The 236,905-nt window shown below is 40.0% G+C and overlaps 10 protein-coding genes across 16 annotated transcripts; 8 read left to right on the forward strand and 2 right to left on the reverse strand.

The window, feature by feature from the left end:
* The first annotated feature begins 13,651 nt into the window (after positions 1–13,651).
* LOC132760897 (amine sulfotransferase-like) lies at positions 13,652–26,473 on the forward strand. The gene is made up of 7 exons (XM_060753214.2): positions 13,652–13,759; positions 15,086–15,238; positions 17,658–17,866; positions 19,090–19,216; positions 23,202–23,296; positions 23,908–24,088; positions 24,981–26,473. The coding sequence occupies exons 2-7, from the start codon at positions 15,097–15,099 to the stop codon at positions 25,103–25,105; spliced, it is 879 nt and encodes a 292-aa protein (XP_060609197.2). The 5' UTR covers positions 13,652–13,759; positions 15,086–15,096; the 3' UTR covers positions 25,106–26,473.
* Positions 26,474–29,566: 3,093 nt separating this feature from the next.
* On the forward strand, positions 29,567–75,849 carry LOC132760898 (amine sulfotransferase-like). 4 transcript variants are annotated; one of them, XM_060753218.2, is made up of 7 exons: positions 29,567–29,680; positions 31,027–31,217; positions 34,382–34,590; positions 36,046–36,172; positions 39,985–40,079; positions 40,703–40,883; positions 41,764–43,015. In XM_060753218.2, the coding sequence occupies exons 2-7, from the start codon at positions 31,076–31,078 to the stop codon at positions 41,886–41,888; spliced, it is 879 nt and encodes a 292-aa protein (XP_060609201.2). In that variant the 5' UTR covers positions 29,567–29,680; positions 31,027–31,075; the 3' UTR covers positions 41,889–43,015. The 4 variants fall into 4 exon arrangements, with proteins under 4 accessions (XP_060609201.2, XP_067323089.1, XP_060609198.2 ...); XM_067466988.1 differs by lacking the exons at positions 31,027–31,217; positions 34,382–34,590; positions 36,046–36,172; ... (1 more) ...; positions 40,703–40,883; positions 41,764–43,015 and adding exons at positions 57,194–57,346; positions 60,937–61,145; positions 61,889–62,015; ... (1 more) ...; positions 73,822–74,002; positions 74,856–75,849 and having other exon boundaries at positions 29,586–29,680; XM_060753215.2 differs by lacking the exons at positions 29,567–29,680; positions 31,027–31,217; positions 34,382–34,590; ... (2 more) ...; positions 40,703–40,883; positions 41,764–43,015 and adding exons at positions 54,591–54,770; positions 57,156–57,346; positions 60,937–61,145; ... (2 more) ...; positions 73,822–74,002; positions 74,856–75,849.
* A 9,648-nt stretch (positions 75,850–85,497) lies between these two features.
* On the forward strand, positions 85,498–96,457 carry LOC132760895 (amine sulfotransferase-like). Its single transcript, XM_060753212.2, has 6 exons — positions 85,498–85,689; positions 86,633–86,841; positions 88,398–88,524; positions 90,151–90,245; positions 92,456–92,636; positions 94,688–96,457. Exons 1-6 carry the CDS (start codon positions 85,548–85,550, stop codon positions 94,810–94,812), a joined length of 879 nt encoding a protein of 292 aa, XP_060609195.2. The 5' UTR covers positions 85,498–85,547; the 3' UTR covers positions 94,813–96,457.
* A 1,273-nt stretch (positions 96,458–97,730) lies between these two features.
* Positions 97,731–114,699, forward strand: LOC132760896 (amine sulfotransferase-like). 2 transcript variants are annotated; one of them, XM_060753213.2, is made up of 7 exons: positions 97,731–99,072; positions 99,831–99,974; positions 104,044–104,252; positions 108,550–108,676; positions 109,381–109,475; positions 113,042–113,222; positions 113,945–114,699. In XM_060753213.2, the coding sequence occupies exons 2-7, from the start codon at positions 99,833–99,835 to the stop codon at positions 114,067–114,069; spliced, it is 879 nt and encodes a 292-aa protein (XP_060609196.2). In that variant the 5' UTR covers positions 97,731–99,072; positions 99,831–99,832; the 3' UTR covers positions 114,070–114,699. The 2 variants fall into 2 exon arrangements, with proteins under 2 accessions (XP_060609196.2, XP_067323084.1); XM_067466983.1 differs by lacking the exon at positions 97,731–99,072 and having other exon boundaries at positions 99,088–99,974.
* A 1,812-nt stretch (positions 114,700–116,511) lies between these two features.
* Positions 116,512–152,623, forward strand: LOC132760893 (amine sulfotransferase-like). Of its 2 annotated transcripts, none has more exons than XM_067466984.1 (7): positions 116,512–116,717; positions 137,744–137,886; positions 139,512–139,720; positions 147,390–147,516; positions 149,180–149,274; positions 150,737–150,917; positions 152,102–152,623. In XM_067466984.1, the coding sequence occupies exons 1-7, from the start codon at positions 116,620–116,622 to the stop codon at positions 152,224–152,226; spliced, it is 978 nt and encodes a 325-aa protein (XP_067323085.1). In that variant the 5' UTR covers positions 116,512–116,619; the 3' UTR covers positions 152,227–152,623. The 2 variants fall into 2 exon arrangements, with proteins under 2 accessions (XP_067323085.1, XP_067323086.1); XM_067466985.1 differs by lacking the exons at positions 137,744–137,886; positions 139,512–139,720; positions 147,390–147,516; ... (1 more) ...; positions 150,737–150,917; positions 152,102–152,623 and adding exons at positions 117,275–117,417; positions 119,086–119,294; positions 122,259–122,385; ... (1 more) ...; positions 127,355–127,535; positions 129,994–130,922.
* A 2,365-nt stretch (positions 152,624–154,988) lies between these two features.
* LOC132762054 (amine sulfotransferase-like) lies at positions 154,989–166,140 on the forward strand. 2 transcript variants are annotated; one of them, XM_060755062.2, is made up of 7 exons: positions 154,989–155,187; positions 155,779–155,931; positions 157,742–157,950; positions 161,579–161,705; positions 162,780–162,874; positions 165,159–165,339; positions 165,709–166,140. In XM_060755062.2, exons 2-7 carry the CDS (start codon positions 155,790–155,792, stop codon positions 165,831–165,833), a joined length of 879 nt encoding a protein of 292 aa, XP_060611045.2. In that variant the 5' UTR covers positions 154,989–155,187; positions 155,779–155,789; the 3' UTR covers positions 165,834–166,140. The 2 variants fall into 2 exon arrangements, with proteins under 2 accessions (XP_060611045.2, XP_060611044.2); XM_060755061.2 differs by having other exon boundaries at positions 155,782–155,931; positions 165,709–166,139.
* Positions 166,141–169,162: 3,022 nt separating this feature from the next.
* On the forward strand, positions 169,163–181,974 carry LOC132762053 (amine sulfotransferase-like). The gene is made up of 8 exons (XM_060755060.2): positions 169,163–169,249; positions 171,284–171,472; positions 173,362–173,512; positions 173,968–174,176; positions 176,396–176,522; positions 177,457–177,551; positions 179,597–179,777; positions 181,673–181,974. The coding sequence occupies exons 3-8, from the start codon at positions 173,371–173,373 to the stop codon at positions 181,810–181,812; spliced, it is 894 nt and encodes a 297-aa protein (XP_060611043.1). The 5' UTR covers positions 169,163–169,249; positions 171,284–171,472; positions 173,362–173,370; the 3' UTR covers positions 181,813–181,974.
* An 8,249-nt stretch (positions 181,975–190,223) lies between these two features.
* Positions 190,224–202,678, reverse strand: RWDD1 (RWD domain containing 1). The gene is made up of 7 exons (XM_060753207.2): positions 202,448–202,678; positions 198,217–198,282; positions 196,407–196,537; positions 196,020–196,163; positions 193,573–193,705; positions 192,373–192,435; positions 190,224–190,506 (listed from the first exon to the last, which is right to left on the reverse strand). The coding sequence occupies exons 1-7, from the start codon at positions 202,518–202,520 to the stop codon at positions 190,394–190,396; spliced, it is 723 nt and encodes a 240-aa protein (XP_060609190.1). The 5' UTR covers positions 202,521–202,678; the 3' UTR covers positions 190,224–190,393.
* Positions 202,679–206,740: 4,062 nt separating this feature from the next.
* On the forward strand, positions 206,741–218,979 carry TRAPPC3L (trafficking protein particle complex subunit 3L). Its single transcript, XM_060753206.2, has 5 exons — positions 206,741–206,948; positions 210,697–210,794; positions 212,608–212,707; positions 215,472–215,657; positions 217,879–218,979. The coding sequence occupies exons 1-5, from the start codon at positions 206,907–206,909 to the stop codon at positions 218,005–218,007; spliced, it is 555 nt and encodes a 184-aa protein (XP_060609189.2). The 5' UTR covers positions 206,741–206,906; the 3' UTR covers positions 218,008–218,979.
* An 18-nt stretch (positions 218,980–218,997) lies between these two features.
* On the reverse strand, positions 218,998–225,172 carry CALHM6 (calcium homeostasis modulator family member 6). The gene is made up of 2 exons (XM_060753205.2): positions 224,560–225,172; positions 218,998–220,993 (listed from the first exon to the last, which is right to left on the reverse strand). Exons 1-2 carry the CDS (start codon positions 225,094–225,096, stop codon positions 220,571–220,573), a joined length of 960 nt encoding a protein of 319 aa, XP_060609188.1. The 5' UTR covers positions 225,097–225,172; the 3' UTR covers positions 218,998–220,570.
* Between the last annotated feature and the right edge of the window lie 11,733 nt (positions 225,173–236,905).

Here is a 236,905-nt window from a genome sequence, read left to right on the forward strand (position 1 = left end):
GAGAGAACAGTCAGATCATTGCAAGGTTTAGGAAATTCCAAAGGATAAAAATATAATTGTATTATGGATTGTATAATATTAAGAAAATTTGAGTTGCATCAGATCTTATGAATCAGTAAACTGGAGGAATGTCTCCCCAGCCACTAATGATATATCCAATACCAAACTAAAAAAAAAGGAGCAGATAAAGTTTAAATCTTATTTTTGACACAATGTTCAATGCATTGCAAAAGAATGACAAAAGACAAAAATAATAATTGCATTGTGGATTCCTTATGGCTTCAAAAGTTTAAATTGGATTTTGCTTTTGACTTTTGCTCTTGTTGTGAACCGCGTTGAGTCGCCTGCGGGCTGAGAAACTGCGGTATACAAGCAAAATTAATTAATTAATTAATTAATTAATACTACGAAGAAGTGAAATGTCTTCACATTAACTTATGAGGAGCCAACACCAACTTTAAGAAAGAAAAATTATGCCATGTACACATATAATCCATGTTGCTTAAAAACAGAGATAACAAAAATGTCTTAGAAAAGTCCTTTTGTAGCATTGTCACAACCTAATTCTGAAATACAAAGACTAAATATATTAATTATTTTATTCTTACACTGATATCTACCTTCTTCCCAAAAGCATTTTTTTGGTGTCTCTAAAAATTTAATTCCTTAAGCAAATCAGTGTTTTGAAAATGGTTGTGTGTGTGTACAGCTACACTTCATGTATAGATGTGGCCTAAGACCCATAATGCACAATCCTTCAGTGTACTTATGCTTAAATCCTGCCATGCATCTTTTGGGGACATGATATTGCTGTTATGTATAGCCACATATTGTTGTTGTGTATATCCACATCGCATCTGTACTATAGTATTGTATCAAGGTATTAGCTATCTATGTACATGTTCACATATTATCTTTTCATGCTTCATACATAGAAAAGGGATGATAGGCTGTGCTAGGTAGGTGATGCTCTGTGGATACTAATTGCTTGGTTGCAAACCGGTATAGCATGGCCTCATTAGATAGGAACACTTATAGTTGTTTAGGCTGATTTATGGGCCTGTTATGGAAGCCTGGTGATTTTAAAAATGTAAATGAGGTGATGGTACTTGTCGGCAACAAACCATTTCCCGTCATAATTGTAGTGATTTCAGCTAGGACCATGATTAGAGAGGTCCATGCCCGGTGAGCCTTTGCCAAAACCAGATCAGCCAGGACAGAGGACAGGCACTCTGGGTTAAAAGCAAGCTACAACGGATAATTGTAATTTTGCCAAAAAGGATGCAAGTACAAGCAATACACTTTTAAAGTTATAGCATAAATTCACAGAGAAATGGATGACATCTTATACCATTCTGACAGCTGTTCAGACTTCTCACTTCATCTTCTGATTTGTTAAAAAGAGAGACAGGGCATGATTTATGCTCGGATTGCTCGGGTGTCCCCTTGACGTCAAAGCCTGCAGCAGAAGATACCTGTGGTAGGAAGAAAGACAGGTGATGGTTGAAAAGTTTAAAGAGCCAAACTCTTGCAAGGACATCCTTTGGGGGGGGGGGGATCCAGGAGGAAATGGTGATGTAGGTATGCCGATGATTCTCTGATTAACTCAAGTCTCCAGCTGCACATGAAACAAAGGTGCAAGACACAAAGACAAAGGTTGGGAAATTGTAGGGGGGTCCCAAGGAATTATTCACATTGAGGGCATGGAGAGGCAGCTGTCTTCAAGATACATTTTGATACATACACTTGATACAGTTTATACACTTTTGAGAATTGACAAGTACATAAAATATGCAAATTAAACAAAAGTCATCAAGTTGATACATTTATTAAAGGGTTAGGTCTGATAGAATTTTAGGATACATCTGCTGCTAGGTCAATTCTGGATCCTCTAGTGCGTCAACACTTCTCAACTTTCCAGTCATGAAAATGTTTTTTAAAAGAACAAAAAACATATTGCTTGGAGTTTCTATAAATATGAAGCGGGGAGGCATGGCTCGACAACATAATAAAACATTTCTTTTTCTTTCAAGGCAACAACATTTTTCAGAACTTCTCACCTGTGCATGCTTTTGCTCTGTTACAAAAACTAAAATACTTTCAAGTACATCTTCTATATGCCAAATAAACACAATACCAAAGTTTTAATGTCTCTGAATGTCTCCTTAATCTTCTCTTCTCTTCATGTCTGTATCACTCTCCATCTTTTCTTCATGTCTGCATCTTTCAGCCCCCTCTTTCCTTTGTGTCTGTATCTCTCCCCCTTTTCTTTTTCTCCACATTTGTATCTCTCCCCACCTTCCTTTTCCTTCATCTCCGTATCTTTCATCCCCATCTTTCCTTTCTTTCATAATTGACATCGTAGTTTGGTGAGGCAGCAGCATTCTTTGGCTACAGCTCCCAGGATTCCATAGAATCAAGCCAGGATGCATTCATTCTGCAGCATAGATTCACCCAAGAAAGCTGAGCTGGGATGAACAGGACAGGCTCCTTGAGTGAAAGGTTTCCTATTTCTCTGGTTTTTCCTTTCCACAGCTGGGAGCTTTGGTGTTTTAATACTTGTTTATAAGTTATTCTTAGCATGCAGCTGTCCACATTACAATCATTTATTTTTTTTAAAAAAAATACACTTTACTTTCGCATTTATTCAGTTGTCTCACATGTTCACAGTGATTTAATTGTCTTTAGCTTTGGAGGGAGTTGTCCTATGGGACTGTGTTTTATTTTTAGGCATTGCACCGCTACCTCACTTGATAAAAGAAGCACAATTATTCACCACAAAGAAAACAAGGTAGTACTTGTTTGTCCCTCAAATGTGGTCCTCATTCTGGTGATGTAGGTCTCCATGGCAAGCCTCTAGTAGTCTCTTAGAGCTGCATCTCAGTCTTTCCTGTTCATTATGAAGTCATTGATCACACTGTTTGGATTTATGTTTTATGTAATTTCTTTATGCATCTTGCTGTTATTGTGTTATTTTGCTATGCATGTATTATATGATTGCACTATTGAGTGCTTTCTAAGCCACCCCAAGTCCCTTTGGGGAGATGGTGATAGGGTATAAATAAAGTTTCGTCCATCCATTCATTCATAAGACCTGGTTAGGCTGCAACTCTCATCAGTTCCAGATTGAGCTGGCTTCAACTCCCATCAGCCATAGACCTACCTGGGCTGCAACTTGTGGATGTCCTCCTAATAGTTCTGATGGCTCAGGCTTCTTGTTGGGCTATAGATCCCATCATCCCCAGTCTGCCTAGTGAAGTAAGGATGTTTGGAGATGCAGTCCAGTAAGTAGGTTGAGCCATCTGACTAGTTTGGAGGAGAGCTGCACTCTCAGTTGTACATGGGAAAGACATAGCTCACCGATATGGCTGGGCTCAACTTCTATCATCCTCTATCACCCCCCAAACTCCACCAGTGCTTTTTGCTAGATTGCTGTGGAAACAGACACTGGGATCATGAAAGGTAATCCCAGGCATCTGTTTACACAGGCCCCATGCATCAAGAAAGGTCTAGATCTTTGGAGGTATTTTAAAAACTGGATTAAAATGAGTAAATTCAGTTTACTCTAGCTAAAAATGGATTATCCTCAGGTTGAGTTTTAGGGCTCAGGACCCTGTGTTGAAAAACAGTTCTCTGCAACTTTCTCATTTTTCTTGAAAGACAATGGTTCATCTCTCTGTTTTATTTAAAGACAGAGATAGCATACATTATTCTTGCTGGTTGGGGCAGAATACACAAAAATGCAGGAGACCTGTATTCCACAGCTTCCACCACTAGAGAGCAGTCTCCAGGCTCATCTTTTATTAGCAGGTGCTGATAAAAGGAGCCCCTGTGGCACAATGGGTTAAACCCACGGGCCGGCAGGACTTCTGACTGGCAGGTCAGCAGTTCAAATCTGGGGAGATTGGGTTGAGCTCCCTCTCTCAGCTCCAGCTCCCCATATGGGGACATGAGGGTAGCCTCCCACAAGGATGGTAAAACATCAAACATCTGGGCAGCCCCTGGGCAATGTCCTTGCAGACTGCCAATTCTGTCACACTAGAAATGACTTGCAGTTTCTCAAGTTGCTCCTGACACACAAAAAAGAGCAGGTGCTGGCATTTCCACTGTTTATATATATAACTGCTGTTTTCTTGCTGCACGCTAAGCCTGTGAACTCCAACCTGTATTTATTAAAAGGGAGAGGCATCCTATCCTAGCCAAAGGCCTGATACATTGTCTTTCTTGAATCTGCTGTGGGAGTATCAAATTAAGTTAACAGGATAAGCTAAAAATTAAGAGCTTTTGATGTCAATATAAGAGTTACACAATGGCTTGAAATTCCAATTGTTATTTGTTTTGTTTTGCTTCACTGGAGGCTTTGTTTGAGAATATGGGTGTGTATGGTATTTTACATAATATCAACTTGGTATTGGATTACAATCAATGGTAGAGTAGTTGCCAACTTTGTCTGCCTATCATAATAACTTTATGGAGTTTATATAACTGATACAAACTACTAGCCCATACTGACTCAAAAATTAATACAAAAAAACAAAGAATAATAGAAAGAGACCTTATTGAACCACTGTAGTGTTGGTTTATTTTATCTCCTCATCTGATGATTTTGCAGATGTTAAAAAAGTAATAATAATGACATTGCGTCGTATGTATGAATCTTATGAAATAGATATGAAGAACGAGGCACAAATAAAGTTTTGCACAGCCCTATTAGTTATTAAGTAGCTTCTAAGTTGTTTTGTTTGTGACACAATTTCCAAACTATAAAAAGTTGCCTCTTCGGAAATGCTGTGTATGTTAGTTATCTTTGAAGTCTGGGGTATGGCATCTGGCTGGTTTCAACTTGTAACTCAGGAAACAATGGGTGTTGTTGTCATCACCTTTGTTCAAAGACACGAACAGGGATTTTTGAAGCTTTTGGCATAGCTTCTGATTGGTTTTGACTCAAGACTTAAGGAGCATGAGTTCTGTTGTCCCTGGAATGAATAAGATATCTGTTACTTTTTTTAAGGGGCAAGACTTTGCTAGTTCCCTTTGTTTAGAAATAGGGACAGAAAGGGGACACAATTCTTCCAGCACTAGATGTTGCATGAGTCTTTCTAGCTAGCTTGCATGAAAAGTTACAAGCTATGCGTAATAAATACGACTTGGAAGCATGCTTTTAGGCAGAGAGATGCCTCCTGCTATTTTCTGAGCAAGAGGCCAAACAAGCGGAATGTTCTCTGTTAAATTCCTGAGTTTCCTGGAAGAAGACAAGCCTAATTTTAAAATTATAAACTAGAACTGTCCCATGAAATCCCCTCCAACCTCATGCTGACAAGGAAAAAATGTTCTCATTGCTGCATTCAAGGGAACTTACATATTCTGTTTACTCTTACTTGGGAGGGAAGGGGGGCTTAGAGGGGAGGGAGCACCATCCCACTCCTTTCGGCTCTCGAAGCCTAAAGAATTGAGATCGTAATGAGGATTGACCCCCAGGATCATGGAAGAAACCTGGCAGTCAATCCCCACAGGGCCCACATCTGGAAAGCAAAGCAAATAGATTTCTAGTACAGTACATTGGTTAGAAATAGCACAGCCTATATAGATTTGCACCAGATAAATCCTATTGTAAAGATCTTAATAAACCTTTTATATTATCTGAGTAGATGGCCTTGACATTTCATGCACTACAAAGATGAAAATCCCTAATATGTTTCCTGCAGTTACCTAAGTTACAGATTTGTGATTAGTAAATGCAAGGCTTTGATATTTTATAGTGTTATATAAAAATTGAAAGAACTTCTACCTTTGGACTACCTTTGGACTATTTGCTTTTGAAAATGTGCCACCATGTTGCACAATCTCTTGCTTGTGAGACTGAAAAGGTTAAGAAGAAAACGGACTTTGTTGCTCATTACTTAAATAACCATGATAGATTGGTCCTCAGTGGCAAACAACACAATGTCGAGCTTTTCTATCTGGAAGAAAATGGCAATGTGCCTGTGACGATGTGTAAGTTTTATCCTTTGGTTATGTGTAATTTTAACAGTAGTTTAGGGATGGTAAGTATGTAAGATTATGTTTTGTTGGAGAGAGTGGCTTGGCATTAGCTGAGTTGCCATAGCAACAGGGGTGGAGCCAACTGCCTCTTCAGGGGCAGCTGTTTTGAAAAAGAGTCAGTCAGTACGCCAGCGAGCTACTGAGTGGACTGAATCTTTTGGTGGGGATTCAGGGAATGTGTCTGTAGCCAGTGTGCTATAGGGAAAGACTGAATCTCTTGGTGGAGATTCAGGGAATCAATTGGTGACCAAGTGGTTGCAGAGAAGGACCCGGTACAGGGGGTTGTTGATTCTAAATTAAGAATCAAGGTTTGGCTGGGTTTAAGCCTGTTGTGCCAGCTGTGAAACCTTATGAAGTGTTTGCCTGAGTTTACTCATGAAACCTTTCCAATGTATCCATCAAGATTTGTGTCTCTTTTGAAGAACAGTTATACATTGTTATACTCCTGTTGAAATAAACCTGTTACTGTTTCCCTCAAGCCTTGCCTGATACAGTTTCTCCTAAGTTGAACAGCCTGCAATAGTAAAGTCAAGCCATGAAAGTAAACGCTACGCTATCAAGTGAATAAAGCCTACTGTAATTAACAGCCCCTTTATAAAATAGCTCCTAAGTGGATATTGATCGTTGCCCAGCTTCCCTCATAGATAAGGTGGCAGTGGGTGCTTACCACGCGCACCTTCACAATTGGTGGCATTCAGTGGCATTAAAACGGTCATCGTTACAATTGGTGGCAGCAGTTTAACGACTCCTTCACAGTGCCCAACAAGATTCATTCCAATATTAAAAGGACCATAGTTTAATACTTATCCAAGCTTCAAACTTTCTAATAGACACCTCATTATCTATTAGGATGAGCCCCCGGTGGCGCAGTGGGTTAAAGCCCTGTGCCGGCAGGACTGAAGACCGACAGGTCACAGTTTCGAATCCAGGGAGAGGCAGATGAGCTCCCTCTATCAGCTCCAGCTCCTCATGTGGGGATATGAGAGAAGCCTCCTACAAGGATGATAAAACATCAAATCATCCGGGCATCCGCTGGGCAACGTCCTTGCAGACGGCCAATTATCTCACACCAGAAGCTATTTGCAGTTTCTCAGGTCGCTCCTGACATGACAAAAAAAAATCTATTAGGATTTACCTTAATAACATCACAGGCTTGCTGTTGGGTTCCTCTCTATTGATCTAAAGCAGTGGTCGGCAATTTGAGATCCTCCAAATGTAGGTGCACTCCTATCTCTACCTGTGCTCACTGAATGGCTGGCTGTAAGACTGGTCTGATCAGATGGTACATAGATGTGTTGGCCATTGGCTATGAAGTCACAAACAACTTTCTTTCTTTCTTTCTTTCTTTCTTTCTTTCTTTCTTTAAAACAATTATTTATTTATTTATTTAAGTACATATATTTATTTAAGTACATTTATTTATTTATTAAAATACATTTATAAGTATGTACAGTATAATATTTTCCAGCTGTCAGTGTTTCATTAGTACAATTAAAAGCATCATAGATTCTGAATTAATGCCTCCTTCCTTCTTGTTTACAATTTTATAGGATCCCCTATGTGCCTCTTTAGTTTTCTTTTGTTATTAAGATATTGAATCACTAGTTGTCATTCATTTACAAAGTTCTCTAGCCATTCTCCTCTTAAGAGCACAGTTATCTTGTCAATTATTAGCAAACCTATAATGTATATTTCCCATTCTTTTAAGGGAGGTATCTATGAGGTTTTCCGATATCTAGCATATATTGTTTGAGCTGTCACTGTCATGTAAAATATTTTTTCCAAATTTCTTTTCTAGTTCTTCATCTGGCATGTTCAAAAGGTAATTTTGTGGTGTCATTTCAAAGTTTGTATGTAGCATCTTTTCGAGGTATACATGAATCTGTTTCCAGTGGTCGTTTACTTCCTTACACGTCCACCACAAGCAAAATGTGCCTTTTTCTTTTCCACATCTCCAACATTTGTCAGTGTAGTTGTACATCTTCACTAATCTCTCTGGAGGGAGATACCAACACAGATAAATAAATTTTGAGGGTTTTATTTTGCCATATTTTGAAAAAAAAATCATTATTGATGATTGGTATGTTTTGAAACAAAAATAACATTTTCAGTAATGCTGTCATCTTAATAGATGATATCCTCCCTAATAGGGAAAGCCCTTGTTTGTCCCATTCTGCTAGTTCTTTTCTTATCTCTCTCCACACCCTTTTGTAGTTATTTTTGAATAGCTCTGGGGTTTTTTTATAATATATATATACCTAAATATTTGACTTTCTGTACAATATTATATTCTGTATTTTCCTTTCGTTTTTTTCTGATTCTGTCAGATTCATTGTTAAAATTGACTTTTCTCTTTGTTTACCTTTAACCCAACTAATTCTGAGAAGTTGATAGAGTATGTTTAATTATTTTGCTGAGTCATTAGAGTTTTCTAAGGTCAACGCAATATTATCAGTGAAAGTTCAAATTGTGTAGTCTTTTCCTGCTGCCCAGACACCCTTTATCTCCTTGTTCCCATTTATTTGATTTATAAGCATCTCTATATATATATTAAAAAGGAATGGTGATAGCAGACAGCCTTATTTCAATTCTTTGTGCTTTCCCCCCATTGATTATCAACTGTGAGTAATTGTCTTTGAATATAGTTCTTGTTGTTTTTATAAATTGGTCTCCAATCTAATGATTGGAACAGTGTGTTTAAAACATCTACCATTTCCTCTTCCAAATATGCTCTTTTATAGCAGAGGGAAGATGCTTCCATAAGGTAATATATACATACTAGGCCTGTCGGTTTTAGTTCGTTAATTTGTTATTTCGTTATTAAATCGTTATTTTTACCATATCCGACGCGATATCAAAACATATTTTCAAACCCGGAAGGGTTTAAAAATATCGAAACAGCAGCCCCATTTTTTTAACGAGCTTCAGCTCCGCTCGTTAATGGGATGGAGGCTGCTTTGCTGCTGGTGCCTGGGAGCCAATCCGGCGCTCCCAAGCACCCCAGCAGTAAATGGGGCGGGCGGGGCGAAGGGGCGGCGCGAGCAACACAGCTCACGCCTCAGCAAGGCTTTCCAACGTGCGCGCGCTCGGATAAAGAGGAACTTTTCCCAACTTTGTACGCGACACACACGAGATCAAACACGAGTGTCAGAGCTGATAAGCGTTGGGGGCAATGCTCACTCCACACCCGATCCATTTCCCGTTCACAGGCTCCTTCCACGGTGCCAGGAAAGCCGTGCCAAAAACAAGTTCCCAAACTCCGTGCGTAAAAGCGCACGGCGAGGGCGCAACGGCAAAGGCGCACGGTACCCAACATCCAAGCCCGAAAAGCACCGCTCTTTGCCGGTGGATTGGCTCACCCATCGCCTGAAGTGTAGATCCAACCCAGGACGACCCTCTCCACGGCTCCCATCCGACTCCAAGCCCTTCCCTGCCCCGACTGAGCAAGAAACGGAGCGGCTCCCCGCAGCGCCTGGGTTGGGCTGAGCCCTCCTGATTCTCAAGCCTCCAAAGCCCGGCGCGCTCTTCCCATTCGTGGAGAAGCACGTCGCTCAAAAGGAAGAGGCATGCATTGGTCTCTTAGAGGAACTACACCTCCCAGCATGCCTCAGTCTTCCAGGGCGGGGCAAATCCTCTTCCTTTTGAGCGACGTGCTTCTCCACGAATGGAGAAATTTCGTAAATAACAAAATGAAATGAAATTTCGTAAATAACAAAACATTTTTTTGGAAAGTTTTGTAAATATTTTAAATATTGAAACAAAAAAACACCCCAATTACAAATCGATTTTAGAAACAAATTTTTTCTTGATCAAACAGGCCTAATACATACTGTTCCAAGAATTAGAAGGAAAGAAAAAGAAGGGAAGAAAAAGTAATTAATGGAGGCAAGGGTTAAAAGAAGGATAAAGGCATTGGGAAATTGGCTACTTGGATATTTAATTAGGCAAGAATCCCAGTCAAGGCTCAGTCATGGTGAGTGCTATCCTTATTTCAACACATTGGCATAATTTACACTGACCTTGGCTATGCAAGGACTGAGTTACACAAGAGATTGTTGTTATTTAGTTAATGAGTCTTTCTAATGAGTTAATGAGTCTCCCTCAAGTTTTAATGTATACATCAACAGGACAGGCAATTGAATTCCACCTGTTCTATTAGAAGTTCGACACCCAGGATTCTGCGATTGGCATCCCTGTTCCAACTGCACTCAGTTGTGAGGTGGGGAGGAGGATATGCATTTTTTTGGTGTGCAACAGGGCCAATGATCAACAGACCAATGAATGAAGGAGCACCCAAAATTTTAAAAGAAGAGAGCACAGTGAAATTGCCTCAATTGGGAACATGGTTGTAGTTGTTCCCTGAATCTGGATATAGATTCAACTTTACATAGTTCAAAATCTTGTCAATGAAGGAACTAGTATTAATAGTGAGGGAGAAAAATCTGGAAAAAGATTTTATCTAAATCTCGGTATACAACCTTTTTCAACTCACAAACAAAAACAATGAAAAAAAAAAGGATTAGATTAGTATTATTTACTTCTCTGTCAAAAATCCATGGAGTGCTTCAGGATATGTTGCCATTTCCAATTCCCTTTGGCACAGCCCTAAAAATAGTATGATTTTGCTGAATTAGCAGGCTGAGCAAAAAGTGATACTAGTTCAACTTTGTCCTAGTTCAGTGTACTGTATACAGATAGTGTTAGCTCCCACAGACTGAAGATTAGGTGAAATTGGGGGAAGTTGAAAAATCACCCTTAAAAAGTTACAAGAATTAATAGGGCACCTGAACATATCTTGCAAAATAGTAACACTTGGGAGCAAAATAGGAGCACTTGTTTATGCAAGTTGACTTGTAAGTTTACCATAAGTTCCTGAATAATTGCAGAGGGACCCATATAAAAGGCAGGATCTAGAGGGGTGACTCAAGTGCAAATGTTTTCTGAATGAGAAAGGGTTTCAACATAAGGCCACACTTTCAAAGATCCTGGTGTGCTAACTCTTGGCTGGGAGGATGGCCCAAAATTCGGATGAGAAGTGTATTAGATACCAGTCTTCCCGTGTGATAATCAGGTCACAGTTTAGGTCACCAATAGTTTAAAATCAAAATTCCCTCAAATTAGTTATGGATATATCTCTTAGAACCAAAGCTGTTTCTGAAAGCATACTTTAAAGTCTCAATTGTACACAGAACAACGTATCCATTTCCCCTTTTTAGCCAAAGGGATAGGGACACAACTGATACTTCTTATGGGCAGGGACATGCTAGTATATTGGTCTGAGAGGAGTTCTGTGTGAGATGAAGGGCCCTATATCCCAGAATAACAAGGCAGAAAATCGCACATTATCTGCTTTGAATTGGAACATATGGCAGTGTGGACTCAGATAACTCAGTTCAAAGCAGATATTGTGTGATTTTCTGCTTTGATATTATGGGATATAGGGCTGTGTGGAAGGGCCTTAAGAAGCGTGAGGATGACTCCTTAGGACAGTGGTTCTCAACCTGGGGTCCCAGATGTTTTTGGCCTTCAACTCCCAGAAATCCTAACAGTTGGTAAATTGGCTGGGATTTCTGGGAGTTGTAGGCCAAAAACATCTGGGGACCCCTGGTTGAGAACCACTGCCTTAGGATATTAAAAGTTATATAAATCAAGATCTGGTTGTTATGAGAACTATGGGCTAGTTACCATGATTGGACTATGTTTTCCATAGTTAACTTTTTGTTTCTAGGTCTAATTACTCTTGGAAATGCCCAGGTCATCATCCATGTCAAAAGCATTGGGATCTGGTGGTTTGCCGTATGTGGATCTCAATGAGGAATGCTAGAAGCTGGATGTGGAAACAGACTATCTGTTTGTATGGGTTAAACAGTTCAATAAATGTAGCCATATTTTGCCTCATGATTTGTGTCTTTTATCTTTATGTCTGGGCTAGAACAGAATAAACTACATGAATCTAAATGGGGGTTACTTTCAGCCAACTAGTTAGCATTGTAGATTTTTTTTGTTTTTTGGTTTTCAAAGCTCCTCCAGTAAAAAGAAGTATGATTCACTTAGACATGACAAAAATAAAAAACTGCAGTCTATCGGACAAACTAGCAGAGCTTTGGCTTTGGCTTTGGCTCAGCTGAGCTTTGGCTCAGCTGAGAAGCAGACACATTTGAAAGGCAGCACCGTGTGTTGTAGAGTAAATTACAATAGTCTAATCCGGAGGTTACTGGGGTGCAAAAACTGCAGAAAGATACATAAGATTCTCTAGAATCTTGTCTGAAGTCATTATATAGAGCAGTGAGTCTCAACCTGTGAGTCCTCAGATGTTTTGGCCTTGAACTCCCAGGGCCCGTCCAGATAGTACCTTTATCCCAGGAGCTCCCACAGCTAACAGGAGGGTGGCCAGATGCTATTCTCTATAAATGTGGAAGTAATTACAACAAAAAGCAAAAAACACAAGACTTCCAGGTGTGGGAATGTTGCAGTTTTTAGCCCAATATCTGGATCTTCACATGTCTGTACGACCCTGCAATCAGAAATCACAGGATTTTTTTATCTGGGTTTGTTCCCAGGTCTTAGATGCTTGTTCCACAATGAAACAGGAACAGATACTTTCAAAGCAGAAAACAGAATGCCATAATTACCATAATTACTCAAACCTTCTTGTGTGGCCATCTGTTCAGACAGGTACCATGGTGTACTTGTGCCAGGGAATAACAGGATGATGTTGTCGGGTTATACATGTTGGTTCCTCATTGGGTGTATGCTGATAACTTATGTACAGTTTATGGCAGAAAAACTTACTACTGGCTGTTGGGACATGGATTTGCTGGAGAGGAATGGAAATACTGCCAGCCAAAGTCATGCAGGAAACTAATAGGAAAAGCTAGGATAACCCAGAAGCAGCTCTGTGCATAACCTAGGTGTTCAGTGTGGAGGAGGAAAATCACATGTCATTTCCTCATGCCAGGAAGATGCGAGGAGGGACCTTATGATTGTAAGGTACCCTTTACTTAACTTTTAAGGGGAAATTGGGGAGCTTTGGATGGCTACATGCTATCCCGATATTAATTGGGATGGCATATAGCCACCCCCTCCCCACTTGGGGGAAGGGCAGTGGGGACTCTAACCCATGCCAAAGTGAGTTTTTTTTAGTCCTATCTGGAAGCACCCTTAGTGATGCTACTGCTCCAAAAGAACACATTTTGTTATTAAATGTTAAATATTTTTTTCTTCACAGGTAAAAGGAATGAATATTAACCTACTTCTGACTCCTAAAGAATTAGGTGAAGGGAAGATATCTAGTGTAAAAAATTACTAGTGATTATCTTCCCTTTTCCTATTTCTTTTGATTTAGAAATCTGTCATTTAGCATATTCAGATCTAGGAATGAAGGGTGAAACTTGTACAATTCTTACAAAAATATGCCTTAAACTGGACACATGTCCAATTTACTGACTGAGCATTCGATTTGACCTGAATTATATAACCCTGACTCCTCTTACTCCTGTGTTCATTCTTGGAAGGGAAGAGGAACTCCAGTGTTTGTGTATTGCAGTTTATGTAATGATGGAACAGCCTATGTAATGATTTACCAAGGTTCAACCCTCCATTTAAATATAATAATTTACACTCATTAGGAATATACTATTTAATAGCAGCCTTGATAATTGAAATAATCCAAACAGGATAAGATCCTTTGCTGACTTTAACGAACAAATCTCAGGAGGTAAGTGTTGTTTAAATATAGCTTCTTCTCCTTAGGAACTTTCTGGAACTGTACCATACATGCTTACAAAAGTAAGCAATTTCTATTCATTTAATACAAAAACATATCTGTTCATTCTATGAAGGCTGAATATTTGAATAATAGTACTTAGATTTAAGAGGATATTTGTGGCTGGGTACAAATCGGGAAAAAAAACAGTTCTGAGGAGTTCCACATATATTTGAATGTGCCTATACATACATGCAATGTAAAGATATGTGTAATGGGCTATATGAAGAGCCTTAGCATGAACAGCTATTTTTTTAAGTTGAGGAAGGACTTTTATACCCAGACTTTGCACTTTTATGCCCAGAACATCAGCCAGAATGGTGAGTAATTATGGAATTTACTGTCTGGAAGGAAACAAACTATTCTTCTTGTAACTCACATTTTATAGGATTTGGAAAACTCCACAAATGAAATTTTCTCCCATGTGGTGTTTTCTGTTCCCTACCTTGTAGGTGGCAGATAGAACATTCATGAGAAGTGATTATTTGCCAGGCATAATGGCACATTGTTTGTATTGTCAAGAATTATTAAATTTTTGTGGCTTAAATCAAATTGTTACTCTGGTCAAGAGTAGACTCATTGAATCAATGGTGCTTACTAAACAATTGAATGACCTCCTATAGTTGTGACTAGCTGTCAGACATATCTATTTATTTAGATAAGATCTAAACCTTGCAATAATTAGGTCATATCCTAAAATGTTTAGCTTAAAATAAAATTCAAAATTGTCCAGAATAACTTTTGGGAGGCTACTTTTAGAGCAAGACTGAATGCCTTCTGCTCTTCCATGCTGTTCCCACAACACCAGAGAGTAGTGACATATCATGGAGGCCAATGGCTTTGCACAACTGCTGCCATTGTGTGATTGTGATGCTATAGCTGTATGAAGAGCTCCTGAAATGTTTCTCATGAGAAGATGATAGACTGGCAACACTTACTGTATGACGTCATGGGATAGGCAACTACTTTGCCAGTTTTCCTCCTCTGTGTGATAAAGTCCAATCTACTATAAGTACAAATCTATTAGTAAGGAGTCAGTAAGTGTTATAACTTTGCAATGTTTGGAGAAATTCAAAAGCCTTAATGTATCCTGAGCTGGACATGTCCTCTCGTTCTCTCTCTTCTGGTGTTTTTGATTTCTGAAGAATGGAAAACTGACTGAATTTCATGAAGATTTAGAATTTTTAAAAAAATCAATTTTCTGATATTACTTTGTTGTTTCTCATTCTACCCATTTAGTTGAAATAATATTTTTTGTATTTTGTATTGTCCTGTTAGCTGCACTAGAAATGGAGCCATCAGATAAATACATGTTCAAACACAGGGAATGCTATTTTGTCCAAGACATGACTACACCTGAATACATTGATTCACTGGAGAATTTTGAAATCCGGGACAGTGATGTATTTCTGGTCACTTTTCCAAAATCAGGTAGGACTGGAAATATTTTGCATATCAAATATGACATTTTTCATGATTTCATTTGAAATCTGGACAGAGTGTTTTAATTTACACATGCTGCTGGAATTGTCGCTGGAATTGCCATAGATCATGTCAATTCCAGCGGTGCCTGTCTGAGGGCACCATGCCCTGCATCACCCACTCCCCATTCCATGGGGGGGGGGGGGAAGCATCCGCCACTCGGCTCCCCCTGTTGATCCAAGGCAACACAGAAAGCCTCTCATGTTGCTGCAGTGACACCATGCACCAGTTTCCCTTCCCCTTTAAGATGGAGCCCCACCAGAAGTTGCAATGTGTCATGTTTTGGGAGCCAGCAGGCTCTGTCATAAAAGGGAAAGTGAATTGGCACGTACTACCGAATTCACCCCCATCAGATGAGGTTTGTAATTCATGAATTCACATTTTGAAGTTAAAGAGATGGGCATTGTGAAGAAGAAGACAGAGGGAAAATCTAATGGAAAAAAGGTCTTCGAGTGTGTGTGAAATAATGTCATTTTATGGAGATGCTTTTACTGGGTCCTCCATTTATATACATTTCTTATCATTGGAGGAGAATACTACGAATACAACTAATCAAAATCTGGTAGAAAAAGGTTAAAGAAGCATAAAAAGAACATGAAGGTACACCGAAAGATATGTCTGAAGAAATTACAAGAGGACACTAGACATATTTAGAAGTATGGAGAGTAAACTGAGTGTTGCTGATAGTCACCAAAGAAAAAATGTTTTAAAATTTATTTGAAAATGTCAGTTTGTATCCATAATTTTTAGTTTGTACCCACATTCTCATCTTCTAAAATTATTCTAATATTGAAATCAATAAACCCCTGTCCTTCCACATCTTTACCAGTTAACTCATCAGTAACCAGGAACAGGAAGATCTCAAAGTCTAGTATTTATATAGTAAGATCAGAACTTCTTAATTTTCTGTTACTCGGGCTCTTTCCCAAAATGAGCTATTAGGAAAGGCATTTTTAAAAATTCTCCCTTAATTTATCTAGCTACAGTTACTTATATTTCTTTTGCACAAGTTAGATTATACAGTTTCAGTTGACATTGATTGTGGACAACAAAGGTTTAACTTTCCTCAGGCTATCCAAACAATTTATAATCCATTTTGTAATGAACAAAATATACGTAAGTCCCATGATGGCATAAAATAAGGAGAAACATCATCCAAGGGCTTACAGTGTTAGGAATTTTTAAGATAATTTAAAATAAATTAATTGGGTGCTTTGAAGAAATAGATACAATGGAAGTTACTTTATATCATGCTCCTTGTGTTTGAGGTCCTAGAATGATCATGACAACCAAGGAGTGTTCAAAAGGAACATCCCAAGCCCTAAATTTCCTGAAAACATATTGACAGGTTGCCTTGTTGGCCAGGCAGCACCAAAATACAACAGCAGCTAAAATCCACAAAAAGTGATATCTTTATTGAGCCAACCAAAAATTCCCAAAATACTTCATGCAAACTTTTCAAGTTCCATTGGCTTCTTCATCAGGCAAAGGTGTTAAAATAAGAGATAAGAAGGAGGGAGAAAAAACAATAGTCACAGACCTGTATTTCAACAAAGTTTTTCTGTGAATTAAGATGTGAAATTTTTGTAGGCATGCATCACTACCCTCGTTTACTATGTGGATTCTGGAATAAGAGTTGTAAAATCGAGGAAAGAAAATACGAACTCCATTAGGAACAGAAATAGTAATGTCCCTCGAGAGCAAGACTGTTTCTATCCTGGACAAGGCTACTCACCTTTTTCATAGGTAGAAATACAGAAAGTATTTATCAAGATGCCTCTGTGCTGTTGCATTTAGAAGAAAAAAAAAACTTTAGGTGATGCATAGCTGAAAAGCACTTTTTTTCCTCTCCCTGTCATGCAGGCACCTTTGGTGATGTCAGCAAAGGTGCCCTGCAACAGTCAGAAGCTCTCTGGGGCTCTTTGGCCATGTGCTGTGGTGAAGAGCATGACATGGTCCCAATCTATTTCATTTCCGTAGTCCTGCCAAATATAGATTGTAGTGACCCATGTAGATAGCTAATGAGAATAGCTCACATTAGAGCAGTTCTGCTGTCCAAACTATGCCCTCAATGTGGGAGTACTTCAGAGTTTTGGCAAAAATTCCAAGGCATTTTCCAACTTTACTGAATACAAGGCTTAAGTGGTTCTGCCCCCCCCCCCCAATATTAAGGACTGGAAGTCCCTGGACGTCAGCTGAACATCCAGGAGTGACTTCTAATTCACTTTGGATTTTATGGCCGGTGTAGACAAGGCCTACAATACATTCACTGAAAAACTGACATGATATTTTATCATATGTTACATTGAAAGTAAAAGGTAAATTAATGTCATGAATGAATTGTACCAGATCATTTATATTCACACAGGAACCATATGGACTCAGAATATTTTGAGCTTGATTTATCATGAAGGCCATCGAAATGGAACTGAAGACATGGACCTGTTAGACAGAGTTCCATGGCTGGAGTACAACATCCGCAATGTAGATTATGTTAAGCGCCCATCACCTCGTCTCTTTGCCAGCCATCTGCCCTATTGCTTACTGCCAAAGGGATTAAAAAATGGAAGAGGAAAGGTAAGGGCTAATACTTCTGTCATTTCATTCCTTTAATTTGTTGCCCTAACAGGGGAGGAGACAGTGACACAACAAGATAGCCCATCTGAAACATGCCCATAAATATTTTTCTCTACCAGCCAATTCCTGGATTGTTCAACAGACTCCCCCTTTTTGATCGTCCTTTTTCTTTTTGTCCACTTTGGACATACAGCCTTTCTTGACATCTGTCCTAAGAGATGAGAATATGGCCATGTAATAATCATCCAAGACTTTCTCCCTCATTTTCCTGTCTAAATTAATAACTGGATCATTGTGATCATCCTAGCCCCCATTTCCCTTTTGTAAATCATTCTGGGACTCTTAGCTGATGGACATCCAGCTGCTTATTGTGTCACTGTCTAAAAATCCCACGTCATTTGACATGACTGCTAATGCTGACTGTGACTCCTGCAAGTCTACCCTCTCCAGTTTTGCTACAGCACTTCCAAGACAGCCATGCTACTGGATTCCCTACTATAAAATCCAATGGTCAAGATAGCTCACTATTAGTGATGCTCTTCTTCTGCTAGTGCCAGATCTGTCCAGGGTTTTTAAAATGAGTTGACAGTAGTTCTGTGGCAAATGTACTTTTCCCAGCTGGTGATGCCTTTCTGCCAACTTCTTGTCCTGCACTGCCTCCATGAATATGCAGCTGGACTCTCAATGTCTACCTGATCATCCTGCTCCCATGACATTCTGAAAGCATCTGCCAAGAAGGTGGCAAACCAGGGTGCTGCATACACTCCCTAGCATGCATCCAGTTGGGCAGGCCAGCCAAGGAATTCACATTATACAGGGTCCTTTTCCTCTTGAGCAACCAGTCTTTAAAAGCACAACAAAAGAAAAGAAAAGAAATTCCTCACTTGCTTTACTTTATGTTGGAGGCAAAAATCTGGGATAATAAACTTCCCAATCATTCTGCTCCATCTACATTCCTCTTTTTCGGCAGCTCAAAGGCTTTTGTAATTGACTGGGCTCTTTATCACATGCATAAAGTAAAGTCATGCATGCAAAAAAATTAAAGAGCTACCAAGATTGCTAGGACTATGATTCATTACATTAAAGATGAGTAAAATTAACTGGAAACCAGATGACACTAGCAGAAAAACATTATTTAAGAGAAAGTCTGATTACTAGGAACAGTGTTTGGGTAAGCAGAACATTTTGCCTCAAAATATTTTTTAATATCATTGCTTCTGCAGATTATTTACGTGGCCAGAAACCCAAAGGATGTATTGGTTTCCTATTATCATTTTTCCAAAGTTTCTCAAAAATTGGAAGAAGTGGAAGACTTTGAAGTTATTATGGAGAGGTTTTTGGCTGGTAAAGGTAAGCTTTAGTAGAATTAAAATAGGAATATATTTTGCCTGTTTTACTGTTTGTGATTGACCAAAAATTGAAATTTTGGCTGAGATATAATTTCATAAGGCTACATATTTTGAACACAGACAACAAGTAGTGGGCAATATATTAGGCAGAAGAAAAATCTAAGTTTGACTTATTTAATATGGAAATTCACATAAGAAAGAAGGATAGCTATGGGAATAATATACAGTTCCTAAGCAACTGACCATGTCTGCATGCAGTCCTGGAGATAGAATAAGGCTATTCACAGATCTTTCTGGTTCAGTGTGATTTCTACCCTAAAGTGAACTGGAAGCTGACTCACATAATAGGTGCAATTGAGTATAGTGTACACAGAAATGTTTTGACTATTCAACACTATGTTTCCAGTTCATTATTTATCAGTTAACCAAATTCCCTGGTCTCCTTTATTATGTTTAAATGAAAAGCACTGCACATCTCTGTACCTGTGCATTGGCAAATATTTACATCCCAAGTAGCAGCATAATAGTACTTAGAAATATTTTATAATAATAATAATAATAATAATAAAAACTTTATTTATATACCGCTCCATCTCCTCAAGGGGACTCAGAGTGGTTCACCAAGTAACATCACAAAACATACAGAGTAAAAACAACATAACCATAAGATTAACAAACAAAATATAAGCATAAAAATTGTCACCCTAACACATTTATATTAAAAGTAATCCTGCCTGTTCAAGGCAATTAAAATTTAAAAGTATTTATTTGTCGTGTCAGGGCAACCAGTCAATTGTATTACATTTCTAACAGAACAAAACAAACAAATAGACAAAATACAAAATTTGCGAGTTTGGAAGTTGATTAAATGTCCTGTGACCAGTAACTGGCCACTTGGAGTGCTTCTGGTGTTGCTGTAAGAAGTTTCTCCATTGTGCATGTGGCAGGGCCCAGGGTGCATTGCAGCAGGTGGTCAGTGGTTTGCTCTTCTCCATGCTCGCATATCGTGGATTCCACTTTGTGGCCCCATTTCTTAAGATTGGCTCTGCATCTCATGGTGCCAGAGCGCAGTCTGTTCAGTGCCTTCCAAGTTGCCCAGTCTTCTGTGTGCCCAGGGGGGAGTCTCTCATTTGGTATCAGCCATTGGTTGAGGTTCTGGGTTTGAACCTGCCACTTTTGGACTCTTGCTTGCTGAAGTGTTCCAGTGAGTGTCTCTGTAGATCTTAGAAAACTATTTCTAGATTTAAGTCGTTGACATGCTGGCTGATACCCAAACAAGGGATGAGCTGGAGATGTCTCTGCCTTGGTCCTTTCACTATTGGCTGCAACTTCCCGGAGGGTGTCAGGTGGTGCAATGCCAGCTAAGCAGTGTAATTTCTCCAGTAGTGTAGGGCGCAGACACCCCGTGATAATGTGGCATGTCTCATTAAGAGCCACATCTACTATTTTAGTGTGGTGAGATGTGTTCCACACTGGGCATGCGTACTCAGAAGCAGAGTAGCATATCGCAAGGGCAGATGTCTTCACTGTGTCTGGTTGTGATCCCCAGGTTGTGCCAGTCAGCTTTCGTATGATATTGTTTCTAGCACCCACTTTTTCCTTGATGTTCAGGCAGTACTTCTTGTAGGTAAGAGCACGGTCCAGAGTGACTCCCAGGTATTTGGGTGCGTTGCAATGCTCATAATAAATTGTGGCAAGTTCTTAGTGGGATGGGCATCCCAAGCCACCTTGTCTCTCTCCTGAGGAATCTGTACAAGGACCAAGTAGCAACAGTAAGAACTGACCACGGAACAACAGACTGGTTCAAGATTGGGAAAGGCGTACGGCAAGGCTGCATCCTCTACCCAACCTTTTTAACTTGTATGCAGAACACATCATGCGATGTGCGGCGCTGGATGAATCCAAAGCTGGGGTGAAAATTGCTGGAAGAAACATTAACAACCTCAGATATGCAGATGACACCACTCTGATGGCCGAAAGCGAGGAGGAGCTGAGGAGCCTTCTAATCAAGGTGAAAGAAGAAAGCGCAAAAGCCGGGTTGCAGCTAAATGTCAAAAAACCAAGATTATGGCAACAAGAATGATTGACAACTGGAAAATAGAGGGAGAAACCGTGGAGGCCGTGACAGACTTTGTATTTCTAGGTGCAAAGATTACTGCAGATGCAGACTGTGGCCAGGAAATCAGAAGACGCTTACTTCTTGGGAGGAAAGCAATGTCCAATCTCGATAAAATAATAAAGAGTAGAGACATCAGACTGGCAATAAAGATCCGCCTAGTCAAAGCCATGGTATTCCCTGTAGTAACCTACGGATGTGAGAGCTGGACCTTAGGGAAGGCTGAGCGAAGGAAGATCGATGCTTTTGAGCTGTGGTGTTGGAGGAAAGTTCTGAGAGTGCCTTGGACTGCGAGAAGATCCAACCAGTCCATCCTCCAGGAAATAAAGCCCGACTGCTCACTGGAGGGAAAGATACTAGACAAAGTTGAAGTACTTTGGCCACATCATGAGGAGACAGGAAAGCCTAGAGAAGACAATTATGCTGGGGAAAGTGGAAGGCAAAAGGAAAAGGGGCCGACCAAGGGCAAGATGGATGGATGGCATCCTTGAAGTGACTGGACTGACCTTGAGGGAGCTGGGGGTGGTGACGGCCGACAGGGAGCTCTGGCGTGGGCTGGTCCATGAGGTCACGAAGAGTCGGAGACGACTGAACGAATGAACAACAACAATGCTCCAGTGGGATTCCTTTCCAGGTGATCCTCAGAGCTCGGGATGCTTGTCTGTTCTTAAGGTGAAAAGCACATGTCTGTGTTTTAGATGGGTTGGGGATCACCTGGTTTTCCCTGTAATAGGCAGTAAGAGCACCTAGAGCTTCGGAGAGCTTCTGTTCTACCATCTCAAAGCTCCCTGGTTGAGCAGTAATGGCACGATCATCAGCATAGATGAAACTCTCTGTCCCTTCTGGCAGTGGCTGGTCATTTGTGTAGATGTTGAACATGGATGGAGCAAGCATGCTCTCCTGAGGCAGGCCGTTCTTCTGTTTCTGCCATCTACTTCTCTGCTGTCAGACCACCTCAATGGCAGAAACTGTTAAGTGCAGCTGAAACTGGTTTGATCCTGCTGGACAGTAACCCTTATCTTTGCTATTGTTTGCCACCGTATCAGTGGCATCTGAGATTCAGAAATCTTGTGACCATAATTTGTCATGCTTGGTGATGAAAACAATCCCCCTCCCCTCTTCTTCCCTTCTCCAATCCCCTTCCATCTACAAGTCATTTCGCTTCCATTGCCAAAGGTGATGAGTGATGGCCACTATCCTTCTGGAACTGAGAGGCCACAGCTTCAATAATGAACAATAACATGGCATGGCAGCACTACCCCATGTGAACAGCAGGAGCAGTTCCAAATAAGATTTCTCCCATTCTATCCACTCTCTGTTTGTGGAGCCATGCAGACACCTTTGTTTACATCATCAACATTGTCAAGTGACAGCCACAAGTCTTCTGGAACTTGGTGGTCATCCATTTTGGTGACTGACGACAACACTAGCCTATGTGAACTGTGGGATCAATTCCAAATCAGAAAGGGACACATCATGCATATATACTACAAAGTGCAGGGCTTCTCTGTAGCTTCTAGGAAGTTCCAGAGCACTCCCCGACTTTGCCTAATAAAGGGCACAACTGCATTAATTGGCTGTGACCTGCATTGGGAATATGATGGCTGTATGCATCATGCAAACACCACAGAGCTGGTTCTCACCTGTTTTGACTTGTAATGTCCATGTAAATATGCCAAGAATAATCTTCAAGAGGTATCTTCACTACTCTGCCAAATGGAAGGATCCATCTCTATGAAAGAACCAGTTCTTCCATACAGCTAAATCAATTAAAACATCTGTCTGTGACCACATCCACACTGCAACTTTGCAGCACAGCAATCTGTGATGCCAAAATCTGTTTTCAACTATCCATTTTGTCTCTGACAAGTGATAGGAAACTTATGGCTAGACCACGTAGAAGGATGGTCTGCTCAGATGGACAACACCAACATTCTCTTCCTTATGTATGAAGAAATGAAGAAGGTAAGGCTCAGCACTTTACTACTTGGTGTTAAAAACCATGCAAACCTAGATGTCCAGGATGTCCAAGGTTGGGGAACAGTGTAGGCAAGTATGGCTGCTCAATATAAATGCAGTTCGTATGGATATTAAATAAATAACAACAGATTAAAACCTAAGGCCTTTCAAAACCAGTCTCCTTCACCACACCTGATTTTGCTGAAGAAATGACAATTTACATTTCCTTCACTGTTGAAGACATATAGCAGATTTTTCCTATGTCAATAGTGTCTCTTGAAATGATTGCTTAATGTTAACAGGTATGCTACAAGAAGTGGCAAGGGTCATAGCAGGAAATACATGGGATATTCTGATGGTCAGGAAGGTTAAATATAACTTTTGAGATACCTAAACAATACATTAAATAAGTTTAAGTAGCCACAAACACAAATATTCTAACTCAATACATTAAGAGTAGACAAGTATATAACATCAGACTAACATCACAAGATTCTGAGGTTTTCTAAGTGCTCACAAAATTGAGGGGTGTCTTTATTTTTTATCAAACTCTTACTGTCCAGCATAATTTGTAACAGTGATGCATGGTGTCATTTCTAAACCATATCCCATTTTAGGATCTGAGAAGCGCTGTATTGAAAATATGCAACTTCTTAGGAAAGAGACTAAGTGAAGAGGAGATAGATGATGTTGTGGATATGGCTTCATTTGGCAAAATGAGTGCAGATCGTAGAGCCAATTATACTACCCTATCCTCTGACCTCCTAGATTTCAGCAAAGGAAGCTTTCTGCGCAAAGGTAAGTCAGTGGCCAATGAAGGAAGTGTGGTAGTGCTGATGTGAATCACCCATAGAAAGAATGTAATTTTCCAGTCATGGCCAGTCATGGGCATGCTTTCTTGTGCTGAATGATATGGTTCATTTGCAAGAGGGAGGAGGGCAAACTCCACTGATCCTGGAAGTCAATCTGCTGCCCCAGATCTTTCTAGGAGCTGGTGCCAAAAAGTTAACAGAATGAAGGCTACTTCAGGTTGTTTTTTTTGGGGGGGGGGGGGTTAGAAAAGGTTCAGAAGTGCAGGGTAGTTCTAAAATTGTTCAAATTGAATTGACACTCCAGCAGGCTGCTAAAAACATCAATCTACTCTTCTCTTTTTTGACCTGAAAAGAAATGCAAATTCTAATACTGAGGCTTTTCTTGGTTTTTTTTATTGTACACCTTCAAGTCATTTCTGACTTATAGTGACCTTATAATGAAGTTTTCCGGGGCTGAGAGTATGTGACTAACCCAAGGTCACTTGTTAAGATTCCATAGCCAAGCAGTCTCCAGAGTTGTAGTCCAATATTCAAACAACTGCATCCTATGAGGAGCCAAATTAACCACACCAAAATCAATTTGGAGGTCACACTTTAATTTTGCATCCTTCAGTGAGACATAATGTCTGAAGAAACTAAATGAGCCACACCAGAAGCAGGTTGGGATTTTATGGATTTTGTATAACTGGTTTCCACATGCAAAAACTTTAGTGCCTAGAAAGATCATAACATCAAAACAGATGTGGGGCAGCAGATAATTTCACAATAATGGCATACCTATCATCATGAGTTCTCCACAATAAGAACTACCATCGTGGTTACAGTAATAGACACTAACCATCTCATTCATTTCCCTTTCTCACCGAATTCTGGACCAGGTACTATTGGAGACTGGAAAAACACAATGACAGTTGCACAGAATGAAAGATTTGACAGTGTTTTCAGGAAACGGATGGAAAAGCTGCCCATCAAGTTCTGCTGGGATATCAATGATAAATTATGAATAAGGATGGACAAACCTGCCTCTTTTGTTTTTTTACAGATCTGTTTTAATTTGCTGAAGCAACAGATTTATTCCATTTTGTTTTCAAATCAGATACATTCAATAAGATAGCTGGTGTGGCTTTTGTTTTAAGTTTATGTCAAAACTTTTATAAAAAAAACTTTCTAAAATTAGTAGATGTATGAATATTCCTGAAAGTTGGGGGGAATAATCTCCTGTTATCTTATGTCATTATATGGAAAATTCAAGGAGATAACTCTTGTACCTTTTTTTAAAAAAAAAATGTTGTTTGTTAAAAAATTCTCTGAAGATCTGTGGATAAGTTAAATGTTCTGAAACTTGATGGACTAGCAGTGGTAAATGTGTTCTACCAATGTAGCAAGCTTCTCCGCAATAGTTGTAAAAATGAGGGAGAAGGGAGCCCTGAGATTTCACCAATTATAGTAATGATGCACAATTAATATAACAAAAAAGTAATGACATTTTGTTATTTTCATTATAGTAACATTTTTTTCACTAACTATACTTTAAAAACACTTTAGAAACAAAACACCAGTACTCCCTAATTTTGTAATGACTTTTGAAACATTTTTATTAATTGCACATGCCTACTGTCTACCTTACAATATTTAAAAAAAATACATTTCACTTTCACATTTACTTAGTTGTCTCACATGCTCACAGTGATTTAATTGTCTTTAGTTTTGGGGGGAGTTGTCCTATGGGACTGTGTTTTATTTTTAGGCATTACACAGCCATCTCACTTGATGAAAGAAGTAAACTTATTCAACACAAAGAAAACAAAACAGTACTTGTTTGTCCCTGAATGCTGACCACATTCCAGTAGGTCTCCAAGGCAAGCCACTAGTGGCCTCTTTCAGCTGCAGCTGGCTCTTCCTCATTCATTCTTATGTCATTACATTGTTCGGTTGTAAGACCTGGTCAGTCGGCAACTCACATCAGTTCCAGATTGTCCCATCAGCCACAAATGTAACTGACTACATATTGCATCAGTCTCACATGATTTGCCTTGGCTTCAACTTTCATCAGCCACAGATCTAGCTAGACTGTGACTTGTGGCTATCCTCCTGATAGTTCTAATGCTCAGCCTTCTTGTTGGGCTACAGGTCCCATCATCCCCAGATGCAGCCCAGTAAGTAGGCTGAGTCATCTGACCAGAATGGACTCATATTATGTATTGTTCATTTATATTGGTTTTTAATTTCCTGAGTTGTTCTTGATTTGTTTACTGATTTGTTTACATATTACCATTGACAATGAATGTTTGCTATTTTGTATTTTGTTGTGAGCTGCTCTGAGTCCCTTCGGGGAGAAAGAGTGGGCTATAAATAAAGTTGCATTCATTCATTCATTCATTCATTCATTCATTCACTCAGTGAATGTGCCAGGTTTTGTCCAGTTCCATCAAGCTATGTAGCAGCCTTTTGGTTCAAATAAACATACATATATACATACTTTGACTTTTATATATACATACAGGCTTAAAAGAAGACTTTTATATATAGTTATAGGTCGGTCTCTCAACAAGATATTCAGAGAGGCTAAGGCCCAAAGCTTCCTTTACATGAGCCCTTCCAAACAGGCCAAACGTTTGAGAGGACTTGGGATTGTAAATCCCACTTCCTCTTGGGATGGAGACCACACAGCTGGCCCAAACCTCATGCTTTTGCAGGGGTTGTGTTTAGATTATTTATTTATTTGTTTGTTTGTTTCCTGCCTGGAATTGCTTTGTTTTCTGAGTGTTGTTCTTTATTTACTGTCCTGATTTTTGAGTTTTTGAATACTGGTAGCCAGATTTTGTTCATTTTCATGGTTTCCCCCTTTCTGTTGAAATTGTCCACATGCTTCTCTGTGTAGTCTGACATGGTGGTTGTGATGACCAGGTGTTTAATTAGTTCAGAGTAAACTAAGGGGCCTTCCACACAGCCATATAATTCAGAATATCAAGGCAGATAACCCACAATATCTGCTTTGAACTGGATTATCTGAGTCCACACTACCATATAATCCAGTTCAATATGGATTTTATACAACAGTGTGAAAAGGGCCTGTGAAATCCCAGATTACTCTGGATTAATTCGGATTTACCTGAGGTATCATTTGGACACCTCAAGTAAATCTGAGACAAGTCCTGTATTTTGGGCCTCTCTGGATGGGCCCTCCATTGTATGTTCAGAGGACTAATTTAGAGTCCTTCCACACAGCCATATAACCCAGACTATCAAGGAAGATAATCCACAATATCTGCTTTGAATGGGATTATATGAGTCCACACTGCCATATAATCCAGTTCAATGTGGATTTTATACATATGTGTGGAAGGAATGTAACAGTCATTGGGAGACATTATCAGAGGGTGACAAACTGTTGCCTGGAATAGTTGCCTTGCACAAACCACACTCTTTTTACTTTGAATTAGAGCTCTTCAAGACAGGTCCTATTTCCCAGGATCTGATCCCAAGTTTTCTGCTTTAAACTGGATTATATGAGTCAACACTGCCAGATAATCTGGGATAAACAGAAAACCTGGGATCAGATCCTGGTATATATGGAAAGAACTTCTGCTTTTGGACTATTTGTTCAAATATGCTCTTGACAATGTACCGCCCTGTTGCACAATCTCTGAGGTTGAAAAGGTTCAGATGGAAATGAACTTTATCTCTCTTTAGTTACATAACCATGATAGATTGGTCCTTATTGGTAAACTGTACAAGTGGAAAGCAAATACAACTCTCTCAAATTCTTTTACACTTTCTAATGTTAAACAGAGCTTGATTTAACTAGAGATCCAAGGGAAGTTTTTTTTAATTGCTCTGTTATGCCCTGGACTTCATATGTGCATATGCACATCTCTGGGGTGAATTTAAAAAACTACTGCCACATGTCTCCCGTCTGCCCTCCATCTTAATCTGCTTCAAAACAAACAAACAAAATAAAAAAACAGTGAGAACAGTGGGGGACTATGCAGCCGGACTGACAGGTCTGTGTTTGTCCCGTGTTTTGACACTATCTGGAAGCACCCTTTGTCTCTTACTTAGGAAGTTGCATCTTTCTGGTTCATAGCTTCTCAGGTCCTGAAATGGGGCATGGTGTAGACAAAACACCATGAATAAATAAGTGAAGATCAGCACAGCTGAGTGATTTCATACTACATTGTCACACCAGGGCTTTAAAGTGGACAGTCCACATTTCTGCTGCCTGCAGCATTCTGGACAATACAGTTTGGGAAGGCAAGGAGCTTTATAGCTGAGAAATTTTTTTAACCCCACCCTAAACTACATTTTTCAGAATTCTGCTGGCAGCAGAAATGCAGGGCTGCCTGCTTTAAAGCCCTGGTGCAATAACATGGATAGATGTGAGCAGACTGTAAGAACTGTTTAATAAAAAAATAAATGAGATAATACCCATTTTTGGAGGCCTCAGATCAATCTCAAAATTTCATTATGTGAGTTTACCTTTAAGGTAGTATGAACAATTTTATTTGGTGGCTCCTTAATATTGTTTAAAAATTTATTGTTGCAGAATTTTGTAATTTTATTATGATGATTAAATGCATCCCATTAGTGGTATGTGCCAGCATAATTTTGGCATGTGTTTTTTAAAAAACAAACAAACATTATGATGGAAGGAATGAGACACTTGCCTTATACCAGGTATGTCCAAAGTCCAGCCTGGGGGCCAGTTGCGGCCTCTGTTCAAATTTCCGCTGTCCCGCTTAAACAGTGACTCCACAACTTCCTCAAGAGAGAGCTAGTGTCATGTCATGGTTCCAGTAATGCATTAGAGCACTGAGAGGCTAGAGTTTGAATCCCAACTTCACTAAAGAAACCCACTGGCCAACCTTTTGCCCACTAGGCTTATGAAAAACATTTTTGTGAGAATAGTGAATTGCAGTAATATTGCTATGAAAAATATATTCTGAAACACTTCACAAAAAACTTTACAGACAGCCATTTTGGTGTCATCCAGTACGGCTTGCATGCCCTACAATCCCTTAGTGATGCAACTGCTCCAAAACAGCACATTTTTGTTATTATATATTTTTCTTTCTTATCTCTTAGCAGGTGAAAGGAATGACTAATAACCTACTTCAGGCTCTTAAAAATGAAGGGAAGGAAAGATGTCTAATGTAAAAAAAAATACTAGTAATTTTCTTACCTTTTTCTACTTCTTTTGATTTAGAAATCTGGTATTTAGAATATTCAGATCTAGGAATAAAGGGTGAAACTTGTACAATTCTTACAAAAATATGCCTTAAACTGGATGCATGTCCAATTTACTGACTGAGCATTTGATTTGACCTGAATTATATAACCCTGACTCCTCTTACTCTTGTGTTCATTCTTGGAAGGAAAGAGGAACTCCAGTGTTTGTATATTGCAGTTTATGTAATGATGGAACAGGCTATGTAATGATTTACCATGGTTCAGTCCTCCATTTAAATATAATAATTAACACTCCTTAGGAATATACTATTTAATAGCAGTCTTGATAATTGAAACAATCCAAACAGGATAAGATCCTTTGCTGACTTTAACAAACAAATCTCAGGAGGTAAGTGTTGTTTAAATATAGCTTCTTCTCCTTAGGAACTTTCTGGAACTGTACCATACATGCTTACAAAAGTAAGCAATTTCTATTCATTTAATACAAAAACATATCTGTTCATTCTATGAAGGCTGAATATTTGAATAATGGTACTTAGATTTAAGAGGATATTTGTGGCTGGGTACAAATCGGGAAAGAAAACAGTTCTGAGGAGTCTCACATATATTTGAATATGCATATACATACATGCAATGTAAAGATATGTGCAATAGGCTATATGAAGAGCCTTAGTATGAACAGCTCTTGTTTAAGTTGAGGAAGGACCTTTATACCCAGACTTTGCACTTTTATGCCCAGAACATCAGCCAGGATGGTGAGCAATTATGGAATTTACTGTCTGAAAGGAAACAAACTATTCTTCTTGTAACTCACATTTTATAGGATTTGCAAGACAACACAAATGAAATTTTCTCCCATGTGGTATTTGCTCTTCTTTACTTTGTAGGTGGCAGACAGAACATTCATGAGGAGTGATAGGCATAATGTGCCAGGCATAAAGGCACATTATTTGTATTATCAATAATTACTACTGATTTAGTTTTTGGTTGCCTAAATCAAATTGTTACTCTGGTCAAGAGTAGACTCATTGAATCAATGGTACTTACTAAACAATTTAATGTCCTAATATAGTTGTGACTAGCTGTCAGATATATCTATTTATTTAGATAAGATCTAAACCTTGTTTTTATAAACAGTTATAATAATTCTAAATAATATCCTAAAATGTTTAGCTTAAAATAAAATTCAGAATTGTTCAGAATACCTTTTGGGAGGCTACTTTTAGAGCGAGGTGACTTTTAGAGCAAGACTGAATTATTCCTGCTGTTCCATGCTGTTCCCACAACACCAGAGAGTAGTGACATATCATCATGGAGGCCAATGGCTTTGCACAACTGCTGCCATTGTGTGATTGTGGTGCTATAGCTGTATGAAGAGCTCCTGAAATGTTTCTCATGAGAAGATGATAGACTGGCAACACTTACTGTATGACGTCATGGGATAGGCAACTACTTTGCCAGTTTTCCTCCTCTGTGTCATAAAGTCCAATCTACTATAAGTACAAATCTATTAGTAAGGAGTCAGCAAGTGTTATAACTTTGCAATGTTTGGAGAAATTCAAAAGCTTTAATGTATCCTGAGCTGGGCAGGTCCTCCTGTTCTCTCTCCCATGATGTCTCTGGTGTTTTTGATTTCTGAAGAATGGAAAACTGACTGAATTTCATGAAGATTTAGAATTTTTAAAAAATCAATTTTCTGATATTACTTTGTTGTTTCTCATTCTACCCAATTAGTTGGAAGAACATTTTTGTATTTTGCATTGTCCTGTCAACTGCCCTAGCAATGGAGCCATCAGATAAATACATGTTCAAATACAAGGAATACTATTTTGTACAAGACCTAGTTACACCTGAATATATTGATTCACTGGAGAATTTTGAAATCCGGGACAGTGATGTATTTCTGGTCACTTTTCCAAAATCAGGTAGGACTGGAAATATTTTACTTATAAAATATGACATTTTAATGATTTCATGTGAAATCTGGACAGAGTGTTTTAATTAAGGACTTCTTTACACATGCTGTTGGAATTGCCACAGATCATGGCGATTCTAGCAGTGCTTGTCTGGGGGTGTGGGACCCCGTTGCCCCATGCCCTGCATCACCCAACTCACTCACTCCCCATCCTAGGTGGGGAATCGTCTGCCACCTGACTCCCCCCTTTAATCCAAGGCAACACGGGAAGCCTATCATGTTGCTGCTGTGACAGCATGCACCGGTTTGACTTCCCCTTTAAGACAGAGCTCCACCAAAAGGTGCAGTGTGTCATGTAGTTGGAGCTGACAGGCTCTGTTGTAAAAGGGAAGGTGAACCGACATATGCCACCAAATTCACCCCATCTCTTTACCTTCACATTTTGAAGGTAAAGAGATGGACATTGTGAAGAAGACAGAGGGAAAAACTAATGGAAAAAAGGTCTTCGAGTGTGTGTGAAATAATGTCATTTTATGGAGATGCTTTTACTGGGTCCTCCATTTATATACATTTCTTATCATTGGAGGAGAATACTACAAATACAACAAATCAAAATCTGGTAGAAAAATGTTAAAGAAGCATAAAAAGAACATGAAGGTACACTGAAAGACATGTCTGAAGAAATTACAAGAGGACACTAGACATATTTAGAAGTATGGAGAGTAAACTGGGTGTTGCTGATAGTCACCAAAGAAAAAATGTTTTAAAATTTATTTGAAAATTTCAGTTTATATCCATAAATTTCAGTTTGTAACCCACATTCTCATCTTCTAAAATTCTTCTAAAATTGAAATCAATAAATTCCTGACCTTCCACATCTTTATCAGTTAAAATCAGTAACCAGGAACAGGAAGATCTCATAATTTCTTAATATTCTGTTACTCAGGCTTTCCCCCAAAATGAGCTATTAGGAAAGGCATTTTTTAAAAATTCTCCCTTAATTTGTCTAGCTACAATTACTTGTATTTCTCTTGAACAGTTTCAGTTGACATCCATTGTTGTGAACAAATGTTTAACTTTCCTCAGGCTGTCTAAACAATTTATAATCCCTTTTGTAATATCCAAAATATAGTTAAGTCATACATAAAATAAGGAGGAGAAAGATCACTCAAGTGCTTACAGTGTTTGGAATTTTTAAAGTAAATGAAAAAAAATAGTTGGGTGCTTTGAAAAAATTGATAAAATGCAAGTTACTTTATATACAAACGGAATACTCATGCTGCTTGTGTTTGAGATACTAGAATGATCATTCTTTTAGTGGAACATTTTTTGTTTTCATTGTTTTGCTAAAACATACTTGCAAGAAAATTGATAATGACGTGTCTGCCAGTGTTGACCTTCCTCCTTAAAAATAATTCCAAGATCCTTGATCCAGATGGACCAGGAAAGTATACCGGAGATAAATCATCTTTATTTGATTTATTTGACTAAAAAACTAGACATAATTTCCCCCTCACTTGTCAGAGATGGGCTCGTCTGACTGTACGTCTATGATCAATCAGCCAATTTTGGAAAGTAAACTGGAACACAGGGCTTAGAAGTCTCACTGAAATTAACAGGACTTATCATTGCAGGTTCACAACTAACCTAAATATCAGTTATTTCAATGGCCCTATTCTAGGTAAGGTAATATTAGTTTTCACCACAGAAATCCAGACTTGTGAGAATTGGTCCAGCAGCACTGAATTTAAATACAGAAATAGAAATTTGGAGCCCTTCCACAGAGCCATATAGCCCAGAATATCAAGGCAGAAAATCCCACAATATCTACTTTGAACTGGGTTAGAGGTCATAGAATGATCATGACAACCAAGGAATGCTCAAAAGTTGTGCTCTGAGTTGTCACAGATGTGTATTGGAAGAGTCAATTTAGTCAGAATATATTGACTATCAACTCTACATTTTAAAAGCCATATTGCTTCAATGTGTCTCTTGCACTATCCTGATCAACCTCTCAGAATTGTAGCAAAGTTGTCCAGAGATTGTGGGCCAGATGAGACTTTCTATATACATGCTCTCAAATAGCAACCTTTACAACTGCATTTTGTAGACATGTGCCTTAGCTCTATTCCCTACAGAGGTCACTGTATGTTCTTACTATGTGAGCTCATAGACAAACATAGAACTGGAAAACAGACCTTCGAACCAGTGTATGTGTAGAACTGGTCTTTGTTACTTTAAAAACTGTGTGCAATCTGCAAATAAAGCGAATGTTAAAGTGAAAAAAAAAAAAAAAGGAACATCCCAAGCCCTAAATTTCCTGAAAGCATATTGACATGTTGCCTTGTTGGCCAGGCACCACCAAAATACATCAACATCTAAAATCCACCAAAAAATGATACCCTTATTGAGCCAACTAAAAATTCACAAAATACTTCACGCAAGCTTTTCAAGTTACATTGGCTTCTTCATCAGGCAAAGGTTAAAATCAGAGAGGAGAAGGGGGAAGAAAACAACAGTCATCGGCCTATATTTCATCAAAGTGTTATTTTTGTTCTTGTTAATTAAAATGTGATATTTGTGAAAGCAAATATTGCTCCCTTCTTTTACTATGTGGATGCTGGGATACAAAGAGTTGTAAAATCCAGAAAAGACAATGTGAACTCCATTAGGAACAGAAATAGTAACCTTCCTTGAGATCCAGACTGTTTCCAACCTGAATGAGGCTATTCACCCCTTTCTTAGGCAGAAAACAGAAAGTATTTATCAAGATGCCTTTCTGTACTGTTGCATCTGGAAAAAAACTTTAGGTCCTGCCAGATATAGTTTGTAGTGGCCCATGTAGATAGCTAATGAGGATAGTTCACATTAGAACTATTCTACTGCCCAAATTCTGCCCTCATTGTCGGACTACTTCAGAGTTTTGACAGAAATTCTAGGGCATTTTCCAACTTTACTGAATGTAAGGCTTAAGTGGTTCAGCCCATTTTTCCCCATATTGCTGAACATCCAGGAGTGACTTCTGATTCACTTTCGATTTTATGGCTGGTGTAGACAAGGCTTACAATACATTCAATGAAAAATAGACGTGTTATTTTCTCTTATTTTACATTGAAAGTAAAAGGTACCTTGATGCCATGAATGAATTGTACCAGGTCATTTATATTTACACAGGAACCATATGGACTCAGAATATTTTGAGTTTGATTCATCATGAAGGTCATCGAAATAGAACTGAAGACATGGACCTTATAGACAGAGTTCCATGGCTGGAGTACAACATCCGCAATGTAGATTATGTTAAGCGCCCATCACCTCGTCTCTTTGCCAGCCATCTGCCCTATTGTTTACTGCCAAAGGGATTAAAAAATGGAAGAGGAAAGGTAAAGGCTAATACTTCTATCATTTCATTCATTTAATTTGTTGTCCCAATAGGGGAGGAGACAGTGACACAATAAGATAGCCCAACTGAAACATGCCCATAAATATTGTTCTCTACCAGCCAATTGCTGAATTGTTCAACAGACTCCCCTTTTTTATCATCCTTTTTCTTTTTTTTTCCACTTTGGGCATAGAGCCTTTCTTGACATCTGTCTTAAGAAGTGAGAATATGGCCATGTAATAGTCATCCAAGATTTTCTCCCTCGTTTTCCTTTCTAAATTGATATCTAGATCCTTGTGATCATCCTAGACCCCTTTTCTCTTTTGTAAATCATTCTGGGACTCTTAGGTGACTGACCCCTGCTGCTTGTTGCGCCACTGTCTCAAAATCTCACATCACATGAAATGACTGCTAATGCTGACTGTGATCCCTGCAACTCTACCTTCTCCAGTTTTGCTACAGCACTTCCAAGACGGCCATGCTACTGGATTCCCCACTATAAAATTTGATGGTCAAGATAGCTCACTATTAGTGATGTTCTTCTTCTGCTCCTTTGCTAGTGCCAGATCTGTCCACGATTTTTAAAGTGAGTTGACAGTAGCTCCTGTGGCAAATGTACTTTTCCCAGCTGGTGACGCCTTTCTGCCAACTTCTTGTCCTGCACTGCATCCATGAATATGCAGCTGGACTCTCAATGTCTACCTGATCATCCTGCTCCTATAACATTCTGAAAGCATTTGCTAAGCAAGTGGTGAAACAGGGTGCTGTATATTCTTCCTAGCATGCATCCAGTTGGGCAGGCCAGCAATCAGCAAGCAATCTTTAAAAACATACTTTGCAGGCAAAAATTTGGGATAATAAACTTCCCAATCATTTTGCTCCATCTACATTCCTCTTTTTCAGCAGCTCAAAGGCTTTTGTAATTGACTGGGCTCTTTATCACATGCAGACAGTAAAGTCATGTAGGCAATTATTTTGAGCTACCAACATTGCTAGAACTACGAGTCATTACATTAAAGATAAATAAAAAATAATTGGAAACCAGATGACACTGGCAGAAGAAATTGATTTAAGAGAAAGTCCTTTACTAGGAACAGTGTTTGGGTTTGTTTGTTTTTGTTGTAGTTGTTTTGTCGTGTCAAGAGCGATTTTAGAAACTGCAAGTCACTTCTGGCGTGAGAGAATTGGCCGTCTGCAAGGACGTTGCCCAGGGGACGCCTGGATGATTTGATGTTTTTTATCATCCTTGTGAGAGGCTTCTTTCATGTCCCTGCATGAGGAGCTGGAATTGATAGAGAGAGCTCATTCGGCTCTCCCCGGATTCGAACCTACGACCTGTCGGTCTTCAGTCCTGCCGGCACAGGGGTTTAACCCACTGCACCACCCGGGGCTCCTAGTGTTTGGATAATCAGAACATTTTACCTCATAAGATTTTTTAATATCATTGCTTTTGCAGATTATTTATGTGGCCAGAAACCCAAAGGATGTATTGGTTTCCTATTATCACTTTTCCAAAGTTTCTAAAAAATTGGAAGAAGTGGAAGACTTTGAAGTTATTATGGAGAGGTTTTTGGCTGGTAAAGGTAAGCTTTGATAGAATTAAAATAGCCTCTTTTACTGTTTGTGCTTGACCAAAAGTTGAAATGTTGGATGAGAAATAATTTCATAAGGCCATATATATTGAAAACACAGACAAGAAGTAATGGACAATATATTAGGCAGAATAAAAATCTAAGTTTGACTTATTTAATATGGACATTCACATAAGAAAGAGGGACAGTTATGGGAATAATATACGGTTCCTAAGCAACTGACCATGACTGCATGCAGTCCTGGAGGCTATTCACAGATCTTTCTGGTTCAGTGTGATTTCTACTCTGAAGTGAACTGGAAGCTGACTCACATAATAGGTGCAATTGAGTATAGTGTACACTGAAATGTTTTGAATATTCAGCACCATGTTTCTGGGTCATTATTTATCAGTTAACTATATTCCCTGGTCTTCTTTATTATGTTTAAATGAAAAGCACTGCACATCTCTGTACCTGTGCATTGGTAAATATTTACATCCAAGGTAACAGCATAATAGTACTTAGAAATATTTTGGAGGAAAAAAATCATTGTTACCCAATTCTAGGCCCTCTTGGAAGAATAGATCCACCCATTCCACTGAATATCAGTGTGGACTTTATTTTTGACAAAACTATACAACATTAGTTGAGATGAAAAGGTAAATTTGGGACTTCACACGGCAGTTGTTGGCAAAAAGGAAGGTGTGTGGGGTAGCTCATGGTGCCCTGAGCACCCTCCCTCCTTCCCCCATCATATAGTGGAGATGGGACAAGGCATGTCAGCGCCCTGTCCCCATCATAGGGGAGAAAGGGTGGCAAGGTTATTGTGTGATGCATCTAGCCATACTGCCTATCATGTTGTCCCCTAATTTCTAAAAATATTTTTTTCACAAAAGAACAATACATAAACCAACCTCCAATGCTGTTGCTAAAGTAGAGAGGCAGAGAAACATATTGCCCCATTTGAGCCTTCTATGTACAAGAAAAGATAGCAAGCCTTCCTTGTTCAAATATTTGTGCATAACAATATTGTACACTATCTCCTTTTTCATTGTGTTGGCCCATCTATTTAGCAAATATTATTTTGTGTGCATCCTTTCCTGTCTGCAGGGAGTGAAGAGGGGAGGAGAAGGAATCCCATCTCATGGCTTAGTGACACCTGAGACACAATGAATTATAATGTTTCACTCCATACCATGACAGTGAGGATAGCTCTTCTTTCAAAATTGATGATAAGCACTTAGACAATCCGTTCCTCAGCTTTTGCGTGGATCACAACATCTTCTCTATTTGCCTCCATTCATATCTATTTTGAGTACGAGTTGGCCAGTGTACCATTGTGTGACCATGTTAGTCTCTCCCATTATATGCCATACGGAATGAATCAGACCATCAAGTAGGAAGACAACCAAGAAGTCTCACCCCCCACCCCCCACCCCTGGTGGGTGCCATGTTGCTGTGGCATTGCTCCAGCACCCATGTGTTCTGCACATCGTGTGGCCTGCAAAGCTATGTTTAAGTTGGGCAATGTGGCATAGAGGATCTTTCACTTTTGATATTGAGGAGCCCCTAGTGGCGCAATTGGTTAAACCCTTGTTCTGGCAGGAGTGAAGAACAACAGGTCACAGGTTCGAATCTGGGGAGAGTGTGGATGAGCTCCCTCTGTCACCTCCAGCTCCCCATGTGGGGACATGAGAGAAGCCTCCCACAAGGATGGTAAAAATATCAAAACATCCGGGTGTTTCCTGGGCAACGTCCTTGTAGACAGCCAATTTTCTCACACCAGAAGCGACTTACAGTTTCTCAAGTCACTCCTGACATAAAAAAAACCTTTTGATATTTTTCAGACATCCTTGTGTTGCAGTCCCCATTCTCTCTGCAATCAGAGAGACATCTCAATGAGCCGTCTTTTGAGGGAGACATGCATGACCCATAGTTGTTCCGAGAGATTCTTCATCATTGTTCATGTCTGTGTGTGCACCATATCATGGGAAAGATAGCATGGTCAAGTTGAACAACTGAGCTTGTAGAGGTGTACTTCGGTTGAGTCCACAGCGGCTTTATGAGAATTGTAAATGGCCCATCCAGCTTTCCTGCATCTATTCAACTCTGGCTTCAGTTCATTCCTTGATGTTAGCAACCTTCCGAGGTAGACATATTCTTCTATATTTTAGAGGTTGAAGTCATCTACTGTCACTGCAGCACTATCTGTGAAGTTGTTTCAGAGTACCTTTGTCTTTTACGTCTTCATCTTCAATCCAATTGACCAACTTCTGCTAGAAACTCACTAAGTATGTTGGAGGCTTCCGAGGCTGTATGCCAAAGCCCAGGTGATTAAACCTGTGTCCATCCATGAGTATACCTTTGTCCAACTAATTACAACCTCCTATTACACTTTCCAGTGCAGCAGAAAAAAAAGATTAGGTGAGATGGGATCACCTTGGTGTAAACATTTTTCTACAGGTATAACAACTTCTCATTCAAAAGGCATTAGCATTGTTGTATATCTTTTGTAGCATGCTTGGATGATGTTGATGTACTCTGCCTACAGTCCTTGCTCCCTCAGATTGTTCCATATGCACTCTGATTCCATGCTGTTGAATGCCTTCTCATAATCAACAAAAGTGAGGATGAGTGGCACCTGGTATTTGCAGGCAGCTTCCAATATTCAATTAGTAGTCAGGATGTGATCAATGGTGGAGAATGATACTCTATGCTGTACCTTCAGATAGTAGGAAGGCTTCAGATACTATCAGGAGGTCTTGTCAGATGCACAAGTGACTGGTCCTCTTCTGCAGAGGACACATCTTTAAGAGTAATGAAATCCTCTGCTTTGGATCATCTTTGAATTCTACTTTGGTGTTTACACTCTTCTTCTGTCAGACCATGTCAATGGAAGAAACAGAGTTCCCACTGTTAAGTGCAGCTGAACCTGGTTTGATCCTGCTGGACAGTAACTCTTATCTTTGTTGCTGTTTGCCACCATATCAGTGGCATCTGAGATCCAGAAATCTTGTGTGCATAGTTTGGCACCCTTGATGATGCAAACAATCCCCCTACCCTCTTCTTCCCTTCTCCAATCCCCCTTCTATCTCCAATTATGAGAAAACTCACTAAGCATGTTGCTTTCATTGTCAAAGGTGCTGAGTGATGGCCACAATCCTTCTGGAATAGAGAGGTCAAAGATACAGTAATGAACAATAACATGGGATGGCAGCACTATCCCATGTGAACAGCAGGAACAGTTCCAAATGGGATTGCTCCCCTTCTTTCCACTCTCCTCTTGTTGAGCCATGCAGGCACCTCTGTTTACATCATCAACATTGTCAAGTGACAGCTGCAAGCCCTCTGGAACTCTGTGGTCATCCATTTTCGTGACTGATGACAACACCAGAGGGCAGTACTGGCTTATGTGAACTGTGGGATCAATTCCAAATCAGAAAGGGACCCATCATACATATATACTACAAAGTGCAGGGCTTCTCTAGGAAGTTCCAGAGCACTCCCTGACTTTGTCTGACACAGGGTACAACTGTGTTAATTGGCTGTGACCAGCATTGGGAATATGATGGCTATACGCATCATGCAAACACCACAGAGCTGGTTCTCATTTGTTTTGACTTCTAATGCCCATGTAAATGTGCCAAGAATCATATTCAAGAGGCATCTTCCCTACTCTGCCTAATGGAAGGACTCATCTCTATGGAAGAACCTGTTCTTCTATAGAGCTAAATCAATTAAAACATCTGTCTGTAGCCACATCTAACAGTAAATTTGCAGCACAGCAATATGTGTTTTCAGTTATCCATTTTATCTCTTAAAAGTGATAGGTAACTTATGGCTTGACCATGTAGAAGGCTGGTATGCTCAGAGGAACAACACGAATATTCTCTTCCTTACATATGAAGAAATGAAGAAGGTAAGGTTTGACACTTTTCCACTTGGTGATAAAAAAAACTATGCAAACCTAGTCAGGTTTGTCAGTATGTCCAAGGCTGGGGAACAGTGTAGACAAGTGGGGCTGCTCAAAATAAATGCAATTCATATGGATATTAAATAAATAACAACAGATTCAAACCTAAGGCCTTTCCATATTAGTCTTCTCCTTCACCACACCTTGCTTTGCTGAAGAATCAACCATTTACATTTCCTTCACTGTTGGAAACATGTAGCAGATTTTTCCTGTGTCAATAGTGTCTCCTGAAATGATTGCTTAATGTTCACAGATATGCTAAAATGAGTGGCAGGGATTGTAGCAGGAAATCTATGGGACCTTCTGACTAAAAGGTCAGGAATACTAAATATAACCTTTGAGATACTGAAGCAATAAATTAAATAACTTTAAGTAGCCACAATTAAAAATATTCTAACTCTATACATGAACAATAAACAAGTATATAAAATTGGACCAACATTAAAAAGATTCTGAGGTTTTTTAAGGGCTCACAAAATGGGGGGGGGGTGTCTTTATTTCTTATCAAACTCCAGTATAATCTGTAACAGTAGTGCATGGTATCATTTCTAAACCATATCCCATTTTAGGATCTGAGAAGTTCTGTATTGAAAATATGCAACTTCTTAGGAAAGAGACTAAGTGAAAAGGAGATAGATGATGTTGTGGATATGGCTTCATTTGGCAAAATGAGTGCAGATCGTAGAACCAATTATACCACTGCACCCTCTGACCTCCTAGATTTCAGCAAAGGACGCTTTCTGCGCAAAGGTAAGTCAGTGGCCAATGAAGGAAGTGTGGTGGTACTGATGTGAATCACACATCAGAAAGAATGTAATAGAAAGAATGTAATTCTTCAGGCATGGGCAGACATGCTTTATTGTGTTGAATTATATGGTTCATTTTCAAGAATTTAAATTAGAGGACGGCAACTCCACTGAGTCTGAAAGTCAATTTTCTGCCCAAGATCTTTCTAGGAGCTGTATAAAGTGCCAAAATGCCAAAGTAAACAGAAAGAAGGCTACTTCTGTGTGTGTGTGTGTGGGTGGGGGGGGGGGGGGTTGTTGGGGGTGCAGGGACTTCAAAAAAGTTCGGAAATGCAGGATAGCAAGGAAATTATTCAAACTGAATTGACATTCCAGCAGGCTGCCAAAAAATTAATCTACTCTTTGCTTTTTTGACCTCAAAAGAAAAGTTAATGCTAACTTTGAGATTGTTATTATTTTTTATTGTATACCTTCAAGTAATTTCTGACTTATAGTGATCCTATCACTATACGTTTTTGTGGCAGAAAGTATGTGACTCATCCAAGATCACCCGGTAAGATTCCATGGCCAAGCAGTCTCCAGTGTTGTAGTCAAATATTCAAAGTATTGCATCCTATGGAGAGGCATAATATCTGAAGGAACTTAATGAGCCAAACCAGAATCAAGTTGGGATTTTATGGATTTTGTATGACCAATTTCCATATGCAAGAACTTCAGTGCCTAGAAAGATTGTGACATCACAACTGACATGAGGCAGCAGGTAGCTTTACAGTAATGGTCCATCTATCATCATGAGTTCTCCACAATAAGAATTACCATCCAGGTTACAGTAATACACACTAACCATTCCATTCATTTCCCTTTCTCGCCGAATTCTGGACCAGGTACTATTGGAGACTGGAAAAACACAATGACGGTAGCACAGAATGAAAGATTTGACAGTGTTTTCAAGGAACGGATGGAAAAGCTGCCCATCAAGTTCTGCTGGGATATCAATGATGAATTATGAATAAGGATGGACAAACCTGCCTCTTTTGTTTTGTACAGATTTGTTTTAATTTGCTGAAGTAACAGATTTGTTCCAATTTGTTTTCAAATCAGAGACATTCAATAAGATAGCTGTTGTGGCTTTTATTTTAAGTTTATGCCAAAACTTTTTTTAAAAAACTTTCTAAAATTAGTAGATGTATTTTGTAAAGTTGGGGGGAATAATCTCCTGTTATCTTATGTCATTATATGGAAAATTCAAGGAAATAACTCTTGTAGCTTTTTTTAAAAAATGTTGTTTATAAAAAAAATTCCCTGAAGATCTGTGGATAAGTTAAACATTGTAAAACTTGATGGACTAGCAGTGGTAAATGTGTTCTACCAATGTAGCAAGCTTCTCTGCAATAGCTGTGAAAACGAGGGAGAAAGGAGCCCTGAGGTTTTCCCAATTATAGTAATTATGTGCAATTACTATAATGAAAAAGTAATTAAATTTTGTTATTCTCATATAGTAACAATTTTTCCACTAACTATACTTTAGAAACACTTTAGAAACAAAACACCAGTACCCCTAATTTCAATGACGTTTGAAACATTTTTACTGATTGCACATACCTACTGTCCACCTTACAATCATTTATTTTTAAAAAAAAATACACTTCACTTTCACATTTACTCAGTTGTCTCACATGCTCACAGTGATTTAACTGTTTTTAGTTTTTGGGGGGAGTTGTCCTATGGGACTGTGTTTTATTTTTAGGCATTACACAGCCATCTCATTTGATAAAAGAAGCAAAATTATTCACCGCCAAGAAAACAAAACAGTACTTGTTTGTTCCTGAATGCTGACCACATTCCAGTAGGTCTCCAAGGCAAGCCACTAGTGCCTCTTAGAGCTGCAGCTGGCTCTTCCCCATTCATTCTTACGTCATTACACTGTTTGGTTGCAAGACCTGGTCAGTCTGCAACTCACATCAGTTCCAGATTGTTCCATCAGCCCCAAATGTAACTGACTGCACATTGCATCAGTCTCACATGATTTGCCTTGGCTTCAACTTCCATCAGCCACAGACCTAGCTAGACTGCAACTCGTTGCTGTCCTCCTAATAGTTCCAATGGCTCAGCCTTCTTGTTGGGCTACAGGTCCCATCATCCCCAGATGCAGCCCAGTAAGTAGGCTGAGTCATCTGACCAGAATGGAGTAATTATTTGGATAATATTATGTCTTGTTCATTTATGTTGGTTTTTAATTTCTTGAGTTGTTCTTGATGTGTTTATTGATTTGTCTACATATTACTGTCAGCATTGAATGTTTGCCATTGTGTATTTTGTTGTGAGCCGCCCTTCAGGTAGATAGGATGGGCTATAAATAAAGTTTATTTCATTCATTCATTCATTCATTCGTGCATGGGAAAGACAAGGCTCTCCAAATATGGTTGGGCTCCAACTTCCATCATCCTCTATCACCTCACATACCCTAGCAGTACTTTTTGCTGGACCATGATGGGTGAATGTGCCAGGTTTTGTCCAGTTCCATCAAACTATGTAGCAGGCTTTTGGTTCAAATAAACATACACATATGCATACTTTGACTTTTATATATAGATACAGACTTAAAAGAAGATTTTTATATATAGACACAGGTCTCTCAACAAGATATTCAGAGAGGCTAAGGCCCAAAGCTCCTTTTCCTTGAGCCCTTCCAAACAAGCCAAACGTTTGAGAGGAATTGGGATTGTAAATCCCACTTCCTCTTGTAAATCCCACTTCCTCTTGGGATGGAGGCCACACAGCTGGCCCAAATCTTGTGCTTTTGCAGGGGTTGTGTTTAGATTAATTATTTATTTATTTGATTGTTTCCTTCCAGGAATTCCTTTGTTTTCTGAGTGTTGTTCTTTATTTACTATCCTGTTTTTTAAGTTTTTGAATACTGGTAGCCAGATTTTGTTCATTTTCATGGTTTCCTCTTTTCTGTTGAAATTGTCCACATGTTTCTCTGTGTAGTCTGACATGGTGGTTGTGACTACCAGGTGTTTAATTAGTTCAGAGTAAACGGAGGGGCCTCCCACACAGCCATATAACCCAGACTATCAAGGCAGATAATCCACAATATCAGCTTTGAACTGGATAGGTCTGAGTCCACACTACCATATAATCCAGTTCAATATGGATTTTATACAACGGTGTGAAAGGGACCTGTGAAATCCCAGTTTGCTCTGGATTAATTCGGGTTTATTTTGGGCCTCTCTGGATGGGCCCTCTATTGTATGTTCAGAGGACTAATTTAGGGTCCTTCCACACAGCTATATAACCCAGAATATCAAGGCAGATAATCCACAATATCTGCTTTGAATGAGATTATATGAGTCCTCACTGCCATATAGTCCAGTTCAATGTGGACTTCATACATATTTGTGGAAGGAGCCTAAGAGTCATTGGGAGACATTATCAGAGGGTCACAAACTGTTGCTTGGAATAGTTGCCTTGTACAAGCCACACTCTTTTTACCTTGAATTGGGGCTCTTCCAGACATGCCCTATTTCCTAGTATCTGATCCCAAGTTTTCTGCTTTAAACTGGATTATATGAGTCAACACTGTCAGATAATCTGGGATAAACAGAAAACCTGGTATCAGATCCTGGGATATAGAATCTGTCTGGAAGGGCCCTCATTTTATCTCACGATTCCTTCTAGACAGCACAGTTCTAAATCCATGTTTTAGAACTGAGTCAAAAAATCCTGGGACCTGACAGCAAGTCCACATTCAGACCTGGAAAATGCTCCCCCCATTCTCACAGCCTTCTTTTGAAGATCAAGATGGAGGGTGGATGGGGGACATCTGGCTGAATTAAAAAAAATAAAATCCCACTATTATTTGCTGGACCTATATGTGCACATGCAAATATCTCAACATAAAAAGCCAATTCGCATGTGTGCATATGAGGTTCATAACACAATAAAGGGATTTCTTTAAAAAATAAACTTCTGTTGGATTTATCTCTTCTCCAATTGTTAATTCAACCTCTGTTTAAGATTATAAAGTGTAAAAAAAGAGTTTCAGAGAATTCTAATTGCTTTCCATTTATGCTTCCCATGAACCACTTGTGTGTCCGTTTGACAACCCCATCAGCTGTTTCAGGCTTTTAAAAAGCAGTCTACACAGGAGGAAGAGAAAGAAAGCATGTGTTTTGCATGACTGAAGGGATATACAATCATGCAATGGTATGCTTTTTTCAGGCTGAATTGGGTTTTAAGTGCACCTAAAAAACACATGCTTTTTAGCTCTTAACCTAATCCCTCCCGCACTTTGGCTAAATGTTGTTTAGCTGCAATCACCCCCTTTTAACCCAGTTACTTTTGGATTTTACAGCATGTGTAGAAGGGTCCTCAGGCCAAAAGGAATGCATTGGTAGTCCCTACAAATATTTCTTTTGGTCATCGTCTCTCCTTTAAAAATACCTTTTGATACATTGATTGCTTCCTTGACAAATGAAGAAATTTGACGATGGTTTTCAGGAATGTGCTTTTTTGGCCTCATGCTAGGCCTCATGCTGGTCTTTTTTCTGGAGGAATTCTGCTGCAACATGGGGTGGCATTTTCTAATGTTTTGTGATGGCTATCCAAGTTTTGCCTGCTATGGTTCATGAACTAACCACTTTAAAGAGAACAGATGTAGCCTCTTTTGAAGCTAAGCAAATAGATTCCTAGTACTTTGGTTAGCAATAGCACAGCCTATATAGATCTGCATCACAAAAACCCATGCGTTAAAGACCTTACAAAACCTTTACTGTTATCAGAGTAGATGGCTTTGACATTTCATGCACTGCAAAGATAAAGATCACTAACATGTTTCCTGCTGTTAGCTAAGTTGCAGGTTTGTGATTAGTAATCATAAGGCTTTGATATTTTGTAATTCACCATCTGCAGTGTTAGGAAAAATGTTATATAGATATGGAAAGAACTTCTGCCTTTGGACTATTTGTTCAAATATGCTCTTGACAATGTGCCACCCTGTTGCACAATCTCTGAGGTTGAAAAAGTTCAGATGAAAGTGGACTTTGTCTCTCTTTAGTTACATAACCATGATAGATTGGTCCTTAGTGGTAAACCATACAAGTGGAAAGCAAATACAATCTCTCAAATTCTTTTACACTTTGTAATGTTAAACAGAGCTTAATCTGCTTCAAAACAAACAAACAAAACAAAAAACAGTGAGAACAGTGGGGGACTATGCAGCCGGACTGACATAGTCTTGTTTGTCCCATGTTTTGACGCTATCTGGAAACATCCTTAGTCTCTTACTTAGGAAGCTGCATCTTTGCCTGCCAACCCCCGAAATAAGAGACACAAACAACGATATGGAGTAAACTAGGGCAACTTTATTGAATGTTACCTAATTAACCTGGAATTTGTATTTCCACTAACCTGAATTGACCTAAGAACTTGGTGAGGAATAAAGCCGAGGTAGTGTTCCTTCCTGTCCTACCCCTCGGCTGGCATTGGGCGAAACACCAGGTCCCTGAGTGAAGTAATCCTGGGTGACCTTTTATAGCAACAACGAACATTCTGCCCCAAGGAATTGAGGTCAGAATCTCTCGTTCCTAGGTCATTTGCGTATTCCCCCCTTGGTTGTAAGAACCACAAGTGAGGGTTTTCGTTTATGACCCAAACAAAGGTTGCCTTGGTGCACACCGAAATGTATTTACTTATCTAATTCCGCCACAGATTAGGGGCAAGGGTCCACTTAGCCCCTATCCCCCACCAAATCCTCTAGAATGTGGCAAACCACATCCTATAGATCAGCCCACAATTAGCCCTTCTCCATATCGTCAAATGCATACAATCAAAACTGTAAACTCAAGTCTGGTGTGGTGCCATGTGGTGTAGTAAATAGTATCGAAAAGATAAGACAGAGTTGCGCCATGCGCCGTGCCTCCACCGGGCCACTTATCCTGTGATCATCTCAGACCACCCTGTGTTTGTCTGAGCCAACAAGTTCAGTTTCTTGTACACAGCTACACCTTGTAGCAACAGGACCCTGCCTTTCTTCAGGGCCAAGACATTTATATCTCATGAGCAAGTACACACAGGATAACAACATTCCTGAAATTAACCATAACGGGACCATCCACCCCACCGTAGACCTCTTGTCTCTCAATCAGTGAATGCAAGGAGGCGAGGCCCAAGTGATGACCACAAGGAACTTCTCGACCTGCAGTTTCGCCCAGCGTATGGAACTATGGCGAACAGCCAGTATGTCGTCTAGTGCAATCGCACTGCATCTGGAAAAAACACGTCTCACTAAAACTGGACAGGCCAACATCTAGAAAAGAATCGCCCAATTTTTGTTTTATTTTGGTTATTTTTGCTTGGCCGCCTATGGCCCATGGCTGCACCAATGTGGCCACTGGTACCAAGCAGATTGGATGTCAATTCATGATCAGGCTAACCAGCCGTTTTGAATCATGGCAGACCAGCTTAATTTATTATTATCATTATTATTATTATTGGGGTCTCACCTTGATGAGCCACAAATGGGCCTGTGATTCCTCTTTTTTTTGTGACAGTTATTTAGTCAGGACTTAATAACCTTATGATCAGCTACCCTTTGGCTTGATCCCACTGAAAACAGCCATCAATGTTGGCTAGACCCGATTGGGCTATGTCATTGACCCTCGTATGGAAACCCAAGGGCCCTGAACTGCCCGATAGTAAGACTGCCTGAGCAGGTCTTTGGTATGAATATATACTGTGGTCAGCTCTGATAATGATCAATTAACATTAAACACTGCATCAAAAACTCTTGAGGATCACGCGGGTTACCATATTTGTTTGTTGACCCATCTTCCTTCTTAAAGTCATTGGCATGAAGATGGAAAACTTGCGCTTTGGCCAACCGACGATGTGGCAGGTCAGGCCAATTATTGTTGGGGGCTAAACCCCCCCTCTTTTATTTTATTTTATAGCACATGGCCAACCGAGCTGCTAGCCATAAGGACAAGGCAAATTACCACTTGGCCCATATATCTGACTAGATCCAATAAATTTAGCCCCTCTTTGATCGAAGACTTTGTGGCCTTTTAGCCAAAAGTAACTTTGTGATTCTGACTAATTTACTGTTCAATTTGAGAAAAAGGACTGTGTGTGGTGTGGGAGACATCTACATTGGGGGCGACCTGTCTAGTGGCCAAATGGTGAAAATTAAAGAATCCACCATGGCATTGTCTAACGTAGCATTAGAATGCTGAAGCAGAATGTTGAATCATGCAGTAAAAGGTAAACATCGTTATGGCCCCCATTGTCCTTTAAGATCAAGATGTTGGGGATTACATAGCTTGTATCACGGCACTACTATTTTCAGCGGCCGCCTAAGTCGGAAACAAAAAATTCTTGGCCCAAAAATCTGACCACCGCTCTGAGAGAAAGAGCTCTGGAATAAGAGGATCGTTAGTTATCTCTTAGGTTGAGTAACATTTTGTGTCTAAAGTGTCTAAAGTAGCCTACCGGTGCCCATTAAATGAATTTGGGTACCATCGCCGCACATTTTGTGTCTAAATTAGCCTACTGGCGCCCATTGAATGAATTTGGATAGCATCGCCACTAACACAAAGAGCTGACTGTGGTATCTAACCCAACTATAGCTCATGACTCTAGATTGAGGCACAATCAATTTGATAGATGTTGTTATTATCATATAATGGGTTGGTACGGAAAATCCCACAACTGTTTTTCATAACTCAATTCAAATGGTTTGGGAATTTATTGCTGTAACGGGAAACTTTCATGACCCCTCAGTTCATACACTACAACAAGGTTGTCCTGATAAAGCTATAAGGTTGTAATGTTGACTATCAGCAGCCTGTAAACTCTTTGCCATGTTTATTTACCATGTAAGAATATCAAAATGGAGGCTGGGCCCTTCGTTTTGTTCAGACAACAGTTACCGCCACTAAGCGCATCTGTTATTGAAGGTCTCATCATGAAACTATCCTTATTTAAATGCTGGTCAACTATCACCCACGTTATCCAGTTAATTAATTATCCCCAGACATCCATGCCCACCGAAACAACCGAACTTGGAATCGGGCCATTGTTGAAAAATTCCAACAAGGCGCTGAACACCCGGCAGCCATAAATACGCTAATTAAATAAACCCTTAATTGGATCTCTGCCCACTCTAGTCAAGATGGTGCAGCTGGAGGAGCAAAAAGGCAATTTATTTAACCCTTAACCGTTCGGTCACCTGTCCGTACTTGTCAAACTAGTGTCTCTGATGATGTGTAGTGTGAACTGTGGAACTGTTTTGTAATGACAACCTTCCCGTCACCCTTTGTTATATTAGGACAGATGTTGCCAATGGCAAATCACCTGTGTATTTTTACGAACTATATTTAACATAGATATGTCTATAAATGTTGGGGTGCAACCAAAGTATTAACCTTCTAGCTTCCTTGGCATTGTCATGGATCTTGTGGCACGGCAAGGTTGCAATTAGAGATATAAGCCAGAGTCCCTTGTGAGATGCCCTAGTCTTTGCGCTGAAAGCAAAGACATCCCAGCAACCACTACGTGCATAGTTGGCTGCAAAGTATCGGGGTAAGCTGTTCCCCAAGATCTAGTGTTGTAGGTTAACTGGTTGGGCCCCCTATTGGAAAGATAAGCAGCTTTAGGGTTTTGTTAAAGGAAAGCCGGTTGAGGGTCCCTTCTTCATTGACCATAATTTGTCCAGCGGGCTCCTTTATACCATGTATCGGTGTACTGAGATCTGTAAACTTTTAAAGGTGCCCCCAGTAGCGCTAATATCAACGCCTGCCTCCCAGTTATCGATGTCGTTGTAGCTGTTAATTAGGAGAAGACAAAAGCCCTACCCGTATTGAATTTAATGCAATATGTCCCTTGTCCGCATTCTGACCTAACATACAAATAGGAGCAGGTGAAGCACTAAATTATTCTTTCCATCATTTAATTATTCTATCGTGCAATTTTATCATCATCGACTCACTCATTGTTAATCGTTCCGATAAGTGCGTGTAACCATGACAATATCAACATGTTAACATTTGACAAATTTCCGTGACAATTGAGAACCCACCCATGGGTATCCCTGTAGTAAAAGTTGGGAAGGCCGGCTGACCGAGCACAATAGTAATGACCTATTAATCTAGTAGTTGGTTGTTATGACCACACCTTTCGAGCTACGACTTATTTGCTGGGTTGGTGGCTATAGTAATCTCTGTTGACTTATAGGAGCCGATGTTGCCTAATAATAAATGTACCTCTTGTTAGGATGATAGAATGTGTGGTATGTTATTTTTGTACAAATTTAGCCCCTTCCTGGGAGCCTAACTGTCCCCTGGGCCGACCCATATGTCACTTAGTACCTGGGGTCGCGCCGCTTCCATCACGTGTTGCACTCGGGGCAGAGCCTCAATAGCCGTCTATGATCCTGTTGAATGTTGGAACTGTCTGTTTGTTCTCTGTCTATTGAAGGTCTTTCTGTTGCATTCACCTCTATCCAAATCCATTGCTATGGCAAAATAGGAAAGGGAGAGATTTGAAAATAATTAGCTTGGCAACCACGAAGTGTCCTAAAAAGAGGCTGGGAAAACTGCAAGTCGCTTCTGGTGTGAGAGAATTGGCCCTCTGCAAGGACGTTGCCCCGGGACGCCCGGATGTTTGATGTTTTATCATTCTTGTGGGAGGTTTTTCTCCTGTCACCGCATGAGAAGCTGGAGCTGATAGAGGGAGCTCATCTGCACTCGCTTTGGATTTAACTTGTAACCTGTCGGTCTTCCATACTGTTGGTACAGGGGGTTTAACCCAATGTGTCACCAGGGGCCCTCCAAGCCCCCACCCTCTCTTATTATTGTTTATTTAATTAATATTATTATTATTATTATTATTATTTTGCCAGCACTGGAGCATGACGCAAGGACATTTAACGCCTGTATGGTGACTTTTATGCCCCGAGCTGATGATACAACAGGAGGGGGTGGGTGGGCGCTCTGTAGTGTTTGCTGGGCCCCTGTCAATATAACCTCCCATGCTCTTACTATGGAGCCGAATCAAGTGTTATAAGTGTTAGTTATTAATTTATCTCTTGTAGCCCTCCATATGTAAGGTCAAATATAAAAGGTTGTCCTCTGACCTAAAGCCCAGTTGTATCAGGCCCTAGGTGTAATGGTAATCTCAATTTCCAAGCCGCAAAGTCAGCGTTATCCATAGCCCCCCCCCCCCCACAGCTAAGTGGCCAGCGTGACTTAATGGAGCATCGTAGACCTCGAAATATACGCATATATAATGTATGGGCTTGCGTAGCCAAAGCATCATCGAGATGTGAAAAACCACAAGCAACCCACTTTGATATCTTGTGAACCCGGTCGCACGGCTTGAAATTTTTTTATAATTTATTATTGTTGTTGTTATTATTATTATTCCTGCCCTTGTAGCATTATTGTTAATAGCGTCTTGCCATTTATCGCAAGGTCTAAACCGGTATAAGCCATAAAGCTACAAAATGGCCGCTTGAAAGAAAAACAAGATGGTGGCTCCCTGTAATGCCATGAGGCATGATCGGTAGCATCTAAAATGGTCACCTGGTCAACATGTCTAGTTTCGCTTTCTAGTTATATATATATATACACACATATACATATACATATATATCCCTTTTTAAACTATATATCCCTATCCATCCCCCTCAGCAGAGGCACTCAGACCAGCTCATAGCTAAGGTTGATGTTAATATGAACTAAACACAATATAGCAGTATAATATTGAATAAATTTCAGAAAAATATATCTTGAGCTTGTTTGCAACACATAAGGGGAAGTGAGATTGTACCTTTTTGGGCCTAGCCAAAAAGAGGGGATGTACCAAAGAGTCAATAAATAGACTCCTGTTAGTTTAGTTCTTTATATCTCTAAATTATTAGCTTGTTTGACTGTATGTCCCAACTCTCCCTTCGCCACCCTGTAGGGATGGCGAATGGCGGTACCTATCCGCTGCCAAGCCCTGACCTCTGAGGGCTTGGGGAGGTGAGGGAAAAGAACACTCGCCCCACTGGGACAGCCAGATAACAGGCTGTGCCCGGGATCTGCCCCACCTGAAGGACGACGACTGGTTCCCAAAGCCCTTAAGCCGGCATGGCCGGGCCACGCAGGCCGCTACAGCCGCCCGCGAGGAGGAGCTGCGTCTGGGGCAGTGGGTGAATCTGCGCCATTGGTCGCGTTGTCGCGCCCACAGCCATAGCGCAGAGGTGGAGGGGATGATCCATCCCGTTTGCCAGTTGGCGAGGGGCGGATGGGGCCAGTACCCACAAAGAAAACCCCTTCCCCGACAAAAGAGGAGACAGAAGAAGTGGGCGCCCTGTGACGCCACGCTTCCAAGGATCTACTTTCTACAAGGATCAACTTTCCAAGCCTCTTCCTCGGGTGATGGGGCAAATTTCCTTCCTCGTCCCTGCTTCACCGGGACGGGGAAGTCCTGATCTAGTTCATAGCTTCTCAGGTCCTGAAATGGGGCATGGTGTAAACAAAACACCATGAATAAGGAAGTGAAGATCAGCACAGCTGAGTGATTACATACTACTTTATCACACCAGGGCTTTAAAGTGGACAGTCCACATTTCTGCTGACTTCAGCATCCTGGAAAATACAGTTTAGGAAGGCAAGGAGCTCTATAGCTGAGAATTTTTTAAAACCCCACCCTAAACTACATTTCTCAGAATTCTGCTGGCAGCAGAAATGCAGGCCTGCCTGCTTTAAAGCCCTGGTGCAATAACATGGATAGACCTGAGCAGATTGTAAGAATTGTTTAATCTATATAAATAAAATGTAATGTTTGTTTGTGGGATTAACAGAACTCAAAAACCACTGAACAAATTGACGTCAAATTTGGACAAAAGACACCTACTAACCCAAGGAGTGATCACCACTAAAAAAAATGATTTTGTCATTTGGGAGTTGTAGTTGCTGGAATTTATAGTTCACCTACAACCAAAGAGCGTTATGAACTCCAACTATGGAATTGAACCAAAGTTGGCACACAGGACTTCCAAGACCAACAAAAAACAGTAGAAAGGTTTGGTGGGCATTGACCTTGAGTTTTAGAGTTATAGTTTACCTATACCCAGAGAGCACTGTGGACGCAAACAATGATAGATCTGGACTAAACTTGGTACGAATACTCCATATGCCCAAATGTGAAGACAGAAAGAGTTTGGGGAAAATAGACCTTGACATTTGGGAGTTGTAGTTACTGGGATTTACAATCAATGAGCACTCTAAACCCCACAAGTGACAGAATTGGGGCAAACTTCCCACAGAGAACCCCCATGACCAACAGAAAATACTTAAGGCCACCCAGTCCACCTCCCTTCCCAAGGGCAAGAAAACATAAACAAAGCCCTCCTGACAAAGAGCCATCCAGCCATAGATTTAGATAGATATGATTCACACACAGAGAAAAATATAGTATCATAGATTTGAAAGGGACCCCTAAAGAAGGACAATTATATATTGCATGTTCCAGAGAAGGCAAACCAGACAATCTCCACATCAACACTGACAAAGAAACAACAAGAAATACTGTTTACCCACAAGCATAAAGAAATAACATATATTAGAAACCAATACTTCTAATTACTTTATTTTTCAGATCACCAGACTGGGCCACACCAATGCGTGGCAGGGGACAGCTAGTTAAAAATAAATGAAATAATACCCATTTTTGGAGGCCTCAGATCAATCTTAAAATCTCATTATGCTAGGTTACCTTTAAGGTAGTATGAACATTTTTATTTGGTGGCACCTTAATATTGTTTTAAAAAATACTGTTGCAGAAGTTTGTAATTTTATTATGATGTTTAAAGGCATCCCCTTAGTGGTATGTGCCAGCATAATTTTGGCATGTTTTTTTTAAAAAGCAAACAAGCAAACATTATGATGGAAGGAATGAGACACTTGCCTTAAACCAGGTATGTCCAAAGTCCAACCTGGGGGCCAGTTGTGGCTTCTGTTCAAATTTCCACTGGCCCACTTATACAGTGACTCCACAACTTCCTTAAGCAGGGACTGCAGAGAGAGCTAGTGTCATGTCATGGTTGCAGTATTGCATTAGAGCACTCAGAGGCTAGCCTTTGACTCCCCACTTCACTAAAGAAACCCACTGGCCATTTTTTTTGCCCACTGGGCTTATGAAAAACATTTTTGTGATAATGAATTGCAGTAATATTGCTATGAAAAAATATTCTGAAACATTTCACAAAAAACGTGATGGACACAGCCATTTCAGTGTCATCCAGTGCGGCTTGCACGTCCTACAATCCCTTAGTGATGGTACTGCTCCAAAACAGCACATTTTTTGTTATTATATTTTTTTCTTCTTCTTATCTCTTAACAGGTGAAAAGAATGACTAGTAACATACTTCTGACTCTTAAAGAATGAATGGAAGGGAAGATGTCTAGTGTAAAAATACTAGTGACTGTCTTTCCTTTTCCTACTTATTTTGATTTAGAAATCTGGCATTTAGCATATTCAGATCTAGGAATGAAGGCTGCAACTTGTACAATTGCTACAAAATATGTCTTGTATTTAAGCTTATTTAGTTTGAAAAAGCAATAAACTGGATGTACTTGATTTGACCTGAATTACATAACCCTTGACTCCTCCTTCCTACTCCTGTGTTCATTCTTGGCAGGAAAGAGGAACTCCAGGGTTTGTGTACTGCAGTTTATGTAATGATGGAGCAGCTTATGTAACGGTTTACCAAGAGCCAACCCTCTATTTAAATATTATAATTTACACTCATGAAGAACATAGCAGTCTTGATAAACTGAAATAACCCCGCAGGAGAATATCCTTCTCTGACTTTAACACACACAAAAAAAAAAAATCTCAGGAGGTAAGTGTTTAAGTGCTTTTGTTACCTTATAGATGCTCTTGGTAGAAGGATGAAAAGATCTACCTGTTACTATACAGGCCTGGAAGATGGGGCTCTGAGCCTCGTCCTGTGACTTTCTTGTCTCAAAACTGCTGGTAGATGAAAATTGTGATACTAGATGTAGCTCTTTTCTCCACTGTCTTTTTGGTGCCTTTATTTTTCACTCTCTTTCCATGCAGTCCTAGGTTTCTTTATTCTCAGAATTTTCCCATTTATCTTCATTCACAGAATATTCTTCTTAAACTTTTCCTAGGGAAATTTTCTTCTTAGGAACTCTCAGGAATTATACTATATATGTGTAAGCAATTGCTAATTAATTAATACAAAAACATATCTGTCTGTTCTAAGTAAGCTGCATATTTGAATAATGATCCTTATATTTAAGTGGATATTTGTGGCTGGGCACAAATCAGAAAAGAAAACAGTTCTAGGGCATCTCACATATATTTGAATATACATATACATACATGCAATGTAAAGATATGTGAAATGTGCTATATGAAGGGCCCTCATTTGAACAGCTCTTGTTTAAGTTGAGGAAATACTTTTATATCAGGGCTTTGGACTTTTATACCCAGAAACATCAGCCAGAACAATGAGCAATAATGGAAGTTACTGTCCAAAAGCAAATGAACTATTCCTCTTGTTACTCACATGTTATAGGATTTGAAAGACTCCACAAATGAAATTTTCTCCCATGTGATATTTGCTGTTTTAAGAAGATTTCTTTAACTTGTAGGTGGCAGAGAGAACATTCATTAGAAGTGATTATTTGCTGCTTTGAGTCCCTCTAGGGGTGAGAAAAGTGGTATACAAATACTGTAAATAAATAATAAATACATTATTTGTATTGTCAAGAATTACTGCTGATTTTCTGTGGCCTAAATCAAATTGTTGCTCAAGAGTAGACTTGTTGAATCAATGGTACTTGCTAAACAATTCAGTGACCTACTATAGCTGTGGGACTAGCTGTCAGATATATTTATTTAGATAAGATCTAAACCTTATCTTTTTCATCGGTTGTAATAATTGGGCCATATCCTAAAATGTTTAGCTTAAAATAAAATTCAAAATTGTTCAGAATACCTTTTGGGATTATACTTTTAGAGCAAGATTTAATGCTTGCTACAGTCCCACACTATTCCCACAACACCAGAGAGCAGTAAGTTACTGCTCATGGAGTCCGGTGGCATTGCATAGTTACTGGCATTATATGATTGTGATGCTGCAGCTGTATGAACTGGCACTTCCAGGTGGGTAATGTTTTTAATCTTAGAGAGAGAGTAGTATGCAGATTCATCATAAGTTCTGGGGCTATTGATGAATTTTCCAGTCAATAGTTCCTGACACTTTTATCATGAGAGGGTGACAGACTGGCAACAGTTATTGTTTGAAGTCATGCAGACTACTTTATCAGTTTTCCTCCTCTCTGTGATAAAGACCCTAATCTATTATATTATATTATTTATTTATTTACAGCTTTTATATTCCACCCTTTTCACCCTGCAGGGGACTCAGGGCGGATTACTGTGTACACATATATGGCAAACATTCAATGCCAATTTTAGACATACAAACATATACAGACATACACAGAGGCTATTTAACTTTTTCTGGCCACCAGGGGAGCTGTCGCTTTCATCATCCATCTGCGACGCTGATGAAGCACTTCCGCATTCCCGCATGCTTCCCCGCTGGAATGCTTTGCTGGAGTCTTCTTTATGACCTCATAAATGTGGATGTGAGGGCGATCTGGCTGCGACATCTGTCACCCCATTGATCGCCAGGGTTGATTCGGCTGATCTGGCTGGCTAGGCGGGTGTCCCCTTCCTCCCTCACCGCTCCATGTGCGTCCCTCCCGAAGCTGCGCGCTCGGTGGAAGAGGACGACGTCCCAGGTATAGAATTTAGTTAATTTAGCCTCCCCACTTTAAGGTGGTACCTAATTTTCCTACTTGACAGATGCAACTGCCTTTCGGGTTGCAAAGGTCGACACCAGGCTACACACAATTGGTTGGAAACCCACTCCAACCCGGGCTGGCTTTGAACTCATGACCTTTTGGTCAGAGTGATCTTAATGCAGCTGACACTCAACCAGCTGTGCCACAATCCCGGTGCTTATAAGTACAAATCTATTAGTAGGGAGTCAGTAAGTATTATAATTTTGCAATATTTGGAGGAATTCAAAAGCCTTTTGTGTCCTGAGCTGGACATGTCCCCACATTCTCTCCCGGTGTTTTTGATTTCTGAAGAATGGAAAACTGACTGAATTTCATGAAAATTTAGAATTTTTAACAAAAAACATTTTTCTGATATTACTTTGATGTTTCTCATTCTACCCAATTAGTTGGAAGAAAATTTTTGAATTTTATGTTATCCTGTCAGCTGCACTAGCAATGGAGCCATCAGATAAATACATGTTCAAACACAGAGGATACTATTTTGTCCAAGACATGACTACACCAGAATGCATTGATTCACTGGAGAATTTTGAAATCCGGGACAGTGATGTATTTCTGGTCACTTTTCCAAAATCAGGTAGGACTGGAAATATTTTACATATAACGTATGACATTTTAAATTATTTCAGATGTGTTTTAATTGACTGATTCATTTATTCACATATTGAGGGTAAAGAGATGGACATTGTGAAAAAGAAGACAGAGGGGAAAACAGATGGGGAAAAAGATTCTTGGAGTGTATGTAATTTATTTCATTTTATGGATGTGCTATTACTGGCTCCTCTATATAAAGTTCTTATGATTAGAGGAGAATATTATGAACACAAGAAATCAATATCTGGTAGATGAAGTTAAAGAAGCATAAAAAGAACACGAGGGTACACAGAAAGTGGTGTCCAAAGAAATTACAAGAGGAGACTAGACAAATTTAGAAATATGGAGAGTTGTTGTTGATAGTCACCAGAGAAAGAATATTTGAAAATTTCAGTTTGTAAGCATAAATTTCAGTTTATAACCCACATTCTCATCTTCTAAAATTTATCTGATATAGATGTCCTCCCATATTTACCATTTCACTCATCATTAACCAGGAAGAGGAAGACCTCAAAGTCTAGTATTTATATAGTAAGATCATAAGTCCTTAATTTTCTGTCACTATTAGGAATGACATTTTTAAAAAATTCTCCCTTCATTCATCTAGCTACAGTTACTTATATTTCCCTTGCACGTTAGCTTGTACAGTTTTATTTGACATCCATTGAGGAGAACAAAGGTTTGATTTTCCTCAGACTTTCTAAACAATTTATAATCTCACTACACACTACATCAAGGACTCAGCCCACTTCATAGAAAAAATCAGCAATCTCAAGCTAAATACAAACGACAAACTGATCAGCTTCGATGTGGTATCTCTATTTACCATGGTCCCGGTAGCAGACACCATGGCACTCATCAACCAGAGGTTCCCAGAAGACATCACGGCTCTGTTTCACCATTGCCTTACCACCAGTTACTTTCAGTGGGACAATGAATTCTACGAACAGAAAGATGGAGTAGCTATGGGGAGCCCTCTCAACCCGGTCATAGCTAACTTCTACATGGAACGCTTTGAAGAACAAGCCCTGGAAACAGCAACCAAAAAGCCCACGATATGGTTCAGATATGTGGATGACACCTTCACCATTTGGAGCCATGGAGAAGAAGAACTCAACAGGTTCCTGGAACACCTTAACAGCATCCACCCAAACATCCAGTTCACCATGGAAAAAGAAAATGAAGGAAGACTGCCTTTTCTAGATGTCCTAGTCATCCGCAAACCAGATCAACAATTGGGTCACACCGTCTACAGAAAACCCACACACACAGATAGATATCTACATAAAAACTCCAACCATCACCCAAGTCAAAAAAGAAGCACCATTAAAGCCTTGGCAGACCGTGCAAAAAGAATCTGCAAACCCCACCTCCTCCAAGATGAACTGAACCATCTCAACTGGGCTCTCCAGGCCAATGGATACTCCACCTCAGACATCAGAAGAGCTGCAAGACCAAGAACAAGCCACGAAAGTAAAGATGAAGATCCACCCAGAGGAAAAGTGTTCCTGCCATACATCAAGGGAACCACTGATCGCATAGGGAAGCTGATGAGGAAACACAACATACAAACAATCTACAAACCCACCAAGAAAATCCAACAAATGCTACGTTCAGCAAAGGACAAGAGGGATCCTCTCACCTCTGCAGGAGTCTACCGTATACCATGCAGCTGTGGACAAGTCTACATAGGGACCACCAAACGCAGCGCCCAGACACGCATCAAGGAACATGAAAGGCACTGCAGACTACTTCAACCAGAGAAGTCAGCCATAGCAGAGCACCTGATGAACCAGCCTGGACACAGCATATTATTTGAGAACACAGAAATGATGGACCACACCAACAACCACCATGTCAGACTACACAGAGAAGCCATTGAAATCCACAAGCATGTGGACAATTTCAACAGAAAGGAAGAGACCATGAAAATGAACAAAATCTGGCTACCAGTATTAAAAAACTCTAAAATTATAACAGCTAAACAACAGAGAGGAAAAAACCAGGCACAGATTAACACCTCCCAGCAACAGATTTTCCCAGACTCAGGCAGGCCTTCAAATGCTAATGAAGGTGATCAGCTAAACATTCACACCTAACTGCAGCAGGGAAGAGCTCCTTGCCCCACCCCAGCCATTCCACAGATATATAAACCCATTTTCCTACTTCCAACAGACCTTCTCAACCTCTGATGATGCTTGCCATAGATGCAGGCGAAACATCAGGAGAAATGCCTCTAGAACATGGCTCTATAGCCCGAAAAAACCCACAAGAACCTAATTTATAATCTCTTTTATAATAACCAAAGTATAGCTAAGTCCCATGATTACTTAAAATAAAGAAGGAAAACATTAACCAGGGGCTTATAGCATTTGGAAATTTTAAGGTAACTGAAAATAAATTAGTTGGGTTCCTTTGAAGAAATTGATAAAATGAAAGCTACTTTATATACAAACAAAACAATCATTCTGCTTGTGTTTGACATCCCAGAATGATCATGACAACCAAGGAGTGTTCAAAAGGAACCCCCCAAGGCCTAAGTCTCCTGAAAACACATGGATAGGGTCTTGTTGGCCAGACAGCAGCAAAATACATTAGTATCCAAAATCCACAAAACAACGGTACCCTTATTGAGCCAACCAAAAATTCACAAAATACTTCATGCAAGCTTCTCTAGCTCCACTGGTTTCTTCATCAGACAAAGGTGTTAAAATCAGAGACAAGAAGGGAAAAAAATAATAAGTTAGTGGCCTTTATTTCAACAAAATGTTATTTTTGTTCTTGTCAATTAATATGTGATATCCATGTAGGCATACTTCACTCCCCTCTTTTACTATACTGAGTTGTAAAATCCAGGCAAATATCAACTCAATTAGGTCAGAAATAGTAACCTCCCTTGAGATTCAGACTGTTTCCATCCTGAAGAATGAAGAAATGAAGAAGGCCAATCACCCCTTTCTTAGGCAGAAAAAAGTATTTATTAAAATGCCTTTGTACTGTTGCATCTGGAAAAAAAATCTTTAGGTGCTGCATAGTCGAAAAGCACCACTTTTTTCTCCCTGGTCATGAAGGCACCTTTACTAGTGTCAGCAAAGGTGCCCTGCAACAGTCAGGAGTTCTCTGGAGCTCTGTGGCCATGTGCTGTGGTGTAGAGCATGACATGGTCCCAATCTATTCCATTTCCCTAGTCCTGCCAAATATAGATTGTAGTGACCCATGTAGATAGCTAATGATAGTTCAGATTAGAGCAGTTCTGCTGTCCAAACTCTGCCCTTAATGTGGGAGGGCTTCAGAGTTTCATCAAAAATTCCAGGGCATTTTCCAACTTTACTGAATGTAAGGCTTAAATGACTCAGCCCTTTTTGCCCCATATTAAGGACTGGAAGTTCCTAGACATCAGCTGAACATCCAGGAGTGACTTCTGATTCACTTTGGATTTTATGGCCGGTGTAGACAAGGCCTACAATACATTCACTGAAAAACAGACATGATATTTTCTCATATGTTACACTGAAAGTAAAAGGTACCTTGATGTCATGAATGAACTGTGCCAGATCATTTATATTCACAAAGGAACCATATGGACACAGAATATTTTGAGCTTGATTTATCATGAAGGCCATCGAAATGGAACTGAAGACATGGACCTGGTAGACAGAGTTCCATGGCTGGAGTACAACCTCCGCAATGTAGATTATGTTAAGCGCCCATCACCTCGTCTCTTTGCCAGCCATCTGCCCTATTGTTTACTGCCAAAGGGATTAAAAAATGGAAGAGGAAAGGTAAGGGCTAATACTTCTGTCATTTCATTCCTTTAATTTGTTGTCCTAACAGGGGATGAGACTTTTCTTTAAAGAATCTACAGAACATTTTCATATTGGAGTGAGAAGAGCACTATGGCCCCATAAATGATGGGTATGTGTGCCAAGTTTGGTCCAGATCCATCATCAATGGGGTCATAGTGCTTTGCATATGGGTAAACCATACTTCCCATTGTCCAGGGCAATCATCCCCACCTCAGAAATATCCACCAGCATGTAAAGTTTGTCATGAGGGGTAAGTGTGCCAAGTTTGGTCTAGATCCATCATTAGTGGGGTTTGCAGATCTTTCAGTGATCTCTGAAAGTGGCAAAACAGGGTGCTGCATACACTCCCTAGCATGCATCCAGTTGGGCAGGCCAGCCAAGGAATTCACATTATACAGGGTCCTTTTCCTCTTGAGCAACCAGTCTTTAAAAGCATAACAAAAGAAAAGAAAAGAAATGCCTGACTTGCTTTACTTTATGTTGGAGGCAAAAATCTGGGGTAATAAATTTCCCAATTATTTTGCTCCATCTACATTCCCCTTTTTTGGCAGCTCAAAGGTTTTTGTAATTGACTGGGCTCTTTATCACATGCAGATGGTTCAGTTATGCAGGATTTTTTTTAAAAAAAGAGCTACCAACATTATCATTACTAAGAACACTGTTCGGGTAAACAGAACATTTTACCTTGCAAGATTTTTTTAATATCATTGCTTCTGCAGATTATTTATGTGGCCAGAAACCCAAAGGATGTCTTGGTATCCTATTATCATTTTTCCAAATTTTCTCAAAAAATGGAAGAAGTGGAAGACTTTGAAGTTATTATGGAGAGGTTTTTGGCTGGCAAAGGTAAGCTTTGGTAGAATTAAAATAGGAAGATATTTTGCCTCTTTTACTGTTTGACCAAAAGTTGAAATGTTGGATGAGAAATAATTTTATAATGCCATACATCCTGATCACATATAACAAGTAGTGGACAATATATTAGGCAGAAGAAAATTTTAATTAGCTTTATTTAACATGACATAATTAATGTCAATACGAAAGAAGTACAGTTATGGGAATAATATACCGTTCCTAAGGAACTGACCATGACTGCATGGCATCCAATCCTGGAGACAGAGTAAGAAGAGCATTCACAGATCTTTCTGGTTCAGTATGATTCCTACCCTGAAGTGAACTGGAAGCTGCCTCTCCAAACAGGTGCATTTGAGTATAGTATACACAGAAATGTTTTGAATATGTTTCTGGTTCATTATTTATCAGTTAACCATATTACCTGGTCTTTATTACGGTTAAAGGAAAAGCACTGTACATCTCTATACCTGTACATTGGTAAATATTTCCATCCCAGGTAACAGCATAATAGTACTTTAAAATATTTTGAGGCAGTGATTGTGACTCAGTTCTAGGTCCCCTTGGAAGAATAGATCCATCCAATTTACCGAATTTCAATGTGGAATTTATTTTTAGGTCTACCATCAGCCTGGATTCTGTCCCTGGTTTGAACCATCTCTTACTGGCCTAGTGGGTTTCCTTTATTTGGAAAAAGATCAAGGGGATTTAATGCTGTTACTCAGTTTTCATTCAATGTAGTTTCAAGCTACTTTTGAAGAAAGTGGTTTCACTGTGCACATCATTCCATAGAAAATCCCGGAATGACTTTAAGGCCTGGATAACGATTACATGAACCACAGAGCATTGATACACATTAAGGGCTTTCTTTCATGTACTTTTGTGAGAGTTTGTTGTTTGGCCTCCGCAGTTTGAAGCTAGCTTTGAAGTACATTAAAGGGTCCCTGTAGATGGGGACTTAATGGATTTATATACCACTGACCACAAAAACCAATTGGACATCTCTAGATATCACTGTTTGGTTGTTACTTGCAGGACCAGTTACAAATAATAGCATTGAGATGATTACCATACTTTGCACATTTCATACGATGATAAAAGACAATAATGCTTGGTAGAAATGAAGACAGTAGAGGAAGAATGAATTACAGTTCCATAGATCCAATCAAGGAAGCCATGGCCCCAAATTTGCAAGATCTTGGGTTGGATGTGAACAAGAGGGAGTCTTTTAGGGCCTTGTCTGTTTGAAGTAAATGTGAATGTTGCAATTGGCCAGCTTGATTAGCATTGAATAGCCTTGCAGCTTCAAAGCCTGGCTGCTTCCTGCTGAGGAATCCTTTGTTGGGGGCTGTTAGCTGGTCCTAATTGTTTCCTGTCTGAAATTCCCTGTTTTCTGAGTGTTGTTCTTTATTCACTGTCCTGGTCCTAGATTTTCTTTTAATACTGGTAACCAGATTTTGTTTATTTTAATGGTTTCCTCCTTTCTGTTGAAATTGTCCACATGCTTGTGGATTTCAATGGCTTCTCTGTGTAGTCTGGCATGGTGATTGTTAGAGGGGTCCAGCAGTTCTGTGTTCTCAAATGATATGTTGTGTCCAGGTTAATTCATCAAATGCTCTGCTATGGTAGGTTCATCTACTATGATGAATCCACCTGGACACAGCATATAATTTGGCATGGCTATTCAATGCTAATCAAGCTGGCCAATTGCAACAGTCACACTTGCCTCAAACTGACAAGAGTTCTTTCTCCCATGCTGGACATTCAACAGATATATAAATCCCAGTTGTCTAGTTTCAAACAGATCTCACAACCTCTGAGGATTCCTGCCATAGATGTGTGCAAAATATCAGGAGAGAATGCTTCTAGAACATAGCCATACAGCCTGGAAAACTCACAGCAGCTCAGTGATTCCAGCCATGAAAGTCATGAACACAGAGTTCCAGCTGTTAAGTGTGGCTGGTTTGATTCTGGTGGACCCTTGTCTTTGGTGCTGTTTGCCACCATATCAGATGCATCCAAGATCCAGAAATCTTGTGACCATAGTTTGCCACAATTGATGATGCAAGTAATCCTCCTCCCCATTTCTATCTTCCTCCAACCCCCCCCCCCCTTCCTTCTCAAAGTCACTTTGCTTACATTGAGCACTAGCCACAATCCTTCTGGAACTCAGAGACCACTACAGTAGCAAACAATAACATGGAATTACAGCATTTCCCCACGTGAACAGCAGGAACCGTTCCAAATCAGTTTGCTCCCCTCCTTTCCACCCTCCCCTCGCTGAGCCATGCAGACATCTCTGTTTACATCATCAACATTGTCAAGTGACAGCCACAAGTCCTCTGGAGCTCTGTGGTCATCCACTTTGATGACTGACGAAAACACCAGAGGGCAGAACTGGCCTATGTGAATCAGTACATCGTAGAAACATACTATGAAGTGCAGGGCTTCTCTGTAGCTTCTGGGAAGTTCCAGAGCACTCCCTGATTTTGACTAATACAGAGTACAACTGCATTATTTGGCTGTGGTCCGTATTGGGAATATAATGGCTGTATGCATCATGCAAACACCACAGAGCTGGTTTTTCACCTGTTTCAACTTTAAATGTTCATGTAAATATGCCGGAATCATCTTCAAGTGAATCGACACAGTGAATCGCAGCGCTCTTTGGACCATCCTCCAAAAAATCGGGTGCCCAAGCAAATTTGTGAACATCCTGCGGCTCCTCCACGATGACATGATGGCAACAGTCTTGGATAGCAATGGCTCCCAAAGTGACCCATTTAAGGTGGAATCGGGTGTCAAACAGGGATGTGTTATTGCCCCAACTTTATTCTCCATCTTCATCGCCATGATACTACACCTTGTTGATGGGAAGCTTCCCACCGGAGTGGAAATCATCTATCGGACAGACGGCAAGCTATTTAACCTCAGCAGACTGAAAGCCAAAACCAAGGTCACAACAACATCTGTTATAGAACTCCAGTATGCTGATGACAATGTCGTCTGTGCGCATACAGAAGAAGATCTACAAGCCACTCTAAACACCTTTGCAGAAGCATACACAAAGCTTGGCCTGTCACTGAACATCGAGAAAACCAAAGTGCTGTTCCAGCAGTCACCAGCCGCCCCCTCTCCAATGCCAGAGATACAGCTTAATGGCGTAACATTAGAAAATGTCGACCATTTCCGCTACCTTGGCAGCCACCTCTCCACCAAAGTCAACATCGACGCCGAAATACAACACCGCCTGAGCTCTGCCAGTGCAGCATTTTCCAGAATGAAGCAGAGAGTGTTTGAGGACCGGGACATCCGTAGGGAGACCAAGGTGCTTGTCTATAAAGCTATTGTCCTCCCAACCCTGCTATATGCCTGTGAGACGTGGACTGTCTACAGACGTCACATGCAGCTCCTGGAACGATTCCATCAGCGCTGCCTCCGGAAAATCCTGCAAATCTCCTGGGAAGACAAGCGGACAAACGTCAGCGTGCTGGAGGAAACAAAGACCACCAGCATTGAAGCAATGGTCCTCCAACATCAACTCCGCTGGACAGGCCACGTTGTCCGGATGCCTGACCACCGTCTCCCAAAGCAGTTGCTCTACTCCGAACTCAAGAACGGAAAACGGAATGTTGGTGGACAGGAAAAGAGATTTAAAGATGGGCTCAAAGCCAACCTTAAAAACTCTGACATAACTTCCGGTGAGGCAAGATGGAGGCAGCAGCAGAACGCTGAGCTCTCAGAGCTCAGGACTGATTCTTCCACCAGCCAAGGGGTCGGGAGAACTCAAATCTCCCCGACATCGACAGAAGGAGTCGTGTTGGCAATAAATCCCAGGGCCAATCTCCGGGGGGGTTGCGAGAAGGAGCAAACCGCCTCGAAGAAACACCCCCCGAAGCCTGAGGAAGGACCCCGGAGGAAGACGCCGGACAACAAGGACGGCAGACTGCCTCCTGCCTCATTTCAAGTTAGACAAAATCAACATAAACAAAAGAATTGGTCTGTACAACAATTAAAGGCCACAGAGGAAAAGAGATAAAGAGTCAAGAGACAAAGACAAAGCTCAACTAAACTCAATCCCAGCTACCTGAACTGTGAGTAGTAAAACTCCATTGAGTAGTAAACTCCATTGGGAAAAGCATCCATCAGTGGAGGACGGGCGGCGGCGGCGAGGGGAGAGGGCAAGATTGATGAGAGAGGGCTGCCGAGTACAGCGGGAGTTCCCCCGCAGAACGCCGAGTCCCCGCCGGGAGCCACCCTCTACCGGCCCTGGCTACAGTGAAGTTGGAATGAAGGAGAAGCGAAAGCGAAAGGGGAAAAAGAAAATATAAAGAAAATGAAAAGCCGCATGCCGTAAGGCAAAGAGAAACGTCGCAAACAACCGAAAAGCGAGGAAAAGAAGTAAAAGACAACAGGAAGGACGAGAAATAAGGAGAACAAGAAGAGTGAGAATAACAAGCCGAGGAAAGGAAAAGAGAAAAGAGGGAAAGAGGGAAAGAGAAGAAGAGGGAAGGTGAGGGGAAGGGGAGAGGAGAAAGCTACATCTACAGAGGCAGACAGCAGCGGCCATAGGCAGAGGAGAGAATCCCCAACCCTACAGACCCACGCTGCCCAGCGAAGGTGCCCACCCCTCACCCATACCCTCCCCTACCCTCCTGGAGACAAAGAAGAAATTGCCAGAAACCCCTTTCCCAGTGACTTTGTCAATGTAAAGAAGAAGACTCATCTCCCTCTGCCCCCTTATTTACATTCCGGCATCTCCCCCCCCTCCCCCCCTCTTTTTTCTTCCCCCCCCCTTTTTTTTTCTTTTTTTTCCTTTTTCTTTCTTTCTCTCCCTTTTCTTCCCCCCCTTCCCCCCCATCCTCTTCTTCTTTTTTTTTTTTCTTTTCCTCTCCCTATCTCCTCTCCTTTACAATTGGAGCCAAGAACTGGTGAAGATACCCAAGTGAAAGTAAAGAAGGAAGGGCATACCCACAACATACAACACATAGTTTATGTGAGTAAAATTTATTTACAATTGTAAAAGATAATATTAATTTGTAGTATTTATTTAATGCACTTAATGTTTGTTACTAAGGTTGTAAATAGACATTAGATATAAATACTTTAAAAGTAACGGTAACACACACTAGATGATACGAATTGTACCACGAAGGTATTAAGAATTGCAATTCACCAAAATAGTGTATTACTGGGTACCATCTGGAATGTATTGTACAAGACTATTTGCAAAAATACCATTTATATTAGTATAACTTTGACGAACACTACCTGTACTACTAACCAGTAAAGTAAACCGGACAAGCGGAAGTGTCCAGAACATAAGGTGAAGTAATAAGAATAAAATCAAGGAAGACTCAACGAAGCCGAACGGGGTCGAAATAAACTCAGAATCAAACCCAAAAGAGTAAAAAGAACTGGAACTCAAGGAAACAAAGAGTCCAAAATGGAAAAACCAAATATTTTAAAACAAAGCAAACTACTGACAACAAGAAGACACTCGATCCAAGGAGAACTACCCCAACCCCCGAAAGAACCCCCAAAAGAAAACGAACCGACTTTAAAAGATTTAATGGCCGAGTTAACAAAGATACAAGAATCACAAGTTAAAATGCAAGAGACACAAACAAAACTACAAGAAACCCAGGAAAAAATACGAACCTCCCAGGAAAAACAACAGGCAAGGCTGGAAAAGATGATTCAAGAGGAAATGGGAAAAATGAAAGAAGAAATTAAGGAAGAGCTATCCTCCTTCAAAAAAGAAATAGATGGAATACAAGAAGAAGTCACTGTAATGAAAGCCGACAATCAAGTATTGAAAAAAACACAAGAGAAGTCTAAAAAAAGGCTAGATACACTAGAAGAAATCTCAGCCAGACTTTCTAGACAACAAGAGAAGATGGAATTAAGGGAGTCAGAATATCAACTAAGACTAAGGAATATCGTAGAGGAAAAGCAAGAAGATCTAAGAAGTATAGTAACTGAAATAACAGCAAAAATTCTAAATATACCAACCGAGGAGATGGATTCGAATATGGATAAGGTGTATCGAGTACAAACAAGCTACGCCAAAAAAAATGGAACACCCCAAGATATAGTAGCCCAGTTAACAAGAAAACATCTTAGGGACCAGATATTGAGAATCAATGCCAAACAGCCGTCATATTACAAAGACAGGAAAATTGCCATCATAAAAGAAGTGCCAGCATCCAGTATGAGTAAAAGAAAACCCTACTATTTCCTTACGGACGAACTCAAGAAACAACAAATTAAATTCCGTTGGGAGAAAAAAGAGGGGATAATGGCAACTATAAAAGGAGAAAAGGTGTGGATAACATCAGTAGAAAAAGCGAAAGACCTCTTCCAAAAAATTACAAACAAACAAGATCGGGAGACCAACAAACAAAGACGACTATCATCCGAAAGTGACCATTCAGAAACGGAAGAGAATGATATGGAAACCACACAACCCCAAGGAGAACCTGGAATGAAAAAAGGAGAAAAAAGAGCAAGGCATACCTCACCAGAGGATTATGTCAAACAACCCCACAGAAGCCAGCCCCCAAAGGACTTGATTGATTTAAACCTTAAAGATGGAATTGAGAATTGTATCCAATAATGTTAATGGGCTGAATAGCCCCAATAAAAGAAAACTTATCTTCAACCAACTAAAGAGTCTGAAGTGTGATATCATAGCGATTCAAGAAACGCACATAGCCCAAAAACATAGTTCGCACCTAGACAATAAATATTTAGGGAAACTATTCCACTCCTCCTCCCTTGAAAAGAAGAGAGGAGTTGCACTATATATTAAAGAAAATCTAAACCCTGAACTAGCTTTCAAGGATAGTGAGGGTAGGATGATAGGGGTAAAAATCTCGATTAACTGTATGAATATACTTATAACCAACATATATGCCCCCAACGGAGCCAAAACAGCCTTTATCAAACAACTGAGAGGGAAGCTAGTTGATCACATGAGCGACAACCTGGTAATAATGGGCGATTTTAACGGGGTGATAGATGGCAAAATTGACAAATCTGGGAAAAAAGCCAAGTGTGGGACTCTCCCCCAAAACTTTCTCCAAATGAAAAAAGAGCTAGGATTGCAAGACATCTGGCGTCTTAAAAATCCAACGGCCAAAGATTACACATTCTACTCAGCGAGACACCACACTTGGACCCGAATAGATATGTGCTGGGTAACTAACTTATTATCAACCAAGGTTAGGAAGGTTAAGATACTTACAAGATCCACCTCAGATCACTGTCCACTAAAAATAAACATAAAAATTGGTACACGGAATAGAAGATGGAAACTGAACGAGGCTCTAATTAGGCGGAAAGAAGACATAGTGCTTAGTAAAAAAACGATCCAAACCTATTTTGAGGAAAATATGGATAAAGGCACTAAGTTAGAGACAGTGTGGGAGGCTAGTAAGGCTGTCATACGTGGCCATTATATCCAACAAGCAGCTATAAAAAACAGAAGAAAGAGAGAGGAGAGAGCAAAGCTTGAAACTAAATTATCAGAGAAAGAAAGTTTATTAAAGAAGCACCCCAAGAACAAAAAGATCCATCGAGAAGTAGAACTTCTAAGAAAAGAAATGAGTGCAGCTCAGCTAGAAATAATGGCCCGCAATTTGAAATACATAAAAGCTCAATACTTCACAGAAGCAAATAAACCAGGGAAACTTCTTGCCAGAAAACTGGCAAAGAAAAAACAGCGAAGGATTATAACACAGATAACGGAAGAAGGGAAAAATTATACCACGGAGAGAGAAATTGTCGGCCAATTTAGAGAATTCTACAAGAAGCTGTACAAAAAAGACCCAACAAAGAAAGAAGATATTATCGCATATATATCAGAGCAAAAAACACCTCGACTCAACGACAGTGAAAGAGAGCTACTGAATGCCACAATTAAAGAGGAAGAAATAAACAAAGCTATCATGGACATGCCAGGCAACAAAGCTCCAGGACCCGATGGATTACCAGCTTTATATTACAAAATTCACAAAGAAGAGCTAATAGTTTTCCTAAAAGAAATCATGAACAACATAAGAGAAGGAGGAAAGACACCAGATTCGTGGAAAGAAGCATACATAACGCTACTACACAAAGAAAACACCGATCCAGCAAATGTACGAAACTATCACCCAATCTCATTATTGAACTGCGATTATAAGATCTTCGCCACAGTTATTGCCAACAGGCTTAAGGAAGTACTACAAACTAGAATTAAGGAGGACCAAAGAGGATTCCTTCCTAAAAGACAGCTAAAGGACAATATAAGATGCATCCTCAATGTAATTGAATACTATGAGCAAAACAGACAAAAAGAAGTAGGCCTCCTCTTTGTAGACGCAGAGAAAGCGTTCGATAACGCGAGTTGGGACTTTCTAATATCACTACTAAAAGAGGTAGATGCTGGTTATCATATTACAAATGCAATCCAATCTGTCTATACAAAACAGTCTGCGAAAATAATAGTGAATGACCAACTTACGGAAGATATCCACATACAGAAGGGAGTCCGACAAGGATGTCCAATGTCCCCACTATTATTTATAATGATGCTAGAAACCCTTTTAGAAGATATAAGAACCGACAAGACACTAAAAGGAACAAAAATTGTTGATGAAGAATATAAGATCCAGGCTTTCGCCGATGATGTGGTATGCATTGTAGAAAATCCGGCTGAGTCGATTGTAAAATGGCTAGAGAAAATAGAAAAATTTGGGAAGCTAGCAGGCCTAAAAATAAATAGAAATAAATCCAAAATACTAACAAAAAATGTTAAGGAAGAGAAAAAAATTAAGATCGGCAAAGAAACAGGACTAGAGGTTGTCAAAAAAGTCAAATACCTGGGGATAAATGTGTCAACATCAAATGTTAATCTTTACAAGGATAATTATGAAAAGATGTGGGGAAGCATCCAAAAGAAGCTTAAGAATTGGAAACATCTCAACCTATCATGGGTAGGAAGAATCTCCGCGATTAAAATGAGCATACTGCCCAGGATGATTTTCCTATTTCAATCAATTCCAATTATTAAAAACAACACTTGTTTCAGGAACTGGAACAGAGAAATTACAAGATTCATATGGGATTGGAAAAAACCCAGGGTTAGATTCAAAGCTTTGACTGACACAAAGGAAAGAGGAGGACTTGCAATGCCGGACCTACAGCTGTACTTCGAGGCTTGCGCCCTATCCTGGACAATACCTTGGGCGAACCTTGAACCAAAAAGGATATTAGCACTAGAGGGATGGAACAACAGAAGAGGATGGCATGCATACCTCTGGTATGAGAAAGACCGAATTGAAAGATCATTCAACAACCACTATATAAGATCCGCCCTTCTAAGGGTATGGAAAAAATACAAAAGCTACTTCTACTCAAAAACGCCCATGTGGATATCGCCCTCGGAGGCCTACCATAAAAAAGAACTGCCCAGGAAAAAATGGTTCAACTACAACCAACTTCTTATAAAAGAAAATACCAAATGGCGCCTCAAGACAATGGAAGAACTTCGTGAAGAAGAACTAGACTGGTTCCACTACCTACAAACAAAGGAATGCTACAAAGAAGACTGCAAAAAGGGTTTTTCTGAGACAGGATCCCTATGGGAAAGCTTAATGAAAAAAGAAAAAAAAGTGATAGCAACAATATACAAAACCTTATTAGAGTGGAACAACGAAAGAGACCTTATCAAAGAGTGCATGAATAAATGGGCGAGAGACATTGGCAGGACCATACTGCTGAGGGAATGGGAGCAAATTTGGAAACAAAAAACCTATTTCACAAAAGCAACATCTATCATAGAAAACTGTCACAAGATGTTTTACAGGTGGCATCTTACGCCGGCTCTACTATCCAGACTAAACAAAAACCATAACAACTTGTGCTGGAAATGCAAGAAAGAGACTGGAACGTACTTCCACATGTTTTGGAGATGTAAGAAAATCCAAAAGTTTTGGTCAACGATACACAACCACACACAAAAAATAACAAAAACAAAATTCCAAATGAAACCGGAATATTACCTTCTTAATATGTCAGTCCCCATTACAAAGAAAAATGAGGAAAAAATCTTCTTCTATCTAGCATCCGCAGCAAGGATGCTGATAGCTCAAAAATGGAAAACTCAAGAAATTCCAACGGCGGAGAACTGGATAGAAAAAGTAATTGAATTCATAGACCTAGAAAGACTATCGAACCTGATGGAGAGTCAAAACAAGCATAACCAGACAAATTGGGATATCTGCAAAGAATATTTGAAAAATATTTAAAAGTACCCAATCAACAAAAATTAACCAAACAAAATTAGAAAACAAAGATCCAAGGTACCAGTCAGCAAGCAATCCTACTGTGGACCAAACGGAAGTGTCAAGAACCACCCCTCCCCTCTCTAAACTTCCCTACCAACCCTCCCCCATCTACCCTCACACATCTCTTTTTCCCTACCCTTCCCAACCAGTCCCCCTCCCTACACACCCTTTCCCCTCTAATCTGTACCTTCTAAGCTTTCCTATAACTGCATTGTTCCCCCTCTTTCGATGTCACAAATTAAATGAAACTAATAAAAAAAATTATAGTAAAAAAAAAAAAACTCTGGCATAGACACTGAGAACTGGGAGGCCCTGGCCCTTGAGCGCTCCAGCTGGAGGTCAGCTGTGACCAGCAGTGCTGCAGAATTCGAGGAGGCACGAGTGGAGGGTGAAAGAGAGAAACGTGCCAGGAGGAAGGCGCGTCAAGCCAACCCCGACCGGGACCGCCTTCCACCTGGAAACCAATGCCCTCACTGCGGAAGAAGATGCAGAGCAAGAATACGGCTCCACAGCCACATGCGGACCCACAAGGAAACCCATGATGGAAGACCATCTTACTCGTCCAACGAGGGATCGCCTAAGTAAGTAAGTAAGGTATTTTCCCTACTCTGCCTAACGGAAAGATCCAACTCTATGGAAGAACCAGTCCTTCCATTGAAGTAAATCAACCAAAACATCTGTCTGTGACCACATCTACACTGTATTTTTGCAGCACTGCAATCTGTGATGCCAAAATGTTTTCAACAATCAATTTTGTCTCTTACAAGTGTTAGGTAACTTATGGGTAGACCACGTAGAAGGCTGGTTTGCTCAGATGGACAACACCAACATTCTCTTCCTTACGTTTGAAGAAATGAAGAAGGTAAGGCACAGCACAGCTTTTCCACTTGGTGTTAAAAAAACATGCAAACCTAGCCAGGTTCGTCAGGATGCCCAAGGATGGAAAACAGAGCAGGCAAGTAGGGCTGTTCAGGACAAGTGCAGTTCATATGGATATTAAATAAATATCAACAGATTACAACCTAACGCCTTTCCCCATCAGTCTCCTCCTTCACCAAACCTTACTTTGCTAAAGAATTAACTGTTTACATTTCCTTCACTGTTGAAGACTTGTAGCAGACCTTTCCCGTGTCAATAGTGTCTCTTGAAATGATTGCTTAATGGCAGGGGTCATAGCAGGAACTACATGGGATATTCTGATGGTCAGGAAGGTTAAATATAACTTTTGAGATACCAAAACAATACATTAAATAACTTTAAGTAGCCACAATTAAAAATATTCTAACTCTATACATTAAGAGTAGACAAGTACGGTATATAACATCAGACTAACATCACAAGATTCTGAGTTTTTCTAAGGGCTCACAAAATTGAGGGGTGTCTTTATTTTTTATCAAACTCTTACTGTCCAGCATAATCTGTAACAGTGGTGCATGGTGTCATTTTTAAACCATATCCTATTTTAGGATCTGAGAAGCGCTATATTGAAAATATGCAACTTCTTAGGAAAGAGACTAAGTGAAGAGGAGATAGATGATGTTGTGGATAAAGCTTCATTTGGCAAAATGAGTGCAGATCGTAGAACCAATTATACCACCTTATCCTCTGATACACTAGATGTCAACAAAGGACGCTTTCTGCGCAAAGGTAAGTCAGTGGCCAACAAAGAAAGTGTGGCAGTACTGATGTGGATTACCCATAGCTAGCTACAAAGAAAGAATTTTCCAGGCATGGGCAGACATGCTTTATTGTGCTGAATGATATGGTTCATTTGTAAGGATTTAAATTAGAGGAAGACAACTCCACTGAGCTTGGAAGTCTATTTTTTGCCCCAGATCTTTCTAGTGCCAAAATGCAAAGATAAACAGAATGAAGGCTACTTCATGGTTTTTTGTTTTTTTTTTGGGGGGGGGGGGGGGGGAATTAGAAAAAGTTCAGAAGTGCAGGGTAACTCTGAAAATTGTTCAAATTGAATTGACACTCCAGTAGGCTGCCAAAAGCAATAATGGACTCTTCTCTTTTTTGAACTAAAAAGAAAAGCTAATGCTAATGCTGTGGTTGTTTTTTGTATTGCATTTCTTCAAGTCATTTCTGACTTATAGTGACCCTATCATGGGGTTTTCTGGGGCTGAGAGTATGTGACTCATCCAAGGTCACCTGGTAAGATTCCATGGCCAAGCAGTCTCCAGAGTTTTAGTCCAATATTCAAACTATTACATCCTATGAGGAGACATTATATGTGAAGGAGCAAAATGAACCACACCAGAATCAAGTTGGAGGTCACACTTTAATTTTAGGTTTTCTGGATTTTGTATGACATGCAAGAACTTCAGTGCCCAGCAAGTTTCTGACATAACAACAGACATAGGGCAGAAGGTATTTGGATAGTAATGCCACACCTATCATCATCAGTGCTCTACGATAAGAATTGTCATCCTGGTTACAGTATTGAACACTAACCACCCCATTCATTTTTCTTTCTCTCTGAATTCTGGACCAGGTACTATTGGAGACTGGAAAAACACAATGACAGTTGCACAGAATGAAAGATTTGACAGTGTTTTCAAGAAACGGATGGAAAAGCTGCCCATCAAGTTCTGCTGGGATATCAATGATGAATTCTGAAAAAGGATGGACAAACCTGCCTCTTCTGTTTTGTACAGATTTGTTTTAATTTGCTGAAGCAACAGATTTGTTACAACTTGTTTTCAAATCAGGTTGCAAATTTTGTTGGGTAAAGTGGACATGATTTTAACAGAATTCTCATAAAGCCCAGATTCAGAATGCCTTTCCCAAATATACACATATTTAAAGAGTATTGGTGGGCATAGGAGAATTTTAAATTCTCTATTTTTTATGATGTACAATTTCATGTACTTTTTTTGTTTTTCATGTAGTCAGAAGCAAAAGTCAGATAATTGCAAGGTTTAGCAGTGGTTCTCAACCTATGGCTCCTCAGGTGTTTTGGCCTACAACTCCCAGAAATCCCAGCCAGTTTATCAGCTGTTAGGATTTCTGGGAGTTGAAGACCAAAACATCAGGGGACCCAAAGGTTGAAAACCACTGGTTTAGGGGATTGCAAAGGGGAAAACAATAATTATCTTACAGATTGTGTATTGTTTAAAATGTGATTCAGTTCAGATCCCATAAAAAAGTGAATTGAAGGATATCTTTTCCACCACTAATGAGGAGCCAAAGCCAAGTTAAAACAGGAATGTCATTCTTATCTTTGGTGTAATGTTCAATGCATTACAATAAGATTACAAAGAAAGAAAGATTAATTCCATTATGGATTTTATATTGTTTTAAAATAATGAGATTTCTCTACAATCACTAACAAGTAATGAATACTGACTTAAAAGATAGCAAGATTATGCTATGGATAACTTTAATCCATGTTGTTTGGAAATAGGTGTGAGAACAAAAGAAACTTATTAGAATAATACTATAATTCTGAAATACAATGAATAAACATATTATATATGTTATTATTACACTGACATATCTCCTTCTTCCTAAAAGCATTCTCTTTGTGCCTTCAGAAAGCATTTGAAAGTAGATTTCTTACAGAAATGTAGATTCAGGAGAAATAATCTTATCTTATTTTTTTAAAAAATATCATTCCATGTGAACTATAGACCTGATTTAAGAATGGGAGCTTGTGCATTTGTTGCAATGGGCATCTTACATGTTGTTTCATATTCCACACAAGTGAATAAAATCCCACATTCTCTGCTTTGAACTGGAATATATGGCAGTGTGGACTCAAATATCCCAGTTCAAAGCAAATGTTGTGGGATTTTTCTGCCTTGATATTCTGGGTTATATGGCTATGCGGAAGGGCCCTGAGACAGGTAATTTATTATCTCTATTACTGTTGCTTCCTCTTTTTTCCCCTCTTTCTTTTTTATTTCTCTCTCTCTTGATCATTTTAGTTGCCCTCCTCTGGACACATTCCAGCATGCCAACATTTCCCTTCAATTGCGGTGCCCACAATTGGACAAAGTATTCCAGGTGTGGTCTGACCAAGGCAGAATAGAGGGGTCGCATGACTTTTCTGGATCTAGACGCTATACTCCTATTGATGCAGGCCAAAATCCCAGTGGCTTTTTTTAGCTGCCATATGACATTGTTAGCTCATGTTTAACTTGTTGTTCACGTCATGAGAATTCAAATATTTTTTTTCACACGTACTGCTGTTGAGCCAGGCATCCCCCATTCTATATCTTTGCATTTCATTTTTTCAGCCTAAGTGGAGTAATTGATCCTGCTTAATCAAATAGCCAAGCAGTCAATTCTTCTCTTGTAAGTCTTCTCTTGTCTGCAAATGGATGGATTCCCATAAGGCAATGGGAATAACTGGACAATGCTATAACTAATAACTGGATAGATATGGCCTAATATTACCATTGATGACGGTGGAACCTACTCCTCCTTGGGGCCTCATATCCATACCCTAAGACAAGTACCACCTCTTGAGTAGGTTCCCCAGTCAGTCATTGTATGGACACAGGATAAAATTGCCAGTTTTGTCCAACTTTGTCATCCAGAAATGCTCCAAGGCTCCTACAATTTTCTTACATGTCATGTGAAGCAGCCTTTATCTGGGGACCTGCATTTATCACTCTCTGGATTTCCCCACTTTACATCACCACAGGCATGTAGCGGGGGGGGGGGGGGGGGCTTGGGGGGCTTTAGCCCCCCCCCCCAAATTCTCATGGTGGTCCACAAGAAGTCCTTCCTGGTACATTATTTAAACTGTTACATTTATTCATATCATGATCTTATCACCATGCTCAATATATTCCATATGCATGGGGGTATTGGGGTAACAATACAAAAGGTTTGCTAGGGTAGACCCTCTTTCACTCAGACTCAGCCCCCCCCCGAACCAAACTCAGCCCCCCCCCCCGAAACAAAATTCTGGCTATGGGCCTGCATCACCATATCCTTTGGCTATTCCTTTGGGAGGCACTGCATGACTGCCCACAGAGCACATAGCCTGGGATCAACATCACTGTATTGTCTTCACACCTGCCTCCCATGCTATGATGTAACTGCCATTCTACCTTAACAGTGAAACTGGCCTTGTGGAAATAATTGATTATGTTTAGAATTGATGCAGATTACAGGAAAACTATTACTATAGATCATTTCATTCTGTCCTGTTTGAAGAGGATTTATGTTTTTTCACCCATTTATGTGCTGTATTTTTCAGTCAATTCATGGAAATAAAGAGGGAATGTATAATCTGAGAGGCAATGGTTTACTAAAGATTACCTTTTCATTTAACTAGTTGGGCCAGTTCCATGGAAAAAGACCTGGGTTTAATGCAGTATCAAATTAAATTGGGACAGAGCAGGATTTTCCTGCTTTGTCCCGAATTAATTCGGTTTTACTGGAAACATTGTTTAGATGTCTCCAGTAAAACCATGGGAGTTCCCACATTAGGGGCCATGTGTGGAAGGGCCTTTGGATGCTATAAAGAATCACATGACCCTGAGAATGTATTATTTAAAAGCTGTGGCTTGGAGAAGCCAAAGATCAGCCTTGATAATTCAAATGAAATATTTCAGAAAGCAGAATAACCTTTTCTGATTTAGTCTGAGGACCCTTTCACACAGCTATATAAAATCCACATTGAATTATATGGATTATATGGCAGTGTGGACTTAGATAACCGAGTTCAAAGCAGATATTATGGATTATCTGCCTTGATATTCGGGGTTATATGGCTGTGTGGAAGGGCCCTGAAATAGGTCCAATTATATCTGAACTTGTTCCACCTCAAGATTAAGATATTTTGCAATGGGGTAACACATTTTTCAAAGTGTATTTGAACAAATAGTCCAAAGGGAGAAGTTATTTGAGTTCTCACAGAACGTTCTGTCCAGATACTTTAGATATCTAAAGCATCTGGACAGAATGTTGCAATTATTAATAGCTGAACTTGGATCAAGTCAGGAAACATGTTACTGAACTTCGTCTCTGTAGCCCAGAAATTCCAAGGCCATTCACTATCTACAATTTGTATATATAGCACACACAAAAAAGTATGCCACCAATTTTTTAAATTAAATGGCTAATGTATTTTTTTTTCACAATTTAGATTGCACACAGAGGTAGGAGTTCAGTTTATAGTTCCTACAATTTCAGATCTACTGCAACCGTCATCATCATCATCCTTATCACCTAAAGTGTAGAATCTATTCAGTTTGACACTACTTTAACTACCATAGTTCAATACTATGGAATCTTTTTTTTTTTTGGGGGGGGGGGGTTGCAGACAACCAGTGTGAAGGATGACTTAAGAATGAGCAGGAGTGAGATTTCCATTATAATGTGGATGTGATCTTCTCCGAGCTACAAAAATTTGCCTTTTCACATTAGACAATGTGGGAGATCACTGACTTCTCCAAAACAGTTGTGTCACTAGAGCTGGTGTCACCCAGTTCATGATGTAACCTTCATGGACCTCCTCCTACACCAGACCATGCCACAACATTGTAGCTAAAATACCAGAACATTTGACAAGATCAATGAATCCTCCAAAAAAAAAAAAAACCCCCATCAGTGCTTGGAGTATATGCAGTGGAAGCCACATGATTTGAATTGTGATTATAAGGGGGCAAAATGGCAAATGTATTAGACCACATTAGTATTAGAAGACTCAAATAGTAAAACAGCATAAGATTTCAGCCTTGTAGGTATAAATACAGTCATTTTTTGTTTGAACTTTCTCTTCCTTTGAATGCAAGTTCATAACAGACATGGCAAGTTCAAGTATTTTGTAGCCACTCTGGTCATCACCATGATTTGATTTCCTTATTAAATTTTCATTCTCTGTTTTTAGATGATCAGCCTATAAACATCAGCCAGCTTTCATAACTTCATTGAACCTGCAAAGTACTTCAGTCATTCCCACTAACAGCTTTGTAGTATCATTCATGCATGCAGTCTCCTTATATCTTTCTATATAATGGAAAAACCAGTTGCTCCACTTTCTCCTTATGTTTTGTTTCCACTGGTAGTTATACATTATATATCCTTACTCCTTTTGTCAACACACAAGAAAAAGAGAGGAAATAAAAATGGAGATAAGAATAAAAGATAGAGAAATGTAGGAGCAAAGTTAAATGTGTCTGACTAATACTATGACCAGGACATATGCTATAAAGAACATGTAACCTGGTCTTACAAAAATGTGTTTGTAATCGTTGTTGTTGTTGTTGTTGTTGTTGTTGTTGTTGTCTTTATTGTCTTTATTTATACCCCACCTTTCTCCCTGTGGGGACTTAAGGCAGCTAACACTCCACACTGGACATGTTCAAAAACTGCAATACAAAACTTAAAAAGCAATTAAATAGTAAGTGGAAGCACAACAAGGAGGGGGCCATTCCAGCTTTCCTGGGCAGGGAGTTCAGAGTTGAGGGGCAGCCACCAAGAAGGAAGGCCTGCTCTCTTGTTCCTACCAACCAAGCTTGAGATGAAGGTGCAATCAAGGGAAGATCTTAGGACAGGTTTGTACAAGGGGATGTTGTCAGCCAAATAACCTGTGGTCAGCCAAATAGGGCTTTAAACATCATAACCAGCAATGTATTGTCGAAGGCTTTCATGGCTGGAATCACTCAGTTCTTGTGGGTTTTTTCGGGCTATATGGCCATGTTCTAGAGGCATTTCTCCTGACCTTTCGCCTGCATCTATGGCAAGCATCCTCAGAGGTGAGGTCTGCTGGAACTGGGGAAAAGGGTTTATATATCTGTGGAATGACCAGGGTGAGACAAAGGGCTTTTGTAAGTTGGGCTAGGTGTGAATCTTTCAACTGACCACCTTGATTAGCATACAATGGGCTGCCTGTGCCTGGAGCAAACTCTTCTTGAAAGGTGATTAGATGTCCCTGCCTGTTTTTCTCTCTGCTGTTTTTGCTGTTGCAATTTTAGAATTTTTCATGGTTTCTTCCTTTCTGTTGAAATTGTCCACATGTTTGTGGATTTCAATGGCTTCTCTGTGTAGTCTGACATGGTGGTTGTGAGAGTGGTCCAGCATTTTTGTGTTAAATAATGCTGTGTCCAGGTTGGTTCATCAGGTGCTCTGCTATGGCTGATTTCTCTGGTTGGAGAAGTCTGCAGTGCCTTTCATGTTCCTGGATTCTTGTTTGGGCGCTGCGTTTGGAGGTCCCTATGTAGACTTGTCCACAGCTGCATGGTATACGGTAGACTCCTGCAGAGGTGAGAGGATCCCTCTTGTCCTTTGCTGAACGTAGCATTTGTTGGATTTTCTTGGTGGGTTTGTAGATTGTTTGTATGTTGTGTTTCCTCATCAGCTTCCCTATGCGGTCAGTGGTTCCCTTGATGTATGGCAGGAACACTTTTCCTCTGGGTGGATCTTCATCTTGACTCTCGTGGCTTGCTCTTGGTCTTGCAGCTCTTCTGATGTCTGAGATGGAGTATCCATTGGCCTGTAGAGCCCAGTTGAGGTGGTTCAGTTCATCTTGGAGGAGGTGGGGTTCACAGATTCTTTTTGCACGGTCTGCCAAGGCTTTAATGGTGCTTCTTTTTTGACTTGGGTGATGGTTGGAGTTTTTATGTAGATATCTATCTGTGTGTGTGGGTTTTCTGTAGACGGTGTGACCCAATTGTTGATCTGGTTTACGGATGACTAGGACATCTAGAAAAGGCAGTCTTCCTTCCTTTTCTTTTTCCATAGTGAACTGGATGTTTGGGTGGATGCTGTTAAGATGTTCCAGGAACCTGTTGAGTTCTTCTTCTCCATGGCTCCAAATGGTGAAAGTGTCATCCACATATCTGAACCATATAGTGGGCTTTTTGGTTGCTGTTTGAATTGTGCCCAGAAACAAACTGGCAGTCAGTGGAGCTGCTGACCAGCAGTTTGAATTGTGCCCAGAAACAAACTAGCAGTCAGTGGAGCTGCTGCAGCTTTTTGGACCACCTGAAGTTTCTGAACAATCTTCAGAGGCAACACCACGTAGAGTGCATATAGTACTCCAGACGGGATCTAACTAAGGCATATATCACCATGGCAGATCTGGCTTATCAAGGAATGGGCGCTGTTGGCACACAAATTTTAATTATGCAAAGACCCTTCTAGTCACCACTGGTTCAGGGCTCAGTCCAGAAGGACCCCAAACTGCGAACCTGTGTCTTAAGGGAGAATTGACCCCATCTAGCACAGACTGAGTCTCTATTCCCTGGTCTGCCTTCCGACTGACCAGGAATACTTGTCTTGCCTGAATTAACTTTCAATTCGTTTGCCCTCATACAGTCCATTACTGGTGACAGGCACTGGTTTAGGGTCAGGACAGCTTCCTTGGCTTTAGGTGGAAAGGAGTAGTAGAGTAGTAGCATACATTTGGCACTGTACTCCAAAACTTTGGATGACCTCTCCCAACAGTTTCATGAATATGTTAAACACTATGAGGGACAAAATGGAACCTTGAAGAACCCCACAGGTCAATGGCCAGGGGTTTGAACAGGAGTCCCCCAGCAACTCTTTCTGGGTACAGTCCTCCAGGAAGGACCGGAGCCACTGTAAGACAGTGTTTCCTGGACCCATCCCAGAAGGAATCCATGGTCAATGGTATCAAAATCCACGGAGAGATTAGGAGAACCAAGGACACACTCCCCTGTCTAGCGTAGGTCATCAACCAAGGTGACCAAAGCTGTCTCTGTTCCATAGCCAAGCCTGAAACCAGATTGAAATGGATTTAGATTATTTGTTTCATCCAGAAATCCCTGGAGTTGAGAGGCCACCACACACTGCATAACCTTGTTCAAAAAGGGTTGTCCATTATAGAGGGGCTCAGGGATGGCTTTTTAAAATATAGGTCTCACAACTGCCTCCTTTAGGCAACTTGTAACTTTGCCTTGTTCCAATGAGACATTAACCATCACCTTTACCCACTCTGCCAGTCCCCCTCAGATCTGTAGCTATAACTAACTATGGTGAGATTTCTTTTGAAAATAATATATTTCTGCTGAAAATAGGCAGTAATTTTGTTGTTGCACAATGCAGTGTTTTTGAGGTGTGGATTCAACAGGGTCATTAGTGATTACAACCATGGAACCCCCTAGAGCAGTGGTTCTCAACCTGGGGTCCCCAGATGTTTTTGGCCTTCAACTCCCAAAAACCCTAACAGCTTGTAAACTATCTGGGATTTCTGGGAGTTGTAGGCCAAAAACATCTGGGGACCCCAGGTTGAGAACCACTGCCCTAGAGTCTCTTGGAATCTCAAAGGGTCAATTAGTCTTCAAGGGCAGACCATTTTAATAGGCCATCCACTCCTGCAAGGGTAGGATACAAGCCCTGAGCAGAAAATGGTTTGTCCATTACATATCCAGTAGGTGCTGCAAATCTGCTATTACTGCTTCTTCAGCAGCTGTGGTTGGGGTGTATATTTGGATCACTGTGATGTTAAATGGCTTGTCTTGAACTCGAATTGAGATCATTCTGTCATTTTGTGGATTGTATCCAAGCACTGCTTTAGCGACTTTATTATTAATTATGATGGCTACTCCATTTCTTCGGTGTGTACATTGGATTAAAACAAAACAGTACAGGAACAAATAAACAACCAAAAACAAACAAAGGAAAATATGTGAGACAAATAATAGATATTAATATAGCAACATTTTAACCCTACATGTCAATGGATGTGTCCCAGTCAATCAGGCTAAATAGTTGGCTTATCCAGCAGCACCGTACTCCTGCCAGGGACAGGGCGCCCTGTTGTGACCTCACCACAACTGACATTATCAGCAAGGGAGCTGCATTTGGTCAGCAATGCATTGGCTAGAGTAGTGGCTTGAAAGCATTCTTGCCTTAGCAGACACCAAAAGGGCTCTGAGGCTCTGAGGATGCTCCTTGTGCTGCATCAGAACATCTCCATAGCACATTACTCCAGATAATTTTGGCTTGTATCAATGAAGGTTTTGTGGCCATGGTAAACTACTGTGTGTAGCTTGATCAGATGCTTAGCACAAGTGTTGGTTATTAATGATTTTAAAATATTCAGATTTAGGAATGAAGGCTGCAACTTGTACACTCTATATAAAACATATGCTTAATAGCATCTCTTTTTTCTTATTTGGCTTGAAGAAACAATAAATAGGATGCATGATCAATTTTTGTATCAGATTTGATTTGACCTGAACTACACTATAACACTTGACTTTTCCAACCCGAATGTTAATTTTGGCAGGAAAGGGGAATTCAACAATGTTGTGTACAGCAGTTATGTAATGATGGAGCAGCTTATGTAATGATTGACAAAGGTCCACCCCTCTATTTAAATATTGTAATTTACACTCCCATTTGTTGGAAAACTACAAAATCAGTTTTGATTATTGAAACAGTCCAAGCAACAGAAGATATATTGCTGACTTATTTAAAACAACTCCGGAGGTAAGTGTTGTTTAAATTTAGCTGTCAGGGTTGGCGTACTGAACAAGCAAACAAATAAAATGCAAATAATGGTTTTGTGAAAATTGTGTTGTTGCTGTTGTTGTTTCTTCCTTCTCCCAAAACAGGGACCCAAGCTGACTTTAGATGCATGAGAATTCTTGTCATGTGATATATTCTTTTTTCTTTCTGCTGCCATAGAAATTGTGCTATGATCTCTTTTGAGGAAAAGCAGGCTAAGAACGTAAGAGAATGAGAGAAATTAGGAGTGTTCGTCCTTTACAGCACTAGTGCAATTTGTGAGCATGTATACACACAGATTGTTGATCTGAATACTTTTTCCTTATTATTCATGTGTAACATTAAAGATGTATCAACTGTGTGTGTGGGAAGTATTATTTAGATTATTCATTTCCTGGTGAAAAAGTTGTTTCCCAACAGTCTGTTGAGATGACTAACAGAGTGATATTTGTAGGATAATGTATTCTCCTACTATTGAAACATCTTGATGTCTTCTAGGAGATGAATTTGCACAGATATACACCTTTTTTCTCCACATTTTTTTCTGTGCAGAAATTTTTTTTTGCACAGAAATACGCACCTATTTACACAAAATACTCTCCTCAGAACATTTGGTTATTTTTAATATTCCTACACTTACCATCATGTTTTTGACTTCTATCTCAAACAAAAACAGTATTGGGTTGCTGTGAGTTTTCTGGGCTGTATGGCTATATTCCAGAAGCATTCTCTCCTGACGTTTTGTCCACATCTATGGCAGGCATCCTAAGAGATTGAGGGATCTGTTGGAAACTAAGCAAGTGAGGTTTATGTATCTGTCGAATGTTCGGGTTGAGTTAAAGCACTATAGTCTTCTAGAGTATTATGACACAGTATTATGGCACTTTGAAAATGCATGAAATAAGCACCAATTAAAGTTAGAAGATAGTTCACTGACAGTCTTTAGTTGGGAGTCCCTACTGCCCAACTATATCAAAAACCTGGACCCCCCACACAGCTCACAGCAGTTCCTAGCCAGAAAATGAAATCTAGCTTTTATCTGGTGCTTGCTCTAGTCCCTTCCACATAGCTGAATAAAATCCCACATTTTTTGCTTTGAACTGGAATATATGACAGTGTGGAGTCAGATAACCCAGTTCAAAGCAGATAATATGTGCTTTTCTGCCTTGATATTCTGGGTTATATGACTGTGTGGAAGGGCCCTTTGACATCAAACAAAGTGACACTTAGTTGTGGGAGAATGGAGGGATACAGAAGGAAATTCCCTTTCTCTCTCTCATCCTTTCCAAGCACTTGCCACCATACATATGATTAAAATCAGAATAATGCATGCATTCACTGTCTACTTTTTCCTGGAGTTTTTTCTGATGTCACTTTGGCATGGCTGGGCAGCAGAGACTCCCTCCTACCTATGAAAGAGTACCAATGAGGACTCCAATCAGGTCCAGTCTGGCGTCTGGCACAATCCATTGGTCAGTGTAGAGAAGGTCCTATTCATAGGGAGTTGGCATGTTTTAGACCTTTGCAGTGTTTTGAGCAATTCAAAAGCTTTTTAGCTCCTGGGCTGGGCATACTCTCCTCCTCTCCTCCCTGGGTTATTGATCTCTGAAGAGTGGAAAACTGATTGGATTTCATGAACATTTAGAATTTTAAAAAACCAATTTCCTAATATTACTTTGTCGTTTCTTATTCTTCCCAATTAGGTGGAAGAACTATTGCCATTTTTTATCTAGTCCTGTCAGAAGCACTAGCAATGGAGACATCAGACAAGTACTTGTTCAAATACAGAGGATGTTGTTTTATACAAAATATGGTTACTCCTGAATACATTGATTCCTTGGAAGATTTTGAAATCAAGGACAGTGATGTGTTTCTGGTCACTTTCCCAAAATCAGGTAGGACTGGAAACAGTTTATTCAAAAGAAATGATATTTTATTTCCTCTCACATGACCTGTTATGAAAGCCATTTTTTTTGTTTCTCACTTTATTCATCTAGCTTCGGGTATCTGCTTTTCCCTGTAGCCTTCAGTTGACACTCATTGTAAAAAATGTTTTGCCCTTCCTCAGATGTTTTTACTTTTCCCAGACTTTATTTCTCAATAACAACATGTCCTTGATGACTTAAAATAAGGAACAAAGACATCATCTCTTGGAGTGCAATGGCAGGTCAAACTGAACTATTAACTTCCCTTGCAATCTAAACTGTTTCCATCCTGGGTGAAGGTACCCACCTTTTTCTTAGGGGGAGAATAAAAATTGCCTTTTTATTTTTACTTCCCCTATATGAGTTTTAATAGTTTTGACTGATGAAGAAACCAGTGCAACTCTGAAAACTTGCATGGTATTGTTAGTTTTTGCTTGGTTCAATAAAGGTATTGCTATTTTGTGGATTTTTAATGTTAGTTTATTTTGCTGTATGACCAACATGGCTGCTTCTGCCCCCCCCCCCCCCCCCCCGGATTTGAGAATACTGCATTTTAACTGCAACAGGAGAAATTTAAAAGAAGAGGGAACCAAGGAACTTGAGAGTTCAGCAGCACTACAGAGATTTTTGGAAAGGACAAGTGCAAAACCTTTTTATTAGGACTGCATTTAGCTGGAATTTTGGATGCTATTGCATTTTCCTAAAAGTCCTATAACTTAATCTCTGTTGATCTGGTTCAACTATGGTTGCCTGCATTTCCTTTCCTGTCATTCCTGTATTTTCTCTCCAGTATTGCAATTTAGATATGCTCCTCCAGAAATAGACACAAACTTTTCATTTAGCTGATAAGTAAAAGTAAAAGGTCCCTTGATGCTTGGGAATGTATTTTACCAATTTGTTCATATCCACACAGGAACTATATGGACACAGAATATTTTGAGCTTGATTTATCATGAAGGTCATCGAAATGGGACTGAAGACATGGAACTGGCAGACAGAGTTCCATGGATAGAGTACAATATCCAGAATGTAGATTACGTGAATCGCCCATCACCACGTCTCTTTTCCAGTCATCTGCCCTATCATTTAATGCCAAAGGGGTTAAAAAATGGGAGAGGGAAGGTAAGGGCTAATATTTCTGTCATTTCATTAATTTAATTTGCTGTCATAACAGGGGAGGAGACGTTGCTTAAAGAATCTACAGAAGGTTTTGATGTTGGCATGAGAAGAATTTAAAAACTGAGATACAAAGGTCTTCTGATAATTAGTATCTCCTTCAAAGGAGGGTACATTGCTCAGTCATTGGCAGAAGGCTAATGATCAGACATTTCAAAGAGTGAAGTAACTATCATTTTCCACAGTAAATGTTCCTGACATGCATACTGCAAAAGTTATTAAAGAGCAACTGGAAAATACTCAAGAGGGGGTGTTTTATTTTATAATTAATTTGTTGAAATACTACTTAAACTGACATAGTTCCTTTCAGAACTCAGTTTTAAAGTTTATTTATTAACTACTTTGGAGGAAAGGGTTCATACATGTTTATGTTTGAGTCCAGAAACTGACCAGCCCACCTGCTGATTGATATTCCAGAGCAACACCAGAATTCTTGGATGACAGGAATAGGATCTACATTTGGGGAGGGGGGGCTGCATGGTTCCCCCTTTTTTTTCTGCAGGCAGTAAGGAAAAGCATCAAGCACTGAGTTGGGCAAGACCTGTTCCACCCAAGTCCCTTAAGGAGTCCCCTTAATTTTGTATTATTAATGCCAGTGAGATATCCATAACTGATGCCCTCAACCCAGATCCCATGCCAATCACCACAAAAGGTGGGCAGGTGGACCTCCTCCTAAACCTGTCTTTTGCCAACCCACAGCAGCTATAATAAACAAGCAAAGAGAGGGGGGGCTATGCATGTAACCACCTGACCTGAGCACAAGGCCTGTGACACCTTCTGAGGTGTAATGTGGGGACGCCCCTCTCCATGCATGGTAATCCAAGTTCCCAAAGTCTTGACTAACTCATTGTGCTCTGTGTGTCTTCTCCAGCCAGAGCAGTCTCTTCCGGCTGTCTTCTTTCTTTCCTCTGTCCATCTGGCCTCACAGTGCCACACACTTGAATGCCATTTTCACTGATATTATGGAGTCCGCTGCCTCTGTAATATTTTAACAGTTGCTAGGACCATGACTCACTACCTTAAAAGGAGTAAAATTAGTCTGAAACCAGATGTTACTATTTGAGTTCATCTACATGTCTAAGCTGACATTAAACTGTGGCAGCCACAAAACACATGCCCCTAATGCATGCTCCATCACAGATTAAGCAGTATACAGTAGGTTAATGTAGTCATCTTCCTGGCTTTGAATCAGTTTTAGACCTGGCAATCTAACCATCTGTGTAGCAAAACTGATTTCTCCCAAAACTGCATCATAGTGTCACTATAGAAGGGCTCTTGTGGATTTACAGTTGGATATACACTACCATAGAGTGCAGTTTAAACAGCATTGAATGGTCAGTGTATACCCATGTAATGCAGTTCAATGAAGTTCAATCTGCATTATATGCAAGTGTGGATCCTGCCTTAGAAGCACTTGATTTGAGATACAGTCCCATTACGAGACATATTGGGTGATCAGAATATTTTACTTCACAAGGTCTTTAATATGATTGCTTCTGCAGGTTATTTATGTGGCCAGAAACCCAAAGGATGTCTTGGTCTCCTACTATCATTTCTCCAAAGTTTCTGTCCTACTTGAAGAAGTGGAAGACTTTGACGCTATTATGGAGAAGTTTTTGGCTGGTAGAGGTAAGCTATGATAGATTTAAAATAGGAAGTTATTTTGCCTTTTATACTATTCGACTAAAAATTGCAATGTGGGAAGAATAATTATATAACGTCACACATTCTGAAAACAGATAACAAATAGTGGACATCTTATTAGGCAGAAGCAACAACTGAAGTCACATTTATTTTATGTGCAAGTTTACAAGAAAAAAATGAAAGCTGTGGAAATAATATACAGTTCCTAAGCAACTGACCATGACTGCATGGCATTCAGTCCTGGAAACAGAATAAGAAGGCCTTTCACAGAACATCTGGTTTCACAACTTAGTATTGAGTTTGCAATATCTTTGCAGAAACGTTAATAAGAGGGAGTATTTTGTGATCTCAAAGAGGTTCTGCTCCCTCTTAAGGAGCAAGCCATTCTACAGTCTATAATTTCATCCTAGAAGTTTGAGTGGAGCCCCAAATGTGACAATGAGTACCTTTTACCAGATTTCACTTATGCAATATTTATGGTAATTCCTGGCTAAAGATAAGTTAGATCAGATGACTCATGCATTGGTATACTTCAACTGGGCTCATCTACACAAAAGACGTAGGTTGCTGTATACTCAGAGCAGCCCAGTAGTGGTTAAATGCCACATGGGGCTGATCTGGCTTAACCTGGGTAAAGATATGTTAATGCAGCTCTGCCCCAGATTAAGCTAAGTCAAGAGAAAGCTCAAATCCTGACCCAGGGCTAAAGGACCACCAAGACATCTGGGCTTGTTCCTAACCAGAACTGGTGGCAGCTCTCTTGACTGCTATGCTGCTTTCCTCAGACTCAGGGGGCCTGGGGACACAGGATGGCAATCCCCTGTCATCATCTCCCATTTTGTGGTTATTCTTTTTCCTTTCCCCACTAACCTTAGTGCGACTGTACTCTTTGTCAAATTGTCAAAAGCCAGATCGTCAAAAACTAGCTAGGCAGCATGTTGCAGCTAAGGAACATGTTAGACTGATTAGGCATTCAGGGAGTCCCTGTCAGAATACCATGTGGGACCAATCTGGTGTCAGTATAGAAGGGTGCCTTGAGTATTGTAGTGCATTCTGTGTGGGGATGCATTGTTCAGAAACTTGTACCAAGTACACAATGTCAGCAAGGTTATTGTGTGATGCACCTAGCCACACTGTCATATTGCCTCCTAATATCTCTAATAATGAAGGGAAGTTTTTCAATGTTTTCATTAAAGTACAAAATATAAACTGGTCTCCAATGCTGTTGGTCATATGGAAAGACAGAACAGCTATCTTCTGTTTCATTGGATTGGTTCACTGGCTTAGTAGATACAATGTTGTGTTCATCTTTCCCAATCTGCAGATGGTGGGAGAGGGAATCCTGGCCCATGACAAAGTGCAGTCTGAGGCAAGGAAAAGAAAGGCTCTCATCCCATACCATGACTGAAAGCCAGCAATACTGGCTTTTCTATCTTCTTAATAATTGCCCTGAGATACTGTATCTCAAGGCAAAAAGGAAGATTTCACATAGTACCAAAAGGACTTCTCTGGAACCAACACTACACTGGAACTTTGCAGCAGACAACACTGCAATCTATGGTGCTAAAATCTGTTTTCAGCTATTCTAACATTTTCTATGTGTCTTACAAGTTTTAGGTAGTCTATGGCTAGATCATATAGAAGGCTGGTATGCTCAGAGGGACAACATGAATATTCTCTTCCTTACGTATGAAGAAATGAAGAAGGTAAGGAACAGCAAAATTTGTTCACCAAATTTGTCCAGGGCTGGGGGCCAGGACAGGCAAATGGGGATGTTCAAGATCAATGGGGGCTTGCATGGATATTAAACTGAATGTCACTGTTGCTTGTTTTCCCCTTTCATTCTCCTCCTTCACTACACCTTATTTTGGAGAAGAATTTACTATTTGTTGAAAACACATAGCAGGCTTTTCCTGCATCAATAGCATGATTACAAAAGATCTTCAATTTTCATATGTTTATGTCTACAATTATTTTTCAGGCTATCAAAGTAGCTGAGAAGACAAACAGTAAAACAACATTTTAAAAAATATCTACTGAAACAATACAACCTTAATAACTGAGTGTGATGGAAGCTCCTCATTTGGAGCTTTTAAACAGAAATTAGATACCCATCTGTCGGGAATACTTTGTGCTTTTCCTGCATGGCAGGTGGTTGGACTGGATGGCCTCTGTGGTCTCCCCAAATCCCACAGATATCTGAATGAAATTATCTAGATCCATTTCAATCTGGTTTCAGGCCTGGTTATGGGTCAGACACAACTTTAGTCACCTTACTGGATGATCTATGCACAGAGATGTATAGGGGGAGTGTGTTCCTGTTTGTTCTAATGGACCCCTTTATGGCTTGTAATATCATTGACCATGGTATCCTTGCTGAGGTGGAATTTGCAGGTATGAATGAATGCTAATTCAAATTCTAGGGGCAATGATAAGCTCAGGAGTCCCCTAAAGGGCTGGGCAGTGGTGCAAGGAAAAGGCCACAAGTTGGATTCTTTCTACAAAGGCTTTTATTATGGGCCAAAGCAATAAGGTGACAGTAAGTGCCCACTGCACAAAAAGTCTGTTGCAACTTGAAATAGGGTTGCAAAGCTTTTTATCAATTTCACAGAAAATTGAAAGCATGTTCTCATTGGTGTACAAAGATCAATCATTCCCTTCGCCTAAGCTGACTAACAGATTTTCATTGGCTCTCTATGACTCTAACAACCAGGAAGTCAAACAGGCACAGTGGCTAACAATGAAACAATTATGCTTTCATACCCTGAATGTATCAATAGATGGGTTTTATTTGCTTTTCTGTTTCAAGCATGCACTTCAGGCAGCAGAGAGAAATTCTATTTAAAAGGATGTCTCCCTCATTTAACACTTTTTCATTTTGCGAAGCTTTTCAGTGGAGCAAATAAGCAGGTTTTTACATAACCAGAGCAAAGAAGTGGTTAATCTTATTGCCACACAATGACCCCCTGTCCTGGCCAATCATCAGCGTCTACTTGGGACATTTCTTCCAAGCTAGGGATGTATTCGCTACTGTTATTCCAATTGGGAATGACATCCAAGAGTTGTATCTGTTCAATCTTTATAGGGGCCGCTGCAGAGAACAAAGTAGACCTACAAGTATGTATTATCAAAATGAAGCAACACAAAAATATCAGTAACATTATGACAATTGCAATTCCAGATATAACCTGAGTTTTTAGCCACTGTAGATCAGGAAGCCAACAGGTGAGCCAATTCCACCAATCTGAGTTCTGAGTGTATGTGGATCTGATTGTGTTCACTATCTGGTGTATCTTGAAGCACTTTCCTCAGTCTGCCCAGATTCATTAATGTAATGACAGCATGTCATGTTTAGCCAAATGCACAAACCTCCCTCTTTGCTCAACAGGTAGTCCAACGCCAATCTGTGCTATATCTGGGTGTTGGCGTCTCACAAGCTCCTAAATAATGCCTAGTTTCTGAGTCAATTTTACTCTTGATATTTTATGAATAATATCCCAATATCACAAATGTCATCTCAAAACCTGTACAAAAATGACAAAATGATAAAAAAAGAAATCAATGTGAAAAATCAACCATGTATGAATCATTCATTGTAAAATGCTGAAGTGTGCAGTAAATAACTACATGCCTGATAGCAATAGTTGTAGCACGAAATAGCTATTACAGAGACTGTAAATCAAATAGTGTACCTCATTTCTTAAAATCAAATTTATTTTTTAAGATTTTTGCAGAACTCCTATGATGCTTTTGCAGAACCTGGGATTCTGCGGAATGCAGCTGGGAAACCCTTACTCTAAGGGGTCACTTTTTATTTCATACCAAACTGTCTTACTGTCCAGTATAACCTGTCACATGAGTATGTAGTGATCTCCAGTTATACATGGTGTCATTTGTAAACCATATCCTATTTTAGGATCTGAGAAGCTCTGTACTGAAAGTATGCGACTTTCTAGGAAAGAGACTGACTGAAGAGGAGATAGATGATGTTGTGGATAAGGCTTCGTTTGGCAAAATGAGTGTGGATCGTAGAACCAATTATACCACCATGCCTCCTGATGTCCTAGATTTCAGCAAAGGACGCTTTATGCGCAAAGGTAAATCAGTGGCCAATGAAGTCAGTGGGAAGGAAGTTGTGTGGTTTCTTCTTAAGATGAATTTGTATGTAACTCGGAACAGATATATAGGTGTCTGTTTCCCCAAACCAACACTTGGAAACAATCACAGCGGACTATAAAGAGCAATAAAAGGTAGCATTTTCAAAACATCTTTCTTAATTTAGTTAATTCAAACTCTAGCCCATTTTTAAAGTTTTGAATAGCATAGGAAAGGGTTAACACACTTGTAACATTTGTTTTGCTGCCCATGCCTTTGTTCAGAAGATTTCAGGTCACTTTCTGTCCCTATGGCAGTTGGATTTTGAAAATTTTGGCTTGTTGTGGAAACAAGGATCAGTGATAAAGCTGCAGTGGAGACATATTTTTCCCATGATAACTCTTTCAGGAGTGAATTTCATCTCCTAAGGACAGATTTTTTCACACTTCCTGTTGTACCACACCATGCTAACAAAAATCTATATACATAAAAATGTAATGTTTGTTTGTCGGATTAACATAACTCAAAAACCACTGGACGAAATGACACCAAATTTAGATACAATACACGTATCAAGCCAACGAGTGACCATCACTCATAAAACACTGAAAAACACAGCAGAAGAGACTTAAAAGCCAAAGAATAAAAATACATTACAACTCATGCACAAAACCACACACATATATGCAAACACACACATATATATATAAACACAAATATACACACACACAAAGCACATATACAGAGACTGGGCCACACATAGCAGGGAAGGGCTAGAAATAAATAAAATCTTCATGCAGTTCTATGTCAAATACAATTTGGACAGATTTTTGCCTTAACATATTCTTTACTTTTACCCATGTATGTAAATGCTTCAGCATTTTCAAATACTGTAAAAAGCCTGGTGTAGTGCTGGTTGGTGCACCTGCTCCTGAGCCCACCTGTTGCCATCACCTCCCACATTCGTAACTATGGGCCCTTCCAGATAAGCCCTATATCCCATGATCTGATCCTAGGGTTTCTGCTTTCAACTGTATTATGTGAGTCTGCCAGATAATCTGGGATAAACAGAAAACCTGTGATCAGATCCTGGGATATAGGGCCTGTCTGGAAGGGCCCTAGGAGTTGTATCAGTTCTAATGTCTGCAACTCAGGAACTGCCTGTATATGGTTTCATTTTTAAGGATTTAAGTTAGAGCAGTAGTTCTCAACCTGTGGGTCCCCAGATATTTTGGCCTTCAACTCTCAGAAATCCTAACAGCTGGTAAACTGGCTGGGATTTCTGAGAGTTGTAGGCTAAAATACCTGGGGACCCACAGATTGAGAACCACTGAGTTAGAGGTAGACAGCTCCACTGGATCTAGAAGTCAATTTTCTGCTCAAAACCTTCCAGGTGCTTCAAGAAATGCAAAAATGCAAAAAATAAACAACAACAAGAAGCCAAAAGCCTTTTAACTTTGGGAAAAAGAAGATTTTTAAAATGTTAAAAAGTGTAGGGCAGCTCTTCAAATTGAATTGAATTGCCATTCCAGCAGGCTTCCATAAAGGGCAATTGACTCCTTTGACCTGGAAAGAAAAGCTGCTACAGCCCTTGGCAGTTGTAATATTTTTATCTGATCTCACAAGAGACATGGGACAGTAAGTAGTGGTACAATAGTGGTAAGACAAATAGCATGAGTTCCTCACATTAAAAAAAATCTGGCCAAGAATTATGCATAATGGATGCTAAACATCTATTTATTTATTTATTTATTTGTTTGTTTGTTTGTTTATTTATTTGCAGTATGTATATTCTGCCCTTCTCACCCCTAAGGGGATTCAGGGCAGATCACAGAACACATAAACGGCAAACATTCAGGGCCGTTATATTCTGACAAGACAGACAACTGTACATAGATAGAAGTATATATAGGCTTTCCCATCTTCAACATCTTGGAGGTTTGTGTTTGATTTTGGCTATGAGGGGGTGCTGTTGCTCCATCTTACCTGCTGAAGAACTTTGTTTGTAAATTTCTCCTTGATCTAATCCCTTTCTCTCTGAATTCTATACCAGGTACAGTTGGAGACTGGAAAAACATAATGACAGTTGCACAGAATGAAAGATTTGACAGTGTTTTCAAGGAGCGAATGGAAAAGCTGCCCTTCAAGTTCTGCTGGGATATCAATGATGAATTATGAAAAAGGATGGACAAACCTGCCTCTTTTGCTTTGTACAGACCTTTTAAAAATTGATGAAGCTAAAGATCTGTTCCAACTTGTTTTTAAATCAATTTGCAAAATTTGGTGGATAACTGGAGATGATTTTAACAGAATTCTCATAATGTCCCAATTCTAAATGCCTTTCCCAAAATATAAACAATTTTAATATATTTTTCAGAAATAAATGAGGAAAGAGAAAAACAATACAAAAAAGATTTTTATAATATATACATCCAAAACTACTACTTCTAACATTACTAAATCTGAGACAATTGCTCTAACATGAAACATCCCCAAAGTAATAAACACAGATTAGATACACAGGTAACTATAACTATTCTAGGAACTTCACACTTGTTGTCTATCAATTTTTCATCCTTGTTTTTCTAGTCTTTTAAAATAGCACTGTATGGCCACATTTCTATCTTTAATAACACTTCTCTAATTCAGAAGTCCAATAGTTGAAGTTTGTCCCCACTGTAGGCAAAGGATAATTAAGTCCAAATCTTTCTTAAGGTTACTAAGGGATTTCTCCATAATTTTAGGAGAAATCCCAAAAGACACACATTTTTGAAGAGAACAGGTAAGCATGGGAGAATTTTAAATCTTTTGTTTTGTAAGATGCATTTCTTCATGTACAAAATTTTGTATTTTTGTTTGACCAGAGACAACAGTCAGATCATTCCCATATTTAGGGAACTGCAATGGATAAAAAAGACAATGGCATTAGGGAATGGGAAGTGGATGAGAATCTATGAAAAACTAAAGACATTTCTTTTCAGTGACTAGTGAGGAAGCAGGAATCGATAAACTTGTTCTGTTTGGTACAATATTCAGTGCATTGCAAGATATTATGTTCAGCACAGGAAATATTAATTTAATTATTATTCTGTATTGTTTCAAAAAATTAAGTCTCATGAGATACTATGAAAAAGTGAAAAGTATATAAAGGAAAGTATAGTAAATATAGTAAATATAGTAAATAAATTTCTCCATGAACATTCAACACATTTAATCTATACTGCTTGGAAACATGGATGATCAAAAAATCTTAAAATAATTAATACAATAAGCATTATTATTTTTATTGCACTGACATTTCCCTTCTCTTCTCAAGTATTTTCTCGATATCTTTAGAAAAGGATTTTGTTTGAAAATCACTGTGTAAACTGATTTAAGAACAATGGTTTGATGTAATGGGAAGTTGGTTTTAAGAGAGTTTTACATATTATTTTACATTTTATTCATTTTGAATTGTTGATTACATACTGTACTGTCGCCTGAGTTTTAAATTTCATAATGATAATTACTAATGAATTGAAGTCAGGGGGTTATTTCAATTTGAACTCTTGTAACAAAACAAAAAGAGGCATCTGATTAGAGTTTATCTTAGGGTAAAATGCTAAACATCAATTGAAATTTTTAAATAAACTTAATTTTGAAATTAAGGAATACAAAACTTATAATGTATAAAACTTATGAATTGCCAAACAATCAAAGATTTTGCTGTTCCCATTTAGTTTGAATCCACTACATTCTGTTTAATATTACTTATGCTGCAAAACATCAGGGATAAAAGATCAAGCACAACAAACTTGAATTATTAAATGACAGAATAAATGAATATTCATTTGTTTCTGTAGTGTGTGAAGTGATATGATACAACAAAGGGTTTTGAGCATATGCAGAGTATAAGATATATCTACATGTACAAAAAATTGTACAACAAAATCCTGGAGCATTCCTGCACTGGCCCAGCCCTAGATTCTGCAGAACAGTTCAGTGGTGAAGCGGTGGGAATGGAGTCCAGATTATTCAGCTGCAGTGGCAGGGATGGCACGGGCTCAATCTATCCCCATTTCCCGTGCTTCAGAACAAAGAGGACAGTGGCATTTGGCCATGAAGACAGTGGAGTGGTTCAGATTGGACCCGGTCCAGCTATCCATACTCCATCCAAAGTGCAAGGCCGCTCTGGGATTTCATTGAAGCATTCCCCAATTTCTCCTAATGCAAGATAAAAATGGGTTATTTGAATATCCTGAAATACAATCCATGGACATCATCTGGATATCCAGGAGCCATTTCCGGTCCAATGCAAGGTATAGAGCCTATATAGAGAAGCCCTAGCTGTCAGGTGAAGGAGAAGCGGAAAGCAGCAAAATACTGTGCATGTTCTAAGTAAAATGGATACTCAGAACATGCACAGTACTTTGCTGCTTTCATTTCCAAGCAGAGAAAGTTAACCTCCTCTCCATAGGTGATTTCAGGATGGTATAGATAGCGATCAGTAATTTGGGACAATCAAGACTGTATACTTTCAGAAAGATTATTGGCTGATCTGAAATTTGGATGGCTTGTTTTTTGACTGACCGCTTGATTTGACTTTAGTTACACTAACCCCTGTTTTTTCATACATATATGCTCCCATTTTAGTAGTATAAAAGAACAAGGTTTATGGCAGTGTATGTAATGATTTTAGTAGTAAATCAACAATGTTTATGGTAGGCTCATGTAAGTTTTACGGGATCACCCTTCTATAAGGAAGTCAACACGAGGCTAACACCAATCAAGAAGAATCAACATCTGGCTAGGAAACTGAGATGGAACCAGGATGGAAGACGTCTATCATTACTTTACAACTTTGGGACTACATCAGCAGAATATTTCTATAAAAGACTCAACCTAATAATTCTCAAATTGTGGCAGAACACAGGAATCTGTTCCAGCCGCCTCTCTGTCCATGGAAAGGACAGAGGTGGTGTATTCAGAGAGTGTTAGATATGCTATGGAAAAGCATGATTCTGGTCACTTGGACCTTCTTTCTCAAGGAAGGAAGAAGAAGTGGGCTTTTGGAGTCTTGGATTTTGTGCAGGGAGTCAGGCTCCCTGCACAAACAGAGATCTGGTCATGGCATTGTGCTTAGGGAAATAAGTTTTGAAGTTATAGAGGTTTTGGAACTGTGTGTTGGCAGGGTGAAGATAAGTAGGGTCTGGTCTAATGGGTTTCTCCAAAGAGGGAGAAAAGGATATGGTAATATTTGGATGCACGTACATGTGTGTGAATGGTGACTGAAAATGTAACTCCCCTGTGTTTGTTTGTTAGCCAATGTAACTGCAAGTTGTTTGTGAATCCAGTGTAGTTGCATATAATCTGTATGTCTATATGTCTAATGTCGTTCTTTGTGTAAAAAGGTAAAACACATATATATGCTTTAAAGTTATTGGAAAATTATTCATGAGAGTTGCACCGGGAACAATAGGTGGTTGACACTCCCCCCCCCCCCCATGAGATGGGGACTCAGGTGAATTGGACTATCCTGGGTGTGGGGCGATGGGTTCCACACGCCCCCTGATGGGCACTGCCAGAATTGCAATGATGCGTGGTGATTCCGATGGTCTTTGTGATGAGGTCATAAGTTGTTTCAGAGCCTTGGAAAGAGAAATGAGGAGGGAATGAGGAGGAGGCTATTACAACACACAAGTAGAAGAAACTGAGCTGGAACTGCAGGTTAAATGAAGTGGTTCATAGGTCCAACTCCTCCTTTTCTCTTCATACCACAAAATGCCTGTTTTGCAAAGGGAGGGAGGCAAAACAGAAACACGAGGCACCCTAGCCTTCTGGCTAGACCCTCTTTTTCACTTCCGGAAGACAGTGTGGCCTTGTGAATGTTCAAACAGTTGGGGGAAGGTTGCAGCAAAGCAAGTTTGCAAATAACCAGAACTGGTAGTGCAAAACCTGTTAAAAGTGTATTTTGTATTCCTAACAGTCTTTTAGAAAATTCTTCAAATTAAATTTTTAAAATCAATTGATCAAAGTCTAAGGAATCAGTAATCCATGTGATAACTTCAAAATGTTTAATTCTTCAAATAGTTGCTTTTAATATATTTAAAAAAAATTAATCATGCAAAAACATTGCCAAAAAGTTGTGCAACTATTTCAAATAGTCCAAAGAATTGATATTCAAAATGCAGAGAAAGAGAGAGAAAAAAAGAGAAACTGTGAGGGAGAGCAGTTTCCAATTCCAAGTTTCCAATTCAGATCCTGATCCACTTCATAACAAAGCAGGAAGAGAGAAAGCATTCAAAAATGAAAGTAAAATATCACTGTGTCAATACACCAGCAGGTGGCATTGCTCACCAGAATATTTAAAAATACTGAGCTTGCTTCCTGGAGCTCAATCCACTTTTATCCGGCTTCGATAAACTTGCTATTAAAAATAACGCCTTTCTCTTCATACAAGTAAGTGTTTTCTTTGATGTTTTCTTAATATTTAAATATTAGAGAACCAAAGGGAAACTTTAGAAGAAGCAAAATAAAAGCAAGCCAGGCCTTAAACTAGAAGGATGTAATTTAAAAAGTCAATTAGGCCTGTAGTTTTTAAATCTGTATTTCCCCCTCCCATTCAGGAAGGCACTTTTCAAAATTTCAAGCGGTCAAATAACAGCCTCCGAAGTTTTAGCCCTTGCTGTCCGGGCTGGAGGCAGAGGAAGAAAGGAAGGGAGTTGCTGCCATGCAGGTGGCATTGCAACCAAGCTAGATAGCAATTGATGTTTGTCAGCCCTGTCTGTGCTCCATTCGGAGGAAGCGAAGACCAACTAGATTTCACTAATGTTTAAAACAGATGAATCAATTCCATATATTTTTCTATATTTATATTCCTCTGAGATTTTTCTGGGTGGGAGGTAGGGGAGCACAATTACTATAGTTTTAATACTTGCAGGTTTTAGTCTTCCAGCAGTCACTACTATGGAGTTTAGCAAAGCCTTTCAGAAGTAGCACTGCAGCCAGGCATCAATGCCAGTTGGTGTTTCCGTGTCCTCTGCTCCATCATTGAGTCACCAGATCCAGATGTGGGCACAAACAGGGAAGACTAACTGGATTTCACTAATGTTTAAAACTGATGAATCAATTCCTCCATATAAACCTCATTGTTTCTCATTCCATTCAATCAGGAGAACTTTTTTTGTGTTTTATATTTTTGTATTTTTGTACACTAGGTATGGAGCCATCAGAGAAATATCTGTTCAAACACAAAGGATCCTATTTTGTTCAAAGTCTGGCTACCCCAGAATACATTGATTCATTGCGGGATTTTGAAATCAGAGACAGTGATGTGTTTATAATCTCTTATCCAAAATCAGGTAAAATTTACAGTATTTTCCTTGGGAAAAAATGTTCCATTGCATTGGAATCCATCATACCGTATTGTCATTTTTGGAAAGTGACTTCATCACATTCACATACGGATTCATCACATATTGTGGCAAATCTGTGGGGTCCTGGCGGCATGTGTGGAGAACCCATCGCTCATACCCCTTATCATCCGGCTTACCTTTGGCCCCATCCCACAGGAGAGGGGGGAATGATCCGCTCTCTGGCTTCCTCTCATTGTTGCAAATGCAACATAGGAAGCCTCCTGTGTTGTTGCAGCAGCAACATACAACCTCATCATACAGGCTAATTTGCTCATTGTACGCAGGTTCCTCTCCCCTTTTGTCACAGAGCCCCACTGGAAGTAGATGTGCGTCATATAATGGGCTCTGTGGCAAAACAGGAGAGGAACCTGCGTACAACGAGCAAATTAGCCTGTATGATGAGGTTGTATGACTGGAAGTCAAGCCAAGCAAACCTTGGGAGAAAAGCCTGAAGGAGAATGGAAATAACATGATGGGCCCTAGAAAAAACCAACAGAGGAAGGACAGACTCAGGCCAAAGTCTTTCATTGAAAGAATAGAGGAGGCATGGGCAAATCTCAGTCCTCCAGGTGTTTTTGACTTCCAGCTCCAAGAAATCCCAGCAGTTTACCAACTGATAGGAATTGTGGGAGATGAAGTCCAAAACACCTGGAGGACCAAAATTTGCCCATGCCTGAGATAGAACATAACACTCCAGATGTGTCATTGTGTCCTTACCAACTTGGCAAGTGTTAAACTTTAGGAGGGCCCACTGCTGCTACTGTTTACAGATGTGTAGAGTGAAGAAAAGAGAGAGACAATTTGGTGGAGGAAGATGCATCCAGTCTTGGTTTTGGTGGAATACTGCACTCCCAAATTGAATACCCCAGAGCTTTCCAAACTTCCCATGTTGGTGACATACTTTTTAAACATGGATCATTTTGTGACATAATAAATCCATTTTACTAGGAAACCAGAGATTAAGACAATCTTTTATAAAAGACACAGACTTAAATTGTAATATTGAAATATATGGGACACAACTGATCTCATGAAAACTTGTGAATGAGGAGGTCTGACTATACACTGCAATTTTCCTGTTTTTTACTCAGAATTCTGTAACCTTAAAGCATGTCCCAATGGATTTACCACCTCCCCTAAAACCATAGCAATAATTTCTATGAGAAGTTAAGAATATTTGGAGGCACTTTCCCCCCTAGTTGCCCATCCCTGTTCTAGAAATTGGAACTCAACATCCATCAGCCCCAGCCAATGGGAGCAAAACTCTGTGTGAGGATGTGGAAGAGGGGTTTCTCTGTTGTGACCCCCTTCAATTACATAATGCCCTCCCCTTCAAAGCCCAACTAGTGCTGATGTTGATGTCATTCCAATGTCCCGTTAAAATAGTGGTTCTCAACCTGTGGGTCCCCAGATGTTTTGGCTTTCAACTCCCAGAAATCCCAGCAGCTGGTTAACTGGCTGGGTTTTCTGGGAGTTGTAGACCAAAACACCTGGGGACTCACAGGTTGAGAACCACTGCATTAAAACTTGGCTTTTTTTTTTTTGAGGTCTTTGAGCTCTAGCAATTTGTTATATGTGCATGGTTTGGGCCTTCTGTAACTTCCAAATTATTCAACTTTTAAATTGTTCAAATGTTTAATATATTCTTAGATTCTTTAAATTTTAATTTCAAAATGCTTAAACTGTTTTGATTGGATACTACCCAGGGTTTTTATAATATTATGTGAGATGTAGCTATTTTAATTACATCATTATTAATTGTTACCTGTTTCTCCATACAGCTCGAGTTGGGATACAACACAGTTAAAACACACAGATTAAACAACAACATTAAAATACATATATTAAAATATACAGAACAAAGATTAGCAAACCAATACTAATAAAATGTAAATTTAAAATTCACAGTTTAAAATTAAACGCATGAACCATTAGTAAGAAGCTTTGGCATTTATGTTCTATATTCCAACCATTTATTTGGATAGATTTTTGCATTTTCAACCTGAAAGAGATTTGTATTTTTGCTGTTTGTATTTTTATACAAATCCATTTTTAAATCCCTGCAGTATAATTCAAGTTCATGTGCAAATCAGAACTATCAAGCATAAGGCAACCATCTAATTATAGCAGGAGTCATGTAGATAAACAAGACAGTTATAGCAACAGGTGCTTCTACTTGCTCTTCTGCTTTTGAGAAGGTCAAACTGTGGACTCTTCTACACATCCACTAACTCCGATTCAGGAAGTGGATCAAAGAGATCTAGTTTGCTCCAGAGTGGCTACACAGACACTACAGGAAATGCCTGCAAGCTCCCACAGTCCAGAAAGCTGCAACAATCTGAATCAAGTGAATCCCAGGAGTATTTTTTCCTCAGGTCCTCTGGAAATGTGCTCCTTGACAACAGTGTTTATCTTTAATTTAGTGTGCCTTTTTCTTGTTGAGGGAGACATTTGTTTCCCTTCCCCCAAGCTGTCAACTGGACTTCCATATGCTACTCCTGCAGCTTTAACGCTGTCCTGAATGCTTTTTCTTCTTTGCAGCACTCTACTGTTTATATGACGATTAACTTAAGCACATTTTATGACATGATTTGAAGGTAGTTTTCTATTATCCCAGTGGAGGCCAAAAGGGCCGAGAAGACAGAGAAGAATAGTTCATTTTATGCTGGGGGGGGGGGGGGGGGAGGAGATTGAAGGAATAGAACTATTTTCCCCTGTTTTACGGTCGTTGAAACAACCTCGTGTATGACATGGGAAGAGGCAACAAAAATGGGGTTATTCCCCTCCCCAAAATGGACTATCCTTCTCTGTCTAGCACCCCCTTTTGGCCTCTGCCCAGATAATGGAACAGTACCTGTATTTTTTTGGTAAGTTTTGTAATCACACAGTTTCTGGCTGGATACATGTTGGAGGTCACATTGGAGGTGCATGTTTTATGCTACCTGTGTTGCTTAAGCAAGACTGAGTAACAAGTTCACAGTGCATTCCCAAGAATGTCCCCATCTCCTCATGTCAGCACTAATTTGTTTATTTATGAGAAAAAACTGCTTGCTAAAGTTGCACAATCCGTTCAATAAATTTGTGTTCAAGCCTGTCTTCATAAATTCACTCATTCATTAGCAAAAGCAGCAAGACTCAAGACTCTAATAGTAACAACTTTAGCAAGCAGCCCCTAATTATATGTTATGCAAGCCATTTCTCAAAACCAAATTGACTCCTGTCTCAGCTTATACGGCCTTAGATCCCATACTGGAAGAAAGGTCAGATATAAATAAATAAATAAATAAATAAATAAATAAATAAAGGTGTCATAGAACAATGGGTTCACCCTACAGGAAAAGAGATACCACCTAAATTATTATGGCCATCTGTTGGGAGTGCTTTTGATTGTGTATTCATCAACAGAAGCAGGAAGATTCAAACAGTCACAGAAATAATGTTAGCAATAACCTACTTACCGGTTACACAAATGGCAGACTAAAGCCTTTATATTCAGGCAGGCTTTTAAAGACAAAGGTGTTTAAGACCATCAAGGGCTACCCTGTTTTTGTGATGTGATTTTATATGCTTTTATGGTTTTAACCTCAATTGTTTTAATATTTATGTTGCTTAATACAGTTTTTATATCTGTATATTTTAAGTTGTATTGGAATGCTTTTAGTTGTGAGCTGCTTTAAGTTTCCATATGGAGAGAAAAAGTGGGATAGAAATAAACATAACAAACAAACAAAACCATCTTCTACCTCAGCATTTATCACCGTGGGCCCCTTACTGGGAGAAAGGCAGGGGGTTGGGTTGGAAGGCCCTTGTACTCTCTTCCAACTCTATTAATATTGATACTCAATTAGTGCTTGAAAGTATCATCCTGAATCTTCTGTATCTTATCCTCTGTTGCTCTGATCTGATTTGCTTCTGACACTTCCTTTTTTGTCTCCTCAAGCATTACAATCTGAACCTTGAAAATAAAAGGTAGCTGGATGCCCCAGAATGAATCAGGTTGTTCATATTTACACAGGCACCATGTGGACACAGCATATTTTGAGCATGATCTATCATGAAGGCCATCGAAATGGAACTGAAAGCATGGACCTCTTGGACAGAGCTCCATGGCTGGAATATAAGGTCCGCGATATTGATTATGTCAATCGTCCATCACCTCGTCTCTTTACTACCCACATGCGCTCCCAATTTGTGCCAAAGGGTCTAAGTAATGGGAGAACCAAGGTAGAATCTACTACTTCTATTGTTACATTTACTTAAATGTCATGACTTGCTAACTGCACTGAAATTAACAGAAATAGACCACCTGCAGAGGGTAAATTTTGACCATAACATTTCTAGGAGCCATTTGAAGGTTTGCGAAAGCCAGTGAGGCACAGTGGTTTAACTGCTGCTCAACTAGGCTCTTGGGAAAGTCACACTCCTTCAGCTTCAGAGGAAGGTAAAGACAAATCTCTTCTGAACACCACAGTGATAGGGTCATCATAAAGTCAAAAACAATTTGAAGGTGTTGATATAAAATAAGAACTAAAATAAGAGCTAACATTTCAGATATATGCTGTTACGTTTTGGTGAGCCACTTTGAAAATTGATGACATCGTCACATGGTCTGTGTTGTTTGCAGCACTCTGTCATTTGTGCTATGCTAGACACGCTATAATTGCAATATTGTGTGCCCAGAGCCAACAACCAAAGGGGATTTTTTTATTGTGTCAGAAGCAACTTGAGAATCTGCAAGTCGTTTCTGGTGTGAAAGAATTGGCCATCTGCCAGGATGTTGCCAAGGGAATGCCCAGATGTTTTTACCATTCTGTGGGATGCTTGTCTCATGTGCCCACAAGGGAAGCTGGAGCTGACAATCTCACGGATGGAACCGCCAACCTTCAGGTTAGCAGTTCAGCCAGCACATATGATCCAGGGCCACTGTGGCTCCTAGGTCATATGTAACCAATGGTCATGGTTATACATTGTGCCAGATTTTGAATACATCCTCTTGAACCACAAACTATCTATGGCTTCCTTCTGTAGTGGTCACTTATGTACCTATAGGCAGCTCCCAAGTTATTATCAACTCTTATGAACAACTTGTAGATAGTAATGGGCTGGCCAGCCCTTGGGGAACAGTGGCGCTAGCTCGCCCTTCCTGCCCAGCTAACGTTCCTGACAAATGAGGCTGGGAACAGAACTTCTCAGGTGGGTTCATAACGAAAATGAAGGTAACAAGCCTTGGCAAACTGACTTTTTAAATTTATGAGGAAACAGGACTTCTCCATAGAATTTGCACATGCTACCAATAGTTCCTTCATCAGATAGGAAAGTGCTTATTCCACCGCCTTTTAACTTCATTGACCCTTGCCTCTTATAATGATCCAGATTAGTGTAATCTTAACTTGCTGCTGTCTCCTTTTAATGTTGTTAACTGTTTCTCCTACATTGATCGTGATCTGAAAGGAATCCCTTGGATTCCTAACACTGAAAAGTGTGAACAGTAAAGGAAAATGTATATTTGGGTGCTGCAGTGAAAGGTTTCAGTTTTTTCCTCATATCGGTTTTAAAGTAGAAAGTTTTCTTCATGTGTAGGAGCATGTACACTTATTTCCTCACATCCCAGGAAGAGATATGTGTAGAGTAGTAGTGGAGTTCAGTGTGGACTGAGCTTAGCTGTTCTGAGACAAAAATTGCAAATACAAATTTCAACCTCATAAGGAACTCAGAGCAGGTGAAGACATTAGATTACTTTACTGTAGGGACAACCGGAGTTAACTTGAAAATTAAGTATTTCCCTTTTCAACTAATTTATTTATTTATTTATTATTATTATTATTATTTACTACGCTTATATACCGCAATTCTCAGCCCAAGAGCGACTCATTGCGGTGTACAACATAGAAAAACAGGTGCAAAATACAAGACATAGTGTAAAAAATCCACAATTCATCATTATCAAAAAACATCTCATCAAAACATCAACATTACTACAAAAGCCAATTCCAAGTCGTCTCATCGTCAACCCACAATCCGATATCATTTCCGTTGTTCCATTCCTACGGTCAAATTACCAGTCATTGCACTTCATATTCAAATGCCTTCTTAAACAGCCAGGTCTTTAGCTTCCTGCGGAATATCAACAGGGAGGGAGCTAGCCTGATGTCCCTGGGAAGGGCGTTCCACAGCCGAGGAGCCACCACCGAGAAGGCCCTATCTCTCGTCCCCGCCAGCCGTGCCTTTGACGCAGGCAGGATAGAGAGCAGGGCCTCCCTGGAAGATCTCAAAGTCCTCGTGGGCTCATAGGCCGAGAGGTGGTCAGTTAGGTATCTTGGGCCGGAACCGTTTAGGGCTTTATAGGCCAATGCCAGCACCTTGAATTGAGCCCGGTAGCAGATCGGCAGCCAGTGGAGCTGGTACAGCAAGGGGGTTGTATGCTCCCTGCGTCCCGCTCCTGTTAGTAACATGGCTGCCGCATGTTGGACCAGTTGGAGCTTCCGGGCCGTCTTCAAAGGCAACCCCACGTAGAGAGCGTTGCAGTAGTCTAAACGGGATGTAACCAGAGTGTGGACTACCGTGGCCAAGTCAGACTTCCCAAGGTACGGGCGCAGCTGGCGCACGAGCCTAAGCTGTGCAAATGCTTCCCTGGTCACCGCCAAGACCTGGGGCTCCAGGCTCAGTGATGAATCCAGGATCACACCCAAGCTGCGAACCTGTGCCTTCAAGGGGAGTGCGACCCCATCCAGCACAGGCTGTAACCCTATACCCTGTTCGGCCTTGCGACTGACCAGGAGTACCTCTGTCTTGTCTGGATTCAATTTCAATTTGCCGTAAATATGTATAGAGTTTTGATTCATCACAAAATCTTACTGGCATAGGTCCCTGATAGACTTAAAAGCTGCCAATCTGTAAGCTGCATTGAGTCACCTTCGGGCTTGAGAAGGGCAGGATAAAAATATCACAAATAAATAAATAATAAATAATTACAGTGGTCCCTCACTTATCACGGGTGTTATGTTCCAGGAATACCCATGATTAGTGAAATTCCACGAAGTAGGGACTCCCTCTCACCTTCCCTCCTCACCCTCTTTACCTTCCTCTTCCTCCTTGTTGCCGCCTGGGCCTCTTGCTGCCACTTGGGCCCCGTGATGCTTGGAGGAGGAGGAAGGTAAAGAGGGCGAGGGGGTGGCTCGTCTTCCCTTCTTGTCCTCTTTACCTTTACCTTCTCCTTGTCATCGCCTGGGCCCCACGACGCCTCCGACACCTCCTCAATCGTGGGGCTGAAGTGGTGGCAAGAGGCTCAGGTCACGACGAGGAGGAGGAAGAGGAACGTAAGCAGGGTGAGGGGTGGCTCTTCTTCCCTCCTTGTCCTCTTTACCTTCCTCTTCCTCCTCCTTGTTGCTGCCTGGGCCCCACGACGCCTCTGACACCTCCTCAATCACAGGGCCCAAGCAGTGGCAAAGGGCCCAGGTGGCAATGAGTAGGAGGAAGAGGAAGGTAAGGAGGGCGAGGGAGTGGTGACGAGGTGCCCCCCTCTCTCTTTCACTCAGTGTTCCCTCAGTACTTAAATTCTTTTTTAAAAAACCTGCGAAGTAATGAAGGACCACTGTACCTTGTTTCGTTATGAAACTGTAGATTTAGAATGGTTCAGTCGTATTCTTAATGGTAAGGATATCAGGGAAATTCATTCACAGACAGTGAGTAATTTTAGGAATTTTCATTATGTTATGAGAAAGTCTGTGTTTTGTTCTGCACAGAATTTATACATTTTCCCCATAGAAAACAGCAAAGTTTTTTGCATAGAAAATTGTACCAGAGAACTATCTCGATCCTATTCTAAGCCCTGCACTATATTTCAGCCCTCCTATTGGTTACCTCGACACTTTTCCTTTAAGGATATCTCCTAGCCCCTGTTCATTTGCATTCCGCACTTTCTATTGGCTCCATTTAGGAATCTTTGTACTTACTTGAGCCTGAATCCAGCTTTGACTTATCTCAGCCATAAGATTGTTTGATGATGATGCTTTGTGACTGTGTTAAGTTTTTATTTTATTGATTTCCATGTATTTCTTTTTTATCTGTAATTTTGGGCTTGTCCCCTTGTAAACCACCCCGAGTCCCTTCAGGGAGATGGAGGTGGGCTACAAAAATAAAGTTAGAATTATTATTATTCATCATTTTAGTGGAATTATTTAGTTGGATCTGTAAAGTTAGATTTTTTTTCCTTTTTTACTTTCCTGTTTATTACAGTTAGGAATAGGAGGTGTCAATGCTCTACTGTGCATAAGTTATATTTTTTTCTGTTCTTTTCTTTTTCTCCTTCTGTTTCCTCATTTCTGAATGTATATTACTTTCACTGTAAATTAAATTGTTAGTTTTTAATTTTATTATCATAACAACAACAATGGTAATTAGTATTAAACCAGAAAATATGATGAGAAAAACTGGATTTGAGGTAAAGTCCCATTGATAGGCACAATTTTATGTGAGCAGAAATTTTATCTCACTAAAAATTCTTAATATCATTTTTATGCAGATTATTTATGTGATGAGAAACCCAAAGGATGTTTTGGTGTCCTACTATCATTACTCCAAAGTTTCTGTCCAACTTGAAGAAATAGGAGACTTTGACATGTTCATGGAGAGGTTTCTAGCTGGTAAAAGTAAGTGTTAATATTTGAAAATGGTTTGTTTTTACCCCGATATTATTCCCACCACCCTTTGATTAAAAATTGAAATGTGAAGTGACAAATAATGTCTCTTTCATCACATAGCAAACAGACATCCTTGCTTCATAAAGATCAGAAAAAAAATTAACCATACACACTCAGGTACACACAGAAACCGTGTGTGTGTGTGTGTGTGTGTGTGTGTGTGTGTGTTAAAATCAATCTTAAAAATCTGGGTAGACTGAAGCATAGACACTGTCTACTCTCTCCAAAAATGTGCTGCTTCCAACTCTTTTGTAAGCCTGGGAAGCAAATTGGCAGTGTGTGTGTGTTTAGAATGTTCCTGAAATGGCATTGGAGGTTTTCCCTCTTGGTGAAATCACCCTTAACTTTTCCATGGGTGATATCAAAATCCATAATATTGATCCCCAAACCTGCTCTTGACTTAATCTGCTCTCGCAGTTGATAGGGACGGGAGAGGGCCTTCCCAGTGGTGCCCCCTGGCTTTGGAATGCCTCCCCAGTAGATTAGGCAGACCCCCACACTGTCCTTCCGGAGGGAATTGAAGACTTGGATGTTTGGACAAGCCTTTGAGAATGTCTAGCCCCAGTGGTCCGCAATTAATGACACAGCACTGTCAGCCAGTTATGCCAAATGTCTCTTAAAAGTGCAGTAACATTTATTCTTTCTTCTACAAGTGCTAGGTGATTTATGGTTAGACCACATAGAAGACTGGTATGCTCAGAAGGACAACTTCAATATTCTGTTTCTCGTTTATGAAGACATGAAAAAGGTAAAATTCCAGCACAACTTTCCAAGAAAAGCAACCTAACTTTGTCAGAGAAAATTTGGGAACAAGCAAACATTTATTCGGTCTTTAGCAGCCTTTCCTGTGTCAATAGTGTCTTCAATGTTCTGCAAAGTCAGCAAGGAAAGACCCAGCAGCAATGGTGTTTAAGAGTGATCAGAATTGCAAATTAAATCTTGGTTTCCTTCACAATTCAAAGCATTCCATATAAAAGGACCTGTTTTGGAATATGATGGGGAAATTACAAACAGACTCTTGCTATGATGGTTGGATTTATATCTGTTGCCTAAAGAAAAGCGGGGATGTTGAAGGAGAGCTCTAAAGTTCCTTTGTAGCCTCCCACAAAGTAGGTGCCTTACTTATTTATTCATTGTGTCAGAAGCAAATTGAGGGTGCAGTTATAAAGTATTTAAAAACACAAAGTTAAAAACTTGGTGTTATGCTACATGTCCTTTTGTTAGCTATTATATAAATATATACTATTTATATTTATATTTTTATATTATATTTATCTTATTTATAAATATATAATATTTATATTGATATTTTATATTATATATATTAACAGGTACTCACACTCCAGGTGAATGTAGCTACCTTTATTGTGATTGTGTGGTTGATTGAGAACTTGCCCCCTCAATTTTCCCGGGACATATAATTTCTCCTTGTAGTACCACAAGCTCCCTTTCTCTGTGATTGCAGTTGCACGATCCTGCAACCAGGGGTCTGAACTATACTGAGCTTGGAAAGCCTTTTCCCACTCTGAGAGAGCCCTGGCTGGGTTCCCTAGAGGGCTGCCAAGGGCTGTGTTTTAACTACTAGCCCTACTTGTTTTTCTGTGAAAATCGACCCATTGTCATCTTGTGGTTGACTTTTATGCTGAGGTGTATGTGAGAGAGCATCTGCCATACAAATATTTTTCCCTGGAAGAACATTCAGTCTAAAGTTAAACCTGCTAAAAAAAATTGGGTCCATCACAACTGCTTTGCATTCATTTTTGGGGTGGGGGTGGGGGGGTCTGTAATGATTTCAAAACACCCTGGAAGGGGTGTTTTACCCCCTCTGTGTGTGTGTGGGTGGCGGTGGGGGAGTGATGGAGCGTGGGGTTGCGTGTGTGTGTGCGGCGGCGAGGGGAGTGATGGAGCATGGGGTTGCGTGTGTGTGTGTGGCGGTGGGGAGAATGATGGAGCGTGGGGTTGCGTGTGTGTGTGCGGCGGCAGGGGGAGTGATGGAGCGTGGGGTTGCGTGTGTGTGTGCGGCGGCAGGGGGAATGGGGTTGCGTGTGTGTGTGCGGTGGCAGGGGGAGTGATGGAGCGTGGGGTTGCGTGTGTGTGTGCGGTGGCGGGGGGAGTGATGGAGCATGGGGTTGCATGTGTGTGTGTGGCGGCGGGGGGAGTGGGGTTGTGTGTGTGTGTGCGGCGGCGGGGGGAGTGGGGTTGTGTGTGTGTGCGGCAGTGGGGGGGAGTGATGGAGCGTGGGGTTGCATGTGTGTGCGGCGGCAGGGGGAGTGATGGAGCGTGGGGTTGCGTGTGTGTGTGCGGTGGCGGGGGGAGTGATGGAGCGTGGGGTTGCGTGTGTGTGGCGGCGGGGGGAGTGATGGTGCGTGGGGTTGCGTGTGTGTGTGTGGCGGCGGGGGGAGTGATGGAGCATGGGGTTGCGTGTGTGTGCGGCGGCGGTGGAGTGGGGTTGCGTGTGTGTGTGCGGCAGCGGGGGAGTGATGAAGCGTGGGGTTGCGTGTGTGTGTGCAGTGGCGGGGGGAGTGATGGAGCGTGGGGTTGCGTGTGTGTGTGCGGCGGCGGGGGAGTGATGGAGCGTGGGGTTGCGTGTGTGTGTGCGGCGGCGAGGGGAGTGATGGAGCGTGGGGTTGTGTGTGTGTGTGCGGCGGCGGGGGGAATGATGGAGCGTGGGGTTGCGTGTTTGTGTGCGGCGGCGGGGGGAGTGATGGAGCGTGGGGTTGTGTGTGTGTGCGGCAGCGGGGGGAGTGGGGTTGCGTGTGTGTGTGGGGCGGCAGGGGGAGTGATGGAGTGTGGGGTTGCGTGTGTGTGTGCGGCGGTGGGGGGAGTGATGGAGCATGGGGTTGCTTGTGTGTGTGCGGCGGCGGGGGGAGTGATGGAGCGTGGGGTTGCGTGTGTGTGTGCAGCGGCGGGGGGAGTGGGGTTGCGTGTGTGTGCGGCGGTGGGGGGAGTGATGGAGCATGGGGTTGCGTGTGTGTGTGCGGCGGCAGGGGGAGTGATGGAGCGTGGGGTTGCGTGTGTGTGTGCAGCGGCGGGGGGAGTGGGGTTGCATGTGTGTGTGCAGCGGCGGGGGGAGTGAAGGAGCGTGGGGTTGCGTGTGTGTGTGCGGCGGTGGGGGAGTGATGGAGCGTGGGGTTGCATGTGTGTGTGCGGCGGCGGGGGGAGTGGGGTTGCGTGTGTGTTCGGCAGCAGGGGGAGTGATGGAGCGTGGGGTTGCGTGTGTGTGTGCGGCGGCGGGGGGAGTTATGGAGCGTGGGGTTGCGTGTGTGTGTGCGGCGGCAGGGGGAGTGATGGAGCGTGGGGTTGTGTGTGTGCATGCGGCAGGGGGTGTGTGTGTGCGGGAAGCGGCACAGCGGGGCTTGGAGTGGGCATGGCTTCCACAGAGGGAACGTTGGCCGGAAGGCTGTGTGCGCGCTCCAGGGAACTTGCGGCTGGGCGCCAATGCACATGCTCAGTTGTTTTGCCGTTTTGTGAGTGTGTTGTTGTGTTGTTTTTCATTTTGAGTAGATATGTTTGTACCTTGTGGGTTGTGTTATGGGCATGGGAATTTTGGTTAAGTTTCGTTGGGGTTTTTTAGAGTTTTGCTGTCCCGTTGGACTCGCCTAACAGATTTATATATATAGATTGACCCAAGGGACAGTTAAAAGCTGTTTTCCACTCATCTCCCTCTTTTATTCAAACCCAGAAATAGGTTTCCCACAAGTCCGATTTAGTAAAAAAAATTCCCTTTGGACAAGTGAGCTAGTATATCCTTAATTAATGGCAAAGAGAAGATTTTTACTTAATTGGGCCAGAAGCTGGCCACTTGGAGTGCCTCTGGTGTCACAGTGAAAACCTCCATTGTGAATGTGGTAGGGCTCAGGTTGCAATGTAGTCGGTGGTCTGTGGTTTGCTCTCTTCCACACTTGCATGTCGTGAACTCCAGTTTGTAGCCAAATTTTTTAAGGTTAGCTTTGCATCTTGTGGTGCCAGAGCACAGCCTGTTCAGTGCCTTCCAGCTGTTTTACTGAATATTTGTCATTAAACAATTCCTACTATCTTGTCAGATCTTGCTCTGGAGCCCTTCAAATTGATTGCTGAAGTGGGACACCACATTGAGCCTGTGTGCCAGCCTGCTTTTTTTTTTTTTTTGGTGGGAGGTACCTGGCCCACCTGTTTTGACTGCCCTTGCCTTGGGTTAAACTAGATCAGCCCCATGTGGCATTTAGCCACTGTAGGGCTGATACACACACACACTGACCTCAGTGGTAAGTGTAGATATGACCATGGAGATCTTCACTTCTGCAAGGTGTTATAACTAAACCATGTCCATTTCAGGATCTGAGAAGTGCCATTCTGAAAATTTGCAACTTCCTAGGAAAGAGTTTGAATGAAGAGCAGGTGGATGATATTATGGCTAAGGCTTCATTTGACAAAATGAGGGCAGATCCTAGAACAAATGCTGAGAACCTACCATCTGATGTGTTAGATCACAGCAAAGGACGTTTCCTCCGCAAAGGTAAATCTCTAGCTGACAGCACCCAAGAGAAGTATTTACGTGAATATCACACAGGCGAACCTGGTATCTACTGTGTTGTGTTTTCGGCCTATGCAATTTCTATTATCAGACTTTTAAAAACTGAGTTTCATTATGATGAAGTATGCTTAATGTTGTTTCTCTCATTGTGGATTCTATCTAATTCTCTCCAGAAACAACACAAACATCACATACTTTTTTAATAAAAAGAAGCAAAAGTACATGCATGTTCACTTCTGTTTTTGAAAAAAAATGCTTTGTTTTCTTAAAATTAAAAACAGCACAGGGTCCCTTTGTAAGCATTTCAAAAGGGGAAGAGCTGCTCTGGAAGGACAATGCCTGAAAAAAGACATTTGGAAAGAAAATGTGCACACATTACTAGTTTAATCATTAAGCAAACATAACAAGTAGTTGAATCATATGAACCATGAAGCAGTCTTGGAAAATAAGTGGTTCTCTGTATTTTGAATGAACAGTTTCCACATTCATAAGTTTAAGGAGATCCCAAGAATTCCTGCTTATGGTTCCATTAAGGTTTGTGGCTTTTCTATCTGAGCCAACAAGAGACACGAGGCACTTGTAAAATAGTGGCACACCAATCATCCTCACTTCTCCACAATAAGAATGGTGATTTTTACCCCCACCATTCCTTTAACCAGATAATGGATAGTATCTCTCCTTTTTTCCCCTCAATTCTGCACCAGGTACTATTGGAGACTGGAAAAACACAATGACAGTGGCACAGAGTGAAAGGTTTGACAGTGTTTTCAAGGAACGGATGGAAAAGCTGCCCTTCAAGTTCTGCTGGGATATCAACGATGAATTATGACTCAAGATGAATGAGCCTTCCTCATTTCCGTTGTCTGCTTTTAATTTGGTTCCATAATTGTGCCACCGTGTTTCAAAATCAATTTGGAAAATTGTGGGGGTCAGGACATCTTTATGCACATTTCTCAGAATGCCTTGATTTTCCTTACTGAGGCTAGGTGTGGATTTAGAATTGGGGTGCGAGACATCTGTGTCCCACATTTGGTATTCCTTGATATGCACAATTTATTATGTATTTCTCGTTTTGATCAGAGAATTGTATTACAATGTTCAGAAAATTGCAAACCATGAATTGATAATCACACTAAGGATTGGTTATTGTTTACAAGATGTGAATAGATTTGGATTCTATGTAAAAGGTAAAATAAGGGAATAATATCATAATATGAAGATGATGATGATGACTTTATTTATAACCCACCCTCTCTCCCCGAAGAGATTTAGGATGATTACTAATCAGTAATGAGGAGGCAATCCCAAATTAAGCTGGAATTGATTAAATTTAAATGTTATATTTCGTATAATGGTCAGTGCACTACAAGATAATTACAAAGAAAAACAGATAAATTGTATTATAGATTCTATATTGTTTGAAAAATGTAAATTTCAAAGGATACTATGTCAAAATGAAATTTCTTCAGCAACACTAGTCAGTGAGCCAATGCCGACCTAAAAAGAAAAGTATTTACAAAGATAATTGTTAGAATTATCTGTTTATATCACTGTAGCTGCCTAAATGCAATAACTTAAAAGATGAAATATTTTGTTATTTTATTTTATTATTTTATTATAAAATAAAATAATATTTTATTTTATTATTACATTGGCATCTCACTTTCTTCCCTAATGTATTGTCTTGATGTCATTAGAAATTGTATTTCTGAGACCAATGTGAGCTTTTGAAAGCGAATTTTTAGCACAGATGTAGAAAGGATTTCATTTAAAAATTCACATAGCTTGCAGACCTGATTCAAAAAGGGGGCTTTAGAAACACTCATGCAGGTGATGCATTGTGCAGTTTGGTTTTAAGAGACACACCCATTTTACATAGCATTTCATATTATATTTATTCTGAACTGTGATACCTTGAGTGAAGAGTTAATTCATTCTGTGACTGTGGTCTTAACTCAAATTGCTCTTATCTCAATTCTCCCATTGAAATGCTATTAATCTATTCCCTCCCCCATTTTTGTTTTGATTTATAAATAATAAAATTAACTTTACAAATAACAACAATGTATAAATGCACATTAACATGGAACAATAAAAAAGGAAGATCAATTTTGAAATGGTAGAAGCACAAAGGAAGGACGCACATTTGAGGCAACAAACTGTTAGCCAGTGTAACAGCAAGGCAAAAACTTCACATTCCAAGGAACAATAAAAAAGAAAGGTGAACTTTAAAATTGTAGAAGCACAAGGTCATGGCAAGGAAACGCAAAGTGAAGAGGCAGAAGCATCATTTTCTTTATACTGTACTCATTCCAGCCTCCCTCCCTCCCTTGATCACTCTCCCTCTCCTTCATGAAGCCAAACATACCAGGAATAAAAAACACACAAAATCAACTAACAGACAAAAGCAAAGCTAATGGCAATCTCCCAAAGTGGACAAGAACATGAGGCACAGAGGCTGCTTCCTTGAAGCCCTGTACTCTAGGAATAGTGCTCTGGCACTAGCTCTTTAGTCAAAATGCTACTTGTATGTCAAAGAGAAACCAGGCCAAGTGACAGCTCTTAACTGAAACGTTCTTAAGTCGAGGTTCCACTGTACCGTACTGTGTCTCCACAGTTAAAATTTCACAATGATAAGAACTAATTAAAAATGTAAAAAAGTTGTTACACTTTGAATCCATCTAATGAAATTAAAAGTAGCATTTGATATGAATGTATTTTTCTACTAAGATGTTCAACCTGAACTGAAATTTGAAAACTTACATAAAGTTAATACAGTAAAAAGATGAAGCACCACAAGCTTGAATTATTAAATGGTAGCATAAAAGTTTATTAATGTGTTTCTTATAGTGTGTGAAATGAAATGATACAGAAAATACAGAGACTAGATCACAATTGAAGCAGCAGCAAAAAGCAGTTGGTATTGTGAATATACTGAGTAAATGTATTAATTTAATTCATTTCCAAATGTAGAAATAAAACCTTCAACGCAAAGATTTCAGGGTGTTGTAGGTAAAAAAACAATGATTTGGTAAAGACCAATTTTGTGTTTTCTTTTAAGATTAAGCAATCCAAATCTAAGGAGAGCAGTGATCCATGGGATTTCGATTTTTAAAAATCTAATTCCGTAAATGCATTTTTAAAATTACATAAAATTGAAATCATCCGATAGTATTTCAGACAAGCTGCTCAGATATTTCAAATAGTCCAAAGAATTAATATTAAAAATTCCAAGATACACACACACACACACATATCCTTCTGAAGCAGGGAGAGAGAAGTCATTCCTGGTCCAGCTCATTAGGAAGCAGGGAGAGAGAGCACATTTCAAAACAAGGGCCATTATGGCATTACGCCACCAGGTAGCGCCATTCACAAGATGATTTTAAAATCACAGGCTTCTCTTTTTGGAGCTCGGTCCAGTTCCAACCAGCAAGATAAGCCTGTAGCCAAGACAAAGTTTTTCTCTTCATACAAGTAAGTGCTTTCCTATGTTATATTCTTAATTAACAAGTTTCTTTAAAAGGTCAGAATGTGAAAACCAAAGGGAAACTCTTTAGAAAAAGCAAAAGAACAAGCCAGACTTGAAAGAAAGATAGAAAGAAAGAAAGATCCATTAGGCTTGTAATTTTAGAATCAATTGATTTGGCCATATTTTCCCCCTGCTACTTAGGCAAGTATATTTTCGAATTCCAAGCAGCAAAATAATAGCTTCTGAGATTTTTCTGGGTTGGAGGTAGGGAAGTTCAGTTAATATAGTTTTAATAGTTTTGATCTTCCAGCAGTCGCTTCTATGGAGTTTAGCGAAGCCTTTCAGAGGTAGCACTGCAGCCAGGCATCGATGCCAGTTGGTGTTTCTGTGCCCTCTGCTCCATCATTAAGTCACCAGATCCAGATGTGAGCACAAATAGGGAAGACTAACTGGATTTCACTAATGTTTAAAACGGATGAATCAATTCCTCCATATATTCTTCATTGTTTCTCATGCTATTCAATCAGAACTGTTTTTATGTTTTGTATTTTTATGCACTAAGAATGGAGCCATCAGAAAAATATGTGTTCAAACACAAAGGATCCTATTTTGTTCAAAGTCTGACTACCCCAGAATACATTGATTCATTGCGGGATTTTAAAATCAGAGACAGTGATGTGTTTATAGCCTCTTATATGAAATCAGGTAAGATTTGTAATATTTATCTTTGAAAAAATGTTCTGTTACATAGGAATCCATTATTCTATGCCACAAGTCACAGCTGTACAGCAAGAGATTTCTAGCTGGCTAATTCTTGAATCAACATTTTGAGAGTGGAAGAGGATATTCAGAACAAAGGGATGTTGGGGCAGGAGATGGAGCAAACATATGTGAATTAACATACTTTCTTGGTATCTTCATGTTGTTCCCTCCATTTTTGGAAAGTGCCTATGACTGAACAAAGAAAATACACTTTGAGATCAAAATGTAAAGAAGCAGAAAAAGAACATAGAAAGACAAAGCGAAGAAGGACAGACTCAGGTCAAAGTTGTGCATTGAGAAGATAAAGCAAAATAGTACTTTTATTCATTGTGGGATTTGTGTTGATAACAAAACTGGTTAATCAGCTGCAATAAATCACTGCCAAAAGAAAGGTGGCAAGTTTGAAGCCCAAGTTGGGATTGAGCGCCCGACTGTTTGGGTTGAGAAGGGTGGAATATAAAAACTGTAAATAAATAAATAAATTTCGAAATCAGAGACTGTGATGTGTTTATAATCTCTTATCCAAAATCAGGTAAGATTTGTAATATTTTATGTGGGGGAAAAGTTTCATTGCATAGGCACCCATTATACCATATCACCATTTTTGGAAAATGACTATAGACTTCATCACATTAACATATGTATTCGCCACACATTGTGGCAAATCTGTGGAGTCTTGTCGTCCTACACCCCGCGTCACCCGACTTACTTTGGCCCCATCCCACAGGGGAAATCATCTGTCGTTTTTAGATCTGTATATTTTAAGTGGTATTAAAATGCTTTTAATTGTAAGCCACTTTGAGTTTCCATATGGAGAGAAAAAAAAGGATATAAATCAACATAATAAACAAACAAACCATCTTCTATGTCAGCATTTATCACCTTGGGCCCCTTACAGGGAGAAAGGCAGGGGGTTGGGTTGGATGGCCCTTGTACTCTCTTCCAACTCTATGATTCTATGAATATTGATACTCAATTAGTGCTTGAAAGTAACATCCTGAATCTTCCGTATCTTCTGATCTGATTCAGCCAATATTGCCTTTGCGTCGGACACTTCTTTTTTTGTCTCCTCAAGCATTACAGACCATCAAGGGCTACCGTGTTTTTGTGATGTGATTTTATATGCTTTTATGTTTTTAACCTCGATTCTTTTAATATTTATGTTGCTTAATATCAGTATATTTTAAGTTGCTGTTTTTATATCTGTATATTTTAAGTTGTAATGGAATGCTTTTAGTTGTGAGCTGCTTTAAGTTTCCATATGGAGAGAAAAAATGGGATAGAAATAAACATAAAAAACAAACAAAACCATCTTCTACCTCAGCATTTATCACTTTGGGCCCTTTACTGGGAGAAAGGCAGGGGGTTGGGTTGGAAGGCCCTTGTATTCTCTTCCAACTCTATAATTCTATGAATATTGATACTCAATTAGTGCTTGAAAGTATCATCCTGAATCTTCTGTATCTTATCCTCTGTTGCTCTGATCTGATTCAGCCAATGTTGCCTTTGCTTCGGACACTTCCTTTTTGTCTCAAGCATTGCAATCTGAACCTTGAAAATAAAAGGTAACTGGATGCCCTGGAATGAATCAGGTTGTTCTTATTTACATAGGCACCATTTGGACACAGCATATTTTGAGCATGATCTATCATGAAGGTCATCGAAATGGAACTGAAAGCATGGACCTCTTGGACAGAGCTCCATTCCTGGAATATAAGGTCCGCAAAATTGATTATGCCAATTGTCCATCACCTCGTCTCTTTACAACCCACATGAACTCCCAATTTGTGCCAAAGGGTCTAAGTAATGGGAGAACCAAGGTAGAATGTACTACTTCTATTGTTATGTTTACTTAAATGTCATGACTTGCTAACTGCACTGAATTTACCAGAAGTAGAGCGCCTGCAGAGGGTAAATTTTGACCATAACATTTCTAGGAGCCATTTGAAGGTTTGTGAAAGCCAGTGAGGCACAGTGGTTTAAGCTTTAGTCTATTGCTCTTGAGACCAGAGTTTGAACCCCTGCTCAGCCAGGATCTTGGGAAAGTCACTCTCCTTCAGCTTCAGAGGAAGGTAAAGACAAAGCTCTTCTCAACAGCACAGTGATAGGATCATCATAAAGTTGTCATAAGTCAAAAACAATTTAAAAGTGTTGATGTAAAAGATGAACTAAAATTTCAGTTATATGCTGTTATGTTATGGCGAGCTACTTTGACAATAGATGACATCACCACATGATCTGTGTTGTTTGCTGGGCTCTCTCATTTGTGCTATGCTAGAAATGCTTTAACTGCAATATTGTCTACCCAGAGCCAACAACCAAAGGGAAAGTTTTCAGTTTTTCCCTCATATGGGTTTTAAAGTAGAAAGCTTTCTTCGTGTGCAGGAGCATTTGGGCTTGTTTCCTCACACCCCCAGAAGAGGTATGTGTGGAGTAGTAGAGGAGTGCAGTGTGGACTGATTTTACCTGTTCTGAGACAAAAATTGCAAATACAAATTTCAGCCTCATAAGAGACTCAGAGCAGGTGAAGACATTAGATTACCTTTGAAATTTCCAAAGCTCACTGGTTGCTTCATTGGGTGAGGATGGTAAATAATCTTGCAGCCGACGGCGAGTTAGGGTGTTTACTTTTCTTGGTGATAAAGATGGTATCAAGGTAGATTCAGTGAAGCTAGAGGTTAAGCTCTTTCTTGGCCATAAGGGGACAGCAGTAAAAGAACAATGAAAGAATGTTTTTTTTTAATTCATTAGCTATAGCTACAACAAGGTAACTCCTTTTGAGAAACCAGTTCTATATGTCTTGTCTTCATCTCATCCCTCAGTGTAGATTAACCTCATTGGTTATCCCACCCGAGCCTCCCACTAGACACAGCATCTTATCTATCAATCTTACCCACGGGTTTAACAATTGTTACCCTTTGCATTTGCCCCAGCCCGCCCTTGTTTAACTCTTTTAGCATTTTATACTTTGTTTCAATAATGTTATTGTCATTTTTTGCATTACTATGTTATTGTTAAGCATTTTATTTGATGTTATCATCTGTTACTTTGCTTTATTTTAATTATTTGACTTGGCCTCATGGTAGCCGTGCCGGGTCCCTTCGGGAAGATGGTGGAGGGGTATAAATAAAGTTTTATTATGATAATTATAATAATTATTATTGTGTTAGTCTATGGACATTTTCACACAAAGTTGCTATTCCACAGCAGTTGTGCTATTATACATAGTGGATACCTACTGGGATGAGCACCTTTGGTATTACACCTTTTTTCATTCACTCAATTACTCCAGTTTTCCAATCCATGGTTCTGCAATTGTACTCATAACACTAACTTCCTGCACTGATCTTACTGAATTTATTTATTTATTAGGCCTGGGTAACCATGGAAAAATTTGGTTCTAAACTCGATTTGTTTTTAGGGGGCCCTTACGTTTCGTTTTTTTTTAAATAATTTCAAAATTTTCCTTTAAAATTTTTTGAAATTTATGAAATTTCGTAAAATTACGAATCGATTCGTTAATGGGGGATGAGATTGCGCAATATGTTAAAAAAACCTCCAAATGGGACAGGAGGAACTTCTGAAGCTTCCCTGTCCCTCTGTTGTTGACTGTTGGTGTGATAAAACAAACAACAACTATAAAACTTGCACCAGACATGCGAAAATAATTACGAAATAATTACGAAATAATTTTGAAATAATTACAAAATAATTACGAAATAGATTTGAAATAAATTGAAAAAATTGTTTCGAATCTTTATTACTCCTCACACAATTCCTGCTTGGCTCAATATTGGATCGTAAGCTAATTTAAATACGAATTAATAACGAATTACGAAATTAACGAACAAAACCGCCCAAGCCTATTATTTATTCCTTTTTACAATGATTTCGTAGTTTCAGCACTTAATAAGAACAAAGAAAATATATATCTACAATATTGAATAACCATAATTTCAGAAATAGCAAAGGAAAGGGAGAGAGAGTGAGAGAGGAATAACAAAATAGGGATAAACTCATTGCAGAAATCAGGTTATGGTAAGGTTGTGGGATTGTGAGCTATTCGCAGGTTTTGCCTGACAGTTATGACAAAATCCTACAAACCAAACTGATAACATATGACATGCTAACATTGGCTTTTAAAGCACCTGGCTTCGTTAGCATATAAATTGAATTTTAAATAAAACATGTAGGGACAAGATTTGCAGAAATGGGGCATCATAATTGCTAGTAGCATTATTGTTACCTGTTTTATTTCTGGGATTCATTACTCTGAAATTTGGCAATTCATTGAATTAATTAATTAAATTATATCAGAGTCTCTGCATAGACTATAATATAATTAATTACATTATATTATAGTCTATGCAATGAGAAATGTCATTATGTAATAATCTGATGATATGGTTATTAGTCATTTTAGTGGAATTATTTAGTCAGATCCGTAAAGTTAGACTTCTTTTTTTACTTTCCTGTTCATTGCAATGAGGAATATGAGGTGTCAAAGCTCTACTGTGCATAAGTTATACTTTTCTTCTTTTTCTTCTTTTCTTTTCTTTTCTTTTCCTCCTTCTGTTTCTTCATTTTTGATTGTGTATTACTTTCACTGTAAATTAGATAGTTAGATTTAAAATTTATTAACATAAAAACAGCACCAATTAGTATGAAACCAGAAAATCGGATGAGAAGAACTGGATTTGAGGGAAAGTCCCATGGATAGGCATATCGTTCATTTGAGCAGAAATTCTATCTCACTAGAAAGTGTTAATATCATTTTTATGCAGGTTATTTATGTGATGAGAAACCCAAAGGATGTTTTGGTGTCCTACTATCATTTCTCCAAAGTTTCTGTCCACCTTGAAGAAATAGAAGACTTCAACATGTTCATGGAAAGGTTTCTGGCTGGTAAAAGTAAGCATTAATACATATTTATTAAATGGTTGTTTTTACCCCTATATCATCCCACTCCCCATTTGACCAAAGATTGAAATGTGAAAGAGACAAATAATGTCTCTTTCATCACATAGCAAACATACATCCTTACCTACTAGGTTTGGTTGATTAAAAAAATGGTTCAAAACTTGTTTCAAATGTAGGGGGCGCTGGTGGTTCGATTTGCAATTGAATTCTGAATTCTTTCGAAATTTTTTTGAACTTTCCTAAATTTCCGAATAGATTTGTTGATGGTGGATGCGATTACACAACATGCGAAAAACAGCACAGACATGAAAGTATGGGATTTTTAGTGTCTTCTTAGGCAAGTTGCAGAAAACAAAGAAAAAAACAGCCCTGAGAGTTTTTGGGGCGTTTTGAACTGATTTCTCCAGTTAGGGAAGTATAGGCAGGAAAGTATGGGATTTCTAGTGTCTTCTTAGGCAACTCACAGCAAACAAAGAAAAAAAACAGCCTTTGAAGCTGATTTCACTCCTTTGGGAAGGAGAGTTTGTGTTCAAAGAGTGGCTTGAATTGATGGGAGTTCTAGTTCTTTTGAGGCAATGCGCAATACAAACTCAAAGACACTGAGGACAGAGAGACCAGCTACAACATTGGCTTTTTAAAATGTTGAGGTGAGTGCTTTGGTTCCTCCGTGTTGCTCGTTCCACCCATGCCACTCACCCACACACTACCCTCGCGGTGCCCCCTACCTGTCCCAAACCCCAACATCAACAACACACAAACGGCAAGGCAGGCTGGCAACAGCCATTCTCCCACCCCTTCTTCCTTTCTGCTTGCTTGCTTGCTCTTCTTCCAACCTCCCTTCAACACAACCTTCCTTTCCTTTGTCTTTCTCTTTCCCTTTCCCCTTCTCCACTTTCCCTTCCCTTTCCAGCTCAGAATGAGCCTCTGAACCATGTGCTCCCCTTTATATATAGCAATGGCTGCCAGTGCTGAAACCCCTCCCCTCCCCAAAATTTCTCCCCTGATTGGCTTGGAGGGGAGGCAAGGAGCCTCACAGGCTACCAGCATGCTAGAGGGCTGAAAATACACTGAATCATTTCTGGTTCACTCCCTGAGTCATAACAAAAATGGCGGAAAAAGCTTCAGAAGGGCAAAGGGACTTCTGGGTTTTTTGAATGCTTCGAAATTGCTTCAAAAAGGCAACTTTAATGAAATTATTATAAGTAACGAGTAATCCGATGAGGCTCTATCCATGCCTATTATCTACATTAACAAAGATCAAGAAAAACAATTACTGTGCACACTCAGGTACATGCAGAAACCATATGTGTGTGTTAAAAGATCAATCCTAAAAATCTGGGTAGACCAAAGCATAGACACCATCTACTCTCTCCAAAAAGGTGCTGCTTCTGATTCCTTTGAAAGCCTGGGTGGCGAAATGACAGGAGGTGGGTCTGTTTACCTGAGATGGCATTGGAGATTTGCCCTCTCTGTGAAATCACCCTTTACTTATCCATGGGTCATACCAAAATCCATAATTTTGATCCCAAAACCTGCTCTCAACTTATACATGAAGCCAACTTAGAATATACATTAAGTAACCTGACAGGTGTATTCCTAAAATATAAGTGGGATAGCCCCACACTTGACACCTTTTACCGGATTCTACCTTTTTACCAATTTCAGCAGCTTCTTCATAAGGATGGCTCAACCAAAGTGATAACTGATGCCATACATTATGATTGCTGTAATGAACTGTCCTTATGTGTGGCACAAAAGCTGTACCAGGTACAAGAATGTGGTCAGCAAGATTGTTGTGTGATACATGCAGACACATTGTCATCTTTCACCCTGTTTTTTTATAAGAAAGGAAAACAATTCTAAAATATCTCCATAAAAGAGCAATTCTTACATAAAAATCAGTGTGTAATGCAAGGGGGACTCATGGCAAACACATTTTTTTATAGAACTCAAGGGCCATCTGTGGTGAAGTGTGAATTTTAACCTGAAGTTATGTATAATTATAGATAGATGCTTGAAAGGGTAAGTATTTAAAGTTGCATAACTGGGGAGGGGATGGTAGGCAGCTCAGCTCACTTTGAGCTGGGTTGCTATGGAAAAGGGGTGGAGCCAACTGCCACTTGGCAGGGCAGCCATTTTAAAACGGTCAGTCTGCAGTCTGTGAATTGCAGGAGTGGCTGGTTCTGTAGTAGTGAGAACTAGGAAGGTAGTCTGTAGTTTAAAAACTACAGGGAAAGGCTGATTCTACTGTAGTGAGAAACCCAGGGAGAATCTTTATTGCAACAGAAATATCACAAAGAAAGAATAAGCTTGTATCTGAAGTAATTGGTTAAAGAAAGAAACACTGTTTGAAGAAAAATAAGTTTAAAACCTGTTTACTGGAAGGAATAGTCCTCCTAAGAGTTGTTTATGGAATGTTATAAATGTAACATATGTGCCTCTAAGAGTTAAGAAACATTGAAACCATCAAGCTTCTTCTACATTTCAATAAACTTGCTACAGTTTCTTCTAAAGCCAGATCTCTGTTACAAATCCTTTCCAAGTTAAGTCACGCTACACATTGAAGAAAGACCAAATCAACTTTACAAGCTATTAGTTATGCTATCAATTTAATAAATGGTTACAAAGTGGTAGCTCCTTTACAAACTTTTACAAATTGGTGGCTTCGTTACAAATTGGTGGCATCTTTATACCATCCAGTCCAAAGAAGAACATGAACATGAAATCAACGAGCAGGAACATGAAATCAAAGCACTCCCGACAGATGGCCATGCTGCCTATGTTAAAAAATCTCCAGAGAAGGAGACACCAGCTCACTTTAATAAAAAGCAGGATATTCCACTGCCAAACAGCTCTTGCCATCAGAAATTTCTTCCCAATGTTTAGGTAGTATCTTGAACATGGGGTCACAGTTGATGACTGAGATCAAAGCTCAAATTTAAAATTGGCCAATTATGCCAAATGCCTTTTAAAACTGCACTAACATTTATTCTTTCTTCTACAAGTAGTGGGTGATTTATGGTTAGACCACATAGAAGGCTGGTATGCTCAGAAGGACAACTTCAATATTCTGTTTCTTGTTTATGAAGAAATGAAGAAGGTAAACTCCCGACACAATTTTCCTTATTTTCCAAGAAAACCAACCAGACTTTGTCAGAGAAAATTTGGGAACAAGCAAACATGTATACGTTCTTTAGCAGGCCTTTCCTGTTTCAGTGGTATCTTCAATGTTCTGCAGAGTCAGCAGGGAAAGACCCAGAAATAGCAAGCGATGGTGTTTATGAGTGTTCAGAATTACAAATTAAAATTAGATTTCCTTCACAAATCAAAGAATCCCATAGAAAAGCACATGCTTTGGGATATGATGGGGGGAAAAATACATTTTTTTTGTATCCCGCCACCGTCAGGGCCACTCACAGAAAGCACTCAATAGTCCAACAAAATACAAATACAACAAAATACAAAAGGTAAAATTAACAACAATAAAATTAACCCAATTACACACAAACAATAATAAAACCCCTATCCATGTAAAAGATACAAAAAAAACCCAGCAAGCTAAAAATAGTAGTTATATGCAATATTAATCCTCATAAAGTGCAGAAGTGACCACTCACTAAGTCCTTGAGCATAGTGATCATAATCTATAAACATGGTTAAAGGCTTGTGTGAAAATCCATGCTTTCAGGTGTTTCCAAAAAACCTGAAGAGTGGGGGCTGCCCTAATCTTTTTAGGGAGAGCATTCCAAAGGGGGGTGGGGCATCAGCGAAAAGGCCCCCTCTCTCATCTCCACCAGCCACACTTGAGATGGAGGCAGGACTGAGAGAAGGGCCTCATTGGCAGATCTTAGGGCCCATGCCGGTTCATAGAAGGAGATGCAGTTTTGAAGGTAGGCTGGACCTATAGGGTTTTATAGGTAATAACCTGCACTTTGAATTGGGCCCGGAAAGTTGTCATCAGCCAGTGGAGCTGCTTTAATAGGAGCGTGGTATGCTCCCTCTAGCTAGCCCCAGTTAATAATCCGGCTGCCAACCTTTGCACTAACTGCAGTTTCCGAACCATCTTCAAAAGCAGCCCCACGTAGAGTGTATTGCAGTAGTCCATTCCAGATGTAACTAAGGTGTGGACCACTGTGGCCAAGTCAGGCTTTTTGAGCCAACCCTTGCAATGATGGTTGGATTTATATCTGTTGTTTAAAGAAAAGTGGGGATGTTGAAGGAGAGCTCTAAAATTCCTTTCTAACCTCTCACAAAGTAGGTTCCATACTGAATATTTGTTACTAAACAATTCCTACTAACTTGTCAGATCTATGAAATTAGTCAGCCCTGGAGCCTTTCTGGCCCAGCTTACTTGTCTGAACACATTGCTCTCTACGTCCCACTTCGTAATTTAAGACCATCCCAGGCTTTTGGACAGCAGATATAATTAGCACTTATTATTGCTAATGTTATGTATTACATGTGTATATTGTGAACCACTTGGAGCGGTTCACAATATACACATGTAACACATAACATTAAAATGGTTGGAATTTGACTGAAATGACGAAACAGCTGATGATACTGTATTTAGTGTTTTTATTGTTTTAATTAATGCTTATTTATTCTTTTAATTGTTGTATTATTGTTATTGTCATATTCAGCATCAAATCATTCCGTCCTGGGTCCCCCTTTCGGGGGTAGAGAAGAGATGGGGTAGAAATACCAGAAATAAGTATATTGATTGCTAAAGCAGGACACTGCATTGAGTCTGCTTGCCTACCTACTTTCTTTTGGTTGGGGGGGGGGACGGGACCTTGCCCACCTGTTTTGACTTGGGGTAAACCAGATCAGCCCCATGTCGCATTTAGCCACTGTAGGGCTGATCTGCACACACACCAACCTCACTGGTAAGTGTAGATATGACCCTGGAGATCTTCACTTCTGCAAGGTGTTATAACTAAGCCATGTCCTATTTCAGGATCTGAGAAGCGCCATTCTGAAAATTTGCAATTTCCTAGGAAAGAATTTGAATGAAGAGCTGGTGGATGATATTATGGCTAAGGCTTCGTTTGACAGAATGAGAGTGGATCCTAGAACAAATACTGAGAACCTACCTTCTGATGTGTTAGATCACAGCAAAGGACATTTCTTCCGCAAAGGTAAATCTGTAACTGATAGTAGCCAAGAGAAGTACAAGAGAGTCTCACTTATCCAACATTAACAGACCAACAGAACATTGGATAAGCAAAAATGTTGGATAATAAGGAGGGATTAAGGAAAAGCCTATTAAATGTCAAATTACGTTATGATTTTATAAATTAAGCATCAAAACATAATGTTTATTTATTTTATTTTATTTATTTATTAATCAATTTTATATACCACCACTCCCTGAAGGCTTGGAGCGGTTCACAATATACACATGTATTACATAACATTAAAATCAAGGAAAAAATCGATCAGCAAGGTTCAAATGCCAGCCTAAATAAATAAGTTTTACAAGCTCTACGAAATGATAGTAAATCTTGGAGAGCTTGTGTCCCCGCTGGCAAGGCATTCCACAGGTAAGGAGCCACCATCGTAAATGCTCTATGCCTAGTAGACATCAGGTGAAAGAGGGAACTTCAAGTAAATTCTAGTTGCCTGAACGGAGTGATCTCTGGGGTTTGTAGGGAATGAGGCGGTCCCTCGGGTATTCTGGCCCCAAGCCATATAAGGCCTTGAAGGTAAGAATCAGCACTTTGAAGGTAATCTGATACTCAATTGGCAAGGATTGCTGCAGGATTGGAGTGATATGACACTTCGCTGAGACCCCTGCGAGAAGCCGGGCAGCAACATTTTGCACTAGTTTAAGTTTCCGGATCACCGATAAAGGCAGGCCTATGTAGAGGGCATTACAATAGTCCAATCTTGAGATGACCATAGTCTGGATCACCGTGGACAAGTCGCCCCTGGACAGATAGGGAACCAGTCACCTAGCCTGACGCAGATGGGAAAATGCAGCTCTGCTCACAGCGGAGGCCTGGGCCTCCATCGTCAGCATAGGGTCTAAAAGGACTCCCAGACTCTTTACCAAAGATGACAGGCATAATATCACGCCATCCAGGGCGGGCAAGCGGATCACCCCTCCGTCCGGGCGACCCAGCCAAAGGATCTCCGTCTTCGCTGGATTCACCCTCAACCTGCTGGCACACAACCATCCAGTAACGGCCTCAAGGCATTGATGGAAATTATCAGGCATGGAGTCTGGTCGGCCTTCCATCCTCAGAATGAGTTGAATGTCATCAGCATACTGATAGCACTCAAGCCCAAAGCCTCGCACCAGCTGGGCAAGTGGCCACATATAGATGTTAAACAGTAGAGGGGAAAGGATAGCCCCCTGAGGGACCCCACATTTAAGAGGGGCCCTCTTAGAGACCTACCCTTCTCACTCCACATGTTGACCCCATTTTTGGAGGAAAGAGGACAGCCATTTAAGGGCCATCCCCCTAATTCCAGCCATGGCTAGGCGGTGAATCAAAAGGTTGTGATCAACCGTATCAAATGCTCCTGTAAGGTCCTGTAACACAAGCAGTGCTGATCCTCCTTGATCCATCTGGCAACGAAGCTGATCTGTAACGGAGACCAGCACAGTTTCCATCCCATGCCCCTTATGAAAACCAGACTGGAAGGGATCTAATCTGGCTGTGTCTTGTAGGAACTGCTGCAGTTGCTCCGCTACCGCCCTCTCAATCACCTTTCCCAGAAACAGAAGAGTCGAAACCAGGTGATAATTGGAGGGAACCGAGTGATCTAAGTCTGGTTTCTTCAGAAGCGGAGATCCCATGGCCTCTTTCAGAGCCTCTGGAAAAACTCCTTGATCAAGGGAGCCATTTATTATGTTCAACAAAGGACCATGTAGTCCCTCCAAGCAAGATTTAACTAGCCAAGAGAGACACGGGTCGAGAGGGCAAGTGGTTGATCGAACTGTAGTCATGGTCCCATCAACAGCCTCTACATCCAGCAGAATAAACCAGTCGAGTGTGGGCCCAGCGAGTGGCCACGGATTCTCAAGTTCACTCACTGTGTCAATTGTGGCAGGGAGGTCCCGGCGGAGCAGCGTGATCTTGAATGCAAAATAGGTCTGAAAAGCTATTTCCATAAATTCGCTTACTGTTTGATTGAGCCACTAATACGCTCCAGAACCCTCAGAGCATTCAGGAACCTGTCAGGCTCCATAAGCCTTTTCGGGAGAACCCAAACCGGTTCGGCGCTTATGCCGGGTGAGTAAGCATGCTCTAACCGGACTGTCGGGAAGCTTCCTGTCTGGAGGAATCCTTTATTGTGAAGTGTTAGCTGGCCCTGATTGTTTACTGTATGGAATTTCCCTGTTTTTTTAGTGTTGTTATTTATTTACTGTCCTGATTTTAGAGGTTTTTTTTAATACTGGTAGCAAGATTTTGTTTTAAAGTTTGTAGCCTTTCTAACTGAGGCAACAAAAGACATGGGACATGAGTCACTTGTAAGATAGTGGTACACTAATCATCCTCCATAATAAGGATGATGATTTTACCTCCACCATTCCTTTCACCAGATAATGAAGACTATCTCTCCCTTTCTTTCTGAATTCTGCACCAGGTACTATTGGAGACTGGAAAAACACAATGACGGTGGCACAGAATGAAAGGTTTGACAGTGTTTTCAAGGAACGGATGGAAAAGCTGCCCTTCAAGTTCTGCTGGGATATCAATGATGAATTATGACTCAAAATGAATGAGCCTTCCTCATTTCCGTTGTCTGCTTTTAATTTGGTTCCATAATTGTGCCACCGTGTTTCAAAATCAATTTGGAAAATTGTGGGGGTCAGGACATTTTGGTGCACATTTCTCAGAATGCCTTGATTTGCCTTACTGAGGCTAGGTGTGGATTTAGAATTGGGGTGAGGGAAATCTGTGTCCCACATTTGGTATTCCTTGATATGCACAATTTATTATTTATTTCTTCTTTTAATCAGAGAATTGTATTGCAATGTTCAGAAAATTGCAAACTATGAATTGATAACCACACTAAGGATTGTTTATTGTTTACAAGATGTGAATAGAATTGGATTCTATGTAAAAGGTGAAATAAGGGAATAATAATAATAATAATAATAATAATAATAATAATAATGAAGAGGAGGAGGAGGAGGAGGAGGAAGGAGAAGAGGAAGAAGAGGAAGACGACAACTTTATATATAACCCACCCTCTCTCCCCGAAGGGATTTAGGGCGATTACTAATCACAAATGAGGAGGCAATCTCAAAGTAAGCCGGAATTGATTAAATTTAAATGTTATATTTGGTATAATGTTCAGTGCACTACAAGAGAATTACAAAGAAAAACAGATTAATTTCATTATAGATTCTATATTGTTTGAAAAATGTAAATTTCAAGGGATACTATGTCAAAGTGAAATTTATGTCAAAATGAAATTTATTCACCAACACTAATCTATGAGGCAATGCCGACCTGAAAAGAAAAGTATTTACAAAGATAATTGTTAGAATTGTCTGTTTATATCACTGTAGCAGCTTAAATAAAATATCTCAAAAGATTAAATATTTGGTTATTTTATTTTATTATTTTATTCTAAAATAATATAATATTTTATCTTATTATTACATTGGCATCTCACTTTCTTCCTAAACTTATTCTCTTGATATCCTTAGATATTGTATTTCTGATATCAAGGTAAGTTTTTGCAAGTGAATTTTTGGCACAAATGTAGAAAGGATCTCATTGAAAAATTCACATGGTTTGCAAACCTGATTCAAAAAGGGGGCTTTAGAAACACTCATGCAGGTGATGCATTGTGCAGTTTGGTCTTAAGAGACATACCCATTTTATTATTTATTTATTTATTTGCTTCATTTGTATACCGCTCTTCTCAGCCCTCAGGCAACTCAGAGCGGTTAACAACCAGTTTCAACAACACAATACAAAATCATTAATCAATTAAAACAGTAGTATCAATTAATTAACACCAAAATATCAATACAACAGTACAGCACTATAACAATTCATCACGTCTCATCAATAAAATCAGCATCCGAACTCATTGTCCATTATTCCATTCCAATAATCAATCAATTGCACTGCTTAGTTGAAAGCCTGTTCGAAAAACCAGGTCTTCACACTCTTCCGGAATTCCAATAAAGAGGGGGCCGATCTGATGTCTGTAGGGAGGGCGTTCCACAGCTGAGGGGCCACCACTGAGAAGGCCCTGTCTCTCGTCCCCGCCAGGCATGCTTGTGAAGCCGGCAGGACCGAGAGCAGGGCCTCCCCTGACGATCTTAACGTCCTAACTGGTTCATAGGAGGAGATGCGTTTGGACAGGTAGGTCGGGCCAGAGCCGTTTAGGGCTTTAAAGGCTAAAGCCAGCACTTTGAATTGTGTCCGGTAGCAAATTGGCAGCCAGTGGAGCTGGCACAACAGAGGAGTTGTGTGCTCCCTGAGTGCCGCTCCTGTTAGCATCCTGGCTGCCGATCGTTGGACCATTTGAAGCTTCTGAGCAGTCTTCAGAGGCAACCCCACATAGAGAGCATTGCAGTAGTCTAAATGGGATGTAACCAGAGCGTGGACCACCGTGGCCAAGTCAGACTTCCCAAGGTACGGGCGCAGCTGGCGCACAAGTTTTAGCTGTGCGAATGCTCTCCTGGTCACCGCTGAAACCTGGGGTTCCAGGCTCAGCAATGAGTCCAAGATCACACCCAGACTGCGAACCTGCGTTTTCAGGGGGAGTGTAACCCCATCAAACACAGGCTGTAACCCTATGCCCTGTTCAGCCTTACAACTGACCAGGAGGACCTCTGTCTTGCCTGGATTCAATTTCAATTTGTTCGCCCTCATCCAGACCGTTACAGCGGCCAAGCACTGGTTCAGGACCTGAACAGCCTCCTTAGAAGCAGGTGGAAAGGAGTGACAGAGTTGGACATCATCCACGTACAGATGACATCGTACCCCGAAACTCCGGATGATCTCTCCCAGCGGCTTCATGTAGATGTTAAACAACATGGGAGACAATATTGAACCCTGAGGAACCCCACAAGAAGACAATGGTTGTGGGGCAGAACAGGTATCTCCCAATAAAACCTTCTGAGAACGACCCTCTAGGAAGGACTGGAGCCACAGCAAAACAGTGCCTCCAAGGCCCATTCCCGCGAGGCGTCCAAAAAGGATACCGTGGTCGACGGTATCGAAGGCCGCTGAGAGGTCCAGCAGAACCAACAGGGACACACTCCCCCTGTCTAGTTCCCGGCGAAGATCATCTACTAAGGCGACCAAGACTTTTTCAGTTCCATGTCCCGGCCTAAAGCCAGACTGCGCCGAATCCAGATAATCCGTGTCTTCCAAGAATACCTGGAGTTGTGAAGCCACCACACGTTCCAGGACTTTGCCCAAGAAGGGAAGATTGGAAACTGGCCGATAGTTGTCGAATTGAGTGGGGTCCAGTGATGGTTTTTTTCAACAGCGGTTTCATTATAGCTTGTTTTAAGCTCGCTGGAATATTGCCTTCCCGAAGGGAGGCATTAACCATCACCGTTACCCATTCGGCCAATCCCCCTCTGGCTTCCTTCAAAAGACAGGAAGGGCAGGGGTCTAGGATGCATGTGGTAGGCCTCATTCCTCCAAGTATCTTGTCCACATCCTCGAGTTTCACCAATTGAAATGAATCCATCAAAACCGGGCAAGCAGATGTTTCAGCTACATCCTCAGAGACTGCCGTTAATATGGTATCCAGACCGGAGCGGATCAAAGCGGCTTTGTCTGCGAAGAACTGAGCAAAAGCTTCACAGCGAGTTATTGGGTTGTCAGGGCTTCCATCCTGAGTGGTGGGGTTTAACAGGCCTCTGACAACTCGAAACAGCTCAGCCGGACGGTTCTTTGCAGACGCAATAGTGTCCGCAAAGAAAAATTTCTTTGCAGACTTTATTGCCGCGGCATATGCCCTTAAAAAGGACACAAACCGTGCTCGATTTGGCTCGCTCGGCTCCGAACGCCACACGCTCTCTAGTTCCCTCTTCCTTCGCTTCATCGCTGCCAACTCCTCGTTGAACCAAGGAGCTGGTTTAGCTCGGCTACTTGAGAGGGGACGTTCTGGAGCAATTGTGTCTATTGCCCTAGTCATCTCCCCATTCCAGAGAGTGACCAGGGCATCAACAGGATCACCTACTGAGGCAGCGGGAAACTCCCCAAGAGCCATCAGAAATCCATCTGGATCCATAAGCCTCCTAGGGCGGACCAACTTAATGGGTCCCCCACCTCTGCGGAGGTTGGGAGGTGCAGTAAGTCTAAATCTGACCAGGTAGTGGTCGGTCCATGGCAACGGCGAGATGGTCAACTCCTCAACACCGCCACCAGGCTCCCATCCCTGACAGAAAGCCAAATCCAACGTATGTCCAGCACTGTGAGTGGGGCCAGATACCCTAGTCATCTCCCCATGGTTGCCATGGATGACGTGAAGTCCTGAGCCGCTCCTACTAGGGTAGCCTCGGCGTGTACACTGAAGTCCCCCAGCACAAGAAGCCGTTGGGACTCCAATGCCAAGCTTGAGACCACCCCTGCTAGCTCAGGTAGGGAGACTGTAGTGCAGCGAGGTGGGGAGTACACTAACAGAATCCCTATTCTGTCCCGGTCACCCACTCTCAGATGGACACATTCAAAATTGGTTGACTGCGGGATGAGGCCCCTGGTCAGAGGGATAGTATTTCTATAGACCACTGCAACCCCGCCTCCCCGCCCTCCAGATCTTGGTTGGTGCTGCACGGAGAACCCTGGTGGGCAGAGCTGGGTCAAATTTACACCTCCTGCTTCGTCCAACCAGGTCTCCGTAATGCACGCCAGATCTGCCTGCTAATCCAGGATTAAGTCTTGGATGAAAGTTGTTTTCCCGTTGACAGATCTGGCATTCAACAGCACCACCTTCAATCCGGAAGGACCGCGCATCCTGGGTACACCGACTTACCATGTCAGGAGACCGATTTATGGTTACTAAATTACCAGATTCCCTAGGCCGAATTAATGGTCTCCCTTTCCTGCATCTCCCCCTCCCCACTATGGTTTCTATAGGGGCCCCTCGGCTGTCAGGACGCCCTCCCTCCTCCATGTCACACTCCACTGTTATACTCTCAACCCATAATTCACACTTAGTTGTGTAATTTGTTGGTATATGTCCACTTGCCGTAATCCACCCCTCCATTCATTTCCTCCCCCTGCTCTGTTATAACCAAACTTCTCAAATCCGCTCCCCCCCTTATCACTTTCCCAATTCGATAACAATACACTTAGCAGATACCAGGCGATGGGGAGCAGCATGGGTAATATATTCAATATAGTATCGCTAGAAATTCGTAAAGTGCCAGCAGGTGTAAAGTGCTAGAAGATATAGCTATTAAAGTGCAGAGGGACGTCACAAGTTGATAGACAATTAAAGTATCAAATAAGGTGTGACATGGAGGGGTTGGTATTCAAGTGCCAGTTGTTGAGTCAGTAAATTAAAGTGCTGAAGTTGGCAGGTTAGCAGCACAAATTCACATCAATATTTGCTTCAAAGTTAACTCGGTGAATTAAAGTGCAGAAGTTGGCAAGTTAGCAGTACAGATACACTTCACTGTAAGGCAGTGGATTAAAGTGTTGAAGTTGGGCAGGTTAGCAGCACAATTCAGTATTTTAAAGTGCAGTTATACTTCAGTTCTTAATCTTCAGTCTTAATTGGAATGGAAATGAACAGTCAGATGGCAAACAAGCTCAACTGGTGAGATGGTCAACACTAGTCCTTTCAGGACTGGAGATGGAAGACGCGATGACAGGCGAGATGGTTAGCACTAGCCCTTCCGGGAGTGGATATAGAGACGTGGTGACAGGCGTCTCATATGATAGCGGCAGGCCAACAATCCAAAACAGCCATGGGTCAAGGAAAACGATGATCAAGTATCCCAGTATTTTACATAGCATTCATGTTATATGTATTCTGAACTGTTAATCACATACAGTGATACCTTGAATTAAGAGTTTAATTCGTTCTGTGGCTGAGCTCTTAACTCAAATTGCTCTTATCTCAAAGCAAGTTTTCCCATTAAAATGCTATTAATCTATTCCAGCCTCAATTTTTGTTATGGTTTTAAAATAACAAAATGTATTTTTCAAATAACAAACAATATATAAATGCACACCCACATAGAACAATAAAAAAAGATAATTTTTGAAATGGTAGAAGCACAAAGTTGTGGCAAGGAAGCACATTTGAGGCAATAAAATCTGTGTTGGCCAGTGTAACAGCAATGCAAAACCTGCACATTACATGGAACAATGAAAAAAGAAAGCTCAACTCTAAAATGGTAAATGCACAAAGTCATGATAAGGAAACACAAAGTGAGGAGGCAGAAGCATCATTTTCTTCATTCTGTACTCATTCCAGCCTCCCTCCCTCTCTTAAACTCTCTTCTTCTCTCTCTTCATGAAGCCAAACATACCAGGAATAAACACCACACAAAATCAACTAACCCAAGGTACCTCAAAACAAGCAAGAGCAAAGCGGACAACAATTTCCCAAATGGGACAAGAGCACGAGGCATGAGGCATGGAGGCTGCTCCCATGAAGTCCTAAAGACCTATACTCTCGTGCTAGCGCTCCCTCTGGTGCTAGCTCTTTAGTCAAAATGGTGCTCGTACGTCAAACCAAGCCAAGTGACAGCTCTTAACTCAAAGTGTTCTTAAGTTGAGGTTTCACTGTATTATACTGTGTCTCCAGAGTTAAAATTTCACAATGGTGAGAATGAATAAAAAACTGAAAGGGTTGTTACACTTTGAATCCTTCTAAGAAAATTAAAAACGATATTTGATATGAATGTATTTTTCTACTAAGATGTTCAACCTGAATTGAAAATGAACTTATCTCAGGAAATGTTAATATAGGAAAAAGATGAAGCTCCTCAAGCTTGAATTATTAAATGGTAGAAAAAAGTTCATGAATGTTTCTTGTGGTGTGTGAAGTGAAATGATACAGGAAATGTCTCTGCAGAGACTAGATCACAGTGAAAGGAGAAGCAAAGCAGTTGGCATTGTGAATATTCTTAGTAAATATATTAATTTAATTCATTTCCAAACATAGAAAGAGAACCAAGCCAAAGATTTCAGTTTGGTGTACATAAAGAACAATGATTTGGTAAAGAACAATAATGTGTTCTCTTTTAAGATTAAGCCATTAAAATCTCCATGCAGTGGAAGCACTCCATGCAGTCATGCTGGCCACAGGTGTCTACAGGCAATGCCAGCTCTCTGGTTTAGAAATAGAGAGGATACGACTCGACTTAATGTCAAGGGCAAACTTTTACCAAATCAAAATCTGAGAACAGTGATCCATGGTATATTAATTTTGAAAATCTAATTCTGTAAATGCATTTTTAAAATTACATAAAATTGAAAATAATCATCCAATAGTATTTCAGACAAGCTGATCAGATATTTCAAATAGTCCAAAAAATTCCATAGAGAGAGAGAGAGAGAGAGAGAGAGAGAGAGAGAGAGAATGAGGGGAAGCACCAGTCCAAATTCAAAGTACTCAATTCCTTCTGAAGCAGGGAGAGAGAAATCATTCCTGATCCAGTTCATTATGAAGCAGAGAGAGAGAGACCACAAAAGTGCCATTATACCATTGTGCCACCAGACAGCGCCATTGGACAGATGATTTAAAAATATTAGGCTTCTCTTTCTGGAGTTCAGTTCAGTTCCAACCAGCAAGTTAAGCTTGTAGCCAGGACAAGGTTTTTCTCTTCATACAAGTAAGTATTTTCCTATGTTATATTCTGAATTAAGAAGTTTCTTTAAAAGGTCAGAATGTGAAAACCAAAGGGAAACTCTTTAGAAAAAGCAAAAGAAAAGCAAGCCAGACTAGAAAGACTTAACAGAAAGGTCCATTAGACTTGTAATTTTAGAATCAATAGATTTGGCCATATTTCCCCCTGCTATATACTGAGTCAAGTATATTTTTGAATTCCAAGCAGCAAAAGAATAGCCTCTGAGATTTTTCTGGGTTGGAGGTAGAGGAGCTCAGTTAGTATAGTTTTAATACTTGTGGCTTTTAGTCTTCCAGCACTTGCTTCTATGGAGTTTATCAAAGCCTTTCAGAGGTAGCACTGCAGCCAGGCATCGATGCCAGTTGGTGTTTCTGTGCCCTCTGCTCCATCATTAAGTCACCAGATCCAGATGTGAGCACAAATAGGGAACACTAACTGGATATCACTAATGTTTAAAACAGATGAATCAATTCCTCCATATATTCTTCATTGTTTCTAATGCTATTCAATCAAGAGAACTGTTTTTATGTTTTGTATTTTTTGTGCACTAAGAATGGAGCCATCAGAGAAATATGTGTTCAAACACAAAGGATCCTATTTTATTCAAAGTGTGACTACCCCAGAATACATTGATTCATTGCGGGATTTTGAAATCAGAGACAGTGATGTGTTTATAGTCTCTTATCTGAAATCAGGTAAGATTTGTAATATTTACCTTGGAAAAAATGTTCTGTTACATAGAAATCCATTATTCTATGCCACAAGCCACAGCTGTATAGCAAGAGATTTCTAGCTGGTTAATTCATTAATCAATGTTTTGAGAATAGAAGAGGATATTCAGGAAAAAGGGGTGTTGGGGCAGGAGATGGAGCAAATGTATATCAATTAACATACTTTCTTGGTATCTTTATGTTGTCCCCTCCATTTCTTGGAAAGGGCCTATGACTGAACAAAGCAAATATACAGGTGAGGCAGCATAACTTCTTTTTTTCAAAACTTAATAAAACCCATTATATGAATCAGAATTTTTTTTATAATGTAGGCACATACCTAAAGTTTTGTTTTATGTAGTTTTGAAGATCAAATTAGGTAGGTGACGTCCCCCATTCTCCATTTACTGAGTAAACCGATTTCTGGCATTTTTCATGACTCTTGCCAGCATAGCAGGCGTTATGTTGGCAATTTCATCCTGGATGTTGGTCTTCAAATCTTCTAGTGTCCTTGGACGGTTCACATAAACACAGGATTTCAAAAAACCCCATAGAAAAAAATCACAAGAGGCCGAATCTGGAGAGCGAGGCGGCCACTCCAAATCCGCTCGAAAAGTAGGCCTCAATGGCAAAAGCACACTGCTCGCTGTTCCAACACATGATGGCAACTGAACTGTGTCAGGACAAAACTTTATACTCCCGCCTCTCGAACAAGACCACTAGTGCTCCGCTATGTCTTCAATCGACTGAATGGCACACATTTTAAAAAAGGAAGTAATGCTTTTTTAAAAAATTGAGATAAAAATGTAAAGAAGCAGAAAAAGAACAGAATGGGTCATAGAAAGACAAGCTGAGGAAGGACAGACTCAGGTCAAAGTTGTGCATTGAGAAGATAAAACAAAATACTACATTGATTCATTGTGGGATTTTGAAATCAGAGACAGTGATGTGTTTATAATCTCTTATCCGAAATTTGTAATATTTTCTTTTTGAAAAAGTTTCATTTCAGAGTCATCCATTATACCATATCACCATTTTTGGGAAGTGACTATAGACTTCATCACATTAACATATGTATTCATCACACATTGTGGCAAATCCGTGGAGTCCTGGTGGCGTATGTGGAAAACCTGTCGCCCCACACCACGCGTCACCTGACTTATCTTTGGCCCCATCCCACGCAGGAAATCATCTGCTATTTTTATATATGTATATTTTAAGTGGGATTTTAGTTGTGAGCCGCTTTGAGTTTCCATATGGAGAGAAAAAGTGGGATATAAATAAACATAATAAAAAAGCAAACAAAACCAACTTCTACCTCAGCATTTATCACCTTGGGCCCCTTACAGGGAGAAAGGCAGGGGGTTGGGTTGGATGGTCTTTGTACTCTCTTCCAACTCTATAATTCTATGAATATTGATACTCAATTAGTGCTTGAAAGTAACATCCTGAATCTTCTGTATCTTATCCTCTGTTGCTCTGATCTGATTCAGCCAATGTTGCCTTTGCTTCGGACACTTCCTTTTTGTCTCAAGCATTGCAATCCGAACCTTGAAAATAAAAGGTAACTGGATGCCCTGGAATGAATCAGGTTGTTCTTATTTACATAGGCACCATTTGGACACAGCATATTTTGAGCATGATCTATCATGAAGGTCATCGAAATGGAACTGAAAGCATGGACCTCTTGGACAGAGCTCCATTTCTGGAATATAAATTCCGCGATATTGATTATGCCAATCGCCCATCACCTCGTCTCTTTACTACCCACATGCACTCCCAATTTGTGCCAAAGGGTCTAAGTAATGGGAGAACCAAGGTAGAATGTACTACTCCTATTGTTATGTTTACTTAAATGTCATGACTTGCTAACTGCACTGAATTTACCAGAAATAGAGCACCTGCAGAAGGTAAATTTTGACCATAACATTTCTAGGAGCCATTTGAAGGTTTGTGAAAGCCAGTGAGGCACAGTGGGTTAAGCTTTAGTCTATTGCTCTTGAGACCAGAGTTTGAACCCCTGCTCAGCCAGGATCTTGGGAAAGTCACTCTCCTTCAGCTTCAGAGGAAGGTAAAGACAAAGCTCTTCTCAACAGCACAGTGATAGGATCATCATAAAGTTGTCATAAGTCAAAAACAATTTAAAAGTGTTGATGTAAAAGATGAACTAAAATTTCAGTTATATGCTGTTACGTTTTGGCGAACCACTTTGACAGTAAATGACATCACCACATGATCTGTGTTGTTGGCTGTGCTCTCTCATTTGTGCTGTGCTAGAAATGCTGTAACTGCAATATTGTGTGCCCAGAGCCAACAACAAAAGAGACTTGAGAAACTGCAAGTTGCTTCTGGTGTGAGAAAATTGACCATCTGCGAGGACGTTGCCTAGAGGATACCTGGATGTTTTTAACATCCTGTGGGTGGCTTCTCGCATGTCTCCTTACTTCGTCTCGTGGATTTGAACCGCCGACCTTCAGGTCAGCAGTTCAGTCAGCGCAAGGGTTTAACCTTTGCACCACCATGACTCCTAGGTCATAGATAACCAAAGGTATTCACCGACAGTTCCCAAATTATGAACTTCAACTTATAAACAACTTGTAGATACTAATGGGCTGGCCATGCCTTGAGAAGTGATGGCTCTAGCTTGCCCTTCCTGCCCAGCCATCACTACTAGCAAAGGAGGCTGGGACTTCTCAGGTGGGTTCATAATAAAAATGGTGGTAACAAGCCTTGGCAAACTGATTTTTTTAATTTATGGGGAAATAGGGCTTCTCCGTGGAATTTGCACATGCTACCAATAGTTCCTTCATCACATAGGAAGGTGCTTACTTCACCTCCTTTTAACTTTATCTACACTCACCTCCACCTCCTTTTAGTGTTATTAACTTTCTCTGCTACATTGATCCAGATCTGAAAGGAATCCGTTACATTCCTAAGACTAAAAAGTGTGAGCAGTAAAGGAAAATATGTATTTGGGTGCCACAGGGAAAGGTTTCAGTTGTTTCCTCATATGGGTTTTAAAGTAGAAAGCTTTCTTCATGTGCAGGAGCATGTGGGCTTGTTTCCTCACATCCCCAGAAGAGGTATATGTGGAGCAGTAGTGGAGTTCAGTGTGGACTGATTTTAGCTGTTCTGAGACAAAAATTGCAAATACAGATTTCAGCCTCATAAGGAACTCAGAGCAGGTGAAGACATTAGATTACCTTTGAAAAGCTGTAGAATGCATAATACTAATTTCCAAAGCTCACTGGCTGCTTCATCGGGTAAATAATCAGGCAGCAGAAGGTGAATGGGGCTGTTTACTTTCCTTGGTAGATTCAGTGAAGGTAGATTCACCGAATCTACCAAGGTATCAAGGTAGATTTGGTGAAGCTAGAGGTTAGCTCTTTCATGGCCATAAAGGGGACAGCAGTAAAAGAACAATGAAATAATGTTTTTCCTTCATTAGCTATAGCTACAACAAGGTAACTCCATTTGAGAAGCCAGCTCTGTCTTGTTTTCATCTCCTCCCTCCGTGTAGATTAACCTCATTGTTTATCCCACCCAAGCCTCCCACTAGACACAGCATCTTATTGATCTCTCACACCCACGGGTTTTACAATTTTTACTCTTTACATTTGGCCCAGCTCCCCCTTGTTTAACTCTTTTAGCATTTATACTTTGTTTCTATTATGTTATTATAAAAAATGCATTACTATGTTTAGAAACTGGGTTTAGAAAAGGCAGAGGAATGAGAGACCAGATTGCCAATATCCGCTGGATAATGGAGAAAGGCAGGGAGTTTCAGAAAAATATCTATTTCTGCTTCATTGACTACTCTAAAGCCTTTGACTGTGTGGATCATAATAAATTGTGGCAAGTTCTTGGTGGGATGGGCATACCAAGCCACCTTGTCTCTCTCCTGAGGAATCTGTACAAGGACCAAGTAGCAACAGTAAGAACTGACCACGGAACAACAGACTGGTTCAAGATTGGGAAAGGCGTACGGGAAGGCTGCATACTCTCACCCAACCTTTTTAACTTGTATGCAGAACACATCATGCGAGGTGCGGGGCTTGATGAATGCAAGGCTGGGGTGAAAATTGCTGGAAGAAACATTAACAACCTCAGATATGCAGATGACACCACTCTGATGGCCGAAAGCGAGGAGGAGCTGAGGAGCCTTCTAATCAAGGTGAAAGAAGAAAGCGCAAAAGCTGGGTTGCAGCTAAACATAAAAAAAAACCCAAGATTATGGCAACAAGAATGATTGACAACTGGAAAATAGAGGGAGAAAATGTTGAGGCCGTGACAGACTTTGTATTTCTAGGTGCAAAGATTACTGCAGATGCAGACTGCAGCCAGGAAATCAGAAGACGCTTATTTCTTGGGAGAAGAGCAATGTCCAGTCTCAATAAAATAGTAAAGAGTAGAGACATCAGACTGGCAACAAAGATCCGCCTAGTCAAAGCCATGGTATTCCCTGTAGTAACCTACGGATGTGAGAGCTGGACCTTCGGGAAGGCTGAGCGAAGGAAGATAGATGCTTTTGAGCTGTGGGGTTGGAGGAAAGTTCTGAGAGTGCCTTGGACTGCGAGAAGATCCAACCAGTCCATCCTCCAGGAAATAAAGCCCGACTGCTCATTGGAGGGAAGGATACTAGAGACAAAGTTGAAGTACTTTGGCCACATCATGAGGAGACAGCAAAGCCTAGAGAAGACAATTATGCTGGGGAAAGTGGAAGGCAAAAGGAAGAGGGGCCGACCAAGGGCAAGATGGATGGATGGCATCCTTGAAGTGACTGGACTGACCTTGAAGGAGCTGGTGGTGGTGACAGCCGACAGGGAGCTCTGGCGTGGGCTGGTCCATGAGGTCACGAAGAGTCGGAGACGACTGAACGAATGAACAACAACAATTACTATGTTAATGTTAAGCATTTTTATGTGATGTTATCATCTGTTTTGTATGTACTTTACTTTGCTTTATTGTAATTATTTGGGCTTTGCCTCATGTTAGTCCCTTTGGGGAGGTGGTGGGGTATAAATAAAATGATGATGATGATGATTATTATTATTATTGTTGTTGTTGTTAGTCTATGGACATTTTTACACAATGTTGCTATTCCACAGCAGTTGTGCTATTATAGATAGTGGATACCTACTGGGATGAGCACCTTTGGTATTGCACCTTTTTTTATTCACACAATTACTCCCGTTTTCCAATCCATGGTCCTGCAGTTGTACTTCTGCATGTCCTCATAACCCTAGCTTCCTGCACTGCTGTTACTGTGTTTATTTATTTATTACTTTTTACAATGATATCAGGAGCCTCCAGTGGCGCAGTGGGTTGAACACCTGTGCTGGCAGGACTGAAGACTGACAGGTCACAGGTTTGAATCCGGGGAGAGGCGGATGAGCTCCCTCTATCAGCTCCAGCTCCTCATGCAGGGACATGAGAGAAGCCTCCCACAATGATGATAAATCATCAAAATCATCCTGGCGTCCCCTGGGTAACGTCCTTGCAGGCGGCCAATTCTCTCACACCAGAAGCAACTTGCAGTTTCTCAGGTTGCTCCTGACACAACAAAAAAAATGATATCATAGTTTCAGCACGTAATAACAACAAAGAAAATATATCTACAATATTGAATAACCATAATTTCAGAAATAGCAAGGGAAAGGGGGAGAGAGTGAGAGAGGAATAACAAAATAGGAATGAACCCATTGCAGAAATCAGGTTATGGGAAGGTTGTGGGATTGTGAGCTATTCGCAGGTTTTGCCTGACAGTTATGACAAAATCCTACAAGCCAAACTGAAAACATATGTCATGCTAACATTGGCTTTTAAAGCTCCTGGTTTCTTTAGCATATAAATGGAATTTAAAATAAAACATGTAGGGACAAGATTTGCAGAAACGGAGCATCATAATTGCTAGTAGCATTATTGTTACCTGCTTCACTTCTGGAATTCATTACTCTGAAATGTAGTAATTCGTTTACTTACTTAATTAATTAATTAAATTATATCAGATAAGGAGTCTATGCAATGAGAAATGCAATTATGTAATAATCTGATGATTTATTTATTTATTTATTATTTATTTGATACACTTGTATACCGCTAATATCTCAGCCTGTGCGGCGACTCATTGCGGTTTACAACTTGTTAAAATACAATAGTCACTTAAAAATATAAAATAAGATATCAAAATACAAGACATAAAACATACATAGTATGAACATACTTAGTATCGGGCCACCAATACAAGTCGAAAACATCTCATAGTTAAAATCGTAATTCAGTTCGTTATCCTTGGTTGCAAGTCCATGGTCAAAATAACCTTACATCGGAAATTAGTTAAAAACTTGCTCGAACATCCAAGTTTTTAGATTTTTCCGAAATGCCATTAGCGAGGTGGCTGATCTTAGTTCAATAGGGAGGGCATTCCAAAGCCGGGGGGCCACCACAGAAAAGGCCCTATCTCTCGTTCCCGCGAGCCGCACCTGTGAAGCAGGCGGGATGGAGAGAAGGGCTCCTCCTGAAGATCTTAGGGTCCTGGTGGGCTGATAGGCCGAGATACGTTCGGATAGGTATGTAGGGCCAGAACCGTTTAGGGCTTTAAAGGTCAAAACCAGCACTTTGAATTGGGCTCGGTAGCTGATCGGTAGCCAATGGAGCTGGTACAGCAGAGGAGTTGTGTGCTCCCTGCGCCCTGCTCCTGTTAATACCATGGCTGCCGCCCGTTGGACTAGTTGAAGCTTCCGGGCCGTCTTCAAAGGCAACCCCACGTAGAGAGCGTTGCAGTAATCAAGGCGGGATGTAACCAGAGCGTGGATTACCGTGGCCAAGTCAGACTTCCCAAGGTACGGTCGCAGTTGGCGCACGAGTCTTAACTGTGCAAATGCTCCCCTGGTCACCGCCGAAACCTGGGGATCCAGGCTCAGCGATGAGTCCAGGATCACACCCAAACTGCGAACCTGTGTCTTCAGGGGGAGTGCGACCCCGTCTAACACAGGCTGTAACCCTATACCCTGTTCGGCCCTGCGACTGACCAGGAGCACCTCTGTCTTGTCTGGATTTAATTTCAATTTGTTCGCCCCCATCCAGACCGTCACAGCGGCCAAGCACCGGTTCAGGACCTCGACAGCCTCCTTAGTAGCGGGTGGAAAGGAGTGACAGAGCTGGACATCATCTGCGTACAGATGACACCGCACCCCGAAACTCCGGATGATCTCGCCCAGCGGCTTCATGTAGATGTTAAACAACATGGGGGACAATATTGAACCCTGAGGAACCCCACAAAACAACGGTTGTGGGGTAGAACAGGAGTCCCCCAGTAACACCTTCTGAGACCGACCCTCGAGGAATGACCGGAGCCACCGCAAAGCAGTACCTCCGAGGCCCATTCCTGCGAGGCGTCCCAGAAGAATACCGTGGTCGACGGTATCGAAGGCCGCTGAGAGGTCGAGAAGCACCAACAGGGACACACTCCCCCTGTCGAGCTCCCGACGGAGATCATCCACTAAGGCGACCAAGGCTGTCTCGGTACCATGTCCCGGCCTAAAGCCAGACTGCGCCGGATCTAGATAATCCGTGTCTACCAAGAATGCCTGGAGTTGTGAGGCCACCACACGTTCCATGACTTTGCCCAAAAAGGGAAGATTGGAAACAGGCCGATAGTTTACCAATTGAGTGGGGTCCAGTGATGGTTTCTTCAACAGCGGTTTTATCACAGCTTGCTTTAAGCTGGCTGGAAAAATGCCTTCCCGAAGGGAGGCATTAACCACCACCTTAACCCACTCGGCCAATCCCCCTCTGGCCTCCTTTAGAAGCCAGGATGGGCAGGGGTCTAGGATGCATGTAGTAGCTCTCATTCCTCCAAGCACCTTGTCCACATCCTCGGTTTGAACCAATTGAAATGAATCCATCAAAATCGGACAAGCAGATGCTCGTGTTACATCCTCAGAGACTGCCGTTAATGTGGCATCCAGTCCAGAGCGGATCAAAGCGACTTTGTCTGCGAAGAACCGAGCAAAAGCTTCACAGCGAGCTGCCGAGTCATCAGGGCACCCATCCTGGATGGTGGGTTTTAAAAGGCCTCTGACAACCCGGAACAGTTCAGCCGGACGGTTCTTTGCAGACGCAATAGAGGCCGCGAAGAAGGTCTTCTTAGCGGCTCTTATTGCCGCAGCATATGACCTTAAAAAGGACACAAACCGTGTTCGGTTTGGCTCGCTCGGATCCGAACGCCACACGCTCTCTAGTTCCCTCTTCTTTCGCTTCAACACCGCCAGCTCCTCAGTAAACCAAGGGGCTGGTTTAGCTCGGCTACTTGAGAGGGGACGTTCTGGAGCGATCGTGTCTATTGCTCTAGTCATCTCCCCATTCCAGAGAGCGACCAGGGCATCAACAGGATCACCAACCGAGGTGGCGGGGAATTCCCCAAGAGCCATCAGGAATCCCTCCGGATCCATAAGCCTCCTGGGGCGGACCAATTTAATAGGTCCTCCACCTCTGCGGAGGTTAGGGGGTGCAGTAAGTCTAAAGCTGACCAGGTGGTGGTCGGTCCATGGCAACGGAGAGATGGATAACTCCTCAACACCGCCACCTTCCTCCCATCCCTGACAGAAAACCAAGTCCAATGTATGTCCAGCACTGTGGGTGGGGCCAGATACTTGTTGGGACAGACCCATGGTCGCCATGGTAGACATGAAGTCCTGAGCCGCTCCCGTTAGGGCAGCCTCGGCGTGGACATTGAAGTCCCCCAGCACAAGCAGCCGTTGGGACTCCAATGCCAGGTCCGAGACTACCCCCGCTAGCTCAGGTAGGGAGACTGTAGTGCAGCGAGGTGGACGGTACACTAACAGAATCCCTAAACTGTCCCGGTCACCCACCCTCAGGTGGACGCATTCAAAATTTGTTGACTGCGGGATGGGGGTCCTGGTCAGAGAAATGGAATCTCTATAGACTACTGCAACCCCGCCTCCCCGCCCTCCGGATCTCGGTTGATGCTGCACAGAGAACCCGGGTGGACAAAGCTGGGTCAAGTTTACACCTCCAGCTTCGTCCAGCCAGGTCTCTGTGATGCACGCCAGATCTGCCCGTTCATCCAGGATTAGTTATCCAGTGATATAGTTATTAGTCTTTTTAGTGGAATTATTTAGTCAGATCCGTAAAGTTAGACTTCTTTTTTACTTTCCTGTTCATTGCAATGAGAAATAGGAGGTGCCAAAGCTCTACTGTGCATAAGTTATACTTGTCTTCTTCTTTTTCTTCTTTTCTTTTCTTTTCTTTTCCTCCTTCTGTTTCTTCATTTTTGAATGTGTATTACTTTCACTGTAAATTAGATTGTTCATTTTAAAATTTATTAACATAACAACAACACCAATTACTATGAAACCAGAAAATGGGATGAGAAGCATTTGAGGGAAAGTCCCATTGACAGGCATATCGTTCATGTGAGCAGAAATTCTGTCTCACTAGAAGGTGTTAATGTTATTTTTATGCAGGTTATTTATGTGATGAGAAACCCAAAGGATGTCTTGGTGTCCTATTATCATTACTCCAAATTTGCTGTCTCACATGAAGAAATAGAAGATTTCAACATGTTCATGGAAAGGTTTCTGGCTGGTAAAGGTAAGCATTAATACATATTAATACATATTTAAAAAATGGTTTGTTTTTACCCCTATGTCACCCCCCCCCTTTGATCAAAGATTGATCAAATAATGTCTCTTTCATCACATAGCAAACATACATCCTTGCCTACATTCACAAAGATCAGAAAAAAGATTTACAGTGCACACTCAGGTACATGCAGAAACCATGTGTGTGTGTGTTAAAAGATCAATCCTAAAAAATTGGGTAGACCAAAGCATAGACACCATCTACTCTCTCCAAAAAGGTGCTGCTTCTGATTCCTTTGAAAATCTGGGTGGCGAAATGGCAGGAGGAGGGGGGGGGCTGTTTACCTGAGATGGCATTGGAGGTTTGCCCTCTCTGTGAAATCACCCTTAACTTATCCATGGGTCATTATCAAAATCCATAATTCTGATCCCAAAACCTGCTCTCGACTTATACTTGAAGCCGACTTAAATACTAGTATATACATTATATAACCTGACAGGTATATTCCTAAAATATAAGTGGGATAGCCCCACACATGACACCTTTTACCAGATTCTATTTTTTCACCAATTTCAGCAGCTCCTGCATAAGGATGGTTCAATCACAGTGATGGCTGATGCCATACATTATGATTACTGTAATGAACTGTCCTTATGTGTGGCACAAAAGCTGTACCAGGTACAAGAATGTGGTCAGCAAGACAGTTGTGTGATGTATGCAGATACATTGTCATCTTTCACCCTGGTTTCTATAAGAAAGGAGGACAATTCTAAAATGAACCAACCTGATGAACCAACCTGGGCACAGCATTTTATTTGAGAACACAAAAATGCTGGACCACTCTCACAACCACCATGTCAGGTTACACAGAGAAGCCATTGAAATCCACAAACATGTGGACAATTTCAACAGAAAGGAAGAAACCATGAAAATGAACAAAATCTGGCTACCAGTATTAAAAAATTCTAAAATTGCAACAGCAAAAACAGCAGAGAGAAAAACAGGCAGGGACATCTAATCACCTTTCAAGAAGAGTTTGCTCCAGGCACAGTCAGCCCATTGTATGCTAATCAAGGTGGTCAGTTGAAAGATTCACACCTAGCCCAACTTACAAAAGCCCTTTGTCTCACCCTGGTCATTCCACAGATATATAAACCCCCTTTTTCCCAGTTCCAGCAGACCTCACCTCTGAGGATGCTTGCCATAGATGCAGGCGAAATGTCAGGAGAAATGCCTCTAGAACATGGCCAGATAACCTGAAAAACCCTACAAGAACTGAATTCTAAAATGTCTTCATAAAAGAGCAATTCTTACATAAAATCAGTGGATAATGCAAGAGGGACTCATGACAAACACGATTGTTTGTAGAAGCTAAGAACTACCCAGTCCAAACCTCTGCCATGAAGGAACATGAAATCAAAGCACTCCTGACAGATGACCATGCTGCCTGTATTTAAAAAGCTTCAGAGAAGGAGATGCAAACACACTACAAGGAAGCAGCATATTCCACTGCCAAACAGCTCTTGCCATCAGGAAGTTCTTCCTAACGTTTAGGTAGCATCTTGAAATGGGGGTCACAGTTGACGACTGAGATCAAAGCTGAATTTAAAACTTGCCAGTTATGCCAAATGTCTTTTAAAAGTGCACTAACATTTATTCTTTCTTCTACAAGTAGTGGGTGATTTATGGTTAGACCACATAGAAGGCTGGTATGCTCAGAAGGACAACTTCAATATTCTGTTTCTTGTTTATGAAGAAATGAAGAAGGTAAAATCCTAACACAACTTTCCAAGAATAGCAACCTAACTTTGTCAGAGAAAATTTGGGAACAAGCAAACATTTATACGTGATTTAGCAGACCTTTCCTGTGTCAATGGTATCTTCAATGTTCTGCAAAGTCAGCAGGGAAAGACCCAGCAGCCGCAATGGTGTTTCTGAGTGTTCAGAATTGCAAATTAAATCTAGATTTCCTTTACAAATCAAAGCATCCCATAGAAAAGCACATGCATTGGGATATGATGGGGAAATAAATAAATAAATAAATAATACCTTTATTTGTATCCTGCCACCGTCTGGCCAGAGGGGCTCAGGGCGAATCACAGAAAGCACTCAATAGTCCAGCAAAATACAAATACAACAAAATCCAAAAAGGTAAAAGTAATAACAATGAAATTGACCCAATTGCACACAAACAGTAATAAAACCCCTATCAATTTAAAAGATACTAAAAAAAACCCCAGCAAGCTAAAAATAGCAGCTATATGCAATATTAATCCCCATAAAGTGCAAAAGTGACCACTCACTAAGTTGTTGAGTATAGTAATCATAATCCATAAATATGGTCAAAGGCTTGTGTGAAAAGCCATGTTTTCAGGTGTTTCTGAAAAACCTGAAAAGTGGAGGCCACCACCAAGAAGGCCCTCTCTCTCATCCCCACCAGCCACACTTGAGACAGAGGCAGGACGGAGAGAAGGGCCTCACTGGCAGATGTTAGAGCCCACGGCAGTTCATAGAAGGAGATGTGGTCTTGAAGGTAGGCTGGACCTGAAGCATATAGGGCTTTAAAGATAATAACCTGCACTTTGAATTGGGCCTGGAAACTTGTCAGCAGCCAGTGGAGCTGCTTTAATAGTGGCATGGTATGTTCCCTATAGCTAGTCTCGGTTAGTAATCTGGCTACCGACCTTTGCACTAACTACAGTTTCCGTGCCGTCTTCAAAGGCAGCCACACGTAGAGTGCATTTCAGTAGTCAATTCTAGATATAACTAAGGTGTGGACCACTCTGGCCAAGTCAGGTTTTTTGAGCCGACCCTGGCTATAATGATTGGATTTATATCTGTTGCTTAAAGAAAAGTGGGCATGTTGAAGGAGAGCTCTGAAATTCCTTTTTAGCCTCTCACAAAGTAGGTGCCTTACTGAATGTTTGTTACTAAACAATCCCTACTATCTTGTCAGATCTATGAAATTAGTCAGCCCCGGAGCCTTTCTATATTGATTGCTGAAGCAGAACACTGCATTGAGCCTGCTTGCAAACCTACATTTTTTGGTTGTACCTTGCCCACCTGTTTTGACTGCCCTTGACTTGGGTTAAACCAGATCAGCCCCATGTCGCATTTAGCCACTGTAGGATTGATCCGCACACACACCAACCTCACTAGTAAGTGTAGATATGACCCTGGAGATCTTCACTTCTGCAAGGCGTTATAACTAAACCATGTCCCATTTCAGGATCTGAGAAGTGCCATTCTGAAAATTTGCAGCTTCCTAAGAAAGAGTTTGAATGAAGAGCAGGTGGATGATATTATGGCTAAGGCTTCGATTGACAAAATGAGAGCAGATCCTAGAACAAATGCTGAGAACATATCGTCTGATATCTTAGATCACAGCAAAGGACGTTTCCTCCGCAAAGGTAAATCTGTAGCTGACAGTACCCAAGGGAAGTACAGTAGAGTCTCGCTTATCCAACATAAATGGGCTGACAGAACGTTGGATAAGCGAAAATGTTGGATAATAAGGAGGGATTAAGGAAAAGCCTATTAAACATCAAATTATGTTATGATTTTACAAATTAAGCACCAAAACATCATGTTTTACAACAAATCGACAGAAGAAGCAGTAACGTTAGGTAGTAATTACTGTATTTATGAATTTAGTACCAAAACATTGCAATGTATTGAAATAGGTGTGGATCCGGCAGGAAGCAGACTGTGTTGGATAATACAGACTGTTGGATGAGCGAAGGTTGCAGAAGCAAGACTCTACTGTATTTAAGCAAATGTCACACAGGCTCACCTGGTTTCTGCTATGTTATGTTTTAGGCATATGCAAATTATCAGACTTTTATAAAAATGATTTTCATAGTGATGAAGTATGCTTAATTTTGTCCTCACTTATTGTGGATTCTATCAAATTCTCTCCAGAAACAACACAAGCATCACACACTTGTTTTATAAAAAGAAACAAAAGTGCATGCATGTTCACTTCTGTTTTGGGGGAAAATTCCTGCTTATGGTTCTATTAAGTGGGTTGCTGTGAATTTTCCAGGCTATATGGCCATGTTCCAGAAGCATTCTCTCCTGACATTTCACCCACATCTATGGCAGGCTTGCTCAGAGGTTGTGAGGTCTGTTGGAGACTAGGCAAGTGAGGTTTATATATCAGTGGAATGTCCAGGGTGGGAGAAGGAACTCTTGTCTGTTGGAGGCAAGTGTGAATGTTACAATTGGCCGGCTTGATTAGCATTGAGTGGTCTTGCAACATCAAAGTCTGGATGCTTCCTGTCTGGGGGAATCCTTTGTTGGGAAGTGTTAGCTGGCCCTGATTGTTTACTGTCTGGAATTCCCCTGGTTTTTTGTGTTGTTATTTATTTACTGTCCTGATTTTAGAGGGGTTTTTTTAATACTGGTAGCAAGATTTTGTTTTAAAGTTTGTGGCCTTTCTAACTGAGCCAACAAGAGACATGGGACATGAGCCGCTTGTAAGATAGTGGTACCCTAATCATCCTCCATAATAAGGGTGAAGATTTTACCTCCACCGTTCCTTTCACCAGATAATGGAGACTGTCTCTCCCTTTCTTTCTGAAATCGGCACCAGGTACCATTGGAGACTGGAAAAACACAATGACGGTGGCACAGAGTGAAAGGTTTGACAGTGTTTTCAAGGAACGGATGGAAAAGCTGCCCTTCAAGTTCTGCTGGGATATCAATGATGAATTATGACTCAAGATGAATGAGCCTTCCTCATTTCCATTGTCGGCTTTTAATTTGATTCCATAATTGTTCCACCGTATTTCAAAATCCATTTGGAAAATTGTGGGGGTCAGGACATTTTGGTGCACATTTCTCAGAATGCCTTGATTTGCCTTACTGAGGCTAGGTGATGATTTAGAATTGGGGTGCGAGACATCTGTGTCCCACATTTGGTATTCCTTGATATGCACAATTTATTATTTATTTCGTGTTTTGATCAGAGAATTGTATTGCAATGTTCAGAAAATTGCAAACCAAGAATTGATAATCACACTAAGGATTGTTTATTGTTTACAATATGTGAATAGAATTTATATGTAAAAGGTGAAATAAGAGAATATAATAATAATAATAATAATAATAATAATAATAATAATAAAGAAGAAGAAGAAGAAGAAGAGAAGAGGAAGAAGAGGAAGATGACAACTTTATTTATAACCCACCCACTCTCCCCGAAGGGATTTAGGGCGGTTACTCATCACAAATAGCAATCCCAAATTAATCCGGAATCGATTAAATGTAAATGTTATATTTGTTATAATGTTCAACGCACTACAAGAGAATTACAAAGAAAAACAGATTCATTTCATTATAGATTCTATATTGTTTGAAAAATGTAAATTTCAAGGGATACTATGTCAAAGTGAAATTTATGTCAAAATGAAATTTATTCATCAACACTAATCTATGAGGCAATGCCGACCTGAAAAGAAAAGTATTTACAAAGATAATTGTTAGAATTGTCCGTTTATATCACTGTAGCAGTCTAAATAAAATATCTTAAAAGATGAAATATTTTGTTATCTTTTTATTACATTGGCATCTCTCTTTCTTCCTAAACTTATTCTCTTGATATCTTTAGATATTGTATTTCTGATATCAAGGTAAGTTTTTGAAAGTGAATTTTTGGCACAAATGTAGAAAGGATCTCATTGAAAAATTCACATGGCTTGCAGGCCTGATTCAAAAAGGGGGCTTTAGAAACACTCATGCAGGAGATGCATTGTGCAGTTTGGTTTTAAGAGACACACCCATTTTACATAGCATTTCATGTTATATGTATTCTGAACTGTTAATCACATACAGTGATACCTCGAATTAAGAGTTTAAATCATTCTGTGGCTGATCTCTTAACTCAAATTGTTCTTATCTCAAAGCAAGTTTTCCCATTAAAATGCTATTAATCTATTCCAGCCTCAATTTTTTGTTATGGTTTTAAAATAACAAAATGTATTTTTCAAATAACAAACAATGTATAAATGCACACCCACATAGAACAATAAAAAAGAAAGATAATTTTTGCAATGGTAGAAGCATAAAGTTGTGGCACATTTGAAGCACATTTGAGGCAATAAGTTGAAGCACATTTGAGGCAATAAAATGCGTGTTGGCCAGTGTAACAGCAATGCAAAACCTGCACATTACATGGAACAATGAAAAAAAGAAAGCTCAACTTTAAAATGGTAGAAGCACAAAGTCATGTAAAGGAAACACAAAGTGAGGAGGCAGAAGCATCATTTTCTTCATACTGTACTCATTCCAGCCTCCCTCCGTGTCTTGATCTCTCTCCCTCTCTCTCTTCATGAAGCCAAACATACCAGGAATAAACACCACACAAAATCAACTAACCCAAGGTACCTCAAAACAAGCAAGAGAAAAGCGGACAACAATTTCCCAAATGGGACAAGAGCACGAGGCATGAGGGATGGAGGCTGCTCCCATGAAGTCCTAAAGACCTATACTCTCGTGCTAGCGCTCCCTCTGGTGCTAGCTCTTTAGTCAAAATGGTGCTCGTACGTCAAATCAAGCCAAGTGACAGCTCTTAACTCAAAGTGTTCTTAAGTTGAGGTTTCACTGTATTATACTGTGTCTCCAGAGTTAAAATTTCACAATGGTGAGAATGAATAAAAAACTGAAAGGGTTGTTACACTTTGAATCCTTCTAAGAAAATTAAAAACGATATTTGATATGAATGTATTTTTCTACTAAGATGTTCAACCTGAATTGAAAATGAACTTATCTCAGGAAATGTTAATATAGGAAAAAGATGAAGCTCCTCAAGCTTGAATTATTAAATGGTAGAAAAAAGTTCATGAATGTTTCTTGTGGTGTGTGAAGTGAAATGATACAGGAAATGTCTCTGCAGAGACTAGATCACAGTGAAAGGAGAAGCAAAGCAGTTGGCATTGTGAATATTCTTAGTAAATATATTAATTTAATTCATTTCCAAACATAGAAAGAGAACCAAGCCAAAGATTTCAGTTTGGTGTACATAAAGAACAATGATTTGGTAAAGAACAATAATGTGTTCTCTTTTAAGATTAAGCCATTAAAATCTCCATGCAGTGGAAGCACTCCATGCAGTCATGCTGGCCACAGGTGTCTACAGGCAATGCCAGCTCTCTGGTTTAGAAATAGAGAGGATACGACTCGACTTAATGTCAAGGGCAAACTTTTACCAAATCAAAATCTGAGAACAGTGATCCATGGTATATTAATTTTGAAAATCTAATTCTGTAAATGCATTTTTAAAATTACATAAAATTGAAAATAATCATCCAATAGTATTTCAGACAAGCTGATCAGATATTTCAAATAGTCCAAAGAATTAATTTAAAAATTCCAAAAGAGATTGAGAGAGAGAGATAAATATTAAAAAGGAGAGGGGGGAAATGAGGGGAAGCACCAGTCTAAATTCAAAGTACACAATTCCTTCTGAAGCAGGGAGAGAGAAATCATTCCTGATCCAGTTCATTATGAGCAGGGAGAGAGACCACATTTCAAAACAAAAGGGCCATTATGCCATTGCGCCGCCAGACAGCGCCATTCACAAGATGATTTAAAAATAATGGGCTTCTCTTTTTGAGCTCAGTCCAGTTCCAACCAACAAGATAAGCCTGTAGGCAAGACCAAGTTTTTCTCTTCGTACAAGTAAGTACTTTCCTATGTTATATTCTGAATTAAGAAGTTTCTTCAAAAGGTCAGAATGTGAAACCAAAAGGAAACTTTTTAGAAAAAGCAAAAGAAAAGCAAGCCAGACTAGAAAGACTTAACAGAAAGGTCCATTGCGCTTGTAATTTTAGAATCAATAGATTTGGCCATATTTCCCCCTGCTACTGAGTCGTGTATATTTTCGAATTCCAAGCAGCAAAAGAATAGCCTCTGAGATTTTTCTGGGTGGGAGGTAGGGGAGCTCAGTTAGTATAGTTTAATATTTGCAGACTCTGTCAGATAGTCATTGAAAAACTGTAGTAAAATGTGCTGCAGGATGTCCCACAGAAACAAAGTTTTTGCAGTTTAATAAACTTTTCCCCATGTTTTTATGATAGAACCCATTAGGAAATGACATTTAAAACCAAGGAACAAAAACTGTGTTACATAGTGTAATAATTATTATCAAAATCTTCATCATGTTTTGGATCTCTGTGGAAGGGAAAATTGAATGGATGTCACAATATTTTTTCTTGTTTCTCATTCCACCCAATCCGAAAACATTGTTCATGTTTTCTGTTTTTGTGTTAGCAGCACTAGGAATGGAGCCATCAGAGAAGTATCTGTTTAAACACAAAGGATGCTATTTTATCCAAAGTTTTACTACACCAGAATACATAGATTCATTGCGGAATTTTGAAATCAGAGACAGTGATGTGTTTATAGTCTCTTATCCAAAATCAGGTAAGTTTTGTATATTTACCATGGAAAAATGTTCTGTTACATAGAAATCCATTATTCTATGCCACAAACCACAGCTATACAGCAATAGATTTCTAAGTGGCTGGTTCATGAATCAACATTTTGAGGGTGGAAGAGGATATTCAGAACAAAGGGATGTTGGGGGCAGCAGATGAATCAAACGTATGTGAATTAACACTTTCTTAGTATCTTGATGTTGTCCCCTCCATTTTTTGGAAAGTGCCTATGACTGAACAAAGCAAATATACTTTGAGATAAAAATGTAAAGAAGCAGAAAAAGAACAGAATGGGACATAGAAAGACAAACTGAGGAACAACAGACTCAGTTCAAATTTGTGCGTTGAAAAGATAAAGCAAAATACTCCAGATGTGTATCTCTGTGTCCCCACCAGATTGGTGAATTCACTGGTGCCAAGAACCCCCAGTGGCACAATGGGTTAAACCCTTGTGCCGGCAGGATTGTTCGAATCCGGGAAGCAGGGTGAGTTCTCGTCTGTCCAGGCCCGTAGCCAGGATTTTGATTCGGGAGGGGGGGGGGCTGAGTTTGATTTGGGGGGGGGGGCTGAGTCTGAGTGAAAGAGGGTCTACCCTAGCAAACCTTTTGTATCATTACCACAATACCCCCATGCATATGGGATATATTGAGCATAGTGATCAGATCATGATATGAATAAACGTAACAGCTTAAATAATGCACCAGTAAGGCCTTCTCGCGGACCACCATGAGAATTTTGGGGGGGGGGGGGCTGAAGCCCCCCAAGCCCCCCCCCCCCCCCGGCTACATGCCTGCGTCTGTCAGTTCCAGCTTCCCATGTGGGGACATGAGAGAAGTCTCCCACAGGATGGCAAAACATCCGGGCTTCCCCTGAGGTGACATCCTTGCAGACAGCCAATTCTCTCACACCAGAAGCAACTTGTAATTTCTCAAGTTACTCCTGACATGAAAAAAACTGCTTACAGATGGGTGGAGGGGAAAATTCAGAGGAGGGAAAAGTGTCTGGTCATGGCTATGACAGAAAAAGAAATAATGGAGTATTCCCAAATGGATTACACCACCTTTTTCTTTCACCTAGAGCCAAGATGAGTGACTTCTCACTGATTTACTTCTCCCCTCCCATCAGTGAGAAGCTGTGGCACTAAGGTTCTGACATTTATGCACTATTTTTCAAGCATTTATTTTGACTAATATGCATTTTCAATCATGGCCTGAAAGATATTTCTATATTTTTGCTGTTTGTATTTTGTGCAAATACGTTTTAAAATGCATTCCATGTTTTGTTTTCATTTATTTTTCCCCAACTGTAATTCAATTTCTTCTGCAAATACATCATCTGATGTCTGGAATCAGAACTACCACCACGGGACTACCATCTCATTCTAGTGGGATCTGTGTAGGAAAAAAGAACAAGTATAGTTAAAGGTGCTTCTTCGTGACTTCATGCTTTTTGGAAAAGTGGCTTATTCAAACAAGCAATGATATTAAGTGCTCAGTGTTATCATTACATTTCCAAGTTTGGCTCTGTGGCAACAACAGAGAAGGACCTTTTTTATACCCGGTTGTTCACTCATGAGAACAAGTACTTTATAAAGAGATGAAAAAAATAAAGAAGCCTGGGAATAATATTGGCAACCGATTAATGCTTTGAAGTTTCTCTATCAACCTCTGTTGATGTCATCTGAGTCAGCCAATGAGGCCTTTGCTTCAAACACTTCCTGTTAGCCTCCTCAAGCATTGTCATTTGAAAATAAAAAGTAGTTTCATGAATGAATCATATTGTTCATCTTTACACAGGCACCAGGTGGACACAACACATTTTGAGCATGATTTGTTATGAAGGTCATCGAAACGGGACTGAAAGCATAGATCTGTTTGATAGAGCTCCATGGCTGGAGTACAACTTTCGCAAAATGGATTATGCCAATCGCCCATCACCTCGTCATTTTACTACACACATGCACTATCAATTTATGCCAATGGGTTTAGATAAACAGAGAACCAAGGTAGGTCTGCTACTTCTGCTATTAAATGTGCATAATTGCTCTGAGTTTGCCAGAAGCAGAGTATCTACAGGGGTACATTTCTGTAGTGCAATTTCTGGGAGCCAACAAAGTTTGTGAGAGTCAGTGTGGTATAAAGGTTAGAATGTTGATCTTATGACCATGGAGACCAGAGTTTGACCCCCTGGTAATGAAATCACAACTAAAGATTCATATCATATTGATAATATGATAATATATGGATTAAATGCAGCAATTCCATTTTTCAGTATTCTCAATGGCAAGGGTGTTATAAAATTCTATATCCGTTGAACAACCCTGATGCATTCTTTTGTGAGTAGGATAACATCTCAATTTTATCCTTGAGATTAGTAATTTTAAGTATGTTTTCTTTTTATCTGTGACTTCTTTTTTCTATATACCTGTGTTGTGATTTTGTTGTTGTGTGCCAGTAAAGGCTGTGTGTGAGAGTCCACCTGAAGGCGTGCACGCACAGATACGCACAACTAAAGATACAGCTATATGCTATTCTGGTTTTGTGAGCCTCAACAACTCCATTTTGACAATAGCTGACATTTGCCCATGGCTTATTTTCTTGACTGAGCTCTGTCATTTGTCCTATGCTAGAAAGGCTGTAATTGCAATATTGTGTGACCAGGGCCAACAATCAGAAGTTACGGCTCATACAGTGCCAAACTCTGAAGGCATCCTCATAAACACCAAGCAGTCTATGGCTACATTCTTTTTAAAAAATGTATGTTTTTATTGCTGGCACAGGTAGAATAATATCACAATACATCACCATTTCCAAATACATATCAAATATTGTTTTCATAGCATTCTTATCCTTACCTATTCCACCTTTATCTCCCACTTGTGTCTATCAATTTTACACCCCTCTCCTCCTCCCCCCACCCCCATCCTCTGGGAGCAGTGCTTGTCTTCATTCAAATATTATTTTAATTCAAGAATTGTGGAAAGAGAATGGTTCAGCTCTTATATCTTTCTTTTCCTTCGACTTTATCTATCAATCTTCCCCATTCCTGAACCCAGGTCTTCTTGATTCGGCATGATGTATATTTGGCTCTTCTTTCAGAGATGTAGTCCTGAAGTATAAAGTCTGCTAGGTAATCATACCATTTTTAACTTCCCACTTTCTATGGTCTTTTCATCCCAAGGCCACAGTTTCTTGGGTGGCAACGATCGTGTATTTTATAATTTTTCCCCAAGCTTTATGTTGCCATTCTTGTCTAATTTCTGGGTGAAAAATTCTTTTTTATTCAAAACCAATTTATGCCCTATTTATTCTTCCATTTCCTTCTTTACTTTATTATAAAAATCTTGTACTCTGTCGCATTCCCACCACATATGTATATAGGAGCCAATTTTTCCACATCTGTGCCAACACAATATTGTTGTTGTTTTAGTTATGTGTGTTAGTTTAATTGGAGTTCTGTACCATTTAGTCAGTATTTTCCTTTGTGTTTCTCTAATCCTTATATACTTGATAGTTTTGATTGAATTTGATCCAGTGTTCAATGTCTGAATCATTGTTATTTAGATCCCCTTTCCATCTCTCTACCGATGTTTGTTTCAATTTATATTGAATTCTAACTAATTCTGTGGCTATATTCTATAGTGGTCACATAGACCTCAGATGAGGATCACCATGTTCTATAAAATACCAAAGCTTGAAATAAACTTTATCTGTCTTGGCCAGATAGATAAAGTTTGTGAGCTGGTTGACAGTGCTGAGACTTAATAGATTCTTTGGCCAATGGTTTGTTGCCTGTTTGCTTTCTGTCCAGTTTCAGGGCTCATCCTAACTTCATGTCCCATGTGGAGGTACACTTAAGGGCTGATGCTTCAGTCCTGCCCCCATTTGGGGGCTGTTGTCCATGGTCTACTACACATGACCCCAAAGTACCTGGCTGCTGCCTCATTTGAAAACACCACACTATGCAATACTGTGCACTTACTCTCTGACTTTGCCTGAGGTGGAAGCCTGGTCACAGGAGGAATAAGTGTTAAGCTGAGAGGGTCCCTGAGTTGGAAGGTTGGATCAGGGACCAGGAATCTCTGATGCCAGTCCACTGGGAATTGTGTATCAATTATAGAATGACATGTGAATCAGTTTGCATTAATATGGGTCTTGGTTTGGGAAATACTTAAGGAAAGATGAGTCCTGGGAACTCTTTTGAATTAGGACCTCTCACTAATCTTTACTCACCTCCACCTTCTTTTAATGTAATCGACCTTTCCCTTCTATGTTGGTTGAGATCTGAAATTACTCAATTTGAATCCGAAGCCTTTGGAGGCATGTGAACAGAAAATGAAGATGTGTGTTGTGTGCTACAGTGAGTGGTCAAGTTTAAAACTCAGTGTCTTAGCAAATATAGACGGGGTACAAGTGAGAAATGAAAAAAGAAATAAGTAAGCAAAAGAAACCAAGAGAAAACACATTTTAATTTATGAGCATGTTGGATGAAAAATGCATGGCTGCCAGCAAAAGCATGTGTGTGTTTCCCCCTTTCTTGTGTGTTTATGGTGATTGGGAAAAACAAGAATGAGAGGCTAACTTCTAACAGAAGAAATAAATTCCTGTCTAAAAACTACTCCACTGGAGCTACAAGACTCCATTGGAGGAGACATATATACAATGATTGTTCCATCATCTCACAAGAGGAATAAGCTTTTTCTGATGTGAGAAATGTGCATTACTGAATACATGAAGAATTCCTTGATTAAGAATTCTTGTGAATCCAACTTAGAGTTACAGAACAACTGCATTGAGTCATGTAAATCAAACAGCTGTACTATGTTGTTTATAAAGGACAGAGTATGTGAATACGTTAAATTGACTCAATGGAAAAAAGATGTAGAAGCCGCCATAATAGTTTCCAAAGTTCACTGGTTGCTTCATCAGGTAAAGATGGTAAACAGTTATGTAGATAAAGAAGAATGGGGGTGTTAAAGTCACAAGGTTGTACCTTGCTTCAGGTGTTGATTTACCTTGGTGATAAAAGTGATATGAAGGTAGATTCAGTGAAGCTAGAGGTTAAGCTCTTTCATGGCCATAAACGGACTGAGAACACAAGCAGTAAGAAAACAATTAAAAAGTCTTTCTTCATTAGCTACAACAAGGTAACATTTTGAGAAGCCATTTCTACCAATGCTATGTGAGACTATAGACTTTGTTGCACAAAGCCACTATTCTTCAATAGTTGCAATATCGTGGATTGAAGATAAATACCAACATAAGTACCTCCCTGCATTCACGCGGTTGTGCCAATTTTCCAATTCATGGTCCTGCAATTGTTCTTCTGCAAAGCCTTGTAACCTTGCCTTCCTGCACTTCTGCTGCTCCAGTTTTCTTTTTCAATTTTAAAACAGTTTCATAGTTTCATCAATGAATAACAAAGGGCAAAATAATGGTAAAATAGTAAATAGACACAACCAGACAGCTCAGGAATAGGAAGGGGAAGTAAGGAGAGTGAGAAAGGGGGAAGAAAATAGGAATGGGCCCATTCTTATTTCCAATTAATAGTGTTAGAGAAAGTCCCATTGCTAGATACATGTTCATATGATCAGAAATTATTTCATTAGAATTCTTAATATCATTTTAATGCAGATTATTTATGTGGCCAGAAACCCAAAGGATGTCTTGGTGTCCTTCTACCATTATGCCAAAATTGCTACCAACATTGAAGAAATAGAGGACTTTGACATTTTCATGGAGAGGTTTTTGGCTGGTAAATGTAAGCATTAATAAGTATTTTTAAATGGTTTACCTTTACCCCTGCATCATCCCCCCCCCCCCATTTGACTAAAAAAGTGAAATGTGAGGAGACCAATAATGTCACACTAGGTGCTATTAATGGCAATAAGCCAACTCCATTCTGATGTTCATCACATAGCAGCATACATCTTTGCTCACATCCACATTGTTCAGAAAAAAAATGTTAACTGTGTGCTCACTCAGGTACAGACAAGTATATAGCTTGGCAGTTGAATTCTTAAAATGTGACCGGGATCCCCACAAGCAATATCTTTTTCCAGATTCTACTTTTACAACAATTCCAGCAATTCCAGGCTAAGGATAGCTCAGTGAATGTGATGATCAACATACAAAAAATTGCACACCATGATTGCTATAATGAACAGTTTTGGTGTGGTGGAAAAGCTGTGTCAAGTGCAAAAATGTTTCTATAAATATAAAGGAAATTCCAAAATGTTTTATTTCTTTTTTTCATGAAAGATTGATTCATAAATATAACCATACCAATTCCTTCTAAAGGGAAGAGAGCACAGATGTCTATCTTGAAACTTGTCTTGTAAGATAAGATTATATGGTAGCATTTGGTTCCGAATCTTGCTTTTCCTTAATATTTGTGAACAACAAAATCATATCACAGAGTTTCTAGGATTAGTTTATTCATTCAATATGTTGTTACGATCATGATTCACATACTGACCCACAACATAGTGCTCTTTGGGACACAGCCATTCCCCATGCCATCCTATGATTGGCATCCAAGGATTCTGGCTCTTCAGTTTTATTTCAACACTGGTGATAGGAGAGCATCCAAGGCAGCATCTCAAATGAGCAGAATGGGTTTCGAAAATCCAAGGGAGACTCAGAGCAAACCCTAGTGTCTGTTTCCTTTTCCCCAGAATTATCTGCATAAAGCACCTTCCTAATTCTGCAGAATGGCAAGACAAGCCTTCGGTTGAGACCAAACCTAAGCTGGAATTTTACAGCTCCTGACATCACAACCACTGGTGCCAAATGCCATCTTAACTATACTAACACCTACTCTTTCTTCCACAAGTGCTAGGTGATTTATGGTTAGACCACATAGAAGGTTGGTCTGCTCAGAAGGACAATTTGAATATTCTGTTCCTTATGTATGAAGAAATGAAGAAGGTAAGATCTTACATATCTTTTCTGTTTTTTCAATAACACTTTGTCAGAGACTATTTTGAGAAGAGGTAACAGTCTGTATGTTCATAACTATAAGGAAACTACTTCATCACAGTAGAGAATGGATCCAATTTAAATCTGGTTTCTGCCTCCTGAAGAATTCTGGGGTTTGTAGTTTAGTAAGGCTGTTAAAGGTTCCTCTCTACAAACCCCAGAATTCTGCAGGAGGCAGAAACTGGATTTAAAGTGGATTCATTCTCTATTGTGAGGAGGTCCTAGTAGTTCTTTCTTGGATCAATGGTCCCTGTTGGCGGGCAGGAAAAGATATTTAAAGATGGGCCTAAAGCCAACCTTAAAAACTGTGGCATAGACAATGAGAACTGGGAAGCCCTGGCCTTTGAGCATTCTAACTGGAAGTCAGCTGTTACCAACAGTGCTGTGGAATTCAAAGAGGCATGAATGTAGGGCGAAAGGGAGAAATATTTCAAGAGGAAGGTGCATCAAGCCAACCCTGACCAGGACCGCCTTCCACCTGGAAATTGATGTCCTCACTGCAGGAGAACATGCAGATCAAGAATAGGTCTCTTTTGGTTATGACGTTTGTGACCATAACCTTTTGGAAAACAAGAATCTCCAAAGCCATTTTGGAAGGTGACCTTTTGGAGATTAATTGGCATCCACACCATATGGAATATGATAACCTTTTTGCAATTTATGATTTTCCTGAGATTAGCTAAAACTCATTTGAATCAATCTTCTCTTTAGTGGTATATATCCCCTAACATTCATGCAAGGCAAATTAGGTTTCTCAGCTATTAGATTGATATACCTGGTTATATCTTTAAACTGTTATTTATTTATTCATTCATTCATTTACGACATTTTTATCCCACCTTTCTCCACCCCGGAGGGGACACAAAACAGCTTATACTTAGGCAGCTAGTCGATGTCTTCAAAAACAATTTACAATTAAAATAGGCATTTAAAATAGAAGTATAAAATACATAAACATTTTTAACATATAAACAATATCTTCACTGTTAACCACATTATCCAAAATCATAGTCTGGGCCATTCCAATAGTTATTACACATAATTTCATATTTATCTATTTTGCAAGATCTCCAAAGGCTTGATCAAAATGCCATGTTTTCACTTTCTTATGGAAGATCAGGAGGGAAGGGGTTGATCTAATATCCCTAGAGAGGGAATTCCACAGCTGGGGGGCCGCCTGTCATGCCTGTGAAGGAGGCGGGACTGAGAACAGGGTGTCCCCAGCCAATCTTAAACACTGAGATGATTCATAGGGAGAGATCCATTCGGACAGGTAAGCTGGGCCAGAATCGCTTTATACGTTAAGCCAGCACTTTGAGTTGTGCTTAGTAGCAGACTGGCAGCCAATGGAGCTGGTGTAGCAGGGGGATTGTAGGCTCCCTGTATGCCACTCCAGTGAGCAATCTGGCTGCTGCCCATTGGATCTTTTGAATCATAGAATCATAGAGTTGGACGAGACCCCATCCAGTCCAACCCCCTGCCAAGAAGCAGGAAAATTGCATTCAAATCACCCCTGACAGATGGCCATCCAGCCTCTGTTTAAAAGCTTCCAAAGAAGGAGCCTTCACCACACTCCACCACAGTCTTCAAAGGCAACCCCATGTAGGGTGCTTTGCAGTAGTTTATTTGGGATGTAACCAGAGCATGGATACAGTGGCCAAGTCTGACTTCCCAAGGTATGGGTGCAACTGGCACACAAGTTTTAATTGTGTGAATGCTCCCCAGGCCACCATTGAGACCTGGGGTTCCAGGCTCAGCGATGAGTTCAAGAGAACTCCCAAGTTGCGAACTTAAGTCTTCAGTGGGAATGTAACCCCTGTCCAACACAGGCTGTAACCCTATACTCTGTTTGGCCTTGTGACTTGACCAGGGGGACCTCTATCTTGTCTGGATTCAATTTCAATTTATTCACTCTCATCCAGATCATCACAGCTGCCTTGCATCGGTTCAAAACCTGAACAGCCTTTTTTAGGAACAAAGATTTATGCTAATGCACAAAATATATAGCAGATCTTCAGAAATGTTGTTTTCATTGCCTAAAAAACATCTACTTTCCCATAAAATACTTGGAAGGCCATCATACTCAGACACGAGTGATCACCAATGACAATGAGATGCCTTGCTCAATATTTGTTATTAAATAATTCCTACTAACTGGTCAGATATATGAAATGTTGTCAATCATGGAGTCATTCCCTACATGATATAGTAATTTAACCATATCCCATTTCAGAATCTGAAAAGCTCCATTCTGAAAATGTGTAACTTCCTAGGAAAGAGTTTGACTGAAAAAGTGCTGGATGATATTGTGGTTAAGGCTTCATTTGAAAACATGAGAACGAATTCTAGTATACACGTTGAAAACCTGTCTCCTGAGCTCTTAGATCACAGCAAAGGGCGCTTTCTTCGCAAAGGTAAGTCTGTGGCTGGTGACAATAAATAGGAGTGTTTCTCTGGAGGTGCAAAGCCTCACTTAGCACCTGCTGCATTAAGTTTTAGGCCAGGCCTGCACAAGCTGTACCTTTCTCAACTCCCAAAAGCCCTCGTCAGCTTGTTAGGTCTTCTTGAAAGTAGAATTCCAAAAAGTGCTGCGGTTGTGGCACAAAAGTTTGTGGCCTTTCTAATTGACCTCGCAACAAACATGAAACAATAGGCAGTTGTACAGTAGTGGCATACCAATCATCCTCAGTTCTGCACAATAAAGTTTGCCTGCCATCCCCACTGTAGATAACAGAGTAATAACCATCACATTAATCTTCCTTTCTCTCTGAATTCTGCACCAGGTATTATTGGAGACTGGAAAAACACAATGACGGTTGCACAAAGTGAAAGGTTTGACAGAGTTTTCAAGGAACGAATGGAAAAGCTGCCCTTCAAGTTCTGCTGGGATATGAATGATGAATTATAAATCAAACCCTTTCACATTTGCATTGTCTGCTTTTAATTTGGTGAATCTCAGAATTGTCCAGCCCTGTTTCAAAATCAGTTTTCAAGAGGTTCAAGATCAGGACAAAGATACATTTTTTACATACATTTGTCATAATGGCAAAATTTTGAATGTAATTTCTCAAAATATACACAATATTAAAAAAAATCTCACTGAGGTATAGATAATATGTATAAGCAGAAAAATAATAGTAGATGCCAAAAGTTAAAGTATGGTAGGTTGTATTGAATAATATGTATCTGCTGTAAAACAAACAATGTATAACAAATGTATTGAATTATGATAAAATAATAAAAATATTTTAAAAAGTTCTCATTGAGGCTGGGTGTTGGTTCACACTTGGGATGGGATAATTCTGTGTCCTATATTTTATACAATATATTCCTTGATATACACAATTTGGTATGCTGCATTTTTTTGTCAGAGAACTGCGCTAGTAAAATGACCAAATCAAACCTAAACTCTCCCAAGAAATCATAATGGCACGATATTTTGCAAGACCTGAGTGGCACAGCGGACTGAAATTTCCAGCTCTGCCCACAAGGAACCAGAAGCAGTCTGCAAGATGTTGCAATTCTTGCTTATGTCAGAAATCCCTTGCAAGAGGGCTTCAAAATGTTAGTCTGCCATGTCCCAAACAGAAGAAAAGATCCCTATCACTCACAGTAGCTGTTCCTCAAAAAGTTTCTATATTATTGAATAGGTGGGCCCTGGGAATACAAACCTGAAGTTATGCATTAATAATCGCAGTTGAGAATTCCAGGCAATAAATGAAGTCACATTAATCAAACCAGTCATTACTTTATGAAGTATTAGCTGTACCCTGGTTGCACGTTGCTGTGGCCCTCAGAAAACAGGAATTCCAGACATAAAACAATCTGGGCTAGGAAACACCTCCCCACAAAGGTTTCCTGCATGCAGGAAGAAGCCAGGCTTTTAAGCTGCAAGGCTTTTCAAAGGTTATCAAGGTGGGAAATGCATGTGTATATGTATATGTGTGTATGCGTGTGCATGTGTATATATGTGTGTGTATGTGTATATTTATATGTGCTTGTGTATATGTATATGTGTATGTGTGTACATGTGTATATGTATATGTGTATATTAGGTATGGTTAGGTCCAGTCAGAATCCTCGTTATTCGGATCAAATTCCTTTTTGAAGCAATTTCGAAGTGATTTGGGAACCCAGAAGTATCCTTGCCCTTTCAAAGCCACTGTCACCATCTTTGTTCCGACTCAGGAAGTGAATCGGCAATGACTCAGTTTTTGGAGGCAAGCAGCAGCTTGCATGCTGGGATGCTTGCCTCAAGCCAATGACAAGGGAGGGAAGAAGGGCAGGGCAGGGCAGCACATAAGGGCAGCTGGGAGAAATGTTCTTCTCTTGCCTTCCACTGCCAATTTCCCTTTTAGAAGCAGTGAATTAAACTTTCAAGAGACCTCAATCCCCTTTGGGTTACACTTTGGATTTTGGAATCCCAGAAAGTCCCTTTGGACTTGCAAATCCCATTTTCTGCTAATAATTTCCTTGCTGAACCATCAAATGCAAGTTTAAAGGTCCTTTTCTCTCCTTGGGGTTACACATTGTACTTTGGGAAACAAGGAATCTCCTAATCTGCTAATAATTTACTTGCTGAGCCACCAAATACAAGTTTAAAGGTCTTTTTCTCTCCTTGGGGTTACACATTGTACTTTGGGAAACAAGAAATCTCCTAATCTGCTAATAATTTCCTTGCCGAACCACCAAATACAAGTTTAAAGGCTTGGCCTCCGCTTATCTTGGAAACAAGCAAATGTAATAAATTAATTTAATGTTATGAGATAAATTCCATTTTTTTCATATTCAGAGATGTCTGCTCTAGACAAAAATGCAAAACAGAGAGATAGACTTACATTTTCCAAAAGAATCCTGGAGGTAGCACATTTCTTCTTCTTGTAATATTCCTTATTAGATAAATGAAGTTACTTTAAAAATTGTCTAAAACCCAGGGATTGTCTAAACATGTTGAAATTTAGTATACTGACAGAGGAGAATGTTTTCTGCCACTGTGGCAAGTTTTGTCAGTAGCTGTCTAAAAATGAGGGAAAGGGAATCCCCAGAAGTTTTCCCTGTTCCGTTTGCAGTTTTTCCTGTATTGCGCAATCGCGCCCGCCATTAACGAAGCGATTCGGAAATTTCGGAAATTTCAAAAAATTCTGACTTTTTTCAGAAAATTTCAGAAATCATTTCCAAATTGAATTGTCAGTGCCCCCTACATCTGAAACAGGTTTTGAATCATTTTTTCCTTGCACAAACAAGCCTAGTGTATATGTATATATTGTGTGGTTTGCATGTGTATATGTATATATGTGTATGTATGTGTATATGTGTATGTGTGTGCATGTGTATATGTATATGTGTATATATGTGTATGTGTTATGTATGTGTATGTGTGTATATATGTATTTATGTGTGTATATATGTATATATATGAGTGTATATGTGTGTGTATGTATGTACAAGTGTATATATGCGTGTGTGTGTGTTGTTTGTATATTTGTGCAGGCCTGGCCTACTTGGGCCCTCCAGACATTTTGGACTTCAATTCCCACAATTCCTAACAGCCGGAACAGCATGTTTGGTGCAGATCCTTCATTGTTTGAGTCTACAGTGCTCTCTAGCTGTAGGTGAACTACAACTCTCTTTGAATACCCCTATTTTGCAGATTTTCACTTATCGCGGGGGGGGGGGGCTTGGAAGGGAACCCTCACAATAAGTGAGGGAACACTACTAGCTGTACCCGGCCACTTGTTGCTGTGGCGTAGTGTGGTGGTATGGAAAATAAAATAATGAGAAAGTGCTCATACTTAATATATTTTATTTCTTAATGCTTGTGGATAAACAGTATTTCTTGTTGTTCCTTTGTCAGTGTTGATGTAGAGATTGTGTGGTTTTCCGACTCTGGAATATGCAACATACAACTGTCCATGTGAGAAGCATTCGGTGTCTAGATCTATGCCACACAGTTCTAATTATTGTCCTTGTCCTTTGTTGATTGTGCTTGCAAAAGCCAGTCGAATAGGGAATTGAAGCCTGGTGAATTGAAATGGCATATCTGTAGGAATCATTGGAATGCATGGGATCAGGACGTCTTCTCCTTTGAATGGTCTTGTCAGGATTGTTGCTTCATTGACGTTGTGCATTTGACTGCAATGCTTTGACTGCAAGGCATGTGCCATTGCATAGTTTTGGCTAATTGATGTTTCTCAACATGATAACAGGCACGCCCAATTTCAAATGCAGTATATGTGGTGGCAGTCCCGGCAGATCCAGATAATTCAATCATTCTGTTGGATAATTAACTGCCTCATCTGCTTCCACAACATTGTCGATGGATTTGTATGTTACTGCTTAACTTTGAATGTTTGACTGAATGATATGGTTAAGTGCATAGATTTCTGTGTTTTTTGGTGCCAGAATTGCTCGTTCTCCTAGCCAGTCGTGATTCTTGTAGTTGTTTTGTATGTTTGGAAATACTTTTTCTATCAATTCTTGTTTTGATGTCACAATGCTGCAGAAGTTTTGAGGCAATGTAATTTGTTCCGTGGTCTGATCTACTGGTACCTTGCCATTCCCTATGTCTAGCAATTGATGAGAGAATATTTCTGCTGACTGGTCATTCTAGAGTCAGACACGCGTATTTGTTGTTAATCTTAATGTTTTAACATGTTGTCACGAAGTGGAGTATTTCAGGCATTTATTTCATCAGCTGGTGTTGATCGTGGAATTTCCTGTTAATGTTTGTCTGAAATCTCCTGCCAATAGTATTATTGTGTTTCCAAATGGTCCTTTACTGGCACGCAAATCTTGTAGTGTTCGATCCAGAGCCTCAAGGGATGTTTTGGGTGACATTATGCATTCATCCCAAATCATAAGTTTGCATTTCTGTAATACTTTTCCCATGCTGGATGTTTTGAGATGTTGCACGTTGGAACTTTCAATGTATTCCATATTCAATGGCAATTTCAAAGCAGAATGCCCAGTTCTTCCACCTGGTAGCAATGTTGCTGATATTCCAGACGAAGCAAGATCTATGTAATTTTGAAATTGAATTGCTGCCAGAATCAGTATTATTAGGAACATTTTACCTGTTCCTTCTGACTCAAGATTTCTCCTTCCCCATTATGGATAGTGTTCATTATTTGATCGTAAACGCCTCTTTGCTCCTGTGTTAGCTTCGGAATATTTTATTGTACATGGGAATGCACATTAACTTTTCAACCCTAAGAACCAGTACTTTTTTAGAATTATTGTGTTGCTTGAACAAGTACAATGAAAACTTTAGTATTAAGGTATGTAATAATCTTCTTGATGATCAATACAAAACATTATAAGTAATTAGCTATAAATGAGAAAACGACCTAACTCTTCCATTTCAGGTGGAAACTAGAGATGGCCATTTAGGATGGTAAATGCTGGATTATCCCAGGTTGATTCTGAGTGCCCCCCCCCCCCCCAGCCCTACCCTATGGCGGTAGGAGGGAGTTCTGACTATCCAGCAATGCTTAACCAGCACTGCCACATGGCCACCATTATCACCCCTCTCCTATTTTCATTGCTGCAGTAACCAGTGGATGCAACATGGCTGGTGTTGGTGGAATAACATCTGTTGTTGCTGGAGTAACATCTGCTGGGGCACCAGAGTGATGCAGGAGGGGGAGAAAAGGAATCACTCCTCCTCCAATCACCTCATCACTCTAGCTATGGTCACTCCAGGCAATGAGTGACCTTCATGTGCTATGTTGTGCCCACTGGCTGCTGCAAAGAAAAGAGCAGAGGGACATAGCACATTTAATATCACCGGATTGCCCAAGCTCAGGAAATACAGGATGGCCATGTAAATAAGTGTAGCCAGTTCAGTCTTGGACCTGATCTAACTGCTTGCAGAGGTCCAAAGTTGTGGTTTGTTCCAGATTTTGGAAGGAGAATGCTCCATGGCTGACTGATTCAGCATCATGGCCTTTGCAATTGCTTGAAGCTATGAATTAATTTTGGCCTCATTGAAATAACTTTCAATGAAGAAATGCTGAAATTATGCAGTGCTGAATGCCCTGCATTGTCTTATTCTGAGAACACTGAGTTAGTGCTTTTGAATGTGCTTAATACCGATAAGAGGAGCTACGTATTAAACTCACTAAGAAATAAATGTCTTTCAGAAGCCTATTCAACAGAAAACCAGCAAGGGCAGCGTGGGAAAATAAGGGAGCTAGTTTGCTTCATTTTTTAGTCTGTCTACGAAGCAGTTACAACCCAATCAATTGTAGAAAAATTAAGGTTCCGAATACATGTATACATATTTTGGTTTTAGTGTACCCAGCTGCACAGTTTAAATGCAACCTTATTGTATTTGAATGTTATTGTCCATCAATACAGTGAAACTCCCAGAACAACTTTGACACTTTATTTGGAACTCCTTGGCGCACACCTCTTGTGAGTCTTGGCAAACATAGAACGGTCTTTGTGGACGAGTTCATCCTCACTGCTGGACTGAGTTGCTGCAGATCCTTTGACAAAGCAATAAGGTGAGTCTGAGAAAACTTGAGCAACAAAGACAAAGGAGAGGTAAGAGCCACATCTCATGAAGGGCACAGTCTTGGGGAAAAGACATGTAGAATACTAGCAATTTCATGAAGTTCATAAAAATAGCTAGCTTGCCTGCAAGGGTCCTATGGGCATCTGATCCCCAGATAAATCCTGATCGGAAATGGGCCATATCTTTTTGCCAGAAAACAAACTTTGACAAGGGGCTCAGGTTCAAGATGCACCTCTACTTCCCAGAAGTGGGGATAACATGGTGAGATTATTAATGTCTCATAATTAATTTTGGTTTTTTCCCCTTTTTTGGTCTTGGTTGTTTGTTTGTCCCTATATTGTTGTTTGTAATTCAATGTATATGGGACCTGGGGCAGCAATAAGTTGTTTAGATCAGAGGGGGATATGGTGATGGCTAGGTCACATGTCCTTATAGTGGAAGGAAAGAAAGGTGTTTAATACCTATCCCACCTTCCAGTCACCCTGCCAGCCTGGGGAACTTGAAGAGATTAGATTTAGAAGTCCACCTTTGATGCCGAAATTGAAAGGAAAGAGTTATATGGAACTTGCTCTTTTTCATATTTTATATTCATTTGGGAATTGTTCTTACATAATTTTATTTCCTATGATATTTGCACTTTTAAGTAGATTTCTTTATCTTCCAGATGGCACATAGAAATCTCATTAGAAGTCATTGTTTATCTGGGATAATAACTAAGCAACATCTGAGTGTGGTTAAGATGCCAAAAGTAATTAATGAAAAAGAAAATATAAGTTATGACAGCTTCAGCAGTTTGCTTTTGCCAGAATCTACTGAAAAGAGCAAGAATTTGTCACCCCCTCTTCTCTCCTACTAAGTTAACTGAGTACAAACTACTGTTGCATGTTGAACAAGATTCACCTAGCCCCCACATGAGTGATCTCAAGCATGAAGGACATTTATGACAGGGATCCTGTTTCTGCCTATCACACCAGAGATCACTCTCTGCAAGAGATGAGAATGTCAGTCTCTTCTTAATCAATTGGAGAAGAGATGCCCTTACTCCCAGAAGCAGCAGCAGCTGCCCAGTATGTGGGGACTAGTGGCCTCAGGATTCACTGCATCGCACTGAATTTGAACTTTAATGTATCTAGAATTCCTCAACTGGAATCTGGTCAACGTTTGTTTTTGTTTTAAAAAAACAGTTGTAATAAGTGTTTAGCTTAACAGAAGATTTAGCATGATTCAGAATGCCTTTATGCAACTAAATCTATTGGTAGGGAGTCAACATGTTTTAGAATTTCAAAGTGTTCGGAACAACAGTGGTTTTAGAGATACTAATCCTTCTGCCTCTGCTTCTCAGCATATCATCATAATCAGCATCACGATTTTGATGGATTGCACCTCACGGAAGTTGAAAGGAATGCATTTCTCATACATCTGATCAGAAGGACTTTAACTGAGTTACATGGGAGATACAGGCAATATTTGTGAAATGACTTCAATGATACACAGGGACTTGGACCAATAGTAAAAGAAGGCAAAAGTAGGCAGAAAACAAACATAAAGAATCAGCTGGGGAGAATGGCCCATAGTCATAAGTGTCTTTACACTAACAGAGAGAACTTGGGTTATAAAGAAGATGAAAATGAACTCTTAACACAGGAAGGCCAATATGATTTAATATATGTAGAGCTGGGCACCTTGTAGGACTGGTATACATGTATGTCCCTGTAGGGTAGGTTTTTCATTAAATGGCCCTTGTTGTTCTTTCCAAGTCTAATATTCTATTATACTATGATCTCTGAGTACTGGAGAAATGATTGGATTTTACAGAGATTTATAATAAATGAATCAATATCCATGTATTACTTTGTTGTTTTTCATCCCTGCCTATTAAGGAGAAAAACAATTGTCATTTTGTTTTTTGATGCCAAAGACACTAGCAATGGAGCCATCAGAGAAGTATATGTTCAAACACAAAGGATCTTATTTTGTCCGAGATCTGGCTACACCAGAACACATTGATTCACTGGAGGAATTTGAAATCAGAGACAGTGATGTGTTTGTAGTCACTTTTCCTAAATCAGGTAAGATTGGTCATATTTTCCTTGCAAATGATACTCTGCCATATATAATTCCATTATCCCAAATCAACATGTCATACCTGTATAGTATGACAGTTTTAACTGATTATTCATTTTTAAGGTAATTATAAAGGAACAATTTAAGTTTTGAGAAATGGAGAAAAGAAAAATTACTTTACACATAGAAAAATGCTGTTAATAGATATTGCAGTCCTTGGAATGACACTCAATTAGTGTTTAAAAGTAACACTAAAACTATGACTGAACCTTTTGTATCTTAACCTCATTGTGGTCTATGATTCCTTTCCCATTCTTCCTTTATTGTCTCAACTGTTCTTGCAATTTAAATTATATGTTCATTAAGAAATGGAATGGCGTTTTCCTTCACATTGCCCTTCAAGTAAAAAGTCCCCTGATGCCTTGGAATGAATTCAACCGAGCTGTTCATATTGATACAGGCACTCTGTGGACACAGCAAATTTTGAGCCTCATTTATCATGAAGGTCATAGAAATGGGACTGAAGATACAGACCTCCATGACAGAGTTCCATGGCTGGAGTATAATGTCTTCAATAAAGATTATGCCAATTGGCCATCGCCTCGTCTCTTTGCCTCCCATCTGCCCTACCACTTAATGCCTAAGGGATTAAGAAATGGAAAAGCCAAGGTAGAGCATACTAAATCTATCACTTCATTCATTTGATTTGCTAACATGACATGAATAACTGCCCTGAGTTTGTCAGATACAGAGAATACATTTCTACAATGAGATTTACTGGAGTTAGCAAGTTTTGCAGGGGAGGATTTGATCCAATGACTTGTAAGACACACACAAATTAAGACCAAAGACAGATAAGAGAGAAAAAGCTTTGTTTTAAATAATTTACAGAAGATGCAGACATGCTGTGGGCAAAAATGAAAAAGACTATGTAGGTCCTCTGAGAATAAGCAATGACAGCAAAAATGTGCATTTTTCATTCAGATAAATATAAATATCCAGTGAACACATAATAAAAAATCCTTGATACATAAAGTTCCCTTTAGGAAAAAAAAACTAGGATGATGTAGCAGCTGAAAATTTTAAAAAGATAGGCAGTATACAAAATTCAAAAATAATCATTCTACCAATACCATTTTAAGGTCAAAGAAAAGGCGTCAAATGCAATGTATTAGTTTCTGACTGAGTGTTTCATCAGGTAAAACTAGTAAGCAATCACACAGGAAGAAAAAAAGTGTTGGGATCATAGGTTGCATCTCACTTTCAAAAACTAGTCTCAAGGGATAATTGTAGAGCCAAACACTCGGGGCCATAGCCAGAAAAAAATTCTAATCATGAGAAGTAATCCCATAACACAAAATAATTTAAATAGTATGGTTCATTCTATATATTTTATTTAGACTTAATTAAATGCATTTTCTTTTTTAGTTACAAAGTTTCAAGTCTTAAAATAACTGAAAATGACTGTTAATCAATAATTTATAGTTACAAAAGAATACCACAATGTCTGTTGGAAACACTTGAAAATTGTGTCAGTACATTTTGACAGAAATCAGGCTCCATCGATAAGCTTCAGTGGACACTCAAGAGTGCAAGTCCAACCAGTCTTTTTTGACCCATTGTGCTTCTTATGTATGTTTTCAAATGTTTAAGAGTTGAAAACAATCTATATATAGACATAGCAATGGGAACCCTACTATCTGGAAAAAGGGAGGGGGGCAGAAAGGAGGGAAAGGCTTAACACCCCATTAGGAGCCTACCTCCTACCTCATGCTGAAGCAAAGAGCACAGCAGGAGGCAGAGCAGCCTTAAATAGCCTGCAGCTCTGCCCCTGTCAACCATCCCACCAAGTCTGGTCTCCTTCATGAGGGCCTTCAAATCTCCCGCGTCCCCCCACCCCAGCTTTGCCTGCCAGTTAAGGGTAGGCCAACTTGGTTGCTTCCACTATATTGGCTATTACAGCAAGTAATGACAGTGTGAATCAATTGTCAAAATTTGCTCGAGATAGTGCTTGCAGTTCTGGAGGGACTCGTTTAATTTTTACTTCTCATAGACTTAGCATGGAGATTTGGCTAACCAGTTAATATTCATGAGTAAACTAGGTTTTTTTAACCTGAATTTTTTTGAGGGGGTTTTGAACCCCTAACACAATACACCCCACTCCACCTGCCCTTCCCCACCCCACCCCTGGCCTGCCTTGGCTACAACTCTATAAACACTACACTACTTCATTGCCATTAGGAGACCTGGCACACTGGCAGTAACAGAAGTGCAATAAACTGTTTTTCTACTTTAGTAGCTGAAAAAGGACTCCTTGGGGGAATCCAGTTTTCCTTCTGTTCTATCTGAGCAAAGTGTCAAGGCTAAAGGTAAACGTAAGCATTCTACAGGCAATGCATGCCAATAGGAGCTTAACTCAGGTTGATTTTTTAAACACATTGTAATGTTAAGCTGGAATATTCATATGCAAAAGAATCCTGCAGCATCTTTGAGACAGTGAGAGAAGGATGTTACAGCTTAAATTTTCATTGATTTATGAAAGGAAGTAGTAGAAAACTTTTATGAAAGTTTACATTGCAACTTCTTTCTCTCAGTTAATCTTGAAAGTGCATTTGTTGTTGTTCATTTGTTCAGGCGTTTCCGACTCTTCGTGAGCTCATGGACCAGCCCACACCAGAGCTCCCTGTCAGCCGTCACCACCCCCAGCTCCTTCAAAGTCAATCCAGTCACTTCAAGGATGCCATCCATCCATCTTGCCCTTGAAAGTGCATAGGCAGCAGTAAATTAGGATAAAACCAGATATCACACTGAGAACTCTCGAATTTGAAAGGAAGTCCCATTGCATATTGTTCCCATGATCAGGAAATTTTACCTCATTGTTCTTTCAGGTTATTTATGTGGCCAGAAACCCAAAGGATGTCTTGGTGTCCTATTATTATTTTTCCAAATTGTCATTAAAACATGAAGAAATAGAAGATTTTGAAATTCTCATGGAGAGGTTTTTGGCTGGTAAAGGTAAGCATTAATACGAATGTGAAGATAAAAATTGCTTTCACTTCTACTGTTTGACCAAAAATTGAAATGTTGGGGAAATATTAATTCCATTACGCTGCACAAGATGTCATTACTAATAGGTTCCAAGTGATGATCAGCAATGGCCTTTGGTATCTGCTGAGATTTGGTATTAGGATCCAACATGGTTATCAAAATCCATGGTTGCTCAAGTCCAATTATACAAAATAGGCCCCACCCTAAACTACATTTCCCAGAATTCTCCTTGCTTGGGTTTCCCCTCTCCAAGTTGGAGAAGTTACTTTTAAAATGCAAGAACTGCATTGCCTCCAGATCAGCAGGACTTGGATTTCCCCCCTCCAAGTTGGAGACTTGGGGCATCATTTTTCTCCACTTGGTCAACAACCATACTTGATTCTTCGAAGAAGGGGAAGGTAAGAAACTAGTTATTTGGCAGGACACGTCTATTACAGAAAATGTTACATAGCAACATTTTGTTGTAGGTTCTGCTAATTTACCCTTACTTCTACACTGGGTAATCAGTCTAAGAACTATGTTATCTGTATCATTCCCATCCTGCTGATGATGGAATATGTAAAGGGAAGGGAGGAGAGGGACAAAGACTGATTCATGACATTGTGCTAAGGCACAGGGGAAGATGAAAGGTCACTCAGTGTCATGAATGAACAACTGCGAGGCTGTGTTCTTTGGCAAATGCAAGAGAGACTGATGGCAAACACAAGTATCTATTCACTCTTCCTCAAAATAATATCTATGAGGCATCTTCCTCATTCTGTCTATTGGCAGGACTAGCCTTTGACTGAACCCTAAGCTGCACTGGAATTTTGCAATCTATAGCACCATAGTCATAGCCGATGGTTAAATGATGCCATTTAACTGCAGTAACAGTTACTCCTTTGTCTCTTTTTCCTACAAGTGCAAGGTGATTTATGGCTAGACCATGTAGAAGGCTGGACTGCTCAGAGGGACCACTTGGATATTCTATTCCTTATGTATGAAGAAATGAAAAAAGTAAGGTACAACAGGGTTCTTTTTACTTGATGTTAAACAGCCATGAAAAGCTAGCTAACTTTGGGTGGATCTACCCTGACTCTCTATCCCAGGACAAATCAGGCATAATTACAACTAATCTTTTGAAATACATACCTCGCCTTCCAAGATAAAATGTCTTCCGTTCTGTTGGTAGGCCGATCCAAAATGTAGTGTGCCCCAAACTTACCTACAGAGTAATCTTTTAACTCAGGGGACCTAAAAATTTTGAGCTCTCCCCCTTCAAACATTTATTTCTAGATCAAACCAGATCCTAAGGAATGTGGTAAGAAGGAGTGTGTAATTTGGCAAAAGCCCATGCTGTTTTTTTCAGTGCCTGGTTTTTGGCTACCCCCTGTTCTGTTTTTAGGGAACTTCCCAAATTTGGGAGGGGTTTCTGTTTTTATGCCTGAAATTTTTGTCCATTGCCATGGGTGGGGAAACTTTAGAAGCTCATTTCTCCATCATTTTTAGGTTTATCAACATGGACTTGCCTCACTTGAAGGTCACATTTACTTCTGCAGGCCTGCCAAGTTTCAGAATGTTTCACCAATCCATTATTATTATTATTATTATTATTATTATTATTATTATTGGATTTTTTAAAAAAATAAAAGTTTTTAACTCACTGGACCCTATGGTGGCACAGTGAGTTAAACTGCTGTGCTGCTGAACTTGCTGACCGAGAGGTTGGTGGTTTGAATCCGGGAAGTGGGGTTAACTCCTGCTGTTTGCTCCAGCTTCTGCTAACCTAGCAGTTCAAAAACATACAAATGTGAGTAGATCAATAGGTATCACTTTGGTGGGAAGGTAACGGCGCTGCATGCAGTCATGCTAGGCCAGGCATGTAGCCGGGGGAGGGGGGGGGTTGAGGGGCTTCAGCCCCCCCCCCCCGAAATTCTCATGGTGGTTCGCGAAAAGGCCTTACTGGTGCATTATTTAAACTGTTATGTTTATTCATATCATGATCTGATCACCATACTCAATATATCCCATATGCATGGGGCTATTGGGGTAATGATACAAAAGGTTTGCTAGGGTAGACCCTCTTTCACTCAGACTCAGCCCCCCCCCCGAAACTCGCCCCCCCAAAACCCCCCATGAAAAAAACTCAGCCCCCCCCCCCCCGAATCGAAATCTTGGCTACGGGCCTGTGCTAGGCACTTGACTTTGGAGGTGTCTACAGACAACATCACCTCTCCAGCTTAGAAATGCAAATGAGCACTACCCCCCAGAGTCGGACATAACTAAACTTAATGTCAAGGGAAACATTTACCTTTACTTTTACTATAACATTAAAAAAAACTACAAGAGAAGGTTCTGGGAATTGAACTCCCAAGCACATACCACAAGAGGGGAGGAGAATGGAAACTCTCAACCAGGCCTTGGATTGTCTGAGAAAGAAAGTTAGAAACACACACAGAGAAAAATCTCAACTCCCATCATTCCCCAGGAGGGAGGGCAAGGTCCTTCAGTGCTTGCACTGCACAAAGTTCTGCTGGGAAAGTGAGTCCCCATTTGGGCACCGGGAAGGATGGTTGGTTGGGAAGGGATGGAGGAGCTTGCTGAGCAAAAAAAGCAAAAGAGGAGAAGCAGCTTTCCAGATTAGCGAGACTGCCCTGCCCATATGGCACCACCTCTGGTAGAGTGCCGCTCAGCCCCCTTGGTCCCCATTAGCCCCCATTAGTCAAAAAGATATGGTTGCTGTGATCTATATCAGCTAAAGCTTCAGCTGCCTTGCATCAGGCTTATTTTCATGGATTTGGTAACTGAATCTGCCAAACCATCCAAATCCTGTAAACAAAAATGAAATTGTGCACACCCCTAAAAACTAGATAAGATTTTAGATTGATGACCACATTGTGGCAGAGGAACACATTAGGCAATAGTAGGACTTGCCCATTGGAATTCTTCTTTCATATTTATAAATATAAATATGCTACTATTTGGTCAGCTCTATTAAATTAGTTGGTTGTGGAGATCTTCATTTTTGTATGATGTCATATCTAAACCTTGCCCCATTTCAGGATCTGAAAAGCTCCGTGTTGAAAATAAGTAACTTTCTGGGAAAGAGTTTGACTGAAAAAATAGTGGATGATATTGTGGATAAGGCTTCATTTGATAAAATGAGAATGGATCATAGAGTAAATTCGAAGGATGCATCTTCTGCTATTTTAGATCAAAGCAAAGGAATTTTTCTTCGAAAAGGTAGGTCTATGGCTAATGAAACTCTGTGGTGGTGCTCACATGGTGCTAACTGTATTATGTTTTAGGGATACAGAAAAATGCATTATATTATCTAGGTTTTTAAAACTTGGTTTCATTGTGCTGAATTATGCTTGTTTCTGTTCTGAGATATTTTGGATTCTGTTTGTGTTTAGTTTCATTTTAAGTACTTAACATAACATGTGTCTTTGATTCTAAGACACCTTCAATAAGATACATATTACTATCACCAACAAAAAAGATTTGTTTTTAAAAAGGTTTCTTAGAAAATCTTTTAGAATTTTAAAAATGTTATTAAATTATTAATTTTAAAATTATTGACTTTGTTCCAAAATACTTGGTGATTTCTATGGATTTCAACTGTATGGATTGTAGAATAATCAAGTCTTAGTCCCTGTAAAGAACTTGGTCATTGTTTTGCATAAAAAATATGGAATTGCAATCACTTCTCCTACAATGAACATTTACCTCACTAATGTAAAAATGTTGGCTCGCAGCTCTATTTCCATGCTCTTCTACGTACACAATACTTTTTGTTTCAATGCAGATTTGTAGAACAATCTTTTTGATAACATTTTGATGTACAATAAGGGGTTAAAATGAACAAAATACAGTAACTCAACTTTTTACGTAGGTGGTTTCAAAGGTACAACCAAAGCTTCCTATTTGTCACTGAGTAAGTTCCATTATAATGAAACAGTGGTTGTGCTGGTACGGCTGTACCAGGAGCTCCAAATTTATTTGCTTTGTATTAAATGTTTGCTTGCAGCCCTGGGTTTCAGGGACTCTGCAGACAGGTGGCTTCCTTTGGTTGCAGTCGTAGGGCAGGCTTCCTGTCCATCATCATTAAGTTTTGGTCCCGCCCCTTGCTCAGGGCAATTGGGAAGGGAAAGGAGCCATTTTTAGTTAGTCTCAGCAAGGAAAGCTAATGTACAGGATGTATGCAAGCTTCTCCTGTACAAAAGCTTCAACCCTTAAGACTTTCCAGGGGAGAACAGTCTTAAGAGCCTGGCTTCCCGCTGGGCAAAGGTTGCACGTCCTGTTCTAAAGGAAATTCTTTACAGGCCCAGCGCACAACAGAACAGAGGTGGCACTACATTTGCCAAGCATGCCATTTTATTCCACAATGGAATAGTGAGAACTGGGTGGAGCAATAACAGTCAAACTTGGCAGTGGGGTTTCTGCCAAAAAACAATGTAATGTTTAGGAAATTTTGAAAAAAAATCCTGTGGTTCTATGATGCACCCCATTTAAAAAGATATCTATATGTGGTGGAGGGAGGGGGCGGTGGCATGATGTGCATCTTACAATCAAGGAGCTGCAGGAATTTGTAAGTCAGTTTTCAACCTGAGAGCCCTCTATGAGCTATATGAACTGTCCAAAATGTCAAAACAAAAAAAGACGCAAAAGTGGCCACAAGTCTACTTTTGCTTTTGTTTTTACAGTAAACTATTTGGGGTGGAGAAATTCTCCAAGAGAGTAAGTTTGATCTCAGCCTGATAAAAAAAAAGTTTGACTAAAAAAAATCAAACTCTCCACTAGTCCTACCCTTAAGCAGATATGACATCTAGCTAAAATGAGCTATTCTGGTCGAAATAAGGTCGTTTACAATTCTATGTGTGTTGTCTGAGTGGTTTCTACATTCATAAGCATAATAAAATCTAAAGAATTCCTATTATATTGCCATGGATTTTTGTAGCTTTCTATGTGTCCACACAGTGGAGATAAGAGAACAAGCAGTTGAATAGTAACAATGTGCCAAACAACATGTGTTTATCCTAGTAAAGTGTATGGTTTTTAACCATTAATATTCCTATTATGAAAAATAGAAATTACTCACCCCTTTTATCTTCCTTTCTTTCTGAATTATGCACCAGGTACAACTGGAGACTGGAAAAATATTATGACTGTGGCACAGAGTGAAAGGTTCGACAGTGTTTTCAGGAAACGGATGGAGAAGCTGCCCTTCAAGTTCTGTTGGGATATCAATGATGTACCAAGAGAGAAACCATTTTAAAAACCCACTTTGTGGACATTTAAAATGGTGAAACACAAATTTGTGAAATCCTGTTTCAAAATCAATTTACAAAAATGAGGTGGCTGGGACAAACTATAAACATGTTAGCACAAGTTTCTCACAATGTCAAAATTCTAAATGGAATTTCTAAAAATAAATACATTTTTGGAAGCAAGTGTTCTTTGTTCAATTTGAACGTTGATTCAAAATTAGGAGTGGGAGCATCCTAAGTTTGGTGAATTTAGAATTTCCTCCCAACCACTGATGATGAGCAAATACGGAATTGAAATTGAAAGTAATTACGTCACGCATGCATTTAATCCATATTGCTTGGAAACAGATGATGAAACATCTGCTTACAATTATCCTCTTACAGCATTCTAATTTTGAAATACAGGTAATGATCTTATTGAATATCTTATTATAAGAGTGATAATATAAGAGATTTCTCTTGATGTCCTTAACAATGTTCCTTCTAGAGGAAACTGGAACTTTTGAAAGTGGGTTTTCCCAAACAAAGTAGATGTTAGAGAACAGGTGCTTTCTTTTTCTAAATTCTCCATCTGGGTTTGGAATTCTATAAATAATTTGAAATCACACATTGTGTGTTTTTACAAGAAACGCAACTGAAAAAAGGAAGCAAAAAGGTTCAATCTCAGAATTACTTTGCGGAACAATTCGGTCAGAATGGAATAGAAGATTCAGATAACAATTTTGAAATTCTGCAATCTTGAAGTTATTGATTGTTTGAAAGATATATATATCAATAGTAGGGTGTTATTACATCAGGAATAAAAATCAAGCAGTCAATACTGAGGCAATGTTTAAAAAACTGCAGAAGTTGTGATATTCATAGGTGGTAACACTAACGGCATAATAGACAAGAAATTAGACAGTTCTGCCACAAATAAAAGGAAAAATAAGAAAAAGCATAAAATACTCTCTCTCCTCAATAAAAACAATGTAATAGATGCATACTGGAGAAAACTACATCGCAAGAAAAGCGTTTAATGTTTTATTCAGGAAGACATGCCAGTTATTCAAAGATTGATCACATTTCAAAAACAAAATATTCTTCCGAAATAATAAATATATTTTTGTCCAAGTTTTGTGTTCATAGCATTCTTTAATAGCAAAATGGGGGTCAGAATTAAAAACACACATGATAAGATCATGGAAGCAAAATAATGCTCTCTTTTTCAATAGTTGAAATTATGAAGCAGCACATAGTTTTTATGACTGGAACAATAAAGAAGAATACAGCCCACAACTCAAATGGGACACCACGAAGGCAGTAGTTAGAGGCAATTTTACAATGGAGGGCTCAACATTGAAGATGGAGAGAAATAAACTGACAGAAGAGTTGCAAAACTATCAATAATACACAAAAGAACAAATAATCATACAATTTGAGCAGTTATCCCAAAGGAAAGCTGAATTGGAATCTCTAGAAATTGACAGACTACATCTTGCCCAATTCACATAGCAGGGGATCTAGTATGATTCTAGTATGATTTTTGTGTTTTATTATATTTTTATTTTAATCTGATTGTATGGTTTTCTTCTTTGCAATTGAATGTTTTGCCTTATATATTGGAAACTGCCCTGAGTCCTTTTGGGGAGATAGGGTGGTATACAAATAGAAATTTATTTATTTATGTATTTAACTAAACAGCTTTGACTACTACGTATGTAATTATATATATATATATATATATATATATATATATATATATATATATAGTTGGCACTCTGTTTTTATGGATTCTCTGTTCATGGATCCAATGGCCCTTTAAAAGCAAGCATAAGGCTGATGTGCCCTTGCTGGAAATGAGTTTGATACCCCTGGTTTAGACAGCCTAAGAGAATGTTATTGTGTCAATAGAAACAAGCAATAAACAGGGTAAACATAGCTCCAAAAAAAGAGATCACATAGGAATTTTGACAATTGAAATGAGCAGATTTAAGAAGTCATCACAAATGTTGAGAAATAAAGAAGGCCGTTGGCAACCTGAAAGTGTGCAATTAGAACAAGAAAACAATGCTCAGCCAAATATTGACTGTTCTTAATGCATCTAGAAAGTGTGTCAAGGTTTTGGGACTTACAACCTCTTCACACGTACCTTTTTTTGGTAGTGGTAGCTGGATTCTTATTCTTCGGCCACATAACCCGATGCCTTCCATCACACTCCAATCAACTACTTCCAGGTGGCTCCGTGGCTGGAGTGCTGCTGCCGCCGAAAAAATTGTGACGGCAGACAATAGCAGGTTCCCCGTCTTTCCATAAGGAAAGATAGGTTGAGCTGCCAAAAAAGGGCCGTCCTCATGTGATGAGGAAGAGAAGACACCATGACAGAATGGAGCATGGGGAGGTGGGTCATCGTGCCCAATGTGCGCCAGCAGAATGAAGCGATCCAGGACTCCTTCAGTGGTACATGTGACAAGGTCCTTGAACAATACACACTAGCCTAGTTCACAGCAAGACTAGAGAAGAAAAGTGAGCTATCTTCCCAGGGTCCAGGAAGCCCGGTTAGATCTTACTTGGAAATGAGAAGCTGAAATGTTGGGTATGTATGTCAAGGAATAATTTTTCCTGATTTTTCATAGGGCAAAGTTTGAAATTTGCAAACCTGTTCAGGTCAGCACAAGACAATGCAGAAGGCTGTGAGTGTGAAAGCACACGTGTGCATGTGCTGGCTCTGGCTAATATATACTGTGCAGGCTGACATTCAGGTAACTCAGAGGAGGATCTCATCGTGTCAGAGGGCCATAGACACGGGAGTTGGAAAGGACACTGAAAACAGCAGGAGCAGCCCCTCCCCTTCCCCCATTTTATACTACACTTAAAGTGGTTCTCCTTTGGGTTTTGCCCCTCCCAATGGTGATTCAGCCAATGAGAGGTGCCCCTTACCCATGTAGCTGACATAGATCAGCAAGGGAATTTGATAGATACTGTTAGCTTGGGTATTAGTCCTGAAAAGAGGCACTCACATAACATTAAAGGAGTCTTGGAATGCATCTACACTGTAGAATTAAAACAGTTTGACACCACTTGAATGATCGTGGGTCAATGCTATGGACCTATAGAAGGTGTAGTTTGGTGAGGCATCAGCACTATTTGGCAGGGAAGGTTAAATACATTGTAAAAATACAACTCCGCATAGAGTCGCCTGTCTGGGCTGAAATATGCGGTATACAAATAAAGCAAATAAATAAATAAATAAATAAATAAACTCCCATGATTCCATAGGATTATGCCATGGCAGTTAAAGAGGTGTCAAACTTCATTAATTCTTCAGTGTAGATGTATACAGCGGTTCCCAATCTTTCCGCCTCCAGGTATTTTGGACATCAGCTCCCATAGTTCTTAACAGCTGGTAAACTGGCTGGGATTTCTGGCATTTGTAGGCCAAAACACCTGGAAGCCCAAAGGTTAGGAACCACTTTGAAAGGTGGCACACATATGGATAGAAGCTTTCCTTCTTATATCTACCAGAATTGTTCATGGCCTTTTCTCTGCAAGAATCTTTTTTAATGGGACTTGATTAGGCGTTAGCTCATGTGCTAATAATTAATTCTTAATTCTTGCACTATCTAATGTATGTCAAATTTTCTACCTGTCATATTTTATGAAAAAAATATATTGGAAGAACATCAGACATTGCTGCTTAATACTTTTTATTGAATTCTGGGAATAAATTAATATAAACAGACTAGTGACAGAATTTGCTAAGAAAAACCTGCTCTCCTTTCCTTCCTCAGACACTTGAAAGGCTAAAGCATGTGCGCACACACATGTGCACCCACACACACACAACAAATGATACAAAAAAAGAGACTGTGAAAGCATTTTCTAAGAGTGTCCTTCAAACCAAAGATCTGTTCAGAGAACCGAGCATAAAACATTTCTTGTCACAGATTAACAGTTTACAGTTAAAATACTTTACAGGTTATAGACTTAATATTGTTAAAATATAATATGTAACCTATGAAATATATACATGGCACAGTCAAGCTGATCAGGCAGTTTTTCATTGGTCAGGATCAAAAAAGAGAGATGGGAGCAAACTATAGCTAATCCCTACTGGATATATGATAGTTCAGCACATGACTAGCATTCATCTCTCTTCCTATCTCTACTTCTGTAGACTTAGTAGATGCATTTGCTTGGATCTTTGAGGAGCATTTCTCTGCTTCAAATAGAACAGATTGTACAACCCTCTTTTCCTGTCCCATTGTCTTCCACATTCGATTATGATCAAACATGGAGTAACAGAGTGGACCAAAAGGTAGTTAGTCCAAGGTAAAGGCAAAAACAGAAACAAGCAAAAACAGGAGAGCAGCCAGGCAACAAGACAATTCACAGCACTAAGGTTGCAAAAGAAGTGTTAGGATATTTCTGAGCAATTCATAGGCCACAGGAGCTAATCATTAGTGTGACATTTACTACTTAAACGGAGCCTGGTTTGAAGGATACATCATTCTCAGATTCAGAGAAAGTGCCACTCTCATGGGCTGCAGCTTTGTAACAATCTGTCTTCATATCACTATCATTTGAGTCAGGGGGCCCCAAACTATGGCCTCTGGGCCAAATCAGGTCCATGAAGGCCATCCCCTGCCACTACCACCACAGATGCAAGCACAAATGTGGCGGAGGCATGCATGCATATGGTGAGGTTTTTGTGGCAGTGGCAGAGTGCATGTGTGCATGCATATGTGGCATGGGCAGCATCTGCCCACGCACCCAAACACAACTAAAGTTGGTCCCTCCCAACAGTTTGAGGAACTGTGAACTGGCTCTCCAGCCAGTCCAACTAATATCCATTTGCACTATTAGTTGGGCTACATTTCAAGGTTTCACTTTTTTGAAGTCCATAGTCATTATAGCAGGACAAATGTGGAACAAAGTCGATACTGACATTTCTGTTCAAATGATGATTCAGTGGCTTATTGCAAGCACCCTCCATGTTTGTCCTCCCTCCCATTTGCTCCAGATGAGAGAAATTGAGCCCCCTTCTGCATTGCCAGATAATCCACATTATCTGATTTGAACTCGATTATCTTAGTTTACACTGCTCTGTAATTCAGTTCATAGCAGATAATGTTGATTTTATACAGCTTTGTAGAAGGGTCCTGAGGGCCCTTCCACACTGTAACTATATCCCAGGATCTGGTCCCAGATTATCTGTTTATCCCAGGTTATCTGGTAGTAGGGACTCGTATATTCCAGTTTAAAACACATAATCTGGGATTGGATACTGGGATAAAGGGCAGCGTGTAAGGGCAGTGTGAGAAAACTTGGAGGATTAGGTGAAACCAGATGGAGAATACATATCAATGATGGAACTACAGCAAAGTGACAGCAGCAAAACAACCAAAAAGCCACATAAACTCTGGGGTCTGGTTAGGTACACCATTCTGACAATTCCCTGTTTCTGTTTGAATAATTGAGAAAGAAAATTTTCCTGTCATAATAGAAGGAAGAACTGTTGTCAATTTCTGAATTGTTCTGCAATTGCTACTAACAATTGAATCATTAGGGAAATACCTGATCGAATAAAAAGGGTATTATGTTCTGAAAGACCTAGTTAACCCCGAATACCTGGATAAACTGGAGGATTTTGAAATCAGAGACAGCGATGTATTTATAATCACTTATTCTCCATTAGGTCCTCCCCCTCCCAGCTATTCATATTTAATGTATATGCTATTTTGATGCCTTGAGAAGAATTCAATCAAGCCGTTCATATTTAATATACAGGTACTGTTGATGCAGAACATTTTGAGCTTGATTTATCATAAAGGACATCAAAATGGGACTGAAGAAGCAGATGTGCTAGATAGCGTTTCCTGGCTCCAGGATACGTTTCACAACGCTGACTACATCAGTTGCCCACCTTAGACCAGCACCATCATCTTATGTAGAAAACGAACAAATATTAACACATATATATTTTTAGCTTGCATATTCCCTTTTAAACTTTTCCTTTTGATTAATTTCAACTGTTCAGCTGAAATTGATTTTAGCCATGAGATCTTCCAAGTGCATTACCAACCATTTATGAGAGTTTATGAAGAAACATTTGTATTTAGTCGAATACATACCAGACTGTTAGGGTAAGCCCTGGAGTTCATTCAGAAGAATTAATATTAGGAATATTACATTGAGGAGCACATTCAAATACCACCAACATCAAATTATGCTCTATCACTTTCTGTTGCATATTTAAGAGGTCATTGGAGTAAGTCATCAATAATAGTATTTGGGGAGTAGTAGATATTATTATCAGTAGAATAATACTTATGTTTCCTCAATTTAAAGATAAATAAAATAACAATAATGTTTGTATTAGAGAAAATTGATTAAAAAAACAAATATTACCACGAGTGTCCGAAAGCAAAGCCATGTGTCCCCCTACTTTCTTTTTAAGTTTTTTCCTTGTTCCTATTTTTAGTAGTTAATATGTCCTAATGTAATTTGTTATATTATTACATGTGCCAATGTTGTTTTCAGATATTTTTTCAGTTTAGTTTTTTAGTAGATATCTATAATCTACAGGAAATGCTCAAATATAACAATGCAATATATATGTTATACTGTCAATTAAGAAGTCTGGATTACAGACAAAACCATTGATTTTACCCCAAGGAGGTAACATTCCTTCCAACAAGTCTGTCTGCAGCAAAATACGGTAATAACACAGCTTCTAGTAGTTACAGTTTTTCTAACAACTGAGCAAAGTTCAGGTCATTCTGCAGGCATAGCACTTTCTACACATGGAATACTATCTACACATGGCATCAGGAAAATCAGCTTCTTTGGACAAATCTTCAGGGTTAAATTGGTTACAGTAAGGCACAGGAAACCTGTCGGATGAGATGGCTTTTTGTTCTCCTTAGGAAGCTGTCATGAAATTGTGCAACCTCCTTGAAAAGATATTGACTGAAAACCAAATAGATGACATTGCAGATAGTACTAGCTGTGATAAAACGAAAGTGGATTTTTCCATGAGTGTCAAAATAGTCATGTAGTGAGCTGTGTGAGAAATGTTTTAGGGTGCTCTGATGCTTGTGTAAGAGACTGTGGACACAGTAACTTGAGAGACACTTGTTACAGAAGAGATTGAGACTCTGGGCCAAGGTCAGAGTGTGGGACAAAATAGGAAGAAGCTTGAGTTCTCCAGTGAGTAGCATGTTTATTTAGTATTTCTATTGCTGTATAGTATATTGCTTTATGGGATTAAATTCAACCATGCTGACAAACAGGATGGTCCCTTCTGAAGCCAAGTCAGGATGAGAACCCTTGGCTTCTACCAGCAAGTTCTTTGTGAGTCCTGTTCCAGGAGAAAAGTGAGATATTAAATACTGTACTTAGTTGAATCTAATCCTCACCTTTTTTTGGCTTAATGACCTTGTCAAAATTGGGGTGCGCATTAGATTCGCATACTACAGTAGCGTTAGTGTTAAGCCAAAGCAAAAAGGGATGCTGCTTCAGGAGGTGCATCTGGAGCTCCTCTTTAAGGGACGTCATCTCAAATTAAATAGCCAGGGCTCAATGCTACGCTATGGGATTTGTAGATTGGTGAGGCAGTTTTCTTTTGCAGAAAAGGCTCAAGACCTTGTAAAACTACAACCCCCAGCATTCCATGGCACTGAACCAAGGAAATTAAAGTGGATTCATTCTGCAGCATAGATGCACCCCCAAGATTTTATTTTCCTTCACTAGAAGCTTTGGTGTTCTTCACACAATTGTTTATATTGAAGGAATTCTAAGCAGGCAACAGTAGTAATGCACACCTTTTGGACCAAAGTACACTTTTTGCTGCTGCATATTACATTCAGCAGCAAATACTTTTATTGGTTTGTGTTTTGAAAATGGAGGTGTGCATTAGACTTGAGTAAATGCCGGTAAGAAATAGAACACTGAACTAACATGCCTTACTTATAATAACTGAACATAGGTGTTTATTTTCTATGAAAATAAAGGAACTGCACATGGCAAGTCTGTAAACTCCAGCCATTCACTGATCCTAGATTTCAACAAAATGTCTTCTGCAAAAATTGCACTCAGCAACAACAATCATAGTCATTGGCATCTTGTTAAATTCTTGGCCTGAAGTCTCACCAGACTTTGAAGTTTTTCAAGTCAGTCTTAAATCCCATCATCCTGCTCTACATATTTATATTTGTTCCATACATAGTCTGTATTGAATTTAAAACTGAGAACTTCAGGCTTCAGCATCTTGTTAGAATAACTGGTTTTCCTGTTTGTGGAGAATGAAGAAAATATGAGATTTGTTTTGCTTTGTTTTGTTTTGCATCCAAAGCAGCAAACTTAGGCCACAGCTCTACAATTTGTTCACAGTACAATGTGATTTAGTTTCCTTAAGAAGGCTAGAGAGATAAGCAAATTATATTTCAATTATTAAAGTCCTTTTATTATCTATGATGATGAAAGCTGCCAAAAGAGAAATTTCCTGGCATGGAAATATTTTTCAAAGGGAACCCAAGCATATCATGGTCTCTCTCTGTACAAATGTTCAAATCTGGTGACAAATATAGGAAGCGCAGTCATTTCAGTCTAGTCGCTGTCTAGATGGACGGGATTGTAATCTGGGTCGTCCTCTTCATCTTCCAATTCTAAGTCGTCCATTTCCTGGAACAAGGATTCATCTACTTCCACACTGTTTCCAGCTGGAAGAAGAAAAAGAAAGGAAGAAACCATTAACAAATGGGTTGTCCGGGAAGTCTTTTGAGATACTTTAGCAAAATCCTGCTGTCTACGACCTAAACATATTGAGAGACACGAAGACACCGTCCACAATGCAGTCAGAAATTATTCAAAGTACTGTAACATGGATGAAAAGCATCACTCCTGACCATTTCCCCCTATTTTGGAACACTTGCATATATATAAAAGGAAATACCTTGGAGATTTGACCCCAGTCTAAAGAATGACATTCATTTAGGTTTTAGATCTACATTACACACATAGCCTGAAGGTAATCTTATACACAATTTAAAAATAATATTGTGCATGAAACAAAGTTTGTGTACACTGAACTTTTCAGAAAAGAAAGGTGTCACTATCTCAGCCACCCATGTGGATGATTTTGGAGTATTTTGGATAACAGAATTCCTCAGAAGAAAGTCAACCTGTTCTGAAATGATGATCATTCAAAAGTAAATAAACATATCACTTCCATCATTGGCTGGACCACAGATACAAAAGGCAAACAATATAGAGCTCCTCAAGCTTTGCTTTGTATTTAAAAAGCTTTTGTTTGTTCAAAGTAACCCTGGTCCAATAGGAAGATTGAGTGGAGTAACAGAAGATGGAAGAACAACCACCTGCCCGCCTGTGATTGCTCTTCCAACCACATATTTTGAGTGCTCAGAATCATAGAATCATAAAATCACAGAGATGGAAGAGACCACATGGGCCATCCAATCCAACCCACTGTCAAGAAGCAGGAAAATCGCAGTCAAAGCACCCCTGACAGATGGCGATCCAGCCTCTGTTTAAAAGCCTCCAAATGAGCCTCCACCACATTGACTGAAGTTTTAAAAAGCAGCTTGGGGAAAGGGTTTTGAAATGAAATCTAGATGCAGACAGGGGGGAGGCCTGCATATCTTTTCACTTTTCCATAAGGTTTTGAGTTGGAATGATAACTACATAACTCTTTTGAATCTGAGCATAACTTGAACCAAACTAGAATGGTGATGTTTACCCATTGTAGGTGGGTAAAACATGCCAGTGGTATTAGAGTGACCTCTTCTGGACTGCAATTCTAACAGCTTTTATTTGTTCTTCCATCTCACACCAATTTACCTTCTACCCATTTCTGTCACTCCATCTCCTTCCTCCAAGAAAAGTCTGCTTCCAACAGGAAGTTCATCACATGGAGGAAGGAATGTGGGAAGACAGATGAGTGTTTGCCTTCTGCGGCACCAAATCTTCTCATTAAACTCCAGAATCTCATTGTTAAGTGTGTACTAGGAAAGTTAAATCTCCTTTAACAAATACTGGAGACAGCATTTAGTTAGTTCATATTGATACTTTTTTTAAAAAAGGAACATTTATTACAGGGGACGGGAACTGAATTAATCTCTGAGATGACTTTGGAAGGCACATCTCCCAACTGCAGCCACTCCTTCAAAATAAAACTGAAACTTTCTTCTTTTCTTTTTTGCTTTTTGTCCTCAAACACCCTCTGGGAGCACAAGTGACATTTTCACCTGCTGTTGTTTTTTTTAAAAAGGACTGTTGGTCATAAATCTGCCTGGGGGAAACGCAAAACGTGGCAAAAATGCATTCCACACTCCCCAAGGGACATTTCAGGGCAATTGTTTTAAAGTTTATACAAAACATGTCTTTGGTTCCTGGAGGTCCCAGAGGGACACCTAATGAGGTGGAAGCGCCTTCTAAGCTCCCAGAATGTTTTTGGGTGCATTTTGTAGCAAAACAACTTTTTTATTATTATTTCTGAGGGCTACAAAAATGCACTCTACCCACCCTGATATATAGCATTAAAAGTAGGAATAAATGAAACATGTTACCGTCTTCTAAAAACTGAATGTCAGATGTGTCAAGATTATGATCTCTTTCAAACAGCTGTTTTCCTGTGAGAGAAAAGTAGGGATAAATTAGTTCATAGTTACTAGAACTAAGATGGTTACAATTATATATCAATATATTTAGCTCTATAGGTGATTATCCAGAAATTCAGCCCCATTTAACTAATTGCAATAGGCCCTTGGAATCCGTTGTGGTTTGGTTCTAGTACCATTTTATATAATGATGTTAAATGGTATTCCTTCTAAATTATAATGACTAAATAATGACTAAATTAAGGTTTGCTTTTTGGATTTTTGAAAATATTTGGGTCTGTAATATTCTTATCTCTTACGTTCAGTGCTTAATGCTGAAAATGTTTGCTCTAAAGAGTTGGACAATTTAGATATAGTGCTAAACCACACAGTGTTGTATGTGAGCTGATAAAAGTCTTGCACTCACATGTTCCTGTTCCTCTTCCTCCACAAAAACCAGACAAGCCAGACAAGTTTAGAAAGAACACATTATCCCAGTGCAACAATGATTTCTCAGTGCAATAATGAACAATGACAATTGGAATGGCTCCTGGAATATGCTTTTGGACTGTGTGATTTTAAGTAATGAATTTAAGTGATGTGTACTATTTATGTGATTTTAAAGTTTATGTTGTTTTATTTTATATGTATTCAAGTCATCAAATTGTGCCTCTGCTGTGAGACTCCGTGACTTCCTTCGGGGTGAGAAGGATGGGATATAAATGTAGTAAATAAATAAATAAATAAATAAAATATTTCTATTTAAAAGTGAATTTTTCCAGTCTTTTCAGAACTACACAAAAACAGAATGGAGTAGGAACCAACAAGTCCAGCCAATATCATGCATATATAACTGGCCCATGGTCAAGCAATATACGAAAATCAGTCATTAATGGCTTACTTGTGAATAATATTGTCTGCACTGTATCATTGGTCATGTTTCTCTTTGCCTTAGAACAAAGGAAACATGTAAAATACAAAGTCTCGGCATTTGTGACATGACTTTGGAGCCTACCAGATGCTGCTGAACTGAAACTAACAGCATTGCTAACTACTGGCCGTGTTGGCAATGGATGATGGGCATTGCAGTCCAACATCATCTGGGGGGCCATACTTTGCTGAACCCTGCCCTGGCAAGATAGGAGACTGAAGGCAAGTGTCACATCCTACCTGTTAGTTTATTTTTCCCAGACTGTTCTTCTTCTTTCATCTTTTTTCTTTTGATTTCTAAAAGTTCAGTGTCAAATTTTGCTTTCCAGGTTAAAAAGTTTTCAATGGTGACGGGAGTGCCATGGAAGGTTTGCTATAACAAAATAAAAGGGGAGGGAGAGATCATGGCAAATGCAGAACAATTCAACCAAGGACATGGGATCTTTTAATACTCCAATCATGAGATCATTATATTCACTCCCAAGTCTGAAAACAATACAATTGTAAACAATGATTTTTTTTTCCTTCAAAAAGAAAAAAAAAAAAGGTCTACCAAAGAGTGATCCTATAAGGACAGTGTCATTCAAGCTGGAAACTCTGTTTCTTAAAGGTAGCAGTGTGGACAAACACACTGATCCTGCTCTCAAATGGGAAAAAGAAAGCAGAAGAATGGGACCAGGTTCTATACTCCACAAATATCAAATGTAGAAAAGCAGGGAAATCCCCAAGACACACAGAAACCAAAGGCGTCCTTTCACACTAAGAAAGCCTGTGGACATCTTTATTTTAGATCAGGGATGGGAATTTATGGAGGTCTCCAAATGTTGCTGAGCTGCTAAACTCAGCTTTCCTCAGCATTAGCTATGCTAGCCCGAGTTGCTGATCAGAACTATCCTTGCTTCACATAGTCAGAGGCAATCTGGGCACTCACTACAACAGCATGAACCCGCAACCTGGTTACACTCCCAAAAAACATGCAATGCCCCATCATACTAAAAATAATACAGGATTTGTGTCTTTTGTCTTTGGATGTGACCTCTTCAAGCAGATATCTTCTGATATAAAAATGTAAAAAGCTCACATACAGAGTTAGCCTTCATTTATGACCTGCTCCTATACTAAGCATAAGCAAATGGAATTTGAAGAAACACGTGCTACATATTTTGAAAACCAAGAAGAGGTAAATATAAGGGACATTGAGCACATTCGCCTGTGCTATTTGGTAGATCATTCATGTGACTAAACCAACCATGAAACTTCAAGTCCACGGCTTGTTTAGTCTTTCACCCAAACCTGGGAGGAGATGGTGCTCTCACTTGTTTTTCCCCACTAGTTTGCTAAAAAATATATATAGAAACAAGGTTTATAGGTCCTGCTGGATTTGGACTGACAGGCTCTCTTTGAGCATACTGGCTATAAGTGGAAGTGATAATTGGAACACACTAATTTCTTACAATATGCACATTAAACCAATTATAACACAGCCCAACAAAAAAAGATCCTGGGTGTCTTGGTTTTTAGACCTGTTCCAGGGTTTATTTGGGGTGCTTATCCACAAAAGTGCATTGGATAGACCACAACAGCTCCCGTTTCTGAGATATGGTTATCATGATTTTTTGGGGGTTGATTGGTATTATTGTTATCGTTATTATTATTAATTGATTTATATCCCGTTTTTCTCCTGGGTCGGGACTTAAAGCAGCAAACAACACATAAAAAGCAAAAACATAACATTCAATAAAAATAAACAGCACCATCATAAACATAATCATATCTAATAAAAATTATAAAAACACGAATCGATGCAATTACCATCCAAGCAGAGAATACAATTAAACATTCAATAGATTGAAATAGATTAAAAACTCCATCTAGTATCCGTTCCTTTAGGCTGTAGTCAGGTCCACTACCGGAGGTCCATTTCAATGCAAACATTACACCCGATAGATCTGGCATTTATTCTCCTTCAGGGAAGGCCTGCTTCCACATGAAAGTTTTTACTTGATTCCTTAATGCTAGCAGGGAGGGAGCCCTTCTAGGAAGGGAGCAATGTTTTATGTTCTGCATCACAAAAATTAGAGCTGATGGGGAAAAATTGGTGCCATTTTTGGAATCAAGAGGTCAAACATACCCAGACACAGGCCTACCATTTGAGGCACCAAATGTGTGCTGACCAGTGTAATCAGTGCAGACAAAAAGATCTTCCTAGAATCAAAGAATTGGACGGTCATCCAAAACAACTCACTGCTTCTGCAAGAATCCATAAATAAAACCTCTCTCACAAGTGGGCATCCAACCTCTCCAAATATTATATTAACCTTGGCTGCTGCTTGGTTCATATTCTAATGGATTAACATACCAACGTATATTTCCCATATGCTTTGGAAACTACCAAGTTTAGCCTTCTGAAAGGAATCGTAAAATGGAAGGCAAATTACCTACCATGTGATGGGGTTTGTTTTTTTGGGGGGGGGGGGGGTTGGTAAAGGAAAAGAATTAATCCCTCCAACCATTAGGAAATATTACCCAACTTGGCTTCAATTGATTTTATACTCCATCCCATTTTAAAATAATAGTCATTGCTACCATGCTAACTGAAGAACTGCTATGTTCTTCTCTTAGCCTTGTAGTGTGTTTAACCATCAAAATGCTTGCTAATATTTATAACTTTACATTATTTCTCCCACCTTTTCTGCTTCCTCTGCTTCTTTCTCCTTTTGTTTCTTTTCCTCTTCTCTTCTTGTATTTATCTGATCTACTATTTCATTTAATTTCTCTTGCACCGCCGATACTAGTGTGAAGATCATTACCATACCAAGGTTCTCTTCTGCCTGAAACACAAAAGGAAATATCTTTCACTTTAATAAAGGAGCCTAATATTGATATGGCAGATTTAAAAAACCGTTTGTGTTACATTTTATTTTTTTTTTAAATTCACAATAGGTAGTCCATATCCACAATTTTAAACAGGTCCCTACAAATCTCTAGGGATGGACAGATTCAGGAGGTTGCAGGCAGGAGTCCTCCCATACAGTCATCATCAATGTACTGTAAAATCTAAACAAGGCACCCACCTGCTCCTGCAATAACTTCAGTATGTCAGTAACATCCCTATCCTCAAGACTCTCTTGAGAAAGCAATTCATAAAGGGGGGCTTCATCTGGGTAGTTCCCTGGATAAATGAATTTGAGGGTCGTCTGGACACCTATAATGCAAAAAAAAAAAAAAAAATTAACAGTGATAGGTTCAGACTTCCAACTTCAATAGTAACATTTAACATTATTGAAACTACAAGCAGCCTGGTTCATATGTCCCAGAGCAGGAGAGCTTTGCCATGTTGTTTACATGCAGAACATTTGTGCACACTGCCCAACAGCTCCCCAGAGCAAGCAGGAAGGGCTGAACAAAATACAGTTTTTCCACACGAGGTGTGTTCATTTTGTTGTGTGAATCTATTACTCTGGCTTGCCAGGAAATAAGACTCATAAGCCAGGAATAAATAAATGGTTCATGGCTATTCGTTGCAAGCGACTAGAAAACCCACAGTTCCATGTTCATGCATTACAACAAACCAACCACAAATAGAAGGTTTACAGTCTGTAAGCTTACAGACTGCAGGAAGAGTCAAGTGGGAGTTACTGAACACTGTGCATTACCATATCAGGCTATGCTGGTGATGTCTGAATACATCTCAAACTATCAGCATAAACCAGTTCTGAGATAGATGTAAGGCACAAAAGAAAGAAACCAAGCAATATGGTAAATGTAATGTCTACAGCACAGTTGTTCCCAAACTTTGATCCTCTGTTGTTTTGGACTTCAACCCCTCGAAATCACAGCCATCTTACTAGCTGTTAGGAATTGTGGGAGCTGAAGTCCAAAACACCTGGAGGACAAAAGGTTGGGAACCACTACTATAGCATGCATATTTGGTATGTAGATAGACTGGGGACAGGCCATTCACGTGCCAAGCTATTTGGTAAAGCTGTTCAGCACATGGATCCAATTATTTACCCCCGAAAGACCACTGTAATAATCCTTTCTGGTTTTCTGAGTATTTTTCAGGATAGAGAGAATATTATAATAAAACCCAAGCAAATGCACTGCCACTGAAATAACTTATTCAACTACTACTATCACTTCATTAATGGGCATCAAAACAATCTAGGAGAATTGTATTGTGAAGATGAGTCTAAATCAATAATAACAAAATTTACAAAGTTTAATAACAAAAAATCAACAAAGCTCCTGTTCTTTACTACATAAAGATTTCAACATTCTAAATCAGGGATCCTCAAGCTTTTTAAGCTGAGGGTCGGTTCCCAGTCCCTCAGACTGTTGAGGGTCCAGATTATACTTGGGGGTGGGGTGGGGGGGGGGGGTGAACAAATTCCTATGCACACTACACATATCTTATTTGTAGTGCAAAAAATTGAAAGAACATTACAATATCGAAAACAAACAATTTTAACCAACATAAACGTACCAGTATTTCAATGGGTAGCACAGGCCTGTCAGCCAGGTTAATTAGAATTGTTGTTATTATGTGCCTTCTAGTAGTTTCAGACTTAGGGCAACCCTAAGTCTAAAGTTTAGGGTGGAGGTCGGGTAAATGACCTTGGAGGGATGAATGCAGCCTGTCGGTCTTAGTTTGAGGATTCCTGCTCTAAATGGTCAGATATGGCTGAAAACTCGCAATTGTGACTTGTCCAAGCCAGTTGAGTGCTTATTGTGAGCTTTGATTTCCTGCTACTTTCATATATTGATTATTTTAGCATATAGTTTCCATCACCCTTTGGATTTGTGCCATATTTTGAAGAATTTCCTGAGAGGATTCTTTAATAGATAACTCTTTCCATTTGACTTTAAAAGCACATAACTTACTTTCATCATTCTCTCCTGCTTCAGACGTCACAGTGATAGTGAAACTTGGAGGATTTTCTGATAATACTGTGGAAGAAAGTAAAAAGCAATAAGCAAACAATGTCTTTCCGAAATGTTGCTTCTCTTTGTTTCTTTTAAAGATTAAATTAAGTTTAAACTTTATAGACAGTCCAAGGAGATCAAATTATCAAGATTTGTCATAACATGAAGAGAAATCATATCCAGAAGCCTTCAAAGAATTAACATACTTCAATGGAACAATGCATGATTTTCATGCTGAAGGTTTTTTTAAAAAAACAGATCTTAAAATCTCCAACTAGAACCTGCACATTGGTGTAGACATGGGGTGCATCTACACTACAGAATTCATGTAGTTTGACACCACCAGCTGTCATGGATTAATGCTATGGAGTCATGGGAGTTGTAATTTTACAAGACCTTTTGCTATTTCAGCCATAGTGCTGGTGCCCCAGCAAACTACACCTCTCATGATTCCACAGCATTGAGTCATGACAATTGAAATGGTGACAAACTGCATTAATTCTACAATACAGCTGCACCTTTAGCTGGATGGGCCAATTGTCTATGGCTGGATTTGCACTGCTATGTAATATAATATCTCATTCCAGATTATCTGCTTTGAACTGGGTTATATGAGTCTTCACTGCAGGCCTAAGTGACCTACTCTAGACTATAATGAACCTGGTGGGCCTTTGGTTATCAGATGACTCTACACTGGTTGATGGATTTACAAGGATGAGCTGTAGAGTTGAAACTACTAAAACAGCACACTTTGTCTTTATAATTCGCAACACAGAGATAGGATACCTTGCTGAAACAAAGTGCTTCAGAGGAATAACTTTTCATGAGACAAATCAAGATAACTTTTGTGAGCTTTCCGGGTTGTATGGCCATGTTCCAGAAGCATTCTCCCCACATTCTGGGCTGTATGGAATATTGCCATATGACCTGGAAAATGAGGATTATGTGCAATTATTTGATATTGGAATAGCCTGGACTATGCTTTTGGATCATGTGATTTTAATGTTTGTATTAAAATGTTTCAATTTCAAGTTTTAATGTTGTTACATTTTATGATTTAATGGGTAGTTTTATGTTATTCTGTTTATATTAGGTTTTCATATTTTTGTGAGGCATTAAATTTTGCGGTGAATCTGTTGGAAACTGCGTTGAGTCCCTCCTGGGGTAAGTAAATAAGTAAACCCAGTGATTCCAGCCATAAAAGCCTTTGATAACACAAATCACGATTACACCATTTGTCCTTTTCATGGGCCTGCAAGTCAGCAAGAAAAGCCTCGGTCTAACCCTGCTACGAAGTTCCTGAGATCTGCCACTTGCCCTGCAAGCATTTAAGGGAATATTATATATTCATGTGCTATAGTACTATATATTGTGATGACTTGTATTGATTAGTTGCTTTATATTCTATAGCAATGTTATATATTTATCTATATAAGCTGTTTACATAGCATAGTTTTATGTTGTATTATTCTTTCCTTCCCTGCATAGGTAAGTGTATACAGGCAATCCCAAGATAGGTTCTATAGGTTTGTTCTTAAGATGAATTTGTTTGTAAGTGTGCACAGGTACTTTTTTATGTGTAGCTCCTTTAAAAATGCACTTGTTCTGACTTACATACAAATTCAACTTAAGGACAAACCTAGGGAAACTATCTTGTTCGTAACTTGGGGAATGTCTGTATTCCAAACCCCTTCTTGTCCCAGTCATTACAGATAAGTGATACTGAAAACATATTTTTTAAATTGTACACCTTTGGCAGGACCCATTGTATTTGGATGTTGCTCATTCGGTTCGAAATATATTGATGGCACAATTGTACACCTTTGGCAGGACCCATTGTATTTGGATGTTGCTCATTCGGTTCGAAATATATTGATGGCACGATAGATAGATAGATAGATAGATAGATAATAAAAACAATGATGAATACTGTGCCCAGTTCTGGGCACCACAATTGAAGGGAGATGTTGACAAGCTGAAATGTGTCCAGAGGAAGGCGATCAAAATGATCAAGGTTCTGGAGAACAAGCCCTATGAGGAGCGGCTTAAAGAGCTGGGCATGTATAGCCTGCAGAAGACAAGGCTGAGAGGAGACATGATGGCCATGTATAAATATGTGAGGGGAAGTCATAGGGAGGAGGGAGCAAGCTTGTTTTCTGCTGGCCTGGAGACTAGGACATGAAGCAATGGCTTCAAACTACAGGAAAGGAGATTCCATGTGAACATGAGGAAGAACTTCCTGACTGTGAGAGCTGTTCAGCAGTGGGCAAATGTATGATAGCTGGGACCCTACACTGGTTGCACAACGCGGGTCTGAATTAATGAGGGGAACACGTGTGCAAGGCAGCGCAGCAAGTGAGAGACGCAGCTGCGTCGTGGCAACATTGTTCGGCAGAAAGGGGGAGACAGAACATTTCTATCCTGTTTACCGTCTTCATAAGCTGTTGTTTATCATTTAACATTAAATAAGTCTTACATTAAAGGTAAAGGTAGTCCCCTGACATTAAGTCCAGTCATGTCTGACTCTGGGGTGTGGTGCTCATCTCCATGTCTAAGCCGAAGAGCCAGCGTTGTCTGTAGACCCCTCCAAGGTCATGTGGCCAGCATGACTGCATGGAGCGCCGTTACCTTCCCGCCGAGCGGTACCTATTGATCTACTCACATTTGCATGTTTTCGAACTGCTAGGTTGGCAGAAGCTAGGGCTGACAGTGGATGCTCAAGTCTTACATTACTTCACCCTTATCCTCTCCCACCTGAATTAAATTACTTCACAGCTATCCTGTCACGGCTGCGTCTCTCACTCACTCCACTGTCTCACGCATGTCTTCTCTTCATTAATTCTGAGCTGCATTGCGCAACTAGTGTAGCGTAGAGTCCCAGCTATCATACTTTTGCAGTGAAACTCTCTGCCTAGGAGTGTAGTGGAGGCTCCTTCTCTGAAGGCTTTTAAGCAGAGGCTGTGTGGCCATCTGTCAGGAGTGATCTGAATGTAATTTTCCTGCTTCTTGGCAGGGGTTTGGACTGGATGGCCCACGAGGTCTCTTCCAACTCTATGATTCTAAGAGAAAAAACGTGGAGTACAGCCAGAGGCGGCCCTAGGTGATTTTCAATAGTAAGCAAACAGTATTTTGGCGCCCGCCCCCCCTTCCAACCAATCACTGATATATATTTTCTGTTTGTCGTGGGAGTTCTGTGTGCCATATTTGGTTCAATTCCATCATTGGTGGAGTTCAGAATGCTCTTTGATTGTAGGTGAACTATACATCCCAGTAACTACAACTCGCATATGTCAAGGTCTATTTTCCCCCAAGAACGCCCCTGGGCAAAGTCAACTATACTGCAAATGCTTACTCTGCGTAATGGTTGAGCCGCCCCTGAGTACAGCTAAAGTTGCTCTTCCCCTGAACTTCTAGTAAGAGAGCATCTACACATCTACATGCCCACAGTGTTGGATCCTTGTGTTTCTTAATATGTTGTGTTTTATTGCTGATATGTTATTTATAATGTTTTGTATTGTATTTTTATTTTTTTGGTTTAATATTATTGTTGTGTTGGTTTATTGATATATTGTATTGATGGGCTTGGCATCATGGAAGTCGCCCTGAGTCCCCTTGGGGGGATGGTGGCGGGGTATAAATAAAGATTATTATTATTATATTATTGTTGTGTTGGTTTATTGATGTAGTGTATTGTATTGATGGGCTTGGCATCATGTAAGCCGCCCTGAGTCCCCTTGGGGAGATGGTGGCGGGGTATAAATAAAGTTGTTTATTATTATTATTATTATTATTATTATTATTATTACACCAGGCACTGGAAACTTGGGCCCTCCCTCCAGGAGTGTTGGACTTCAACTTCCACAATTCCTAACAACCGGTGGGAGTTGAAGTCCAAAATATAAGAAGGGCCCAAGTTTGCCCGTGCCTGCTATGCAGTCTGAAAGATTTGGGGGCAAAGTACAGCCGAACTTCAACTCCCAGCATCCCTTGCCACTAGACACAGCGCCAAGGGCTTCTGGGAGTTGTAGTCCGAGAGCCTCTGGAAGGCCTGCTTCGGGCCAGAAAGGAAGGGGAGAGCTGTTCTGGGCCCAGGCGAAAGGGAGGAGGCGAAAGGGAGGCAGGAGAGGGAACAGGCCCGGCCTGGCTCCGCGTGTCAGGGGCCCCACGTGCTTGGCGGCCTCTCCCCTACCTGTGAAGGAATCCGGGTAGATGGACTCCAGGGCCTCGAGCTCATTGCGCTGCTCCTCCCCGTAATCGGTCATGGTCCTGGTCCCCCGCCGCCAGCCATGAAAGGCCCGCGCCCGGCAGTCGCCTCCGCCAGCAGGGGGCGCCCCGGAGCCGAGAAACGGGGACGCCGAGCAGGAAACCCCGGCAAAGGCGGAGGCCGCGCAGGGAAAGGGAGAGGCGTGGACGCTGGGCGCATGCGCAGTACCCTCGCCGTCGCCGCCGCCTCCTCGCCATTTTCACCCGCTCAGTCGCAACTCCCCGGCCTGGAGATAGCATCTATTGCTCGGGAGTCGATTGAGGCCGCCTGGAGCCTAGGTGGCTGTTTCCGCTCTCACGAAATGACGTCACGACGTGCGGATAGGGGCGCGGCTTTTAAAAGCGGAAGTGACTCACGAACTCTGATCTTCTGGATTCTTTGGACTTCAACTACCAGAAGCCTCAGCTGCTGTGGCCGATGGTGAAGGATTCTGGGAGCTGAAGTCCAAAACGCATGGAAGAGCAGAGTTTGGGGAACCTTGCCATTAGGGTGCCTTTTAGCAGCCAGCGTGGCTTGAAAATGTGGAATTAATTACGCTTTAACTTCTATGGAATCATGGGAGTTATAGTTTTACAAGGCCTTCATGCCAAAGGGTGCTGGTGCCTTACCAAATTGCAAAGCCCAGGATTCTATAGCATCGAGACAGGATAATCAAAGAGCTGTCGAAGGCTTTCATGGTTATTATGAGTTTTCCTGGCTGTATGGCCATGTTCCAGAAGCATTCTCTCCTGACGTTTCGCCCACATCTATAACCTGCATACTCAGAGGTTGTGAGGTCTTAGAATCTAGGAAAATTGAATTTATATATCTGTGGAAGGCCCAGGGTGGGACAAAGAACTCTTGTCGGTTGGAGACAAGTTTGAATGTTGCAAATGGCCACCTTGATTAGCACTTAATCGCCCTGCAGCTTCAAAACCTGGCTGCTTGTTTCCTGGAGGAATCCTTTGTTGGGAGGTGTTAGCTGGCTCTGATTGATTATTGTCTTAAATTCCCTTGCTTTTTGAGTGTTGCTCTTTATTTACTGTCCTAATTTTTGAGTATTTTAAAATACTGGTAGCCAGATTTTTTTCACTTTTCATCCTCAGAGGATGCCTGCCATAGATGTGAGCGAAATGTCAGGAGAGAATGCTTTTGGAACATGGCCATACAGCCCAGAAAACTCACAGCAACCCAATCAAAGTGCTGTTAAACTGCATTAATTCTATAGTGTAGATGCACAGTCAGAGAACTCATGACCATTAAAAAATCTGACAAAAGGAAAACCAAACCACTTGAAACAACACACTTCTTCTCACGTATATAGGCTGTATCTCCAATGAAAGAAGAATGGAAAGATAGAGCAATGTACAAGAAATCTGTCTCAAATTTAACTATTAAACATTGATTGCCAGCCTTGAAATACTTCAAAAATCCTGGCTGATGCCTTTCCTGTACCAGACTTCTTATGAGTTACAGAATTTGATTCTGCATTTCTTACATTTCTCTTTTTTCCCCCTCTTGTGCATTATTTAATTGGGTTTCTTCAAACCTCAGTACCATAATATGCTGCCCTTCCATTGATTTTGTCTAAAGCAATGGATTATTTTTCCCCTGTCTTTAAGTGAGTTTTCCAATGAGCAAGGCTTTTCCATGCTTTAATTTTTAACTCAGAAAAGTGCATTAGTCAAGCAAGAAAGCTCAAGAGGACAGTGAAATATCAATAGCCTACCGTTGATGCAGGAAATTTGGGCAGCCAAAAAATCAAAAAGTATTTTCCTCTGTGCTGGTGTTGCATTACCAGCCTGAGAACATTTCGAAAAGCAATTAGGGAGAACCCTCTGACACATCAATAAACAGATAAAATTCTGTCTGCTGTGGATGGGAGGGTGAGTATAGTAGTTTTACAGCATGATTTTATGTAGACTTATTCATAAACCCTGTAGCTGTGGCTGAGAAATGAGAAGGGCTAGATTGTGGCTTTAGGAAATAACTAGTTATCTTCACTTTTTTAAAAAAGAAATAATTGTGTTTTTTTAACCAAAGAAATGTTTACAAAAAGAGCAAAAACTGGAGAGCCCAAAGACCACAAGAGATCTTATACAGCTATAACTCCCATCATTCCATAGCACTGCGCCATGGCAGTTAAGGTGGTGTCAAAGGCCCCATCTATGGTGACACTATAAGGCAGCTTTGAGATGACTCAAAACCAGAAAACGTGCACATTGAAGTCTATACATGTAATATGAAAAAGCCTAAGAAAGCCTAAGTTCCCCAAATAATGCACTATAGCACATGACAGTGTATCCCAGATGAAATCGGATCTACAAAATATGGAGTACATTGTAGACACCTGCCCTTGTTGAGGATATGGAATCCAGAATAGGGGCTGATAAAAAAAAAACCGCTTCAAAGACAGGGCTGGGCAGCAGGGGGGTCAACTCCCCCCCCCCCCCAATGCCTCTGGAGCACTAATACACATCTCTCCGAAAGTATGTGAGCGGGGACGGCACAACAGTCTGAAATCAGGCTCTGAGGTGTAAATTCAGGTAAAGTAAAGGTAAAGGTTTTCCCCTGATATTAAGTTCAGTCATGTCTAACTACCAAGGTTGGTGCTCATCTCCATTTCCAAACTGAAGAGCCGCCGTTGTCCCTAGACACCTCCAAGGTCATGTGGCTGGTATGGCTGCATGGAGCACTGTTACCTTCCCATCAGAGTGGTACCTATTGATTTACTCACATTTGCATGCTTTTGAACTGCTAGGTTGGCAGAAGCTGGGGCTAACAGTGGGAGCTCACCCTACTCCCCGAATTTGAACCAGCGACCTTTTGATCAGCAAGCTCAGCAGCTCAGTGGTTTAACCCACTTCACCACCGGGAGCTTGACTAAAGGAGCACCAAAGGAGCAGGAACACGCAAACCAAGTTTGAATGCAACAGGAACGGGTTAATTACTTTCAGACCTGAAAGGATGTCTGATATCAAGTCTGTGCTCAGGAGGATCAGGCATAAAGCATGCAGCAAATTTCAGGACATTTTATTCACTTTGACAGCCATTCAAAATACCTGTACTCTTGCCTGATTGGTCAGAAAGCCAGGCCAACTAGAATTCAGGCATTCATTGGCTGGGATTTTCTCCTGAATTCATGTTGAGGCCATCTTTTGGGGGGGGGGGTCTGATTTTTTGACAACAGCCTCATGGTTGATATAATCATCCACCTGACCTCAATCCAGTTCCACTCGTGAATCAAATCACAGTGCAGCAAAACTAATAAAATCCTAAAATCAAAAGGCGCTACACATCAGAATGACTAGTGAAAATACTGAGTGCTGCCTTATAGTGTCAGTATAAATGTGCCCAAACTGCAATAATTCTACATTACAGATTCACCTGTTGTCATATTGTTAACTCCTCTACTTGTTGTTAGTGTTGTTATCACCCCGAGTCCCCTCAGGGAGATAGAACAGCTTATAAATAAAGTATTATTATTATTATTTGCTCTCTTCTTTCTGTTTTGTAAAAACATGTGGTAAATACAAGTACATAAGCCTCACATTGGCCTGCTATCTTAAGTACAGTTCTGGGTTCCCTGGAATATAAACGTTCATCTGCCTGGGTAAACACAAACATGGCCCAGAAATCTACCTAATTGGTTGATGTGGGGATTAATAGCAACACAGAAAACATGTAAGGTGATTGTGTACCTACCCAACATGATGGTAGTTGTGGTAGTGATTATGATCATGATGTTATGCAGACACTTCCAGACTATATTCTTACAACAGCACAACAGATGGGGATTGCGTTTAAGGTGAATATGAACTATAAATGAATTTTATGTTTAGACTTGGGTCCGATCTCCAAGATAGGTAGTTTATTACCTACATATAGGCAAATACAGGTATCCCAAAATCCCAAATCTCAGAATAATAGTATAGAATAGTAGAGTTGGAAGGGACCACATGGGCCATCTAGTCTAACCCCTGCCATGCAGGAAAAGCACAAAATACCCCTAATAAGGAATAAGGGATACTCAACCTGTATACATAGATATAGATAAATCTGATATAATCATACTGTACTCTTATGTGTTTGTTGTCCTGACTTCACACTATGAGATCAGCTATTATAAGAGTGATTGGCAATCTCTGCTGTTAAATGGCTCTATTACAGATCTGAGTCAGGTTTTTTTTTTTTCTGAAGCAGCCTTGACTTTTTGCCAAATACATTTCTCAAGGTTTGCGGGGAGAATAAGAGGCACATCAGCAAAAGCGGAAAGCTCATTTACAGTCAAAGATGAATGCTTTAGCCAGGATAAAAGAAGAAATCCAGTAACAGAAAGGGAAAATGCTACCCAAAGCTGAAAGGACATAAACAAGATTATAGACTCTGCTGCTGCTTAAGAAAAATGTCCCGGCAAGGAAACAGAAGACCAGAGAATCCAAAAATTGTAAGGCTTTTGGGGCTTTGAAAATGTTTTTAAATGTTTTTGGCAAATTTAAATGTATGCACAGTCCTGTGTGATAGATAATATGAACATATTTTAGAAGTGTCACTATTTCCCATGCATTGTTTTGGTCCAGAAGGGAGCGTGTTTGACTTGAATACAGGTTTCATTGCTTGTGGCAGCTGTAGTGATGAATTACGATAGTATTAGATCTTTAGACGATCTAGGAAACCACAGGTATTAAGTGGTGTCGACTGTGATATAAGATACAGGGATAGGGATGACGATGCCAGCACCACACATTCAGAAGTGTGTGTGTGTGTGTGTGTGTGTGGTGGGGGGGGGGGGGAGTATCTCCCTATGCATTGACAAAGAAGCTCTATTTATCCCTGCCCAGTATGACTTTTTCATCCTGCCATTTGTCTAGCTGGAATGTTTTTAGCAACATTAGCATGGGGGAGATAATAGCGGAGAAACAGAGAAACATAGGTTTTTCAGGACTTAGTTGGAGCAACATTTCTGCAGTGAATAATGCAATGAAATTTGAGTTGGGAAAGAACAGGAGCCTGCTGAAGCCAATTCTAACTGTAGCTGTGTATCTGCCCACAACAAGCAATGTAATCAGCAGCTGCCACCAGAATGCCCTACTGAACATGTATAAACATGTATAAACTATTTGTGAAGAAATTAGAGGGTTTTTTTTTTGAAAACAAAGATTTCCAAGGAAATCACACCCATTTTGATGAAGTGTGGGATACACACCGAGAGAAAACATCTACAAGAACAATAATGTATGTTAAAATGTCAAAATCCAAGAAAGAGGGCATTGAGTGTAAGAGAGGGTTGGGAAAGAAATGAATCCCATTTCACAGAATCCATAGGGAATATTTGTTTCATACAAGGAGATTTCCAGAACTTGGGCTAAAAATATGCCATTCTGTTTTCTCATGAGCACTGTGAGGAAAGTTAGGCTACGGATGAGTGCTCATCCAGTGACACTTATGTCTGAGTAGAGATCTGAACCCAGGCCTTAAAGCTACAGATGTCTTTCCATGAAGACATAGTAAACAATGATAACAAAAAGAGACAGTATCCATGATATGTACAGAGTGCATACTACACTATACTACAATAGTACTATAGCCAGAAAGAAGCAGGAAAACAAGAAATATTTTGCTAGTATTTATTTGATTTTGGTTCTTCATGCTGACATGTTTGTATGCTTATCAAAGGTGACAACTTAGTCTGATTTCATCTGGTGCATAACAGTTCTTCAGACTAAAACAAGTGCATTTCTTGAAAGGAATAGGTATGATAAATTATTTTATTGTCAAGGAAGGTATTGTTTGGGAGGAAGTTAGTTACTGAATCTTTGCTATGTCTGTGCACAACCCACAGCCCCTTAGGACACTGATGTCCTCTAGGGGGCGGTTACTCCAGGCAGCCAGAACCCGACTGATGACTGTCACCCAGTGGACTTTTTCATTGGCCACCCTAAGACTGGGGAACAACCTGCCGGAAGAACCCCAATGGCTAAATCAGCTGTCAGAATTTAAAACACATATGAAGACACATATGAGAGATCTTCTGGCAGGCCTATCCAATCAACCTTCAGTCATGACTATTGATTTATATTCTACTGTTGCTATATATTTACTATGTAATCTGTCTTGGTGTTATCTTTTTTTTTTTACAATGGCGCATTTTTATCTATGTGTTTTATGTTCATATGTTTTGACTTTGTTGTATCCTGCCTCAAGCCATCAGGAGAAGCGGGTAATAAATGAAATGTATTGTTGTTATTATTTGTGAATTATTTGCAAAGAAGGTTTAGCAGTTATTTGTATACATATTAATTTTGCTTCTCTCTTTCAAACTTTTCAAATTATTTGAGATTGGGTGGCCCTTTAAATATTAATGGAGTGCATCTCCCATCAGCCTTAACAAGCTACAGTTCAACAACTGAAAGTTGCCCAGTCATAACTTCCCTTCTTGGCCACTAGATGGCAGCATAGCTTTTACTATTATCATTGGTTTTCTTCCAGAAACTGGTATCTAGTCAAAACCTAATGAAAAGTTGACAGGTAAATGGAAGATGCACATTTGAATCAGTTTCCAGGTTTCCAGACTTGGCGAGACAACTGTGTGATAAATATCTAAGTTTTTATGTGACACCAAAAGTTGAAATTACAATCATCAATCATAATTTAAGAAGCATAGGCTAACAAAGTATAAGTATTCCTGACCAGGACCTCTTTAACAGAATAAAAAATTGTACCAGAGGCAGAAGTAATAGGGAAATAATAGAGAAAGATCCCTATGCCTTAAAAGAAGGATATCAGTTACCTGAACAGGCGATCTCTGATAATCTGAAGTTATTTGCCATTTTACAGCAGAGTTTGAATAAGGCACAGGATGTAATTATGTTGATGAAACTGAAGTACAAGAAACACAGATTAGGCTGTGCCGGAGAGCTGATTGGTTTAAAATCTTTTTAAAAGCTGTGGTAGATCTTATAACCAGCTCACGTGGACAGTTTGACAAGAGAATTGAAGCCATAACTCTGAAGAAACTTCCAAAAGTCCTTCCAATATGAAATCATTTCTTTTCAAGAGACAGATGTGAGAAAAAGAGACTACTTTGCCTCCAGCTTCCTAGCATCCTGTGCCCATGGGTGCCCCCTTAGCCTTTGTAGAAGTCATAATAAAACACCAATCTTTTTGTATCAGAAGTGACTTGAGAAACTGCACGTTGCTTCTGATGTGAGAGAATTGGCCGTCTGCAAGGAGGTTGCCCAGGGGACACCTGGATGATTGATATTTTACCATCCTGTGGGAGTCTTCTCTCATGTCCCCGCATGAGAAGCTAGAGCTTGACAGATGGGAGCTTACCCCGCTCCCGGATTCGAACTGCCAATCCTGCTGGCACAAGGGTTTACTCCATTGCACCACTGGGGGCAATAAGAAGAGCAATAGGAAGAATGAGGAATATGTACCTCAGTCTATATGTGTATCTGCTTATGTGTAGATACAGATCTAGTGTAGATACAGACCTGAGGCATAATAAAAATGAATCTTGTTGCACAGTCAGGAGTCCTACTGTATTTTAATTATTTCTTTTTTCCCTTTTCATTCCTCTTTTATTTTTCTGAACATATATACCTCTGTGATTTAAACTGTTAGTGTCAAAATCAACCAGTCCAAGGAAGAGTGCCCTTTTGTTCAAAACTAACAATAAGAATAACAATAAGAACATGTACAATGAAACAATCTTGCATAATAAGTAAACAAATGCATTCTGAACCTTGTGGAATGCTGCTGCATTTCCCTTATATTTGGCTTGGAGTTGTTTGTGTGTGTGTGTTTCAGGAGCGACTTGAGGAACTGCAAGTCGCTTCTGGTGTGAGAATTGGCTGTCTGCAAGGACTTTGTCCAGGGGACGTCTGGATACTCTACCATCCTGTGGGAGGCTTCTCTCATGTCCACGCATGAGAAGCTGGAGCTGACAGATGGGAGCATACCCCGCACCCTGAGTCTTGGAGTAGTGAGACAAATATAGTACTTGACCAATGTGCTTTTGTTTTTGTTTTACAATAGATGTTGTTTTTGGTGCATCGTTGACAAGATTTCTGTCAGAGAGTTGTGGATATATTAGAGAAAGCTCTTTTTCCTTTATCTTTCTGCCTTGGTATATTTCTGAACTCTGTTAGTATGTTTGGTATGTTTCACTCAATATTTTCTGTAATCGACAGAGCAGAGAGCTGTTTGTGCTTACCTATGGGGCTTTGGTGGCTCAGCTGTGCAAGGATTATGAACAGGATGAAGATGTGAACAAATGTTTGGACACCATGTAAGTAGCAAGTGCATACTACGCTAGATCTGACAAGGAACAGTAGTTTGATCAAAAGCTAACAAAACCGGCCCAGAAATTCAAGGTTAACCAGGTTTATGAAATGGCTCCTGTCCCATTTTTTATTTATTCATTGGTTCTCCAGCATATTTACTCAGGAGACAAATTGACTGAACTCACTCTACCTCCAGATTTAAATTCCCTCCATGTTCACTGGGGTTAGGGATGCAAGAAGCACTAGAACTCTCTGGCTAATAACAATAAATGCCCCTTTCTAAACTATAGATCCCAGGGTTCCTTAATGTGGAGCCAAGACATTAAAGTGGGATCAAAATAATGTAACTATTTAGTGTGAAATGGCCCCTAGTCAGTTGCTTCTCCCTCTTTGTTGGCTTCCCCATCAATGCTGTCCTAACACATGTGCACATTGGACAGTTGCCCAGGAATGAGATGGGTACTTTTTCCCTCTCCATTGTAGACAGTGTATGGGAATACTTTGGCTGCACTGGCTATTACACTCTACTTTTGGCTTTTATTGTGTAGTCTGCTATAGCACAATGCTTTCCCATTAACATAAATTGCTTTTCCGGTCAAAACCCAGCATGAACATGATACATTAAGAGAGAGAAGATGTAATAGAGCTCTTACTCAGATCCATTCAAAGCTTTCAAACTCATGACTGCACTTTGTTTTGGCCTTTTGATAAAAATCCCCTGTGCATAATCAAGAGTAACTCCATAATACTACAGAACATCTAGTACTGTTTTTAGTAATGTCACTTTCATCACTAAGATTGCTACACTATCTTTCTGAAACTTTGTATGTACCTGCCTTCAAGTTACCTGTCAAATTATGGCACCCCATGAATTTCAAGGTGCTGGATCTATTTGCAGGCTAGGGTTCAACAGCTTGAGTAGTCTCCTCAAAGTTGAAACTAAAACCCAAAGAAGATTCACTGACCCAAGAAACAGGAATACTTCCACCTGTGTGCAAGGATTGCAAGGAAGGCATTACTTCCAATTTTAACTTTACATTTGGCCTACCCACAGTTTTAATTGTGTGTTGTCTTATTGTTAATTGTTACATTTTTAAAAATTGTTTATGTTTTTATTTTAATTGCTTTTATTGTTGTTATTATTGCTTATATTGTTGTATTTGGGCTCGGCCTCATGTAAGCCGCACCGGGTCCCTTGGGGAGATGGTAGCGGGGTACAAATAAAGTGTTATTAATGCCCATGTGTACTCACAAGCAACAGATGGGAGAGAGATGTGGTGTCTTTCTATCTGATACCTGAATGAAAATGGACCTTGAAAGAAATGTACCTACTCCTGAATTAGTAGTAGTAGTAATTGCGCCCAAATTTCCTTACTGGGCTCTTAGCATTATAAGACATTTTGACACCAAACATTTTTTTTAAAAAAATCCCAAAGTTTCATTTTGGCCCCTGGGGTTTCCAGGAGACTGGAAACATAGAAATGCCATCTAAAGCCACTAAAGATGATTTGGGAGCATTAGGAAGAAAACCATTTATCAAATCCGGGGGGCCACAGAAGCACTCTTGGAGGTGGCCTGTGACCCGTAGGCACCATTTTGCATCCCTGCTTAAAATTGTACTGTGCAGAGGCATTTCTAAAGTGCTAAGAAAACATATAAGCCTTCCACATTATTAGATTCTGCGCCAAGCAATGTACCTTTTGCTGTATCAATCAACTGAGCATTTTCTGTCATGAAATAAAAAGCAGAGGAGGAAAGTAAAAGGTAGACCTGCAAATCCTAAGTATTTACAGATAAAATGTTCCTGTTTTCTGGCAGGGGACATAGTATTGGCATCAGGTTGATTGAAGACTTTTTGGCTCACTCTGCAGTGAAGAAATGCCGGAGTTATTCTGAGACAACAGAAATAATTGCACAGGTATGGGAAGATATGTGCACTGCCTTGATCAGGAAAGGGCGACTTCAAATCCTATTTTATTGGCTCTTGATGATTATGTTAGGTGCATTTCACACCTCTGTCCACTTCCCAGGCATATACTTGACTGCTATGTGTGTGTGAATTCAAGTTACCAGTTGAACTTGTGGTTACTCCATAAATTGCATAGGTCTTTTTTAGACAATAAATATTCAGAAGTGGATTTGCTAGTTCCTTCTGTTTGAGTGATTTCAGCTATTCACTGAAACCCGTTGCACTATTTACTCCAGTGACCGAAACAGGACATGAACTGGGTTTGAAGGCAAAGAGGAACAAAGGTTTGATTCTTTTGGACCTGCAAGGATGTCAGAGTAGAGTCTGCACTCTCAAAGATCTGACATAAAGCATCAAGAAATGCAGTGAATATTTATTTACTTTTGACAGTTATGAGCCACAAGGAGAGGTGTGCAGGATATAAAATTATTATAATTATTATTATTCAGAATACTCGCATCAGCCTCTGATTAGCTGAAAATCAGTACAGCTAGGATCCGGGCTCCCATTGGATGGGGATTCCCTCTGATGTCATCACTGGTTCGTGGTGGGGAAAATAAACAACTGCCATTTTTTGGTTTAACGTTTGAGTCCCGTTAAAGGTCTGCCACATTCATGGACTTCTGGAAGGCAGTGTGGCATGATCTAAAACAGTCCAATTAGATCATAATTCCTCAGTCCAGTTCATACAAAAAGAGCTTGGTCAAACACAATGGGTAGTTCTGCAGACAGAACAGTTCAATGTTTAGCAAATATTAGTAATCTGTATGCTGATCCTCAGGAGTAGATATCTCTGGATCTTATCAATAAATCCAGAAAGCTTCTGAATGACAGCATGAGATTAAAATGTATGCGGAAACCAGGAGCACCTTGGGTACACACACAGGCATTAGCATTTGTTAAGTTTGCTCAATCGTGTCTGTGATTTTGTGCTGAACTGCATAAGCACACATTTTTATCCATCACATAAGCGCACATGTTTATATTTCCTTACAGCGGATTTTTGAAAAGGCATACAAGAATAAGGGATAAGATTATATAATTCATGAAATGGGGATAGGGAAAACATACACTTATTAATTAATCCAGGAGTGAGGAGGGAATAATATTGCATACACAGAGGAAGTATCAGTTGGGGATCAGGAAACATTCATGCATTTCTTGTGAAGCCTTTTCCCGAAGCAATCCATTTACACACAAAGGACTGAGCTTGAGTATTTCTGGGGGGTGCAGTTGGTCATCAGGGTTAAGGGAAGAAGGGCAAAGGTGAAGCAGGGGATGCCGCCCATTTGGCATTGCAAAACAGTAACATGTCAAAAAATATAAGATAAATTCACATTTAATTCATTTTTCATGAGGGGGGGTTGATTTTTTGTAAGCACTTCCTCTAAAATATAGTTGGTATTCATTGGCAGTCAACCATAGAAGTAGTAACTAATGCTGACCCTGCTTAGCTTCCAAGATTAGACAGGATCTGGTGTATTTTAAGTATTTAAACCCATTGCTTGACTACTACAGAAGTGTCTTCATTTTTACTATTATAAAATGGCAGAGGAAACAATAAGTGGGTTCTATTTCTGACTCTGTCCCGTCTAACATTTTTATTCATTGTTTAGCAAAAACCTAAAGTTTTTGTTTACTGAAGGTCTAAAAGGTAGGCTAAAGAAAGGTAGGGGAGGCTTTGTAGGTTTTCAGAACACACAAAAATAAAATTTTTGAATGGCAACTCCCAGAATCCCCCAACCAACCTAGCCAATGACCATTGGCAATGGAGTGCAGAAGAATAACTTATCTAAGCTCTAAAAATATCACAGAATTCTGGTATCTGTTGTTCACTGTATGATTTATCCCAAACCCTTCATATTTTCAATCCTAAACAATTGTGGAAGATATGAAAGTGTGAAAGTGGCACTGCCTATTTCTTGCAAGGCATCTGTTTCATTTCAAATCCAGGACTTAGGAAACTAAATAAAATTGAGTACAACAGACAAAACATGGTCCATATGAAATAAATCAAGTTAGCTGGTAATATTACAAACAGATGGGAATGGATATTCCACAATGGAGCCTTTAAAAAAGGAAGAATCCAAGCAGGCTTAAATTCTAATATATACATAGACCATGTTTATAGCCATGCGATGAAGATGATAGCTTTTTCCTTCAATATTTTGATGGCATTGATGTCCATTTAAAGCGACAGTGAATAACAGATGATAATGAAAGTGCTTATCTTTCTTGTTAACAGAAAGTATAGTTTATATAAATAAGCATCATATCAGATGAACCCCTGTTCTGGAATGGATACCAATCCAGGATAGCTATCAGAAGTGACAAAATGCCATATTTCCTGATCTAGTATAGAAAAGCTGGATTGGGGGAATTCAATTTTACTTTATTTTAGAATTGATAAAAGTTACTTTTTTTGGATAACAGCTTCAAAATTCCAAACTTGCATGACTATCATTTGTTTCCTTATCTTCCATATGAGGCATCTGCCTCATCTTGCATAAATGATACAGCTGGTCCTTGTTATTGTGGGAGCAATACTGAGAAGTGAGGAAAAATTGTGCACAAAAGGCTCTCCTGAGGCCTCTTATATTCTACTTCCCTCCAAGTGCAGACTCACAGTGATTACTCTTCTAAAACCCCAAGCACATCTAGCATGACATCTAGCGTCACCCAGTGCTTAGATGATTTACATTTTCATTTCCAGGTTGCTTTTAAGATGTATCTGGGAATTACCCCTACGGTGACTTGCAATAGCCCAGCAAGAAATGAATTTTCTCTCATTCTGGAGAAGAATCCCTTGATGGACTTTGTGGAGGAACTGCCAGAAGGAAGATCTTCACTTTGCTATTGCAGCCTCCTGTGTGGTGCCATTAGAGGGGCTCTGGAAATGGTATGGAATGAGATCCTAATTCTCTCTTCTCCTGGTATGGGGAATTGGAGTAATTTGGCAAGCCACTTCTGTGGAACAAGGAAGATGTTATGCTGTGACTCATGTCATGGCCCATTGGTCAAGCTGTAACAAATAATAATAATAATAATAATAATAATAATAATAATAATAATAATATAATCTTTATTTATACCCCGCCACCATCTCCCCAATGGGGACTCGGGGCAGCTTACATCCAAAAGAGTATCTTAGCTGTGCAAGCAGAAGCCAGTATGGTAACAATGATTTAAAGAGCATCCTTGTAAACCCAGTGCTATTGTATTTTTTACTCCCAAGGAGAACTGAATATGATTTTTTTTCCATGTTAGGTGCCAGAATAAGGATATGATTCTGATAGGGAGTGTGATAAAGTGGTTTGAGTGTTGTACTAAAGCACTAAAGTGTACTAAAGTTGCGGGAGTGCAGGATTCAAAACCCTGCTCAGCCATGATAACTCTAGGCAAGTCATATGCTCTCAGACTAAGAGAAGGATAATGGCAAGCCTCTTCTGAATAAATGTTGCTAAGAAAAACTCGTGATAAGATCTGACATCACATAGGAGCAAATATATTATACTCTTTGACTGGGAAATTTGAGATGGGTTGATGTTCCAAATTGGGAGGCAAAATATCTTGCCCAAGAAGCATGCCTCACCTCTTGCAAAAAGGGATTGGGGGCATAAATAGGCTACTATGCACACCTGTCTATAGTAAAAGAGAGTCTTGTTGGTTGAACCAAAGAATCCAGCTGGTCTTGCATTTTGCTCCCTAACGTGATTGGCTAAAAGCATTGGGATAAGATTCATAATGTATACAATTGTAGTAGTTTTCAAATAAGTAGTTATGTTAGTTTCTTGCAGCATAAAAAGAAGGAGGAGGGAATTAAGACTTCCTGCTAAAATAAAAATCAGTCTTAAAGATGCTGCTACATTTCTCCTCCTTTCTTTTTATGTTGTCTGAATACATGTATGGAGATTTGTACTATGCCTGATGATCATCTCTCCAGATGTTAAGGTTTCAACTGTATCTGAATATACACCTGGTCTTTAAATGTGAGCCATACTATCAATATTTCTCTGTGAATTCCATCAGGAGGTTACCTGTGCGTATTTCAGATGTTCAGATATCAATTCCTGCACAAATAATATTAGACCCGTCGCAAACTAGGTTCCTGCGGGAGAAAACCTTGCTAGCACGTCCCTGATGTCACGAGACTCCGCCTCTCGCCCCACCCCTTTCTCCGCCCCTTTCTCCGTGCGAGAGTGGTTTTTCCTTTGCTAGGGCAACATTGCCAGCGTACTCTCTCAGTTGGCAGAATTCAACTGAGAGAAAATGCGGGCAATGCTGCCCTAGCAAAGGAAAAACCACGCTGGCAAAGAGAAAGGGGCGGAGAAAGGGGCGGGGCGAGAGGCGCAGGCTCATGACGTCAGGGACGTGCTAGTTTGCGGCGGCTCTTATAAAGATTTTGAAGTTGGGAGTGAGGTCAGCGGGTGTAATATTAATATAATTTCATGGTGCATCCACAGTATCAAACTTTGCACAAAGCAATCTTATATTCTCAGTTCTCTTACATTCTGCTCTAGATTTAGATCTATTTTGATTCATGCTTCTTTCTTTTTTCCTTTAAAATTGATCTTAACTTGCTTTGATATGACATAACATTTTATGCCAAACAACATTAGGTGCGATGTTAGGAAACACGTTTTAAAATCCCAGTTCTTCCATGTGGAATGACCTACCCCTTCAACTCAGATAGGAAGCAATCTGGTTGTTTTTGTGCTGGTATTTAAAATCTCATAGTTATTACTAAATTTTAACTTCATGTGAATCATGGCTATGATTTATTACTTCCATGTCATATGGTTTGCGTTTTTTATTAGATAGCTGAATGGAGTATTTGTGGCTTTGTGAAATGTAGTATAGAAATAACTAACTGATTGAACAGTATTCTTTTTTTTGTTATGGCTTTCCTTATCAGCCATGGTAATTTCTTTTATGGGGCAGTATTTAAATACTAACAATAGATATACAGTAAAGACTGTACCCGCGATGAAAAGGACCCAAAGGACTGAAAAAGGCTTACAGGGGGTTTCTCTTACAGGAGGGAAAGCACTATTACAGAGAAATTGGAGAGGAATAATGGTGTATCTTCTTCCATTCAGCCAAATTTTACTTATTTTCAGATACACCTAGATGCTGAAGTTACTTTCATTCAAGACGCTTTGAAGGGGGATGATGTGACAGAAATTGGAATTACGTTCTTAAAGAAGATTGAAAGCAAGAAACACAAAAGAAATAAGTCAAACCAGTGATTGAAATTCTTGTAGATACACACCTGACACATTCATCTTCTATATTTTCCTAGCATCTTCCTGATCCAGAAGAGAGAATCACAAAGAAATAGATTGTGGACAGACCTCCTTTTGGATCAGGCCCTGCATGCCAAATGTTTGTTATGGGGAGCAAAAATTCCACATCCAAGACGCAAACACAGAGGAGGGTGAGATACAAAATGATCCTTCTTGAAGAGCCAATAGCATTTGAGTTCCAGGTATAGTGCCATCCTGTATCCATTGGGGATATGTTCCAGGATACATGAAAATATGGATAAGAGTGATCTCTATTGAACAAATGTCTTCAGTCAGCAACATATCATAAAGGACCTAGAACTATCTAGAGATGACACATTTTGTCGGATGCAGGTTAATGAAATTATAGGTAGCAGTCCTGCAGATAAGATGTTTGTACTGTCCTTCCAGGCATTCCTGCGCCCTCAAGAATTACCTGTATGTTCATGTCATGTGATGGGGTTCTGATGTACATGCTCTAACCAGGTAGAGTTAGATGGATGGCTGTGAGGAGCAAGGCTTTCTTATTAGTGGATGGCTGGGCTGAATTGGGAATTAATGAGTGAACAGAGAATGCTTGGGGGCTCTTATACTGCATGATATGGCAGTGTTAATGGGACCTTTGTCTTGGTTCACATAACAACCATAGCAACTTATCATAGTGCTCTGTAAAACAAGACAGAATCCAGACAAGTGGAGAACAATGAATCCAGCAAGGAGGGGATGATTAAAAACTCTGTGGTACTTTCCCTGTCTACAATGAAAAAGTGACATGTGAATTGAGCTTCTATATGAATATGTGCAATTTTTAAATACACTGGTACATATATTTTGCAATTTTCTGATCAATGTTATGCTGAAAGCAAAATAAAAGAATATTGTGCTTTAAATAATACCCGTTGCTGTGTTCTTCATTTGTTATTGTACTGGTATTTTGAGATTCCCCCCCCCCCCATCTGAAATGGTTATTTTCCACTCGTGGTAATTGTTGCTGTTAGCTGCATCAACGGATGTACTGTAAGTATGAAGGTGCCTTCCCAGGCTTCCTTTGTAAGGAAGCATGCACTTTCCCAGTAATGTTAATGTCTGGTTATTTTCCCAGCATGCTTAATAAAATCATGGATTAAGGGAGCACTGAGAATTCCATTATGCTAGTGACTATCAGTTAAGAAATCTTTACAAATTACAATGTCAAGAGAACTAACTCTCTGTAAACTGTTGATGCAGACTGCAAGGGTCTAGAACAGGTATCCTCAAACTGTGGCTCTCCAGCTTTTTGGGCCTTCAACTCCCGGGATTTCTGACAATTGAACAAGCTTGTTAAGGCTTCTGGGAGTTGGAGGCCCAAACAGCTGGAGAGCTGCAGTTTGAGGATGCCTGTTCTAGAGTACAGCAATCCCTCCACATTCGCTGATATTAGTTCCAGCCAATTTTGTAGTTGTATCTGCATGTGTGCATGCATGTACATGTGTACATACACACATGCAAATAAACGCAACATTATTTTAGGTGCTCGCTTTTCAAACACACGCCACTTCAACCCATTTGTGCAATGTTAACCTCTACCAGGATTTTCCCCTCCAAAATCTGATTGGCATTATTTGCTTTTAACATAAAGGAAGAGGGTTTAGGATTTGGGGTAGCTGGGAAAACTAGTTGGGGTCACAGCAACCTGCTGGGTTGCAATAGTCATATTAATATAGATAATGGATACATAGTAAGTCGAGAACTTTCAACATTACAAAACCGTGCTTGTTTGCCAAACTGTGGTCCCACAATCTGTCTTGCTCCCCATAACAAACATTTGGCATGCAGGGCCTGATCCAAAAGGAGGTCTGTCCACAATCTATTTCTTTGTGATTCTCTCTTCTGGATCAGGAAGATGCTAGGAAAATATAGAAGATGAACATCTTCTGTAGCCCCACTGGCTTACCCTTTTCCCTACTTAGCATGCCTTGCAGTTTGTTTATTTTTTAAAAAACACATCAGCCTAAAATATAAAATAGATTGGCAAAGACACAGATATACAGAGATATGCAAAACAACCACTTTGAAAATGGGATAGGGAGATTCCATCCACTATCCTCACATGACAGCAGGCATGTCAACATAAAAGCAGAAAGGATTCATCACACTAGGGTAAGTAATGGTAATGTAGTAGGATGGAGAGCTATTGACAAGTTTTCCTTATCAGTTGTAAGATACGAGATCACCAAGAGGTGGGGACCTGGTAGCGGGATGTACACAGCACCATATGACAGCTAGCTATCATCACCAAAGATGACAGTTTAGCTCATGCGGGGACATGAGAGAATGGTAAAACACCCAGGTGACCCCTGGGCAATATCCCTGCAGACAGCCAATTCTCTCGCATCAGAAGCGACTTGCAATTTCTCAAGTTGCTTCTGACACGATTAAAACATCTGTAAACCAGTTTGCCTGCCTCCTGTGATAAAGTCCACAGAACTGAAAATAGAAGAGAAACTGAGGAGGAGGAGGAGGGCAGTGCCAGCCCAGACTCTTCTGATTATAGCACTTGGGAATCAGCAACCCCAACTCCATCCACAAACCCCAGACAAGTGGGAAAAGTATCTCCTTCAGCTGATTTGATGCTTCCACTGCTGGTTTTAGAACTGATGTATTTATGTATCATACTGTAGTAATGCTCTTCGGGATTAAAGGCAAACATGGAGGAAATGCCATGCCAGGCTTTGGCACTTGGAGTGTGAATTTGTTCCAATTGGGTGGAATCAAAAAAGCACCTGAGATTCCTCTCTGCCAGCTGAGATGCATGTTCTTTGGCCTTAACTTCAAAAAGTTGCTGCTCTTTTTCCAGGTACATTTTCCAGAATGTAAGCTGAAGTATACTAACTGGAGAACGACAGCGGGAGATACAGGTGGCAGCCAGGGCCAATGTGAAGACGCTGGCAATCAGAATCCATCCAATCACCTTTGGGAAGAAGCATGAAAAAGATCATAATACTGCTTTTGATAAAGGAAAAATTTATAAAGTTCAGACCCAATCTCCAGCAGCTAGAGTAAAGCCCAAACCATACATACACTGAATCATTTTTGATGCCACTTTAACTACCATGACTCCTTCCTTTGGAGTACTAAAATTTGAAATTCCATGACATATTTATAATTTTCCACCAGAGAATTCTGAATATGTCTGAAAACTGAAAATCCCAAGAAACCACAGGATGTGACCAAGGTAGATCAAGCAGAAACAAAACACTCAATGCAAAAGAAACCACATCCAGGAAACAGTGCTTCTAAATACATTCTAAGCTCGTGAACTGATTTTCAGCACCAGAATTGACATCCAGACAGATTTAAAAGACCAGAAAGTCCCAGGTTTTGTTTCTGTTCTTTCTCATTTTATTTTGGGGATCCATACACATTTTGTTTCTCCCAGAATCTTTTCTGTCAGTTCTTGGTATAATAGAGAGACATTTTATACCAACTCCCCAAATCGGTTTATTTTAATCTACTATAACATTGGAAAGAACAGGAACAAAATCTGGGATGGTTCACTCAGTTTGTATGAGTTTAACAAAAACATATTACTGGTGTTCCAAGTTTGTTTCACAACAGCAGCTGGATTTAAGTGGAAAACAGCAATTTCTGTTAGTGATAGTGCTGCAGGCTACGTTTCTGAGGAAATAATTGGCAAAACCAGCTCTAATTATCCAGTTCTTAAGAAAACTCTACAAAATGAATGGTGTCAACATAAGTTGACATATAACTGGAAGGCACATGCACACACGCAAACAAACAAACACATATTATAAATAAGTATGTGGGAATCTTATTGATCCGTCAGAAATTAGCCAGAAATCATGATCTCTGTTTTTTACTTCATTCCATCGTCTGGCTGCAAAACATAGCTTTTTCCCATGTAAAAGCTTCCTGGATTTTAAACAGTCATTTACCTACCACCACTGTTGGAGAGAACAGAATAAGCATGTCAATGCATAGAGGAATTTCAGTGAGTCCATTTACTTACTTATTTATTTACAGCATTTGTAGCCCGCCTTTCTCAGCCTTACGGTAACTCAAGGCGGCTTACAGAATTGGCAGAATTTGATGCCATATATTCATAAAAATACAGTTTAAAACATTCAACCTAATATTATAAAAACCATAAAAAACCATTAAAACATATAATTACCTGTGTCCTTCTATTAAAATAATTATCCAGCAGCAACATCTGGCCATTCTGTGTTCATTCTTCCTATTTCATAATTATTTATTCCACTGCATCTAGTATATTATGCGGGGCCCCCCCCCCCCCATATCTGTTTCAACACACCTCCCCCTAGGTATCTGAAATGTGGAGAATGATAGATCCTATATTTGAACTATACTTGGACCAGAAGCATAACATAGAATCACACTGGAAGTGAGTTTTGTAGCACGGGTAAAGGAAATTGTGGATATCAAATCAATGGGTAATGATGTTTACACATGGTTACTAATGCATGACTTTAGGTTCTATAGTCATAACTTTTCCTTGTATGTTGTAAATACCAAACAGGAGGCCAGATCATGTAATTTGGAGTCCACTTTTGGGTTTTGCTAGAGGAAAAGTATTGCCATTCTTATAGTGTTCATCATGTCACTCAGACTTTCTAGATCAGCGGTTCTCAACGTGGGGGTCGCAAACCCCAGAGGGCTTGTTTGGCCATCTCTGAGGGGTTGTGCCGCCACCTCCTCAGGCCCCGCCTCCTCAGAATGACTGCAAGGGTGCCTTTGGGAGCCAAGGAGAGCCAAGGAGGCCGGAGACAGCAGCTGGGCCTAAACAGCAGGCTGGAGGTGCCCCATCTGATACTGATACTGATAAGGAGGTGGCCTAGTTGGGCCCTCCTTGTTGGCCACTTCCTTCCCAGCCTTAGCTCAGGAACCTCTAGTCTCCTTTTTAGGCCCAGCTAGGGTGCTTTTTCCTGCAGCGGAGGCTGTGTGATCAGAGGTGACCCCCCCCCCCCCAGGACTCTGAAAAAGATAGTTCAAAATCAGGGAATTCATAGTTTGTCCAAGGACACCAGGCTGGAATGATCCCATAATCCCCTGTCTCTCTCCCATGTGGGAACCTAAGGCTTCTTCCATGGCCCCATATGGCAACGTCCCTGTAACCCAAACTAGCATCTGACCAATTTGGCTATTATTTATTAATTGGATTCCTTTTTTATGAATGAAACTCCTCTTTTATGAATGAACTCCAACCCCTCCCCGTTGACTTTTGGGAGCTCTCATGAACCCTTAAAGACTTCTCAGGAACTTTTATGAACTTTCTTCAACTCTGATGAACTTTTTGAGGACTTTTATCAACTTTTGCAAAACTTCAAGTGTCTATTCGTATGTGTGAATGGGACCAACTTCTATTAGCCATAGGAGAGGCCTTGGGATAGAGTTCCTTTTTTCTCTGTTGGAGAAAAAAGAGGAGAGGATTGGGTGGGATGGGTAGTCCAAGGGTTTGAAGAAATCACAGGGGTGGAGTCTATCAATCTTCTCTTCTGCTTCACCCCTAAGGAAAGTCCCTCCTCTGTTTGTTTGTGATGGGAGGGAATTCCCCTACCAATACCAGCTAAGGCATTGCCTTGCACGTTTACAAGAAACCAAAACTCTATTTTGTGAAGATATTTTCTCAGAAACGCTTTTGTGGGGAAAGCAGAAAAAAGAAGGAAGGAGGGAGAGAGACTAATGTAGACTCAGAAAAGAGTAAGCTACAGCAGCTTAGTTTGTGTGTTCCTCCTTGTTCCTAATGTTTGCCATGCTTGGCCACACACATCCTGGTTTGCATTTGTGAAATGTTGGAGGATATGCTGATATTGTTGGATTCTAGCTCCTATCAGTACTAGCTAACATACTCAATTGTGGGGGACGATTGAAACTGCAGCCTAATAACATTTAGAGGACTCCAAGTTGACTCATCCTAAGCACAAATACTGCAAAATAGGATGGTATCCTTGAAGTGACTGGCTTGACTCTGAAGGAGCTGAGGGTTGTAATGGGTGACAGGGAGCTCTGGCGTGGGCTGGTCCATGAGGTCACAAAGTCAGAAGCGACTGAACGAATAAAAAACAACAACAAGGTAGAACAAAAAGGGGATTAAGCTCCCTGGTGAGAAGAAGGAAACGCGGGGGGGGGGGGGGGTGTAGCAGAGAAAGGCAGAATGCCGAAAGTAAGAAGAGGTCTGAAAACTAACCCCCAAAATAGCATTAAAGAAGCTAAAAAAACAAATAAGGCTGTGGCTGCAAATTGAACATGAAAAGCCTTGTTATACAAAAAAAGTATTTGCCTGTAATGTTTATTAAACATTACAATAACTAAGAAACAATCTGAGAAATGAGCCAGTAGTAGCTCACTAGTTGCTTAAGCTCTGACCAGGGGTGTGATGAGAAGACACGTGGAACAAACAATTTACCAACAAGACACTTTAGCTATCAGTTTCCCTTCCATTGTCACCTCCTCTGCCAAACTGAAAACTCTTCCTTGGGAAGAGGTTATACTAACCTGAGACTGGGCTCGAAGACTGGTGAGCATATCTTGCATCTCTTGGGAAGAACTGGAGCTTTGACAGGGCACCTGAAGCACCTTCTTGAAGCACTCTTCCCCTTGGTTTTTGCACATATAGTTTTGCAATATGGCACTCCCAGTAGCTGCACATTCATAGAAGCTGCCTCCCAGTAAGGCCACAGCAATCCAGGTGAAGGGAGCCACGGCGGCAGTGACCATCACCAGCCATAGCACTTGCACATAGCGCCAGAAGCGATTTGCATGAGGACATAGACACAGCTTACCAGGAGCACAGCATCCAGTAAGCACCTTCCAAGACCGGGTATTGAGCAGTAATCCAAGCAGAAACAGAATCAGGGCTGGTGCCAGTAGGAAAACAGTGCCATAGAGCATGTTCCAGGAGTTGCATGGGCATTTGAACACTACAACAGAAAAAATGCGCTCACTGCCAAGAGTCAACAAGGACACTGCACCATAGCCCAGTGCCTTCTGGTGACTAAGGCAGAAATCTAACACTGTGCGAAGTTTTTCCATCTTTTGAATTCTGTCAAAAGTTTCAGGTCTGTCTCCTGATATGTCTGTCTCGCTGGTGAGCAAAAAATCTGTTAAGAGAAAGCCTGTAAAAGAAGTATATAAAAAACAAAAGAGGAAGAGAAGAGTTGGAGTTTAAAAATATCTGCTGACAAGAACACAAAAACTTTCAGTTTCCCTTTTTCAAAAGGCAAAAACATGCAAGGGTATGGGGACTCTTAACAAGAACAGCCTCAAAGGCCACTCAAAGGCCTTATTCAATTTAATAAGGAAGACCACATTGACCCAGGTAAAACTGTTACCTTTCTGCATTTCTCTAGTCCAAACTATACATGAATTTGAATAAAAACAAAAATAGCCTTTATTTTAATTTCTTTCCAATTATTATTATTACATTTATTGTAGCACCAGGATTCATCCTCTGTAATGTTGTGCACCCACTCTCTGGTTAGAAGAAAGAAGGTTCACAGATGTTCCTCATTCAAGTTGTTGTGGGTTTTTCAGGCTGCATGGCCATGTTCCAGAAGCATTCTCGCCTGATGTTTCACCCTCATCTACGGCAGGCATCCTCGGGGGGTTTGAGGTCTGTTGGAAACTAGGCAAGTGAGGTTTATACATCTGTGGAATGACCAGAATGGGAGAAAAACTCTTTTCTGTTTGAGGCAGGTGTGAATGTTGCAATTGGCCTGCTTGATTAGCATTTAATAGCCTTGCAGCTTCAAGACCTGGCTGCTTCTTACCTAGGGGAATGCTTTGTTGGGAGGTGTTACCTGACCCTGATTGTTTCCAGTCTGGAATTCCCCTGTTTCCTGAGTGTTGTTCATTATTTACTGTCCTGATTTTTTAAAACTGGTAGCCAGGTTTTGTTCATTTTCATCGTCTCTTCCTCTCTGTTGAAATTGTCCACATGCTTGTGGATTTCAATGGCTTATCTGTGTCATCTGACATAGTGGCTGTTAGAGTGGTCCAGCATTTCTATGTTCTTAAATAATATGCTATGTTCAGGTTGGTCCATCAAGTGCACTGCTATGTCTGCTATGGCTGACTTCTCTGGTTGAATTAGTCTGGTTTGCCTTCCAAGTTTCTTGATTCATGTTTGGATAATGCTGCATTTGGTGGTCCCTATGTAGACTTGCCTACAGCTGCATTGTATACAATAGACTCCTGCAGAGGTGGGAGGGTCCCTCTTGTCTTTTGCTGAATGTAGCATTTGTTGGATTTTCTTGGTGGGTCTGTAGATAGTTTGTAGGTTGTGTTTCTTCATCAGCTTCCCTATGTGGTCAGTAGTTCCCTTGATGTATGGCAAGAACACTTTTCCTCTGGGTGGATCTTTTTCTTTATTCTCGTGGCTTGTTCTTGGTCTTGCTGCAGTTCCTAATCCTGTCTCTTGAAGAAAGTGGGAAGGAATAACCTCCCTCTCTTTTATCTGATCTTGAAATAGTTCTTTTTGTTAAGATTTCTGTCTTCATTTCCAATTAGAAGATATGTCCTCTCTCCATTTCTCTCTTTATGAAAGACATTTGTGAGTAACCATGGTTGGTACTTGATGCATAGTGCTTAATCACGTCAACGACTTAAATCAAGAAATAGTTTTCTAAGATCTACAGAGACACTCGCTGGAACACCTCAGCAAGTGAGAGTCCAAAAGTGGCAGGCTCAAACCCAGAAGCTCAATCAATGGCTGATACCAAATGAGAGACTCCCCCCTGGGCACACAGAAAACTGGGCGACTTGGAAGCCGCTGAACAGACTGCGCTCTGGCACCACGAGATGCAGAGCTAATCTTAAGAAATGGGGCTACAAAGTGGAATCCATGACATGCGAGTGTGGAGAAGAGCAAACCACTGACCACCTGCTGCAATGCAACCTGAGCCCTGCTACATGCACAATGGAGGACCTTCTTGCGGCAACACCAGAGGCACTCCAAGTGGCCAGATACTGGTCAAAGGACATTTAATCAACTACCAAGCTTGCAAATTTCATTTTGTGTCTGTCCGTTTGTTTTTGTTCTGTTAGAAATGTAATACAATTGTCTGGTTGCCCCTGACACAATAAATAAATAAAATCACATAGTCCAGAGCTGTATGTAGAGTTCATGTTTTGACCTGGACTAATAACATCTATGTTTGCTTCTCAACTACCTAAAGACTCATTTTCATAGTTAGGGGCAATAAACACCCATTAATACTAGTAACCTTTATTCTTATTTATTTTTGGTTCATTTTGTAATTCTACATATAATTGGTTCAACATTTCATCAATCTATACACTACAACTTCAAAAACCCATTCCAGATAATTTACCATCAGCTTAGAATCTATCACGATTCACAGGTTGCTATTTTCAATCCATTGCATATCACCTGACACTTATTTTCATGGAACTGCACTTGCCATATGAATGATCATTGCAGTGTCTGGAGAGATCCCTGTTTGTTTCAACCACTACAATGCAGTACAATCCATTTATCAATATCTTTGGTTTAACCTACCTCCCTGAATAGTTTTGAATCTCTCTAGGTCCTCCAGTGTGATTCTATGGCATACGTCCAGACCAAACATTGTTAAGATATAGAGTTCACTATTATCCATGGTATTGGTATCAGATATTCATGGGTTGTAATGGGACTCTTGAAATGTATTTCCTGCTGATACAAGGGTTTTGCTAAAAAAAACTTGGCAATCATACTTGTAACTACTAACCATTATTTACCACTTGGTGGCATGATGCTCAAACTATCTCATGAAATTCAAAGAGTTTTCTTAGACAAGGAATGAGGACGTTTTTGCTACTCCCTCTCTCTTAAACACTTGACACTAAATTTTACATACCAGTTAAAACCTCAGAAAATGCATGCAAAAGAAGCAGACCTATAAAGGCGCTTGGGGGAGGAACATGAAGGCCTAATCCCTTGGGTATTTCCTCCCATAACATGGGTGGACTGGCCACTGATCTCACAAGATCATGCCTGTCCTGACATTGCACATACAGTAGTAGAGTCTCATTTATCCAACCTTTGCTCATCCAGCATTCTGTATTATTCAATGCAGTCTGCCTCCTGCCTGGATACACAGCTGTTTCAATACATTGCAATGTTTGGGTGCTAAAATCATAAATACAATAATTACTACATAACATTACTGTGTATTGAACTGCTTTTTCTGTCGATTTGTTGTAAAACGTGAAGTTTTGGTACTTAATTTGTAAAATCATAATGTGAAGGTTGGTAAATGTGTATAAGCAGAATAAGCAGAAGCTTTACCATAGTATTTAAACCAAGGTATATCCTGCTGTATAAAAAAATGTCACTCAAGCTTGTGAAAGAAATAACAGTATCTTTACTTTGGTTCAAAAGTTCAAACAGTAATAATGTATACATCGGTCTTTTTGAATTCAGACAGGGAACAGAGGAATAAAATAGTCTTTTTAAATAGTCTTTGAAATATGCCTCATGCCACTGTCCAAAGTGAGAACAAATGGCAGAATGACAGTTAGAACCATTGGCCTCAACAGCCAACCAGAGGCAGCAGCCAATGAGAACCCTGGCTCCTGGCACACTCAGCCAATCGGCTGCTGACACATCTCTCTCCAGTTAACCCACCTTATCATTGCGTCCCTTTGCAAATCCTAACACTCCGGCAGTGGCCTGCCTCTCCCTTGGCACTCTTATCCCCCTGGGGAGACGGCAGCCCACCGTGTTCTCAGGCAGGGAAGGGGAGACACGTGGCTGGCAAGAGCTCTGGAGAGCTCTTGCCAGCTGCGGGTTTCTTCCTTGGCCCTCTTCTCAGCCTGGGGGTGATGGGCTGCCACTTTCGCATGCTGAGAAGTGGGCCAAGGGAGACTGGGGGCTGGGTTTGAGACCCCAAAGGGCAGTGCCTGGCCTGCAGACCTGGGTTTGCCCATGCCTGCTCTAACTCCTAAAGCATGATGGGAGTTGTTGGCTTTAGTGAACCAGAGCTTCCTCACCATTCTTGTTTTAGAACCAGTGAATCTATAGGCTAATGCAAATGCTACTTCATCCCTTTGAGATGCTGCTTCTTTAAGCATGAGCTCTGTTCAGTGGCAGAGTCAACTAGTGAAGAAACCTGGAAGGAATCGCCAAGCTACTGAATTAAATTCCTGCCAGGAGCTTCATGTGAGGCAAGATTCACTTGGGCACAACTCCAGAAGAGAGATGAGCAGAACTGGAGGCTCTTTCATTTTATTTTTGTTTATTTCTCACCCTGAGTTCTGGTAGTCAATTTCTAACCCTCAAATTATGGGTGAATTTCCTTTATTGTGTAAAGTTCCTAAGAACCAAGTATGTGCCAAGGCTCCCTGGGTTGAAACAGTAAATCCATGCTCTTGTGCTCTGTTGTTCATAAGGTTTTTCCCTGCACATGCTCATATCACAGAAGTGTCCAGTGAAATCTTTAGATCTGCTGGATTTGTGTGGTTCCATTCATCTTCCAAACTCTTCCACAATCTGGGCTGAAATTCAAATGCATGTGGACATGGAGGACATTTTAAGAAGAATGGAGCTCAGCTGAGAATGTCACTATTAGTTAAGCAACAAGTGCCATGAATATGTACAACAGGAGTTTGGTTTCAAGAACCTCAATGGATAACAGACTCCATGAATGCTCAATTCCTGTGATATACAATACCACTACATCCAATAGTGTCCCTTGTATAGGTTTGGGGGGGGGGGGTGTTCTTTAAATCTCTGTGTGGTTGAATCCATGAATGGAGAATATGTGAAGAGCACACTACAAAGTGGTTAACCTCAGTGCAGAGTATGCACAGGTCATGTTCCACACACACACAGCTTTTGTACAGATAAGTCATTATTTTACATATGTCCTATATAATCCTGTTAATTATGATCTATGAAAACTCTGAAAATTCCAGTTTTTGCTTTTCAATTTAATTTTATGAAAGAAAATCCTGTACCCCTTTGAAATTACCTAACTCTGACATTTAGAGCATCACTTTTGAAATGGTCTTCTTTTTCATCATTCATTTTGTGTCATTTAACACTTGCTATCATGTATGCTGGTAGTGTTGTTACATAACTTAGTCAATAGGTGGTACCAGACTTAGGCTCCATCTACACTGCCGTATAATTCAATTTGCAACTGCATTATATGGCAGTGTAGATAGGGTCTTAGTTGTACAAGATCTAGATTAAGCTTCCTTTTTTGCTGCTGCTGTTCTGTTTTGTCTGAGAATAAAAATTCATACCTGATTTTCTGATTGGTGTATATTTCTAGCCTTATGCAAAGCTATATGTTGGCTCTGTCAGATATGTCGACTGGAATCTTCTTAATGTTTTGTAGTGGCTGTTTTAAAGCTATTCTATGTGTAAATGTCAGGAGCTTTTTGGAGTGGTGTGCAGCAGTGGCAAGGGAATGGGAATGAAAGCCCTATCTTTAACTGGAGCTTCTCAGCTTTGGAGTTGGAAAAGCAGCTTTCTCTCTTGATAGTGTTAATGCAGCAACCTCAGATTGAACAAGGGCTGAAGTACTGGGGAAAGCATTGTCCCTCGCCTCATAATTTTGAGACTGTGTGCAGGTAGAACAGCCTCTGAGTTACAAACATCCAACTTACAATGACTCATAGTTAAGAATGGGGGTGAGGAAGCAGGAAGCGAAAGGAATCTGCCCCTTGAAAGGGAAATTCACTTCTGGAAGAGTTGCCAAGCGAAAAAGGTATCACCATTGAAGTATTCTCACCAATCCTTGATTTTACAACAAATCATTTTTTTTTCAAAATCCAGTGATCACAGGGATAGAAAGTGAGGTGAAATCTTCTGAACAGGGGCATAGATAGCAAAACAAACACCACAGAGGTGCAGGTTTTCACCTATAAAGCCCTATCTTCGCGATCACATCTTACCCTATAAACCAATGCGATCTCTAAGATTCTCTGGGGAGGCTCTCCTCTCGCTCCCACCTGTCACAAGCACGGTTGGTGGGGACGAGGGAGAGGGCCTTCTTGGTGGTGCCCCCCCCCCCCCCCGGCTCAGGAATTCTTTCCTTAGAGAGATTAGGCTGGCAGCCACCCTGTCCATCTTTTGCAGAAAAATCTAAAAATGTGGATGTGCCACGATGCTTTTGATTATTGTATCACGCTGTTGTTTTATTTTGCTTATGTTGCTGTTTTATGAATTTTAATACATTATATTTTAACTCTCCTTCTACCATCATCGGAGGTCGCCATGACCATCCCAACGCGATTTGCTCTATATACCGGGTCCTAGGGAAGTGCACTTGGAAAGCACCAGACGCAGGACCTTCTCTATTTCTGCCCCTGCCTTATGGAATTCCTTGCCTCCCTATTTGAGAGCCATGTGTGACTTAGGGCATTTTATCCTAGCACTTAAGACCTGGCTTTTTACTAGAGCATTTGACCCATGTTAATTTTAATATTTGTATGTATGTGTTTTATCCTGTATAATTTCTGCAATGTAAATCACCTGGAGCATCTTGTTTTGTTTTTTTTTTAAATAATTTTTTTATTGATTTATCACATTTATTACATACTATTGCATTTTGTACATCAGCCTCTTTAACATGTTGTTTTATTGTTTTGCTTTGACATTTCCCCCCCCCCCCCCCTTTTCTCTTTTTTTCCTTTTTATCACACAGTGCTCCCCTCCACCCGTCTCAAGCCACAATTCTTACATTTCATCTGTCCAGAATTTCATTTCTTCTTGTGATGGTAATTTTCCTTCCTTATTTTTTTAATCCATTTACCACAAATCTTCCCCATACAGCATCAAAATCGCTTTGTTTCCATGTACCTTTTTAAACCTTTAATATACATGTCAATTTATCATTTATTGCTATTTTCCATGCTTCCTTATACCACTCCTCTATTTGTATATTCATTTCTTTTTTCCAATTCCTTGCTATAGTTAGTAAGTTTGTTATCACTTCTTTATCCTCCTTTTTCAATTGCTTATTGTAATATAATGATAGTAAGGCTATGCTAAGATTTTTATCTATTTTCATATTCATTATATTTTTTTTAATAAATTTATTTCTTAGAATTTTCCGACACAAATATAATACCATCACATCCGCTCATTGTTAGAAATTCAGTTACTAAATTACATTCTGGAAACATATCACATACCATATAACACATATCACATTATAATTACCTAGTGCTCTTATCTGTCTCCCCTTCACCTTGTGTCTTTCGATTTTACACCCTCCTCCCCCCTCCCCCACCCTTCAGGGAACAGTAAATACCTTTATTCAGAACTTAATTTAAGTGAACAATTGTATAGAGAGAATGGTTTAGCACCTTGTATCTTTCATTTCCTTCCACTTTTTCTATCAGTCTTTCCCATTTCTGCATCCAAGTTTTCTTAAGTCGGCTTGTTGAGTATTTGCTTCTTTTTTCATAGATGTACTCGTGGAGCATATATTCTGCTAAATACTCGTACCATTTTTTAACCTCCCATTTTCTATAATCTTTCCACCCCAACGCTACAGTTGCTTGGGCAGCTAATATCATGTATTTTATAATTTCCTCCCAGTCTTTGCAATTATCTTTTTTGTCTAGTTTCTTTGTAAAAAGTTCTATTTTATTCAAGGCCAGTTTATAACCTATTATATCTTCCATTTCTTTCATTACCTTGCAATAGAACTCTTGTACTCTATCACATTCCCACCACATGTGAGAATATGAGCCAATTTTCCCACATCCATGCCAACAAAGATTTGTGGTGTTTTTTGTCATCTGGGCTATTTTAATTGGGGTTCTGTACCATCTAGTCAATAATTTCCTTTGTGTTTCTCTGATCTTTATATGCTTAAGACTTTTAATTGAGTCAATCCAATTTTCTATTTCTAAAACTTTATTATTTAAATCTTCTTTCCATATTTCTATCAAGGCTTGTTTCAAGTTATATTGTATTCCAATTAATTTCTTATAAATAAACCCCATCAGCCCTTTCTCCTTTTCTATTTTCCATTTTAGGATTTGGTCTAGGGCTGTTTCAGGGCCTTCTTTTTTCTTCTCTTTAATGATCCTTTGTTTTAATCCATTCCAAAGAAGCCAATTACCTTGACCGCATTTACCCTTTATTGTCTCCCAATCCTTAATTGTCCCATCTGAGTTCAAGAGGTCTTTTATCAGATTCATTCCATTCTGTTTCAACTTTGTTATAACCTTACCAAATGTCTGTTCTTTTTTATTGTCTAGAAATCCTATTGGGAGTATATCTACCCTATTAATTTGTAGTTTGTTTTGCCATTTTTTCCAACATTCCAAAGATGAGATCAATGGTCCCCCTTTAGTTTCTGTTAAGATTTTTTTATCAACTGGTCCTTTTAAACATAAACAGTAGTTCCATCCATTTATTGCCTTTTCAATTCTAGCCCATCTTCTTGAATCATCAAAATCTAGTTCTATCAGTCTTATTAGTTGGCAGGCGTCGAAATAATTCTGTAAATTAGGGGCACCCCATCCTCCATTCTCTTCTAAGGAATAAAATACTGATTTGGGAATACGATTTTTATTTGTTCCTTCTATCCAATTTTTAATCGAAGAATCCCATTTTTGGATAATTTTGATGGGGATACTACATGGGAGTGCTTGGAACAGGAATAAAAATTATTTTTATTCATATATGCTATTCTTACCGGTGTCAAGTACCACTTCCATATTAACTTGTAATAATTTTCTTTAACTTGTATCGATAAATTTTTAAATGTCTTTGTCCCCATAACTGTTGCCACTCTATTTCACTTATTTTCATCCCTAAATCCTCTTCCCAAATCTCCTTAAGGGTACACTTTTTTATTTTTTCATCCTTCATTTCAATTAGTATCTTATAAATTTTGCTAATTATACCTCTCAAGTTTTCATGTTCTTCTACAGCCCTTCCCTTCTGTATTATTTGTTCAAATTGATTGAGTTGGCTTCCATTTCTATTATTTTTCCCCCAGTTTATTAATCATTGTTCTAATTGTATACAATGAAACCATGACAATTTTATTTCTTTAAACTCTTCCAACATCGTTTCCCTCTTCATTTCCACCTTCATCCAATCCCCTATCCTATCTAAATTTATTTCCCTTACCTTTTTATCCATTACTTTTTTTAATTTTTTGGCAACTTCTTTTCCATCACTATTGGGGTTATAATTGATCCCTCCTTTATTAACCTCCCCTTATATTTATTCCACACTTCCAGTATGTTACTCAGCATTGGGTTTCTAATTTCCCTCATTTCTTTTCTAGTAAACTGTTTAAAAATATATTCCAAGTTTCATCTTCCACTTTACCTGAATCATTACTAAGCCAATCTATTCCCTCTTTTTTAACCATTCCTTCTATAACCAAACTTAATCTACTTGCTTCATAATATTTTTTTATATTAGGTAGCGCTAGTCCACCCTCCTTTTGCGATCTGTACCATAACTGTTTATTTAGTCTATTTCTTTTACTTCCATTACAGTACTTATTAATCATTTGTGGCCATCTAGTTAGTTCTTCTTCTGTGATTTGAAGTGGTAGCATCCTAAATATAAAATTTATTTTTGGAAGTATTTTCATTTTTACTAATGCTATTCTTCCAAACCAGGATAAGCGTATACCTTCGTACTCTATTAACTTTTTCTGAACTTCTTTCCTTAATGTTACTACATTTACTTCCTCTGTCTCTTTTAAATCCTTAGTTATTATTACTCCCAAGTATTTTAATTTATTCTTAATTCTTATTCCCATTTTACTCTGTTCTATAAAATCTTTTTCTTCTTTTCTTGTATAATTAAGTAGCATCATTTCTGACTTGTTCCAATTAACTTGTAAACCCGTTGCTTTCCCAAATATCTCCAAATGTTCTTTTATTCTATCCATTTTCTCCACTATATTTTCTATAAATAACAATGTATCGTCAGCGAATAAGCTCACCTTCTGTTTCTCCTTTTTTCCTAACCCTTCTAAATTTTTATCGTTCCTTATGTTATTAGCAAACAGTTCTATCACCATAGCAAATAGTATCGGAGACAAAGGGCACCCTTGTCTAGTTCCTCTAGTCACTTTTATTTCGTTTGTCACTCCGTCATTTATAGTTACCACTGCTGAGTTCCTTGAGTAAAATTGTTTTAGTACTCCTTTTATTCTATTTCCCATTCCAAATTTATTCAGTATTTCCCTTAATGTCTCCCATTCCACACAATCGAACGCTTTAAAAATATCTAATGATAATATCCCTGCTTTTTCCTTCCCCTCTTTAGCCCAATGAATTTTATTTAATACTTTCCCTATCAAATTTGACATTTGTCTTCCTTTTACAAACCCGCACTGATCTTCTTTTATGTACTTATATATGCATTTATTCATTCTATTGGCTATTATCGCAGACAATATCTTTGCATCCTGATTAATTAATGATATGGGCCTATATGACCCTGGGTCTGTTAAGTCTTTATCAGGTTTGGGTATTAATATTATTAATGATCTCCTCCATGATTCTGGTATCTCATCTCCCTTCATTATTCCATTATACAATTCTAATAGTTTTGGGGTTAAAACTTCTCTAAAGCTTTTATAATATTTTGTCCCTAGACCATCCAAGCCTGGAGCATCTTGGATGGAGGGCGATTAATAAGTAATTAAAGATGATGATGATGATGAACTATGTTGATAAGGCTTGTCCCCATTTAAGCTACCCCTAGTCCCTTCGGGGAGATGGAGGCAGGATACAAAATAATAATAATAATAATAATCATCATCATCATCATCATCATCATCATCATCATCATCATCTCTTCCCTATGCTCTCTATAGCTGAAAGATATATATATTTGGTTGGAGTTACACTTAAAAATGTGCCTTTTTGACTTATATACAAATTCAACTTAAGAACCAACTTACAGAACCTATTTTGTTCGTAAGCTGGGGACTGCCTGTAGATGTATTGCTTTTCTCTCAGTTTGTGAAGCTGATATCAGTGGAAAAAAGGTTACCAAATGTCAAGGGTAGTGGGATCATTTTGCCTAGCCCGTGTGGCATTTGGCCTTCCTTCCTAGAAAAAAAGCAGCAAATGTTCATTTGTGTGTGCCTGCAAAACATACACCCAGTGAATCATGTTTCTCCAATGAATTTCATAGGGTTTCCTTTCGCAAGGGATATTCAGAAGTGTATTTTCCAGCTCCTTACTCTGAAATATAGTATATAAAGTATCTGGTATTCATTGGCAGTCTCTCTTCCAAGTACAAACTTGCGCTCACCCTGCTTAGCATTTAAGATCAGATGGGATCAGTCAGTTAAATTAGAAGAAGGCTTAAAGTTTCATTTATATAGGAACAGGTAAAGTGAGGCACTGAGAATGGCAGATAAGATTAGTAGAGTGTTTCTTTGCACAGGGGGACTCCAGTCATGAAAAATCTAGTCTGCTTCTGGATATACAAATCTGCCATGGACATATGAATGGAAGCACATGCGTAGCTGCCTACATATTCGTCCGTATCATTTGCAATCTACTTCATTTTCATTGGCAGTCTCTCTTCCAAGTACAAAAATGGCAAAAACCCAAATAAGTAAGAACAAATTGAATTGAATGAATGAATGAATAAATAAATAACCAAAACATAGGACTTTTGAAAGCTGAAAAGTTGTTAAAATTAATTGTCAAGTGTATCTCAATCATATCATGTCATTGACAGATAAGTGCTAGCATTTTAGGAATACTCTGAAGTAACAGCCAGCTTCAGTCCAAATGGGGAAAGAAAACAGATTGAAAAATTATAAAGGCTTTGGCAAATATTCAGGCAACAGCCAATTAATCAAGCTTGGAACAAACCTTTAGAGCC

Source organism: Anolis sagrei, chromosome 1 (genome assembly GCF_037176765.1).
Source record: "Anolis sagrei isolate rAnoSag1 chromosome 1, rAnoSag1.mat, whole genome shotgun sequence".
NCBI classification, from domain to species: Eukaryota; Metazoa; Chordata; class Lepidosauria; order Squamata; family Dactyloidae; genus Anolis; species Anolis sagrei.

Bases quoted from the DNA above. Each gene is read 5' to 3' on its own strand.
- LOC132760893 (XM_067466984.1), top strand. From the start codon at position 116,620: ATGATTTTAAAATCACAGGCTTCTCTTTTTGGAGCTCGGTCCAGTTCC. The intron at 116,718-137,743 runs GTAAGTGCTTTC...TTGTGCACTAAG, and splicing joins AAGTTTTTCTCTTCATACAA to AATGGAGCCATCAGAGAAAT. The intron at 139,721-147,389 runs GTAGAATGTACT...ATTTTTATGCAG, and splicing joins TAAGTAATGGGAGAACCAAG to GTTATTTATGTGATGAGAAA.
- RWDD1 (XM_060753207.2), bottom strand. From the start codon at position 202,520: ATGACCGATTACGGGGAGGAGCAGCGCAATGAGCTCGAGGCCCTGGAG. The intron at 196,164-196,406 runs GTGGGTGCCTTG...TTTGTGTTTCAG, and splicing joins TGAAGTTATTGCAGGAGCAG to GCAGAAGAGAACCTTGGTAT. The intron at 190,507-192,372 runs GTAACATGTTTC...TTCTTCTTCCAG, and splicing joins CATTCAGTTTTTAGAAGACG to CTGGAAACAGTGTGGAAGTA.
- LOC132760895 (XM_060753212.2), top strand. From the start codon at position 85,548: ATGGAGACATCAGACAAGTACTTGTTCAAATACAGAGGATGTTGTTTT. The intron at 88,525-90,150 runs GTAAGCTATGAT...GTGTCTTACAAG, and splicing joins GAAGTTTTTGGCTGGTAGAG to TTTTAGGTAGTCTATGGCTA. The intron at 92,637-94,687 runs GTAAATCAGTGG...ATTCTATACCAG, and splicing joins AGGACGCTTTATGCGCAAAG to GTACAGTTGGAGACTGGAAA.
- LOC132760898 (XM_060753218.2), top strand. From the start codon at position 31,076: ATGGAGCCATCAGATAAATACATGTTCAAATACAAGGAATACTATTTT. The intron at 31,218-34,381 runs GTAGGACTGGAA...ATATTTACACAG, and splicing joins GGTCACTTTTCCAAAATCAG to GAACCATATGGACTCAGAAT. The intron at 34,591-36,045 runs GTAAAGGCTAAT...TTGCTTTTGCAG, and splicing joins TAAAAAATGGAAGAGGAAAG to ATTATTTATGTGGCCAGAAA.
- LOC132760897 (XM_060753214.2), top strand. From the start codon at position 15,097: ATGGAGCCATCAGATAAATACATGTTCAAACACAGGGAATGCTATTTT. The intron at 17,867-19,089 runs GTAAGGGCTAAT...TTGCTTCTGCAG, and splicing joins TAAAAAATGGAAGAGGAAAG to ATTATTTACGTGGCCAGAAA. The intron at 19,217-23,201 runs GTAAGCTTTAGT...GTCTCTGACAAG, and splicing joins GAGGTTTTTGGCTGGTAAAG to TGATAGGAAACTTATGGCTA.
- LOC132760896 (XM_067466983.1), top strand. From the start codon at position 99,734: ATGAATCAATTCCTCCATATAAACCTCATTGTTTCTCATTCCATTCAA. The intron at 108,677-109,380 runs GTAAGTGTTAAT...TTCTTCTACAAG, and splicing joins GAGGTTTCTAGCTGGTAAAA to TGCTAGGTGATTTATGGTTA. The intron at 113,223-113,944 runs GTAAATCTCTAG...ATTCTGCACCAG, and splicing joins AGGACGTTTCCTCCGCAAAG to GTACTATTGGAGACTGGAAA.
- CALHM6 (XM_060753205.2), bottom strand. From the start codon at position 225,096: ATGGAAAAACTTCGCACAGTGTTAGATTTCTGCCTTAGTCACCAGAAG. The intron at 220,994-224,559 runs GTTAGTATAACC...TTCTTCCCAAAG, and splicing joins GTCTTCGAGCCCAGTCTCAG to GTGATTGGATGGATTCTGAT.
- LOC132762053 (XM_060755060.2), top strand. From the start codon at position 173,371: ATGGAGCCATCAGAGAAGTATATGTTCAAACACAAAGGATCTTATTTT. The intron at 173,513-173,967 runs GTAAGATTGGTC...ATATTGATACAG, and splicing joins AGTCACTTTTCCTAAATCAG to GCACTCTGTGGACACAGCAA. The intron at 179,778-181,672 runs GTAGGTCTATGG...ATTATGCACCAG, and splicing joins AGGAATTTTTCTTCGAAAAG to GTACAACTGGAGACTGGAAA.
- TRAPPC3L (XM_060753206.2), top strand. From the start codon at position 206,907: ATGTCCCGGCAAGGAAACAGAAGACCAGAGAATCCAAAAATT. The intron at 210,795-212,607 runs GTAAGTAGCAAG...GTTTTCTGGCAG, and splicing joins AACAAATGTTTGGACACCAT to GGGACATAGTATTGGCATCA. The intron at 212,708-215,471 runs GTATGGGAAGAT...TTTCATTTCCAG, and splicing joins CAACAGAAATAATTGCACAG to GTTGCTTTTAAGATGTATCT.
- LOC132762054 (XM_060755062.2), top strand. From the start codon at position 155,790: ATGGAGCCATCAGAGAAGTATCTGTTTAAACACAAAGGATGCTATTTT. The intron at 157,951-161,578 runs GTAGGTCTGCTA...ATTTTAATGCAG, and splicing joins TAGATAAACAGAGAACCAAG to ATTATTTATGTGGCCAGAAA. The intron at 165,340-165,708 runs GTAAGTCTGTGG...ATTCTGCACCAG, and splicing joins AGGGCGCTTTCTTCGCAAAG to GTATTATTGGAGACTGGAAA.